This window comes from Paroedura picta, chromosome 9 (assembly GCF_049243985.1).
Source record: "Paroedura picta isolate Pp20150507F chromosome 9, Ppicta_v3.0, whole genome shotgun sequence".
In the NCBI taxonomy this organism is placed as follows: domain Eukaryota; kingdom Metazoa; phylum Chordata; class Lepidosauria; order Squamata; family Gekkonidae; genus Paroedura; species Paroedura picta.
The window spans coordinates 8573767-8862124 of record NC_135377.1 but is presented as its reverse complement, the minus strand read 5'-3'; the positions used below and the strand labels follow the sequence as shown (position 1 = coordinate 8862124).

At 46.8% G+C, this 288358-nt stretch overlaps 2 protein-coding genes and 1 long non-coding RNA gene across 8 annotated transcripts; 1 reads left to right on the top strand and 2 right to left on the bottom strand.

Annotated features, from left to right (window-relative positions):
• Positions 1-74675: 74675 nt before the first annotated feature.
• CYRIB (CYFIP related Rac1 interactor B) lies at positions 74676-127527 on the bottom strand. Of its 3 annotated transcripts, XM_077351498.1 has the most exons (14): positions 127289-127527; positions 102747-102843; positions 99915-99992; positions 97144-97177; positions 88329-88411; positions 85329-85450; positions 84218-84323; positions 83139-83275; positions 82037-82114; positions 81817-81933; positions 81137-81216; positions 77355-77481; positions 76240-76310; positions 74676-75566 (listed from the first exon to the last, which is right to left on the bottom strand). In XM_077351498.1, exons 5-14 carry the CDS (start codon positions 88399-88401, stop codon positions 75503-75505), a joined length of 975 nt encoding a protein of 324 aa, XP_077207613.1. In that variant the 5' UTR covers positions 88402-88411; positions 97144-97177; positions 99915-99992; positions 102747-102843; positions 127289-127527; the 3' UTR covers positions 74676-75502. The 3 variants fall into 3 exon arrangements, with proteins under 3 accessions (XP_077207613.1, XP_077207612.1, XP_077207615.1); XM_077351497.1 differs by lacking the exon at positions 102747-102843; XM_077351500.1 differs by lacking the exons at positions 97144-97177; positions 99915-99992; positions 102747-102843; positions 127289-127527 and adding an exon at positions 96932-96954.
• A 16072-nt stretch (positions 127528-143599) lies between these two features.
• Positions 143600-274486, bottom strand: ASAP1 (ArfGAP with SH3 domain, ankyrin repeat and PH domain 1). 4 transcript variants are annotated; one of them, XM_077351493.1, is made up of 31 exons: positions 273967-274485; positions 252375-252461; positions 224886-225015; positions 202107-202179; positions 195135-195280; positions 192026-192100; positions 191661-191710; positions 189608-189737; positions 188778-188863; positions 187308-187383; positions 185943-186029; positions 182520-182620; positions 179852-179921; positions 173463-173507; positions 171440-171527; positions 170525-170573; positions 165234-165397; positions 164542-164675; positions 164127-164218; positions 162511-162697; positions 162178-162263; positions 160926-161041; positions 159903-159970; positions 158015-158122; positions 155149-155380; positions 152983-153153; positions 150624-150690; positions 149752-149810; positions 148393-149120; positions 146770-146892; positions 143600-145193 (listed from the first exon to the last, which is right to left on the bottom strand). In XM_077351493.1, exons 2-31 carry the CDS (start codon positions 252431-252433, stop codon positions 145119-145121), a joined length of 3675 nt encoding a protein of 1224 aa, XP_077207608.1. In that variant the 5' UTR covers positions 252434-252461; positions 273967-274485; the 3' UTR covers positions 143600-145118. The 4 variants fall into 4 exon arrangements, with proteins under 4 accessions (XP_077207608.1, XP_077207609.1, XP_077207610.1 ...); XM_077351494.1 differs by lacking the exon at positions 173463-173507 and having other exon boundaries at positions 273967-274486; XM_077351495.1 differs by lacking the exons at positions 252375-252461; positions 273967-274485 and adding an exon at positions 226153-226519.
• Positions 248111-258128, top strand: LOC143844415 (uncharacterized). Its single transcript, XR_013233973.1, has 3 exons — positions 248111-249655; positions 249855-250108; positions 257880-258128. It is a non-coding gene; the product is annotated as an uncharacterized LOC143844415 (long non-coding RNA).
• Positions 274487-288358: the final 13872 nt, after the last annotated feature.

Here is a 288358-nt window from a genome sequence, read left to right as displayed (position 1 = left end):
CCACCGCATGTTCTGCATGAAATTGATCTAGAAAACAACTTGGCAAGGTTCAGTTGCCAGAAAATGCAGCAACCTGTTCCTCTGGAGCTATCTGCTATATGCCATTTATTGCCCTTTTGAGATCTTTAAACAGGCTTGGTGTGAGATACCAATATGCTTCTGCATTCAGTTCCAGAGGCCCAGTACTAAAATTTGGAGCTTTTTATTTCCCAGGATCCACGGGGCTAGCAAGGAAGGGGGTGGGGAGGAACTTACCAGGAGAAAGCAGAAGGTCTAGGCCTCGTGACTGGTGCTCCACCATAAATGACATCATCACACCAGTGATGTCCAGTCGACGCTCTGGTATTTGAGCAAAAGCTCTATGGTAGAAGCTGTTTTTACCACAGAGATTTTGTCCAGAGTGTCGCCTGGACATTGCTGGCATGGTGACGTCACTTCCTGTGCGATGTCGGCAACAAGACCTAGGTCTTTCTTTCTCTTTCTCCTAGTAAATCTCCCCCATCCCCCACCAGTTGCTAGAAGGGACCTGGCAACCCGAGCATCACATCATCCAAGGTCAAAAGTAGCTCATTGCCTTTAATTCTGAGCACCATGACCACCTGCTCTCTCAGTCTGACCTTGTTCTATCCCCTCTCAGGGCTGGAGTCTTGGTGATCCCTTTCTTCCATACAATCTTCTGATGTGATGGACTTTGAGTGAGGTCATGCTCTGCCACCAGAAGCATGGCCTTTTGAACCATGATGCCCCCACTCTGGAATGAACGTCATTCACAAGACCATGGAGACTTTGCCCTAGCAATTTCCAGGTGAGCTGCTAAAGGGTCTCCCTATTACACCCAGCTTCCAAAAAGGATTCGCGCACAGCCGTCTTATACACCTGAATCGGTCTGAGTAGCTTTTTAAAGAACGTTTTGATCGGCTGGTTTTATGGGTCTGTTTTAATTGAATTGTTCTGGCCTGTCTTTTGAGGCTATTTTGAGGCTATCGTCTGCTTCAGAGACTATTTGTGGGGCAAAACCTAGGCCAGGGGATCAAGGTGACATTTTCATTGGTGGATGACGTATTTTATGCACATATATAAACCATGGGTGAGATCTTTTTCTCTCTGGGAAATCCAATGGTTCTGAATGCCAGGAAATGCCTCTCTGTTCTCTCTCACACAGATTCGTACGCTGTCATCTCCAGTTAGGGGTCAGAGATCCAGACACAAACAGGACACATGGATAAGAAATCAGAGTAATTTGGAAGCTGCCGAGGACCTCATGGGAGCCCATAGTGATCCAGCCAGGGCATGAGGTCAGGGCTACAAAAAAAGAGAATATGGTCCAATACAGAATCGAACCGTGGATCCATCAAGGTCAGTACGGTCTATTCAGACTGGTAGTGGATCTCCAGGATCTCAGGCAGAGGTCTTTCATAGAATCCTAGAGGTGGAAGGGACCTCCTGGCTCATCTAGTCCAACCCCCTGCACTATGTCGGACACTCCCAACCCTATCGTTCATCCACTGTAACCTGCCACCCCCCTAAGCCTTCATAGAATCAGCCTCTCTGTCAGATGGCTATCCAGCCTCTGTTTAAAAATCTCCAAAGATGGAGAACCCACCACTTTTCACCTTACCTTCTATTCATTCATTCATTCATTCATTCATTCATTCATTCATTCGTTCGTTCGTTCGTTCGTTCGTTCATTCATTCATTCATTCATTCATTCATTCATTCATTCATTCATATACTGCCCTCCCTTGCAGCTCAGGGCAGTTCACAGGGAACATGAAAACCATACGACAGATACAACACAAGCTCAACAACTGCATCAATTAAAATAACAACAATGTCACAATTGAACATTGGATTGCATGCTCAATGGGCATATCTGGCTGAAAGGGGGTTCTGTGGGCCAATAGATGCTGTCCATTCATTAACCCCAACCAAATGCTTGACAGAAGACTTCCGTTTTGCGGGCCCTACAGAATTGTGCTACCTCTGGCAGGGCCCGGATCTCCTCCGGGAATTTGTTCCACCAGGTGGGGGCCAGGAAGGAGAATGCCCTGGCCCTGGTTGAGACCAAATGTACTTCCCCTGGCCAGGGATCACCAGCCAGTTGGAGTTGGCTGAGGGTAGTGCTCTTGGAGGGGCATAATCTAAGACTTGGCTCCCTTGTTTGGCTCCCTTGTTCTCTCTCTCTTTTTTGCACATGGGGAACACCGGTTTGTTCTGAACACCACTTCCCTTGGCTTTAGCATGCAATTAGACTGAGTGACTTAGAATTATAGAATCATCGGTCAAAAGTGACTTCAGGGTCATCTAGTCCAACCCCCTGCAGAATGTAGGAAATTTACAACTAGTTGAGGAGGTATAATGGTTTATAGACCTCCACAGTATTGGGAATCAAATACCAAAGCCAATCAAAACTACAAAGTCCCTCTTAACAGGTGATGCCAGGAATTGAACCTGGGATCTTCTGCATGCAAAGCTGAGGCATCTCACTCCAAATCTTGTCCATAGTTTCATGTAGGCATTGTGGTTCTGGCTGATTTCTGACAATGCTATTGGTACAGACGGCACTGTACATATTTTCACAAGTTGTTATGAAGAGTTTTGTGTCTTCAGAAAGCTCACAATCGAAAACAGGCCACAAAGAATGGCCTGGAAGGAAGCAAGGAAGGCAGAGTTTGGGGAAGAGGATTCAGCGACATCCAGGTAGAAAAGTGCTGACAGTAAAAAGGGATTGGGTCCTCTTTGCATCCCTCATGCAGCTTTTTCTCTTGAGAAAGCCCAGCTGGTGTCTATGGGAAGGAATGGACTGCCGTAGGTAAAAACCTGCACAAAAAGTTCCAACTTAGCCTTGGCCCGGGCATCAGAAGAACATTTGCCAACCTGAAACTCATTAAAATCTACACATTTAAAAGCCTCTTGGCCCCTTTCGCAGGGTGAAATGCTCATTTCTCCTCTGGCTAGTTAAAACCACTCTCCCGTTCTTAGAATTGTAAATTCTGCTAAGGGGTATTTGTCATTGCCCCGTAACTGCCTAATGAAACCATCGGTTGTTTCTGTTTAACGGAGACCAAGATTGCGGTGTGTCCCCAAAGCACTTCCCCAGTACCCTGGAGGTCTATAAGCCGTTATACCTCATCAAGTCCCTCTAATTGCCAATTGTGGTGCTAAAGCCGAGGGAAGCAGTGCTCGGAACAAGCCGGCGTTCCCAATGTGCAAAGAGAGAAAGACGAGAGAGAGAACAACAAGGGAGACAAGCAATCTCCGTTTCAGCAGTGGCCTTATGGAGTCAGCACACGAGGTTCTCAGTATGCCAGACTTTTCTCATTACTTTTTGGAAGAGGTTGATGCTAGCCAGGTAAGGGAGTGGTGCTGGGGATCCATGCGGAATCGGTCTACTGCTACTTAGATGGAAGGGAGGGATGGAAAACAGTATTGCATGGAACGAGTTTCATTGTGCTGTCCCAAATACATGGCAATGTGCTCCTCGCATGCTGGAGAACAGGGGAGTGGCTCAGGAGGTTTGTTTTCTGGGGCTTCAAGCAATGGCCATGCTTTTCCAGGTTGCAAAAAACAGATTCTCCAAAGAAACCCGTAAAATCATAGGGCGGGAAGGGGCCATACAAGCCATCTAGTCCAACCTCCAAACTGTGGCTCTCCAGATGTCCACGGACTACAATTCCCATGAGCCCCTGCCAGCTTAAGCTCAAAGTTCTGCTGGGCCTGCAAGATGACACTCTTCTGCCTGGCTTATGGCTGAGACTAGGGCAGACTGAAATGATATCATCCTCCCTCCACCCCCTCATAAAATCACAGAACCATAGAGTTGGAAGGGACCTCCAGGGTCATCTAGTCCAACCCGCTGCACAATGCAGGAACTCACAACTATTTTCTTAACCCCACCCTAGTTTAGATATCATTCCCAGCCTGGGGTAGCTGGCAGAGGCGACATCATGACCCTGAATGGTCTTTGGAGGTCTCCCATCCAGTTACTAGCCAGCATCGACCCTGCTTAGTTTCTGATACCTGACAAAATTGGGCTAGCTTGGGCTATCCAGATCAGGGCATCTAGCCAGCAAGCACATCAGCGAGCAAAAGAACATCTGCTCTCCAAAGATCTAGAAAGAGCCACCTTAAGCGCATGGCAAAACAACGGACCAGGCTTTCTCAGCCAGTCTTCTGTGAAACCCTGGGGTTTCTTGACAGCCCTGGAAGGGTTCCCGGATGGGTGGAAGTTAATTATTTAATTTGTAAAAATATTCATTGGGTGAGATGACCATATATGGTCACCCACCTGCCCCCGCTGGCCAGTGATAGGCCTGGAGGGGGTGGGAAGGGGAGGGGCTTTAGGTGGGCGTGTCCACAGGTATGCTTCCAAACCTTATTCTGCACGATCACACCATTTCTGGGGCTTCATGAAGCCTAAAGAATGTTACAGGGGTTTCTCAATGGTAAACGAAGTTGAGAAAGGCTGCACCAGAAAGTCACCAGTCCATCCCCTGATGACTATTCTATTCAGTAAGGCAGGATCATAAGAATCTGGGGATCCAGCACCACTCAGCACCATGGTCAGCTCCCTGGGAAAGCCGCATACTAGACCAGTAGAAGCCAAGAGCGATTGTAAGCCACTTTGAGACTCCTTTGGGCAGTGGAAAGTGGAGTATAACTCTTCTTCTTCTTCTTCTTCTCCTTCTCCTTCTCCTTCTCCTTCTCCTTCTCCTTCTCCTTCTCCTTCTCCTTCTCCTTCTCCTTCTTCTTCTTCTTCTTCTTCTTCTTCTCCTTCTCCTTCTTCTTCTTCTTCTTCTAGTTAAAACTCTCAAGCCATGCTCCCTCCCACTCCATCCCAGCCATCTTCTATCCGACCAAAAAAACTACAGCCTTCAGCTTGCAAGACCAAAGCAAAGCTGTCTCATGAGTTAGAGCAGAAACAAAATGCTATAAAATCATAATAAATGTAAAATGATGATGATGATGATATTGACGATGAATGTTTTGGAGGTCATTAATTCATAGGGATGCCTTAAGTCAGTAGGGACTTGATGGCTCTTAACACACATACAGAGGATCAGGTACGAATATGGTTGGTAGAACTGAAGGAAGCAGAAGAAGAGGTGGACAGAGAACAAGATGGACGGCTGGAATCAAAGAGATGTGGATTGACCTTATGTAAAGAAGTGACTGAAGACAGAACTGGATGATGGGCCTTTGTTCCAAAAGTCACCATCACTCACAGGTGTTGATGGCTGAAGCTCATGACAACTGAAAGGGATGGCTGTGTGTAACTTAAAGAATTTCCTGATCTGGACCCTTCTGCCCAGAAACACCATCATGAGAAGTGTGACAATGGCCATTTTGGACAATTTGGACATCCTGAGCAGGCTGATCAGTTCAAGAAAGTATATGTATGCCTCCTGAAATGCAACTATGCATACATACAAAGAACATGAAGCAATTTTGGATACTTAGGAGGGGAGGATGAGAATTTTACATTAATGCTAATATTTGTCGGGCCAGTGCTCAATCATACCTGGACTGCTTTCTACTGAATCAGATCCTTAGTCCATCAAGGTCTGGATTGTCTACCCAAACTCCAGGGTCTCAGCCATCCCCTGCTACCTCGTTCTTTCATCTGGAGATGCTGGGGATTGAACCTGGGACCTTCTGCATTCCAAGCAGAAGCTTTACCACATCTCCTCTTAACAGTCACATGAAGATACCATCTACTGAATCAGACCTCAAGCTCAATATTGTCTACTCTGACTGACAGTGGCTCTCCAGAGTCTCAGGTACAGGTCTTTCACATATCTTCATTATTCTCCTTTTTGCTGGAGATTCTGATGACTGAGGGCCAAAACTATACAACTCACTTTCCTTACAAACTACAGGCTTTTAAAAGACTGAGAGACAGATTGTTGTAGAGCTTAAGAGTGCCAGACTCTAATTTGGAGAACCGGGAAGGATATAGTAAGCCACTTTGAGACTCCTTCAGGCATTAAAAAAAAAAGAGCAGGGTCTAAAAACCAACTTCATCTTCAACTTGGCTTGGCCCTGAACCTGGGACCTTCTGTAAGCAAGGCAGATGTTTCCACCAGAAGCAGATGTTTCCACCAGTTATTCATGGCCTCTCTCCTAGGCAAGACCATTGGGGGAGGTGGTGGTCCATTCCTTCTTGCATGGAACCAGGAAGCCCTGTGAAGAGAAGCTATGCACAGAACCAGATGTGAGGGGTGAAGGTGGTAACTCCTAATGTAATCCTTAGGACAGCAAAAGAGCTTCAGCCAGACTTAGCTTTACCACTAAAGATCTGTGTGTATATCACTCCTACTATTTTGATTCATTGACTTGTACATAGTCCAAGATTCGGTGTTCCTAAATATAGCATCTCTCTCTGTCTCTCTTGCCTACAGGCTGAATCTATTTTAGTTTTTTTTCCCCCAGCATTGCCCTCAATATGAATTCCATCTTTGTCCTCCTTGGATTGAAAGAGGCTGTTTCTGAGGTTAACACAACACAGCTTCAGAGCCGTGCCAGTCGAGTCAACCAACTTGGCAAGGGGAAAAGGCAGCTCTTGACGGTGAAGAGCCAGCCAAGTTATCTCCCGCTTGATGAGTGCTTCCCAAGAGAAATCCCTGTTTCCCCCACCACCACCCTCATGTAAAACAAACACGCCCAAATTCACTGGTGTTCTTTGACTTCATTTCTGGAACCACTTCTTTGGAAATATTGGGAGAAAGATTTACACTGCAGGCTTTGAAACCTCTCTGTGCTTTTCCAGTCTTCCATCTTCTTCTTATGGGCAGTAACTGGTACCCTGGCGAATGAAGAACCCGTTATGTCTTCCTCATTCAGAACTATTTGGGGCATTAAGCAACGGCTGCTATTAATACTTGAACAAGACGCTCAAATGCAGGTTGGAGCAGAAGTCAGTGTGTCCTCATTGCTCGGAAGGAGATAAGCCTACTGGTTGTTCTCTGCTGGGTGGAATGAGAGGTTGAAGGACACACACTGATGGTTTGGTCCATCAGGCCACCTGGCCAATTGGTTGTCCAATGTATGGAATGGGAGGCTGGAGTAGAGGGACTAATGCAGGGGTAATCAACCTGTGATCCTCCAAATGTTCATGGACTACAATTCCCATGCTGGCAGGGGCTCATGGGAATTGTAGTCCATGAACATATGACCACAGGTTGACTACCCCCGGGCTCTGATCCATCAGAGCAGCTGGCTAACTGGTTGTCCACCCTGTGCGATAGGAGGTTGGCCTACACTGGGACTAGTGGTCTTCTGAATCAGAGCACCTGAGCACTTCTTTGGGAATACTGGTTGTCCACTGAGTGGAACAGGAGGCTGGGATCGATGGACTAATGGTCTGCTCCATCAGAGCACCTGGCCAGCTTATTGAAACACAGTACAAAAGCATAAAGTGTAGTTACAAAGAGAACACATTGCAAGCCCCTATGGCTGGCTCAGGCAGACTACATGACTACACATCATCAGACAGCCTTAATAAAGGATGCTGCTCCTTGCTTATGCAAAGCACTCGCATTGATCTCCTCATCCTGAAGAAAGAGGAAGTGGTCTGGAGCCCTCCTTAAACAAGGGAATCCCCAGGATGTGTGCTTGGGATTTTTCCATTGCAACCCCACCTGTGCCCATTTGATGCTCTAGTGAGCACACAGGTACAGCTCACCTGCTTAAACGGCTTAAGAAGAGTTCCTCAAGGCTGACTTCACCAAATTACTTTGCTGATTGCAGTTCCAACAATTCCAGCCTACAGTTCCCCTGGAGAAAATGGCTGTTTGGAAGTCCCTCCCCAAAACCTGCCCTCCTCAGGTTCTGCCCCCAAATATCCAGGTAAAGAGGTGTTATTTACCAGGTAATGTTACTTACCTGTGTGCCATATAAAGCTTCAGCTGCCTGTTTCCTCACATTAAGGATCTATTAAAAGGGACAGCACCTTTTCTTCTTTTCTCCCAGGTTGAGTCAAACTGAAACCCAGTGACTGAAGCGTAGCACCTCCGTTGTGTCAGGATCCAATCCCAGGGGAGAATTCCATAATTGAAGAATATGGAGAGCTTGGGTAGTGTAGCAGTTAAAGTGTTGAACTAGGATCTGGTGGACCTTCGCTCTGGGTGACCTTGGGACAGTTATATACTCTCAGCTTAATTTACCTCACAGGGCTGTTGTGAAAATAAAATGAGAAGAGAATGATGTCAGTTGCTTTGGGTCTCTGTTGGGAGGGGAAAATTTAACTTAAACTTAAATTTCAAGTCTTGTAATAATTCAGGGGGGCTAAATAGTGAGGTAAAAAGAATTAGCTGGTTTGGGGGATACCCTGCTTTTCACTACCCGCAGGAATCCCAAAGTGGCTTACAAACCTTCGTCTCCACTCAGCAGACACCCTGTGAGGTAGGTGGGGCTGAGAGAGCTCTGAGAGATCTTCTCTGCAAGGACAACTCTAAGAGAACTGTGACTGGCCCAAGGTCACCCAGCAGGGAATCAAGCCCACTGTTCCAGATTAGAATCTGCTGCTCTTTAACCAGTACACTACACTGACCTAATAAATGATGATGCAGGGATAAGAGGGAGGAAGGGTCTCAGATTTTTTTTTAAATTCTGGATTGCCCCCATTAGTTTGTCACACCAAATCTAAACAAAAACTCCCTCTGCCTTTGGAACATGGAGGAGGGGGCTTGGCTAACAACTGAGTAAAGGGCATTTTTTGCCTCTGCCAAGAATATATTTCCTGGCTCAAGACCCTGCAGCAAGTTCCTATGCTAGGGTCAGGATTCAAATCTGGGTTTCGCGGTCCAATAATTTACAGTGGGTGCTGCTACTGCTGTCCTGTTACCTCCCCTCCAGGTGGGAAAGGAAAGACCCCTGTCTTTTCATGTCTGCCCAATCAGGAAAATGGGTACCATGAGAAAAATTGTTTCAGGAAGAAGTACCTGTCCCCAACATGGGAGTCTTTTATGCATTTGATTTGTGGGTTAAACACAAGGTTTATGGACCCAAGTAATGGTTGTGGGCCTGCTTGAATGTCCATACCATGTGACATTGGTCGGTTGCAGGGGTAACTAACACGGGCACCCGTGTGGCTTATTCTAGAATCCTCTCCACGCTGAATGGAGCGCATGATGCACAAGACCCATCCTGCAGTTTGCTTTGTGGGCAAGCATTCCTCTTGGTTCCTGCCATCGTTTCAGACATACCAGGCCTTGATGTGAAGTACCCAGTCCTGTAGCCCGCTGTTCTCCCCTGCCGGGTAAATTCTCTCTTACGCTATTGCGGTCATGGTGAGATTGTCTCCGTTTCCACGACCGGATAATTACGAAGCGTTCCCTGCAAATGGTCTTACAGAGAAAAACAGCAAAAGCTCTCGATTCTGTCGGAAAGGAGGAAGGCAAAGATGCAGTGGGGGAGGGGAGGGGGGTGGGGAGAGAAGCATGACGAAGCAGGTTAGGAAGAATAAATTCACACCACTGATGCCAGAGATTTGGAAGGAAACAGCAGTTCCTTAACAGATTAGTCACTTCACATAGATTGTATTGCGGATGGTCCTCCGGCTACCTCCTGTTAAGACTATGATCCTCTTATTCTCTGACGAGATCGGCTGTGCTGAAATCAGAGCATGGAAAGGAGCTATTTATTTGCTGACGCAACTCCAGGTCATGTTGCATCAAAAAGCATTCTCCACAGTGCGTAGAACCACAGCCTGCAAGGACGGAAGACGGCCATGGAGTGCTGTCTTCCACATTCCTCGAAAACAGTGGAATGATGCCAGCTGTCCATGTCTGTTAGCTTGTGGGTGTTGCTGCGTGTGCTTGTGTGGTCTTGCAGAAAGGGTATTAGACTATTGAACATATGGGTCCGGATCTGTGGTTTCGGACCTGAAATGGTCAGGAGGCTCCAGTTTGCTTTCTGTGAAATCAGAACAATAATTATTAATCGGATCCTTAGGGGGTAGGATAATATGATTAGTTCTGATTCCAATCAAGGAGCCTTAATTAATAAAACCACAACATGGAGGCAGGGGCAGATAATTGGATTTCTGTACACACCCGAAAGAAGCCCCACATTTGCAACCAAAAAAAAAATCTTGGAAAAATATATCAGGCAATTAGAACTCCCTCAAAGAACAGAAATGATTCCTTTAGCTTTAAGAAAGGAATACCCACTAAGCTCTCAGTCACCAGTTTGGAGGTTGCTAGGCAAGCACAACAGTATTGCTGAGCAAGAAATCAAAGCCATGGAGACCAAAACAGACCAGGGAAAGGATTCCGTTCCCTTCCTTTTTCATATCCTCAGGTGGAGAAGGGTTGCCAGGGCCCAGGCTAGCACAATCTAATCAGATCTTGGAAATTAAACCTGGTTAGAACTTGGATGGGAGACCACCAAGGAAGTTCAGGGTCACTACACAGAGGCAAGACATGGTAAGCCACCTCTGTTTGTCTCTTGCCCTGGAAACCCTACAGCAGGGATCCTCAAATGCTGGCAGGGGCTCATAGGAATTGTAGTCCATGGACATCTGGAGGACCACAGGTTGACTATCCCTGCCCTAAAGGATACCGGGAGTTGGCTGCAACCTGACAGCACTTCCCACCAGTCCAACCCTCACATTGTGTCAAGTCTGCAGTTAGGATACAGACAGGCTTCACTCTGATTCCCCCTTCGCTCATGGTTTTGCGTGCCAAAATCCATTCCCAGAGAAAGACCTTTTATTGCCAAAGTGAAAGCAAAGCCAAAGCAGTTCAGAAGTTTAGCACCCAGGTGCTACAAACCCACAAGGCCATTTGCTCTTCAGCCACTACACAGGCACAGGCATAAGGATAAGAGAACCTAAATAAAACTGCCAAGGGATCAGAGAAACCTGGAAATGAGGACAGGGTGGGGTGGGGATAGTTTTCTAATGAACCAGTTGAATCTGTGAGCTATATCTGCCTTTCTCAACTTTTTTATCATTGAGAAACCCCTGAAATGTTCTTCAGGCTTCAAGAAACTCCCGGAGTGGCACAATCATGCAGAATATGGTTGGGGAAGCATAGCAGTGCACATACCCACCCAGAGCCCCTCCCCTTACCACCCACTTCAGGCCCATCACTGGCCATTTTGGGAGAAGGGTTGGAGGTCGACATGAAAATATATGGACATATCACCTGATAATTATATAATATATATACATTAACTCCCACCCATCCAGGAAGCTCTTCCAGGGTCTTCAAGAAACTCCAGGGTTTCATGAAACCCTGGTTGAGAAAGCTTGGGCTACATGGGAAAATAAACACCAGAGAAGCTATCCTAAGCAGTCCCCCCCCCTCCCTGATTGATGGCATGGATCCAGAGGAGGCTCTTCCTCACTGGCAGTCTTCCAGCAAAGGTTGGATACACACTTTTCTTGGATGCTTTAGGATTCTTTGGGCTGATCCTGAGTTGAGCAGGGGATTGGACTAGATGGCCTCTATGGGCCCTTCCAACTCTATGATTCTATGATTCTATGATTCAACACAACACCTGACCTGGTCTAGCTTGATCTCATCAGCTGTCAGAAGCCAAGCTCTGGTTAGTCCTTGGACCACCAAGGAAATGCAGAGTTGCTATGCAGAGGCAGGCAATGGCAGGCCTCCTCAGAACATCTGTTGCCTTGAAAATCCTATGGGATCAGAATAATTTGGCTGCAACTTGACGGGACTTCCCGCCACCCAGGCTACCTGTGTTTACTTGGATACAGATTCATTGAAAAGTCATTTTTTACAAAGAAAGTTCAGATTCTGTGCCATAATCACACAGGCAGAAAACTTATGAAAAGTGCCATGTTGCGGTCATCAGCAACCAGCCCAGTGATCGATCCCTGAGGTTATTCTTCTCCGGCGACCGGTGTAAAGATCAGGTACCTCCTAGGAAATTAATGAACGTTGGAAAACATTGTCGGGTTTTCAAGTGAGCCAATATTCTGTAATGCAAAGTGGCACTTTCCCTAATGAAATAAGATAATTGCACTAATGGCACGGCCAGAGAGACTAAGTTCACGATGTACAACTTGTAATGAGCCTCCCAGATCGATATGTCTCTCTTTCCCTAGCCCTGCTGGGCACGCCAGGCTAGGAATCTTCAAGAAGATTAAAGGATTTGGGAAATGGTGGAGAATTAACTCTGGAAATCCTGGAGCTGTCCTGCCTCGACAGAAATGATAGATTCTACTAGACTTAATGAAAGTCTTGTTGCTTTTAATGATTGCTTGTTACCGATACCTTCTTCTGTTGTTTTGATAGTTTTCTAGTGGACCGGTTGAGTTTGTGACCTGCCCCACGCAGGTCCACGGAAAGATGATATATGTGGAAGGACCATTGAGTGATAACTGATGTGTGGAAATCCAAGCAAGGGGGCGTTGAAGGCAAGTGGGGTGGGGTGTCATTGCTTTTCTCTGTGGTTTTCCTCAGTGGTCTCCCATTCAAGCACTGACTGCTAGATCTGCTTATGTTCAGAGACCTATTCTGCACACAATGGATAATGCACTTTCAATGCACTTTAGAAGTAGATTTTCCTGTTCTGCACAGGAAAAGCCAGCTACCAAAGCCCATTGAAAGTGCATTATATGTGGGGAATAGGCCCCGGACGCTGGGAGTTCATTTCAGCTCCTTACTGTGACCCCAGTAAATGAAATAGTTTTCAAGCTGGCAATGGCAAATGAACAGTTCATTCCACTATAAACAATTCCTCAAACTTCCAAAACATCAAAACAAACTCTTAGGTATTTTTTTCGTTTTCGGTATCTCCATCAGTGATGTAAAATACTCTAAATACAAAATATATCTTATGTAAACAAATGTCTCCATGCTACGTGTAAGTAAATAGTAATTGTAAGTTAAAGTAAAAATAAGAATACCTTTAGCCTTAATAATAGGTCCTCTTTAAATGCATTCCTATCATTCTGATCTCCATTCGCCTTACTGTGACCCCAGCATAACAGCAAAAGGTAAAGGTAAAGGTATCCCCTGTGCAAGCACCGGGTCATGTCTGACCCTTGGGGTGATGCCCTCCAGTGTTTTCTTGGCAGACTCAATACATGATAGTTTGCCGTTCCCTTCCCCAGTCATTACCGTTTACCCCCCAGCAAGCAAGCTGGGTAATCATTTTACCGACCTCGGAAGGATGGAAGGCTGAGTCAACCGTGAGCCGGCTGCTGGGATCGAACTCCCAGCCTCATGGGCAGAGCTTCAGACTGCGTGTCTGCTGCCATACCACTCTGCGCCACAAGAGGCTCTTAGTATAACAGTACAAGAACCAAAACTGAACCAACTTACATGCACAAGCCCCACAATAGCTCTTCCTGCGAGTCTACGCTATTGGTCAGTTTCACTTTAAATTGATTGGATTTGGCAGATGGGATCTAGCTGCGCATTGGTCAAGTACAGTGCAGGCGCATGAACCTGACTCGGACTTCAAGCTGGCTCCTCGGCAGAACTACAGACACAACCTTGACCCTGCTGAGCTTCCAGGATCAGGACTCTGCTGTTCCATGTCGGAGACGACATAGCAGTGAACTAAATCAGCCTTTCTCAACTGTTTTATCTTGGAGAAACCCCAGGATTATTCTTCAGGCTTTGAGAAACCCCAAAACTGGTGCAATCATGAATAATATGGCTGGGAAGCAGAGCTGTGGACACCCCCTCCCCTTCCCACCCCCTCAGGGCCCATCCCTGGCCAGTTTGGGAGGTGGGTTGACATGACCATAAATGACCATAAATGGTCATGTTACCCCATAAAAATTTAACACAGAACCACTTTAAAAATTAAAATATATTAAGAATTAACTCCCAGGGCTGCCTGTTCTAAGTGGTTATGAGTGCGGACTTCTAAACTGGTGAACCGGGTTTGATTCCCCGCTCCCCCACATGCAGCCAGCTGGGTGACACTGGGCTCGCTAAAGCACTGATGAAGCTGTTCTGACTGAGCAGGAATATCAGGGGTCTCTCAGCCTCCCCTCCCTCACAGGGTGTCTGTTGTGGGGAGAGGAAAGGGAAGGCAACTGTAAGCCACTTTGAGACTCCTTTGGGTAGAGAAAAGAGGCATATAAAAATCAACTCTTCTTCTTCTTCAGTAATATCAGGGCTCTCTCAGCCTCACCCACCCCACAGGGTGTCTGTTGTGGGGAGAGGAAAGGGAAGACAACTGTAAGCCGCTTTGAGACTCCTTTGGGTAGAGAAAATCAGCATATAAGAACCAACTCTTCTTCTTTTTCAGTAATCTCAGGGCTCTCTCAGCCTCACCTCCCTCACAGGGTGTCTGTTGTGGGGAGAGGAAAGGGAAGGCGACTGTAAGCCGCTTTGAGACTCCTTTGGGTAGAGAAAATCAGCATATAAGAACCAACTCTTCTTCTTTTTCAGTAATCTCAGGGCTCTCTCAGCCTCACCTCCCTCACAGGGTGTCTCTTGTGGAGAGAGGAAAGAGAAGGCAATTGTAAGCCGCTTTGAGACTCCTTCAGGTAAAGAAAAGCGGCATATAAGAACCAACTCTTCTTCTTCTTCTAAGCTGTGCATGTCAGCAGCTGCTCATTAACACAGGAAGCCCCGCTCAGCAGACATCCAAGCCACGCCTGTTGCCCATTTTAAGATCGCAGCAGTTCTATTCTGCTCAGGATGTGAGTGGCTCCATTCAGGGACGGGGGATTAGAGAGAACCTTGATGCCAACTGTTTGGGCTGTTCCCCAATGAACACAGGAGGCTATTCCTGCGTAATAGGAATAGTGCAACGGTGCAGGTGGTTGCATTGGTGGCCTCAGTGTGCTTCAGGTGGGCCTCCAGGCAGTGTTTTGCCTGCAGCCTGCCAAGGCCTGGAGGCATGCCTGGCCAACCAGCACTCTAGAGGAATCTCTCCTCCCTCCAGTTCTGTTCTTCCTGACTCAGCCCTTCCCATAATCTTGCTAGTGTATAATCATTCCCCATTTATTATTTAGAAATAGCAGGTGCTCCTTGTCCTCCCCTTCCTCCAAAGCAAGGCAATCCTCCCCTCCCTCCCCCCCCCCCAGTCTTGACTCCTAAATTAATCATAACGCTCTGTGCCAAAACACGGCTCAGTACAGCCATCACGACCGTCTAAATGACTGTATTGGTTTATAAACCGATCTTTCATTATCTTTTGATCACCGGCAGGAGACAATCGCTTGGGCATCGACAGCCGGTCGCCTGTTCGGCGGATTTGATTTCTGCCTGGTTAAAAAGGAAAAAAAGGAAATCAATCTCAATTTATTAGACTTGTTTCCTTCCATTGGCGAGGCGGATCCATCCGTAACCAAGAGCTAACGCTTAAACCCGAGAAAAGCATCGTTCTTGGTTTGTGATTTTTGTTTAAAAGAAGAAAAAAAAAATCTCCAGTCTTGTCTAAATGCTGTCCTCTAAACGGTGGTATCAAAGGATATTTTCTTTTCCCCTCGAAAATGCTTTGTTCACTCCCCTCCCCCTGCTGCCGCCATCCCTTGTCTTTTGAGCTTTTGCCAGATAAATAGATTAATGTTCCCGATAGCTCAAAACCAAGGCACCAAGCAAGCATCCCCTTTTCCGGATGCTTTCAGGTGGACTCGTTCTGATTGGCTGCTGAAATCGACTGCTTCTATCCCCATGGCAACGTGCAACCCCCCTCTTTTTAAAAAGGGGTTGCACCAAGCAGATGCTTTTGCCGCGAAGAGCCCAGAGACAGACTGTAACCGTTCCAGGAGGCTGTTTTGCTGCTAGCGTTTTAAAACTCAGAAGACATGGTCAGCTCCCCCAAGGTTTACTTATGGGGTTGTTTTTTGGGGGGGTTTAAGAGATTGTCAGCCTCTTGTGGCGCAGAGTGGTAAGGCAGCCGTCTGAAAGCTTTGCCCATAAGGCTGTGAGTTCAATCCCAGCAGCCGGCTCAAGGTTGACTCAGCCTTCCATCCTTCCGAGGTCGGTAAAATGAGTACCCAGCTTGCTGGGGGGTAAACGGTCATGACTGGGGAAGGCACTGGCAAACCACCCCATATTGAGTCTGCCATGAAAACGCTAGAGGGCGTCACCCCAAGGGTCAGACATGACTCGGTGCTTGCACAGGGGATACCTTTACCTTTACCTTAAGAGACTGTCACAGACTCAGCCCTCCTTTACGGTTGACACAGGCTGGAACAAGATGTGATGGTGATAGAAACACACGGAAACAACCTGATAATGTCTCCTATTGAAGTGATGGGAAAGTCAAGGGATTGGATCACCTTCCCCGTGAGGAGTCTGGGGCTTTTTACTCTGCGGAAAAGCTGGCTAAACAGGGACACAGCAGGTGTGTTAAGTGCCACTGAGTCACTTCTGACTTATGCAGACCTCCGAAACGTCCTATCCTCAACAACCTTAGTCGGGCCTTGAAAACTGAGAGCCGCAGCTTCCTCGATTGAGCCATTCCTTCTCATGTTGGGTGTTCCTCTGGATCCTGGAGCCAGGAGGCCACATTAGGGGATGGCCTTGGCATTTATGCCCTGTTGTTGGACCTCCAGAGGAACTGGTTGGCCTCTGTGTGAGGCAGGATGCTGGACTAGGTGGACCCCTGGTCTGATCCAGCAGGGCTGATGTTCTTATGAAGTCCTCGGCCTCTCTGCTCTGTGGTTGGCCATCCAGAGGAACTGGTTAGTGACTGTGTGAGACAAGAGGCTGGACGACATGGACCCCTGGTCCGATCCAACAGGGCTCTTCTGATGTTCTTATGAAGGCCTCAGACTTTTTGCCTGTTGTTCGTCCTCCAGAGGAACTGGTTGGCTATTATGCGAGACAGGATGCTGGACCAGGCAGACCATTGGTCTGATCCAGCAGGGCTCTTCTGTTGTTCTTATGAAGGCCTTGGCCTCTATGACCTGGGGTTGACCCTCCAGAGGAACTGGTTCACCAGTGTGTGAGACAGAATGCTAAACTAGGTAGACCACTGGTATGATCCAGAAGTTGATAAATCTTAACATTTAAGAATTACCCTCACAAAGAAAAGGGGCATGGAACAGCCCAATTTCAGCAGATCTTAGGAGCTAAGCAGAGTCAGTTCTTGGAAGGGAGACCACCAAAGAAGGCTCTGCAGAGGAACACCATGGAAAAACATCTCTGCTTCTCACTTGCCTTCAAAGCCCCTTGCTAGGGTGACCCTAAATTGGTTGCACCTTGACTGCAGGCCCAGATATAAAATTTACCCTAATCAGGTATATATTAATTTCATCAGGAAGGGGGTCTGTGTTATCTTTGCTGATGAACTTAGGAAGATGGATTAGAATGGGAATGTCTCAAGCGTTCTTGAAGGTTAGTGAGTTTCTCAGTAGCACTGGGCATTGGGTTTTGAATGATCTCATGTGGTCATAAGACAAGTCCTGGGGCAGGGATGAGATGGGCCATGCAGTTCCTCTTGATTTTTGAACCTACAGGTAGTAGCTGGAAATATCCCAAGAGCCAGCTTGGTGTAGTAGTTAATAGCGGCAGCTTAAAATCTGGTGAGCTGGATTTGATTCCCGGCTCCTCCACATGCAGCCAGCTGGGTGATCTTGGGCCCATCACAGTCCTGACAGAGCTGTTCTTACAGAGCAGTTTCTTGCAGAGCTCTCTCTGTCCCACCCTCCTCAGAGGATGGCTGTTGTGGGGAGAGGATGGGAAGGCAATGGTAAGCCGCTTTGAGAGTTCTTCAGGCAGTGAAAAGCATGGCATAAAAACAACCCTTTGTCTTCTACTACAGCTGGTCTCCCAATGAGAGCCAGTTTGGTGTAGTGGTTAGGAGTGCGGACTTCTAATATGGCATGCCGGGTTCGATTCTGCGCTCCCCCACATGCAACCAGCTGGGTGGCCTTGGGCTCGCCACAACACTGATAAAACTGTTCTGAGCAGTGATATCAGGGCTCACTCAGCCTCACCCACCCCACAGGGTGTCTGTTATGGGGAGAGGAATGGGAAGGTGATTGTAAGTCGCTTTGAGCCTCCTTCGGGTAGGGAAAAGTGGCATATAAGAACCAACCCTTCTTCTTCAGTGACAGATCAAGTCCCCTGGAGCAAATGGCTGCTTTGGAGGTTGACCTCTATGACATTATACACTATTGACTTCCCGTCATTTCTCAAGCACCACCTCTTCAGGCTCCACCCCCACTCCAAATTCTCCAGGAAATTCCCAACTCTGTGTTAGCAACCCAGTTCATGGGATCTAACCCAGTGAGATGTCCCACAAGGACAGCAGCTACCATAACACCAGCAGAGGTGACGGATCATGCCCTGGTGACATCTGCACTCAAACGGAAATCCAACAAAAATCCAGCTCTTTAAGTAGACAAAATGAGAATTTCCACTTTGTTTACATTTAGAAACCAGGTATAGAAAAATAGAAAACTGGTGGATGAATAGGACAGCTACTTTAGTAAATCTAGCCATTGATCACAAAGTTCGGGAGCCCGGCCCACACATTCAGAAGAGTTGGGGGGGGGGAGAAAGCAAGAGAGAGTACCAAGTGAGTTCATTCAGCTTTTATCACGCAGCTCTGGTGACGATAAAACATCTGTATGCACCGGAAGCCCAACCACTCCTCCTTTCGCCAACCGTTCGGTAATTTAATCACAACTCCGAGCAATTTATCTGCAACGAGGAACAGCTTCTGTTTCTCCATAATGAGCTGATTATATCTTGTCAGAGGAGCCTTAAACCCATCAGATCTCAAATGAATTACACCAAACATATTATTTTCATAGCAGCTAGGGATGACTAACGAGCGAAACAGAGCCCTCCATTGTCATATCTCATTGAGAATGATCGCCCGCAGCCGGTTAAAAGGGGGAGCGCCTGACACCAATTCACGTAGGTCACCATTTTCATAAATATGATCTTGATCATTTACTCCAAGATTGGCTCCAGATTCGCTCCAGGGGGAGGGCGTGGATGCGTGCGAGAGAGAGAGAGAGAGTTGCCTCTACAAAAGCTAATCTGCGTGGAGGAAAAAAGATCTCCCCTCCAGTCCTCAGGGAGGCCAAGTTCTCACCAAAAGCAAGAGGTTGGTCAATCCGGGACTGGATAACTTCAAGGCAGGGAGCCACAAGCTTTTTATATGGCCAAAAAAAAAATTCCCAATACATTAAAAGAAACCTTTACATATAAAGGAGAAAGTTGGCCAAGAATCAGTTTGCCTGATATCTCGTCTGGTTGAAAATGTTGGCGAGAACATTGAGTTATAGTCTGAAGAGATATAGCTGAGCAACAGGAAGACAGTTTAAAGTCATTGTTAGAATTATTGGGCTAGGGCCAGAGAAATCCAGGATCATAAGAAGCTATGCTGGATCAGGCCAGTGGCTTGTCCAAGCCAACACCAAGGCGCCATCCGGAAGTCCAACAACAGGACTAGAACTCCAGAAGCCCTCCCACCAGTACCCCCTAGCGCCAAGACTACAGAGAATCCCTGCCCCAGACATAAGAGCATAAGAGAAGCCATGTTGGATAAGGCCAATGGCCCATCCAGTTGCACAGTGACCAAAACCCCGGTGCCATCAGGAGGTCTACCAGTGGGGCCAGAACTCCAGAAGCCCTCCCACTGGTGCCCCTCCCCAAGCACCAAGTATATAGAACATCTGTACCCCGGAGTGTTCCCTCTATAATTTGTGGGCAACATCCATTGATGGTCCTCTGCTCCATGTGTTTATCCAGTCCCCTCTTGAAGGTGCCTGCTTAGCTGCCACCACTTCCTGCAGCACTGTGAAAAGGGTCGATCGACCCCTAAATGTGTCGTGACCCCTAGGTTGAGAACCGCTGTCCTATGGGAGAAAAATGTCATATAAGAACCAAGTCGTCGTCTTCTTCTTCTTCTTCTTCTTCTTCTTCTTCTTCTTCTTCTTCTTCTTCTTCTTCTTCTTCTTCTTCTTCTTCTTCTGCTTCTGCTTCTGCTTCTGCTTCTTCTTCTTCTGCTTCTTCTTCTTCTGCTTCTTCTGCTTCTGCTTCTGCTTCCTCTTCTGCTTCTTCTGCTTCTTCTATAATTCAGCTGTGTACCTGGCAGCACTTTACACAAAGGGGGCCCAGCCCGATAGCTTAACAACTCCTTTTCATAAGTGTAATCCCAGTTCCCGCAGCAGTTGAAGTTGCCCATGTTTGATTGTTTGGAAAAGAATATAGGGGCATCTAATTTTGAATTTTTACAAGCAGGTTCAAATGAGGAAGGCTTTATTCGCGATGCTTTGTGTTCGCAAACTTCATTTTCCTGTCGCAGCCATTTACGATCCCCCGCTGCCGTCTGTTTTCATCTGCTCGCTGCACCAGAACTAATCTTCTACAATTTGCTTTTAAACACAGCCTCCCCGGGCTTTGGTTTACTGATACGGGCTGTATACTTCATGCATCTTACATGGGCCCAATGGCTGTTTTTAAAGGCAATATCATTCCGATGGCTGCAAAAGCATTGACTGGCGGACTGATGTGTGTGTTCTTTTTTGGAACATGTGTGTTCTTTTTTGGAAGTCATGAAGCTGTCTGTCATAGGCAACGAAACCTCTGTGAGGATTTCCCGACATTTCGTGGGGCATCGTGAGAGCCAGTGTGGTGGAGTGGTTAAGAGCAGTGCCCTGCCGGCAAACTGGGTTTGATTCCCCGCTCCTCTCCTATATGCAGCCAGCTGGGTGTCCTTGGCCTAGTCATAGTTCTCTTAGAACTGTTCTCAAGGCAGTTCTGCCAGTGCTCAGCCCCACCTATATCCCAGGGTGTTTGTTGGGGAGAGAAGAGGGGAAAGGTGATTGTAAGCTGCTTTGAGATTCTTTCCAAAAGTGCAAAGCAGGGTATAAAAACGAACTTCTCCTCCTCTTCTTGGGGCCACAGTGGCCGAAGGCTGTCTGTGGGCTATATACATTACACTAAGGATATGTCATGCATTTATAAACAAATACGATACCCACAACACTACTAGACCTTGTGGCTGAGACATGATTGACACCCCCCAAAAAAAAATTAGAAGAGAATTAGGTTTTATATAGAATCATAGATTCATAGAATCATAGAATCACAGAGTTGGAAGGGGCCATACAGGCCATCTAGTCCAACCCCCTGCTCAATGCAGGATCAGCCCAAAGCATCCTAAAGCATCCAAGAAAAGTGTGCATCCAACCTTTGCTTGAAGACTGCCAGTGAGGGGGAGCTCACCACCTCCTTAGGCAGCCTATTCCACTGCTGGACTACTCTGACTGTGAAAAACTTTTTCCTGATATCTAGCCTATATTGTTGTACTTGAAGTTTAAACCCATTACTGCGTGTCCTTTCCTCTGCAGCCAACAGAAACAGCATCTTGCCCTCCTCCAAGTGACAACCTTTCAAATACTTAAAGAGGGCTATCATGTCCCCTCTCAACCTCCTTTTCTCCAGGCTGAACATTCCCAAGTCCCTCAACCTATCTTCATAGGGCTTGGTCCCTTGGCCCCAGATCATTTTTGTCGCTCTCCTCTGTACCCTTTCAATTTTATCTACATCCTTTTTGAAGTGAGGCCTCCAGAGCTGCACACAGTACTCCAGGTGTGGTCTGACCAGTGCCATATCCTGCTTTTTCCTACCGAAAGGGATCACAGAGTGGCTTACAAAGGAGTCACAAAGCTGCCTTCCCTTTCCTCTCCCCACAACAGACACCCTGTGAGGTGGGTGAGGCTGAGAGAGCCCTGAGATTACTGAAGAAGAAGAAGAGTTGGTTCTTATATGCCACTTTTCTCTACCTGAAGGAGTCTCAAAGTGGCTTACAATCCCCTTCCCTTTCCTCTCCCCACAACAGACACCCTGTGAGGTGGGTGAGGCTGAGACAGCCCTGATATTCCTGCTCCGTCAGAACAGCTTTATCAGTGCTGTGACAGGGGAAAGAACGCAGCCTGCTTGTTAGAAGTCCAGCCTGGCTCTCCGATCAACAATGACCGGGACCTTCTGAATGCCTGTGTGGCTTTTATTGCAGCCCTGTGATTTCTTCCAATGCTTACGATGTCTGTAAACTGCACTGAAGACCTCTTGGGGTCCCAAAGCAGGAGAGCAAGATGTGAGCTCATTAGGTGAATGGAATTTCTGCTTATCCTGGATTTAAAGGTTTTATCCCCTGTCCCTCCCTGTGCTTTCACTCCATTTCTGCACAAGAAAACCGTTCCCTTTTTAAGTGTCTGCTGCACTTGTCACCAATGTCTGCCGGAGTCTCAGGAAGAGCTATTGCCAACAGCTGGGGGCTGTAAAATGTATTATTCCTCCGACACTGGCATAATGAATGAATTGGATCCCACCCATTCGGGAGCCCATATAATCTGCCTGCTCGTGTGCCCATAAAAGGCGTTAAAACGGGAAGAGGCTGAAATAAAACGTGAGTGTAATTGCACCTGTTTCTCCATGCTTTCCCATTCCTCTCTGCCATTCCTTTTCTGGGTTTTTTTTTTTAAGCGCCGTTTAAAATGACACAGTGTTTAATTGAGGAGCCCAGAATTGCCGGTGGCTGCCGGAATGCAGCTAACTCAGGGGCGGTGGGAGGACATGGCTTATTTCGCTGTGGTTTGCAGAAGAAGAAGAAGAAGAAGAAGAAGAAGAAGAAGAAGAAGAAGAAGAAGAAGAAGAAGAAGAAGAAGAAGAAGAAGAAGAAGAAGAAGAGTTGGTTCTTAGAAGCCGCTTTTCTCTACCTGAAGGAGTCTCAAAGCGGCTTACAGTCGCCTTCCCTTTCCTCTCCCCACAACAGACACCCTGTGAGGTGGGTGAGGCTGAGAGAGCCCTGATATCACTGCCCGGTCAGAACAGTTTTATCAGTGCTGTGGCGAGCCCAAGGTCACCCAGCTGGCTGCATGCTGGGGAATCCAGAATCGAAGCAGCATCTTTGTCATATTCAAGAGCACGCAGTCGGACCACCTGGAGAACCAGAATCAGGAGGTGGGATAAGAATTGGGCAACGTGTTCAAATCTTTTGCAAATTTGTCTGCAGCTCCTTCAGCGCCCTGCTCAAGGCTGGTCCCAGATCAAAACGGTACTAGGCAAACATTCTGAATTAACAGCCTAGAAATGAACGGCGCATTAAAAATAAGCCAGGGACATAAATAACTTCTTAAAGAAACCGCAGAGCATACTCTAAAAAATATCCTTGCCATAATGTCTAACTATCGTTTGAAAGATATACTGCCTTTGAACATGGAGGATAAGAATGTAAGAGAAGCCATGCTGGATCAAGCCAACAGCTCATCCCGTCCGGCCGTCTGCATCACAAAGAGGCCAAAACCCAGATAACATCCATCGCTGCCAGGGGCTCATGGGAATTGTAGTCCATAGACATCTGGAGGGCCGCAGTTTGACTACCCCTAGTGTAGATGCTTGGCTATTGTAGCCATTTCCTGCATTCTGCAGGGAATAGGTGACCCTGGAGGGTCCTTCCAACTCTATGATTCTTTGGCTAACTGTGAGTGTAGGCAGATTGTGAGAGTTAGGGCAGAGAAGGATGGGTCAGGGGTCTTCTTTGCCCAGCAAAGTGTTAATTACTGCTTTGGGGTCTGGACGGACTTTTCCTCCAAGCCAGATTGGCCCAGAGATCATGTAGATTTTTTTGCTTTCCTCTGGGGATAGAGTGGGGGCCACTGGGAAATAGGGTGGGCGGGAAGATAGCTGCCAATTTCCGGCATCATGCACATGGCCGGCCTCGATGGATGCTGGAGTCCCTTCGAGCTCTATGTTTCCACTGCGTGTGCAAAACACACCCATAAGGAGATCACTTCCCATGTAGACAGACGACCTCTCCAAAGGCAGATTTCAAATGGAGTCTGAAATCAGGCGTGGTACAGTCAAGGAGGAGAGGACTGTACCACACGAGAAATACCGAGAAGCATTTTGCTAGATGAGGTCAAGGACATATCTCATCCAACCGTTTATCTCTAACAGCCAGTGGCTTCCAGGACATTTTGTAACTTTAAAAAACGGTATTGTTGGTTGAAGCATTATGTAAGTGGCTATCATGTCGGAAAGTAGACGGAGGTGGGGAGGGGGGTGGGGTAGAATCTTAAGATCAAAATTCTTTTTAGCCGGCTGACAGTCTGATGCATGGGGCTCCTGTGAGTAAATTATCCCTCCCACCACCTTTTTCTCACCTCCTTTAAAGCTTTTTACAAAATCTATCCCTTGGAATGTGCCTGCTTCCTGTCATTTAGCAGCGGTAAGCATCTCATGATAAATGGCTGCCATTTCTCAGTGGCGCACCGCACGTCTTAGAACCATTGTGTGGGAAGAACGCGAACTGCCTTTATTCTAGGGGAGCGGGGCAGCTGATGCTTCCTTAACAGGTGTCCTCATTCCCTCCCTGCTTATTTTCATGTGGCTTTGCGCGAGGCGGGTTCGAGAGACGGTGCGTTCTCCTTTAACACGGTCATCAACAGAAATAAGTCAAACAGCAAACGGAAGAAACCGGCCGATTTCCCTGAAATATCCCAGCCCTCTGGCACCCTCTCGTCCCCCTGTTCAAAGAAACTGCAGGCTCATTGTCCTGTCAGTGGCAAACTTGTATTATTAGTTTTTGAGGGGATATGAATCACCCTGACCTACATGGCCCACGCTACCCTGATCGTACCAGAGCTCGGAAGCTAAGTGAGGTCGGTCCTGTTTAGTACTTGGATGGGAGACCGCTGAGAAAGTCCAGGGGTGTTACATGGAGGCAGACAACGGCAAAATGCCTCTGGACGTCTGTGGCCTTGAAAACCCTACAGTGGTGGTTCTCAACCTTCCTAACGCTGCGACCTTTTAATACCCTTCCTCATGTTGTGGTGACCCCCAACCGTAAAACTATGCAAGTGTTCTTTCACAGAAATTAAACCGAAACTGGCCACTGGCATGAAGATCCATGGTTCATGATTGCATATAAACTGTTGCTGTTTTTTCCCGGGGTTCCTCAGTTCAGTTCTGCCACTTGTCCCACCATGCCGATCTCGCCCTTTTCCGTCGCTCCAGACAGGCGAATGCTCTATCGCGATCTACCCCGCAAGGCTGTTGTGTAGATGGCACCCCCCAGCCAAGCTGCTTGCCCTGCCGCGACCCCTGTGAAAGGGACGTTTGACCCCCAAAGGTTGAGAACTGCTGCTCTACAATGGCTGCCTCTTGATTGCACTTTCTACCACCGCAAAAATGTTCAGGCTGCGTGCTAAAGCAGGGGTAGTCAACCTGTCGCCCTCCAGATGTCCATGGACTACAATTCCCATAAGTCCCTGCCAGCGACCGCTGGCAGGGGCTCATGGGAATTGTAGTCCATGGACATCTGGAGGGCCACAGGTTGAGTACCCCTGTGCTAAAGGAAGGCCAGAGAGCACATTGATAAAGGCATCTCAGGATCATGCACAGAGCTGGAAGAGACCACAAAGGGCCATCCAGTCCAGTCCTCCACCTTCTCGGTGTGGCTGTGGTCTGGTACTCTTAGGCCCTGACGTTTTGCCAGTGGCTGTGGCTGGCATCTTTGTAGGTAGGACACGGCAAGCTGGGACTCTCTCTGTGCCAAAGTGTGGCATCTGTGACCAGTTTTATTTACTGCCTGGGTATGTTTGCAACTAATGCGTCACATTGCCGTCCTATCTGGGAGTCTCTCAGGGGATATCCTTGAACTAGAAAGTGCTTTTCCTGTGTCTGGGTAGAGTTCAGGCACAAAGAAAAAGGCTTCCCAGTCGATCCAGATAAGGCAGGAATGTGTCAAGTTACACACACACAGAGGAAGTGAATAAAATGCCCAGCATCTGTTCACACACTCCACCCTTTGAAACAGAGAGGGACCCATCATGCCATGTCCTACCTCTGAAGATGCCAGCCACATGTCTGGTGAAGCAATCAGGGACTAGAAAGCCAGCGTGGGGTAGGGGTTAAGAGCAGTGGCTTCTAATCTGGCCAACCAGGTTTGATTCCCCGCTCTTCCACATGCAGCCAGCTGGATGACCTTGGGCTCATCAAAGCCCTGATAGTGTTGTTCTGACCCAGCAGGAATCTCAGGGCTCTCTCAGCCTCACCCACCTCACAGCAGAGAGGAAGGACAGGCAATCGCAAGCCGCTTTGAGACTCCTTCAGGCAGTGAAAAGCAGGGTATAAAAACCAACTCTTCTTCTTCTAAAACTACCAGACCCTGGCCATGCAGTCCAGGAAACCCACATCAACCAATAATAATTTTTAAAAAGCAGTCAAAACAGAAAAGCCCAATACCATCTTTTCCAAAACCTGGAACAAATGGTTGGGTTTCTCACACACTAACAGTCTTGGATGGCCCAGGCTAGGCTGACCTTGGCAGGTCAGCCCTAGTTAGGACTTGGACGTCTGACCACCAAGAAAGTCATGGCTGCCACCCAAGGGCAGGCAATGAAGGACATAGATAAAATTGAAAGGGTGCAGAGGAGAGCGACGAAGATGATCTGGGGCCAAGGGACCAAGCCCTATGGTTGAGGGACTTGGGAATGTTCAGCCTGGAGAAAAGGAGGCTGAGAGGGGACATGATAGCCCTCTTTAAGTATTTGAAAGGTTGTCACTTGGAGGAGGGCAGGATGCTGTTTCTGCTGGCTGCAGAGGAGAGGACATGCAGTAATGGGTTTAAACTTCAAGTACAACGATATAGGCTAGATATCAGGAAAAAGATTTTCACAGTCAGAGTAGTTCAGCAGTGGAATAGGCTGCCTAAGGAGGTGGTGAGCTCCCCCTCACTGGCAGTCTTCAAGCAAAGGTTGGATGCACACTTTTCTTGGATGCTTTAGGATGCTTAGGGCTGATCCTGTGTTGAGCAGGGGGTTGGACTAGATGGCCTGTGTGGCCCCTTCCAACTCTATGATTCTATGATTCTATGATTCAATGGCAAACCAACTTGACTCTGCTCTAGGCTTGCGAACCCAGCAGGGTCCCTGCAGATTAGCCAAGAACCGAAGGCATTTTCCAAGGCCCAAATAAACCTCCTCAGCATAGGCAAAAGGGATTCCACCAAACTCTCACAAGTGGGACACAGTGGGGGGAGGGAGAAATATCTGGAAGCATTTCATTTTCCCCAACGCTGAGCGTTTAGGGCAAGCCTGCAGTGCTTTCTCATCCCTTGTGGGACAGAACGGAGGCAGCTTGATTCCTATTTATTTTAAAAGAATGAAAAGATTTTTTTTTCTTCGCTGGATTTAGTGCTTGTAATTGCAAAGATTATTTTATAGGACGAATGATTTGCAGCCTACAATAATGCACAAGCCTCTTTGCCACTTTTGTCTTCAGGGCATGGCCTTAATGCTGTCCCCACTTGTAAAATAAAGCATCGGAAACCTGCAAGGGGCCTCAGGAAGCGACTGCTCTCTCAGCCTCCCCTCCCTCACAGGGTGTCTGTTGTGGGGAGAGGAAAGGGACGGCGACTGTAAGCCGCACTGAGACTCCTTCTGGTAGAGAAAAGCGGCATATAAGAACCAACTCTTCTTCTTCTTCAGTAATATCAGGGCTCTCTCAGACTCACCCACCTCACAGGGTGTCTGTTGTGGGGAGAGGAAAGGGAAGGCGAATGTAAGCCGCTTTGAGACTCCTTTGGGTAGAGAAAAGCGGCATATAAGAACCAACTCTTCTTCTTCTTCACCTACCTCACAGGGTGGGGAAGGAATGAAAGGATTTTGTGAGCTGCTTTGAGACACCTTCGGGGAGTGAAAAGTGGGGTATAAAAATCCCAACTTCTCTTTTTTTTTTCCTCCTAAATTGTTTGACCACTGAGGAAGACCTTTAGGGTCAAAACGTATCTGGTCTTACCTTCCTCAAATGTTCCACGACAGAGATCTCATCCATTTTAATTTTTATTATGTGCACCTGATTCTAATAAACATTTGTATTTTAAACGTATACTTCCCCTGCTGCTCAACCTTTAGGTTCCTAACTGGTGTAGTCAGGTTGGGTTTTAGTTTCCCGTTTTGTTTTGTTTTTAACTCTCTGCCAGTCCGTGTCTCACACCAACCGTTCACGACCGTTCTCTGTCATGACTTTTGTTCTAACCTCTGGTTTTGCTGCCTGGAGCCCCGGGGCGTTTCTGGGACATTTCTCAGCCACCTGAGACCTGGTAGCCAGTCTGGCAGAAGCTTCACCCCGCTGCTCTGTTTTGTCCGCTGCCCCAGTTTCCAAGGTCGCTCCAGCAAAGCCGGGCTTGATTCTGAGCCCTTTTCGGCTTCTTTCCCTCTCCCGCACCGGCAGACGGAGTCAAAGGGACTCCGTCCCTTGCCTTGAGTGAGACTTCTCATTATGTTTCCAGAAGGAAAAGGGCAGCCGGGTTGAGCTTCCGACCTCTGCCTTCAGCCGTCGGAATTCAAGACAGCTGCCCTTTGCTTAGATCTATATTTGCCGTGGGAAAAAATGTCTTTTGACACAATGGAGGGGGGGGGGGGAGGATAGGTAACATTGAACATGTGGCCTTTCTAGAGACCCAAAGGCTTACATATCAGTTTTACAAGAATCCGGGGAGTCTTATACGACCTGTCATGGCTGTCTAGAGAAAAGGCCGGTTCGTGCCTTTCCATAGGGCGAAGGTGGCCAAACGGTCGCTCTCCAGATGTTCATGGACTACAATTACCATGAGCCCCTGCCAGCGTGCTGGCAGGGGCTCATGGTGATTGTAGTCCATGAACATCTGGAGATCCACCATTTGGCCACCCCTGCCATAGGGAAACCCTCCAGTTCCCTCTGCCCACAAGAGACCCCCTGTGATGTAGGTGAGGTGGAGAGAGCTCTGACAGAACTGCTCTGGGGGAACCACTCCCCGAATCTTGTTGGATCGTGACAATGCTATTGGTCTTGAATCCAAACAGTGCTATAATGACTGGTAACTAGACGTCCCATCCCTTTAGTTGTATTGACTTCTGTACTGTAAGATCTCCAGCGTTCATACAGAGAGAGTTTCTCATGGCCTTCCTCTGCAGAGCCTTCCTTGGTGGTCTCCCCTCCAAGTCCTGATCCTCCTTCGCTTCTGAGATCTGACAAGATCAGGCCACTTTCCTTCCTTCCCATATTTAAAAAGTATAGTGATTAAAATAGCTTCTCTCCTTCCCTTCTCTCCCTGACTGGACATGCTTAGCTATCCGTTGTTGCAGACTTGGGGCCAACTGAAAAGAGCCATGCTAAGATCCTTCATTGGTGTTTCCTAAAGGCGGGGTTTGAAAGCAAAACCGGGGTGCCGTGGCCCGTGAACGAACCTGAGATGGATGCATTTATCAGGACTTCTGAAGCCGGCATATTTAATTGCCCTCTTTATTAATGCTTCTAAGAAAGTGTTAGCATTTGCCTGGCATTTAAACGTGAGTTTTGACAAGACGAGGTATCAATTAATGGTCTTGTTAAAAGTCAGGCGACATTTCTTTTTTACAATGCTAGCCTGATCCCCTTTCGCCTCGCTGAATAAGCCGGGAAATGTGTTTTCTCCACCAGAAGGATATGAGAGGGCACGGCTTGCGTTGGGAAGGAGATTGAAGGCCGGGGTGTTCTGCCAGGTCTTTTCGTTGCATCCGGATTTTTTTCTACTCCTCACGGCCCAAGGACTCACAGCTTCCCATGTGACCAACTCACGTGTCTTTTCCCCACTGCCGTTTGGTGCCAGGCATCCTAGAAAAGGAACCACTCACGGAAGGATGGGTCCTTATTAACCTTTTGCCTCTCGCAGGGTTGTTTTTCTCCCTGCTAAAGGTTATATCAGGGCTCTCTCAGCTTCACCCACCTCACAGGGTGCCTTTTGTGGGGAGAGGAAAGGGAAGGTGAATGTAAGCCCCTTTGAGACTCCTTCGGGTAGAGAAAAGTGACATATAAGAATCAACTCTTCTTCTTCTTCTTCTTCTTCTTCTTCTTCTTCTTCTTCAGTAATATTAGAGCTCTCTCATGTTTCTGTTGTGGGAAGATGAAAGGGAACGTGAATGGAAGCCATTCTGAGACTCCTTTGGGTAGAGAAAAGGGGCATATAAGAACCAAATCTTCATCTTCTTCAATAATATCAGGGCTCGCTCAGTCTCACCCGCCTCACAGGGTGACTGTTGTGGGGAGAGGAAAGGGAAGGCGATTGTCAGCCCCTTTGAGACTTCTTTGGGTAAAAGCCAACTCTTCTTCTTCTATAGAAATTCATCACATACAATATGGGCCTACAACTCATTATGTACAGCGCGGATCTTATTCACACAGAGATGTTAACCTGTGGAGCAATAAATAATAAACAACAAACAACAAACAATAAATAACAAATGTTCTTAAAATGGCTCAAAACATGCAATGTTTCAGATTCTCATGGATGGCTTTTAGCCCGACCCTCAATGCTCAAAGCTCCTACGAAGTGCTCAGATTACAGTCCGGAAAGCCCCAGCCGAATCCTCACTATATGAGCATTTCGAGTCCAGTTGAGATCAGCCTTCCCTTCTCCCAGCTTGTGTCGAGATTTCCTCCTGCATTCCGCTGCCAGCCCCTGGCTTAAGGCCTCCTGCACAACACAGCTGAGAAAAGTCAGGCTGTCCTGACTCGGCACTGAGATATCAGCCTTCCGCCAGGCAGCACTATTTCACGAGCTGTGTGGTCAACGTGAACTCGGAGAGCTCTTCCCTTGCAGCCAGAGGCAGGCGAGACCAGAAAAGCTATCTTTATTGGCATTCTTTCTGAAACTAACTCCCGGCAAATTAGAAGGGAGAGCAGAGAAAGCTCTGGGGTGACCTGCTCATTTCCGATCCACAGAGCAGAGCCTCCTTGCGTTTACAGAAGTCGTGGCTGGGATACACTGGATGTGTCGTGTGCATGGTGGAGCAGAATGGGGAGAATATCCTGCAGGGGGCATCAGAGGAGATCTGTAGTTTGCATGTTTAGATCAGGAACTTCCTGTTATTTTTCTGATTATCTCCTTCTGGGCCCAGATTGGCTCAGTTGGAGACTCCCTGCTCCTTTGAACACACTCCCTCCCCGCTTGCCTCCAGAACAGAATGAAAAAGAGAGTCAGTTTTCAGACCCCGCTTTTCACTACCCGAAGGAGCCTCAAAACGGCTGACAATCGCCTTCCCTTCCTGTCCCCACAGCAGAAACCCGGTGAAATAGGTGAGGCTGAGAGAACTTTGACAGAACTGCTCTGTGAGAACAGCTCTAACACGACTGTGACTAGCCCAAGGTCACCCAGCCGGCTGTATGTGGAGGAGTGGGGAATCATACCCAGCTCCCCAGGTTAGAGGCTGCCACTCACGTCTCCAACTGGAAGCAGCTGCCGGGGGTCTTTCACATCACCTACAACCTGATCCTTTTAAACGGGAGATGCTGTGAATTGACCGTGCATGCCAGGAAGATGATGGAGCCACGGCCCAGGTCTGGAAGTATTTGTTTGCTGAGGACTTGCCTGAGGTTCATCGCAGATGCTCAATTCCAGGAGAAACGCCCGAGCATCTCAGTAAATCCTAAACTCGCGATCCCAGCAGCAATATTGGCAATCCAATTTCTCCTCCCCCTCTTTTCATGCTCTGATTATATACGTATCGGATCGATAGCCCATCTTCTCTTATTTTGTCTTATTCTCGCACTTCCCATATTAAATTAAAAGAGATGTGATCAATCTTCAGTTAATCTCTCTGCCCAAAGAAAACGATCCATAAACCTCCTACGGATCTTCCGCGGAGTGGATTATCTCATGCCGGCATGCCACTGATCCTCCCGGGACGTTGTTAGCACATTTAATAATGCCAAATTACCCTTTTTATTATTTGTTCTTGAACAGTGTTTGTTCTTGAACAGGAAGACCTTGGCTGAATTCATTTGAGCATATTGGGGAGGGGGGTGTTCATGGAGGTGTAAAACGCTCAAGTGCTTGGAGAAAGGGGTCCCCCCCTCCTTTTCATTCTGGAATTTGGGTTTGCTCTATTAGCCTCAACCTCTCGACACGTATCAATATGAATTTACCCTATGAAAAAAGGTTGAAGAGGTTAGAGCTTAAAGGGTCAGAGAAATTATGATTGAGGGGTGGCATGACAGAGGCTCACAAAATGGTGCACGAGACAGAGAAGGCCAAGAAATATGTCCTTTTTCACCCTTTCTCGCGATGCCAGAACTCTTGAGCACTTGATGGAATTGATGAGCAGGAGGCTGAGAACAGAGGAAAGGAAGTTCATCTTGACCACAAGAGTCATTAATCTATGGAATTCACTGCTGCAGGAAGTAGCACAGAGAGCTTCCAGAAGGGATGGGACAAACATATGGAGCAGAAGTCTATCCGTGTGTATACCCACAAAGTATACATGGAACATTAAGGGGCTTTTTGCACGCCTTCAAAATAGCACAATGGTTGCCAACTGAAAACGCTACTGATTTGCTGTTTTGCACAACGTCGTCGACAATCTGCCACACACCTGAAACCAATCTGCAAAAAGCGCTTCCTTGTAGCGCTTTCAGGGAAATCCCCAAAAGTGGATTCACCCTCCGGAAAGCGATACACTCCTGCAACCAATTTGCAACACTAGCGAAAAAGACCTGTGCGTTAACATTGTTGCGGTTTCTACAAAGTCCCTCCCCCTGGCTCTCTTCTCTGATCTTCCGGCGAAGCGATCGCCATTTTTTTTTTCTCCGAGCGAGTGGGGATAAACGCACCAGCGAGCCTCTTTCAGTTTAGAGGCTTCCCTGGCTTCAGTCCCTCCCCTTTAGTCACTAAGCACAAACCACAGAAAAGCCCGTTTGCTGATGTATTTTCCCTTTATTTTTTACACTTTCATTCAGCCGAAAATCGGGCCCGTGAGAGGGGGGGGTTCACTCGGAGGGAGCGTGGCAACGATCAAATGATCAAACGACAGCTCAAACACACTAGGCAGCTGGATGGGTCTCTCCGTTGCAACGAATCTACACAGATTCGTTACAATGGGTCTGTTTTTTTTTTTTTAAACCTTTCTTAAAGGGAAAGGGGCTGTTTGGGAGCATGCTAATGGCTGCCCATTGGCTGCTTGACGGCCAGGGGCGGGACGAGCTTGGCAATAGTGCTTCCTTTCTAGCAATTTCTGCCGAGACCGGAAGCCTGTGGGAAACGCTACAAAACGCAACTGGATTCCACTACAAAGGCAGGTATACATAACGACGAATTCCACTATTTTAAATGGCGATTTTTCATTCAGTGACCAATTTGCAACAAAGATCCCGGTGCGTAAAGCCCCTATGTCTTGGACAATGATGTTCGGTACTCTTTGTGGTTGGAGGGGCAACAGTAGGAGGGCTTCTGGAGTTCTAGTCTTGCTGGTGGACCTTCTGATGGCTGCTGAGTTTTGGCCACTGTGTGACACAAAGTGTTGGACTGAATGGGCCATTGGCCTGCTCCAACATAGCGTCTCTTACATTCCTATGTCTGTGGCAGTGATGCTCTGAGTTCTTGGTACTTTAGAGGGGCAACAGTAGAAGGACTTCTGGAGACCTGGCCCTGCTGGTGGACCTCCTGATGACACATGGGTTTTGTCCCCTGTGTGACACAAAATGTTGGACCAGAGGGCCTGTTGGCTGGATCCAGCATGGCTTCTCTCATATTTTTATGACGCTCTCTTATCTAAAGGAGTGCTTGCTGCCACAGGGACACCAAAGCATTCACCATAACTGTCCTAGAAGATCTCATCCCACAATTGTGGTTTATGCTGCTCTCTTCTCTCCCATTTTATCATTATAACAGCCCTGCGAGGCAGATTAGGCATTGAGTATGCATGCCTGACCCAAGACCAATCAGCAAGTGTCTATAGCAGAGCAGGGCTTTCGGATGTTTACTCTCCTAGATCCTACTCCAATGCTCCACACTGCAGACATACACACATACTGACTTAATCACATTAACATAAGAACATAAGAGAAGCCATGTTGTATCAGGCCAATGACACTCTGGCACACCAGGTGGCATTCATCACCATCTCTTTGTGGCACCCATACAGGTACTTTTCGGTTGAGATTGCAAAGTTGATTCCCCCACAAGTCAACTAGCAGCTTTGGTGGGGGTGTAAACTGGAGCCCGAGGAGAAGGTGGTCAATTCCCCTTTCTCCAACTTGATTCTTCTGGTTTGGCTCGTAGGGACCATTCTCATGGCCGCAGACTGTGCATTGCCTGAACCATGAGACCATGAAAGCATCTTCTGTTAGGCCAACACAGCTTCATGAGTAGGCTGTCTTGGAGCATTGAAATGCTTGGAGCATGTTGCCGCATGATTGGGTCATATAATATAAATAATGCAAACACAATGCTCTAAGATCACATGAGAGAGATTTGCGTTTCAATGACTCCTCCTTTTCCAGTCCCAAGATAGGTTTGTTGTAGTAGCTAAGAGTGGCGGTCTCTAACCTGGAGAGGTGGGTTTGATTCCCCACTCCTCTACATACACCCAGCTGGGTGACCTCGGGCCATTCACAGTCCTGATAGAGCTGGTCTCACGGAGCAGTCCTGTGAGAGCACTCTCATCTCCACCTATCTCACAGGGTACCTCTTGCGAGAGAGGAAGGGAAGGTGATTGTAAACTGCTTCAGGGCTCCTTCAGGTACTGAAAAGCAGGGTATAAAAAACCGACTTTTCTTCTTCTCCAACCTGAAGGTAGAGACACTGGAGATCTCCTGGGATTATAACTCTGGATTGCAGGGATCAGATCCCCTGGAGGAAATGGAAGCCTTGGAGGGGGGAACTCTATGGTATACCATAGAGTCTAAAAGAAACCAAAGTCCTAGATTGACATCCCATTAATGCTGAGCTCCCCAAATTTTTCCCCTCTCCAGACTCCACCCCTGAATCTCCAGGAATTTTCCCTCCTTGAGTTGGCCACTCGACCACAGTGGGATATTTTCAAGCATTGCTGACACTGCCGGAAAGGATTTTCCCTGTTCTTTCCCACACTCATTCCCCTCCTGCCAGGGGACAAACAGGCTGTGAGACAATTAGCAAAAGGCAGTAACTGGATCAGCAGCAAAGAGGCAGTTTCCGAACACAATGAGCCAAGCCTGTACACTCTGCATTTCCTGGAGGGACTTAAATAATTAGTTTTGGATAACTTTGGACTAGCTTCACACAGCAGTTCCCCCACCCAGGGGACTCCCACCAACCCCACTAAATTTGGATAAGTAGGACAGCCTGCCGAGAATCAGCACATGACGAGGACTGGAGGCCGAACCGCAAAATGCGGCCAAGCTCATTCCGGGGGTTGAGCTCAACTTTCCCAGATAACGATACGGGCTCCTAAAGACCCTACGGTTGGTGTGGGAAGATTGTTGGTGGGAAAGTGAAGGAGGTGGTCATCGAGCATGTCAGGATGGGTGGAAGGGGGTAAAATGGGGGGGGGGACCTGAACAAGTATGGAAAACCAGATGTTCCTTTTATGGAACGCAACCGAGGAAGAGCTACGGACTCTGCAGGAGCTTCCGGCATTTCACAGGGCCTGTAAGACGGAGCTCTTCAGATAGCTCTATGGTTGAGGCCAGCATGCTACGGTAGATCTGACCCCCTCCCCCCTTGCTAACGGCCTACAACCGTTCCCATGTCCACCCCCAATTGGGGAAAACGGTGGTCAATGGGGTTTTAGAGTTAGTTTTAATGGGTATTTTATTAGGGGATTTTAAGTCTGTATTGTAAGAGCCTCTTGTGGCGCAGGGTGGTAAGGCAGCCGACATGCTGTCTGAATCTCTGTCCATGAGTCTGGGAGTTCGATCCCAGCAGCCGGCTCAAGGTTGACTCAGCCTTCCATCCTTCCGAGGTCGGTAAAATGAGTACCCAGCTTGCTGGGGGGTAAACGGTAATGACTGGGGAAGGCACTGGCAAACCACCCCGTATTGAGTCTGCCATGAAAACGCTAGAGGGCGTCACCCCAAGGGTCAGACATGACCCAGTGCTTGCACAGGGGATACCTTTACTTTTCCCTTAAGTCTGTATTGTATATTGTATTTTGTGTTGTGACTGCCCCGAGCCTTCGCTATCAAATCAAATGGATGCGGCGACTGGCTCACGTATGATGGAGTCATCTCAAGCCATCATGTCGTTCACTGAGGAATTCATGGCCACCCCAGTTCTTTACCCACTGCAGTACCTCAAGCTGGAATTTGAAGAAGAAGAGTGGTGCTTATATGCCGCTTTTCTCTACCCAAAGGAGTCTCAAAGCAGCTTCCAATCGCCTTCCCTTTCCTCTCCCCACAGCAGGAGAGCCACTGCCAGTTTGAGAAGGCAATACCAGCCTTGATGGACCAAGGATGAAGAAGAATAAGAGTTGGTTCTTATATGCCGCTTTTCCCTACTCGAAGGAGGCTCAAAGCGGCTTACAGTCGCCTTCCCATTCCTCTCCCCACAACAGACACCCTGTGGGGTGGATGAGGCTGAGAGAGTGCTGATATTCCTGCTCGGTCAGAACAGTTTTATCAGTGCTGTGGCGAGCCCAAGGTCACCCAGCTGGCTGCATGTGGGGGAGCGCAGAATCGAACTAGGCATGCCCCACTCCTAACCACTACACCAAATTTGCTCTTTGAAGTAGATCAATGGGCTAGTTCCAAAGTCCAATCAGATCATTCTTGAACATGTTTTTAGCCACCAAAATGTTCAATTCATTTTGAGCTGCTCGCTGGTTTGCGTTTTATTCCCTGGCTTGGTTTGGGTTTTTTTATCGCTGAGTTTTAATTAGCAATTTTTAATGTTTTATGGTTTTTACGATGTTTTATTTCATAAGCCACCTTGGGTAGATTCCCTAGGGGGGAGTATTTTTAAAATATAATTTTAAAATCGGTCCGTCCACCTGGCCCATCTGTGGCAGGTATTATTCATCGGGGGAGGGGAGGGGGGAGCAAGTCCCAAAATTGACCACCAGGATTAAATTAATTGAATATGTGATAATGGCAAAATTAACAGCATTTAGACGTACCAGACTGACCTCGAGATTTCAAGAAAAATGGGAAATCTTTTTTTCAGTTATATAGCTGAACATCAAGAGTAACATTAAATTGAGGACAATAAAAATAAAAGATTTAGTAAGATAATACAGATCCATGTGTACATTCATATGCACGTTCATATGCATATGATGAAAATATAATAAGAAGATAAACTGATAAGATAGATTAAAAGTATTAGAAGTGGAATATTAAAAAGTAAATTTGTAAGTTGTATATAAGTGTCAGATTTTGAATACAAATGAGTATTGTTTATGTCTTTTGTTAGGGCTTATGTAAATTGAAATTGAAACTGAATAAACCAAGAAGAAGAGTTGGTTTTTATACCCTGCTTTTTACTGCCTGGAGGAGTCTCAAAGTGACTTACAATCGCCTTCCCTTCCTCTCCCCCAACAGACACCCTGTGAGGTGGGTGAGGCTGAGAGAGCCCTGATATTACTGAAGAAGAAGAAGAACACTTGGTTCTTATATGCCGCTTTTCTCTACCTGAAGGAGTCTCAAAGTAGCTTCCAATTGCCTTCCCTTTCCTCTCCCCACAACAGACACCCTGTGAGGGAGATGAGGCTGAGAGAGCCCTGATAGATGGATGGATGGATGGATGGATGGATGGATGGATGGATGGATGGATGGATGGATGGATGGATGGATGGATGGATGGATGGATGGATGGATGGATGGATGGATGGATGGATGGATGGATGGATGGATGGATGGATGGATGGATAGATAGATAGATAGATAGATAGATAGATAGATAGATAGATAGATAGATAGATAGATAGATAGATAGATAGATAGATAGATAGATAGATAGATAATGATCCACGGCATCTTTTGTAACTCAAAAGGTAACCCTGTGGGAGCAATTTCTGACCCCAAGTAGGGACAAGAGGGCTGATTGCCACTCCTCATATCTGCAAAACGACAAACAAAGCATGCTGGAAGCTGATTTCCCCCCACCCCATCCCCCGCCCACCAAGGGATTGTTCCCTGCACGCAATCCACCTATCCGGAATCAATACCTGCAAGCCAGCAACTGTGACTGTCGGAAGGTCACTCAGCAGCGTCTTGACGCATGTGATTAATTGGCAAAGGGGTCTGCTTGAGCATGCACCGCATCTCGCAGGCAGAACACACCGCCTGGCAAAACATACTCTGTTTGGATCCAGGGTTGCTAATTCAGATAATGCGGTGAAAGTGCCAGAGTCCAGGAAATGTATGAGGAAAGCTTGAAGGAGCTTCATATGTTTAGCCTGGAGAGAAGACGATTGAGAGGGGATCGGATAGCCATCTTCAAGTACATGAAGGGCTGTCACAGGAGGGAGGAGAGGATGGAGCAGAATTGTTTTCTGTGGCCCCAGAGGGTCGGACCAAAACCAGTAGATTGAAACTATTTCAATAGAATTTTCGGCTAAACATCCGGAAGAAGTTCCTCAGTGGAACAGGCTTCCTCAGAAGGTGTTGCATTCTCCTCCTTCGGAAGCTTTTAAGCAGAGGCTAGATAGCCATCTGACAGAAAAGCTGATTCTGTGAACTTGGGCAGATGGTGAGTGGGTGGGCAGAAGGGAGTCTGTCTGAGCTTGGCTCTTGTGTCCCTTTCTTGCATGGCCAGGGAAATGCCAATTGCCTATTTGGGACTGGGAAATGAATTTCCTACAGGTCATGGATTCTGGGGGTGTTCTTTTGGGGGAGGCATCATCTGGGCATGGAATTTGGGGTCACTGTGGGTGGGCAGGTAGTTGTGAGTGTCCTGCATAGTGCAGAGGGTTGGCCTAGATGACCCCGGAGGTCCCTTCCAATTCTATGATTCTAAGGTTCTACGGGACACTTGCTCTTTTCCATTACCAGAGATAGACTAACAAGGAGACTCGTCTTGGTTCAAAACATGATCCTGGGCTTCTTCGCGGTCTCTCAGGAGGTGGGGGCTGGTACACCTCCTTGAACACACCGGTGCAACTCTCAGCTCCAGCTTTGGCCTGGCTGGTATGTAAGGCTGCATCACAAGTGACACGGCAGGGGTCACCTCAAGGGTAAAGATGATCCCTCTGCAGCCACCCTTAGAAGGTCTCCTCTAGCTTCCCTCTTAGGAAACAGTGCAGCAATAAAAGCAACAGGGCCAGAGGAAAGGGTTCCAAAATTAAGGCAAGGGCGCCATCTAGAGGGCAAGGAAGCCCAATCAAGATCTCAAACCCAAACCCTGGAAGGGGGAAGGGCAGTTTTAAGCAGATCTTTACAGAGTGACCTCTGCCCGCATCCCTGTTCGATCCCGTTTCATTCCTTTATTGTGGTTGGCTGCCATTGTGTTCGTTCTCATGCCTTTTTGGAGCATCTGTGTTTCCACCTGTCTGGATTGCAGGGCTCTGTTTCTCCCCTCCCACCTTTATTGATGTAAAGTCGCAGCTGACTAGGGTTACCAGCTCTGAGTCGGGAAATACCTGGAGAGGTTGGGGGTGGAGCCAGAAGTGCTCAAAATTTGCAGTGGGAACACAGATGCTCCAAAAAGGCACAAATGTGCAGAACTGCCCCAGGAGATCCCTATGTCCCCATGTCCCACCTGGGGACTGGCATCCCTATAGCTGACTTGTGGGGGTTTCAAGCCAAGAAATGTCCAGACAGAGGTGGTTTGTGATTGCCTGCCTGGCAATACTGGTTTTAAGGAGGCCAGACTCCAGTTGGGACTGGGAGATCCCCTGGAATTACAACTCCTTTCCAGACTACAGAGAAGTCTTTGGAGCAGGGGTAGTCAAACTGCGGCCGTCCAGATGTCCATGGACTACAATTCCCAGGAGCCTCTGCCAGCATTCGCTGGCAGGAGCTCCTGGGAATTGTAGTCCATGGACATCTGGAGGGCCGCAGTTTGACTACCCCTGCTTTGGAGGATGGACTCTGAGGCATTTTACCCTGCTGAGGTCCCTGTCCTTCTCAGGCTGCATTCCCAAATCTGTAGTTTCCCAGCCTGGATCTGGAACCCTACCCCTCCATCCCCTGGTGGTGGTCAGGGGGGAGTTGGCAACCAGAGGGAGAGTGCACTGTGAAAATTGTTCAGAGCTGCAGAGTAAATAAATCTCTTCTGTGACAAGTGATGTGTATAAACCCTATTTCTGGGCTTCTCTGAACCCCACTAGCTAGATCAGGCGCTGCACTTCTTGCCAATAAGATCAGTATAATGACTGCCAGGCTGACCTTTTTATTCGAAATGTTAATTATATATTTTAAGAACCCCAATACATTTTTCTGCAGATGGGGTGCATTTATAGATAGGAACGAACACCCAACGCTTAGACCGGAATCGCATTTTTCAAACTCTTCCCGTGACCCCCCTTTTTCTTCTTCTTTCGCGCTCTTTCTCTCTCGGTCTTTCTCATTCCCTTCTTTGGGTTTCCTGCCGTTTTTCTGGTTTAAAACGAAACTTCCAGAAATGACTTTCTGTTCAGCTTTTGCAACTTCCCGTGTCAACCGAGCCTCTCCCCGCCGCCACCCCACCTCGAGGCTGGACAGAGCCTTCTCCCACATCGCTTTCAAAAGGTTTGGTGTGAAACATTCACCCCAGAAGGAAATGCAACTTGTAAAACATAGCTGCAGCCTTCCGTTTTGGTCTGGCTTTCTTCAGACTTCATTCACAAAAAAAAGAAAAAGGCAGTTAATTCACAAAAACGTTGTAGGCAGTCAAACCGCGTGTGGCAGCGAATGGAGGGTCAGCGTGGCATATCTCTGAGAATAGAATCATAGAATCATAGAGTTGGAAGGGGCCATAGAGGCCATCTAGTCCAACCCCCTGCTCAACGCAGGATCAGCCCAGAGCATCCTAAAGCATCCAAGAAAAGTGTGTCTCCAACCTTTGCTTGAAGACTGCCAGTGAGGGGGAGCTTGCCACCTCCTTAGGCAGCCTATTCCACTGCTGAACTACTCTGACTGTGAAATTTTTTCCCCTGATATCTAGCCTCTATCGTTGTACTTGTAGTTTAAACCCATTACTGCGTGTCCTCTCCTCTGCAGCCAGCAGAAACAGCATCCTGCCCTCCTCCAAGTGACAACCTTTCAAATACTTAAAGAGGGCTATCATGTCCCCTCTCAACCTCCTTTTCTCCAGGCTGAACATTCCCAAGTCCCTCAACCCATCTTCATAGGGCTTGGTCCCTTGGCCCCAGATCATCCTCGTCTCTCTCCTCTGCACCCTTTCAATTTTATCTACGTCCTTCTTGAAGTGAGGCCTCCAGAACTGTACTCCAGGTGTGGTCTGACCAGTGCTGTATACAACGGGACTATGACAGGGCACATGCTCCTCCTTGGTGCTTGGCAAATCAAAATGGCTGCCGGGCCTGTTAGCCGTTTGTGAGGGCATTCCTATGCCCGTATCTATCAGAAACATTTTTACGCAATATGTGAGGGAAGGGGAAGGAACAGAGTTCACTCTCATGCTAAGAATTCTTTTCAGCAGGCAATTTCTTTCAGGGCTGTCAATCAATTCACAGTTTTTTTGTTTAAATTGCCTGGCAGTGGGGTTGCCAACCTCCATGTCCCACCTGGAGGCCTCCCATTGTTTTCATCTGATTTCCAGATTACAGAGATTGGCTTCCTGGAGAAATGCGCTTGCCTGGTGCTATTGTGATGCCCTTTGTGGCAAAATACATTCATTCATCTGTTCATGCATTTTTTTTGTTCATTTATTGATTTAGAACTTTTGAAAAAAAAATCTTATTCTCCCTCCAGCAAGCTCCAGGCGGTCCTACTCTCCCCACAACCCTGTGAGGTAGATTTGACTGAGCCACTTACTGACCCAAGATTTGATGTCTGACTCATTATTATATCTGATGATGACTAGATCAGGTGTTCCCAATAATTTTGAGCCTGATGCGAAATGTTGAGATCTGTGGTGTGTGCTGCTGCAAAATGGCTGTCTCAGGTGGAGCTGACCACAAAATGGCTGCCCCAGAAGGTGGAACCAGCCAGAAAATAGCTGCTGTGGCTTCCTCTCAGTCACACAGTGACAAGCCTTGTATTATTATCAACATTATCATCATTATCATTACCATTATTTAATTTATTACCCGCCACTCCCAAGCAGGGTTGTGGCAGGGTACAAAATGTCCAGCTAAAACTCCCCATGAAACCCCATTAAAATGGACAGAAAAGTACCACTACAATAAAACCAAAAGTCCAACATGTCGGAAAACCCCCAACCCGCACCGCTACTGTGGTTGCAGCTGCTATCAAAGCAATGTTTTTAGAGTCAGCACAGTCAATCAAATCTCTAATGGCCAATCAGAACCCTAGTTGGGTAAAAGCCCTACCTGTCCCCACTAAACTCAATTGACAGGAACCAGGGAAAGGTATTAGCAGAAGCCATGGTGCTCCTGCTGGGGACCCCTGGACAATGTACATAACCAGTTTATTTGATACAACAAATTAATATGCCAATGGAACAGGTCAAAGCTTACAGAACATGGGTTGGAACCAGCTAGCTTTTCACTCATACTTACCTAATCTGCCTCCTGATCCTAGCTCCCATCTCACATGGCTTTTGACCATGCAGCATCCATGTTCCTCAGAACAGCCATTTGAGGTGGTCAAAAGTGACCTCATATTTCCTTCTTCACCAGTTAAGAAGCTTGCTGGAGTCAACCCTAGAGTTCCTCTTTTGGGCAAAAGCAAAGTCAGCACTGAAGTCAAATGCTGGAGATCCTGAAGTAAGAATGAAAGTCTGTAAAAATCAGACAGTGATTGCTAAATGAGTTAGAGGTTAAGTTACATTTGTGCTGTCCTGTTCAAGCTGATGTGCCTAAAAGGCCCCTCCATGGAACAAAGAGGTCATGAGGTCAAATCCAATCTTACTGTGATTGAAGTCAGATCAAGAGCCCATGATGAGCCCGCAAGTCATTTCAGACCTTCTCAGAGCTTCTTCTTTAACGTCCACCAACAAGTTCATTCAGTCAGTGAAGAAGTGGGCTATGTCTGTTTCACAGGTGGTCTGTGAAACAATAAAAGACCTCTAGGAGGAAGTGATGAATTCTCCAAAACACTATAGGGCTGAACTATTTGGATGGACTTTTGAAGGAAATGAAGATCTTGTACTATGCTTGTGGAGGACACTCTAGGACAGGGATAGTAAACCCGTGGTCCTCCAGATGTCCATGGACTACAATTCCCATGAGCCCCTGCCAGCAAACGCTGGCAGGGGCTCATGGGAATTGTAGTCCATGGACATCTGGAGGACCACAGGTTGACTACCCCTGCTCTGGGACAATTCTTCTAACTGTCCATCTGGTTTTAATGTCTTCAGTCAACTTAGATGGCGAAAGTGATGAGGAAGAACTATCTAGATAAAGAAACGTAAGTAAATAAAACCAGAGAGATGGAGAGTTCCCCACTCCCCTTTGTGAGGGTTCCTGTTCAAACAAGGTTCTTCCTACTATACCAAACCTCCTTATACTGAATTAGAACTTTAGTCCGTCAAAGTCATTATTGTCTACTGGGACCGGCAGCAGCTCTCCAGATTCTTACACAGAGGTCTTTCACATCACTGACTACCAGACTCTTTAACAGGAGAAGTCAGGGGTCAAACCTGGGACATTCCGCAAGCCACAGATGTTGCATCACAGAGCCAAGGTCCCTCCCCAATATATCTCCCAACACATTCCAATTAAAAATCCTGTGAGGGACAATATCTTATCCCATGTAACCCTAAAAAGAAATCTGATGTTTAAACTGCTCTTTGTGATGTAGGATTATGTAAGATCTACATTGTGCATGATTCAAAAGCATATGAAGAATACCCTATAGGGGGCATCAGAGGAGATATGTAGTTAGCATAATTAAAATAAGAACTTCCTGATGTTTTTTTTTTCTTCAAATACTCCCCTCCATTGTCCTGACAGGCTCACTTGGACTGTTTACGCACTGGGAACTTCGTTGCCCCAGCTCCCGTGCAGGAACACAAATGCTCCCCCGTGCAGGTGCAGGAAGAAGTTGGGCAACCTGTCACGACTAAAACTGCAGCCTGCAGCCCAGCATGAAACCTCCAGTGCATAAACGGTCTTGGAGACTTCTTGCTCCTTTGAGCACATTTCCTCCCTGCTTACCTCCAGAACAGACAGAATGAAGGACAGTTAGATAGAATGCTCAGGCTCTCTCTCCTCTCTACTTACAAAATTGTTTTGCTGCCCAATAGAACTATTTTATTCTTTGATGCAGCCTAGTGCTTTACAGCCTAGTGTTTAAACTCTGCCAACATAGGAAGCATATAAAAATTACCTTGAAGTGCCAAGAGCTTTATGGCAAAAATACGGCTTTTAAGAGCCAAGATCTCTTGCAACTGGCTTCAGCACCCTTCACCTTGCTACAATTTCCCAGCGCTTTTCTAGTATGGTCACTGTGTCCTTCCAGTTTCATTTCCTTCTTCCCTGCAGCCACTCCTGCAGTAGATGAAATCTGTCTCTCCCCAAAAGTTATGGATAGCTGGGTCAGGTAATTAAGTGCCATGCATGGGAGAGGGGAATATTATTTCCATAAGGATGTGCAAAAACATCCATTTGCCAAAATAACATCGTTAACACAGATGAATACCCAATAATAAGAGGGTGTTTAGTCCAGTGTTTAGAAATCACTGACTGCCTGGCTTACTCACTCTATATTTAAGCAGTTGGCTGTAGAGTGGGAAAGACAATCCCATGGGAAGCTAGGCCCTCCATTGGGTTCCGTAAGAACATGCATATGAATAGAGAGGGGCCATGGCTCAGTGGTAGAGCATCTGCTTGGCATGCAAAAGGTCCTAGGTTCAATTCCCAGGATTGCCAGTTAGAAGACCTGGTAGGAGGAGATGGGGAGAGACCTTGCCTAAGATCCTGGAGAGCCACTGCCAATCTGTATAAACAAAACCAACCTCAATGGACTGAGGGTCAGATTCACTGTACATCTGCTTTGTATGTTCTTCTGTCTTCATGTGTGAAATCCAGCTCATTCTTTGAAAAGATGTGAAGGTGCTCTGAGGAAAAGGATCGGTCCTCTCAGCTACTTGGGAAATATGTTGAACAGAGTGTTCAGAGCTAGAGGTCAAGCTATTCTGGCGTAGACAGCATATGAACCCAGAGCTTCACAGAGTGATATTCCAATCACTCACTCAGAACCACTCTCTGCCATAAGGAACAAGACAAAACCCAAGAACTTCTTCCTTCCACCTCCTTCTCCTCTTCCTGCCAACCCAACTCGTCCGAATGCCCCTCAGAAGCTATCAGTGCAGCCGGCCAGGACGGAAGGCCGCCGGGGCGAAGTGACAACTGTGAGGTCACAAAAGGGGAAGAGGGAGGCGCGGCCGCCAGCACGCCATTGGGCGCAAACATGCATGGAGCTGCTGAGAATGCGTGTTTGCGCCCTCGACGGGCACAAATGGGCATGTGCGGCAGCTCTGCGCATGTGCGTTTGCTTGGCGCCAGGGACTCACTCTCCCCTCACCCCCGCAGGCCGCTCCCCAGCTGTTGCTCTATTCCAGGGGTAGTCAAACTGCGGCCCTCCAGATGTCCACGGACTACAATTCCCACAAGCCCCTGCCAGCATTTGCTGGCAGGGGCTCATGGGAATTGTAGTCCGTGGACATCTGGAGGGCCGCAGTTTGACTACCCCTGCTCTATTCAATACATTTAATAGATGCTTTAAAAAAAGAAAAGAAATGAATTAACTCCCTTCAGGAAACCTTTCCAGGGCCATCAAGAAACCCGAGGGTTTCACGAAAGCCTGACTGAGAAAGCCAGATCTAGTGTCTTACTACATCTCGTGCATTATATGTATAAACACAGTCTCAGTTCCATGCCAAGACCATACAATGTGCATATTCGGTACAAAAGAACCTACCAAATCAAGTGTAAAAAGTGGAGAACTGAAACAGATGCCAAAAATATATAAAGGATCACAAAAAGCAATGAAATAGGAAGCAATCGCTCATCCCTAGTTCCTGGTTTCAAAGACGTTGTGAACAAGCCGGTCATGTGAAATAGCAGGAACCATTTATATTCTCGTGACATGCTAACCTTTTTCGGTCTCACGCACAGGAGCCACTCACTGGGTGCGCAGCCTTGACACTACAGAACCCATCAAGCAGTGCAAGCGCTTTCCTATGAAACCCATTGTGCAGTGCTGGCGCACCCCTCCCCCCATCAGGAAAGGAATGGAAGCAGAAAATGAGCGAGACCAAATTCGAATAGGCAGACGGTAAGTCTACAGAAACTCGCTATGGAGAGGTAAGGAGGCAGCAGAACCATGAGCGGAATTCCTTTGGTAAGTTTCACATATCCCTAGCAGCCAGTAACCGAAAATGTGTTGAATACTAAACAGCGGTAGTCACATTCTCCATGCTGTGAAGACAAAGCTCTACCACCCAGCATCCCAGATGAATCTGTGCTAGCACAAAGGTCCCCCTTCCACATAAAAGATGTCCTTTTTATTTAAACACACACACACACAAACAAGAATGAACGGGCGTTTTTCCCTCGGCGTTTTCCGTCATCTTCCAGTTTCCATTGAGAAAAAAATAAACAAGCTGATGATTGGCCATTTGTCTTTCCGGAGGTCACAGCTCAGCAGTCTGTGTGCAGAAGAGCTTTATTTCTAAATGACTTCAAGTCCTCCCACTGCGTGTGAAGGTTACTTCACCGCCTCCCTCGTGCACACCCCGCGAATGAAAAACAGAAGCAATCTGCTCTTAATGAAACCACTTCTTATTTGTCTGTGTTCGCAGCTCCCGGTGACAACCTCCTTCGACAGGATTTGGGTGCACAGAGATTTCTTTGCGCATTTGACACGCTGCTCCCATGGCGGGAAACGGGAGGGGAGAGGAGAAGGGAGGGGGGATCCCCGTGGCCATTTTGGAAAGGGAAGTTGAGCATGAAACATTATGAATGTTTATTTGTCATTGGAGCTGCAGATTAGTTGGTTAGAGGCCCAGTGGTAGAACATCTACCGTCGGCCTCCCCATTTTCTACCTCTAGCTCCAATTTCCCTCAGCCCCAGGAACTGAGCGGCACGGGGGAAATGGCCTCCCTATACTGATGCTCTAGGAATTTCCTTCAGTCTCTGTGTTAAAAACCATAGTGTCTAGGGGAGGCAGCCTAGAACATGGCCCAGAAGAGACATCACATTTCCTCAAGCTCTGTCTCCCTATTATCTCCCCTCTCAAATGTCCTAGCATTTACCAAAGCAGTTTGAGGAACCCTAATGTTATTTTGTCTATTTATCTATTTATCTGTTTATCTATTTATCGATGTATTTATTTGTTTGTTATTGGACTTTAATCCCGCCACTCCCGGACGAGCTGGCTCATGGCGGCTCACAATATATAAAACATAAAACCCATAAAATACGGTATAAAACAGGTAAAACAACACAGATCTGTCAGAAGATCCACAATTTAAAGGAGAAATAAGGGATCTCATGTGTTTCAAAGCAGGTTGGAATCCCTACTCTTCCATATGCAGCTTTTTGGATGACCTTGGGCCAGTCACAGTTCTCTTAGAGCTGGTCTCACATAACAGTTCTCTTAGAGCTCTCTCAGCCCTACCTATCTTGCAGAGTGTCTGTCATAAGGAGGAGAAGGGGAAGGTGTATGTAAGCAGCTTTGAGACTCCTTCAGACAGTGAAAACCAGGGTCTTAAAACCCTTTCTCTATATTTCTAGGCCAAGACACTCATTTGATGAAACTGGGTTAAACCCCTTTCTCTTAGCCTTCTCTACCTCACAAGGTTGTTGTGCAGGCCATATTGGAGGAGGCTGCACCCACACATGCCGTCTTGAGTTCCTTGGGAGAAGGGGGCTAGATACTAATACGAGAGACTGACCAAGGTTCCAAGCTAAAGGTGGTGATGTCCAATAGTGCAACTAATGGCTTCATTGAATAGGTGAGTTTTGGGGCAGGTGTTCGGAGCTGGACTGCATTTTTCAGAGGCATAGAGTTCAGGCAGTGAGTCCTGCCTTTCTCCCTCTCTTCTTGGGAAAAGTGACCCAACCTTTTTCTATGTGAAAACATCTTATGTAGCAGTCCTAGGGAAACTCTGTAAGTTATGCAACGGAAATCCATTACGGAAGTAAGCATCAACAGGCAAGATGTAAAGGACATGGAGACACGAGCTGGAAACATCCAGGAAACTGGGCTCAAGTTGTACACTTCACTAATGAATAATACTTGACATGGTCCAGGTACAGGCAGCAAGCCTAACTCCCGCAGTGCATCGCAATTTCTCTGTTATTTTTTGAGCCATTTCAAAACTTTGAGAACCAACAGTTTTGTCTCATCAAGCTTTTCGAGTTGACATAAAATAATTTAACCTAAAACAATTTTAAAAACAAGAAATTCAAAATATACGGTTTTAATTATTGATGTTTTTGCATACATCGTACACGACAATCCGATTCTCGCAACTTGTGTGCGTGTGGTGCGTCGAAATATCCGTGCAAAACAATTCCATTTTGTGGAACAAGCTTTGAGTCCGGAGGCGACTTAGACCAACGGAGTTTAATTCTGGATATAATCTTTTGTGTGCATGCACAGTTTGTCAGACCCCTGAGAACTGGGTGAATCTCCAACTATCTCCCTTCTGAATCAGATAAGCAGAAGCAATGAGTTCAAGGGTCAGGGAGCCAGTTTGAGAGCTGCTGGAAGGCTTGGAAGGAACCATACAGACAGACCCTCTAGCCCAGCCCTCTGTTCAATGCAGGATCAGCCCAAAGTAGCTATAAATGAGAACAAGATGCAATTTAATAAAGATAAGTGTAAAGTTCTGCATCTGGGTCAGAAAAATGAAAAATGCCTACTGGATGGGGGATACGCTTCTAGGTAACACTGTGTGTGAACGAGACCTTGGGATACTTGTGGATTGTAAACTAAACATGAGCAGGCAGTGTGATGCAGCGGTAAAAAAGGCAAATGCCATTTTGGGCTGTATCAACAGGGGCATCACATCAAAATCACAAGATGTCATAGTCCCATTGTATATGGCACTGGCATTGGTTTAAACTACAAGTACAACAATATAGGCTAGATATCAGGAAAAAAATTTCACAGAGTAGTTCAGCAGTGGAATAGGCTGCCTAAGGAGGTGGTGAGCTCCCCCTCACTGGCAGTCTTCAAGCAAAGGTTGGATACACACTTTTCTTGGATGCTTTAGGATGCTCTGGGCTGATCCTGCGTTGAGCAGGGGGTTGGACTAGATGGCCTGTCTGGCCCCTTCCAACTCTATGATTCTATGATTCTATGAATTACAGGGCTACCACTGGAAAACAGGATTTTGCAGAAAGTATTAACCCACCATCAATCTTGGTCCCCCGCTCAGGGAAGAAAATGGAGTTGAAAAGTCATCCTGCAATGCTGCACCATCCCTTCTGAATGCCTAACCGAAGTGACAGCTCCAAGCTGTGGGACACTCAAGGATTCAGATGGAACTCTATGGTGTTTACCATAGAGTTTGGAGTGTATGACAGAGCATTCCATGATGGCTGTGATATGAGTTTGAGTTAGGGCAGCTGGAAATGATGTAGCAGGACATTGTCTGGAGAAGTCCTCCCTCCAGGCTCCTGGGGGTGGTTAGCAGAGGCTGTCAAATAACAAATGCCTTAAGGATATAATTTACAGGCAGAGAGGAAGCATAAACAGAAAAAAGCCCATGGGCAGAATCATCAGCTTAGATGGCTAAACGGTGCATGCTTTAGGGGAAGGAGAACCTGCTGTTTCCTCCCCTGAATCTACTGCTGCAGAATTTCGGTGAAGATTCCTTTAGGTCTCTTTAGGGGTAGTCAACCCGTGGTCTCTAAGCCAGGGGTATCCCCCCGCCAGGGGCTCATGGGAATTGTAGTCCATGAACATCTGGAGGACCACAGGTTGACTACCCCTGCTCTAAGCCACCCTGGGGCACGGAGGAGGGGGAGGGAACAGGCTTCCATTTAAGTGCCTGGATGGGCACCACATTGTCGGCCAATCCAACGGAGGGTGATAATTCCTGCTCAAAAATCTCCTGGGGCTGATTCAGAAAGTCAAACCATAAGAAAAAAAAGTACATCAGGTCTTAACGGTGGTGACTCCGGGGCTGGGTTCATGGAGCAACAGTGCCCCCTGGTGCTTACGTTTATACCTCAAGCCAAAACCATATTTACAAGTTGAGAGTCGCATAAGCATGGCTTTACGTTCTTGACCCGGACACAGAAGTCACCCGTTGCTGACTGTTTCACAAATGCATCTTCACATGTAAGGACAACAACCTCAAGTTATACCCTGCATGGGTGAATAGGAGCCAGAATCAGCGTACTTGCTGTTACAGTAATGGGTTTCCCTTTTGTAATTTCATCTCCTGTTTTGTTATTGTACTGCATTGTGTTAAATTCCTATTTATTTATTTTTCTGTCTATTTATTTATTTCTACCCTGCCTTTCTCCCTAGTGAGGACACAAAGCGCCTTCCATCAATCTCCCGTACTCCATTTTGTCCTCACAACAACCCTGAGAGGTAGGTGCAGCAGAGTGTGACCGGCCCAAAATCACCCCGGGAGCTTCCACGGCATGCGTAAAGATTTGAACCTGGGTCTTCCGACGCACTTAACCTTTATGCCACACTTGCTTTCATGGATCACCATTTTTGTATGTTTTTTTCTTATTTTTGCAACAGTTTTCAGTGTCTTCTCCCATTGCATCATTTATACTGGCTGTATAAATGTATAAGGAATGTGTTTCTTTCTATTTGGCAACCCACTTCCCGTCCCATCAAGAGACTGGGCTATAAATCAATAAGCAAAACACATGTGAAATGTCCAGCAGTGAAAGAGTTAAGCACTCATGTCTCCCTCCCCTACCCCAGCTGGGTCTAGGGTTGCCAGCTGCCTGGAGGCTGGAAGGCCTCTGCCATTAAGACAGGTGTAAAGGGCTGTTACTTACCAGGTGACACTGTTCACTTCTGTCATGAAAGGCTGCAGCTGCTCAGTTCCCAGTTTGGTGCAGTAGTTAAAGTGTTGGACCAGGATGTGAGAAACCCGGCTTCGAATCCCCATGTCTGTCATAAGAGCTCACTGGGTGACTTAGAGCCAGTCTCACACCCGTACGGTGTAGTGGTTAAGGAGGCCTCTAATCTGGAGTGCCGGGTTTGATTCCAGATTCCTCCACATGCAGCCAGCTGGGTGGAAGTACCACCTCTCTCAGAGCTTTCTCAGCCTCTCACAGGGAGAGGAAAGGGAAGGCGAATGTAAGCCTCTTTGAGACTCCTTCTGGTAGAGAAAAGTAGCATATAAGAACCAACTCTTCAACTTCAGTAATATCAGGGCTCTCTCAGCCTCACCCACCTCACAGGGTGTCTGTTGTGGGGAGAGGAAAGGGAAGGCGAATGTAAGCCGCTTTGAGACTCCTTCAGGTAGAGAAAAGCGGCATATAAGAACCAACTCTTCTTCTTCAGTAATCTCAGGGCTCTCTCAGTCTCACCTCCCTCACAGGGTGTCTGTTGTGGGGAGAGGAAAGGGAAGGCTAATGTAAGCCGCTTTGAGACTCCTTCAGGTAGAGAAAAGTAGCATATAAGAACGAAATCTTCAACTTCTTCAGTAATCTCAGGGCTCTCTCAGCCTCCCCTCCCTCAAAGGGTGTCTATTGTGGGGAGAGGAAAGGCGATTGGAAGCTGGTTTGAGACTCCTTCTGGTAGAGAAAGGCGGCATATAAGAACCAACTCTTCTTCTTCTCTTCTATTTTATCAAAGACCCCCGCAGCCAAAGGTCACTGGAGTTTAAAAGGCTTGCCTCTGCCAAGAAAGATTCAGGACCTGAAAAGGGTGGGAGAAGGAATGTCAAGGTGAACAACATGACGAGAATGTAAACTGAACCCAGTCACACTTCAGGTGTTTGTGTGTGCGTATGTGCGTGTGCATGCGTGTGCCAGAGTCCAAGAGCACCTTCAAGACTAACACAACTGGGGACAAGGGGAGAGCTTTTGAGAACGGCCAAAGTGAAAAGAATAAATGACCTTTCTGATCTGATTTGTTTTACTGACTACCTTTACACCCTGCCTTTCTCCACACTGGGCACCCGAAGGTGGCTTACATCACCTTCCCCTTCTCCCTTTTATCCTCACAACAAGCCTGCAAGGTGGGTTAGGCCGCGGGGGCGTGCCTGATGCTACCTCATCCACCGAGCTTCTATGGAAGAGTGGAGATTCGAACCAGCGTCTCTCGGGCCCTATTCTGACACAACCCCTCCACCCCCCTGGATTTCCCATCATGCATCACCACTGAGCATTGCAGGCCCTTCGGAACGATGCGAACCACCCAGGGGATACAGACGTGCATGAAAAGGGCTGCTTCACCCCCACGGGTTCAGCTCCCAATGCATTTTCTCGGGATAGCTACGGTAAGTTTAATCCCTTGGGAGCTTTTTGCCTGTGCAATTTCTCACGGGGGAGGGTGGGTGTTCTAAGGCAAGCATTCGCTGGCAGGGGCTCATGGGAATTGTAGTCCATGAACATCTGGAGGGCCACAGGTTGACTAACCCTGTTCTAAGGAACCGGGGTTGATCCACATGTGCACCCCTCCCACACTCCCCCCCCAGGCCTTCATTCACAAAGCTGCTGTGTGCCAACCCTGTGGGTTCCTGGAGGGCTGGGATAAGACCATTACAGTAATTGCCACCACAATGGACAAGGTGCACGGGGAGATTGGAGGGAACTTGTTGCGTTCCGTTGAAAACCACAGGAGTTCCTTCTTTTTTGTTAATGATTCCTAGAAGAAGTGATGTTTACATGTGAGCAGCGGCAGCAGGGCAGGGGGGGGAGTAGGGGATGTGTCAGGAGGAAACAGCCCTTCTCCTGCAGTAACCTTCGGGCCGGGAGCGGAGGGCCCTGGTGTGAATGGCTAAGCAGGGTCAGCCTTGGTCAGAACCTGGATGGGTGTCCGCAACGCAAGTCCAGGGTCGAGAGGCAGAGGCAGGCCGTGGCAAACGGTCTCTGCTCTTCCTTGAGATTCATAGAATCAGAGAGTTGGAAGGGACCTCCTGGGTCATCTAGTCCAACCCCCTGGCTATGCAGGACACTCCAAACCCTCTCGCTCATCCACAGTCACCTGCCACCCCCTTGAACCTTCACAGAATCAGCCTCTCCGTCAGATGGTTATCCAGCCTCTGTTTAAAAACTCCAAAGATGGAGAACCCACCACCTCCCGAGGAAGCCTGTTCCACTGAGGAACCGCTCTGACTGTCAGGAACTTCTTCCGGATGTTTAGACGGAATTTCTTTTGAATTAATTTCGTCCCATTGGTTCTGGTCCATCCCTCTGGGGCAAGAGAGAACAAGAGAGTCCGTCCCTACCGGGCTAGCCTATGCTGTCAAGGTACAGAGATAGGTATTGGACAGGGGTGACCTAACTGTCCATGGACTACAACTCCCATGAGCCCCTGCCATGGACATCTGGAGAGCCACAGTTTGGCCACCCCTGTCCTATACTTATCTTTGTAGCTTGGCAGCATAGGATAGCCCAAACTCATCATATCTCAGGCCGGGCCTGGTTACTACTTGGCTGGGAAGTCCAGGGTTGCAACACGGAGGCAGGGAAGCTACTGTTGGATATTGTGGGTGCTGGAATATACAAAACCAGTAGTGTGCAGGACTCACCCTTGAAACATCCAACAGATAACAATGGCCTGTTAAAAACAGAATCAAATAATTGGAAGAGTCCCTAGAGGCCATCTAGTCCAACCCCCTGCTAAATGCAGGATCAACCTGAAGTCTTCACATGAGAAATATCTGTCCAGCCACTGCTTGAAAACTGTCAATGAAGGGGAGCTCCCCACCTCCTTAGGCAGCCGATTCCACCTATGAACTGTGAAAAAAATTTCTTGATATCTAGCCGGTACCATTCTACACATAGTTTAAAACCATTATTATAGGTCCTCTCCTCTGCTGCCAACAGGAACCGATCCCTGCCCTCCTCTAAGTGACAACCTTTCAAAGAATTCCAGAAAGTCATCATGTTCCCTGTCAACATTCTGAACGTTCCCAGGTCCCTCAGCCTCTCCTCATAGGGCTTGGTCCCCAGGCCCTGGACCATCCTTGTCTCTCTCCTCTGCACCCTTCCGTTTTGTCAAAGTCTTCTTTTGAAGTGAGGCCTCCAGAACTGCACCCAGGAGTCCAGGAGGGGTCTGACCAATGTGGTACAAAGTGGGACTCTGACCTCTTGAGATTTTGATGTAATGCCTCTGTTGATGCAGCCCAAGACTGCATTTGCCTTCTTTACCGCTGCACCACACTGTGGGCTTATATTTAGCTTACAGTCCACAAGTACCCCCAAGATCTCGTTCACACACCCACTGCTACCCAGAAATGTCTCTCCCATCCAGTAGGCCTGCTTCTCATTTCTGTGACCCAGATGTAGGACTCCACAGTTCTCCTTACTGAATTGTGTCTTGTTCTCATTTGCCCACTTTTCCAGCATGTTCCCATCTTGTTGAACTCCTTTTCTACCTTCTGGGGTGTTTGCTACTCCTCCCCTCGATGGGTATTTAAGGCTCAGGGTTACGGGATGTTGGGGGAAGACACCGAAGCAGGAAACGTGCTCACCAGCAGCCAGCCATGAATGCCGTGTCCACAAAGGACGGTATTGCTTACTCCAGGGGTAGTCAAACTGCGGCCCTCCAGATGTCCATGGACTACAATTCCCAGGAGCCCCTGCCAGCAAATGCTGGCAGGGGCTTCTGGGAATTGTAGTCCATGGACATCTGGAGGGCCGCAGTTTGACTACCCCTGGCTTACGCCATGTCCATGACCAAAACAGCATCTGCTGCAGCAATCTGTCCAGGGGAACAGAAGGAGGATGTAAACAAGGGGCAGGACAGGCAACCCAGTCTTGCTTTATTCATCAGGCTTCCGCGGGGGAGCTGTACAGAAAGATACGGGGCAAAGGAGGACATTTTTTATGCCTTGGTTCCAACTATTTACTATTTTGATCAAGCACCAGAAACCGGTTAAAGAGTCTTCCTGCACACCGTCCTAACCCAAGGTCAGGAGTCCCTCTGCCAACCATCAGATTTTCTCTCCGCAAAAAGAGAATTGTAACCCTTCCAAATCTCCCGGAGAGAACTTGGCTGGGCGAGATTACTTCTCTTCTGCGTTTGGGAGATCGGGAGAGCCGCGTCTCTGGAAGAAAGGAGGCAGACGGGCTTGCCTGCAGTGGACAAGGCAGATAAAGGAGAGGGAGTGCCCTGTCTCTAATCGGCAGGAGCTGGGTGGCATTGTCACCTCGGGGTCTCTGCTTGAATGCCGGGTGTTTGTTTGCTCTGGGGAGGCAGATAGGCCGGTGGGCGGGAGGCTTGTGGTGTACGGGTTCAAACTGCTCTTCATTCCACGCCAGTAAACAAGGGGAAATAGCCCCACCCAGACTGGACATGTTGATCCTGGAGCGAAAGGACAGGGGCCTCCAGTTTCCAGAGAATCTGGAGTAAAAGAGATCCAGGTTCAAATTCCAGCCTATAACCGAGAACTCCAATACAGAAGATGCAGGATGTGCGTGGTACACCCCAGAGGGGTTTCTTGCTCAAGACCTGGGGTTGCCAACCTTCAGGGGAAGCCTCCCAGAATTATAGGTGGTCTCCAAGTGACAGAGATCCGTTTCCTTGGAGAAAAGGGCCTGCTTTGGAGGGTGGATGCCATAGCCTTGGACCCCACTGTGGTGCCCACCCCCTTTCCCAAACTGTGCTCCACCCCCCAGATCTCCAGGGAATCCCAACCTGGATTTGACAACCATATCTGATATGGCTTAGAAGTCGTGCCCAGGAAAAGGGGGCTTATGCCTTTCCTCCCACGCAAACCAGTTGCCCCCTTTCTCAAGTTTGCCATGTCCAGGTTTCATCCAGAAGAAGAAGAAGAAGAAGAAGAAGAAGAAGAAGAAGAAGAAGAAGAAGAAGAAGAAGAAGAAGAAGAAGAAGAAGAAGAAGAAGAAGAAGAAGAAGAAGTTGGCCCTGGGGCCCTGGAGAGGCCAAATCTGGACATGACAGCCACTCCAGCCCACAGAGTAGGGCTCATGTGAGATCTCCAGGGAGTCCTTCCTTCTCATGAGGTGGCCAAAGTATTTGAGTTTCATCTTCAGGATCTGGCCTTCTAAAGAGCAGTCAGGGCTGATCTCCTCTAGGACTGACCGGTTTGTTCGCCTTGCAGTCCAAGGGACTCGCAAGAGTCTTCTCCAGCACCAGAGTTCAAAAGCCTCAATTCTTTGACGCTCGGCCTTCCTTATGGTCCAACTTTCGCAGCCATACATTGCAACTGGAAATACCATAGCCTTGACTAAACGCACTTTTGTTGGCAGGGTGATGTCTCTGCTTTTTAGGATGCTGTCTAGATTTGCCATAGCTTTCCTCCCCAGGAGCAAGTGTCTTTTAATTTCTTTGTTGCAGTCCCCATCTGCAGTGATCTTGGAGCCCAGGAAAATAAAATCTGTTACTACCTCCAATAATAATAGCACAATAATAATAATAATAATAATAATAATAATAATAATAATAATAATAATAAAAGCACAATAAGCGCTAGCCACCGAAGATCTGATGAGATTGCATTAGCCTGCAGGACATGGCTTGGGGTGGGCCAAAATGGCCACTGCAGGCAAACCAACCATGGCTTGCAGTTGACCATAGCTTCCCCCCAGCATGGCGTGAAATCATTTATTGTATCAGCTTTCCCGCCTGCTATCTCCCCTTCACCCAAAAAGCCCTCTTGGCAAGTCAGACCAAGTGATTCTTCCCTATTCCCTAGAGCAGCGGTAGTCAAACTGCGGGCCCTCCAGATGTCCATGGACTACAATCCCCAGGAGCCCCTGCCAGCGAACGCTGGCAGGGGCTCCTGGGAATTGTAGTCCATGGACATCTGGAGGGCCGCAATTTGACTACTCCTGCCCTAGAGATTATCCCGGCCTCTGGCTTGATGCCTGCTCAGACCGGCCTGTTCAGAAGAGGAATAAGCAGGCGCTGGGCAGGAGAGGGGGTAACGTCCTCCCGATTCAGTTAACGCTTGCAGGAAGTGGTTTGCCAGCCCCTGCCGGAGAGTAGACCCCCCTTCTCAGAAATGAACAGGCAGTTCTCTAAAGATAGATTGCGCAAAAGCGACAGAGCACCCACCAAGGGCCCCACGGAAAACCTACAGCTGCAATTCTCCCAAGCGAGGAGACCCACAGGCAACCCTTTCCCCACAACCCTCAGTATCTGGCGCAGCTGCCTTGCGGAGTCCAGCGATGCGCGCCAATCCACGCCGGACTCTGGCACAAGCACTCCCGGCCCATTTCGCCTCTGCAGCACCTGCCTTTGGGTGAAAGCGGAGCAGCTGCTTGCCAACCCCTACTGGGGGGACAGAAGAAGGGGGGAGACCTCCGGAAGCTCTTAAAGGAGCAAGGAGCTTACAAGAGTCTGGACAGAGGTCTGATCTTGCAGCCCAGAACTAGAGAGTTGGCTTGGCATGGTGCTTAAGAATAGCAGTCTCTGATCCGGTTTGTTTCCCTGCTCCGCCTGCACATGGAGCCTGATTGGTGGCTACAGGACAGTCACAGTTCTCTCTGAGCTCTCTCATTCTCACCTGCCTCACTAGGTGCCTGTTGTGGGGAGAAGAAAGGAAGGCGATCGTCAGCCACTTTGAGAGACGCGTAGCCAGTTGGGTGACCTTGGACCAATCCCAGTTCTTTTATAGCTCTCCCAATCCCACCTGATTCACAAGGTGCCTGTGCTGTGGGGAGAAGAAGGGCCAATTGAAGCCGCTTTGTGACACATGTAGCCAGTTGGGTGACCTTGAACCAATCTCAGTTCTTTCATAGCTCTCCCAATCCCACCTGCCTCACAAGGTGCCTGTGTTGTGGGGAGAGGAAGGGAAGGCAATCATCAGCCACTTTGAGACACATGGTCAGCTGGCTGCCCTTGGGCCAGTCACAGTTCTCCGAGAGCTCTCAGTCCCACCTGATTCACAGAGTGTCTGTTGTGGGTAGAAGAAGGGCAGGCAATTGTAAGTTGCTTTGGCACTCCTTCAGGTAGTTAAAAGTGGGGTACAAAAGAACAACTATTCCTTTATTTCAAGAAATGCATGTTCTTATGGCCATTAGGAACTGGCCATCAGAAAACTGCTTTGGAACTCCTTCGGCTAGCAAAAAGCAGAGCATTTAAAAAAAAATCAGCTCTCCTCCTTCTTTTAGAAGCAGCATACTTCTAAAGGTCAGTGACTAAATAACAGTGACTAAATCCAAGGCACGCAGCTCTGGCCTCGTTGCTGTGGCTGAATTCTCAACTCTACAATCCCCCATCTCAGATGCTGTGCTCCAAAGTCCCAGATATATCAAGCCCCATTGCGTGAAGAAGAAGAGGAGGAGGAGGAAGAAGAAGGAGGAGGAGGAGGAGGAGGAGGAGGAGGAGGAGATGAAGAGGAAGAAGAGGAAGATGAAGAGGAAGAAGAGGAAGAAGAAGAAGAAGAAAAAGAAGCTCCAAAGTCCCAGATATATCAAGCCCTATTGCGTGAAGAAGAAGAAGAAGAAGAAGAAGAAGAAGAAGAAGAGGAGGAGGAGGAGGAGGAGGAGGAGGAGGAGGAAGAAGAGGAAGAAGAGGAAGAAGAAGAAGAAGAGGAAGAAGAGGAAGAAAAAGGAGGAAGAAGAAGAGCTGGTTCTTATATGCTGCTTTTCTCTACCCAAAGGATGCTCAAAGCGGCTGACCAGGGAAGCTGCCAGAGATCCGCTGAATCAGAGCGCAACCTTTTCCGCATTGCTGAAGCCCCTCGTAACCAGTAAGGGGGCTGGTCACGCATTCCTCCTTTCCCCGAGATTCCCACACTGGAATCCTCTCGTATAATTTAGGGAGGGGGAGGGAGAGAGGAACTCCCCCCTCCCTCCTCTGTGCAACAAAGAGTTGGCCACACAGCAAGAGAGGAAATGAGCAACATCTGGGCAGCTTCCTCCCCCCCCTCTGGTAAGCATTGCAAAGGAACAGCTGTGTCTGGCATTTCGGAGACCGCCGGAATCCTTATTCTCTTTTCACCACACCCCTCATCCCTCACATCTGGGATCAGGCCCCGGGGGAATCCTCAAAGTATTTTTATTCCCTCGGAGGTGCGCCGGAATGGGAGGCTGCACGAGAAGCATGGCCTGACGGTGATCGGGCCGGTTGGTCTCAAAAACGTGAAATAAAAATGTTAGGGGTCCGTCCGTCTGCCACTTTCGCTGCACGTTCCTAATGAAATCTCCAAACGTTCCTGTCCTTCCATTCATTCATATCAAGGGTAGTCAACCTGTGGTCCTCCAGATGTTCATGGACTACAATTCCCATGAGCCCCAAATGCTGGCAGGGGCTCATGGGAATTGTAGTCCATGAACATCTGGAGGACTACAGGTTGACTACCCCTGATTGATATCGTTTCAGAGGGGAAACATCTTGGCCTGTAGCAGAACCACTAGATTTGATACCCGTAGCACCCTTGAGTTTAACACGATTTGGGGGCAGGAGAAAAGAGCAAGAGTCCAAGAGAGTCCCAATTTTCCCTATCCGAAGAGTCCTACAGCCGCTCACAATCACCTTCCCTTCCTCTCCCCACCACAGACACCCTGTGAGGTAGGTGGGGTTAGAGACCCCTGAAAGAACTGCTCTCTTGAGAACAGCTCTAACAGGACTGTGACTGGTCCAAGTCCACCTAGTTGCATCTGGAGGAGTGGGAAATCATACCCAATTCTCAGGATTAAAGGCCACCACTATTTAACCCCTAAACCATGCTGGCTCTAGATATTCCCTGGACTTACAGCTCATCTCCAGCTGAAAGGCCCTCCCCTAACTTTGGGGTCAGCATAACCGTGACTTGAAATGAGTCCTTCGTACCCAAAGGGCTGAGCCAGCAACAGGCATCAACTGGAAATACGGTGCTCAGAGAAAAATCCCCATCTTTGGTTTTGTAAAAACGGGGGTCTAAGGGCAGAAAGTAGAGATGCCAGCCTCCAGGTGGGACCTGGGGATCCCCTGGAATTAGAGCTCATCCCCAGACTAAGAAGATCAGTCCCTCTGGAGAAAATGGCTGCTTTGGAGGGGGGACTCCATAGCATTATACTCCACTGAGGTCCCTCCCTGCCCCAAATCCGACCCGCTCCCAGCTCCACCCCCAAAATCGCCAGGTGTTTCCCAACCGAGAGCTGGCCACCCTGCTTAGCTTCTGAAATAGAATGAGAGGGGGCCAACCTGAGCCATCCAGGTCAGGGGGGGCGGGTGACCCCTACGGCGTTTCCCAGGCAAGAGATGTTCAGAAGGGTTCTCAAATTTTCTGCTTGAGTAGTGCCCCAGGTACTCCTTGTGGGCCTCCCATCCAAGTACTAACTCAAGCGGACCCTGTTTCGCTTCCGTGACCTGAGGAGATCGGGCTAGCCCGGGCTATCCAGGGTGCATTAGGTACATGGTGGATCATGCGCATTCCATGTGCTTCGGCCTCTGGATTTTCCTCTGCGGAGTAGGAAAAAATAACTACTTCTATAGTGAATGGAATGTTTACTATCCAAGATGTGCAGAATGAGGTGGCAGAGAATGAGAAGGAAGGACTCCCTGGAGAAGAGCCTAATGCTGGGAGCAATCGAGGGCGAAAAAAGAAGGGGACGACAGAGAATGAGGTGGCTGGATGGAGTCACTGAAGCAGTCGGTGCAAACTTAAATGGACTCTGGGGAATGGCAGAGGACAGGAAGGCCTGGAGGATCATTGTCCATGGAGTCAGGATGGGTCAGACATGACTTTGCACCTAACAACAACAACAACAACATGTGCAGAATGGGCCCAGGTCAGGGATAAAATCCCCAAATGGCTGCCACAGGAGGTGTAGCCACAAACACGCATGAGTCCCTGCAGAGCATAGGGGCAATTAAAACGACATACCTGGCTTGAAATACAAAGACTGCAACCAAGCAAACTTTGAGTATGAACAGACAGAACAAGAACTCTCTCTACGCATCAGAATTAAACATGCCAGATCATCCTGACCACCAGCAGGGGATGGGGGATTGGGTTGCCATCTCCAGGCTGAGAATCTCCTGGAGGTTTGGGAGTGGAGCCTGGAGAGGACAAGGATCAAGAACTCTGCAGGGTCCAAGCCCACCCACCAAAGGATCCATTTTCTCCAGGGAAACTGGTCTCTACAGCCAAGAGATGAGCTGTCATTCCAGGGGATCCCCAGGTTCCCCCTGGAGGCTGGCATCCATTCTCTGGACACACATGCACGAAAGGCCACTGGTGAATAATCATCTTTAAAAATCCAAATGTTTGGAGCTGCACAGCGAGGAGGCTTAAAGGTTTCCAAACGCAGGCAGGCCCTCCCTGTTGAAATGTTCCAGGGACCCATTTGGGGCATCTGCTGTGCCTTCACTTGACATGGCCTAATGAATTAAACATTCACTTTTGCAGGCTCAGAGGAAACGTTACCCGCCGGGCTGAACGCGCATTTCACCGCACGAGAGAGACGGCGTGTATCTGGTTTGCAAATCGACTCGAGAAAGTAAACAAGGCTTGCAGTGATAAAATCTACCTTCCTACCCACTCGGATTCCGATCACATCATCCAAGAGGGAACTTTCGGGGAGCCGGGTAATCTGAAAAAGATGCTGTTGTTATGATCCCCCCCCTGAACTGGGGCAAAGACAGAAACAAAACAAAAGGCAGGACCAGAGGGGATGGTTTGAATTCCCACCAAGAACTCAGCTTTAAGTTCTTCCTGTTTGGGAGCAAAGTGTGGGTTTGCCCTGGAATATCCCAGCTTGCGCCAGATATTGGTAAACCTGAGCATTGTTGTGTGCATCAGGCTTTCATGGGACCCTGGCAGTTATAGTGTTAAAGCACGCAGAAACATGGACCTGATGTATTTGACAGTGCATCATGGGAACTGTAGTGTTATGGATTTGGAAGCATTTGATGAGCGGAAGCTCATTAAGGAAAAGGTTTTTTGTATCCTGCTTTTTACGTCCCAGATAGGCTTAAGAACACCTTTCCCTTCCTCTCCCACAATAGATTCACTGTGAGGCAGGTGGGGTTGAGAGGCCTCTGACAAGACTCCTTGGTGGGAACAGCTTTAACAGGACTTTGACTAGCCCAAGATCCCCCAGCTGGCTGCACGTGGAGGAGTGGTGCGATCAAGCACGCAATATGGTTGGGAAGCATAGCTGTGGACACGTCCACCTGGGGCCCTCCCCTTCCCACCCCCTCCAGGCCCATCACTGGCCATTTTGGGAGGGGTGAGCAAGTTGACATGACCATATATGGCTGTATCACCCAGTAATTGTTTAACAAATTTAAAATACGTATATAAATAAATGACTCCCATCCACTTGGGAAACCCATGCAGAGCCGTTTCCCAAAACCCTGGCTGAGAAATGCTGGCCTAGATTTCAGGTTACACCAGAGGAGGCACTCTTGTGATTGAGCCTTGGCCCTGGGCAGAATTGTGGTTCTTGACTACTTTGAGTTTTGATTATGAGCGCCACGTCTGAAATTATATTGGTAGAGAGTACCCCCTAGCTGTACCTGGCCCCGTTTTCTAGGTTTTCTGATCCACAAGGGCCAGGTTCAGAATTAGACGTCGATAGATATCTCTAGAATGATAGAAGAGTAAACACCAGAGTGCTTGTATGACCAAATGGGCACCAGTGTCTGGTACTTCTTTTGCAGCCTGCAATGACACAAGAGAGTAAGGGGTCCCTGTTGGAACCTGCAAGATCTGCAGTGTACATAATTGAGCAAGATATAAAGGATGTCCTGCAGTGAGCATCGGAAGAGTTGTCTATTTAGCATAGATAGGATAGGAACTTCCTGATGGTTTTCAAATCATCTCCTCCAGAGCCCTAATTGTCTCGACAGGAGACTTCCTTTTTGTTTAAGCACACTTCCTCCCCGCTTGCCTCCAGAACAGCCGTCAAACAAGATGAGAACGATTGCAGACAACAGCTAACTAGATAGTTGGGTCTCTTCTCTCCCTCGTCTAGAGGCGGTTGTTTCTTTTCTGAATAAAAACTATTCTAGCCGTTCAGCAGCCCAGTGCTCCGCTCTCTCTGCCGCCTCAAACTCCGCCAAGAATCCCAACATGCCAGTCACAGGGATAACGGGGTCAGACCAATGATCCTTCTCGCACAGCATCCTGCTGTTCGGAGTCGTTTGCCAGGAGGGCCCACTGAAGCCATAGCCGGGACCCCAAGGCTGGCACAGATCCACCAAGGCCTCGGAGAGGTGAAAAGAGGTTACGGGAGGCCCAGGCTGCAGCTGCTGCTCATGGCGGGATCCGGGTGCCCGTTTGTCAGCGTTGCATAACCAGGCCAGGGATGCCAGCGGCCGAGTTTAGCGAGAAGCCCGCAAAAGCCCCACCGCACTTTCAGTTCCACCAGCAGCCCGGGATCTGCGAGGCCACCAGCTTGGAAATAGGAAACCCTCGTTTCCGACTATTGACACATCGGCGCATTATATAATGAGCACACTGCTGTGGAAGTGGCCAACGACTAAGCCGCAGAGGGATGCAACTCTGACAAGGGGGATTTATGTCTTCCTGCCCCTCGCCTCCCCTCGCCTCCCCTCTTTCCTGGGAGTTCAATGGGCTCCATTTCCCGTAATATCTGCTCTGCTCTTTGCTTCCCTTCCCCCTCCCTCCTCCGGTTCTGGGGCTCCAGGGAAATCCCTGGAGACTTTGGGGGCTGAGCCAGGTGAGATTAGGGGCTGGAGGCTTCCGGGATGGATCGGGGAGTGGGTGGGATTTCAGGGAGGGAAGGGACCTCAGTGGAGTCTAATGCTATAGAGCAGTGGTCCCCAACCTTTTTTAGGCTGGGGACAGGCAGGGCAACTGCCCCGCCTGCGCATCGCACACACGCACGGCCGCACACGCGCATGCACCATGCGCAGCTGCGTGCGCGCATCGCGCATGCACCATGCGTGGCCGAAATCACGCTTGCGCGGCACTTTCGCACATGCACATATGCGCAGCACTTTCGTGCATGCACGATTTTGGCCGCACATGGCACATGTGCGCATGCATGGGCACGGGCACACATGCACAATGCACAGGCGCGGCCCTGATTCCCTCTCCCCCCCCCCTCCCACAGTAAGAAGCTTCTCAGGCCGGAAGCTTGCGGCCTGGGAAGTTTTTTACGCGGGGGGGGCGGGGAGAGGGAACCGCGGCCCGGTGCCATGGCCTTTGTGGCCCGGCATCGGGACGCGGCCCGCAGGTTGGAGACCACTGCTATAGAGTCCCCCATCCCAAGCAGCCATTTTCTCCAGGGGAACTGATCTCTGTTGCCTGTAGATTAGCTATAATTCAGCGGGATCTCCAGGGACCGGCATTCCTATAGTTCATAGGACCATGGGGCCTGTCCGTATCACTCTCCCATGGAGACCCCCTTTTTATGACAGCCCTTGGAAAATGATACATACTCTGTGGTGTTTGAGGTGGTCCAGACTGGTAAGGACAACCAGAGCTGTCTTTCCACATTTGCAATGTATTCCCTTGGGTTACTTGGGTTACTCATTCAGCCTGGAGAAAAGGAGGTTGAGAGGGGACATGATAGCCCTCTTTAGGTATTTGAAAGGTTGTCACTTGGAGGAGGGCAGGATGCTGTTCCCGTTGGCTACAGAGGAGAGGACGCACAGTAATGGGTTTAAACTTCAAGTACAACAATATAGGCTAGATATCAGGGGGGAAAATTCACAGTCAGAGTAGTTCAGCAGTGGAATAGGCTGCCTAAGGAGGTGGTGAGCTCCCCCTCACTGGCAGTCTTCAAACAAAGGCTGGATACACACTTTTCTTGGATGCTTTAGGATGCTTAGGGCTGATCCTGCGTTGAGCAGGGGGTTGGACTGGATGGCCTGTATGGCCCCTTCCAACTCTATGATTCTATGATTCTATCCACCCATAATATTTTCGTGTTTGTCCTATTTCAGCAGTCCTGAACGGGAAGGTGGCCCAGGAAGAGCAGAAGATCCCTGCTGTATCGGGCCAAAGGTATCTAATCCAGGGTCCCCACAGTAATCACAAACAGATGTGCCTGGGAAGCCAAAAGCTGGTCGTAAGGAGACCCATTGTCCCTTGTCACGCGATTCACCACTTCTAGTGCAGAAAGGGAGGCTGCGCCTGAACGTGGGAGCCCGACTGAGATGGGCAAGACCCAACACCTGCGTAGGTGATCCGGCCTGTACTTTCAGGCCCATTGGTAGGGCCAGACAGAGGCTGCTGGACCTTGGTCACGTTATAAGAAGACGACAACGCAAGGGGAAGCGGAAGGCAGCCGGAAGGGCGGAAGACCCAACCTGAGATGGAACATTCCATCCCAGAAGTTCCGGTCCTCGGCTTGCAAGACCCGAGCACGGCTGTTAACGACAGGATGTTTTGGGGGCCAAAACTCAGATGGTTGTCCTAAGGTGGAAGACATGGGACTGTACTCAACACACACATCCATGCGTGAGGTGGGAAAGGGTCCGTGGAGGGAGCAGAGAGCCCCCTGGTTTAAAATACACATATAAAGGAAATAGTTTGATTTATTTAGATGCCTTGCATGTCTCCCCAATGCACCACTCTGGTCTTTCAAGAGCATCTTCCTTTTTTCATAAAGGAGGTCTGGATGACAATGGCTGGCGACCTGTCCAGTTCAGCTCAGTGGGGGGTTTGAATTCTCCCTGAGTTCTGCATTTCTACAAGCGTAGGATTAGGAATTACGTGCAGAATTTGGGAGCCTTAGAAGGGCAGCTATCATTTAAAAAAACCAACAAACCTGTCACATTACCTGTTCATGTGGTTTTGGAAAAAAAACATCAAAATGCGTGGCCAGGATTTCCAGCATCCTTCAGAGCTTTGTATCTTTCTCCGTGGCCTCCAGGTGCAGAGACTCACCTTTAAGGCCCTAAACGGCCAGGGACCTTCATACCCGCAGGACCACCTCCTCCCTTAAGCCCCAGAAAAGTCTCACTGGCCTCAACCAGAGCCTGGGCTTCCACCTGGCACCGCCCTGGTGGAACACACTTCCAGAGGAGATCAGGACCCTGCGAGACCTGAGACAGTTCTGCAGGGCCTGCAAGAGAGAGCTGTTCCACCAGGCCTATGGCTGAGGCCCATAGGACACCCTCAAGAGGGGCCTCCCTACACAGGAACTACCTAGGAAATAACATCAACAGAGCACTTCTTTTCACCCACCCCCCTTGCCCCCCGGGAGAGAGGGCAGTAGCCAGCATGGCGTAGTGGTTAAGAATGCCAGCTTCTAATCCAGAGAGCTGAGTTTGATTCCCCACTCTTCCTCCACATGCAGCCAGCCAGGCGACTCTGGGCTAGTCACAGACCCGTTAGAGCTGTACTCACAGGGCAGTTCTGCAAGAGCTCTCTCAGTCTCCCCTACCTCTCAGGGGAGAGGAAGTGCAGACGATGGTAAGTCATTTTGAGACTCCTCCAGGCAGTGAAAAGCAGGATATTAAAAAGAAAAAAAAACCCTCTTCTTCATCTAGCTCCTGGGGTTTTAATATCAACTGACTTTAATAAAGGGGTTGTAATCATTTCAATGTTTTAACTTACAGTATTAACATTTGGCAGGCTGCCCTGAGGTAGACATATCAGTCAGCTGGTTGCTCTACCTGATGCCTGGAGATGAGCTACCATTCCAGAGGATTCCCCAGGTCCCACCTGGAGACTGGCATCCCTACCCAAGTTCACCGCTAGTCCCATCAGAGAACCCCAGCAGCCATGGAGAACTGAATGTTCCCCACCCACTGTCGTTTCTCGGAAGTTGGAGAAGAGGACAAGAACCGCTGTGGTTTTACCAGGCCTCTGCCACCTCCCCCACCTGAATTCTCTAGTCTCTGCTGCCACCTACTGCCACATGCCCCACCCCACCACCCCACCTTCCAGGTGAACTCCTGGGAATGCAATGCATTTCGGGACCATCCGGACTCAAAGCGGGAGGTAAGAAGTTGTTCAGAGCACGGGAAGGTTTAAGTAAAAGGGCTGTGGAAGGTCTCTGCCCAAGTAATGAGAAGCAGGGTATGAAAACATCTCTTCTTCTTCATCATGATCATAAATTGTCATCCTAAAATCACAACTGTACAGTGGGGAGTTCTCCCAGAATTACAGCTGCCCTCCGTGCTACAGAAACCAGTTCTGGATGAACTGGATGAACTGGCAGCTTCATCGGGTCTATGACGCTGGCAGAGTTTAAATATGTGCAGAGAGTGGAGCACCAAGCTGCTTAAAAGAATAACTAAGTTCTATTTAGAAGAGAACCAAACTTTGTATAGAAAGAGGAGAGAAAGGGCTCTAACTAACTGTTACAACTGGTGTCTGCGATTATTTTGTCCATTGAAGAAGCAAGCAGGGAGGAAGTGTGCTCAGAGGAGCAGGGGGTCTCAGCTGAGGACGGAAGAGGAGACTGTTGTGTACGAAGTGAAACAGACCCACAGAGCAGGAAGATGATATTAGCCGTTCAGCCAAATCCCACTCTTGGCGATCCAATGGCCCAGCAGTTGCCACGATTTTTGATCCTGCACTGCCCTAAATTGAAGCAGCAGGGACATTTCATGCTTTGCCACTGGATCGTTGGAATGGTCCAATTACACAGTTTAAACCTGGGGACTTGCAGGAGGCTAACCCTTGCCTTGTTGCTTTTTGGGAACCTGCGACTGTATACACGTTTGGGTCATGGGCTATATGTTCCTTGATCTAATAAAGAGCTGATTTCCCACTCCACGAGCAACTCCACGCCTTACTGAGGTTCAATAGAGACCCTCTGAAAAACATCAGGAAATTCCTGATCTAACTTCAAGCAAAGGTTGGATACACACTTTTCTTGGATGCTTTAGGATGCTTTGGGCTGATCCTGCGTTGAGCAGGGAGTTGGATTAGATGGCTTGTGTGGCCCCTTCCAACTCTATGATTCTATGATTCTATAACTATGCGAAATGCACATCTCCTCTGACGCCCCCTGCAGGATTTTCTTCATGTTCTGTAGACCTTGCAAAGTGCAGCATATCCCAGAAGCTAGGAGACACAGAAGTCCAGGGTCCTTCCCGGGTATTGTCCCCAAATCTGCAGGGATTTCCAAAGCTGGCTTTAGCACCCCTACCCAAAGAAGACGCTCACCTTTCTAAGGCCATTGAAGTCTGTGGGGCTTGCCAGGGGGCAGACGACTTTGCTTAGGATTGCACTATGGGGCTTTTGAATCTTGGCAGACAAGGAGCCCCTCCCCCCAAAAAATAATCCTCCTTTCCCCTCTGAGCCTGAACCGAAGGGGAGATTTCGGCACCTGGCAGGAAGAATCAAGGCAGGCGTTTGTCAGAGCCTGAAAAGCAGGGAACGAGATCAGATACATTTATTCCATTTTCAGGACAAAAAAAAAATTAAAAAGCCAACCTACGAGCATTGGTGAATGGAGAGGCATGCGTCGCACGGAACAAAAATAGCTTTTGACCTACTTTTGTATTGATCTCCGGGCTCTACTGAAGTCATGCCTAGAAAATGTGCATCCAGGAATCCGTAGGATTCACAGTTCTCCAGTACTAGGTAACCCCAGATACCAATCTTGTGGCGAATGACACTGCATCCCCACATCTGTCTGTCTGTCTGTCTGTCTGTCTGTCTGTCTGTCTGTCTGTCTGTCTGTCTGAGAGGCAGGGTGGTGTAGCAGTTAAAGAGCAGCAGACTCTAATCTGGAGAACCAGGTTTGATTCCCCATTTCTCCTCCCTATGCAGCCAAATGAATTACCTTAGTTAGTGGAATAGGCTGCCTAAGGAAGTGGTGAGCTCCCCCTCACTGGCAGTCTTCAAGCAAAGGTTGGATACACACTTTTCTTGGATGCTTTAGGATGCTTAGGGCTGATCCTGCGTTGAGCTGGGGGTTGGACTAGATGGCTTGAATGGCCCCTTCCAACTCTAGGATTCTATGATTCTAGTTCATTCACAGTTCTCTCAGAGCTCTCTCAGCCCCACCTACCTCCCAGGGTCCCTGTTGTGGGGAGAGGAAGGGAAAGGTGTTTGCAAGCTGCTCTGGGAAACAAAACACGGGGTATTTAAAAATGGCACTTCTTCCTCTTCTATCTATCTAATTTTTATCTCATCCTTCTTTCAAGGAGCTCAGATCTCCTCCAAGAAGAGGCCAGGCTGTGTGGGCTGAAGCCGGCTGGTCTGAGGATACTCTGTGACTTATAAGGCTGGGCGGGAAGTTCAACCCAGCTTCGCCAGTCCAATTTTGATCCTCTAACACTTATTTGTTCTTGAATTTACTGGGGGGAAGGATTGCTGGCTTTCTAAATCCAGGGGCAATTCCTGGGGATGCAGGGTGCCCTCCGGTTCTTAGTTGGTGATGTCCCAACCGTTTCTTTTACGAGAGGGAGGGGGGGCGCAGAGAGGAGGGAATCACCTTTAAAGTGGCCAATAAAAATTGGAAAAGCGATTTGATCTCCTTCTCTCTCACCCAGGCAAAACCCTTCATCCACTATGTTGTTATTAAAGTGTAGGATTATTTCCAAGCAAAATTGGCCAGCTACTGCCATCTAGTGGCAATAGGTGACAGTAGCTTTTTTTCCCATGAAAGGGGTGGAAAGGAATGTTCAGAATTATTTCTTCTCTTCAAGAGGAGTGGCCTCCTGGCTCTGGAATCCAGCAGCTTACTACCTCTGAACGTGGAGGTTCTCTTCAGACAACATGGCTGGTAGCCATTGGCCGACTTCTCCATGAATCTCTCTCACTCCCTTTTAAAGCTGTTTATTCCTATGCCCGTCGCTGCATCGTTTGGCAGCAAATTATTCCATCTGTGTAAAGTAGTATTTCTTTTCGTCCACCCTGAACCTACTGCCCATCAGCTTCATTGGATACCCTGGAGATCTAGTATTTTGGGAGAGGAAGAGAAAGTTCTTTCGGTCAATTCTCTCCACCCCGTGCCTAACTTCATACATTTCTATCATGACTCTCCCACTTTAGTAGTCTCATTTCTAAGCTGAACAGGGCTGGACGAGGGTCTGGAAGACCCAAATCCAAATCTCCACACTGCCATGGAAGCCTGCTGCTTAAACTTTGGACTAGTTCCCACTCAGCCCGACCTACCTTGGAAGGTTGTTGTGAAGATCGAATGGGGAACAATATGGGTCTCCTGGAACTGAACTCCATTCTGGGGTGATTTAGATGGGGGGGGGGGGCAGCAGATGGACTCCACCCAAAAGCCTGGTGGAAGAGGTCTGTCTTGCAGGCCCTGTGGAACTGTGCTAGTTCTATCAGGGCCCAAATCTGCTCTGGGAGAGCATTCCACCAGGTGGCGGCCAGGATGGAAAATGCCCTGGGCCTGGGTAAGGCCAGATGTACTTCCGTGGGTCTAGGGGCCACCACCCACCTGAATCTATTATTATTATTATTATTATTATTATTATTATTATTATTATTATTATTATTATTATTATTATTATTATTATTATTATTAGTGTTATTATTTTTGTTGTTATTTTTGTTGTTATTTTTGTTGTTATTGTTATTATGCCATTTGCTCCCAACTGACGGCAACCCTGCAGCGTTTTCATGCCCCTGATTGGCTCTTCCTGCCGCTCTCTCCCTCCAAAATGTTAGTCAGTTAGACAGGTAGGCCTACCGCTCTCCTCTCTTACTCACCGAGTTTGTTTCTCTTCTCAACAAAACTGGTTGGTTATTTTAAGCAGCCTCCGCTCTGCTCCCTTGCACATCTAAACTCGGCCAGCGCACAAAACCTATCCATGTTTCATCTTATTTCCCAGGGTCATGAGAATTAGCCCTGTGCGGTATAGAATTCGAGAACTCGACACTTCTCCGGACTCGCGGGAAATGCAGAATTAGTCACAGGGCTGCAACGCTGGCACGGCCTCTCTCATAAAAGCAGCCACCGTCTCCCAGATGACTTTCCCTGCAAGAAGGCCTGTGGATAATTGGGAATTAAGCTGTGCATCTCCGGAGGGATAAAAACGATAGTTTTCCGCGTAAGTTAAACATGGGCCTATGTGCCGTGGTGTTCCGGTGCATTCCAAAGCGACAGGGAACAGGTTCTCCAGCCTCCAGAGGCCCCAGCCTGAGCAGCAGGTCTTTATCAACCGCTGCCAACTCCCCTCAACAGCTCTGTCCTTCCTTCTCCGGATGCTCCCGCACAATTCGCCTCTGGTGAGACACACCTTCTTTCCCAGCAGCGGTTCTGCGAATTCTCAGCCCCGCTCAGTTATCTGCTTCGGCCCAGAGGGACCCTGGCCGGGACTGACAGGGCATCTGCCCCAAGTTCTATCAGTTACGTTTTGATTAGGTGCTTTCTCCAAGGAAGTCCCATTTCCTCATTCATAGAATCCTAGAGCTGGAAGGGGCCATGCAGGCCATCTAGTCCAACCTCCTGCAATGCAGGGTCAGCCCAGAGCATATAGGATAAATATCTGTCCAGCCGCTGACCACCAGTGAAGAGGGAGCTCACCGCCTCCTTAGGCAGCCCATTCCACTGCTGAACTACGCTGACTATGAATATTTTCCCCATATAATCGAGCTGATATGGTCCTCGACGTAGTTTAAACCCATTAACTGCAGGTCCTCTCCTCTGCTGCCAATGGGAACCTCTCCCTGCCCTCCTCCAAGTGACAACCATTCAGATACTTCAAGAGAGCCATGCTGTCCCCTCTCAGCCTCCTCTTCTCCAGGCTGAACATCCCCAAATCCCTCCAACTTTCCCAGGGCCCGGATCATTCTCTTCGCTCTCCTTTGCACCCTTTCCATATTGTCCATGTCTTTTCTGATGTGATGCCTCCAGACCTGCACAGGGCGCTCCAGGTAGGGTCTGACCAATGCGGCGTATACAGCAGGATGCCGGCATCTTGTGATTTTGATGGGATGCCTCTGTGGATCCGTCCCTTCCACATTCCGTTTTCCTTCTCCCAAACTTTTTGAGCCTGCATGCACCTTGGGCGCTGGGCGCAGCTTGCCAAATGCCTGCTGCAGGAGGCAGAGCTGATCGCAAGATGCAAGAGAAGGTGGTGATGCTCGGGATGCCAGCCTCCAGGCGGGGCCTGAGGATCCCCCGGAATGGCGGCTCACCTCCAGACTACAGAGATCAGTTCGTCTTGGAGAAAATGGCTGCCTTGGAGGTTGGGCTCTAGAGCAGGAGTAGTCAACCTGTGGTCCTCCAGATGTTCATGGACTACAATTCCCATGAGCCCCTGCCAGGGGCTCATGGGAATTGTAGTCCCTGAACATCTGGAGGGCCACAGGTTGACTACCCCTGCTCTAGAGAACTGTGCCCCACTGAGATCCCTGCACTTCCCCGGGCTCCCTCCCCAAATCTGCAGGTATTTTCCAATCTGGAGCTGGCAATCCTCCACTGTGCCAGGTTGAGGACATCTCCAGTTTGGTCCATCTCCCCATGCCAGATGGCCTAGACCTCTCCAACAGGACATGTAGTCCAGCTTCCTGACAGGCACAGTAACCAATCGAGAGACGCCAAGGAGGCTTATAAACAGCCCAACACTTTCCTCTGTTGCTGCCTCAGCAGGATAGTCAAGAGAGCGATTGTCTCTGAACATGGAGGCTCCATTGAACGCTCCACAACCAGCGGGAGACCTTGTCCTTTCTGGCGTTTTCCAGGGCTCCTCCTCCTCTGAGGCCAACAGGATTGGTGACCATCGCTCCATCTGGGCGCTGGGAGTTGCACAAGTCAGTCGCTCTCTGAATGAAGCTAGGTCCTGGTCCCCAGCAGGACGTAAAGGCCTCAGTGGAGATTATGCAACGGCTGTAACCGAGAGAGCTCTTGAAGAAGAAACTCGATTCTGCCACTTTGCCTGAGGATGCCAGACTCCACTTGGGAGAGCCAGCTGGGGGTAGTGGTTGAACGCAGTGGCCTCTAATTTGGAGATCTGGGTTTTATCCCCCCGCTCCTTCATATGCAGCCAGCTGGGTGACCTTGGGCTAGTCACAGTCCTGTTCTCAAAGAACAGTTCTGTTAGAGCTCCCTCGGCCTCTCCTACCTAGCAGGATCTTCGGTCTGAATGTCATCCCTAATCTTCTTAATGTGCACATTATAATAAATGTTTGTTTATTTCTTGGATTTATATCCCGCTTTTCACGACTTTTGTCACCTCGAGGCAGCTAACAATTAAAACCATAACAATTTCCCCTTAAAAACCCCATTAAAACAATGGCGGTACACATAAGAACCCACAAGATGGCGGAACATACTATCACCGTATTTTATTTTAATGACAGGAAGAGATGGGTTTTATACCCCGCTTTTCACTGCCCAAAGGAGTCTCAACATGGCTTGCCATCGTATTTTGTGTCTCGACCTTGGGGTTCCTGACCCCTTCCAAAGCAGCTCGTTTCTTACTGCTCTCTGTGGTCTGGAGATCAGACGGAATTCTGGGAGACCTTCAGGCCCCACCTGGAAATTAGCAACCTGAAAGCCCCCTCCCCTTAAGAAAGAGCCAGACTTCAAGGGAAACAGCTTTTGCAAATGCCCTTCTGCCTGAGAAAGATTACCGGGCTTCCAAGAAGCCTTGCTCCTATCTGGAGACTATCAGCCACCAACACAATGGAGGTGTGGAAAGACAAATCCACACACTGGGCAGTGAAGCAGGGTTCACCCTTGGGGCAGGCCAGGAGTGGGGAGCAAAGTTACGGGAAGCCGGCCTCAGGTTCCCTCCTGGAAGTGGCACACCCTTCTTTTAACAGCCTCCATCTGTTCGTAGATGCAAGCTAGGCAAGGGGGGAGGTGCTCAAATGCTTTGAGTACTTGCCTACACAAAGGTCTTGGGATGAGAAAAGGGGCAGTTTTGGAGGTCATACAGAGGCAGGTCCTTGGAGGGGGGGCAGCTCACAGTCCTGGAGACACCACTGAGGCCTTAGGGTGTGGGGGATCCATCAGCTGCCCGAACTGCCCGTGTAAAGAAGTAGGGCTGATTCTGCACTTACTTAAGTTTATTCCATTGTGGATCCTGCTGAATTCAGGATTTGAACTCGGGTCTTTCTCTATCCCCCCCCCCCCAATTAAAACAGAAAGTGTTCTGCACTAGATTGGGGAAGCTCAGAAAGGGAGGGGAGCCAAGCACAGCATGAGCCTCTTTTATTGAATTGGGGTGGGGGGGGGGATTGGAGACAGCACAGGAGAGGGGGGGAAACCAAGAGGCAAATCTCTGCTGAGAGGGCTTCTGGAGCGCAGTCCCTTTAAGGGAAGCCTTGCAACCAGGACCCGGGAAGCCTTTGAAGCTAAAAAGACTGAGAAAGGCTGGCCAAATCTAAGGGATGCCAACCAACTTCCCAAATACAGTTCCTAACTCTGGGTTGAGAAATCCCTGGAGATGCAATGATGGAGAATGAGGAGGGAATGTCTGGGGAGCGACCTCAGATGGACACAAAGCCCTTGATGCCGCCCTCCCAAATATCCGTTGCCTCCAGGGAAACTTGATCTCTGTAGCCTAAGGCGGAATTGTAGTTCCAAGGGCTGCCCAGGTCCCACCTGGATGTTGGCATCTCCATGCCTGCACAATGGAATTGAACACTGAGAAAACCAAAGCAAGCCTGAAGTTCCAGGCCATGGCATGTGATACATCAACAGCCTCGAAATGCCATAAAGGCGAGAAATGAGTTGGGGACACAAGCAATGCTTGCGGGACCATAACGCAGATCCACAAAGTTCAGATGCAAACCGAAAAACAGAGAACGCTGGCAGGGGCTCGTGGGAATTGTAGTCCATGGACATCTGGAGGACCACAGGTTGACTACCCCTGTTCTATGTGACAGCCCTTCAAGTATTTGAAGATGGTCATCACATCACCTCTTAGTCGTCTTCTCTCCAGGCTAAGCAGACCCAAGGGATCCAACCAAGAGCATCAGGCTCCTCAATCAACAAATGCTGGCGAAACAAACCACACTTAGAAAAACGAAAGCTGATTTTTATTGTCGCCCTCACAGCCGATCATTTGACACGAACATGCATACGTAAGGTAGCTACGCACACACCACTTTTCTTTTTTAAAACTTTTAGTTATTGAACGCATAACATACATCCTTACCAAAAAAAAAAAAGAGTCAAAATGCAAACTTAACTGGTTAAAACAAACAATTTTTACTCGATTCTTTTTTTTTTCTTAAAAAAAATTGTGTCAGGTACCATTTGTACAAACACCGTTAAGTTAAACAAACCTTGCTCTCAAAGTCTCCTCCTTGGTTGCACATAAAAAAAAGCCGCAATAGAAAATGAAGTCACCGAGGTTTCTTTTTTCTTTCTTTTTAAATAGCAGAAATAGGCAGTTTTGCCATGCACGAGAAGCAATATTAAATATTAGTTTTCAAAAAATAACCCCCCCCAAAAAAAACAAACAAAAGGAAAAAAAAAACCCACGTTTAAAAATACTTAGTTCAAGTCACAGAACTTTCCCCAGTACAGAGAAATCCAAAATGCAACAAAGAAATTAGCTGCCACGTAAAATGGCCACTCTGAAAAGTAGAAATTACCTTCCAGAACTCGATACTTTTAACTGCTTTGGCACAGAAAAAGAAGTTATCAGCTTACTCAAGAATGAGAATGTGATATTTTAAAAAAAAAAAAAGGGAAGAGAGGATGAGAAGAAAAACAATCGAAAGCCAGACCGAACAAGATAGTAGTTGCAATCACTTAAAATTCTTTTTTAAAAATCTGTGCATCTCAGTCATTGCAGAATACTGTCTTCTGTATACAGCAGGGGCACAATTTCCAGGTAACCGTTATTGCAACATAGACTTAATTTGCTTGGAGGTAGTCTCATCATTCAAATGTTTCGTCGTGTACCTAAGGAGGAGAGGAGGGAAAGAAGTCCCTAGTGATTTCTTGCGTTTCCCTAACATGCAACCCCACCCTTTAAAAGTCTAGGAGGAGGCTATTTATGTATGTTAGAAGCACAGAGTTGGAAGGGGCCATGCAGACCATCTAGTCCAGGGGTAGTCAACCTGTGGTCCTCCAGATGTTCATGAACTACAATTCCCACGAGCCCCTGCCAGCAAACGCTGGCAGGGGCTCGTGGGAATTGTAGTTCATGAACATCTGGAGGACTACAGGTTGTCTACCCCTGTCCAACCCCCTGCTCAATGCTCAATGCTATTTATAATCAGCTCCTTTCACAGAGACTCAAGGTGGATTACGTAGGGTGAGTCAATACAATAAACAAGACAGTACGTTCAATAGTAAACTGATTTAAGGGTGAACAAGGGTAAACCGATACTCCCAAATTTCTATTGGCGAGATTTCTTGTATTTCTGTATTTTCTATATGTAATGTATCATTTTTCTTCTTTTCTATTAATAAAAAAAAATCTGATCAGAAAGCTGGTCCCTGCTCTGTTGATCTGTTTTGGGTCACGCTCTGAGCTGCCCTTGGACGCCCGTCATACTAACAGGCTCACAATCGCCCTTGCCATAAGACAGGAGCTGGACTTGGAACCATTCCACATTGAAGAGACAAGTACCTGAGAGCGTTTAGAAGGCCTTCTACACTGTTGGGAGGCTGGTCTTTGAGAACCTTGATGCAGCCTTTCATCTGGAAATCAAAAAGAAAGGGGGAGGGGAGGAATACCGATCTGGATGGGTGAAACCATTCCGCAGCCCAACCGTTACTTTAAACAAGCGCTTCTCTTCGCTGCCTCAATTCCCTTAGCTTTTGTCAGGGTCCGTTGGATCCCTCCCGTCACCTTTCTCCGACACGTTGACTCCCTGGGGTCCGCTGGGCCGGGAAGGGCACTTCTGGTCTCAGAATGGGACCTCCTTATTCTCTCTCTGGCGTCTCACAGTAGCTTGTCTGCTACTCCCGAGCCCCGCCTCCTCACTGACCCTGCTGTCCCCCGTTAAGTACTCTTCTTTCCCTGGCCGGACCCACCTCCTGAGCTCACAAGTATCATGTGTCCCCGGAGAGCTTCCCGTGGCCGTTTCCGGCCTCTGGGTTCGCTCCCGCAGACGCGCTCTGCCCGGGACGGTCGCCTGCTTCTCCCTTGAAGTCACTTTCTCCCCCGGCTACTCCGTATTGGTTCTTCTGTTGTCCTTTGAAGTAAGGCTGTTGTCCCGGCAGGAGTGGGCGTTGATCCTTGAGTCAGGAAGCTGAGTTCCTGACAGCTTTACAAACTGGCACTGACCCTCGCAAACAAAGCAAGCGCCGTTGTGCAGAGGAGATGACCGCTTGCATGAACATCTCCGGTGAGCCCTTAGTCTGGGGACAACCACAAAGCCCTCGTGTGAGGGCCACACAACGGGTGAGCTGACCCTAAGTAGGAACAGGGCCACCGCATGAGCAACTGAGGATTACCTTTTACTGCTGCTCACCTAATGATTCCTCACTGTCTCCTCTGAGAAACAGCAGTTCTCCAGAGGCCCAAAGCTCCTGGCTGCCGGGAAGCCTTTTAAACAGGGATGCCGGGAACTGAATCTGGGGTCTTCTGCACACAATGAATGCATGCTAGTCCTCAGCTAAGCAAGCCTAAGTTTCAAAAGCTCTCCTAGTGCAACTGTACATATTAAGATCTTCTCCCTTGCTGGGGACATCCCACGTGTGTTGGGCAGGGCGGGAAAGGGAAAGGGTATCAGGACTTACATCGATTTTTGAAGTTTTCGCGAACGCGCCTACTGGGTGCACGTGGTCGTAGAGAATGATGACGCCCACCATTACCCTCAGGCAGAACGATACCGTTTCCTCGTTTGTGAACCGGCTTCTGTATTCCCTGCAAGTTTTCAGGCACCTGGTTACTGAATGTGGGATTCTCAAACAGTCCATCAGTAACTTCTTAGAATCCTAGAACCATAGAGTTGGAAGGGGCCATACAGGCCATCTAGTCCAACCCCCTGCTCAACGCAGGATCAGCCCTAAGCATTCTAAAGCATCCAAGAAAAGTGTGTATCCAACCTTTGCTTGAAGACTGCCAGTGAGGGGGAGCTCACCACCTCCTTAGGCAGCCTATTCCACTGCTGAACTACTCTGACTGTGAAAAACGTTTTCCTGATATCTAGCCTATATCGTTGTACTTGAAGTTTAAACCCATTACTGCGTGTCCTCTCCTCTGCAGCCAGCAGAAACAGCATCCTGCCCTCCTCCAAGTGACAACCTTTCAAATACTTAAAGAGGGCTATCATGTCCCCTCTCAACCTCCTTTTCTCCAGGCTGAACATTCCCAAGTCCCTCAACCTATCTTCATAGGGCTTGGTCCCTTGGCCCCAGATCATCTTCGTCGCTCTCCTCTGTACCCTTTCAATTTTATCTACGTCCTTCTTGATGTGAGGCCTCCAGAACTGCACACAGTACTCCAGGTGTGGTCTGACCAGTGCCGTATACAATGGGACTATGACATCTTGTGATTTTGATGTGATGCCCCTGTTGATACAGCCCAAAATGGCATTTGCCTTTTTTACCGCTGCATCACACTGCCTGCTCATGTTTAGTTTACAATCCACAAGTACCCCAAGGTCTCGTTCACACACAGTGCTACCTAGAAGCGTATCCCCCATCTTACGGTCACAGACCCAAGCAAAAGAAAACACACACACCTACAACCTTCCGTTGAAAGATATAAAAAAGCAACAACAACAAAATTGCTACAAAATCGATATCTCTGTAGGTTAGGCTTTCTTAACCAGGGTTTTGTGAAACCCTGGCGTTTCTTGGCAGCCCTGGAAGGGTTTCCTGAAGGAGTGGGAGTTAATTTTGAAAATATTTTTCAGATTTGTTAAACATCGGGCTATGATCATATATTGTCCTGTTTTACCCCCCTCTCCCCAAATAGCTAATGATGGGCCTGGAGGGGGTGGGAAGGGGAGGGGCCCCAGGTGGGCATGTCCACAGCTCTGCTTCCCAACCACATTCTGCATGATCACGCCACTTCTGGGAGTTCCTGAAGCCTGAAGAATATGTCAGGGGGATCTCAATGGTAAAACACTTGAGAAAGGCTGGTGTAAACTGTGGCAGCGATACAGAATCCGTCCACTTTAGCCAAAGTCCCAGGTTCAAGGTCTGTAGGAAGGAAGGAGGTATACCTTTCCTCCAATCTTCCCAGGGTTCTTTTGAGAAGGGGGGCAACATATATATGTATCTGTGACCATTACAGAAGGGGTAGTGCAGCAGTTCATGACCAGCCTCTAAGGCAAATGAAATGGCACATCAGGGAAGAAGGCTGAGACAGGTCTGAATGAAAGCCATCTTGAGTGGGACTCAACAAATGGTCTTCTTCCAGAAGTGAGGGGAACTATCAAGAAAGCTTCTTGTATCCCCCCACCCCACCCCTAACCCGCGGAATATTTTCTGGGCTCCCATGCTTTGTTTAAGGGGAGAAAGGGGAATGTTTGTTTCGATAAGGGGAAAAAAAAAAAGGTGTTGCTGCTAGTTATTGGGAAGTTTGTTAATATACCACCTTGTGCTTCCCCCTTCCTTTGTCAAATGAATGATGCAGGGTTGGTTGATTTGGGTAGAACAGAAAGGGGTTGTCCGAGGTGTAGGGGCAAGGTTTCGTGGCTGCTGCGCAGGATCCTGACCCTGGCGAGAACTGATAATAAAACGGCTTCCTTTTTGGCTAAGCCAAAAAGAAAGAAAGAAAGAAAGAAAGAAAGAAAGAAAGAAAGAAAGAAAGAAAGAAAGAAAGAAAGAAAGAAAGAAAGAAAGAAAGAAAGAAAGAAAGAAAGAAAGAAAGAAAGAAAGAAAGAAAGAAAGAAAGAAGCTTCTTGTAACGAAAACCTTCACAGCTCCAGTACAGTCCCTCCCAAAATAGATACTGGATTTTGTAGAGAAGAGTTCTGTCTTCCATTAGAGAAAAAAGACACAAGAAAAAAGACACAACCTTGGGTTATCAAGGGCTGCTGCCTGAAAAATGTCTCCTTGCAGCGCCGTGCATCAGGACACCTCGTGCTGAAGACGTTGTAATACCTAGTTGCTCAATAGCGGGCGGTCACAGATTTCTCTGGCCAGAAATTCGATTGCAGCAGCCCCGATCCACCCTTCCAAGACTGCTGTGGAATGAAGAGGGGGGCTGCCAGCCCGAAAGAGAGCTCCGGCAAGGCACTGCTTGTGCTCTGGACAAATGTACACACAGTTCTGCCATTTTTCTGAATTATGTATGAGATGAAAACCCATTTGGAAAAACTACAGAGAGGCCTTCCGAGAAAAAACGGTTTTTAAAATACTGAACGGCGGTCCCATGGGGACCAGCAATGTGAACCCGGCTTAAATAGATACGTGCAGAAGCGCCTCTAAATTTACAAACAGGGTGTTTACAAAGGGAAGGGTTTTTAAGAGAAATCTCCGGAAATAAGAATGTAGTTCTCTGTGTTTTTACACCCAAGTAAGTGCAGTCGGGTGGCCTTGCTGGTCTGCAGCTGCAGAATAAGATTTGAGCCTGAGAAGAAGAAGAAGAAGAAGAAGAAGAAGAAGAAGAGGAAGAGGAAGAGGAAGAGTTGGTTCTTATATGCCGCTTTTCCCTACCTGAAGGAGGTTCAAAGCGGCTTACAGTCGCCTTCCCATTCCTCTCCCCGCAACAGACACCCTGTGAGGTGGGTGAGGCTGAGAGAGCCCTGATATTACTGGCCGGTCAGAACAGTTTTATCAGTGCTGTGGGGAGCCCAAGGTCACCCAGCTGGCTGCATGTGGGGGAGTGCAGAATCAAACCTGGCATGCCAGATTAGAAGTCTGCACTCCTAACCACTACACCAAACACCTTCAAGGCCAACTAACTTGGCCCGGTCACAGGCGCTCGAGAGCCAAAGCTCAAATTAATCTGTTGCTGTTCATGGATAGCCATGATATTCATCTTAAGACCTAGATTATATAAAGCCAGAGGCGCTGTAATATGTAAAACCCAAATGATCCCCTTCCCCCACTCAGCTTCAGACCTGCTACAGAGTTAGGACAGGCCATAAGAGGCTCCAAAACAGGCAGTCAAATTCTAGGGAAGTAAACTCTTCATGGAAGGCAGCAGGGGACTCGGTCTCTGTGCATATTTTACTCGGAGTGATGCGAAGCATTTGCCCAGCCGTTGAATGGTCATAGAGCCATAGAGTTGGAAGGAGCCATCCAGGCCAACCCTCTGCTCTATGCAGGATAGAATCATAGAGTTGGAAGGGGCCACACAGGCCATCTAGTCCAACCCCCTGCTCAACGCAGGATCAGCCCAAAGCATCCTAAAGCATCCAAGATCAGCCAAAAGCATCCCTGACATGTGTTCGTTCAGCCAGTGCCGGAAGACCACCAGCGACGGAGAGGTCGCCACTTCCCTAGGTAGCCGATGCCAATGCTCAAATACTCAGGCTGTGAAAAAAAAATCTTCCTGATAGCCAGCCGGTACTTTTCTGCCTGCAAGTTAAGCCCATTGCGTTTGAAGCGGCCTTTCTACTTACGGAGTTTCCAGCATGACTCGGCAAACACTGGCCATGGTGCTTAAGCAGTCTGTGGTGTTTTCGATGGGCAAGTTTTTGTTCTGTAAGCACAAGGGGGGAAAGTTGTTACTCGAGTGCAGAGGTTTCCACAGGGTTTATCTGGCTTGTCCTGCGGGCAATACAGAGGAGGATTACTTCCCTTGCGTCAGTCAGGAACAGAAGGCTGAGAAACAGGGTAAGAAGGACCTAGATCAGGGGTAGTCAACCTGTGGTCCTCCAGATGTCCATGGACTACAATTCCCATGAGCCCCTGCCAGCGAATGCTGGCAGGGGCTCATGGGAATTGTAGTCCATGGACATCTGGAGGACCACAGGTTGACAACCCCTGACCTAGATGATACACAAAGACAACTAAAATGGTTCTCACTAGGCTTGTATGCTTTGCCACGCTTTAGCGGCCATTCACGCCCAAAGCCGCAGAGGGGAGGGCAACGCCGGTGGTGGCGGGCAACCCGGTGACCGTCGCTGCCCCTCCCCCCTGCGCCGTGACGCTAGCCGCTTCGGGCGTGAACGGCCGCCGGAGCGGCTGAACCGCACAAGCCTAGTTCATACAGTCTGGGTCACGCAATGCCCTTGCTGGCACGCAGGGCAAGAAACGAACAGTCACCACCCTGAGGAGAGACTGCTCACGCACCACTAACCTCTGAAACAAATTTTGTCGTGGCGTCGCTCAAGGTTTTCAGCATGGGCGTCGCCTCCGCGTAAAATAAAGACATTCTGTTGGCCAACTCGTTGTTGACCTCGTTTTCTCCTTCTGCCTACCGAAATAGAGAAGGCAAAAAAGGTTCTGAGCAAAGGGAGGAGCGAAGCAAAGAAAGACGAAGGAGCGCTCCCTTCACCTGGGACAGAGAGGTTACCTACTGGAACGTTGTTGATTCTCATACGACTCAAGGTTCGTCGGTAATAGCTGAAGTCGTTCTGTATCGCGGGGTTCGTCATCTAGGAACGGAAACGTCGGAAGATAAGTATGTTCTAAATCAACGTATAATTTCGATTGAGATATTCTGCCTCGTTTAGAAAGGGGAGGGGGTCTAAGAAGAAAGTTTTATTCCACTTTTCTCTACCCTAAGGAGTCTCAAAGCAGCTTTGGATGAGTGCCCTGGACTCAACCATACACCTTCCCTTCTTCTCCTAACAGGCGCCTTGCGAGGCAGGTAGAGCCGAGAAAGCTCAGAAAGCGACTGGGGACTCCCCCAGCAGGCTTCATGGGGAGGAAGAGGGAGGCATCAAAGCTGGATCTCCAGACTGGAGTTCAATGCTCTTAGCCACTACGCCAAGCGGACGGGATTTAAGTGTTTGTGGTTCGGGAGGACGTTTCTCCAGAACAGGCTTTCGCAACCTTTTTACTCTTGAGAACCCCGAAACAAACCTCAGGCGTTGAGAAACCCCAGAAGTGGCACGATGGTGCAGAATATGGTTGGGAAGCAGAGCTGTGGACACGCCCACTTTGGACATGCCCCTCCTTCTTACCTCCTCCAGGCCCATCATTAGCCATTTTAGGAGGGAAAGGGGGTTTGACATGAACACACGTAGTCATATCACTGATAAATGTTTAATACATTTTTAAAATGTATAAACAATTAAAATGAACTCCCACCCATTCAAGAAGCCCTTCTAGGGCCATCAAGAAACCTCAGGGTTTCACGAAACCCTGGTTGAGAAAGCCTGATATAGGTAGAAGCAGGACTGAAATCTACTTCAGTGTTTATTGTATGTTTTATCCCACTCTTTCTGCACAGTCTTCTCCTTTCCAAATTCAATTGCCTGCATTTATGACATGATCTTGTCTGATCCTTTTCTCCCCCCTCTCCTTCCGCACTGACTTTCTAACTTTGGAATCCTAGCCGAATGGCCTTGTTAACAGGAAGGCTGCATTACTTGTACCATGTGAGTCGCCTTCGTCTCAGTGGGAACAGCGGGCTACGAATAAAGGAAGGGAATAAATACAACATTCCGCATTTACCTTCAGCTCATCAAACCGGAGTGTGAAATGAAGGATTTCTGCAAACTGCTTGGCGAGAGCCTGCTCTCGCTCCAGGTGCTGCGTGGGAGAATACGGGGTGCTCGTCAGGGCCCCGAGAAGACCTCGTAAGGCAGCTTCTACATACAAACAGGAGAAGCGAGGCTATATTAGTACATCAAATGCTAAGTAGCAACCCAAAAAACACAGGATCTGAGCATGTATTTGTTTATTAATTACATGTGTTAACTGCTGCTCTTGGACCAGCCAATTCGTGGCGGTTTACAACAGGGTATAAAATACAATAAAATATAATAGTGCAATAATACAATAAAATTCAACTTCTAACAGCAAAAACCAGCCCACCCCCTACATTCTTAACTCAACAGTTCCATTTTGGCCCAGTGCCTCAAGGCAGGTGATTGGAAGAGGGGCCAAACAAGGATCTTCCTTGCCCTGGACTCAACCATACTCCTGGCGGAAGAGCTTTCTTGCAGGCCCTGTGGAACTGAGATAGTTCCAACACGGCCCTTAGCCCTTCTGGAAGCTCATTTTACCAGGTAGGGGCTGGGACCAAAAAGGCCCTGGCCTTTCTCAAGGCCAGGTATACCTCTAGTGGGTCAGGGACCACCAACCTATTACAGTTCTCAGAGCAAAGGGCTCTGTGAGGGGCATGAGGAATTACACGGACCCTCAGTTACACTAGACCCAAACCATCGATGGCCTTAAAGATCAAAACCAAAACCCTGAGCCTGATCCGGAATTCCACTGGCAACCAATGCAGCTGTACTGGATATCAATTATAGCTGCAGGTGGACTGCTGAAGAACAGAATCTTCTTCCAAATGCAGCTAATAGTGGTAACTAAATCATGGTAGGATTGGAAATTAAGGAGCAGAATAGCAAATAGAAACATTTCTGCGTAGGCCGGGGATGCAGCTCTGTGAGACTCAAGCACTAATTTCACCGGCTTTATCATACTACAAGTTATTCAACAGCCTGGGATGCTTGACTAAGCCACCACACCCTACCCCCTGGGGTCTTATGCAGAAGGCCCGCTCGCTGGCTCCCATTCCTACTCACCTAATCGCTGAGAAAATTCATAGAATTTCTTTAGTTTGCCCACTAGAGGCACAACTGCACCCCATGCTTTCTCCTGGAGCCTCTCGTCACTGGGGTGCTGAATCGCCTGTAAAACAGACCATGTGTAAGAACAGAACAAGAGGGCTGGCCGTGTCAGTCTGACTGTAGCAGTGGAAAAGAGCAGGGGTCCAGTAGCACTTTAAGACTTTTCTGGTAGCAATGATGCAAAAATACGGTCACTGAGGTGCCTGCCAAAATTTCTGGCCAGCCTCCTATGTCAAGGAAACTTTGTCAAGGCCTGGGTTAGCATGTCAGACTAGGAGTTGAGTTCTAACCCCCACTGGGCCAAGGAAGCTTGCAGGATGACCTTGGGCCAGATACACACCTAACCTACCTCACAGGGCTTTTGTCGGGATACAATGGAGCTGGGGGTAATGTTGTAAGTCTCTTTGCGCTCTACCACTGACCTATTTCTATCACTGCCCTCCCCCAAATATTTGTATGGTCCACAAAGCAGCAGAACGTAGGCCCTGGGTCAATAGCTAAATGGCCAGGAACTGCAGGATCTTTATAAGGAAGTGCAAATCCAAGTGAGGATGAGGTGCAACGAACAAGAAAAAAAATGACAGATATAGTCATATTAAGTGAATATAAAGAAAGCCACCTTGCCCTCTCAGCAATCGTTTTTAAAGGGTCAATCTAGGTAAAGAATGACTCCAGTTGTACCTTGAAGACCCACAAAGTTTTATTCAAGATACAAACCTCCGTGTGCAAACACAATGCTTCAGATACACTTAGTTTCTTTGAAGTATGTACATGAAAGCTTATATCTTAAAGGAGGATTTGTGGATCTTAATACCACTGGACTCAAGGTCTGTTCTGCTGCTTCAGACCAATGCAGCTACCCACCTGAATCTACAAAGAATCTGACCCACTTCACATGCTGAACTGGCTATAAGGTTAGAACTAATTCATTGTTTAAAAGTTATGTTGCCTCTGGCCAAAAGCTGTTATTTGATCATCAATTAGTATAAAGCCCACATACACCAAGGTGCAGAATCACTCAAAACTGGCTTTCTAAAATAATATCCCAAATCCCATAATGCTTTACCTCTCGTATTTCATGACCAGCTCCTCTGTAGGACTGCAAGTCTTCCAGGATTCCTTCGGCATCCTTCAACACTACGTTTACCTGATTATAAATTTCTTTTTCTGATTCTGTAGGCTGAGCGTCTAAACAACAGAAGAGCAAGCCATGTCATCTGGGAAAATACATGCACCACTGAACACAGGCCTTACTGTAGGGCTAACGTAACTATGGCTTTCAACAATAACTGGAAAGCTCTGGAGAATTCCACAAACCTAAGATTTTTCAACAGCACTACATCTCCAATTGACCTAGGACATCGCCACACTCTTGGGGAAACAGGCAGCGAGGTTATATCTCTACCTAATCTGACCTTTGGTTAATATTGCCCACTCAGTTTGGTAGCATCTGTCCAGTGTTTCAGTCAAGCCTTTCACATCACCAACGGCCTGAGCTTTTTTAACGGGAGATGCCGGGGATTGAACCCGGGGCCTTCCACATGCAAAGCAGAAGTCCTTCCACTGTGCCACGGCACCTCCCTCCTAGGCCGAGCTGAAGCTTGATCTAGTTCACCAATTTTTGGGACCTCCGCAGTTATGGCACCTGCACCTGCTTTGCACCCACTGAATTCAGCCCATGTAATGTCGCCTGCAGAGAGAGGGATGCTGCGTTTCAAACCCAAGCAGTGGTGAAGGACAGTCCGAAGTAAAAATGAGGATCCTTGTCCTACAAAGTCAGCCGAGATCTTCCTTATTCCATGAATATGACCACGTGCAGCGAGGAAATTGTGTCTAATAAGAGATCTCGTTTCTACAGTCTGTCATCCTGGAATCATGCCACTCCTGTCGCTGATTTGTTAGCTTGTTCATCGTGGGAGGCAGCGGAAGGGAGAGGGAAGAGGACCGCCTCCCTCACCGCAAGGCGCTTTGTTTGAGCGACCCGGGGATTGCGTGAGACACGGTCCGATTGCCTGAAACACCTTTGCTTGTTGGAGTACCTGGGATCAGATGCTCATAACAATCCCCTTGGGGACAGGCCCCCTTGAGTCTCAGAGTGACAGAGCCTGCATGTCATATTAATGGAGGGAAAGTGGAAGAACGTCCTGGCTTCTTCAGGAGGAGGTGGGATCTCTGGAGGCTTTCAAGCGGAGTTTAAATGGCCATCTGATGGCAATGCAAGTCCTGAGAATTCGGGCAGATCAGGAAAGGGAAGGAAGGAAAGGATGAGCCTGTGCTTGGCTCTTGTGGCCCTTTCTCATACGCACAAGGCAATGCTGATTGCCATTAGGGAGTCAGGAAGGGACTGGCCCAGGGATCCTGGAGGGAGAGACAGCGTGGTGTCATGGTTAGGAGTGGCGGCTCTTAATCTGACGAGCCAGGTTTGATTCCCCCGCTCCTCCACATGCAGCCAGCTGGCTGACCTGGGGCTCGCCACAGTGCTGATAGTATTACTCTGACCAAAGAGTCCTCTCAAAGCTCTCTCGGCCTTGCCTTCCTCACAGGGTGCCTGTCGTGGGGAGAGAAAGGGGAAGCGATTGTAAGCCGCTTTGAGACTCCTTCGGGCAGTGAAAAGCAGGATATAAAAACCAGCTCTTCTTCTTTTTGCCTTCCTCTGGGCACAAGACAGGGGTCACTGGACAAGTGGGTGGAAGGCGGTCTGGCGTTTCTTGCATTTTGCCAATACAGAGGTTGGCTCTGTATTCCTAAGTGAATGGGAGGAAGGGAGAAAGCAATGAGGTGGAGCCTTTAAGCTTTTCCGCTGGAGCAAGAGGCCCATTTCAATCCCCACGTTGGGGACTGTGGGATTCGCAAAAAGCCACGCAGGACAGGGCTGCAGCAGAGAGGAGAAATGGGTGGATCAGCCCTCTTTTGTGCTGAACTGAAAAAGTAGAATCATAGAATCATAGAGTTGGAAGGGGCCACACAGGCCATCTAGTCCAACCCCCTGCTCAACGCAGGATCAGCCCTAAGCATCCTAAAGCATCCAAGAAAAGTGTGTATCCAACCTTTGCTTGAAGACCGCCAGTGAGGGGGAGCTCACCACCTCCTTAGGCAGCCTATTCCACTGCTGAACTACTCTGACTGTGAACATTTTTTCCTGATATCTAGCCTATATCGTTGTACTTGCAGTTTAAACCCATTACTGCGTGTCCTCTCCTCTGCAGCCAGCAGAAACAGCATCCTGCCCTCCTCCAAGTGACAACCTTTCAAATACTTAAAGAGGGCTATCATGTCCCCTCTCAACCTCCTTTTCTCCAGGCTGAACATTCCCAAGTCCCTCAACCTATCTTCATAGGGCTTGGTCCCTTGGCCAAGAGAGGATCCAACTTCTGCTAGGAAAGAACAAAACTGCTTTTTTCCCTTTCTTAACAGGAAAGAAGCTGATAAAGGCTGGCCTAAGCTTTTGAGAGCCAAAACGCCTTTCTTTATATATGAGTAGGAATGGAGATCCCCGAGGCCTTCGATCCCAGTCAGAGAGACCTGAAACTAAGCTCAGGAGCACCCAGTGCTCAGCAAGACGTTATCGTTCACACCGTGATTGCCGAAGACAACTGAAGTAGGATTCCACAGTGCAGGAGTTCCCAATTTGCTTTTCCTGCATGAGGGCCCAATCGGTTTCTCCAAGTGGTCGTTCAGGAACTTGGGATGGGGGGAAAGGGAGCTACAATCTTTCCCTCAAATGCCTGGGCAGGATTACAAATGTCACTATACAGATCTTCATGAGGACACTTGCCCCTGTGGTTGAAACCCCAATCTGAAACAGGGGAGGGCATGAATCTTAAAAAAAAAAACACACCTTGAGGGAGTTCTACTTGATTCCTTTGCAATGGATGGTAGCACCTCCCCTCCCACTTAGGCTGTCCGGAACCGTGAACAGCGGCAAGCAAAGGGACTTAAGTTGTCAAAAAGGCCCTCCAGAGACGACACCTCAGCTGTGTAAAGCTGGGATGTGCAATCAGCACACCAAGGAAACAGGCACCCTACCAAAGGCACCCACAAAGGACAGTTATATACGAGTTCTTACTTTCAAAATCAAGGAAAAAGTTTGGTCCCTGCTCGAGGTCGGTGCACGTCAAAACTTTAAGAAGGTTCCCCATGTTAAGACACCTGTGGAAGGAAGGAGAGGAAAGAAGGCCTGTTTAAGGAGCCACAGGTAAGAGCGAAGAAGAGGATGAGTTATCTGGAGAATTTCAGGTGCCCGTGCAAAGCTCTTCAGAACTGAAAAACAGTCCCCAACTTCCCCACATGTGAAAAATGGTTCTCCCATGGAGAGCTGTCCAGAAAAGCCAGGCAGAGTACACTCCTCCAGCCACATGCATGAAATTAATTTCTCCATCAGATTCTCATGGTGTCCTCTTCTCACCAAACTGGTATCACAAAATCTTGGTTCTGTGGCAGAGAGGCTTATTCCCAAATCCCATCCCTTCCTGACTTCTCTTCAGAAGATGTATTGCTGGAAGCAAGGTTCGTTCTATTTTATTTTGCTTCTTAGATTTTTAGCCCTGTATTATCCAGAGAAGGGTTCAGACAGTAGGACTGTCACTAAACAGGGAAGGCGACTTACAACTGACAACATACCTCTTGGCAATACTGTCTTACAAACATATAATAATTTTAAAATCACTGCCATTCATGACTGAATTTGCATTGGTGCTGCTGCCCGCAAAAGTACAGAAAGAGTGAAGGCCAAGCCACTATGTATAAAGATATTTGCCTTCACTTTTTCTGTCCCATACGCTGTGTATCCCCCCTCTTCTTCACCTGCAAAAGTACAGCAATTGTGATGTGTTTCTATGTACATTCAGGAGTTTGTGTTTCTATGTTTTCCCACACTTGTGAGGCTTGGATGTTCATATTTTTGTAAAGTCGTAAACACATCTCACTTTGTACCAGATGCCCACGCTGTAACGTACATGACAAATGTGCATCTTCAAACCGCATTCGATTATATAATCAGCCATCATAAACACGGCACCGGAGGGAAGCAAAACCCTGAACAAGTATAGATTATTCCTTGTCTGTTCCTAATCAGACGGAATAGCCGTTTTCATCTACTCAGCAATAAAGAGTAATGGGTAAAAGATACTTTAATGTCACGTAGCAAAGCTCAGCGATTTTCCCGACACGGCTTTTAAGAAATTCCTTTTTTTCACCAGGCTAAAAAAAAAAAAAAGGGAGGCTTTAATTTTCCGCTGTACACTGAAAATAAACGTCCCTACTTTAAGCATTTACTTTTGCCTATTTCTATGTGCTTCCTTTCATGCTCATGTTACTTGATACATGAACTGCGGGCTTAATAGCTACAGCCATGCGGGGCTAACTCTACTCATCAGACCCAATTACCCTATTAAAGCATCCCTCCCGGCATCTTAAATAAATAAATAAAACAAGGTGCCTTTTGCCAGCTTCTGCTCTGAATTATTGTGTTCTGGAGACAGCCCTTGCTTCGCATCTCGGAATCCTTCCTAGCGTCTCCTAAGGTAGCGAAGGAAAGCCTTCTTGGGTCCAGGTTGTGGGAAAGCCACGAGGCTGGCCGAGAAACACAGTTCCCAACTTGACCTACTTTCTCCGAGGAAGACATACGGAACGCCACATTTCATTACAGTGACCTGGCCCGTTCACAGCCCTTGTGGGGTCGTCTGATGCCGAGCGCCATGTCAAAACCAGACAGGCGGAAAGTCGAGACATATTTTCAAAACAAGATCTGCACGCATGGCCCTTCATGCTGAAAACATCCCGGACGCATCGGGGAGGGGCTGGTGGTGGCTCGATCCGGAGAAAATGCAACAGAGACGCACAATGTCAAAACCGGCCACCAGAAACAGTTTCCCGAGGGGAGGTGAGAGTACATTAATAGCTATTTTGTCTACAACGAGCGAACAAGAGACTTGGACCAGTAAGCTGCCATCCCACTCCTCCCTTTCAGCTTCAATATTTATGGGGGTGGGTGGGGAGAGCACGGATAAAGGATTCCTCGCAGCATAAAATAGACAAAGTGGGAAACGATTGTGCTGCTTCATTTGGGGGAGCTGCAAAAAGGAACAAAGAGAAATGGACAAATGAGAGTTCTAAATAATAGCTCTAGACTAGAGAAACGCTCTTAGGAGTCTCCTGTTTCTTATCCCTACCTTCACAGGCGGGACTCCAAAAAGGCATATTTATTTTTTACAAACACATCCTGTCCCTCCATTTTCTCTTATTCTCCAGACACGTAGCATCATATGCAGATCAGTACAGCGACAGACAGGGCAGTGGTTCTCAACCTGGGGGTCTGGACCCCTTTGGGGGTTGAACGACCCTTTCACAGGGGTCGTGGCAGGGCAAGGCGCTTGGCCGGGGGGGGGCACCATCCATACAACAGCCTTGCGGGGTAGATCGAGATAGAGCGCTCGTCTGTCTGGAGCAGGGGAAAAGAGCGAGATCAGCATGGTGGGACCAGAGGCAGAACTGAAAAAAACAATTGATATACAATCATGAACAATGGGTCTTCACGCCATTGGTCAGTTTTGGTTTAATTTCCGTGAACGAACACTTGCATAATGTTATGGTTGGGGGTCATCACCACATGAGGAACTGCATTAAAGTGTCGCAGCATTAGGAAGGTTGAGAACCACTGACCTAGGGAGACGGCTAATACTTCTGAAGTTGGAAACAGCCTCCTGAATGTCCCGAAATAGCCTTGAACCCAGGAAAAGCAGTGAGCCAGCAGGTGGTCTCCTTTCTACACAAAGGAAAAATGCACCCAGCTAGTTCCGATGGGGCCCAAATGCAAGCGATACGGACCTTTTCGACAGCCAGAATGATGATCAAGCCGCGTGAAAGGATGGACGGCTACTGACAACGTGCTGTTTCTGTTTTGCATGAGTTAAAAGCAAAATATGGGAACATTCCCAAACTGAAGCCGGGTTCACATGTGCCAGCCTCCCTGCTTTGCATAATTTATTCCAAGGAATGACAGCACTTTTTTTTTATTTTGCACAAAATTCCAAGCCTCTGGACTGCACAGAAGCACAATCCACAAACGCACAACACACAAGGCACACTGAATATGGAAATATCAGGGACTAATTGCCAAGCGGGGGTGGGGAGGGGAGAGAAAGAAAGAAAGAAAGAAAGAAAAAAAAAACTCTTTTTAGCAGGCGGAATATTTTTGCCTTCCCCAAACACAACTGGGAGCTGCAGGCAAAGAAATCCTTAATGCTGCTGAATCTGGTAATGAGGCCCTTAGCGACAGATGACACCGCAAACCCAACAGCCAATCCGATCACGACATGCCTTCTTCGGATACCAAAGTATTCAGGCTTGCAAAAGCCATGCAAGCAGAGCTGCCTTATGAAGCTGCCGATTCCCATCTTAGCGATCGTCTTGCAAGTCAGGGGGGAAAAAAAATTATTTGAAAGGCCAGAGGTCCAATTCGATCCTGTCCCTCACTGCACAAACAGAAAAGGAAACGGTACAGAAGCCTCCACAAGCCACCGGCTCATGCTCCACCCTCACATTATCAGAAGCTACTGATGTTGAGCTAATGGCTGCACAATAATTAAATAGCTGCACGCATGAACAGCAGGGGGTCGGCTGCTGGGGCCAGGGCGTCCAGCCCGTCAAAGCTGAAGTGAGAGGAAAGGCCACTCCAAAGCCTGTTAGTGGTTTTATGGCTGCTTTTCGGTAAAAGGGCGACAGCTATTGACTGACGGACGTCTTTTCATTTGAGTTCAGCCTTCTAAGTGAGGTTCCCCTTCGGGTTGTTAAAAGAGGACAAATTATTGTAATGGACAAAACTTGCCTCTGGTCTCTGAGAGCCAGCTTGGTATGGTGGTTAGGAGTGCAGACTTCTAATCTGGCATGCTGGGTTTTTTTCTGCCCACCCCACAGGGTGTCTGTTGTGGGGAGAGGAATGGGAAGGCGATTGGAAGTGCTTTGAGCCTCCTTTGGGTAGGGGAAAGCGGCATATAAGAACCAACTCTTCTTCTTCTCCTTCTCTTTCTCCTCCTCCTCCTCCGGTGACTTTGTCTCACGTTGATTCAGCCATGGGGAGCCAGGATGAAAGGCAATCCGGGCGATTCCCTGACTAGATCCTCTGACTCTCCCGGGCTGGATCCCACGGAGCTATTCTTCTAGCAGTGGGACTTTCTGCCATCCAAGGAGTCGTGTCCCTTTACAAGAGGCTTCTTGTGCCTGTAGAAAGCGCCACCGGCAGTGGGACCCAATCACTACTTCGGGTCCACATTAAGCTGCAGCCTCCTGTTGTGCCATTCAAGCCGCAGGCTGCCAGCTGGTGCACTCCAAATATCCAAGTTGCTTCATGCGCAGCTGGCAATGCTGTCCTGTGCTGAATCACACCAGTCTAAGCGCCTTGAAATCAAAATGGTTAGATTGGAGCAACTCTGCTTAGGACTGCACAAACAGTAATCTTTTAAAACACTCCCTAAGACAACAGTACCCAGAGTTTTGGTATGGTGACCAATCCAGGGCTGGCCCAAGGATTTTTTTTTGGGGGGGGGGGCAAGCTAGGACCTTGGCACCTGTCTAGTTTAGCATTCTGATTTCTGCAGTGGCTGTTTTTGAAGAGCTGACAAACACGGCACAGAGAATGCAGCTGCTCACACTCTGCATCCCCCAGCAAGTGGCATTCTGAAAGGCTAGACCCCCCAGTGTTTCCATCAAGGACCCCTTCCCACAGTCTATCAAAGTCTATTAGACCTGCAACCACTCACTCCTAGTGGAAAAAGCCTCAGCCTCCATCTGAACGAGGTGGGATGGGATAGATTACTGGTGTATTGACCACTTGCTTGTTTTCGTTGGTTTGTTTGTTTTTTGTAAATTGGGGCTTTATGGGGTTTTATTGCCTTTTAATGTTTTATTCTGTGAACCACCGCGGGTTCCTAGGAAATGTGGCAGTATACAAATCGAAATAATAAATAAATAAATAAACAAACAAACAAACAAATAAACAAATAAATAAATAATAGGGACGTCTCCTTCCAGCCTTTGGCCACCCTCTCCTTCTCCATGACTCCCTCGCATCCTCCCCACAGATGCTAAGTAGTTCACTCTAGTAGCCATTGAGACACAACTCACTTGCTCAACATGGGTATGCGGTGAAGAAATAAATGACCAACTCACGTACGATGTGGAAGACACTGCTTCAAGGATCAGATCTTGGATTCCAAAACGCGGAAGAGAGCAATAGAGGGGGCAAGGGTGGGCATTAGGGACGGCTGGCCCACAACCCACTTTCAGAAGCTTCACGACCCACTGCTGGGACCCAACCCACAGGATGGGAAACTGCCGTCATGTGATCTCCTTCAAGGCCTCCCAGGGAGATCCTGGCTGAGGTCAGATTCGAACTGGGGACTTCTCTGTCCAACCCAACTCAGCATCTCTGCTGACTGGTTGGGATGCCTGTAAATATCGTGCATGCCAAACAAAGGAAGACGGGGAAGACACACCCCAGAGGGGATGCAGATATGCTTAGTATAGGGCCTGAGTGATGGTCACTGATTTCCATTTCCTCAGCACAACAAAGCTGGAGACAACAGACCAAGCAAACATCGTAGGGGCAATTAATGACCACATATAACCAAGACCGGAAGGACTCAAATTGCCGTGAATTTTTTGAAGCCCCCCCCCCTCCACCTTTTTCTAAACATCCTGCCTGATAAAAGAGATCTGGAGAACTCCAAAGCTTGCAAACTATTCCGCATCATTTTGTCTGTTCACGAAATGGAATTACATTGCTTTTGTTGGTAGACAGCCACAGGAGCATGGCACGCGGTAGAAATATTCTTCTGAAGCCCTATTACCAAGCCCTCCTCAATTTACAGTCCCTTTTCCGCTGCTGACATCTAGTGGTGGAAGTTGAGCATGCCGCCTTACACCGGCAAAAAGGACAGATGTGCAAGGGAAGTAAAATCTTTCTAGTGCATCCTCTTTGCAAAGCTGTCAAATGTTGACAATTTTTCAGTGGCGACTGTTGTTCCAGAAGTTTATTTTATTCATTTATTTGATTTGTTTCCTGCCGCTATTGGGGAACTGTTGCTCAGCGGGTTACAATCATAGAGCGTAACAACCCCACAGTCATAAAACATCAACCTTCCAAATTAAGAATCAGACAGCAGGATAACCACCCAGAGCTGTAGGGAAGGGCGGTATAGAAATCTTAAAATAAAATAAAATAAATAAAACTCTTCCCCCCCCCCCACCAATCCTCCCACACCTGGCACCTCAATGGTGACCTTGGGTGCCTGTCCCAGATTTTCTTCTCATTTTGCTCTCCAGGATTTATACGACACAAATAACTCAGGAGAAATGCATGAAGGAAAAAGAATGGGGTATGGAGGACACACATCCCCTGTGGTGCAAATAAACATGTGCAGGAACACGACCATGCTCGGGTTTATCACCTAAACTCAGCTAAACAACAATAACTACTTAGAGTGACGGGGGAAATAAACATGTTAGTCATGTTGCAGTCCTTGTCTCCAATACAGCCAACAAGTAGAGAGGTCAACATTATGTGGTCTGGGTATAGATTAAAGTCACCTCTTGTTCAAAAAAAAAAATTATTATGTAGTATGGTTTCCTGCTACGTCCACCGGAGTTATCATGCAACAGGGAAATGCCCCACAAAGCTCTCTTATGCTGGCTCCTGAACATTATTTTATTTCTGCCCCAAACCCTCACACACGACCACTTGTATTTCACCTTTGCCAAAGCTGAGATCTACATTGAGCTGACCGTCAGAATAAAAAACCTCATCATAACATGCAAGAAGACCATCTTGAATTCACCCCAAACTGAACCTATGTGATGATTATGCCCTAAAAAGAAGGGGGAAAATACTAACGGACCCTAAAGGAACGTTAGGGGGAAAGTCCTCTACCTAAATAGGAACACGCTCCCATCAAACCTTAGGAAAAGCAGAAGGCATTTACAGGAAGTTTTATTAAAGCTCTCGGGCTCCTGTTTCATCGCATGCAAAAAAACAAACAAACAAACAAACAAACCCTCAAAGCAGGAGCTGTTTCCCTGCAGCTTCTTTTCATGTTTCCATGGCAATGGAAACCGAGATCTCACAGAGGCACCAGTTGCAAAGGTTCCTCTCATCCAACCCTTGCCTGGCCTGGACACCGGGCACCATGGGTTGAGGGTGGGGGATTTCACACAGTTCACAGGATTTCACCCTGTCCAGGCTTCCTCATATGCTTATCCTGGTTGCTTTAGGCTGATCCTGCACTGAGCAGGGGGTTGAACTAGATGGCCACTTTGGCCCCTTCCAACTCTACAGTTCTATGACTGGTTAGAAAGGAGCAGCTCTATGGACGCTCCAGTGACATCCAAACTGTCTTTGGAGCAGGATCAGTCAAGGGCCAATCATACTGGCCGGTTAAAAATGTGCCTTGCACAGAGCCATGTATGCTGAAGTGGTGGCATGACTGCAGAGTGCATGCATCCTTCCGTATTGGCTATGATACTATTAAACCCACCTTTGAGCTGATGTGGCAACTGGAAGCTTAACTGCAAAATGGGCTTGTGTTACAGCAAACACGTGAAAATGTTTGCAGCATGCCATTTTGAGCAGACTCATACAGGCAGTACCCATAGAATCATAGAGTTGGAAGGGGCCATACAGGCCATCTAGTCCAACCCCCTGCTCAACGCAGGATCAGCCCTAAGCATCCTAAAGCATCCAAGAAAAGTGTGTATCCAACCTTTGCTTGAAGACTGCCAGTGAGGGGGAGATCACCACCTCCTGAGGCAGCCTATTCCACTGCTGAACTACTCTGACTGTGAACATTTTTTTCCTGATATCTAGCCTATATCGTTGTAGTTTAAACCCATTACTGCGTGTCCTCTCCTCTGCAGCCAATGGGAACAGCATCCTGCCCTCCTCCAAGTGACAACCTTTCAAATACTTAAAGAGGGCTATCATGTCCCCTCTCAGCCTCCTTTTCTCCAGGCTGAACATTCCCAAGTCCCTCAACCCACATGCAGCTAATTCCAAGGGCCGTTTATGACCAGAGAAAGAGGAACTTTTGCTTATTCCCCCTTATACACACGCACACACACACACGATTCTTGCAGGCCACCACTAGTCTCACCACAATATGCTTAAAGGTTCCCTGCCCCCGCAAGAGCTCTGTGGGTGACAGCAAGAAGGAAGAGGGAACGTTTGGCATGCCCAAGTGCATTATCGTGGGGGGAAACACAACCTCAGATATAGGTAAAGGTAAAGGTATCCCCTGTGCAAGCACCGAGTCATGTCTGACCCTTGGGGTGACGCCCTCCAGCGTTTTCATGGCAGACTCAATACGGGGTGGTTTGCCAGTGCCTTCCCCAGTCATTACCGTTTACCCCCCAGCAAGCTGGGTACTCATTTTACCGACCTCGGAAGGATGGAAGGCTGAGTCAACCTTGAGCCGGCTGCTGGGATCGAACTCCCAGCCTCATGGGCAGAAGTCATGTCGGCTGCCTTACCACCCTGCGCCACAAGAGGCTCATTCCTCAGATATAGCTCTTGATGTTTTCAGAGGTCACCTGCCAAATGTGTTCCCTGAATGATGTGTGTGCATCGTAATTGTGTTCTTAGCCATGCATATCCCACAGGTTGTTCTGCCAGGGATCTACCTGTGTTCGTGACATGCAAAACAGACACCAGTGGGGTACTGGGTGTGCAACCTGGTGTCTTTGCAGCCATTAAGGGTTGACTCTGAGCTGCACTTCCTCCATTCGCTTCCCCATGATAACTGCTGATGGTCTACAGCAAGGACATGAGAAAGACAAACACAAATTGTGGATGCAATGCAAAACTGTACACACGAACAAAAGGAGTCTCTCACCTACAGCCAGAGCTGCTCTGTGGTTGTTCCCAATCTGAAACAAACAAAAAGGGTGACATTAATTAAAAAAAAATGAAACCATCTGCAATTGGATTTCAACAAAACAGTTCACACGTGTTTTTTTTTCTCCCCACAATGCAAATATATAGAGAGATGATCTCTATGACTTTAAAAAGAAAACCTACAAGTCTTGCTGAAATCTAAAAATGACAAATTCCATGAGGGCAACAAGAATATTTGTTTGACACTTCCGTCTACAGAAAGCATTGAGCCTTTGTAGTTATAAGATATGCTCAAAGCATGAACTCTCTGCGCCCCTTGTACTGGCATCCTTTTTTGGGCCCATTTCTGAATGCAGGTTTACATGGTAGCTTTTCCAATATTCCATGTGCACAAAGGATGGGCCCATGTGGGTCAACGGTGCCTGAAGCTGTGATACTTAAAAAAATAATAATGTGAATCCTATGGCAGTTTAGGAACTTCTTTGACCTTCCTTGTAACATTTCCCAACCACTCAGATGACCAACACAGGTGGAGGGTGGTGGGTTCTCCATCTTTGGAGATTTTTAAACAGAGGCTGGATAGCCATCTGACGGAGAGGCTGATTCTGTGAAGGCTCAAGGGGGTGGCAGGTGACAGTGGATGAGCAATAGGGTTGTGTCCTGCATAGTGCAGGGGGTTGGACTAGATGACACAAGAGATCCCCTCCAAGTCTATGATTCTACAGATTTATTCTCCAGTCTGGGAATGAATTTTAACCTTTCTTTCCTTTCATCCCCCTGCTTTTTGGGGAGGCTGGGGGGGGGGTGTTCTTTCTAACTTTTTATTTCAAACCACGGGAACAATTTTGGTAATAATCTGTGATAAAAGCTAGGCTGTGTCTGATGTCCCCTGATAGCAGAGTTGCTAACCTAACCTTTCTTATATTGCTAAAAGCCAATGTGTGAACAGACAGGGCTGAAGGGGACTCACTGTATCCACTGAACTCCTTTCCTCAAAATGCAGCCATTCTAGTTGGGGAGGAAATAGGTAGGCACAACAACTAGATCTGAGTCCAGTAGCATATTAGAATCCCACAAGATCCCATAGAAACCATCCTCCAAAGCATCCACTGTCTCCAGGGGAACTGACCTCTGTTGCCTGGATATGAGTTGTAATCCTGGGGGGATCCCTAGGTCCCACCTGGAGGTTGGCATCCCTACTTAACTTAACTCCAGTGTTATGAAGTAGGGCTTAAAATCTTTGAGTTTTATGGGGCAAGGAGTATTTCTGCAGCCCCAAACTGAGAGTCCAGCTTCTTAGATCCTTAAGAAAGAAAGTCAACTTGGCTTTAAACGTATTCTTTTCATCAGAGACCAGCACACAGAATAAAAAAAAAAAAAGAACAGGAAGGACCAAAGAACAGGGTTTATGTGTAGGACTCTGCACTGGAATTCCCAGTATTTCCTTTCACTCTAAAAAGCAACTGGGTGTCAACATTAGGTCTTGCTCAGTATGGGGGAGGGGGCTAACGTTCTACCCCTCTACCGTTGTCCAACAGAAATCACATCTCCCCTGACGATTTATAACAACAAAAGCTTGGCGAGTACCCTCCACCCAATCCAATTCACTCCCCCCTCCCCTAAAAACATCTTCCAGAGGAAATGAATCTTGCCAGTCCAAAGCATTCAATGTCTAGCCATGCAAATTTAAAGTGCATTCTGCAAAGGCCCCATGGTCTATTGGCCTGATCCGGCATAGCTGCTCTGACGTCCTTTATAATGACCTGTCTAGTCAGCCACCAGTGGCACATATGGCTCTGCTTAGAAGCGATCAGGCCAGGAAGCCAGAGTAGCCCTCTGATCTGCTTTCCTACTGTGTAGGGCAGACACGGAGGAGACGCTGAAGAACTTTACAGACCCTGCAGCTTCTTCTACGTCTGTGTTTACGGCCAAAGCTGCATGGCTGCTTGAGTCCTTGGAAAGCTCTATGGATTTGGAAAAAGGAGACAATGCAAGAATTCTTATCAGCACTGAGGACTATGCCCCAAAGTCCTACGGAAAGAGGCACAGCCAAGGCAGCGCCCACCCCCACAGCTCTGGCATGGCCCAGCATCCCTCCTACCCTACTTGACCTCTCCCAAAGACACTGGAGCCAGTCTTCTCTGCTGCTACATGTGGCTTTACTCAGCGGGCCTGAAGACTCTGAATTGAAATAGGATTAGTTCGTCGGTCGTTTTGGGGGACTATGGTCTGGGGAAGGAACACCTCCGGTTGGAGAGCTGGGCATGTAGGACCTGATTTCCCATTTTCCCTACAATGGCTTTTGGGGGGATTGTTGGGGAACATTCTTGGGAACTCTGGCTTCAATCAACAGGGTGCCTTTGTCATTAGGTGCAGAAATGTATCTGGGGGGAAGGGGCAGGGGAATCCTGTTCTAGCAGACTATCAGGCGGTTCATTTTTTCAGCAGATTTGGCCTCATTTCTCCCCATATGACAGTGGACACAGTCCAGGTACATGTTAATTTCCTTGGTCTCATGAGCACCTTTCCTTCCCTGGCAGCGTTCACCTAATTTTGTTCTGGGTTCTTCAGAACTCCCATCTTCTTGGAGGGGAATAGATTTGCTGAATTGAGGGCCTCTTCTGTGCTCCCAAAAAGAATTGCTCTAGTGCATTAACAACACAATAAATTAATGGATGCAGTTCTGATCAGTGAAAATAGAAATCACTCTCACCGGGGGGGGGGGGGGATAAAGATATATATAGGCGTAAGCACTTCACAAATACTTACCAAGTGACAATATCGTCTTGAAGGTTTTGTGGATGCTAATACCTTATAACGGAAACGCGACAGCCTTTTCTACGAAACCTACAGAGATGAAAGAACAAAACCCGGTGAAAATGAGATTATACCACCTAAGGCGTGTTGTTATGAGTTACCCATTAAAAAGAAGTTCAAACCAATTCCAAGTGGCTTAACATGATCAAATATTGAAGATATCCCAAAAGCCAGAGCAACCGGATAAAAACATGTTTAGGTATTATTTCCCTGTGGGACCGGAGACGAGCTCATCTCTCATGCGTTGCCTTCGGCACTTCCGAGATTTAAGAGACGGCACAGCAAGAGTCCTTGTATATTTAAAACATTATTAAGACTACTACACTCCAAACAAGGCAGAGAGATGCCCAAGCACTGTCAGTTTCTGATTTACTAATGTAATTTACTGGGGGAGGGGGGTTATATATCCACTTTTATGCACCCTTTTTATGCACCCAGCCATTTCCCTCATATTGTAGCTTCAAGGTTGGATATCGCTTATCAGAACACCCTCCTCCAGTCAACAGAATGCTCTCCAGCAAGAGGTCCAGAGAATCGACCTAAGCAAATGCAGGTCATATCTTTTGCTCCTCACACAATGAGAAGTTGTGGTCAAGCACAGTGCATGCCTTGGATCTGTGCGGGAATGAGGGCCAAACCAGACACGCAGTGGCCACAGATCCCACCCGAGGCCCTGATGCCGTTTTAGGGAACTTAAAAATGCAGTAAGGGGAACCAGGTGATCCTGTCTGCCCCACAAGTACTGAAACTATTGGTGGGGGGTATTTTTGCACCTGAAAAAGTGCAGAGGGGAACATGAACTCCTGATTACTCCCCCCCCTCTTTCTCTTCTACTATTATCTCAATTACTCCATTTTTTCCCCCATTAGAAAGAAGATTTGAGAACCATTCATACAGTACTAATAATCCCATGACAACAGGGACTTAGTGGCTGGAAGAAAAGTAAAGGTAAAGGTATCCCCTGTGCAAGCACCGAGTCATGTCTGACCCTTGGGGTGACGCCCTCCAGCGTTTTCTTGGCAGACTCAATACGGGGTGGTTTGCCAGTACCTTCGCCAGTCAACTTTCCCAACAATGGCTGGAATGGGCGACAACTTTTCAAGTAAATTCCAGTCACACCAATTGTGTAATCACATCCACGCGCACGAGCACAGATTTAAGAACTAACAACAGATAATCATGTGAGCACTGTGGAAAGATGTACGATCTTTCCTCTAGGAATCGGATGAAAATATACAGCCAGCCTAGAGAAGCTAGCACAGAAGACAGCAACCCTAGAATCTTGAACCCTGTGACCCAAGTGATGCAGCTGGAATTGTTACATGTGATCGTATCACTGGGACTGGCCAAGACAGCATGAGCAGGGCTGAGGAGTCAAAAGGAAGACATAATACCCATGCAACTGCACAATTCGATGATTACTAAAGAAAGATGCTACTCACAAGCAAGAAGCAGGTGTCACGTAGCACTGGGGACATACAGACTTAGTTTCACTTAGTTCCTTGGAGTGCTAGCTTGTAGTTTCACAGTTCCTTGGAGTGCTAGCTTTCTACATGCAGAGTTTTTTAAGACCCAGAAGACCCAACGGCAGCTAGAAGCAGGGCTGCAGGAGAGCTACCCTCTGCCTGAGGGCAAGGGAAAGAACTCCAGCAAAGTGGATCTTGGCACACGATGACAAGGACACTACAAAAATTAAGCTTTATTTATCGGACGTCTTGGTAATTCATTTTTGCCAAGGATAGCCTCCATGGCAGGCCCCCGTCAACTTTCTCAATGAACACAGTTGGCATAGCAGCAAAGGCAGGTTTCTCAGGAAGCGATACAAAGCTCATGATTATTCTTGCTGAAACTAAATTGATAGGCATTACAGAGATCAATGAGCCTCTTGTGGTACAGAGTGGTAAGGCAGCAGACATGCAGTCTGAAAGCTCTGCCCATAAGGTTGGGAGTTCGATCCCAGCAGCCAGCTCAAGGTTGACTCAGCCTTCCATCCTTCCGAGGTCGGTAAAATGAGTACCTAGCTTGCTGCTGGGGGGTAAACGGTGATGACTGGGGAAGGCACTGGCAAACCACCCCGTATTGAGTCTGCCATGAACCTCTGTGAAAGGGTCATTCGACCCCCAAAGGAGTCCCAACCCCCAGGTTGAGAACCACTGCCCTAGATGGTATCATCCTTTGCTATTAAGTAGAATGGGCAGCTTCCTCTGGAACAATCTGGGCAACTCCTGAAAAGCGGGCATCTCTTCGGAGGTCACGGAAGTAATTATGACAGATGGCCAGCCTGAGCCAGAACGTGGGGATGGGTGGAGAGGTGGAATCTGAAGTCAAAAGCAAAAAGCAATGAAACGAAAAAAGAGAATAAAATGATATATATAGTCTGTATATTTCTGATAGTAAATTTGTTCCGAAAACCTGAAGGAAGTTCATTGTCTTTTCAGAAGAACAACTTTAGAGTCCAGGGGCATCTTTAAGACCAACAAAGTTCTATTCAAGGTATGAGCTTTTATGGGCACGAGCCCTTCCTCAGATACAATATCAGAAGATTGATACACTTGTATGGATGCACAATCAAGGCAGAACCCAACACCATAAAAAGGGGATCAAGCGATTGTTCTTCTGTTCCTTCTGATCGGGAGGGGGACTTCCCAAAACAGGAAGCTGACATTTTGCAAATACAGGAACGGTATGAAGACACATGATGCAGGTTTAAGTGCTGAAATTAACCTGAGACCAAAAGTGGAAGGAGTCAAAAACCATAGTGAACATTTCATAACCGTAAATTGCCTGGGATTGAGGACTGCCTGCGTAGTTAATTGATCTGATCTTCTGGAGGCGTCACAATTGGGCTGGTTTTGGTAGGCCGCTTCTCCACTCTCAAATCCTACAACATGGAAAGAAGAGTTGGAAAGGGGTCAGCCCTTTTCACTAGCTTTTGCAGGCACCTCAACAAAAAGCACCTTCAAGCAGGAAGCTAAAAATGTCACTAAGTCATTCCGCACCATGCTTTGTTGGCATTCCAAAACAACGCAAGAGATTTGGGTGACTTCAGGGTCCCTAAAAACATGACTTCAACAAGATGCTGAACCCTACCTTCTCCATGAGAGAGATCTGCCATGAAGGAAAGTGAGAGCCCTCCCGGAGTCCCTTGGAATACACAACGGGAGAAGGACGAAAATACGGGATGTCTTTCTGGGGTGCCATGACAGGACCAGTGATTTTCAGGCTGAAATAAGTAGTCTCCAATAATGGCTGCATTTGTGGAACTCTGTATACGCACGATAAATCAAGGAAATCGGTTTCCAAGAGTGGAAAGGCAAGCTCTTTTCAAGCAAGCACTCTGCTAGAGACTATTTTAAGTTCTCTGATAAATTACCAGGAATGGCCAAGGAAAATTACCGAAACCGCTGCAATACATTAAGTGCAGGACTTGCTGTGCTTCCAAACTGAAAACCAGCGCGATCGCTTCTTGGCACACGGGTGGTACACGAGCATCTTTCCTACACCATGCATTCTGAGTCAGCAGCAAAACCCTGTGGGCACGCACAAAGCTCTCCACGGAGGACTGACGCTGCAACCTTGTGCAGAGTTGCTCCAGTCTCAGCGCCTCAAAATCTATCAGCTGAGCCCGCAGAACTGTGGGCTCAGAGAGGAGCAGCTCTACACAAGCCTCCAGTGAGCCGTCCCATCCCAAGCAAAGCTGAGGTTGGTGGAAAGTGCTCCCAAGTGACTGCCGACTTATGGCAACTCTGTAGGGCAGGGGTAGTCAAACTGCGGCCCTCCAGATGTCCATGAACTACAATTCCCAGAAGCCCCTGCCAGCATTTGCTGGCAGGGGCTTCTGGGAATTGTAGTCCATGGACATCTGGAGGGCCACAGTTTGACTACCCCTGCTGTAGGGTTTTCAGGAGAAGAGATGTTCAGAAGTGGCTTGCCATGGCCTGCCTCTGTTTCAAGAGCCTAGTATTCCTTAGACAAGGGGTAGTCAACCTGTGGTCCTCCAGATGTTCATGGACTACAATTCCCATGAGCCCCTGCCAACAAAAGCTGGCAGGGGCTCATGAGAATTGTAGCCCATGGACATCTGGAAGACCACAGGTTGACTACCCCTGCCTTAGACATCTCCCAACCAAGCACCAGCCAGGGCTGACCCTGCTGAGCTTTCAAAATCAAGCTAGTCTGGGGTATCCAGGTCAGGGCGAGCAAAGTTACACCCCCCCCCCCAATGCATTGGCTTAACTCTACTCGGGATGCTACTGTGTCTCTTGGTTCAACTCATCTAAACATGCAAAAGTGGTGAAGTGACAGGCCTCCTGAAAGGGAAAACCCAGTTATATTTGGGAATGGCAGAAACTGTCCTGGACAAGCTGCATTAAGGGGAAGTCAAGCCTGGCAGTTTTTTTATATGGTCTGCTCCTGGGAGGGAAACCAGACAAAGAGACCGCATGATCCATAGTATAATTTGCAACTTGCCACTCCCCCCCCCTTCCTTTTGCACAACCTTTTTCAATTCCCACTTCTCCATTTATCATCCTCCAATTACAATACAAGAACAACAACACACAAAGAGGTATTTTGGTCCTGACTCATAGAGATGACTGCACTGCTATACTTCCGCAATCGAGAGAAAGCTGAAATTTGGCTCACATGCACCCAGCGTAACCTGTTTACTAGCAAGGACTCAAAAAGACCAATACAATAGACATCATCAATGGTCAGAACTAATCGTGATGATAAGCTTCAAGATGTGCCATGCTGGACTTCAAACACATCGGGATATTCACCTACAATAACACACAGTCCTTCATATAAAGATATTCATTAACATGTAGAGATATTTTTGCATTAGCAAAATGCGTGCACAGTGAAATAACTATATAATCTCTATGAAAGCTATTTATTCTTCTAATTAATTTTTTTTCTCTCTGCTTGCAATTATTTCATAGGGATCCCAATTTTCACTAGGGGCTTTGGTTACCTGGGGGGGGGGGTGTTTCCACACAAGGGTCTCAGAAGTCCTAGTTGCTAGTGAAGGCATCACAGAATCTTAAAAATACAGCAGAAGGAGGGGGATGGAAATCTACAATGGAATACCACTATGAACGAAGAAGAAGAGGAGAAGAGTTGGTTCTTATATGCCGCTTTTCCCTACCCGAAGGAGACTCAAAGCGGCTTACAGTCGCCTTCCCATTCCTCTCCGCACAACAGACACCCTGTGGGGTGGGTGACGCTGAGAGAGCGCTGATATCACTGCTCAGTCAGAACAGTTTTATCAGTGCTGTGGCGAGCCCAAGGTCACCCAGCTGGTTGCACGAACCCGGCATGCCAGATTAGAAGTCCGCACTCCTAACCACTACACCAAACTGGCTCTCAATGTTAAGAGACTGTTTCAAATTCTCTCACCAACTTGCCCACACTTTCCGTCCAAGTATGAAAACCTAAACGTAGCAAAGGTGTATCTTTATCTACGGCAGAATTAGCCCGCCTGGAAAAAGAAAATACCTCCAGGCATCATAATGCAGAATCCCTCACTAATGGAAGCCGTATGCCCTTGGCCATTAAGTGACCCCCCCACCCCCACCCCCAATTCTTCGGAGAGTGCAAACTCCTGCTTTGGGAACCATCCAAGGTAGTCACTCCAAATATCACAAAACTCAAAGCCCGATAGAAAGCTTCCGAAAAGGAATTAAAATATGACCACGGGCCATATTTGCTAGATAGGAAGGCTGCAATATCCTCATGGTTGTAGGGAAAACGCTCGATAATGTAACGCTTTAAATGCAACACAATTCAAAGAGGAAAGGCAACAATTCCCAGGCAGATCAAAGCCATCACGTGTCACAGATTTGCATTTCAAAGTCTCCCAAGCTCTGCCTCGTGTTCCGTATCAAGGACAGCTATTTCAGAAGAACACCCTAGAAGTGCAGCATGTCTCTCAATTATATTCACGGAAGTGGCAAATTAGGTTAATCGCATGCAAGTGAAATATATAAGAGCGGCTCATTATGCATTTTCCAATATGGCTCTTGGCGAGGGAAGAGGTTATCTACCGCGGCAGTAAGCAGTCGTCTTATGAACCGCTGGGCAAGGGGACCACTTGGGCCCTGTAAGCCAGGGGTAGTCAACCTGTGGTCCTCCAGATGTCCATGGACTACAATTCCCATGAGCCCCTGCCAGCGTTTGCTGGCAGGGGCTCATGGGAATTGCAGTCCATGGACATCTGGAGGGCCACAGGTTGACTACCCCTGCTGCAAGCGACAGAATACGTTCGCTAACCACTTGCATTGTGTTTGTCACAAGCTCCGACGGCATTCAGTTAGGGCTTCCTTCCTTCTACCGATTTGAGTCACATCCTTAAGTTTAGTTTCTTTTAGAAAAGGGGAAACAAAATACATCAAGAGGACAGGGGCTGCAACCAGGACCGGGACCGGTTCGTTGATCATTCGGTACCGGGCCGCGGCTCCTCCTCATCCTCCTCCCCGGCTGCTGCCTTGGGGGCTGCCCTGCCACTCTGCTGCCGGCTCACCTTTGGTGCTCTCCAGTGGCCTCCATGGCTGGTGCCCCCCCTCAGCATAGCACTGCGCAGCTGGTGCTGGCAGCGCCCCCCCAGTGGGCAGCGGGAAGTCAGGGGTGCCGGCGGGAAAGCAAGTGGAACAGGGGCTCAGGCAGCGACGTCCCTCGGCAAAAGACTACCCCCCCGGGCCTCAGTAAAATTGTCAAGCGTTGACCGGTCCCTGGTGATAAAAAGGTTGGGGACCACTGCTTTAGACAACCCTTAACAGTATCTGCAAAGTACATGATATTAAGAGATAGAGTAATTAGCTATGGAAATTTGGACATCCAGTGAATAGTCACCATTCTCATTTCTGGTACGTACAGTGGCTTTCACCCTATCTTCAATTAATGTTACACAACAGAATCAGAGTCCAATAGCACCTTTTAAGACCAACAAAGATTTATTCAAGGCATGAGCTTTAAAGTGCAAGCACTCTTCCTCAAACTATGAACTCACAGACATCCTAAAGAAACCGGGGGGGGGGGGAGGAATAAACCAATCCCCTGTCCAGTAAGCACAACTGAATGAATAATGGAACATAACTGGAAGCATTCCAGGGGAGGATAAACATTTGATTTGTTTCCATCTGCACACATGGCAATATTTCTGCATAATCTTAAAGACTAGAAGCCACACCTTTGGACAATGCATAGCATAACGAATTCGTCACCCTCTGTCTTTGGTACAGCGTGCAAAATAAGGATATGTTAGGTTGGATCCTGCACATCTTTTCTGCTCACAGCATCAGAGGAGGAAAACGCTTCTGCTAGCTGAACAGATCTACAGCACCCAGATTCTCGTGTGACCTGCAGGCTGCCAGAGACCACATTTGCCAAAAAGAAGAAAAAAAAGATTGAATATGTTTGCAATGACAGTAATTCTGAGGCCATGCTGGTTTCTTACTAGCAGACGTCGAAACAGGAAGTGAGAGTGATGTTGTTGATTTTTTTAAAAATTAAAAAGGGCTACATTCAGAAACTATTTTAGCACTTTGTTGTTGTTAGGTACGAAGTTGTGTCTGACCCATCGCGACCCCATGGACAATGATCCTCCAGGCCTTCCTGTCCTCCACCATTCCCCGGAGTCCATTTAAGCTTGCACTGACTGCTTCAGTGGCTCCATCCAGCCACCTCATTCTCTGTCGTCCCCTTCTTCTTTTGCCCTCGATCGCTCCCAGCACTACTGTATTTAATCTTTTATTTTTACAAGAGTGAGGAGGGGGGAGGAGATGGACATTCTGCTCATGCTAATTTTAGTATTTCCTCTTTCTTTAAATGAGGGGAATTTGAATACTGCCATTTTCCAGGTTGCTCAGAGATTAGCAAGATCAGCCAAATACGTATATACGTTAGAAAAATACTGCTGATATTTTCCAAACTACGGAAGGGGATTAGATTAGGAATCAGCACGCTGCCACTGTGGGGGCAGAGTGAGGTCGCCCAGACAGACACACCACAGCTGCCTGGGGTGAGGAAATCTTGCTGATCCAGTGCCGTGTCCAGATTTCAACTGGCCAAATGGGGCATGGCAGTGGAAACCCCAGGCCAGTTTGGATCAGAATGCAGGCCCAAGGAAGGGGAGCCCATCACAATAATGCTCTACGTATGAGGAAAGATTGGGGGAGCTTGGTCTGTTTAGCCTGGAGAGGAGACGACTGAGAGGAGATCTGATAACCACCTTCAAGTATTTAAAAGGCTGCCATGTAGAGGATGGAGCAGAGTCGTTCTCTCTTGCCCCAGAGGGACAGAACAGAACCAATGGGATGAAATTGATGCTAAAGAAATTCCATCAAAACATCTGGAAGAAGTTCCTGACAGTTCGAGCAGTTTCTCAGTGGAACAGGCTTCCTTGGGAGGTTGTGGGTTCTCCATTTTTGGAGATTTTTAAACAGAAGCTGGATAACCATCTGATGGATAGGCTGATTCTGTGAAGGTTCAAAGGGGTGGCAGGTGACAGTGGATGAGCGATAGGGTGGTGTCCTGCATAGTGCAGGGGGTTGGACTAGGTGGCCCAGGAGGTCCCTTCTGTCTCTATGATTCTATGATTCTATTCTGTACTATTTGACATCATGGTAGGATATGAAAACCTCTACAAAACGCACAATCCCCATTATATGTCATCTAGTTATTTGTTCTCCTTTTCTACTCCATTTCCCAGCTCTCAGCACTTGCAAGTTCCCCCGTTTAATATGGGAAGAAAGGTTGCTCTCGTTCTTCTCTTTCTCCAGGAATAGCCTGATATTCAGGAATAAATGCAAGATATGCAAAACTGATGAACACTAACCCCACTAATTATTATCATAATCCTGAATTATGCTGTGTATGCTTTGTTTTTTTTTTTAAAGAATCTGCTCCAATGGAAAGCGACTTTTACCCTCCCCCCACCCCCCATTTACATGAGGAAATTTGCATCACCTTTTATTCAGCGTATAAATTAATCCAATTTCGTTAATCGTGGAGAGAGGGAAAGAGCAATGAACAGCACTAAAGCTGCATTCCTGACCCCCAGGAATTCTAGCCACCCCTTTGGCTTCTTTTAGCAGTTTGAAGTCTAGCATCACAGTCATAAGGAACAGGTGCCTTCTTTGTAAATCCAGCGAATAATGCCTTCTGTACGTTTACGGAACTGCCACACTCACAAAAGCCTTCCCATAATCTAGACATGATAAAGGTCAATCATGACTATTGGTGGAAGCAAGGGAGGAAAGGAAGTTCTGCACACAGTTTTGGGGGAAGTGGCACCCAATTTGTCATTAGCTCTCCAATTCTGAACTGTACCATTGCTTGTGTTTCTTCAAGTTTGGTAATATTTATATCCTCCACCACCACCACCTTCCAGCATGGTGTAGCGTTGTAGTGGTTAGGACTGAGAACTTCTAATCTGGCGAGCTGGGTATAATTCCACGCTCCTCCACATGCAGCCAGCTGGGTGACCTTGGGCTCGCCACAGCACTGAGAAAGCTGCTCTGACCAAGCAGCATTATCAGGGCTCTCTCAGACTCACCCACCTCACAGGGTGTCTGTTGTGGGGAGAGGAAAGGGAAGACGAACGTAAGCCGCTTGGAGACTCCTTCGTGTAGAGAAAAGCAGTATATAAGAAATAACTCATCTTCTTCTTATAAGAGATTTGTGGAATTAAGATGCAAGACAGAAAAACTCAGCATCCACACTGCTGGGCAATAAATTCCACTCATGTCACGTTAAAAGATCTCAAACTGTGACTTTAATGAAACGTCAGATTAGAATTATGAGGTCATGAATGAATCAACACTGCTCAAGATGGGAATATGGGTAACATAAATATGAAACACAGTCTTACTAAAACGGAATCTTCCTTTCATAGAAGTTCAGGGCAAATCTATTCATACACATAAGCAGTTCAACTGGATCTTGGATGATCCCATTCTCTTCAGTGCAGAGTCAGAACCACACGAGCATTTCTCTGTATATGTAGCAGGGGTAGTCAAACTGCGGCCCTCCAGGTGTCCATGGACTACAATTCCCAGGAGCCCCTGCCAGCAAATGCTGGCAGGGGCTCATGGGAATTGTAGTCCATGGACATCTGGAGGGCTGCAGTTTGACTACTCCTGGTCTAAAGCAAAGGGAAAGGTCCGTAAGAGGAAGGGAGAGCTCTAGCAGGTAATCACTAGGTCATAGCAAGTAGCTTTTAGCGGCATCAAAAATTTTTTTAAAGAAGCAAGCTATAGCACAATGTAATCCTTCAACTCCTGGAGTCCACGTGGTTTCTTCCATGGGAATGTTTAAATGCTTTTAAACATCTCAATCTTCAGCCTACACTCCGCACGTTCTTGGATTGCATGCGCACACAGTCTACACAGAGCATCAAGCTACACATCCTAGACGTAATTGTATTGCTAACAACAATGGAAATTCTCTTTTGGTGCTCAGTGACTTTTGCCCAGAGCTGGTGCGTGGCTCATTGTATTTCCTGCCTGAAATAGTGCTGGAGAGTGAATACCAGATTGGGCTGAAGCTGAAGAAAAGGAGAATATGCCCTCGGGTCCCATTTCAGAAGGCTCCTGGTTCTCCAGACTCCTGCCGGAAGCAGAGTTTGATTCAGCCTGCTAGGGTTCTCGTTGCCCTCCCACTATTTATTGCATAGCAGAGTTACACACAGGAAGCCTATATAATGATATAAAATATGTACAATGGTATCTAGTCTAGTGTATCTTCTTTCTATAATCCTTATCCTTATCCATTGTTGTTCCTCTATATATTTGTGAAACAGCCTGGGGGGTGGGATGTGTCTGGCTGTCCAAGTTGGAATAGGGCCAATCAGGGTGCAGCCAGCTTTGTCCTGATTGGCCCTGCCTCTGCAGCTCCCACCCTCCGTCCCTGCACTCTAGCCTTTTTGCTCTCAGTTGTGCCTCAGTGCCTGGAACCAGCAGCAGGTGAGAGGGCCCTGGGCAAAAGATCATGGTGGAAGGTTTGCTAACGAGGTCCTCTTGGCCTACTAGGCTGGGCCTGCTGCCTGCCTGCTAAGGAGCTCTGTCCTGGGCTTGCTAATGAGCTGCCCAGCTCCCACTCGCCCCACTTGATCCGGCTGTGCGCTGCGGCCCAAAGCCACCATAAGCTGCCTGGCCAGGGGCCAGGGGAAGGGGCCCTTTCAACGCCCATTCTTAGGCTTTGAAGGTAGTAACCATAATAATATAGATACATAATATAGATGATGATGTTATCCTGTCAGTCGTGTCTTGACTCTTGATGATCCCATGCATCAACGTTTTTCAACCTTGCACCACTTCTTTTCATTACATAACATTCTGGCCGGTGTCCATTTTGACTGTGTCTATTCACCGTGTTCTTTGTCAGCCTGGTTTCCTTCGACCACTGACCAGTCCTGGCATAACTGCTCTCTCCACTGAGTTGGATCGCATGATATGGATGAAACAATTGAGCTGGAGTTTCGTGATTTTGCCTTCCGGCGCTAGTATTTCCTTGTTTGCGCCTTTCTATTCATAGAGAAGCGTGTTTATTCTCACTCCCAAGGCCAGCAGCTCCGATCTCATCCTCCGTGCAATGCCATAACATGTTCGTTTTAATCCCCTGCCACTCCCCCAAAACAAGTTACGCTACTTTTCTCCGACCAAAAGTGTTTGGAAACCCAATGAAGAGCAAAGACTACTCACAAACTATGCAAAAGCGAACCTTTCGAACACAGCACCCAGTTCACAGATTCCCAAGTGGCAAAGATCCGCCATCCATTTATATCTACCATTCCCAAACGGTGGCCAACAAAAAGTGGCTGTGCGGTCTCAATGCGATCTGCTTACGAAAGCTGCAAAAAGTTAATTATTATTATTATTTCGATTTATTTCCCGCCACTCCCAAATGGCTCATGGCGGGTTACAGCATCTTAAAACCCCATTAAAACTCCCATTAAAAGACTTTAAAATGTCACAGCATGGAGGCACAATAATAAGATCCCCTTCCTACCCCCTTCCTAAAATAGGGGGGGTGGGTGGAGGAGAAGGAGGTCGACGATGTTCAAGAAGAAGCCCGGGGGAAAGCAGTCGATGTACCCCAGCAGCCCCAGACTCAACCATAGACCTGGCGGAAGAGCTCCGTCTTACAGGCCCTGCAGAACGTTGAAAGGTCCCGCAGGGCCCACAGCTCTCCCGGGAGCTCATTCCATCAGGTGGGGGCCAGGACCGAAAAGGCCCTGGCCGAGGCTAGACATGCTTCCCTAGGGCCGGGAACCCTCAGAATGGCACACCACCTTGCAGTCTTGCTAGAAAGGGCACCGTGTTAGATTCACTAGGATCTCAATCCCCACTTGTCCCACGGGAACTCAATGGGGGACCTTGGGTCAGTCATTCACTCTCAGCCTAACATAGCTCACCGTAGGCTTGCGCACTTTGGCACACTTTGGTGGCCAGCGCCACGGCACGGAGGGAGGGGCAGCACTGTTGGCGGCACATGACCTACACCACCTGGCACACTGCTGACAGCGCCACCCTTCCTCCCCGTGCCACGGTGCTGGCCGTCTCGGGCTTGAATGGCTGCCGAAGTGCACAAGCCGAGCTCACAAGGTTGTCGTGAGGATAAACCGGAGGAGAGGGAAATGATGTAAACTACTTTGGGTCCCCACAGCAGAGATAAGCAAGATATAAACAGCTAAGTAAAAGATAAGTGTCTCAGTAAGGAACCTATGAAGAAGGTCAGGAGGGCCTCCTCTACCTAAAATCTTCTGGAATTCACAATCACAAGGTGTGGTGCTAGGTGCACACAGCTCAGGTGGCTTTTTAAAAAAAAGAGAGCCATGATCAGGCGCTTCCATGAAGGGTGTGCCTCTTAAAAACACAATAAGCCTTGACAGCTAAATAAACAAAGGTCTCTCTTCAGAGGAGCTCAACTGAGCTCGGAGGATTGTTGGCCTGACTCAACATGTCTATTATCCTCAACTTTTCTAGAGCGCTTCTCAAAGGACTTCACATACGTTACCACGGGAATCGTTGTAAGGCATGCTGGAGGGAATGAGGCTGAGAACGGTTTGCCCATTGCCATCTAAGATGAGATGTGAGCCAGTGATCTCTGGAATGAGGGAGTGCGCATGCATGCACACCTGTCTCCGAGTAGCAACAATGGAATTCCTTGGGGGGCCTTCCAACCACATACTAATCGGGGCCAAATCTGTTTAGTGTCCATCTAGGCCAGGGGTAGGCAAACTGTGACCCTCCAGATGTCCATGGACTACAATTCCCATGATCCCCTCCCAGCATGTGCTGGCAGGGGCTCATGGGAATTGTAGTCCATGGACATCTGGAGGGCCACAGTTTGCCCACCCCTGATCCAGGCCATCCAGTGAGGGGACAGGTCACAATAGCTACAACAATACACATAACCGATCTATTCAGTTCTCTTGGGTTCACCCTAGCTCAGAAAAACACCCGCAACTTTGAAAGATACTGTCACCGTAAGTCCCCTGATACTGTCAGATGTGACCTGAACTATTTATTTGCATCCGGTTGCACTGTTGCCTCACTTTCCCCTTTAGATTGCAACAGGGGGATGGGGGGTTAGTGATCTCTAAGTGGTCTCCCATTTGGGCACTTGGTAAAGTTAGACCTCCCTAAATTTACCTATTTACATCATTTTCTGTGTGTGTTTTGTTCCGTCACAGTCGCTTCAGACGTAGAGTGACCCTATGAATTAATGACCTCCAAAACACTGCATGTCAGAACTTGCAGACTGAATGCTGTGGCTTATTTGTGTGCCTTCTTGAGGTCTGTGGACTACGCATTCTCCTGGATGCTGATAAACCTTATTTTGGATTGTTGTTATTCTAGAAGAGTAGTCGTCAAACTGCGGCCCTCCAGAATGCCCATGGACTACAATTCCCACGAGCCCCTGTTCTAGAAGGATGGTAAATGGGGAAAAATACATTTCTAGAGCACCTGGCACCAGATTTGGTAACCTGACTCATGCCAAAGATGAACAGTGCCAGTTCTAATAGCCTCCCTTCCCTCCCAAAGATCTAGGTTAACCGAGAACAACTCTTGTTGGCCAAAGGTCGGTGCCACGTCTGAATTGCTAGCTGTGCCTCGCAAAGATTGTGCTGCACTTGTTCTGCAGCGTGCAATAAGCACAGCTATTAAGGCGAACGCTGTTACAATTGCAAAATCGGAAAAGAACCTATAGGAAACAGGAAGATGTCAGAATGCGCTGTGTCCCTTTGTCGCCCGTTGTGTAATGAAACCTTTATAAATGCCATTCTTGTTCAATGACAATACCCGACTATTTAAGGAAGCCTGCCCTGCCAATCACATCAACAAGTCAATGCCGTAGCCCGACTCCTATTGGATAAATATAGCCTTTCACACTGGTTTCCAACCACCAACTGCCAACTCCTGCTTAAAACCCGCAGCAGGGAGGGCAAATCCTTCATGGAACGAAGGCCCTGCTGTTTCTTCGCTGTTCCTTGTACGGTGACAAGGCCGAGGACGAAGCTATGAAATCTCCTGGCGAAACCAGTGGGTGGGAGGTTTTCGCTGGGTGGGGCGTGTCACCAAAATGTGCTGGAGAATTAAAGCGGTGGCAGGGGAGGTGGGGGGGGGGAGAATAGGCTGCATGCCATAAAGAACCAGCTCTCTGGTGACTGACCGCCAAGGTCTCCCACTTAACATGAGCATTTTCACTAACTCAGAGAGACTGGGAGAACAGGAAGCTCTGACGAAAGGCAGTGATTTCTCCACTTCCTATACCAGACATTAAACCTCTCCAAACAATGGAACACGTACCGGTCTAGATCAGACATTCTCAGAAAGGTTTTGGCCTCAGCCCTTCTCAGGGCACCTCGTGCAATGAGCTAGGCCAGGCTTCCTCAACCAGGGTTTTGTGAAACCCTGGAGTTTCTTGATGGCCCTGGAAGGAAAGGTTTCTCAAATTGGTGAGTGTTACATGGTCATGATGAACTGCTTCCCCCACCCCAAAATAGCCAGTGAGGGGCCTCGAGGAGGAGGGGAGGGGAGGGGAGGGGCCCTGGGTGGGTACGTCTACAGCTCTGCTTCCCAACCACTTTCTACATGATTGCATTACTTCTGGGGTTTCTTGAAGTTTGAAGAATGTTTCAGGGGGTTTTCAATGGGGGGAAAAGTTGAGAAAGTCTGAGCTAGGCTTAACTATACTTGACATACGTTGGCTTATAGATACGCAAGACAGATTTCTAGAACATTCGAACTAGGAAGCACCTGCTGAGGGGAAATCACCCCCCAGTGTATTTGAGAGACCACCTCCCTGCCTATACCCCCAAAAGAGCCTTATGCTCCACCACCTCCAACTGGCTGTGGATCCCTGGCCTTAAAGAGGAACGTCGGGCCTCAACGAGGGCCAGGGTTTTCTTGGTCCTGGCGCCCACCTGGTGGAACGAGCTCCCCAAAGAGATCGGGGCCTTGCCTGAACTTCCACAGTTCCTGCAAAAGGGAGCTTTCCCATCAGGCATTTGATTGAGGCCAGCCAACTTGGAACATCTGCTGGTCCCCCCCCCCCTTGACACCCTGCCATAACTGAACAATTTGATCTCCCCAGTGTTGTTGTTAGTCATGTTGTGTTGTAATTGTTACCGATAGATTCTTGTGATGTTCTACTGAAAATTGTATAATGTTATAGATTGCTTAAATTTACATGGAACATTATAACAATGTTCCATGTAAACCGCCCAGAGCTGTAAAGAATGGGGGGTATAAAAATCCAAATAAAGAAACAAACAAATATGACAGAAATGCCATTCTGGCGATTAAAATGACAACTGAATCACAGAATCACAGAGTTGGAAGGGGCCATACAGACCATCTAGCCCAACCCCCTGCTCAACGCAGGATCAGCCCTAAGCATCCTAAAGCATCCAAGAAAGGTGTGTATCCAACCTTTGCTTGAAGATTTCCAGTGAGGGGGAGCTCACCACCTCCTTAGGAAACTGGAAACAATTAATTCAATTGTACAGTGTTTAAGACACTTCACCCATATTACTTACAGCCCTTCACAACCTGAGACCCACACATTTGAAGGACCGTCCCCTGCATGCTGACTCCAGTCATCAGGCAGTTGTCCCTTTTGTTATCCCACCACTTATCCCACAGCTGATCTCACATCAGCCAGAGACTGGGCCTCTTCCATTGTGGCTTCAGGTCTGCAGAAGGGTTTCCATGGGGAGCGGAAGGAGGCCCTTCCTTGGAGATCTTCAGGAGGTGCTTGCAAGGCCTGCTTGCCTCCCAGGTCTTTTGAGAGGGTCAGAATAGCAGGCACCTTTTAAAAGGCGGAGGGGAAGGGAAATTTGTGGTCCGCTGTTTTATTTTGGCTTTCGTATTAAAACGGTTCTCACTATTATTGTAAGCTGCCTTGAACCATGAGGAAAGATACAAAATATTTTGATAATAAATATAAATAAATCAGTTTGTCAGGTAGGGCCTATTACCCTACGCTTCAGATTGGAGGCGGCTGACGTGGGAGTCTGCAATGCCTACAGCTGTCTGTAGTACGGCAGAGACTCGAATGGAACCGCAGACTTCCGGATTCACAGCTCAAGTCTCTGCTACGCGGCTCTGGCAACGGAGGATTACCAAAATAATAATCACAACCCCCCCCCCCAAAAAAAAGTCAGACAAATCAAATGCAGCAGGTACACTCCTGAGAATGCAAACAAGGCACTCTGGGTTTGGCGGATGTGAAAACGGAAGCTGTTCTGCCTAAATTCAGAGGAGACTTCAAACGCGCCTGTGCTGGAGGAGGCAAAGGCATGCAGGTATGTGGTGCCAGATGGCTGGCGCTCAGGAAATAGCAACTGTCACACTGGCTCTAATCACACAGGTCGCCTCTGCTGCATAGGCGCACCACGAGAACCAGAGGCAGCTGGGTTGCATTCAGAGTGCAGGCTGCAGCAGATTTGATCACTTGCAAGAGAACCCCCCCAAATACTTCACACTCGATAGGAGGAATAAAAGCTACTGGACTAATGTTTGTAATAGCTGAACATGTAGATCCCATGAGGTTGGTTTTATGCTTATATGGCAGGAAAACCTTTCCCTTGGAAAGACTATAAAATGGAAGGCTTCTGGTAGAGCTTTGGTTCTTAACCTGGGGGTAAGGACCCCTTTGGGGGTCGAACGACCCTTTCACAGGGGTCAGGGCAGGGCAAGCAGCTTGGCTTGGGGGGGGGTGCCATCTACACAACAACCTTGTGGGGTAGATTGAGATAGAGGGTTTGTCTGTCTATCCAATCCCAAAGGATTTGACCTTGCAATTAGATGATCAACTGTTCACAAGTCTATTAAATCGGTATACCGACAGGTGAGGTCAATGTGATGGGCAGAAGGTTGTCCCAACCTTGAAGGGAAAACAGCTACTCACTGACTCCCATGGGTTAGGGTTACCTGTAACACCTGGCCTCCCTTCCTCCTTCCCTCCCTTTTATTCATCCCTTCCTTCCCTCCCTCTATCCTTTATCCTTCCTCCCTGCCTTTTCCTCCCTGCCTTTTCCTTCCTTCCTTCCTTCCTTCCTTCCTTCCTTCCTTCCTTCCCTCCTTCCCTCCTTCCCTCCTTCCTTCCTTCCTTCCTTCCTTCCTCTATCCCACCCCTCACTTTGAGGAGAAGGTTCATTGTTTAAGATAAGGGGATACAAAGAGATGGAGCACCGTAATACCAAAAAGCCTAAAGGGAGGCCATGATGCCAAAGCCTAAGCAGCTTTCAGCAGAAGTCACTTAATTCTAAAGCAGGATCTGCAAACTGGCTTAATATGCCAAGGAGATCCTGAGAGATGGGAGCAGTCTGATTCCTTTTCATCTGTAATGGAAAGCACGATTCTATATTGCCTTGTTTGGCCATGCATCTTGTAAGATACAACAGGCCATCCCCAAACAGGATGCAATTCAGAAGCAGCCATCAGTTTAAAGACAGAGAGAAGAGCAGCCACAAAGCTCCAAGAAGTGAAACTAATCTTAAAGAGGGAGCGTTACCATACCCACCCCAGGTAGAACTGTGGCCTGTAGGCCATGAGTCACATAAATGTATGGCGTCACGATATAAAGGAACAGCTTACTCATGCTGCACTGCTTATAAACGCCTTGTGTTGTTAGCTCTTTCAAAGCTCTTCACAACCCTCTGCTCCTCCCTAATCATAATCCTGTTTCAACAGTGCTGAGGAATAAGGGTGAGTTTAGGGCCAGCTCTGCCCTGGGTTCACCAGGCAGCAGGGAAGCTGATATCCAAGAGTCCAACCCCAAACAACTGATAACTGGCATAGGCAAAGAGACTGCGGGAAAGGAGAAATGAAACAGGGAGTGGTCCAGAAGAATGAGGCAGAGGAAAAGGTGAAGAGGACAGCTCCATGGGCCCAGGGGTGCACAAAAGACGAGGATGGCTGAACTTTAGATATTGGCTTGAAATCATCAGCCAGAATCCAGGAGTACCAGCTCCCTATGATAACCAAGCTGATGGTTACTGAGCTTCCCAATGAAGCATGTAAGGTGGGCTCATAAACAGTCAACTCTCCATTTACGTGGAAGGCTACCAGAGACTGATCTGGAAGGCAGGTTGGGTTGATCTTCCCTCCCTGGAAAAATGCATCTATCCCAGCTGACAGAACCACGGACAGGGCTTGTTTCGAACTGGTGGCTCAAGCACGGGGCTTCTTATTTAACACATCTTCGGGGGCTCCCCATGTTTTGCTTCGTCTTCGTGAGCTGGAATCCCTTAGCCCAGTAGTTCTCAACCTTCCTAATGCCTCAACCCTTTAAGACAGATCCTCATGTTGTGGTGACCCCCAACCATAAAACGATACAAGGATTCTTTCACAGAAATTAAACCAAAACTGACTAATGGCAGGAAGATCCATTGTTCAGGATTGACTATAAATTGTTTTTCCCCAGGGTTTCTCAGTTCAGTTCTGTCTCTTGTCCCACCATGCCGATCTCGCTCTTTTCCGCTGCTCCAGACAGACGAACGCTCTATCTTGATCTACCCCACAAGGCTGGTGTGTAGATAGCCCCCCCTCCCGCCAAGCTGCCTGCCCTGCCGTGACCCCTGTGAAAGGGTCATTCGACCCCCAAAGGGTGAGAACCACTCTTAACCCTTCATCTCTGCCAGCCACTTGTCCTTGTTCCCTTTCTCACACTCCCCACCCACCCCTTCCAGCCCCTTTTCTGTTTTGTCTGGCAGCTGCTCGCTGTTGCTTATTAACCCTTCCTCCCCTTCATGTGCTTTAATTGCTTTTAAATGTTTACATGAGATTTTAATATTGTCCAATGCAATGGCTTGCCAACTTGAGAACCTGAAACCGGGCGGGATGGCGGCTTTCAAGTTTTAATTACGTAAACAAATAAAGATGTACCCCACCCCGAAGTTGCCATTATTATTATTATTATTATTATTATTATTATTATTATTATTATTATTATTATTAGATTTATTATACTTCCACCACCTGCAAGTGCTCTTCACAACACACTTCTGCAAAACCCTTTGTGCTACTAGCTTGTTCACACGCACCCTCTCCTGTATTTTTTTAAAATCCCCTATCATCCCCTGGTCTCTGGACAGGGACCAGAGCGGTGCACAAAGCTACTTCTGTTGTCATCAAGGAAAACAACAATAATAGCAGAGCTCAGCTCTTGCCGCCTCCCCACCCCCCGAAATTATTAGGCACTGCCAAGATGGGATGCTGACGGGGTAGACACATGCTCCTAGGGAGGCCAGGTGTCCTTGGCACAGAAAGGTTGGCCAGATTTTTGTCTGCCTGCTGGGGGACCGGATGTTCTTCGTGCGGTGCTGGGAAAGAACATGCCCCCGAATCATACAGGAGAGCAACAACGAGACGGCCTTTAGAACAGCTACCTTCCTGTTTGCTTGGGTTGAAGAAGCCATGCTTCCGGGCACCTGGAAAAGGTGTGGTTCTCATCCTGTTTCAAGCCACACATTTTCACACTTTTTACCCCTCCCACCTCTAGAAAACTCACTGTGTCCCTCGGTCTCCAATGGGGCACGCTTGCTTGCTTTCCAGACTACTGCAGCTTCAACTATGTGGCTAAACCATTTCTTAAGCCAGCATTTCAAACGAGAAAGAGAAGAACACATTGAGAGGTGAATTCTGGATGGACTGCTGGCCTGATCCTGTAGGTTCTACTTCTCATGTGCTCTGCGGGCTACTTGTTACTGCCAGATTACTTGTAATGCTGATTTGATTGGTTTTCACATGATCAGAGAGAAAATGTCTTAAGGAGACTTAACTGTACTGAACACATTTTTCCCTATTTTTGCAAGCTGCCTTGTGCCACAAAGGAAGGTAGGATACATAAATGGTTTAATAAACATAGTTTTACCAAGCTGCCCATTGCTTATAGCAGGGGTAGTCAACCTGTGGTCCTCCAGATGTTCATGGGCTACAATTCCCATGAGCCCCTGCCAGCAACCGCTGGCAGGGGCTCTTGGGAATTGTAGTCCATGAACATCTGGAAGACCACAGGTTGACTACCTCTGGCTTATAGCACCAGGGACAGCTGGTTTGGTGCATCCCTACCCCACAAGTTCTTTGGGGGGCGGAAAGTGCCGTCAACTCTCCACCAACTTGTGATGACCCCATAGGGTTCTCAAGGCAAGCAATGAGCAGAGGGGGTTGGTCATTGCCTGCCTCTGCAGAGCAGCCCTGGCCTTCCTTGGTGGTCCCCTATCCAGGCACCAAACAGGGCCGACCCCCTGCTTAGCTTCTGTGAGTTGATGAGATCAAGCTAGCCTGGGCCAGTCAGGTCCAAGGCCCCAATTCTCTGCTAGTGCTAAATTACCAACTGAAGGAGAGTGATCAGTCCCTTGAAAGATGTGCAGGAATAAGAGACGGAGTTTGATGCCCTTTTGGTGAGAGAGACCTGGGTGAGAGCCATCTTGCCAGTGTGGTTAGGAGTGCGGACTTCTAATCTGGTGAGCTGGGTTTGATTTCCCGCTCCTCCCCCACATGCAGCCAGCTGGGTGACCTTGGGCTCACCACAGCACTGATAAAGCTGCTCTGACCTAGCAGGAATATCAGGGCTCACTCAGTCTCACCCACCTCACAGGGTGTCTGTTGTGGGAAGAGGAAAGGGAAGGCAACTGTAAGCCGCTTTGAGACTCCTTCGGGTAGAGAAAAGCAGCATATAAGAACCAACTCTTCTTCGTTGGGTGTCTTCCTGCCCCACAATTCCACGTGTTTTGTTTTATTCCTCCTAGTTGCAAAGAACAAATAACCTACACTTCGGACCTTTATCATCAGCGCCACGCAGCCGATGAAACAGGGAATTCTGAGTTATGCTGTATCTCTCTAAGGTTTATTGACTCACCTGAATCACATGTGAACATTACAGCTGTGTGATGATTCACAGTTGCCAGATATTTATCCCTCTCTCTTGTGGACTATTCCCCTTACAACGGCCTGCGATGAAAGTTGTTTTTCACAGTGCCCATAAAGCCAGACATAAATCTATAACGAATGCCATGCTCTACGTAAGCCAATATAAGCATTCATCCTGTGAAAGGACTTAGGGCAATTAGGAAAAAAAACAATGTGTCACCTGGCAGGGAAATGGCAAAGCAGAAGATCCCATCTGTCACTCATCCCAAAGAAGCGTCACGCCATCATCACAGGGAGAGAACAGAAACATGCCGGGCTGCAGAAAACATCCACCATGTTTCTTAGGAGTGGCACTGAATGTTAATATAAGCCAGCCTTTCTCATCTTTGTTACCATTGAGAAACCCCTGAAATATTCTTTAGGCTTCAGGAAACCCCACAAGTGGCCCAATGGTGCAGAATATGGTTGGGAAGCACAGCTGTGGACACGCCCACCCGGGGCTCCTCCCCTTCCCACCCTCCAAGCCCATCACTGGCTATTTTGGGAATAGAGAAGGATTGTAAAATGAATAAATGTTATTATGGTATTTCTTAATTTGTTTTAAGGGGTTTTATATTGTGATTTTACTGTTTTATCTGTTAACCGCCACGAGACGACCTGGTCAGGAGTGGCAGTCTATAAATTATTGAATAAAAATATATTAAAAACAATATTTTGGAGGGAGGGTCGACATGACCATATATGGTCATTTCACGGAATACATTTGAAACAAATGTTTAAAGATTAATTAACTCCCACCCATTTGGGAAACCCTTCCAGGGCCATCAAAAGAAAAAGAAAAAAGAAGGAAGTCTGATATAGGCCAGCACCAAGCTGTAAGGGAAGGAACCCGGTACAATTTCCTGCATAGAAATATTAGACCTCAACGTACAAAGCTATTCTATACTAAGTTAAACAAATGGTCCATCCAATTTTGTATGACCTAGGTGGCAGTGTTTATGAACAAGACTCTGTGGGCTGTAAGCTAAATATGAGCAGTCAGTGTGATGCAGCGGCAAAGAAGACTGGTGCAGTCTTGGGGTGTATCAACAGAGGCATAACATCCAGAGACTGCAAGATGTTGTAGCTCCCATTGTATGCCACATTGACCAGGCTGCCTCTGGAGTGCTATAGGCAGTTCTGGAGGCCTCACTTCAAAGAGGATGCAGACAGAAGAGAGCGGGTGCAGAAGAGAGCAATGAACACGATCGGGGTTTGGAAACCAAAGCCCTATGAGGAAAGGCTGAGGGGCTTGGAATTGTTTAGTCTGGAGAAGAGGAGGTTGAGGGGGACATGATCGCTCTCTTTAAGTACCTGAAAGGTCATCACTCTGAGGAGATGAGGAAGCTGTTCCTGTGGGCAGCGGAGGACAGGACTCACAATAATGGGTTTCAATTACAGGTGGACAAATACCAGCTGTATTAGGAAATGTTTCCCACAGAGTAGTTCAGCAGTAGAATCTGCTGCCTTGGGAGGTGGTGAGCTCCCCCTCCCTGGCAGTCCTCCATGAGCAGCTTTAGGGGTCCTTTAGGCTGATCCTGCATTTCCAACTCTATGATTCTATCAATTCTGCCAGTGACTCCCCCAATGTCTCAGGCAAAGGTCCTTCATAACCCAGTTACTCAAGGCCCTTTTTAACTGGTGATGCCAGGGACTGAACTTTGGGTCTACTGCACCTGAACCAAACTCATCGGTCAGAGAGCAATCCCAGGTCTGGGGCAGATAACTACTTAAAGGGGTCAACACCTGGGAAGAAGAGTGGTTATCAATGAAGTAATAAACAGAGTTCTAAGTTGCCTGAAGCCTGGGATTTTTCCTTCCCTGCCATAACCTGAAATAACAGGCAATATAATCAACAGGGTGATAAAGAACACTTTATGGGCCAGGCTGAAATCAGCACAGTTCAGCGGCTGAGTGTTACCAATCGCCCTAGAGGAAATATTGTCTTTCAGCTGTACTTAACAGGAAGGCGAAAAATAATATTGGAAGCAGCACTAGGATTTCTTGACAACAGCAGCCAGTGTAAGTCATTTGATCCTACAAACGCAAAGAAAGTCTTTAGCAGTTTGACCGAAGAGTCAAAAATATCGGTTTCTATTTAGAGCAGCTGGGGCTGAGCAGCTGCCTGCGGGAGCTCCTTTTAACACAACCTCGCCCTGCAAGGTGAGCTTGCACAGGGAGACTTTACAGAGCTTGCCTTAGCAGGCAGATTAAGGCCTGGGCTGTTCACAGACGAAGGAAGAGAAGGAAGGACAGAGAAGAAAGAGAGGAAGGGTGCTGATTATATCACCAGAAACTAGCAAGAGGAACTGAGACAGAAGTGATTGAGAGGCTCCCAAGGAAGTTAATTGTTTCAGCCAAGGGATCAGCAATGGTAAGATTAGAGGGCTCAAGTCCAGATGAGAAGAGGGTAGCTGAGTTGGTCTGAAGCAACAGAACAATGTCTGAGTCCAGGGTCATTCTGCATGCACAAGAAAGCTCATACCCAGAATTAAAGGGAAGATGGAATCCTAAGTGGATCCAACTGGAAAACAAGTGAGGAGTTTTCTTGAAATAACTTCACAGGAGCTGAGCATACAGAATCATAGAGATGAAAGGGACCTCCTGGGTCATCTAGTCCACCCCCCTGCACTATGCAGGACACTCACAACACTATCACTCATCCACTCTAACTTGCCACCCCCTTGAACCTTCACAGAATCAGCCTCTCCGTCAGATGGCTATCCAGCCTCTGCTTAAAAAATCTCCAAGGATGGAGGACCCATCACCTCCCGAGGAAGCCTGTTCCACTGAGAAACCGCTCTCACTGTCAGGAACTTCTTCCCGATGTTTAGACGGAATTTCTTTTGCATTAATTTCATTCCACTGGTTCTGGTCTGTCCCTCTGGGGCAAGAGAGCACAACTCTGCTCCATCCAGCCTTTTAAATACTTGAAGATGGTTATCAGATCCCCTCTCAGTCGTCTCCTCTCCAGGCTAAACAGACCAAGCTCCCCCAACCTTTCTTCATACGTCTTGGTCTCCAACCCCTTCAACCATCTTTGTTGCCCTCCTCTGGACATGCTGCACTTTGTCTTCAACTGTGGTGCCCAAAACTGAACACAGTACTCCCAGTGAGGCTGAACCAGAGCAGAGTAAAGCTCTAACAGACAGAAGTGGAAACAATTACATGACACAGCATTAAAAAAACAAACAAAAGTGAATACCTGGAACCGCCCCATATTGAGGCAGATCACTGGTCCCTCATAGTCACTACTGTGTATTTAGACACAACATGGCTCTCCAGAGTTTCACATCACCTCCTCCTTGGTAGGTGTCTCACATCACCTCCTCCCTGGTACTTTTAACTGGAGATGGAGACTAAACTTGCAACCTCCTACACGCCAAGCACATCCTCTACCACAAAACCACAGCCCCTTCCTTAACCAAACTGGGTATCAATAAGTGTGGAATATAAACCTTTAATGCAGGGGTAGTCAAACTGCGGCCCTCCAGATGTTCATGGACTACAATTCCCATGAGCCCCTGCCAGCATTCGCTGGCAGGGGCTCATGGGAATTGTAGTCCATGGACATCTGGAGGGCTGCAGTTTGACTACCCCTGCTTTAAACAGACGGGTTCCCAAGACCTATTTTGAGACTCCTAGCACCACATTTGCAGAGAGTGTGTTGAGTAACCGGTCAAATTCTTATTCAATGCCATCCATGGATATGACAACAGACAGAACATCATGGATTATCTGAGGAGCATCTGATTGAAAAATTACATATAAACGAGAGTCACATAAAGCGGCCCTGTTCCCAAGAACTTCTCAAGGCTGTTGAAGCTCTCTTGCAATGAAAAGAAGGAAAGAGGCCTTGAGGAGGTTTCTGTTGGGTGTTTGATGTGTACGTTTTCGACAGTGTGTTTCAGCACTTGGCTTGAAAACTGGGATGGGCAGGGCATGAATATTTAATAAAAAGAATTAAAAATACAGATGAAAGGCAAGTCCCTGTCCAGGGAAATATAACATCTAACTGCACAGAACAAGGATAAAGAGTGACGTATATGGTAAAAGGTGCGCAAGTTGAAAAGTGGATTTATAAGAACTGCCTTGCTGGATTTGATCATGTCTTTGCTTCCAACTCTGGACAGGCAGAAGTCCTCTTCCAGGATATTCTGTAATAATTTGTTCTCAGCTTCTAAGAGTTATTTCTGAGTATCCCACAACTGCTATTAGATCTACCCTCCATGGATTTCTTTTCCTTTTTCAAAGACCTTTTCAACAAGCAGCCAGTGTCTCATGACACAACAACAAACATCACACAACAACACTTAAATCACTGGCATTAAATAAAACTCAAGTAACAGGAGTGACAGAAAAACAATGTCTTCTGGTTATTCGTTTCCACAGCACATTCCAAGGTACCACAGGCTTGGGTTTTGTTTTGGTTTTTTAACCTGACTTATCTTCACAATAGGGCACAAAGGTGTCAAAGGAGAAGAAGGAATGAGAGACAAATCCTGCCTGAAGTTAATGGAGCCAGGGAAGGACACAAACCCAATGAACCGGGCGTATAAGGCAGGAGAAATGTGCAGATGACCAAAGTGGGGAGGAAGCAGCACTAGGCCAGGCGGAGAGAAGCAGACGCCTGCAAATGAGAAGTGAGGGCACACATGGGGCAGAGGAAGTGAAGGCGGGATTGCTTCAGATCACAAAACAGGAAGTAGCATAGGGAGGGAGGCAGAGAGCTGAGCCGGATCTACCTGGGTAGGAGACATGCAGTCTATGTGCATATTTTGTCTGTCTTGCAATGGAAGTAAGGAGACACGGGGCTGCCTATCCCAAGATAGGTGCAAACAGAGTCCCCCCCCCCCCAAAAAGGAAAAAAACAAGATTAGGGGGAAGGTAGTCTGGGTTCAAAAGGAAGCCATTATGAAAGGAGGGCTATTGAATTCGAGCCCAGTGGCCCCAGGGAGGTCAACAAGATTTTGGGAAGTCTGAGTTTTCAAGAGTCAAGGTTCTCTTGGCCAGTAATGCTTTCCAAGGGTCTGACACTGAACTATAAAATGTTTTACCGGGGATACTTATATATGACTTTACATTGTGATTAATTGTTCTTCGCACGCTGTTACAAGCCCTGAGCCTTCAGGAACTGCAAGTTACCAAGATTTATTTATTTATTCCTACTTGGTGTCTGACCAAGGGAGCTTTTGCCTCTCCAACCAAACTGCTGTACTGCAGACCAATACAGTAACCTCCTGCAAATATCTTCAAGGAAACGTACAATATCTTCAAGTAAAAGGAGGTGGGGGGAAGAAATTACACCGGGGGAGGGGCTAGTAAAGGAGAGAACCAGACAAGATCCCAAAAGCATCCAGGGAGAGGGGGGACAAATATGCAGGGCTTGGCAAGAATGCAGGCGAGGAACCACTGGCCAGCTAGGAGCGGCGGCATATAAATTTAATTAATAATAATAAATATAAATAAATAACAGATAACACCCCCCCACCCCAAAAATGGCAAAAAAATGAATGAATGAAAAGCAAAGGATGTGCATGTGTGTGTGTTGGGGGGGGGGAGTGGGGATGCCCAAAGGAACCATCTTTTTTGGATAGGGGGCTGTGTTGCAGGGAGCCAAGGGGGAAGTCAGGGGCTGGCCCACGTGGAGGGAGGGAGGGCGGGCGAGGGAGCAGAGGGCAGTTTCTATGGAGACGGGAAGAGGTGCGCGTGGAGAGGGGAGGGGGCGGCTCAGGGAGAGGCGAAGAGGGCAGGGCGAGTCCATGTGCCGTGCGGGGGGGGGATCCTCAGTCAGCCTCTTCCAAGAGGGCTCTGCGGGGGGGGGGTGACATTGCGGGGGGAGAAAGAAGGTGGGGGTTGGAAGTCTAAGCCCCCCCCCCCCATTTAGCCCCTTATGGTACTCACCGCGCTGCCCCCTCCCCTGAAGCTGAGGGGAGGGACCGTCCTGGGCAGCAATGCCGGAGCCGCCGCGGGGACCAGGCAGCCGTTCAAGAGCCGCCGCCGCCACCAGGGAGACGTCGACCGCCGCCGGCCGTGCGTAAGGCGCGTGCGTGCCAGTGACCCGGATGTACCGGGCGAGCGCGAGCCCTGCCACTTGGAGCGCGGCAGGGCGGTTGCTGGGGCGGCGGTGGAGGCTGGCCAAGCAGTGCGCATGCGCCCTGGACAGCCACCCGACCGCTTTGCCCAAAGGGGAAAAAAAATCTTCTGTTTCACAGTTTCTCAGTCGGGGCTGGAATAAAGCGGTCGCGCGAAAGATTGTCTTAGGGAAGGAACGGATCCCCGCGAGGCTGCGATCCTAAACATACCTTACGGCAGGGGTAGTCAACCTGTGGTCCTCCAGATGTCCATGGACTACAATTCCCATGAGCCCCTGCCAGCTTTCGCTGGCAGGGGCTCATGGGAATTGTAGTCCATGGACATCTGGAGGACCACAGGTTGACTACCCCTGCCTTACGGAACATGAACCCCTTGGGATTCCCTTGTGTTGCGTTGTTTCTAGTTCTCCAAGGCAACTCCCGTCGCGGTTCCTTCTTCTGTTTTATCCGCACAACAACCCTGTGAGGGAGGTTAGGCGAAGTGTGCGGGATTAGGCCAGCCAGCAAGAAGAGTTGTTTTTTGCACTCTGCTTTTGTGTACTCAAAGCGGCTTACAATTGCCTTCCTCTCTCCACTACAATTGAAGCTGAGAGAGCTCTGGCAGAACGGTGGCTGGGCCAAGGTCACCCAGCTGGCTGCATGGGGAGGAAGAGCAGGGAATCAAACCCAGTTCTTCCTAACCACTGCACCAAGCTGGCTTTCCGCAGCAGAGTGGAAATTCGAACCAGAATCCCCCATTACCTAGTCCAACAAACTCACCAGTACATCCCTGCTGGCTCTCAAATGGACAGAATATTCCCGTTAAAAGATGCTCAGGATTAACTTGTGCGATGCAGAGGGTCAGGAGCAGACAGAAGGCCATTTCCTGGGATCCCTTCCTCACTGCAACACTCTTGGCCTTCTGCCTGCTGGAGAGACCTCAATGGGGGAAGCCATCCCTCCTGGCTGCAACCACCTTAAAAGGTAAAGGTATCCCCTGTGCAAGCACTGAGTCATGTCTGACCCTTGGGGTGACACCCTCCAGCGTTTTCATGGCAGACTCAATACGGGGTGGTTTGCCAGTGCCTTCCCCAGTCATTACCGTTTACCCCCCAGCAAGCTGGGTACTCATTTCACCGACCTCGGAAGGATGGAAGGCTGAGTCAACCTTGAGCCGGCTGCTGGGATCGAACTCCCAACCCCATGGGCAGAGCTTCAGGCTGCACGTCTGCTGCCTTACCACTCTGTGCCACAAGAGGCTCTTAGCACCTAGAGCTACCTTACATCAATTTCTCGTTTTGCCTGCAAGTGATATACTGGAGAAAATAGCTGCTCTGGAGGGGGGACTTGCTGAGGTTTTTCCTCTCCCCAAACCCCAGTTTCCCTTGGCTCCACCCTACAAATTCTCCATGAATTTCCCAACATGAAGTCAACGGCCCTAGACATTATGCTAGAACATGACTTCCTGGTCCTCTAATTTCCTGTCTCTCTGAAAGAGGAACGCTCCGTCATCAGAGACCCACAGATGCAAACGAGATACAGAGCAGATTCAAGTTTGCCATCAGTGCTTTCCACTCTGGGTAGAAAAAAAACCTAGAGATTTTTTTTGGGGGGGGGGCTGGGGAAGGGAGGGGTACCACTCCATAGATTCCACCCTCCACAGTAGCCACGTTCTCCTGGGGAACTGTTTTCTGTCATCTGGAGATGATTTGCAATAGAGGGCTATCTCCAGGCATTACCTGGAGGTTGGCGATCATCCGTATCGCCTGCAGGCATGAGGTTCAACCACAAAATTTTTATTTTAACATATATATATTTTCACGCCAACGCCTTAAGAACCTTTGCACACAAGAGGGGAAAAAAAAGAGGAACAGAACTACTGCAGCCTGCCCTTGCAGAAGGGAAGGGAAAGACCTGAGCAGAAAAAAATGTCTGTTGTTTCCCGACCTAGAGTTTCGGCTGGATTCTTTCGCCCATCATAATTTTTATTGTCTGAATTCTGCCAGCACTACCCCACCTGTGGCGTAGATCAACAAAGACCCAATTTGACAGCCCCCTCCCTTTGAACGCCTCCCACTCAAAGGTCGGGGCATTGTGTTTTCCTCCAAAGCAAAATCACAGGTGGAAGACCCAGCTTTTAAAAAGGAAGTCAGAGAAAAGGTGAGCATGAAAATTCCTCCCTCCTTTCAGTTCTCGTAGCCCTGGCCTAGATGGTCCAGGCTAGGGATGCCAGCCTCCTGGGGGGTCTTGAGGATCCTCTGGAATTACAGCACATCTCCAGACGACAGAGATCAGTTCCCCTGGGGACAACAGGTGCTTTGGAGAGTGGTCTCTAGGACATTGTGCCCCACTGAGGCCCCTGTCCTCCCCACATCCTATCGTTCTCAGGTTTCTGCCCTCCCCAGGTTCCATCCCCAAACCTCAACCTAGATGTGGCAACTTTGCCCCCAGTCCCCAGATGGCAGCCAAGGGGAAGCTGGGCTGAGTCTATACTTTGGTTTTGTTGTTTTTTCCCCTGTTGTGGATCCTACTAAATTCAGATTGATTTGAACTCAGGTCTTCCTCTATTTCTCCCCCCCCTCCCCAATTGAAACAGAAAGTGTTCACTTTGCAAAAAGCAGAGATCTGCACATTTACTGATGCCGGTTTTTGAAATATCGAGGGTTATATCCACTTCTGGATACTCCGGATCAATCATGCACATTGTCAAGAGAAATTTTAAAGCGCCCCAAATCAAAGTAGAAATCGAATTCAGTGTAGACAGGAGGGATTTATTCAATCTGGCAGTGGGTAAAAAGTCCCGGGCAGAATATACCCTGGTTTCCTTACTGATTAGCTTAAGCAGGGTCAGGCCTGGTTAGTACTTGGGTGGGCGAAGGCAGAGACCAACCCCTGGCACAGAACCATTACTGTTAGGAGTAACAACTGTGCTCTTCACTAGCCACTTAACGGATCTGAAAATGTGCCAAAGAAACTTTTGACCCTCATCGATCAGCTGTTGGGATGGTTAGCCGGTATGAAAAAGGAGCGAAGCCTCGGTCTGCAAAAGGGCAAGATGGAAAGAAGGTTCTGCTCTGCCCATTTAACTCCCGGCATCCCCCCCCCCCCAGCCAATTCCACGTCCTGATTAGTTCTTTCTCTCTGATCCCTCTAAATCCAGCCTCATCCCCGACATATGCTGCATGGAGAAGGCCCCCACGGGGGAATGCGCTGCCTTGCGGAGCTTCCTCTTGGCATAACGAGAGCTGGGGGAGAGCTGTGAAGCTCACGAGGCGGCCTCTCGGGCAGACCTAGAGATGCCAGCCTCCAGGGAGGACCTGGGGATCCCCCAGAATTACTGGTCATTCCCAGACTACAGAGATCAGTTCCCCTGGAGGAAAAGGCTGCTTTGGACTGCATGGCTCTGCATACCCCACAGAAGTCCTGCCCTCCCCAAATTGCATCCCCAAATCTCCAGGAGTTTCCTAGCCTGAGTCCGGCCATCTTACTCCCCCCGTACCCCACTGGTCCCCAGGGGGACCTGGCTAATTTACACAGAATTGAAGCCCTGGCCATAGGAATGCCAGGCTCCAGGCGGGACCTGAGGATCCCCTGGAATTACAGCTCCCCTCCAGGGGACAGAGATCGGCTCCCCTGGATAAATATGGCCCTGGGCCCCCCTGAGGTCCCTGTCCTCCCCAGGCTCCGCTCGCAAATATGGCTACAAGCGCTGGGTTAGGAAATACCTGGAGGCTTTCGGGGTGGAGCTGGAGGTGTGCGGGATTTGGAGAGGGGCTTCAGTGTAATGTAATGTTATGGAGACCACCTTCCAAAGCAGCCATTTTCTCCAGGAGAACTGATCTCTTGCACCCTGGAGATGTCCAAACTGCAAAATGTCCACTCGCTTTTTCCCCGGGCTTCATTCAAGCATCCCTTTCAACCGGCATGCACTCAAACCTGAACGCTGCTGACCTCGTGCATCCTCTTCCACTCCTTTCCTCACAGAGAACCTCCCCCTGGGAACTCACTCCCATTACCCGTGTGACTTACAAGGGCAGGCCCATTGGTTGCCCTGTATCCCGGGAGGTACCACTTTGCTCTGCTCTGGTTCGGCCTCACTTGGAGTCCTGTGTTCAGTTTTGGGCACCCCAGTAGAAGAGGGATGTAGACAAACTGGAGCGTGTCCAGAGGAGGGCAACAAAGCTGATGAGGGGTTTGGAGACCAAGACGTATGAGGAAAGGTTGGGGGAGCTGGGTCTGTTTAGCCTGGAGAGGAGGCGACTGAGAGGGGATCTGATAACCGTCTTCAAGTATCTAAAAGGGTGCCATGTAGAGGATGGAGCAAGTTGTTCTCTCTTGCCCCAGAGGGACACAAAGGGATGTAATTAATTCAAAATCAATCCAAAAGAAATTCCGTCTAAACATCCGGAAGATGAGTGGTTTCTCAGTGGAACAGGCTTCCTCAGGAGGTGGTGGGTTCTCCATCTTTGGAGATTTTTAAGCAGAGGCTGGGTAGCCATCTGACGGAGAGGCTGATTCTGTGAAGGTTCAAGGGGGGGGGCAGATGACAGTGGATGAGTGATAGGGTTGTGAATGTCCTGCATAGTGCATGGGGTTGGACTAGATGACCCATGAGGTCCCTTCCAACTCTAGGATTCTAGGATCTGCTTCCCTCTTCCTCACTGTGCACACGCAAACCAGAACTCCGAAGACAGAGCTGGGGAAGCCATGGTTTGTGCACCTGCTGTTATAATTTGCTTAAAAATGGCTTCCGGAGGCCTGATGCAGTGCTGACCAGCATTTCTTACTGCAATGCTGAGTTAGCCATGACTGCCCCATCATCGACGTCTTGTGCCGGCGCTCGATGAGACTCTATTGCTGGCATTTGGCAGCCGGGCCCTTGACTCTCTGCCCAAAGAACACTCTATGTGCTGCCTTTGGCTGAAGGGCGATGCTCTTAGCCGCTGTCCTCGCCAGAGAAGACCAAATGAGTTTCGGATCGTTGATGCCCTCTGATGATAGATTCACTGATTTGGGAGAGAGGGGCTCTGAATCCCCCTCCAGCCTTCCCAGGGAGGTCTGGAGGAGCAGGCCTGAAAAGATTTTGGAGCCACCTAAAATCAGGCTTCACACCAATTGTGATCCACCCGTGGGGTGGCTGGCTTCAGACTGGGATATTTGGGAGGGAAACCTGGGGAGGGAGGGAGGGGCTGGGGGAGCAGAGGGATCTCTGCAGGGTATAATGCCCTAGAGCAGTGGTTCCCAACCTTCCTAGTGCTGCAACCCTTTAATACCATTCCTCATGTTGTGGTGACCCCCAACCATAAAATGATGCAAGGTTTCTTTCACAGAAATTAAACCAAAACTAAGCAATGGCATGAAGATCCCTGGTTCATGATTGTCTTTTCTGGGGTTTCTCAGTTCAGTCCTGCCTCTTGTCCCACCATGCCGATCTCACTCTTTTCCGCTGCTCCAGACAGACAAATGCTCTATCTCGACCTACCTAACTAGGCTGTTCTGTGGATGGCACCTCCCTGGCCAAGCTCCTTGCCTGACGTGACCCCTGTGAATGGATCATTCGACCCCTAAAGGGGTCCCGACCCCCAGGTTGAGAACCACTTCCCCAGAGCAAGAGGGGCCAAACAGTCTTTCCAGATGTTCACGGACTACCATTCCCATGAGCCCCTGCCAGGGCAGGGGCTCATGGGAATGGTAGTCTGTGAACATCTGGAAAGACTGTGTTTGGAGACCACTACCCTAGAGTACACTAGGATTGATCAGACCAGAAAATCCCTTTTCCTCCATTTCGCCTGCCCTCACAGGAGTCCATCAGAACCTGGGAGACCCACCCAGTTTTATTCTGTACACAAACTTCTGAGTGCACAAATGCTTCTTTAGGTACATGCAGAAGCTGGCCTTAAAGGGGTCCCTGGCTTCAGGCATTGTTCCGCTGCCTCTGATCGATACGGAGACCCGCCTGAATCTCCCCTCGCAGGGTCCAGGCAAACATAAGACGGGAGAGAGGGGGTTGCCCTCAGTTCCTCTGAAGGAAGGGCAGAGACAAAAGATAAACGTTGCTTCTTCCATAGCTTATGAGACTACTTTCCCAATGACCAAGGGGATCCTTGCCCATTGTATACAGATCCTGGGGCCAAATTTCTAGCTGGCCTACTAGATGGGCTAAATGATGAATCCGACCAGGAAAAACCTGTGTTTTTGTTAGCAGATACTTATTCATTTGTTTCTAACAAAATGTCATTATTTGCCCTTGCAGCAAAGAAAATAAGGGCCAGAGTGGTGTTGCAGAGAGCAAGTACCTAGAGTAGCTTTAGGATAGGTGGACATTACATATGTCCACATTACATTACAGTCTGGAAATGTCTTTATGATGTTAAGTGATTGTTGTCTGAGATTGCACGTTCTTTTTGTTACTGATTTGAAATGTTTTAAATCCTTTTCTATTTTCCTTCTGTATTGTAATGGCCTATGGCTACATGCAATAAAATCTGACTTGACTTGACTTGACAAAGGGGATCTTCTCTTTCCCTGCCGCTCTGAATTCAGAGAGGAAGAACCCGAAGCCCCCACTTTGCTTTCAAGTTCATCAGCTCAGCCCGACAAGGAGGAAGAGAGGGGGACGTCCAGGTATCTGGGAACTGGATCGCAGAGGTATTAGCTCCGGGCACTGCAAAGGCTGGGCTTGCTGATCCGTTATCTTGTGCTGTGGGAGGCACTTTCTCAAGTAGCAGCATGGTCATGCTTTGGAATCAGGTTCTGCTGCGGTGAGCAAAATAGCTTGTCCTCAAAGGCCAATTTCGATTGTGCCTTTCCCTGCGCAAGGTGACATGACGGAGGTGTGAGTTTTCCAATGGCGACCCTACGTTTTTGACCCCCAAATTTGGAATGAGACCACAGATCTGAGAAGGCAGGGGACTCCTGGTCAATTTGCAGGACCTCTCCAGAGTCTCTGAGAAGGGTCTTTCCCTCGCCTCTCCCCAACTTCTGTGCCTTGGCTGGAAACGCCAGAGACGGGCTTCAGGCTCCCCTCCCAAGATTCGGTTGCCAACCTGGAAATGTTCACCCTCAAGCGTCTGTTCCATATAGACTTTGGGACACAATCAAACTGTGGCCCTCCAGATGTCAGTGGACTACAGTTACCATGAGCAAGCTGGCAGCCAGTTTGGTGTAGTGGTTAGGAGTGCGGATTTCTAATCTGGCATGCTGGGTTCGATTCTGCGTTCCCCCCCCCCATGCAGCCAGCTGGTTGACCTTGGGCTCGCCACAGCACTGATAAAGCTCTTCTGACCGGGCAGTGATATCAGGGCTCTCTCAGCCTCACCCACCTCACAGGGTGTCTGTTGTGGGGAGAGGAAAGGGAAGGCGACTCTGAGCTGCTTTGAGACTCCTTCAGGTAGAGAAAAAGTGGCATATAAGAACCAACTCTTCTTTTTCATCTGGAGAGCCACAATTTGCCCACCTCAGCCATAATGTAGCATTTATTCTAACATGAGCTCTCTCAGGAGTCAAAACTCAGATGTATTTTGGAATGAGATCATATTGTACATAAGCCAGGAGTTTTTTCTTGGGGGGGGGGGGGTGGATAAAGGGAAGCAGTGATGTCATTTTACCACAGTCTCTTTACCATAGAGATTGGGGGAAAGCCTACAGTGCTGCTATGTAGGGTACATTTTTTTCCTCTTGCTCCTCAGGGCTGGGAAATTGGGGCTGGGGGTGGGTAATTGGGAGGCCCGGATGACCTGCAGTATTGTGGAATGATAGCTCCCGTGCATATACAGCATATGTTCAAGGATATGCTAAAATACGCATCATGTTGGCAACCATTACTATGCTGTAGGTTTGATCATGATACATTCTAGCACTCAGAGACATCAGCGTTAAGAAGTTTAAATTGATATCTAAATATGTTTCCAGTCCTATTGTGGTTGCATGAGATTGTGTCCAAACAATCACATATTTCCCCTTGACTACAAATTCTGTTTGCTGCGTTCACTCCCCCCCACACACACACTTTTCCCCTTAGACATGGAAAAAATCCCACCCTGATGCATGCCTTCCATGGTAGCATAAGGTACAACACTTTGCAGGTCTCTCTCCAACTGTTTGCAGAAAATAAAGGCATTTATACATTTAAATGCCATAAGTATGCCAAACAGTATAATTATGCATGCAAATACGTTGGGTTTTTTATAGGGATGCTGGAATTACACGTCATTTTCAGACTAAAGAAATCAATTTGCCTGGAGAAAAATAGCTGCTTTGGAAGGGGCCCTCTGTATTATTATTATTATTATTATTATTATTATTATTATTATTATTATTATTATTATTATTATTATTATTATTATTATTATTATTATTATTATTATTATTATTATTATTATTATTATTATCATCATTTCCTGCCACTCCCATGTGGCTCGTGGGGGGTTACACTGTCTTAAAAACCCTATTAAAGCTCCCATTAAAAGACTTAAAAACCATCACAACACGTGGAACAAAAATCCCCTTCCTACCCCCATTACTAAAGGGGGGGCGGAGAAGAAAGGGGTCATCACACTCCATTTGTAGCATTACACTCCATTTAAGTCCCTCCCTGCCCCAAATCCTGCCCCCTCCCGGCTCCACCCCCAAAGTCTCCAGATCTCTCCCATCCCAGAGCTGGCAACCCTATATTGTTAAACCAGGATTATCAGTTTAGATTTGATAAGCAAATATTGCCCATGTCTCCATTTACCCCCAAACTGGCTTCCCCAGACTACCGAAAACACATTTCCTCCCTTTGCAAAAACAGCCACATTCTAAATTCTTGTGGACAGGACAGCCGACCTTTGGAGCACAGAAGTGGGTCAGCTCTGATCTTGAGGCCCTGAGTCCCACAAGACAACCTGGCCCAGAGCGATTGTCATTTGGTCCCTGTGGCTTCGCAGGAAACTCATGCTGCTAAATGGATGCCGAAACTCACCGTCTTCCTCTTCTGGCTTCTTGACACAACAGCCGCTATTTCCTCTAGATCTTTGCGGGGAGGGAGAAGAGGCCGGAGCCTTGCTACACTGAACCACAAAAGGAACGTACTGCAGTGGGCTTGGGACAGCTCCTAGCCCCTCCACCGTGCATCGGCTTCATGGTGCAAAAGTCCCAGGAATCCAATTTCTCCGGGGGATCTTATCTCTTTAGTCTGAAGATAAGCTTTAATTCTAGGGGATCTCCAGGCCCTACCTGCAGCCTGGTGTCCCTAGTGCAGCTTGATATATGGGCTAAAGCAGCAAGCAGGGCATCCCCCCTCGCCCACGGGATCATTTGCCCACCAAGCCACAAGAAGGTCCATGTCTGTGATAGCCTCCAGAAACTATATTTGAACTGGGCTACAAACAAGATTGCTGGTTCCATGTTGGGAAATCGTTGGGGACTTTGTGGGTAGAGGCTGAGAGAGGGGGAGGAGGAGGAGGAGGAGGAGGAGGAGGAGGAGAAGAAGAAGAAGAAGAAGAAGAAGAAGAAGAAGAAGAAGAAGAAGAAGAAGAAGAAGTTGTTAAAAAGCAGCGTCCCCCTAAACTGGTGGCCCTCTACTGTACTTGTCAATGCCTTTTTTGAGATACGGTTATTCCCGAGATGGTTGTACAGTGTGATGCCATGCATTCTCCATCCCCAAAACCTTCCTGCCCCTCTTCAGAAAACTACAAATCAGGAAAGGGTTATAAAACCATGGCACATCCATAAAATAGCTGGGTCCTCTGTTCATCGTAAAAAACTCAGCAAGACACACGGAGAACTGTCTTCAAGTTAAAAAAAAACACACTTGGGGAAGATAAAAATAAGCTACCAGGCAGGTTGCTGATGGTGTGGAAGTGTGGATTTCACAAGTTCACATCATTAAAATTTAAATTACCTCAGCAGATGCCCTCAGAGAGAGCTCTAGGAATTTTGGGGGTGGCTCTTTAAGAAGCTGTACATTTAACGCCCCGGGAATTAATGTACACATGGCAAATCAAAGATTCCTTTACGATTTTAAAAGAGGATGAGATAGATCTGTAGCAGACAAGTCTATCAATGGCTACTAGCCATGGTGACTGAGAAGAACCTCCATGTTCAGAGGCAGTCACCTCCAGAGCCAGGAGGCAATATCAGGGGAAGGCCTCAGCCTCTGTGCCCTGTTATTGGCCCTCCAGAGGAACTGGTTGGCCCCTGTGTGAGGCAGGAGGCTGGACTAGATAGACTATTGGTCTGATCCAGGAGGGCCCTCCTGATGTTCTTATCAGGGAAGGATCTGGCCCCTGGGTCCTGTTGTTGGCCCTCAAGAGGAACTGGTTGGCCACTGTGTGAAAAGGGATGTAGGACTTGATGGGCTATTGGTCTGATTTGGCAGGGCTCTCCTTACATTCTGTTTTTTTCTTATACCCCCCCCTCCGCTGCATTTTTTTTGCTGACTAATGGGAAAAGAGAATTGTCTGTCTGCATCAAACCTGGGAGCCATTGCCCTAGCTTCCAGCAGGGAAACTAGCCTCACAAATCGACAGAACACTCCCCATTAGATTGCTCTGGAATCTGGAATAATCATCTCCTTCCCCTTTAGGAAATATACTTCGTTATTATAGAGCAGTTCCATTTAAAGCAATTTTGTGAAGCTTGGTTGAGTTACTGAAGGGGGAGCAGAGGATACCAGGGGTGTCTCCCAATTACACCCCCCCACACACACACCCAAGTGGAGCCGCTCACATCCTGAGCAGAATAGAAGATTGAACCTGGGACCTTCTGCCTGCCAAGCAGAGGCTCTGCCACTGAGCCAAGGTCCCTGGTGGAAGTCTGGCCTACCTCACAGGGTTGTCGTCATGAGGATCGAACGGAGACAAGGAGAACTATGTAAGCCTCTATGGGTCCCCACTGGGGACAACCAGACGGTAAATAAATAAGCCCTAGTTTTAGCTCCTAGCCTGAGCGTGAAATATTCTTTTGTTCCGTTAATTCCTTCTCACCCTGCCTTTCTCGTCGACGGGATCCTGGCGGCTTACGGCGTCTTTCTCCTCTCCTCCTTTTCAGTCGTCACAACAACCCTGCGGGGTCGGCCAGGATAAGAAAATGTGCCTGGCCCAAGGTCCCCCGGCACACACCCACGGCACCAGCAGGGATTGGAACCGGGCTCTTCCGGATCCTGATCCGACAGTCTTCACCACCAGCACCCCAACTGGCATGCAGCTGGAAGGCCTCATTTCTGTGCAATGAGAAGGCAGAGATGAAGGATCGAGGCCAGGAGGGGAACCCGGAGAGAACTGCCGCCCGGGAGCATCTGCTGTGCAATAACTTTCACTAGGAATTCTGGACCTTTTCTGTCTCCATACCATAAGCTTGTAACCGGCTCGACAATAAACCTCTTAAGCGTCTCTGTTATCGGCGACGAAGCCCCCACTGCCTGGTTCTCCCCCACCCTTGTCTCTGCCCCGGTTTTAAGCCCCATTAGCTCTGCTAAATCATTTCTTTTTAAAATTGCATTGCACAATATGTCCCTGGCTTCTGGAATTAATAGCCCTGAGAATGTCGAGGTTCAGATCATGCGGCCTGCCTGGTCTGGGCTCGTTTTTTCTTTGGTGTGTGTTTGTTTTCAGCCACTCTGTGAGGTGAGCCAGCCCTCGTATCCCCCTTTGAAAATGGGGGTGGATTTATTTGCTGTAGGGCAGAGTCACACGCAGGGGGCACATCGTAATGTGAAATGCGTCATCAGGACAAGGATTCTGCAGAGACACGGAAATGTGGAGCAGAACTGGCGGATGGGTGATGTGTCTAAAGTGTGTGTTGTCGAAGCAAAATTGAACAATGCTGCAGGGTTTTTTTTACATAGAATCATAGAGTTGGAAGGGACCTCCTGGGTCATCTAGTCCAACCCCCTGCACTATGCAGGACACTCACAACCCTCTCGCTCATCCACTGTCACCTGCCACCCCCTTGAGCCTTCACAGAATCAGCCTCTCCGTCAGATGGCTATCCAGCCTCTGTTTAAAAATTTCCAAAGATGGAGAACCCACCACCTCCCGAGGAAGCTTGTTCCACTGAGAAACCGCTCTCACTGTCAGGAACTTCTTCCTGATGTTTAGACGGAATTTCTTTTGCATCAATTTCATCCCATTGGTTCTGGTCCGTCCCTCCAGGGCAAGAGAGAACGTGGCAGCCTTTTAAATAGTTGAAGATGGTTATCAGATCCCCTCTCAGTCGTCTCCTCTCCAGGCCACACAGACCCAGCTCCCCCAACCTTTCCTCATACGTCTTGGTCTCCAAACCCCTCAGCATCTTTATTGCCCTCCTCTGGACACGCTCCAGTTTGTCTACATCCTTTTTCAATGATACAAAAGTTAAGAAAGGCTGGCCTAGAGTCTTCTTTCCAAAGCAACCATTTTCTCTAATAGTGGGAGATCTCCGGCCACAACCTGGAGGTTTGCAAGCCGATCCCAAGAAGGTATGCTCACGCAAGAGCCCGAATACAGGCAGCCTGACTTTCTTGACAGAGTCCAGCTGGATCCAGGCTCAGCAGAGAGCCCGAACAGCAGGATGGGACTTCCCGGAACAGGTGCTCGGTTTGCATCAACAAGGCCAGGCTAGATCCCCTCTGAGCTGGCATCTGCTTGGACACGAGGGGATAATCGGTGCTTATTCAAATGAAATCTCACCGGCTCAGCCCGCGCTAAGTGGCCTAGCACGCCAGCAAAGGCTTGCACTCCGTTAATTACCGCCTGGCATCTTAAAAGCATTCCCGGGCATGGGTGGGAAGAGATTCTGTTCCACGTAAGCACCTGTGGGGTTGGTGTGTGCCGGGCACAGAGCCAGCCCACTGTCCCTCCCATCTCCTTCTTTTTTCCGGCCTCGTTCCACATCACTTTAGGAATGGAAGTCATTTGTAGAGCATTTGTGGAAGCTCTTGCAAGGTGAGGAATTGGGAAAGGCATCATCAGTGTTGTGGCATTTAAGACTCTCCAGCGACACCTTTGGTTGGTTGCTCTGCCGTACAGGACTGGAGTTGCATTTGGGGGAGTGTGTGTGTGTGTGTGGGGGGGGGAGGAAGCTACCAGTGGGTTGCTGGCTGCTGCAGAGCAGCTTGTGCATTGCCTAGAAGGCCCGGGGAAAGATAAAACGGGGGAAAGAGAGAGAAAGGAAGGAGAGAGGAAGGAAGAGGAAAGGAAGGAAAGGAAAGGAAAGAAAGGACAGAGGGAGAAAGAAAAGAAGGAGGGAGGGAGGGGGAGGGAGGTGGTGGGAGAGAAAGGAAGGAGGGAGGGAGGAAGAAAGGAAGACGGGAAGGAGAAAGAAAGAGGGAGGGAGGGAAAGGAGGGACAGAGACAGAAAGAAAAGAAGGAGGGACAGAGAGGCAGGCAGGCAGGCAGGCAGGCAGGAAGGCAGGAAGGAAGGAAGGAGGGAGGGAGGGAGGGAGGGAGGGAGGGAAGGAAGGAAGGAAGGAAGGAAGGAGGGAGGGAGGGAGGGAGGGAGGGAGGGAAGGAAGGAAGGAAGGAAGGAAGGAAGGAGGGAGGGAGGGAGGGAGGGAGGGAGGGAGGGAGGGAGGGAGGGAAGGAAGGAAGGAAGGAAGGAAGGAAGGAAGGAAGGAAGGAAGGAAGGAAGGAAGGAAGGAAGGAAGGAAGGAAGGAGAAAGACAGAGAGGGAATGAGGGACCTCATACAACTCATCGCTGGATACCCATAAAAATTTCAAGTCATGTGAATGCTGATGAGCTCACAGACACTATCTTTTACATAAACCAGAATAGCCCCAGCAATTGAAAAAGGATAAGAAAGGCACAGAGAATGTGCCATCCTGACATGCAAGTACCACTCGGGGGATTATTTAGTTAACCCATCTGTACCTCGCCTTTCTCCCCAAGGACATCTTTCTCCTCTCCTCCGTTTTATCCTGGCCACAACCCAGTGAGGCAGGGGAGGCTGAGAATAGGCAACCGGCCTAAGGTCACCCTGCAGGAGATTTGAACCCAGGTCTCCCAAATACTTGTCAGTCACTGTCGCCTACTCCACTACATGGACTCTCACGGCTGCATGGAACATCACTGGCTTTTTAGAGAGAGATGCCGTTTTGACATTTTATACGCACACAATTCTAACATGTAAGGCCGCATGCATTAGGGTTGCCAGCTCTGGTTTGGGGGATACCTGGAGATGTTCGGGGTGGAGCCAGGAGTGGGTGGGATTTGGGGCAAGGAGAGACCACAGTTTAGTATAATGCGATTAAGCCCCACCCCCTTCCCAGCAGCCATTTCCTCCAGGGGAACTGACCTCCGTAATTCCAGGGGATCCAGGTCCCACCTAGAGGCTGGCATCCCTACCACTGTGTGACACAGAGTGCTGGATGGATGAGCCACTGGCCTGATCCAGCACAGCTTCTCTTATATTCTGTTTGTCTGTAACACACACTGTATTCATGCTCTCTCAGCTTGAGAGCCAGCTTGTTTTAGAGGTTAAGAGCAGAGGCCTCTAATCAGGAGAGGACCGGGTTTGATTCATCACTCCTCCGCCCCATGGTGTCAGCTGGATGATCTTGGGCCAATGACGGTTCTCTAAGAGCTCTCTCAGCCCCATAGGGTGTCTGTTGTGGGGGGGAGGAAGGGAAGGTGACTGTAAGCCACTTTGAGACTCATTCAGGTACAAAACCCCCAGCTCATTTTCTTTCAGAGTTTTTAGTCCTGATAGCTCCTGCCAATTGTTTGCCAGTCAACAGAAAAACTAGGAGGAATCACTGGAACAGCCATTGGGGCCATAGAAAGAACCGTCTCCCTTTTCAAGTGGAGTCTCCTGGCCAGCAACCAAGACCAGTGTTCCATACGGACCACGCTTGGGCTACCCCAGGAGATAACGCTCATCTCTGGATGATGCAGCCTTGTGCAGCTGAACCGAGTGGGATCGGAGGGACACAGAAATATCTGTTCGTGAATCTGGGGACACCTAGTGAGCATTTGGTCTCTGTTATATCCATAGAAATGGCTCTCATTTTAAGCTTCGTATAGCATGAGAAGCCACACTGGGTGGGCACAAACAAAGAGGTGCGTAAAGTCATAGAATCATAGGGTTGGAAGGGACCTCCTGGGTCATCTAGTCCAACCCCATGCACTATGCAGCACATCCCAATTGCACATCTTCTGTAATCTGCCACCCCCTTGAGCCTCTACAGAATCAGCCTCTCCATCAGATGGCTATCCAGGCTCTGTTTAAAAATTTCCAAAGATGGAGAACCCACCACCTCCTGAGGAAGCCTGTTCCACTGAGAAACCACTCTGTCAGGAACTTCTTTCTGATCTTTAGACGGAATTTCTTTTGAATTAATTTCATCCCATTGGTTCTGGTCTGCCCCTCTGGGGCAAGAGAGAACATTTCTGCTCCATCTTCTATATGGCAGCCTTTTAAATACTTAAAGATGGCTATCAGATCCCCTCTCAGCTGTCTCCTCTCCAGGATAAACATGCCAAGCTCCCCCTACGTTTCCTCATACGTCTTGGTCTCCAAACCCCTCACCATCTTTGTTGCCCTCCTCTGGACACGCTCCAGTTTCTCTACATCCCTCTTCAACTGGGGTGCCCAAAACTGAACAGAGGACTCCACGTGAGGCCGAACCAGAGCAGAGTAAAGCGGTACCATCACCTCCCGTGATCTGGACACGAGACTCCATTTGATACAGCCCAAAATCCCATTTGCCTTTTTAGCCACTGAGTCACACTGCTGACTCATGTTCAACGTATGGTCTACTACTAGATCCTTTTCACACAAGCTACTGCCAAGACAAGTCTCCCCCATCTTATATTGGTGTATTTGGTTTTTCCTGCCTAAAAGCAGAACTTTACATTTGTCCCTATTGAACTTCATTTTATCCTCACCGGATTAAACTCCTGTGCATCTCTCGTAGCCTTGTCCTTCATTGTGGAGTTCCCTGGCCTACGGAACGCCCAGAATCTAGGATTTTAAGCCAACAAGACTTACCCCCCCCCCCGACAGCAGGTTCTAGCTCAGGGGTAGTCAAACTGCGGCCCTCCAGATGTCCATGGACTACGATTCCCATGAGCCCCCACCAGCATTTGCTGGCAGGGGCTCATGGGAATTGTAGTCCATGGACATCTGGAGGGCCGCGGTTTGACTACCCCTGTTCTAGCTGATAAAAGACACTGAGATCGTTTTGAGATCAACAGAATACATTTATTTAAAAGCAATTTTAAATATTAAAAAAGTAGAAATTAACATATACAGTACTCAAACGGTCACATGGAACACATGGGAGGAAACATGTGGACTGGTAGGGCTGTGACGTTCAAAGTAAACTTTGGTTTCTAACTAAGTTTGAGACTAACGGAGCTGCCTGCTTAGCATGTTGAAGCACGGGGGGGGTCGTACAAAATAAATAGCCATTGCTGTTCAACAGTAAAAAGACACACCTTTTGCAGGACATTCTTCCCTTTTCGGGGGGAGGGGAAAAAACAACAACAAAAATCCAAAACCAAAACAGACTTCCCTAAGACGCCATGTACAAAATGGCAGATAGTGGCTCTTTTAAGTTCAAATATAATACTGTACTTAAAACTCAACCTATATATCATACTTACTTTTTAAAAATTGTCCTACGGACTCTCAAATCACCCGGAATAATCAGCTCTTGTTTTTTATTATTATTATTATTATTTTTAGAAAAAATTCATCTTAGACTACTTCAAAAAGCTTACAAAATAATAGACATTTGACTCTACATCATATTACACGTATTGACCCTCTTTCTCTGGTTGCCCTGACGGCAGATTCGGAAAGAGTTCCAAAATACACTTGACCGACAATAAAAGCCGGATCAGGTTTTTCCTTTTAATGCATCTGAAGCACGCCTGCATTCGTGAGCTACGTAGAATGCTAATTCATCGGAGTTTGGGTTTTTGTCTAAACAGCATGAGTCTGACAATACTGATGCTGGTTAACACTGCAAAGGTGATGCTGGTCGGGTCGGTTTATCGGTGGTTTAGATGCCTGTCCCTTTACCTGTAGCGTCAGTGAGTATCTCTTTTGGGGGATGCATACATTGAACGCTTTCAACAAATACAGAGGGAGCGGGTTTCGCAAGCTGCAAATGGGGCACATCGGTAGCCGGGAACGAGCTGAAGAAAGTCATCCGGAAAACTGAAACTAAATTTTCCGCTAGTAGTTTGTTTAAAAGAACATTTTCCGTTTCTTAAGAATACTGGTTTACTTGGAATGACGATTCCTGTACAGTTAAACGGAACGGAATGTGACCGGCTACATTTTAAAGAGCTGGCAGTCCATCCATGCCAACAGATCAGGAGACGTAAGTGCTTGGTGCCAAGGAGGACTCGAACAAGCCTGGAAGGGCATGCCAGGTTCCAAGGCGACTGTAATACTGGCAAAGGCAGAGGAACGCTGTCCATTTACAAGAAGAGGGTAAGTCACCACACGGTGACTTACCATGACTTACCTCACGGTGACTCTATTTACAAGAAGAAGGTAAGTCACCCACGAATTAGTTCACGTTCCGTAACAGCTGTTTATATACATATATACAATATATCTATACACACACATATATATATATATATAATTATGTACAGAATTACAGGGAGGCAGAAGCTGTCCGCTTCACGCTTTAAAAGCCCGCGTTGGAGGAAGGAGTTGCAACGCTCCGGCTTCCGATCCTACTTAATCGGACAAAATGTGGACGAAGGACACCGGGAAGACGCCTCTTCTCTCTGGTTGCCCTTCAATGTGACCAATCTGCAACGAAGAAAAGACAATAGGGTGGTGGGGAGAGGTGACACTGAGGAGTGATGAAGCACGTATTCTTGGACTGGTTACCCAAAAGACACGCTCAGGTATTTAGATTCACAGAATCATAGAGTTGGAAGGGACCTCATGGGTCATCTAGTCCAACCCCCTGCACTATGCAGGACACTCACAACCCTCTCACTCATCCACTGTAACCTGCCACTGTAACCACTGTAACCTTAAGCCTTCACAGAATCAGCCTCTTTGTCAGATGGCTATCCAGGCTCTGTTTGAAAGTATCCAAAGATGGAGAACCCACCACCTCCCGAGGAAGCCTGTTCCACTGAGAAACCGCTTTGTCAGGAATTTCTTCTGGATGTTTAGACGGAATTTCCTTTAAATTAATTTCATTCCATTGGTTCTGGTTCGTCCTTTTGGGGCAAGAGAAAATAACTCTGCTCCATCCTCTACATGGCAGCCTTTTAAATACTTAAAGATGGCTATCAGATCCCCTCTCAGCTGTCTCCTCTCCAGGATAAACATGCCAAGCTCCCCCTACGTTTCCTCATACGTCTTGGTCTCCAGACCCCTCACCATCTTCGTTGCCCTCCTCTGGACACGCTCCAGTTTGTCTACATCCATCTTCAACTGGGGTGCCCAAAACTGAACACGGTATTCCAAGTGAGGCCGAACCAGAGCAGAGTAAAGTGGTACCATCACCTCCCATGATCTGGACATGATATTCTGTTTGATACAGCCCAAAATCCCATTTGCCTTTTTAGCCACTGAGTCACACTGCTGACTCATGTTCAATGTATGCTCTACTAAGACTCCTAGATCCTTTTTGCACATACTAATGCCAAGACAAATCTCCTCCATCTTCTGAACTCTTTAATTTACATTACATCGAAACAACAGCTTGGGTATCCTTGAGGGACACAAACTATGTTCTCTTTAATTGTACTTTTGAGTTTTGGGGACAGAAAGACGGGGCAAGATCAGGGCTTTCAAGTAGATGGGGTAAGGTCAGCCCTTGTTACCCACAAAGAATGAGCAGGTGCATTGTTATGATGGGGAAAAAATTCCTCCACTCAGCTTTCCGGCCTTTTTCTCACCAATGCAGTTTCCAATTTTCTTATAACTTCCTCACAATACGCCTCACAGGATTATTGCTGTCTCTTTTGAGGAAAATTGTTTTGTTTGGAATAAATCTGTGCATGTATGGATTGGGACCCTGGTAGCGGTTGGGCCTTAAAGACTAACCAAATCTGAGGCAGGAAAGGAGCTTTTGTGAGTCATCTGAAGAAGTGACTCGTGAACGCTCACCTCCTGCCCCCAATTTGGTTAGTCTTTCAGGTGCTCCTGGACTCTGGCTCTTTTCTGCCGCTACAGACAGACTGGCCCAGCTACCCATCTTGAGCCAGCAAAACTCAAACCAAACGTGGCACACAGTTAGCAAATGGGGAATGTCCCAAAGCAGCAATGCTTCCTTGGGAAGTAACACAGATACGTCACCTCAGCAGCGGCTCCTGGGCAATTCTCCCTTTATGGAAGATTCGCCTTACTTTTTCAAAACGGTACCTACCCACCACTCTTGGTCCTCTTCACCAGTCACGATGATAATTTCTCCTTCAACAAATGTCAGTTCATCGTCATTGTCCGCTTGGCAATCGTAGATCGACTTCACTCTCTTAACTCTGTTCTTCCCCTTTAAAGAGAGAGAGAGAGAGAGAGAGAGAGAGAGAGAGAGAGAGAGAGAGAGAGAGAGAGAGAGAGAGAGAGAGAGAGAGAGAGAGAGAAATATCTTGCTTTAGTCCAGAGAGGTGTTTTTTTTAAAGGATAGAAAAAACATTTACCGTTTATGTAAGGTTTGACACTACCAAATCACGGACAAACCATGATGTTGGTGCCCTTGCTTAGAATGTACCCCCGCCCCTAGAAATGTTTAAAACAATATCTTTTCCTAGGAAAATGCTTCCGTTAGCCTTTGTTAACAAAATAAATATACCAGTTCTTTCTACAGCTTATGACATTCAGACCTCTGAAAAGAATTTTACAGGTTTCCGAAAACACTTTTAGAAAACGGCTATTCTGAGAAGCAGCACAGGGCTTGAGGCAGCCGGCTGCTGCCACAAGTACACAATGCCAAGTGTGTAACCTCCGAGTTTGTGTAAGAACCTGGACAAGATCTGTCTCTCAGACACTCATGCACCCACACACAAATCTTCTTTCTATCAGCCACTCCCAATTCCTTAGCATAATCTTGTGCATATAGCATATCAGATTTGCTAGTTCAGAGTAACCTAACTCTGTGGCATTGGCTTTATTATATAAATCCTGCCCCCAGCTGAATTGTGGAAGAATTTATTTACTTGAGTTTATTTAGAACTTGCATATTTTGCCTTTCCCCCCTTAGAAAACCAAAACAGGGCTGTGAATGGCTCAAGGTCACCCAGCTGGCTGCCTGTAGAGAAGTGGGGAATCAAGCCCAGCTCGCCAGTTTAGAAGGTGCTGCTCTTAAGTACTACACTGTTGCCTGACTCTGTGTCATGACCCTGGTATTCCTTGGAGGGCCCCCATCCGAAGACTAGCCAGGGCTGACCCTGCTTAGTTTCTGAGATCCAATGAGATTAGGCTAGCCTGGGCTGCCAAGGTCACAGAGAGCGATCAATAATTTTAAAGAGAGAGATCTTTGTTGTGCTGGATAACTTTTGGCTTTGTAATCTGTACTTTCAGCATCCCGCAGGGCCTGCAAACTGGAGCTCTTCCGCCAGGCCTATGGTCGAGGCCGGCATGGCGAGGAAGATCTGATGGGCCCCCCAGGGTTCAGAGCAGAAGCATCCACCGTGTGATCTGCACTCCCTCCTCCCACTCCTGTGCTAGACTTTTGGGGTGGTTGTTCAGTGGGGTTGTTGACCGCCATGGTTTTTAAATGTTTTAGGAGTCTGTTCTGTTTTGGATGAATGCCCAGAAGGGTTTTAATGGCGTTTTAATGGGGCTTTTAACACGAACTGTTGTCACCCACCACGAGCCGATTATGAGAGTGGCGGGCAATAAGTTGAGATGGATGGATGGATGGATGGATGGACGGACAGACAGATAAATGGACATTTTCCAGAGAGCCCCCCTACAGGATGGCACATGCCCCAGACAAAGGTTGGCAGCAGCAGCAAGCCCTTCTGCAAAACAAGAATAAAATTCTACCTACCGTGCTGAACTTCCTGGGGAATGGCACTGGGGTCTCTTGCAAGGCATGCGCTAGGTCATTGGAGTCCTCCGACGCTTGCTTCTGGATGGTCTCTCCGGACTGCACCTTTGCAGAGAGATCCACAGAATGAGATTTCTGATTAACCTCCAGGGGCTGGGGCTTTGGCGAGGCTTCTCCGTCTTGAACCCTAGCCAAAGCATCTCCCAGCTGAGGTTTCGGAGGAAGATCCTTCATTTGTGGCTTGGGAGGCAAGTCGGATAATTGTGGTTTTGGTGGCAGATCAACTAGCTGAGGTTTTGGGGGCAATTCTCCTGGTTTGGGGGGGAGCTCTCCAATTTGAGGCTTCTGGGCGAGCTCCAGAGGCTGCGGCTTTTGGGGGAATTCTCCTGGTTTGGTGGGTAACTCTCCAATCTGAGGCTTCTGGCTGAACTCCAGAGGCTGCGGCTTTTGGGGGAATTCTCCTGGTTTGGGGGGGAGCTCTCCAATTTGAGGCTTCTGGCCGAGCTCCAGAGGCTGCGGCTTTTGGGGTGATTCTCCCGGTTTGGGGGGTAACTCTCCAGTTTGAGGCTTCTGGGGGAGCTCCAGAGGCTGAGGCTTCGGGGGCAGGTCTCCAGGTTGGGGCTTCTGTGCCATATCGAAAGACAGCGAAGCGGACTTCTGGAAGATCTCCAAATGAGATGGCTTGTCGACCGAAGGGAGGTGAACGGTTTCTATTTTTCGTAGTGCCACTGAAACAGAAAGCAAAGTTCAATGTCAGCCTTAAGGGAAAGAAAATCATACCAAGTACTCCTTCTGTTGCTTCTAGTTACCCGCAACATTATCTAAGATACATCTGAAGCAGAAAGGAAGGCCTATGTCCGACCAAGCAATTTTATAACAAAACAATCATAATGGTTAAAGCCAGTTTGGTGTAGTGGTTAGGAGTGCGGACTTCTAATCTGGCATGCCTGGTTCGATTCTGCGCTCCCCCACATGCAACCATCTGGGTGACCTTGGGCTCGATATGGCACTGATAAAAGTGTTCTGACTGAGCAGTGATATCAGGGCTCTCTCAGCCTCACCCACCCCACAATGTGTCTGTTGTGGGGAGAGGAATGGGAAGGTGAATGTAAGCCACTTTGAGCCTCCTTCTGGTAGAGAAAAGTGGCATATAAGAACTAACTCTTCTCCTTCCTCCTTCCTCCCTCCTCCTCCCCCTCCTTCTGTTTTCCTCTAAGGTTGCAATGTTGAAAAACAATCTGTCTCACATCAGGCAAGTCTATTGCAGTAAGTTCCTTGAGTTCTTATTTACCTCTTTTCCTTCTTCCAGACCAAATTCTAAAGCATATACAGAAGAGACACATTTTGAACAGCCCTTACCTTTTTGAGGTAGTTTAGGAAGAACTCTTGGGCCCAGTGCAGTCTTAGCAGTACTGGTGCTGAGGAACAGAGATGTACAAGATTACAACTTGATCCCGAAATACTCAGATGCTTCATATATTGAAAGCGCCACTCGTGAACTTCACCAGTGATAATACAATCCACAGAACAGATCAGATGCCTAATAGTCATGCTGACGGTCTGCTTGACGTATTCAAACATAAGACTAATAGACCTACTCACAGGATTACAGTTACCCAGTTGATGTAGTCAACTACATTTGCATGGAGGTGTATTATTTAGAAAAGCAGCTAGTACAAGCACTCTGGAAGAGAGTATCGTGAACTGTCCGTATAAGTGACCATAAGGACTCAGAACACAAAACATGGCGCTGGAGCCATAGAAAGGAGCAGGAGTCCAGAAGCACCTTAAAGACTAACAAAATTTGCGGCACAGGTTGAGCTTCTGTGAGTTGTTGCTCACTTTTGCGGAACACTGAGCGATGACTCAAGAAAACATTTCCCCTGCCACAAACCATGTTGGTCTTTAAGGCCCTCCTGGATTCTTGCCTTTTCCACCTGAATGCCCCTCCCCTGCCACACATTTTTTTAGACTTTTGAATGTTCTTTTTGCTCTTTTCTATTGCTGGGGAGGGAACAGGGCAGTGCAGCAAAGACCGGTGAGCTTTCAATTATCTGCTATTACTCAACAAGTGCCTCCAGCAAAAGCCTATAAAAACTAATGGAATTATGTAGACAATTAAAAAACAAAAATGAGTTATATCACATATATGCAGACTAATTCTTTTATGGACCAGTGAAAGTCTCTAGTCACATACCGATTGATAATCTTGCAATAATACAAAGTCTTACCCTGATTGTTGAGACATGCCTTCAAATTTGATTGTTCCCTTGCATGCTTTTGGAACCACACTGTTACCTAAACAAACAATAAACAGTTTTCATTTTAAATGCGAAAAGTAACAGACTGCACCATACGTTTAATGAAGTTGAGTTGAAATGTACTTATTTTTTTTCCTTGCATAAGAATGTAAAATCAGAAGAGGAACCTATGATCTGTGAACGGTGGAGCATCTGTCTGAAGAATTATTTTATTTACTTGATTGATTTGCAGATTAAAATCAGATATCTACATAATTCTTGAAAGCTTCTTAGTTTTCCTGCAGAAAATAATACGGATCAATACGGTTTGTAATGCACACGTGTATCTGAGTCAAGGCGCTGTGAGAAAAACTGAACAAAAGAAGAAGAAGAGTTGGTTCTTATATGCCGCTTTTCCCTACCCGAAGGAGGCTCAAAGCGGCTTATAAGTCGCCTTCCCATTCCTCTCCCCACAACAGATGGGTAAGGTAAGGTGGGTGGGTAAGGCTGAGAGAGCTCTGATATCACTGCTCGGTCAGAACAGTTTTATCAGTGCCGTGGCGAGCCCAAGGTCACCCAGCTGGTTGCATGTGGGGGAGCGCAGAATCGAACCTGGCATGCCAGATTAGAAGTCCGCACTCCTAACCACTACACCAAACAGGTAAACTTCCTGATCGAATGCAGATCATAACTTAATCCGCATTCGGAAATCACTATTTCTGTAAAGATTCCAGTAATTGGTTCACCAAATTGTGTCCAAACAGTGGAAGGAGACATGCTTGAGGTATTACTTCAGCAGAGCAACAACAGCAGCCAACATTTCAGAACAAAGTTTGAGTCCAATGGCACCTTTAAGACCAGCCACGTCTTATTCAAGGCATACGCTTTCGTGCGCATGCACAGCTTATACCCAGAATTAAATTTTGTTGGTCTTAGTGTCGCGGGATGCAAAAATGTTCCTGCTGCTTCAGACCCAGCATGGCTACCCATTTGAATCTGTCAGCAACGATGTCAGTTTTTGGAAATACTCAATGCTCTTTCACCATTTTTGTGTGTGCATTTTTTTTTTTGGTATCACCTCCTTTGACTACAAAACAGGGAATCTACAGATCACAAGAAATACTGTTGGCAAAGCCAATTAGCAGTAAATCCAACCTTTGTGGAAGGAATTCAATGAGCTCCCCACAACCACTGAGGACCAGGCACGACAGTTAGGCCTCAGGCGCAAAAAAAAAGCATGATGGGTGCCACTATGCAAAATGCCACTGTACAAAAAGGTAATAAAATAAAAGCCATGTAATAAAAACTGAGAGATGCTGCAAGCTGCTTAAATACCAAAACAGCAGACCCAGAGCATCCTCAATGTTTGTTCCATTCCAAACAGAGGCATCTGTGTGCGAAACAGGCACACATATAATACAACAATTTCTTTTCTACTCATGCCAGTATTGGGATCTGGGATTATTTGAAAATACTGACTTTTTGGGGGGCTGATAGACCTGAAAAATACTTTATTTATTTTTTTTGCACACCCGTGGTTTTCCCTGAGGAATTTAATCCATGGTGGCCTTCAGAAGTCGAGAGATTACTTTGGTAAAAAGCACAGAAAAAACTTCTGCTGCCTTCTACAACAACCTGCCCTTTAACTCGGGACCGGGGACATTTTCAGCAGAGACATATAATGCAGTAAGGGAGGGACAATGGTCTTAACACAGCAGTGCTCCTGCATCTACCTTCAAAAATGTATCAGGAGCTGCTCAAGAATGTTCATGTGAATATTTACAGCTCTCTCCAGACTTGGCTGAACCTTAAGAAGGTACATGTGAAGATTTACAACTCTATGCAGACAGGCTGAACTTCCTATTCTCTGATACAAAAGAAAATTCTTAATAAACTCAACAAAGCTCTGCTACTAAACAAAATTCTGCTACACAGAGACACAATTTCCTTCTGGGTCTTACCACTGGCAGAAACAAATGGAACTATAATGGTTTGGACTAGCACAGAAAAAGCCAGCAGGTTTGTCAGAATGGGCAATTTATAATTAGCAGCAAGTGATTCAATTTAATCTTCCATTCTAACCCTGGTTTAGAGTCAAACCCTGGTTTTCTCAACTGTTTTGGAAAACCGTGGCTTAGATCTGCTTGCTTGTTTTCGCTTCCTGTGTGCTGAATACTCGACACTCCTGGTGCAAAATTGGAACTGAGCCCAGGCGATTCATTATATTCATATATACACATATAATCACTAACAAGATCTCATCTACATAACAATATCGATCTATACACACACAAACACATATATTTATACACCTCTCCATGTTCTCTTTCTGAAGCGTTTTAAAACTCACCCCCAAGAATTTGGCCCTTATTCTGGGGTCCATGAGGTAGTGGACTCGGCGGGTCAGAGAGGGTTCTTTTGTGTCCAGGGGGTGGGGGAGGGGGCCTCTTCTTAGACAGGGTGGAGCTGCCGCTAGCAGTTTGAGTGCCTATAGGGAGAGTCGAAGGTGGGCCAGACACACCTGTAAAACCAAATAAACAGCTGCTTACCAACACAAGGAAGAGTTAACACTGAAGCAGCATGGAAGGAATGGGGGGAAAAATCAGGCTGCAGTAACACATGGAAAAGCACTGAAAACAAAAACAAAAAAGCAGTTCCAAATTTTTGGTGCAAAAAAAAAATCAACATTAACAACACAGTATGCCTTTCTGTGAGCCTCTTGTGGCGCAGAGTGGTAAGGCAGCCGCTTGAAAACTTTGCCCATGAGGTTGGGAGTTCAATCCCAGCAGCCGGCTTAAGGTTGACTCAGCCTTCCATCCTTCCGAGGTCGGTAAAATGAGTACCCAGCTTGCTGGGGGGTAAACGGTAATGACTGGGGAAGGCACTGGCAAACCACCCCGTATTGAGTCTGCCATGAAAACACTAGAGGGCGTCACCCCAAGGGTCAGACATGACTCGGTGCTTGCACAGGGGATACCTTTACCTTTACCTTTATGCCTTTCTGGCTATGTGCCTGGAACACCATGCACACACGCATGCAGGGAGAAAGCAAGCATGAGAGCTTCGTACTTAGACTCAGCAAGAAGCTGCAATTACTTAATCCTTGCACATTTAAAATTACATGGGACAGAACCGCTGCATCCTGGAAGTTACTATCGATAGAACACAGGGCGATTGAAATGAAATATCGCCTGAGGTGGCTTTCTGTGTAACGGATCCAGCAAATCCCATAAGAGCTGACTTCTTACATATTTACAGGTTTCATTGATTTAAAAAAAAAAACATTATTTAGGAGTGCAGCCACCCATCTCTCTAACGGGAGATATTTTGTAATAAATAGTTCACAATTCCCTTCACGTTGAATACAAATTAGGCCCAATGGAATGTCTTAAGGGCAACTCTTTGACATATCAAAGCAATATTGCTAGGACTGAACGTGCTTGCATTTTGATTTTTGACTGTAAAAAGGTAAAGGTATCCCCTGTGCAAGCACCGGGTCATGCCTGACCCTTGGGGTGACGCCCTCCAGCGTTTTCATGGCAGACTCAATACGGGGTGGTTTGCCAGTGCCTTCCCCAGTCATTACCGTTTACCCCCCAGCAAGCTGGGTACTCATTTTACTGACCTCAGAAGGATGGAAGGCTGAGTTGACCTTGAGCCAGTTGCTGGGATTGAACTCCCAGCCTCATGGGCAGACAGCTTCAGACAGCATTTCTGCTGCCTTACCACCCTGCGCCACAAGAGGCTCTTTTTGACTGTAGTGTCCCTCAAAAGACCCAAAATATTTCGAAAAAGCAAAACAAAAGCCCGACCACACAAAACCCCGACCACATACATCCTGGACTATGATTTATATTACTTGCTCCTACTTTGGTGCCATTTCGCCCCTTCTCCTGTTTATGGATTTAAATTCGGACTGTGCAGAAAGGCACAGTGTTTCAGGGAGCTTGGTTGCACCAAACCTAGCCACAGTATCATAGAAATGCAGAAGATCCTTGCTGGAGAAGAACCATAGGCTCCGAACCAGAGCTTTACAGGGACAGCTATGGCGGTCTGCAGTACAACAGCAATATTTCAACCCAGTAGCACTGTAGAGATCAGAAAAATTTCCAGGGTATGAGCTTTCGAGAGCCAAAGCTCCCTTAGTGAGATACCAGGAGCTTCCTTGGCCATATACATTCTGCAGCAAATGCTTAGTTTTTTTTTACAGCACTCTCAAATCCTTTTTGAGGACAGGGCAGCTATTCTGGTAGGATGATGAGGAGAAGCAGGATTATTTCTAAGGCATTCAAGCTGTATTTTTCTTTTATATTTGCTAATGGCCCGAGAAGTCGTTTTGAAGCCTCTTCCTGATGCTCTTATCTCTTCACCACAGTAATTTACAAAGCACCAACCTACAGTATGGTATGTAAGACAGTTATTTCAGACTTAGAACATTTATAGAAGTGAGGAGGGGGGGGGGAACAGTGAATCATAGCAGGGAACAAGAAAGGCTTACAAATTCTGAGCAACATACCTTTGCCAGCATTTCTGGGAGGAAGTGGAGGGGTATCTGCCACAGTGGGAGAAGTTGCTGTTTCAATGGTTGTAGTGATGAAAATCTGGTTAGGAAATGCTCCATAGGAGAGTCTCTGCTTCTCTTTTGGAGTGCTGTGGCCAGCAGGAGCCATTTTGTCTTGGGAACAAATGCTCGAAGAATGGCAAAAACTCTGTGGCCTTGGACTCCGTTCTTTCTTTATTGGACTAGGCTGTAGAAAGATTTAACACAGTTATCAACATGTGCCATGTGGGCCCACAAAAAGCAAGTGAAACAGAGACAAGCATTAATAAGTAATTTGGGATTGCGTCCTATATAGCAGGGGTAGTCAACCTGTGGTCCTCCAGATGTGCATGGACTACAATTCCCACGAGCCCCTGCCAGCGAATGCTGGCAGGGGCTCCTGGGAATTGTAGTCCATGGGCATCTGGAGGACCACAGGTTTGACTACCCCTGCTATACAGGACTTCCCCAAGTAGAAGGGGAGGGGAAATTTGTGATGAAAATCTCTTCTTTCAGAGAAAACGTTCTGCCCTTGAGCTTGGTAGTTTCCTCACAGCTATTCAAAGAGGAAACAGTCCTATTTGGAAAATCGTATTCACGCACATGCCAAACTGATACATATGCCTTTGGAGTACTCAAGAACCTTGTTGTCCAATGGCGGAAATTGCTTTGCAATCCGTGTGCAAATCTGATAGTAGCAGCAGAATGAATCGGGGAGATTCTGAAGTCTATGGGTCAGCGTATTGTCAGTCGCAGGCCACCTTAAGGCACAAAAGACAATTTCCTTCTGTATTCAGCTACAACACACTTTGTGGGGGATGAAGTCTGAGGCTGCGGGAGAAAGGTTAGAGAAAAAGCTTTTCCTAGCTATGGTCCAAAATATGTAAAGAGTTCTGTGGAGGTTAAGTACCACCCCCACCCCCCATAATTCTCCTGTCAAAGTGCTCCCCAAAGTTCTTAATAAAAATGGCACTGGTGCTATTTTGTTAAGATTCCACTTAATTGTGGAGTCATTCCCTTAGGATGCCAATTCCTGAGACGGATGCGTAGAGATGACCAGGCTATGAAGCTGCACAGAGTGGCATTGCCACATCTGAGAAGGACAGTTATAAAGACATGGATTGAATTCTAAAAGGTTGGCTCCGTGACGTGACCCTGATATACCTTGGTGGTTTCCCAGCCATAGACTAGCCAGGACTAAGCCTGCTGACCTTCCAAAATCTGATGAGATCCGGCTAGCCAGGTGAGGGCCCAGCAATTAGTTGCCAGTAAACAAAATTACAAAATTTGTCCTTGTGTGTGATTTATAAAAGCGTCGGTGCCCACGGAACAGCCGAAATTCAGAAGATCTGAATAATATGTCATGCTCGTTCTTATTCAGTGTACATGCCAGTTTGCAAACGGCAGGACTTCAAGAAGCACCTGGTCAATTAATACCATTTATCGTTTGATCTCGCCATTTCCGTGAGGTCCCTGAATGGATATTTGGACTTCATTTAGAGTCCGCCTTTCTCACAGGGGCTCAAGACGGATGACACGTCATTTAGTTTATTGACGCATCACCGTACTACTTAACTCAGCCACTATAGCTGTTTACAATCCACAAAACCATCCAGCAACATGGCATCACGTCAAAACAAACACTTCCAAGGGCCACTGGGACTCATCGTTCCATTTCGTTACTGAAAGGCTCTCCGGAACAAAAACATGAACAGGACTCACCGATGTATAAACACTAAGAAACAATAACATTTGACACAATCAGGCACACGGAGCTGCTTAACCCGAGTTCTTAGGATGGTGCTCTGAAGACTCTAGCTGCTTTGATGCCTTAAATCCAATCCCTACATTTTTAACGATCCATCCCTGCTTTTAAACGTTCTTCTTGTGCCCCATTAGCCCCATCCCGCCACTTAGCACTAATCATCTGTTCTACTCACAGGCATTTACAGCCCCAAGTGCATGCGTGTGGCCTACTGCCATTCAGGTCTATCAAAGCATTGAGGCACTCGTCTATCGCTAATTAGAAGGGTTGGTTCTTATATGCCGCTTTTCCCTACCCGAAGGAGGCTCAAAGCGGCTTACATTCACCTTCCCTTTCCTCTCCCCACAACAGACACCCTGTGATGGAGGGGAGGGTAAAAGAGCCCTGAGATTACTGAAGAAGAGTTGGTTCTTATATGCCGCTTTTCCCTACCGGAAGGAGGCTCAAAGCGGCTTACAGTCGCCTTCCCATTCCTCTCCCCACAACAGACACCCTGTGAGGTGGGTGAGGCTGAGAGAGCCCTGATATCACTGCTCGGTCAGAACAGCTTTATCAGTGCTGTGGCGAGCCCAAGGTCACCCAGCTGGTTGCATGTGGGGGAGCGCAGAATCAAACCTGGCATGCCAGTTCAGAAGTACACACTCCTAACCACTACACCAAACTGGCTCTAATTACATCCTACAGGAAAACTAGACAATACCGTGTCCCCGAGTCCACCGTGGGCATATGGCGCTGGTTTAGAGCCTTGTACAAACTTTTAAAATCCCTTTCAATGTTTCAGCTCTCGAAAATGGGGAGGGGAGGGGCAGGAGGCTCTCACCTCATGGGACTCCCGGCCAGAACCATTTTACAAGTTAAACAACAACGACAGACTCGAGAGTCACGGTACCAACCAGTTTGGCCCTAAGAAGGACGTGCCTGATTCCTTTCTCAAGCCGCATGCAGGGCTACGCTTCTAGGGCAAGAGAGCCGCTTCCCTGAGCTTCAGAGATCGAGGTGGAAAGACGAAGGCTCTGCAGGGGCAAGTCACTACTACAAATCCGAAATGGAAAACGGCCGCCCAGCGCTCCTCTTTACCTTGTCATCCAAGTCATCATCACTTTCATCAATTTCTTCCTGCCGGAGATTCCACTCATACTCTACATGCATATGTGGGTTTAGCTTTCCGGCTTTGGCCTGAGAAAGCTGAAAAGACATAACTTGGAAATGTGAATCTTGCATCTTCAAGGAAAAACTTACGTTCTTTTTTCGACATTGAATGTATGGGTCGCCTGGCTGTACACAAGAGGCCTGGAAGGTCCCACCTAGGTAATCCTATGAATAAATCAGGAACCTTACGCTGAAACATAACTCAACCTCCAAAGCTTCTAAAGAGCATGGAAAGCTAGCTTCTCATTTTGGGAAGGTTCTATGCTGGCAGACCACTGGGGTGGGTATTATAAGAGCTGCAAAACTGCTAGGGAACTAATACATGGCAGGTGGCCACTACCTAATGGTCCTCATGCTCCTTTACAAATGAAGGTTCAGAATTATGTGTTTAAGGGGCTAGATATACCAGTCTGAATCCTAAGCGCTGGGAGCAGAGCTGCACTGATGGCATGAAGCCTTCCTGCCTCCCCCTTCCTATCACAGCCTGCTTTGCTTCCTGAAATTCAGCTGGGAGGGGTGAGGGGGCCCTTGGGAATAGTGCAGGAATACAGAACCTATGCTGAATTGCCCTGCAGACTAGCTATCTAAAGGTAAAGGTATCCCCTGTGCAAGCACCGAGTCATGTCTGACCCTTGGGGTGACGCCCTCTAGCGTTTTCATGGCAGACTCAATACGGGGTGGTTTGACAGTGCCTTCCCCAGTCATTACCGTTTACCCCCCAGCAAGCTGGGTACTCATTTTACCGACCTCAGAAGGATGGAAGGCTGAGTCAACCTTGAGCCGGCTGCTGGGATTGAACTCCCAGCCTCATGGGCAGAGTTTCAGACTGCATATCTGCTGCCTTACTACTCTGCGCCACAAGAGGCTCTACTAGCTATCTACATCACCTTAATTCCACAACCATAACCTAACATGTTTTCTATGTGGGGATGGGCTTGAGAGCTTTCCCTACTGCCATTGCCGTTGTTGACACAGCACAATGGAAATGGAGCTCCCAGGTGGCTGATTCCTCATATGTTCCTGCCCCAGCCCTCCCACAGCAGATGCCCCACGTCACCGAGGTCTTCTTGTTTTCTTTCTTTTACACCGGCAAGTGAGATATCATTCTAATGATTTTTTTTTTGCTAGGCCCTCCAATTTCCCACCCAGGATTTAAGCAAAGAGCTCTGCAGCCTCTTTTGTTGTGGAGATATAAGTGGAAAGGCATTATCGCCACAAGGGAATGGGTTCTTTTTCGCAATACCGGCAGTTCAGAGGAACTAGCAGACAGCGATAGCAATAGGTGAACTGACCATTTTAAAAAGGCTTCCTTTTAAAAATCTTCTCTTCTAAAATGGCTGCCTCGGGGCCTGGGGCAGAAGAAACGGCACCGATATGAAGACTGCCCATACGGTAGTCACCCCAGCTTTTCTTAAAACACTGCAGCAAGGCAGGTCTGGGAAAGCTTCCAAGAAAACTGAAGGAAACGCAGAGGGCACACGAGAGTGCCACAATGCTGTGGGAAGTAGGGGAGCACACAACCTCCCAACAGCATCCTGTCTGCAATTGACTTGGGTATCCAGAATCAACTGATATCCTGCTCTCTAAGCCCACGTGGATTCATAAGGCAGCTTCCAACGTCGACAAAAAAGAAATACAAAATCAAAAATAAAAATGACACACACTACAGCATGTCCAAGCCAGTCATAAATCAAATGGACTGCGCCACTGAAATAAAGCCAGCCAGAAAATCCGACATCTGAAAACACAAGAACCGTAAGATGAATCACCCAGCACAGATAACAAAGAAGTACAATGCTGTTTTTTTTTTTCTTACCAAGTCTTCACACCTCGTTGCTTTCAGCTGCTTCGCCACATCCAGGGGTGTCTCACCAGTTTGGTTTACTAGTACATTTAAATAAGTTAAAACGGTTATTCAAACTGTGCCGCAGAATGCTAACGGAATGCAATAGTCTGAAAAGCTAACGGAAAGGAATAAGATGAAAGGAAGGTCCAACTATAGTTAACCACAGGCCCAAAAATGTTTCCCAAGAATAATTTGGCTGTATTATCTGATTCTTTGCAGCTCCAAGGTATTCAGAAATAGAAACTACCGATCGACAAGAGGAATGCAAATGTTGTGAAATTACCACAATTAAAAATGATGGTTTCAAAGAGACAAAGAACGCTCCTTTGGGATGGCCAGTTTATAGAATGAAAAAAGGAAACTCCTGAGGTACTGCTGACCGTTCCTCTGTGTGCAAATCTGCAAAGGTATGGATTTTCAGGGGGACAATTTAAATCCCTTAAAAAAAAAAACACGTACTAATAAAATCGACCTTGCAGAGGCTGCCCTGAATTTTCTCTTCCTGGGAAAGTGAGAGTAAAATGGGGATCGTTTTAACAAACTAACATCAAAGACAAACTAGTGGCTCTGTATCATCAAAGCTGAATTTTAAATATGAAAAAATGGAGATCAGAGATCACCAAGAGATTTGCCCAAAGGAAGAAGGTATTTATTAATTACCCGAGAAAGATTTTTAAGTGCTTCAAGCTTGTGATCCAAGCTGAAAATGTTTGTTTTTTTTTGATGACACGGCAATACGCTTCTGCAATGAGCTCTACAGCAGGGGTAGTCAACCTGTGGTCCTCCAGATGTCCATGGACTACAATTCCCATGAGCCCCTGCCAGCAAACGCTGGCAGGGGCTCATGGGAATTGTAGTCCATGGACATCTGGAGGACCACAGGTTGACTACCCCTGATCTACAGTACCCACTGAAAGTCAATATCCCTTTAAGAAACGTCCTGTATTGCATTAAAAAAACCCAAAAACATCCCATTGAAGCCGATTTGCTCACCTATATCAATACTTGGCTTGCCCTTCAAAAGCAGCTTCAAACATTCAGGCTGATTATAGATACTGCAGTAGTGCAGAACAGTATTTCCCAACACTGTCTGTTTATCCAAGTTACCACTAGAATCAGAACGGAAAAACAGTATTAGTCCGCCATGACAGATAATTCATCTCTGCATTGGTTGATCCACCTGAAATGCCACCTGGTGAATTATATTTATAGTGTTTCCGTCTCTCTCTCCTTGAGAAGAAAAGACACCAGCAGTACTGTGGCTTTGATCCTATTATGTATTTTTAGGCATTTGTATTTTGATGATTTAAACTGAGCTTTTTATTTAGATTGTAAAATTTTAATATTGTGTATTGCGTATGTTGTTACCCGCTTTGAGCCTTCGGGGAAAGGCTGGATAAAATGCATGGATGGTCAGGTAGCAAGGCAATAGCAGTAGCTTTTATGACCATCAGAGTGAGACATTCATCCATCCATCCATCCATCCATCCTTCAATTTCTATACCACCCTACCTCAGAGTGACCAACCAGTTCTCCTGGAGGCCCAACAACAGGCCTAGAGGCCTAGAGACAGCATCCTGTCTCACACAGTGGCCAACCAGTTCTTCGGGAGGGTCAACAACAGGGCACAGAGGCCGAGGTCTTCCTAAGAACATCAGAAGAGCCCTGCTGGATCAGACCAGTGGTCCATCTAGTCCAGCACCCTGTCTCACACAGTGGCCAACCAATTCCTCCAGAGGGCCAATAACAGGACATCGAGACCAAGGTCTTCATTAGAACATCAGAAGAGCCCTGCTGGATCAGACCAGGGGTCCATTGAGTCCAGCATCCTGTCTCACACAGTGGCCAACCAGTTCTTAGGAAGGGTCAACAACAGGGCATGGAGGCCGAGGTCTTCCTAAGAACATCAGAAGAGCCCTGCTGGATCAGACCACTGGTCAATCTAGTCCAGCATCCTGTCTCACTCAGTGGCTCTCACTTCCTGTCTCACTCCAATTCCTCTGGAGGATCAATGACAAGGCAGAGAGATCAAGGCCTTCCCCTGATATTGCCTCCTGGCTCTAGGTGTCTCTGAATGTGTCGATTCCCCCACAGTCACCATGGCTAGTAGCCAATGAAAGGCTTATATGATCTAGCAAAGCTTCTCTCATATTTAAGTTCGTTCCGAGAGAGATTAGATAGTGTGTCTTACATCACCAAACAGGCTCTGCAGTTCCAAAATAGAATATACACAAATCATCTTTACCAGTTTTGTACAAGGAAGTCGACCACATGGAGTGAGGCCTGGTCAGCTAAGCGGACTGCTACATGAAGGGCAGTTTCACCTGGTTCCTAGAAACAAGATGAGCCTAAGTTAGTCGATACAAACAACTGCTGTTTCAGAAAGAACAGATTAAAGATATTAACAGAATTATTCTCACTCACCCACATCCCAATTTTTATAAATCCAAGAAGCCAGCACACCAGCTTTCCTAATGTAAATTATTTATGGACAATAACCCATCTTGAGATGAACCACGTCGCTACATTGTTCTGATGCATCGTTCTCTAAATAGCTTTGCTTTTTAAGATTATTTACCTGTCCAGGCTCCAGCAGCGGCTCCATTAGCTCTACACCTTCTGCGAAGACTTGTAGTACGGCGAGTAAATCCCTGGACTTAATAGCCTCAAACAGTTCATTTAATTTAGCTGCTGCAGTTGCACAGGTCCTTCTGCAGAACCTGTGGTCAATATACTTAGCGTTGATGAATCCTTTCCGTGCAAGCCTGAAAAATGAGAAATATATGAGAAATGAGAAAGGAAGATAAGTATTGATTTCATTTTTTTTTAAGTATATATCCAAACCCATAGAGGAATGAACCAAACCTTGACCAGGTGGCTAGACATAGTGCCCTAAGCCAGGGGTCATCAACCCCCGGTCCGCGGCCCGGTGGCAGGCCGCAAAGGCCACGGTACCGGGCCGCCGCCAGCCACGCCTGCCTTCCCCCGCCGGCAGCAAGAAAGAAGGGAAGAGGCAGGTGCAGCCGCCGGCATGGTGGTGATGCAAACGCGCATGCGCGCTGTTGCCACGCATGCACGTTAGCTCCCCCTAGTGGCAAAAACGTGCATGTGCATTTGCCATGCATGCACGTTAGCGCCACCTGGTGGCGAAAACACGCATGCGCGGCAATTGCGCATGCACGTTTTTGCAACACCCAGGCCGTCGGCTCTTCCCTCACTCCGGAGGCGGTCCCTGACCTGAGAAAGGTTGGGGACCGCTATCCTAAGCAACATTTCTCATATCCAAGCAATACAGAAAATGTGGCTGGCCCAGAGGTCTTGCCTTAGGAAAGGGGCCTCGAATTGCCTGCATGCCATGCGGAAATGCCAGAAGGGAGGGGTCAAAGGATGGCGGAAGACAGGCATTAAAACAGATATACTCTGGAAGCGTGAGGGCCACAAACAAGTCAGAAGCGGGTTAAGTGGTGGCCGGAGGCAACAGAAGCCCACAGAATTTCTTTGGAATTCAAAGCAGAAGGTGTTCCTTTGAATTTAAGCAATGCGGTAGTCAGAAGCAGGGCTTGGCACATAAGAAGACATGCACAGATGGCGATAATATTTTCACACCATGAGACAAGATGCAGAAAACATAGGCTACTGGAATGTTTAGTCAGCTAGTAAAAATGTTAGCCCACAAGCCTAGTTTGCCTGGGATGAATATTTGGAAACAATATCCGTTCGTTTCCGCTAGGTTACCAGTCGGCCAAAATTTCAGCCGGTCACCGGCCGGTCAAAATAGCCTGCCAGAAGTACATTTACTAGAAAAACTGCCTGAAAATTCCCTTGAGTACAACAGGCTGAGCATATACATTATATTAAGGTATGCTGAGTTTGTGTGGTTTGGTATTTCTTTCTTATTATACAGGAAGACATATTTGTTTTGTATTTCATTGATAATGTTATTATATTTACACAGAGCCACTGATGAAGAGCTCTTCTTCGAAAACGAGCATAGTATCGGGGTTTGTTTCGACTCCATAGTTCCTGATAGTACACTGGAGCTTCAATAAAGACTGCTTTATTTAGTCTTCATCAGCATGTTGTTCTTCTTCTTCTTGTCAAGTATCCAGAACACCTGATTAGCAGGTAACACCCCCCCCCCATGACTGATGAGTAACAAAGGTTTTACTTAATAATGTTGATCTCGTTACTTACATGTTACTTGATGGAGTAGGTTTTGGAGAAGGAATTGGTAGATTCGACTCCATAATTAAATTAAAACTAAAGTTTCCTATATTCTTAGCCAGCTGTGAAAGAGACAAAAGGTGGTGTCATTAGGAGCTTTCTTTTGGTATAGGATTTTAAAAGCCGCATTCTGAAACTTAATGCCTGTTTAACGTCTTATGATACTGGGCAACCCACAGAACTGTAAGAGACACGTGAAACACCCTTTTCTTAAGAAATGCAATGTAATGTTGCTAATAACTTCACATTAAGACTACCGTGGAATCAAGATCCTTTTAAAAAGCACGCAAATTGATACTGGAAAAAAAGACACTATTATTACCATTGGTGGTAACAGACAGAACTTAAGTGTTCTAAATATAGCCATTTTTAAAGTATTGCTTACCAAAAGTTCAGATGTTCCAAATTTGTCTAGCTCTAAAGACTGGATTCGAGAAATACGAACACCCATTTCTCTGTGAATTCCAGAACACTCTATACAGGTTAAAATGCCCAAGTTAGTTGAAAGCCATGTTGGATCTGAAGAGGGAGGGAAAAAAAGCAGAGGATAAAAAAGAATGTGCTATTTTAAAAGAATTGCTCGGGTGGCTATTTCGTCGTGCCAAAATAACTATTGATACCACCGATCTAATTTTATCCTGCCCTTCTCCCAGCAAGCTCAGAGTAGAATATCTGGTTTGCCACTCTGCCATTTTAACCTCAAAACAACCCTGTGAGGTAGAATAGGCTCACAGAGAGGGACTAACCCAAGTTCTCCAATGGTCTGATTCATTAAAAGGCAGATTTACATGTTCATTTCTGTTAAACTTCATGGCAGAATGGGGATTTGAACCTACACTCCCCCAGTCCGAGTAAGGCATTCTATTATACGGAATCTATGTGAAAACTCTTGGCAATGGTGTCCCCTAAAACAGGGGTAGTCAACCTGTGGTCCTCCAGATGTCCATGGACTACAATTCCCATGAGCCCCTGCCAGCATTTGCTGGCAGGGGCTCATGGGAATTGTATTCCATGAACATCTACAGGACCACAGGTTGACTACCCCTGCCCTAAAAGACACCGAATGTACGTAAATACCTGATGATCCACAATCACAGCAACTGTCATTTCCAGGTAGTCTTTGTATGTCATCGATAATTGCTTTTGTAAGGTCCTTTAAACTATTCTCGCCCACACTTTCCTCTCCGCGTAAAGCCATGCTTAAAGCTTCTTCTTTGCTGTTGGTCAATACGGATACCCATCTGGTATAAAAATACAAAGGTTTTAGATGCACGGTTATGTCCCCAATACTGCAGTCTAGGAAAGACAAGGGTCGGTCGGAGGGAGCTGCAGCAGGATAAGAGGGGGTCTGCTGATAATAAAGACGTGGAACAATGAACTTAAAAGGCCTGAAAATGATACCCGTTTTACAGCTTCACAGACGTCCTCAAGAGAGGTGACAAGAGTCAAATCCCACAGGACCTGCAAAGTGGTACTTGTGGGTGAGGCCAGGGGGAATGAAGGACAACTGTGGGCCTCCCTCCTTCCCTGCCCTGTTTTCCATGCCCTTCTCTCTTTTACATCTCCTACACCAGTTCCCCCTGTACCAGTGGAATCCACCATGGCTGTAGGCTCACCATAGAATCATAGAGTTGGAAAGGACCTCCTGGGTCGTCTAGTCCAACTCCATGCACTATGCAGGACACTCACAACCCTGTCGCTCATCCACTGTCACCTGCCACCTCCTTGAGTCTTCACAGAATCAGCCTCTCCATCAGATGGCTATCCAGCCTCTGTTTAAAAGTGTCCAAAGATGGAGAACCCACCACCTCCCGAGGAAGCCTGTTCCACTGAGGAATCGCTCTAATTGTCAAGAACTTCTTCTGGGTGTTTAGATGGAATTTCTTTTGAGTTAATTTCATCCCATCAGTTCTGGTCTGTCCCTCCGGGGCCAGAGAGAACAACTCTGCTCCATCCTCTATATGGCACCCTTTTAAATACTTGAAGATGGTTATCAGATCCCCTGATCAGCCTCACTGATGCTGGAGTATGAGGGACAGCCCTTCAGTGGCTGATCTCTTTTCTCCAGGATCGTAGACAGAGAGTAGCTATTGGAGAGAGATCATCGAGACACCACCAACTTGCTTGTGGAGTCCCTCAGGGAGCCATTCTCTCTCTAATTTTATTCAACATCTTTATGTGCCCTCTTGCCCAACTGGCACACACGTTTGGACTGGGATGTCATCAATATGCTGATGATACCCAGCTCTTCCTCCTGATGGATGGCTACCCTGATTCTCCCCCTGAAGTATTAGCCAGCTGCCTGGAAGCAGCAGTGAGACGGCTCAAGCAGAGTTGTCTGAAGTTCCACCCTTTGAAGATGGAGGTCCTGTGGCTAGGTAAGAAGGGCGAGGAAACATGCCTACCCACATTACTGAAATACTGCAAAAAGCAGTAAAGCCAGTTTGGTGTAGTGGTTAGGAGTGCGGATTTCTAATCTGGCATGCCAGTTTCGATTCTGCGCTCCCCCACATGCAGCCAGCTGGGTGACCTTGGGCTGGTCACAGCACTGATAAAACTGTTCTGACCGGGCAGTGATATCAGGGCTCTCTCAGCACCCACCTCACAGAGTGTCTGTTGTGGGGAGAGGAATGGGAAGGCAACTGTAAGCCGCTTTGAGCCTCCTTCGGGTAGGGAAAAGCGGCATATAAGAACCAACTCTTCTTCTTCTTCAGTAATATCAGGGCTCTCTCAGCCTCACCCACCCCACAGGGTGTCTGTTGTGGGGAGAGGAATGGGAAGGCAACTGTAAGCCGCTTTGAGCCTCCTTCGCGTAGGGAAAACCGGCATATAAGAACCAACTCTTCTTCAGTAATCTTCTTCTTCTAAAAAGGTCACATTTGTTGGGTGTTAGACAGACAGAGAAAGCCTTCGGAAGGAAACTGGTAAACAAGCTTTCACAGGCACAGTGGGACTCGTAAGAAAATATCCTTTTGAATTTGAGCTCAAATCCTAAAACTGAAATTTTCTTTTAGACTATTTCCTTAGAAATAATCAAACAGCAGACGGCATCTTCTGACTAGATGAGCGTTTGCCCACTTTGTACGCAGAAGACTGAGACTTGATCCTTAAAACAGCATCTGCAAATGTGATTAAGATTTATTACTAAGAATCTGATGAGTCAGCCAAGCAAACGTATATTTTATTTTAATCCCTACACTTCAGCTAGTGCATCACTTTATGAGGCCGATCCTGACCTGTTTAGAACGGCGATAGAGCCGTTTGTTGCCAGCCAATATATCAAGTACACAGCAAACCAAATTAACAACGTCTCATAGAGATACAAGATGCTATAAGATTAATCTGTAAGTAATTGCTTGAAACAAAAATGCATTTGAACGAACAGCGCTGCCACAATTTGTAATGCTTGTTCAAATTTCTACGATGGGAAAAGTGTCATTAGCTTTCATTAATTTATAGCCAGCATCACAGTTCTATTCGCAAGCTTAAGGAATCCAATTTAGCATCTGACAGCATTAAACAATGCTCTAAGCAGCAAAAGGTTTCCTAGCCACTGAAGCCGAACAGCATTACTGAGTTTCCTCGTGCTGCAGCTAACGGGAGAAGGAACTGCCACTCCCTGCCTCCACCACAAGGCTATGCTACTCCCGAGCGGTGTGAGAAATGCATAAAGTGCTCAGAAGCTCCCACATCTATCCATGTTTGTTCAGTAGCCAGGAGCTGGGGCAAGCAGATAAGGCCTTCTGTTTAGCACGGTCATAACGTGTAAGAAAGAGTCTCTTGTGGCGCAGAGTGATAAGGCAGCCGTCTGAAAGCTCTGCCCAAGAGGCTGGGAGTTCAATCCCAGCAGCCGGCTCAAGGTTGACTCAGCCTTCCATCCTTCCGAGGTCGGTAAAATGAGTACCCAGCTTGCTGGGGAAGGCATTGGCAAACCACCCCGTATTGAGTCTGCCATGAAAACGCTGCAGGGCGTCACCCCAAGGGTCAGACATGACTCGGTGCTTGCACAGGGGATACCTTTACCTTTACCTTTAAGACCGCTCACACCTGCCTGGGAGCAAAGGATGGCCAAGCTTACTGCAGGCAAGGTAAATTATTGCAGCCTCCTGCTCTCTGTATGGCGGTGAACTGTTTAGAAGGGACAAAACTGTTCTTTCAAGACCGGTTTTACCTTCGGAGCAAAGGGACATGGAGAGGAAACCACCCAAGGCATCCCACCGTATGAAGACCTATTTTTATGTCCTATTATTATGAAGAACTATAAGAGAGAAGAGTAAAGGCAAAGGAAGAAGCAGTAGCCAGTTGTGACAATGTCACGCTGATTCTCTAGGTATTTGCTTGGGAAGATTCTAGCACAAGGGTGGTCAGTGACTCTGGCTTCCAATTTATTTCCGGACACACCTGAAGGTGCTGGGGTTGATCTTCAGAGCTATGTATGGTTTGGGACTAACATCCCTGAACACCCACCTATGCTCTTAGAAACCTGGCCTACCGCTACTGCCACCTTAGGGGCCCTGCTTTGGGTAAACATTTATTCTGAAGTTAAGCAGGTGGTGACTAAGGAGAAGGCCTTGTCGGTCATGGCATTAAAGCTGTGGAACTCTCTCCCCAAGGAGATACATTTGTCTCCTACTGTGCCATCTTCTGCCAATGTCTGAAGATTTTTTTTGGTTTTGTTTGGCGCTCCTTTAGTGACCCATCCTTCCTGAACCATGAACTAATTGCTGTTTTTATTTAGTCATATGTATTTTCGCTCTTTTTAAAATTGTTTTAAGGATCATTTTTGTGGGTGATTAACTTTTAATTGCTTTAAAATGCAATTTTCTTCTTTATTCTGTAATTTGTTCTGTAAATTATTCTGTAATTTGTGAGCCGACTCTGTGGCCCTTGTGATGGCAGAAAGGCAGACTATACATTCTGCAAAATATTCAATGATTAATATTTAATATTAATGATTGAGCCACTCTTGGAGAGGAGCAGCCTATCAATTAATCAATCAAATCAATCAAATCAACTTCAATAAGTGGGCAAAAATTATCCTGCCAGAACTGAACCGCTGATCAAATTATGCCTACAAATCACAAGAAGAGGCATGACTCATTTCACATTAGGCCAAGAAAGAACATGATTTTAGTCTATTTAACAAGAAAAAATAAAAAAGATCTACTGCAAGTATGTTTGAGCTCCATGATTCATGTTTTATATAACACATTGCTGATTGACTAGTATAAGGAGAAGAACTTGGTACGACTCAGAAACAGGTTTTTTTTTGTGTGTGGGGGGGGAGGTCAAGCATTCAGCTGTACGATTAACAGGATCCTTCTCATCCAAAATCTGGGTAGCCAGTACTAAATTCTGAAGGGCAAAGTACATAATAAAATCTATTGTGACCTCTGGCTTCAGATGAATGCTTCCCCACAACAGCAAAAACCATACACTGATTAATATATCAGAAGAAGAAGAGTTGATTTATATATATCTCAAAGCAGGTTAAAAATGTCTTCTCTTCCTCTCCCCACAACAGACACTCTGTGAGGGAGGTGAGACTGAGAGAGCCCTGAAAGGGGGGAATGCCACGGTCAGCTTTGCAGTGGGTGCAGGGGCATTTTTTTTTTTTGGTGGAAAGTGGGATTGCATTCCATGCAATCCCACCTTTCTGCAACCCCCCTCCCCAGTAGACCCCCCCTGCATGGCGGAATCTATCCACCGCCACTGTGTTTCCCGGGAGGATACATTTCAGTGCTGGAGCAGATTCAGCGCTGAAATGTGTCCCCCATGGGGACGCAGAAAGCTGCAGAGAATAATGCTTTGCAGCACCGCACTGGTTGTAGCCCAGTGTGGCTGCTGCCATGCGGAATTGGCTCTAGATAGACCACTGGTCTGACATCAAAATCAAGCATACTGCAAAGCAAGACGGTTGGTCTGTCACTTTCCAGTGCTCTCCTTCTTCTGGTGACAGTCCTCCAAAACTCTGAAAAGACTACTGAAGACTGGCAGCACTGCAAGTGGAATGGGAGGCTACAACAGGGTAAGAAAACAGGTAAACCAACAGATCTACATGCAGTCAAAAACACTGGGACCATTTCCATACTCGGAACTTTGCTGCCCTGGCTCTCATGTGGAAGCTCAACCCTGGGGCGGAGAAGGCACACCGGGCCAATTACTCCCCTATGTGGGAGCAGGAAGAGGCGGGTCAACCTGCCCCAAAACAAACTCCAGCCTGCAGCCCGGCGCAAAGCCTCCAATGCCGAAACGGTCTGGCATTGAAATGAGTGCTTTTCTCCCACACAACTCACTAAGCAGTTCTACTCCCAAGAAGAAAGACGATATCCTCATTCTACTTTCAGGACCATATTAAATACACTTACGCAACGTATTCTTGTTCATCTTCTGCCTGAAAGTGGTACGTTCTGTTATCTGGAACACAAGCACACAATCATCAAAATACCAAACATATATTTCTATATTAAGTGGTTTTACAGATCTCAAAACTTTGATTATTCAACCTACTTACTAACTTACTAACAGTATATTTGAGAGACTGCCTCCCTGCCTATACCCCCAAAAGAGTCTTACGCTCCGCCACCTCCAAGTGGCTGTGGATCACTGGCCCCAGAGAAGCACGTCGGCCTTCTTGGTCCCGGCCCCCACCTGGTGGAACGAGCTCCCCAAAGAGATCAGGGCCCTGCCTGAACTTCCACAGTTCCACAGGGCCTGCAAGAGGGAGCTCTTCCACCAGGCATTCGCTTGAGGCTGACTGACTTACAACACCTGCTGGTCCCCCCAGACGCCTGCCCATGACTGAATTAACCTTCCAATGTTACTGTTAATTGTTGTTTATATTATATGGTTTTGTAATCTTTGATGCTTTATGAAAGTTGTTTTGATCTTACAATCTGTATAATGTTCCACGTACGTTATAGAATGTTCAGTGTAATCCGCCCAGAGCTGCAAAGAAATAGGCGGTATAGAAATCTAAATAAATGAATGGATGGATGAATGAATGAATACTTGTGGACATATGTTGAAATGAATCAGTGAAGCCACCCAATCGCTATTTTCAGCAGGAAACGTTTTAATTGCTTCAAGAATGTTAGCGACCGAAGTTGCTTGTAAACATATTTAGCTGGGGATCATCACAAAGAAAATACGTGATTTATTTTGTACACCAGCTGTTGGCACTAGCATTCAAGGTCTTAACGCCCACTTCGTAATAACCTTTGGAAGACCGATTCGATGACTACGTTCAGTAAAATGCTAACTGATTTTAAAATACAACATACGTGAGACCAGGTCAAATGATTTCTTGTCTTCAGCATTTGTTTTAACTTGGCAAGTGAGTAGATTCAGTTTAGCAGGTGGCCGGTTTGACTGAAAAAAGGAAAATTATTGTTACTCATAGCACTCTGGCAATATATAACAGGTGACTGTTTTCTTCTACTATTGCAGTTTTTTCTTTCCGGTTACATGAAACAATTTACCTGCAAGCTGATGTGGCCACCACTCCTAATAGTAAGGTGACCAGTTCCCTAACCGAATAATAGAAGCAACATGACCACATGACCCACAGATAAGGCAGGAAGTTTTACATACTCAGGGTTAGTCCCTTGGAATCCCAAGAAATGTTAATTTGTAAATTAATCAACAGGCAGCAGGGAGGGGGGGAGGGGAGGAATTAAGCAAAAATAAAAGCTCAGGAGGACTCAATATGTTCCAGGGATCACAGAACATTGAAGACAAAGAGTTAATTAAATAGGTGTTGGCAGAATATTGCCTGCTTTAGACTTTTGAGAACTTATAATTTGTGAAGAGGAATATCTGGAGTATGAGATGTTTCTCCTCTCCAACATTTCTTTACAGATCCCAAATTTGGATGTCCTTTATTATGAAGTAAAACAACTGCACTTTTGTTCACTAATAATTTTAGTGTGTGAGAAAGTGTGATGAAGTGTGCATGCCTATGAAAGTTTATATCCAAAATTAAATAAATTTTGTTGGCTGAGAAACTGACAGCTTGAACACAAGGGGGCAATGTCTGCTAAAGGTTCAGGGATCAGAGACAGCTTGATGTCATCCTGTTCTCTGACTTCACACTTTCCCTTGAAGAAGCTCACTCGACCGTCTACTCCGCCTCTCCCAAGCTCTCCTGAAAGAATCTGGCAACATCGATCCCAAATGTGCACGATCTATGCATTTCTAATTGCTCAATGATGTGTCTAACATACAATAACTGATGTTCTTATCTGCAGTCTCATATGAGAAAGTCAAGTTCAGAATTTTGTATCTCCAGGGCCAAATCAGGACAGACTCTCTACAAGTACAGATGCTTTTACCCATGTTCTTTTTACAAGCAAAACAAATATGTTTCTGGGTATCACTCCAAAAATGCATGGGGTGAAAAGATCAGAGTTCTGTTCTTCCTTTAATATAATACAAAGCCCATTAAATCCACTAGTTTTATTTCCCCCATCACATTCAATAAACTTTGAAATATGGATCGGTTTGTTCACCTTCAGCTATTTCAAAGCGGAAATCTGTTCCCCTCCCAAAAATGCTTGTTTGCAATGGATATCTTTAAAAATAAAAAGACACTGCCAGTTTCTTCATCTATTAGTGTGGAAGGAAGCATTTGTTTGTGTCCCATCTAGGACAGACTTCTGGAAACCCAGCTTCCCTGAGCTGGATTTGCCTAAATCCGGCATCCTAAATATGCACGCTTGAAGTAACCAGAGACTTCAATAACATATATTTATGGTCCTTAAAATCAAGGTGTGATTACAGCAGCATATTCTGTCTAAAGGGATGTCCAGGTTCAGTACAGATTGTAGTATCTCTTTAGTATAAAACCCTTGTTTTGAACTGACTTAATGGGCAAAGAACCAAAGTACAGCTTCTGCATGTAGAAACAGATTTTTGCTTGCAGAGAAACAACTTCCCTCGTGCAATCTGCTTTATGCAAGTTACAGACGTCAGCAAAAAGAAAATCAAGCTGCACCCGAAGACCGCTTTCTATGCATGAATGCCCAACTCCTTGCAGCAAGCTGTATGCCCACTTGGGCTAGCTGAGCATACAGCTTGTGCCAGGCCTGGAGCATCCTCATGCATAAGGTTCGAGCAGGTCACCAGGCTGCAGGCAATATATGTCCCAATGCTCCTTGGTATGGTTATCAGAAGACAGCCTGTACAGATAATTGAGTCCATTGCCAGCTGCTAGACAAGTCCAAAGAAAAGAGAAATAAACAGATGCGCACCGACAGAGACTGACACTGGAGTTGCCACACTTAAAACACCACATACAAAACTAACCTGAGGCATTTTTACAAATCTTTTTTTCTCCAATACTTCTGGGGGCTAAAGGAAAGGTTGTGTTAGACGGGGTCAAATCGGTTTATGACGTCACAATATTACACTGCATAAAACTGTGCCAGAGAGGAAATCAAAGCTGTGCGGAATAATAAAGTATTTGCAAATCCATGCTGACTTCTCATTCGCTATTTTATCTATTAAGTGCACAGCAGAGCCACACACACCTGCTTGCAAAAAGAGCTCTTTCCCTTTCCCCAGAAGAGTTGAGAGTTATGAAAACCGCAATCGGTTCACTTTTGTGAAGAGGGAAGCTGCTCATTTGCATTCCACTCCTACGTGAATCTTCTCTTCTCTTTACGACAGCAGACACTGAACAGAGGTGTCTGGCCAACGGAATCCAACCAACCACCTTCTCTCAACAGCTAAAAGACCGGGCCATCAACCAGGCAATTTCAGGAACTGTATCATTACAAAATGATAAAACGTGTCAACCTCCCTGCAGACTATTCCCTCTTTCACAGTCAGAGTAGTTCAGCAGTGGAATAGGCTGCCTAAGGAGGTGGTGAGCTCCCCCTCACTGGCAGTCTTCAAGCAAAGGTTGGAGACACACTTTTCTTGGATGCTTTAGGATGCTTAGGGCTGATCCTGCGTTGAGCAGGGGGTTGGACTCGATGGCCTGTATGGCCCCTTCCAACTCTATGATTCAATGATTCTATGATTCTATTAAAAGTGGCTGCTACAAGGTTAAACCACAAAACCAGCAACGGCTGCACACTGTTGGAACTGCTGCCTTCCTCGGTAGCTCATATAGTCAACCCAAACTCAATTGTACAGAACGCGTGGGAACCCCCCATGCCCGCTCCTGGACAGCCCTTGACCTTGGGTGGCTGAGGGAGCAATTTAGGTCAGGGGAATGTCATGAGAGAAAAAGTTAAAACACCTGATCTTCCAACACAGCTCCTCCAATTCAATTAGCAATCCCATGACATTGCTCTAAAGCAAGGGTAGTCAACCTGTGGTCCTCCAGATGCCCACGTACTACAATTCCCATGAGCCCCTGCAAACGCTGGCAGGGGCTCCTGGGAATTGTAGTCCACAAACATCTGGAGGACCCCAGGTTGACTACCCCTGCTCTAAAGTAAAAGAAAAACCGTCTATGTACTCTCAGAGGCTCCCGACTTGAATTTTTGTTAAACATCAGAGGAGGGACTAACTTTTAAAAATATATTTGCTGCCCTGTACAGCTCCAAATGCTGCAAGGGGAAAGGATCATCTCCATCCTTCCATTTGGTGTTATTTTTGCCAGAAGAAAAAGCTATTGGGGGGGGGGAGAGTTGTTTGCCCCTTCCCTCTTGCAGCGTTTGGAGCTGGTTGGGGTCTTTGGTTGAGGCCAGGTTCTTAAGATCAATGGGTCCCCCTTAGGCTACACTATATCTTCGAGAGAACCCCCCCGGTGGTTGACTGTGGGTGGTAAGAGGGATTTTGCTATCTGGATGCTCTGACAGAGGCTGCTGGTTTCAGACGTAGGGATTTTAATGGGGTATGTTTTTCTTTTAAATAAACCGAAGCCTACATGTCATTGCAAGAGTCAGCTGTGAAGCAGAGATGTTGTTGCTCCGTGCTGAGCACGAATGAACACAGAATCTCATCGAGTGAAAACAAAATTCAGCCGGCATTGGCGGGACCAATTTGGTCTCTGCTCGTTTGGAGCCGCAACATTCATTTCATAAACATTTGCAAGCAGTCCAAATACCACGGTGGCTGCTCATGTACTCAAGGGAGACTGCTCAAAACAGGTCAAAAACGTTGAGTTGTGCTGGAGAGAACAAGGAGGCAGAGATGAGACTAATGCCAAAAACATGTGCATTGTGAGTTGTTTGGTTTATAAGCCTCAAAACCACTTTTGCAGTATGCATTAAAAGCTTAAACACCGAAGGGAACAAAAAAAAAAAGCCTCTGCATGGTGAAAGAATGACATTTCCCTTCCTTGACATTTAAATGACCATTTGCTATTTTTACATCCCTTAAAAAGCCGGCCCTGATACAATTTTTTAAATTCTCCTTCCAGCCTCTACACCTGCCAGATTTCATCAGATTTAACATCTCTTTTTTTTTGCGTTTCTTTTTACATTTCAATTTGACTCATGAAAGTCAAGTAGTTACGTAAGGCGGAAGGGGATGTGATATTAACATTCATACCGTTTGCACAGAGAGCAGTAGGGAGTCTCAGAGAGCAGCCTGGGTCTAAGTGACACTTCACACGCGAGGAGGGGAAGAGAAGCACGGATCGCGTGCCACTCTTTACTGACAAAACAACCAAGGACCCTTGTTGGCACAGCTCTTCCATCTTCTCACTTTAAGGTAGTGGTCCCCAGCCTTTCTGAGGTCAGGGACTGCCTCTGGGGGTGAGGGGAGAGCCAACGCCCGGGTGCCGCGCAAACACGCAGGTGCAAGGAAGCAGAACCTATTGTGATGTTTCAGGCCATGTTGCACCCTAATTCATGCAGCAACCTCAGAGTCCAGCAACATCTCTCAATTATTACACGGCATCCATAGGAGTCACAAAATTTATGTCTATTTTGGAGATGACTCTGGGAATAAAATCTCCCAGCGTAGAAATTCAAGGTGTGAACTCTGTGAATGCTTTTCAGACATGGGACTGCATTTCAAACAGGCTGTCTGCTGGTATTATGACTTTTCTTGGATGCTTTAGGATGCTTAGGGCTGATCCTGCGTTGAGCAGGGGGTTGGACTAGATGGCCTGTGTGGCCCCTTCCAACTCTATGATTCTATGATTCACTTTTCTTGGATGCTTTAGGATGCTTAGGGCTGATCCTGCGTTGAGCAGGGGGTTGGACTAGATGGCCTGTATGGCCCCTTCCAACTCTATGATTCTATGATTCTGCTCAAGGAGGTGCAGGTGGCAATTGCGGCTCAGATCCTGCCTCCCATTGCAAAGCTTCACTTTGTGTTCCTGCATGAGGGTTCCTGATTCTCAGAAACAGAATTTTCGGGAACTCAATGTTGGAAAGTGGAGGTGTGTGTGTGTGTGCAGGGATGACAATGACAAGAAAGTCCCATTCAATGAGCTTCATTCCACAAGCAGATCTTTAGCCCAACCCTAAGATCATAGAATCATGGCATGCAAGAGCCTGAAAGATTTGAGTTTGAGTTGATTTTTATGTGCCACTTTCCTCTACCAGAAGGAGTCTCAAAGTGGCTTACAATTGCTTTCCCTTTCTCTCCCCACAACAGACACCCTGTGAGGGAGGTGAGGCTGAGAGAGCTCTGACAGAACAGCTTGGTCAGAACAGCACTATCAGGGCTGTGGCAAGCCCAAGGTCACCCACCTGGCTGCATGTGGAGGAGCGGGGAATCAAGCTCGGCTCGCCACTCTTAACCCCTACACCAAAGTGGCTCTCTGACACTGTGAGAGAAGAGCTGTTTTTATACCCCACTTTTCTCCACCCTAAGGAGTCTCAAAAAGGCTTACAATCACCTCTCCTTCCACTGCCCATGACAGGCACCTTGTGAGGCAAGTGCGGCTGAGAAAGTTCTGAGAGAACTGTGACTGGCCTGAAAGTCCATATTACTTCTGAACAAATATTCTGATTCCTAAGACCACTTATGGTTTTCTCTATTCAAAAAGGAACAAAAAGAGGATGGCAAAGGATGATTCATCTAAAAAGTTACCCAGCAAACAAAGCTTTTACCTAGTTAATATGAAACACTGCTCTCAAGCAGACTTCCATCGACCTCTGGTGAAAGCAAAACCAAAAAAAAAAAAAAGTATTTCTCATGATGTTCAATGCCTATTATGTACTTTAAAAATAAACTCAAACTATCCAACTAAATGGTCAGGAAAAGAAAACCATGGTCTGTGAAATGTACAACCTCTTGATCTTCAGAATCAAGCAAGCTGTATGAACAACATGACTGCTTTTTTTTTTCCTGTGTGTTTTTGCTTTCCTTAAGCCACAAACATGTTTGGGAAACAAATGCTGACATCTGACATTTCTTTGGTACAGTGATCAGAACTCATTTAAGAACAAGTTAAAGAAACAAATTACTCTGCAGGGCATTGGGTGTACGGGAAACCAAATACATTATAGTCCTGGAAAGGATTCTTAGAGATAAAACAATGATACTTTTGAAGGTTACATGTGAGCGAGATGTAAGGAGCATTCCAAACCTTTTACATGGTGGTTTCTTTCATTTGCAGACTTTATTTGCCAACATCTCTGCATATTTATGATGAATGTGAACTGCCAGACTTGTGAAACTACGTCACTGTACTTGTTCACTTACTGTATGACTACAATCCTATGTTTCCTGTAAATCTAAGTGTTTATAGATTTATTTATGTCCTCTGATCTTGTTTTCCGTCACTTCTACAGCTTCCCCTGCTGTTGGCACTATCTTCTCACTTCTTCATCTCTAGGTCTTTGCAGTATCCCTAGAGGCTGTTCTTTCTGTAACAGATCCCTTTCTCCTCAAACTACATCATCTTTGGTGCTGCCTTACTGTAAGATCTGAGCGAGAAATACCTTGAACAGTAAAAGGGTGACCGAAATGATAATGGAGAAGAACAGAACACCTTTCTCGCTGGAAGGGTACCTGGGGACGGGGCTCATTGTCTTATCACTTCAAGACAGCCCATTTCTAGAACTTTATTCCCCAGAGGCCAACTTCTTGTGCTCCAACCCCCCCCCCCCCAGTAGGTAGATAATTTAAAGGAACACATATGGATCCAAATCCTCCAAAACCCCCCACAACATTTATATAGAAAATATTTTTAAAGAGTGGCACTAGCATCTGGGAAACCTGGGTTCACATCCTGACTCTGCCATTAAACCTGCTGGGTCATTCATTCATCCAGCCTTGAATACCTCTTAGGGTTGTTGTAAATATAAAACGGGGAAGAGGAACCTTATGGATATGCCCCTGAACTCCACGGAGAAAGGCAGGGGGGGGACTTAGGCGATAAAAATGTGACGATCATATGAGAATGAGCAGATGCACACACAGTTCAGTCTCTATTGTTTTAGGCTTTACCAAATTGCCTGAACAGCCCAGCAGATGCAGCATACCTTCTTAAATAGCCACCCAAAGTGGCCACAGATCAAGGGATCTGAGTCTAAGGGCAGTTAAGTTTTAAAACAATATAGATTAAGCAGATTATTTTATAATACCTTGTAGTTATGGAAAGGCCAATAACTCTTAGTTCACAGTCCATATTTAGGGAGGAAGAGATTAGTGGCAGACGAGGGCTGGACTTGTTCAGAAGGTCCTTATTCGACTGTAGAGCCTAGGAAATCATTCTTGCCTTCTGTTTGTTATCGAAACCTGATTGGCCAGCCCGCTCCCCCGAGCCATCTCTGCTCTCCATCCTTTACTCTAGACAAGTGGGAACAATCCCAGCACGTGTTGTCCTGAGACAAGCTTGCCCCCAAATGTAACAAACCCTCCACCTCTTTCAGCATCCAGATGAAATTGCAAAACTGAGCACTTTAGAGCAGGGGTAGACAACCTGTGGTCCTCCAGAGGTCCATGGACTACAATTCCCATGAGCCCCTGCCAGCATTTGCTGGCAGGGGCTCATGGGAATTGTAGTCCATGGACTTCTGGAGGACCACAGGTTGACTACCTCTGCTTTAGAGTATTTGAGATTCTTTGACAGGATGGAATTTTTCCAGGGTCAGAATTTTACAGTGCAGGAATTGTATTTTGGAGTTTTGACATGTCGGGGTTTTTAACCTCAGAAAGGTTGGGGACCACTGCTATTAAGGAGAAAAGTTGATTGTACGTATCTAAAATAAATAAAATGCTGCTGATTTCTTTGCCTCTTTTGATTATATGGGCAAGGCAGAAAGAGTACTAAGGAAAAACAAATTCTCAACCCCAGAAAAAGAATGTGAAGAATAACAGCTAAGGCTTTTACCCTTAATGAGGGTTAGAGATGTTACTCTTGAGTATACAATTTTAACTTCTGCACTGAAGGATCAATGAGCAACATATAACTCAAGCTGATACTATTTCTCCAAAAAATCAGTACCCCTCCCTTCCAATATATATCCTTCGGCAGATTTAGATTTTATTCAAGTATACTAAAAAGCCATCTATTATTCCAAGCGAGAGGCTGGCACATTTTATATCCGGATGAATGGAGGGCACAGGGGTTTTAGCCATGCAAATGGCAAAGAACGCAAATACCAGTCATTCTGTCTCTTCGCACAGTGCCCCATTACCTTGCAGTGAAAATCTTAAGTCACTGGAAGTGCCAGTCAACACTTCAAAATAATACTGATTTCAGTTGAGAGAAACATGCCAATGCAGTATATTCATCTCATTATATATATGGGAACAACTTGGATATAAGGACTACTTACGGTCGCATGAGATATGGTCATAATTCCATTTTTGACAGTGCATTGTCTTCTTTGCCATACTTTTCTTATCCTAAACATTAGATAAAGGGACAATAAGCCATATTCTATAAGTCACAGTTAAGAGTCATGTTTGTTCATCTCCTCTGAACAAATTAAACACATGAGTTCTATGACAGGTTCTAAACAAACAGTGCACATTTATGCTTGTTGGCATTAATCAGGGTCAATCATGATTTTTTTTTTTTACTAGGATGGGTTTTCCTGGCCCCTACCTGGTGGAATGAGCTCCCAGAGGAGATTAGGGCCCTAACAGAACTAAAAAGAGTTCCACAGGGCCTGCAAATGGGAGCTCTTCTGCCAGGCATTTGTTTGAGGTTGACCGAAACTAAACAGCATTTTCTGGGCCCCGAACCTCCCTCTTTGAACCCATGCAATGGATGTGACCAACCATGGGACTGTTTACCCTGTTAAAATGTTATCTCCTCTGTTTGTTGTTGTCGTTGTTGTTATTATTACTGTTACCTTCATATGTTATAATCTCCAAGCTTGATGTATTGTTCCTGTCATGTTCTATGTGGACCACCCTGAGCTTTAGGGGAGGGTGGTATACAATTGCAATAAATAAATAAATAAATGAATGAATGAATGAATGAATGAATGAATGAACGAACGAATGAAATGGATACCTCTTCCTGATTTTTTTTCCTAATCAACACCTGATTGATGAGTGTTTTGAGGGTGGGTTTATATGCTGGGGTGTGTGTGTGTGTGTGTCCTATTCTTCCTGTGCATTTTTACAACCCTAATGTTAGGGTATCCTAGATAATGTATACCTGTACCTTGCAGTACAAAAAACAGCTCCTTTAAAATTGTTTTACTGCCTGCCAAACAGCATTTTGAAGTTGTTTTGTATTCCAGCAAAAACAGCTTTTTGTAGTTCTCTATATCCATACTATTCCCATAGCTGAGATTCACTGAAGTACACCCTGCTAAATTTAAAGTACCCTGACATTTGCAGACACATAGAAAATGGGGAGCTGTACCAGCATCCCCTTTTATCCACAGGCTCTGCTGTTCTAATTTTCACATAATTAGTTGGAAGCTAGTGAGAGTGAATGGAACTTCAGGAACATGAAGTTGGCGGGAATCGGCTCAAACCTGGTATAAATTCTAAAAATACACTGATTACACAAATATTGGTTTGCCTTCCTGTTGTTTTTGGCTTGGTTATGTTTGTTTTCTGTGTAATTGTACTGAGGTATCTGGTGCAATGAGCTTCTGATTCGTGAAAGCTCATCCCCTCGAAAGGCTGTCGGTCCCTAGGGTGCTACTGGATTCGAATCCTGCCGTTCAGTTAAGCTGAAATCAAGTCTGTTATTCTTCAATTCCCATACAGTTTATTTCAAAACAAGACCATTCCAAGGAAATGCAACAGCTGCAGCTGCACTGGGTAGCTCTAAAGGGAGAGGGGAATTGGGTTTTGCTCCTTCACTCTTTTGAAATTCAAATGTTTCTTCAGAAAAGCTATTAAACCTAAAGTTTTCTACAGTGTATTTCTTGTAGGGTAAGGCGGTTGAGAGGGCCACCAGAGATCCAATTGCTAGCATAACTAGATGACACATTGGTCTTGGACCCGTTCCAACCAGGCTTCCACACTGGCCATGGCGGGGAGATGGCTCTGAGGGCCCTGATGGATCATCCCTGGCAACAGCTAGAATGAGGCGGGTCAGCGCTGCTCGTGTTGCTTTGAACCCTCGGCAGTGTTAGACATGGTAGATCACGAACTTCTTGTCCATTGCCTCATCAATTTGGAGATATGGGGGACAGCCCTTCAGTGGGTGGCCTCTTTTCACAACAATTGAGGGCAGAGGATTGCTATCAGGGGGCAATTTTCTCCCCAACGTTTATTATCATCTTTATGTGTCCCCTCACCCAGCTAATCTGGAGTTTGAGCTTGGGTGCCATCAATATGCTGATGACACCCAGCTCTATCTTCTAATGGAGGGATAGTCAACCTGTGGTCCTCCAGATGTTCATGGACTACAATTCCCAGGAGTCCCTGCCAGCATTTGCCAACTCATGGGAATTGTAGTTCATGGACATCTGGAGGACCACAGGTTGACTACCCCTGTCCCAATGGATGGCCAACCAGAAGCCCCTCCAAGCTCATTGGGAAGGTGTTTGGAGGGGGTGGTGGACTGGTTTAGAGCAAGTCATCTGAAGCCAAACCCTTCAAAGATGGAAGTTCTGTGGCTGGGAAGAGGAAGGGGATGGCAAACCTCCTCTCCTTAATCACTAGCCAGGAAATCCCTATGGGGCCACCAGAAGTCGGCTACAACTTGACGGCAATTTGTCCACACACAAATATTCCTATATAGAACCTAACTCAAAGCAAGGTATAAACTGAGTGAAGAAGCAATGGAAGTTTATCACAGCATATTTAACATATATGCACATATTGAATTTTTAAAAAAGATGTTGATTTCAAACGCTGAAGTAGTCACCACAACATGTCTTCCCTGGATATTATACTAGTTTTTAAATGCAACAGAACTTGGAAGATCTTATCGGCTCAATTAGAATGCACTGCAAGATGAATTTGTCACATGAAACGGATTCATCACCGGTTTAATAGTGATACTTATTGCACTTTTTTTAGAGTACGTACCCATCGCTTTTCTTTAAAAGATATCCTTTCTTCTCAGTGCCATATTCCTTATTTCCCTGAAGTTGATGCATGCTGTAGCCCGCCTGCCTGCTCTGTGAATCCTAGAAACAAAGAAACAAACATTTATTTTTCTTTTCCCAATCATTTTTAGAAGACCCTGCTTTGCATAAAACTTTCAACTCATGAGGCACATTTCGCGAAGATGTTAAGGGCATTAAATAAGAATTATGGCATATTGCAGTAAAAAGTAAAATGACAATTTTGGGAAAACAGTCAACAGAAGCAAGTAAACTGTGCATGCGGCACGATACATATACAATTACCACATATTTAGATTTACGACAATAAGCAACTGAGTTTAATTTATGGTTATACAAAATGGAATGAAACCATTTCCTATATGTTTGTGTGCAGGCCTATGTGGCGTGCAAATGCTTACACACAGATGGATGGAAGCACAGGGAACAACACCTGATGAAAGAATGAACAGTCTGCATATTCATTAGAAAAGCAATGATTCATTAAAACTTTGACTTACTCTCCTAGACTTCGATCAGGAAAGGCAAAGGCAACATAGGAGGGAAAAAGTAGAAGATTTTAAAGACAGCATTATTTGATAATAGAGGAACATTCTTGCTCATTCTGCAAATTCTTCATTTACAGGATTTACACCAGGGGTAGTCAAACTGCGGCCCTCCAGAGCTCATGGGAATTGTAGTCCGTGGACATCTGGAGGGCTGCAGTTTGACTACCCCTGATTTACACTGTAGCAACATCAAGACATCAACAACCAGGAATAGACGTACTTTGATTGTCCACAGCCATTGCATGCTGGGAAATGGGCCGAACTTTGCATTACTCCTTTTGGAAAGGGGGAGAAGGTCCAGTGATGGGAAATAATAAATGGCAGCTGCTTGGCAGCACAAATCCCACTCTGCAGATAGAAACCTCTTCCAACCTGTGGAAAATCCCAGCAGACTGAAGCCACCACTGGCTACTTTAGACAAAGAATATTAAAATATTATACTGTAGATAAAAATATATTAGATGAAGATTATTAAAACATTATATGATAGCTAGGATGCATCATAATTACGCTAATTTTTAAAGGTTAGAGAAACTTCAGCCTCCCACTGCAAAATGTATATAATTATATTCCTTAATGGAAGACTGGGGACAGATATTTGCTAGCTTCTCTTCGAGGTACAATTTTTATGGTTTGCTAAGCAGACCATCTGCCACGACTATAATTAGAACTTTATTTCCTACGGAGCCAAGCGATATGCATTTCAGATATTCCAAAAGGTGCCTTTAAAAGAAAGACATTATGTAGCACATTTTATTACGAGCTGGAATCAAATGCAGAAGTTAACCTGCCATCCTACTTCCTACGTTAACGGTTCAGTTGATGTTCTTTCAGAACTAAAGTGTAGAAGTTTACATCAGTAAAACTGCCTGAGGCAATTTTTTTTTTCATGTTCATGTTTTTTTTTTTTATGTTCTTACCAGATTGCTTGCAATTTGACAGTGCATCCAAATAATATCAGGAGACCCAATCTGTTTTCAAAAGCTACACACTTTAACTGGCTTAATGGATAGATCAATCAACTAAGAAGCATTTCAAAAGGTGGAGAGGCATCATAATTGGCAAAGCGGCAAGTTAAGAGATCCAACATGGTGTGGTTGTTAAGAGTGAAGGCCTCATCTGGAAGGGGAGGTTTGGTTGCCCACTCCTCCTCCACATGCATCCACTTTGGGCTACTCACAGTCCTGTTAGAGCTGTTCTCCCAGAGCTCTCTCAGCCCTACCTATCTCACAGGGTGTCTGTTCTGGGGGGGAGGAAGGGTAGGTTGATTGTAAGCCTTACTAACCTGTTGCAGAACACAGATTGCTGCTACCATTGTCCGTACAGTGTAAGAAAACACTCGGCAACGCTTTGTGACAAAGGTCAATGCTTTGGGACCTCTGGTGTGACCACCCATTTCTCCAGTTGGGATGGATTCAGTGGAGGTCTGCACATGCAAGCCCACAGGGCTTGACCTGTCCCAGTTCCTGCCGCTGATCTCTGTAGCATACAAAACTCTATTTTGTAGTATCCTCCAACCTTCAGCAGTAGCTTTGCAAGGAGGGGTTCAAGAGGGTTGAGACTCCTGTATAAAATTATTCACATGAACCCTGGATCTAGCCTCCTTTCCCTCTTCACAAAGACTAAGGCAATGAAAAAAAATTGAGAAAAATTCTATAAAATATTTACACACAATGAAAAATTGTTAAACGCATTCTGAAGGGGGGAAAGTAGCCTAGGAAGCCTGAGGGGATTTGAAGTACAAGGCAAAGATGCTCTAAAAATGAAAATGAATAATATGCATCTATCTTCAGCACAGAAGATGCCACAACAATGGCCATATTTGACCTGAAATCATCCTTCCTGGGGGCATGTAGGTGAGGTACAAACAGAAATGACAGATGGTGAAGGTTTCGAATTAGTCAGCAAACTGGAAAATATTTCTTAGATGGAGTTCTGTTATGATGAACTTAAGTGTGAAGCTGGTACACTGCTGAAAGGGACAGGGGCTCATGGGAATTGTAGTCCATGGACATCTGGAGGGCCGCAGTTTGACTACCCCTGTCTTAGAAACTTAAATATAAACCTAGTTACCAAAACTCAGTCCAATTGAATAACAACAATAAAAATAACAATGATTTAAATTTTTATCCCACCTTTACACATTGCTCAGGGCGGGTCACAGCATTAAAAACATACAGGTTAAAAATTAAAGCATTTACAGTATCAGTAATGCCCCCCAGCTACAATTCCCAGGCAGGAGGAGATGTGGTCAGAACCAATCGTCAGACTGTTCTGATTCTCCTCCTCCTCCCTCCCTGCAAGTAGTGAGGCCACTGGTGTCTGATAGATCCCCTGAGATATTATGTTCCAGTATTCCCTTGAGTCAGAGCAATTGTGACAGAACCCAGAAGAAGCAGCACCCTTAGTGATTTCTTACGCAGCATCATACTTTTCTGACTAATATGGTTGTCAGAAAATGGCATTGTCGCAGGGGCTAATTATGAAACGGCTCTTCTAAATTCAAATTTAAATCCTTAGCAAATAAATCTGAATAATTCTACCAATATACTCTACGCCCTGAAAGGACCCCGTTTTTAAAAATGCGTGGTGGCAGCACTACTGGAATGCTGAACATTTTATTGAGCAGTGTTAGATCTGCAAACCACACAAGGACTTGCATTTAAATGTCTGCATAAACCTAATATATAATTCACACGAATGGCATGGGGACATGGTCAGCCTCAATTACATAACCCTAACATATCCATAGTTGAAAGTGCACACTTATCGCGTGCGCATATTATACATGTAAAACATTTGACATAGCACCTAAATTTTCAGCTTTAGATCCTTACCTCCTTCTGATCAAGTTGTAGCGAAGATTTTATTAAGTCTCTAAGTGCAGTGAGTTGCTGCTTTTCTTCATCTTGTGTCTGCTTTATCTAGAAAGGCAAAACCACACCTGTTTATTTTAATATTGTAAAGCTCTACTCATATTTATTCCAAACGTATCCATCACGAAGTTAAAAGGGAATGTCAGTTGACCATTGTGATGGATTCAGGTGGGTAGCCGTGTTGGTCTGAAGCAATACAATTGTGACACCTTAAACGCCATCAAAATTTTATTCTGGGCGTAAGCTTTCATGGGCCTGCAAGTGTGTGCGTATGCAAATGAAAGTGTATACCCAGAATTAAACTATATTCGTCTTAAAGGTAAAACTGGACTCAGACTTTGTTCTATTGAATATTATGTATGCTGTTATTCTATACTGACGATATACTAATATACAGAAATTTAAGAGCAGATGTCCGACATCAGCATTTAGTAGAGAGCCAGTTTGGTGTAGTGGTTAGGAGTGCGGACTTCTAATCTGGCATGCCAGGTTCGATTCTGCACTCCCTCACATGCAACCACCAGGGTGACCTTGGGCTCGCCACGGCACTGATAAAGCTGTTCTGATGGGGCAGTGATATCAGAGCTCTCTCAGCTTCATCCATCCCACAGGGTGTCTGTTGTGGGGAGAGGAATGGGAAGGTGAATATAAGCCGCTTTGAGACTCCTTCGGTTAGAGAAAAGCGGCATATAAGAACCAACTCTTCTTCTTCTTCTTCTTCTTCTAGTATAAACAGAAGGACATAGATGGGTCCCTGCTCATATTTTTGCTTCCTTTATAGCAGTGCCTTTTCTGGGACATGAAAAAAAGTTATGCGGTAAGTGCTGCAGCTCTGAACAATCAACAAATCTAAAACATAAACACAACCCTTCATAGGCAAACTAGAAGGTAATACTTCATTTTAAATGTTAATGCAATTCAGTCATCTGTTACCAGATACATAAATCCATATGAATAGTTCAATACATGTCTTTTGTCCATTTGTCTATAGTAAGATTAGTCATTTTCATAATTTACAAAGTCTTATTAAGACACTGGAAGATTTTACTTTTTTTCTAATGTTTTGACAGCTAGTATATTTTATTTTTCAAATAAACACAATATGCAGCTCATGAGGACAACCAAAAGCCGAATCAATGAGCTTCCGGCTGCAATCTTCAAACCATTCGGTTCCAACAAGTGCAGTGGGACTATTTGAAGTCTGTATCCTCCAACAAATATAGAGCTGGGTTTCCCCCCCCCCCCGAGTTAAACAACAAAATATTTATTTTGCCCTTTACTATGAATCCTCAGATAAACAGAATATAGCCAGAGCGTTTTACTTACATTATATAAGTCATCAGCCAATTTTTCAATATACTGTTTAAGTGCACCAGCTGTCTTCAAGCCCTCTTGGAAGAAACTATAATGGAAAATACCTGGGATTTATCAGCAATATATGAGTAATAGGTTTTTAAAAAACCACCAGTACTTCAGAAAGAAAACGGAACATCTTAAGATATACTGCCAACATGCCCTCCCCCCACAAATATACAATGTACAATGAATACTTTTGTTTGCAAAGCAGAGTCATTACTTCAGACCATTAAAATTTACATTTTAATCTTTATTCACTGATACCTTTTACTAACGAATCGGCAAGTGACTCAGAGTTGCGCTGATTTTGGCCTTCAACACTGAGTCAGTGTTTATGACTACACAAAGTGTTCAGAGAAGTAACATGACAAACGTCTGTGCCCAGTAAAAATATATATCTGCATAAGTCACCTAGAATATAACAATACAATCTGGAGGAATTGTATAATCTCCAGTTGTTGTTGTTGCATAATCTCCAGTTGTTGTTGTTGCTGTATAAACTCCAGCTGTTGTTGTTGTTTTTACTTTTAAAATCAGTATTGTTGAGCTTTTACACTCCCTCGCTTCCTGGAGCAGGACAAAAGCCCATGACCCCAAAGCAAAATACATGGGATACAGGCTGTGTGCATGAGCGGCTACTCATTAACACAGGAAACCCTGTTCAGCAGCAATCTGAAGCTGCACAGAGTTTTTACACTACTGTCCCATTTACAATTATAGCAGTTATATTCGGCTCACAATGTACACTGCTCTGCTCAGTGTGTGTGGGGGGAAATTACAGGGAACATTGTTGGGGCAAATTACTTTTTGATATGCCAGGGGTGGAGCTGTTCCTGGATTCATCAGACGCATTATCAACCTCTTCTACAGCTATCTGTAAGGATACATTTCCCACCTCCCCCATTTGCCTCCCCCGAATGGTTCCCATTATCCTGTACAAAGCTGCCAACGTTCTGGCTGATACTGATGATACTTTTGACCAAACGAATTTTTGGCTCAGCAGTTGAGTATCATGCAGGATGTCCATCATTGCATCTCTGTCTTCTCCAGTAAAATCAATCAATTACTGGAGCCTTTCTCAACTATTTTTACCATTGAAGCCCCCCTGAAACATTCTTCAGGCTGCGAGAACCCCAAGAAGTGGGGCAATCGTTCAGAATAGGTAAGGAAGCAGAGTTGTGGACATGCCCACCTGGGGCCCCTCCCCTTCGCACCTTCTCTAGGCCGATCATTGGCCATTTTGGGAGGGTGCCATATATGGTCAAATCACCCGATAAATGTAGCAAAATGATCATTATCTTTACGCTTCTGTGCTTTTAATTCATTTTATAATCTTAACTGTACTCTTAATTGGTTAATGCTTTCCTATTCACTGCCTCCTGGACCCTGATTGGGTGGAAAGTTCGAATTAAAATCTTTCAAATAAATAACCGCACTTACGTGCACTGTGCGTAGTAATATTTAATAAGGTTCTGTAGAAGGTCCACACCTTTTCTGGTTTTAATTTCATGAACCTTAATGAGATACTGTGGAGAGAAAAAGCAAAGCTTAGGAGATAATTATATATTGGTACCTCGGTTGTGTTCAAATATAGGTTCTATTTCAGATCTGTTTAACAAACTCAGCAATTATCTCTGAAGTGGCCTTGCAGATGACATACAACACACTCTAACAATACAATGTTGTTTTTTTTAATGTACAAAATAGATTAGCATTACACAGCAACCCTGTGTTTATTTGCAAGTAATTAAAACAAGGAGAACAAGGAATAGTGTCTTTCCTAAACTGTTTAGATTGCACCGTCTCCCAAAGAGGGGTGTGCGATTTTTTTTTCTCAGAGTTTTTTTGCTTCAGGTCTATTGCACCCCCCCCCCCAAAAAAAAAAATTGGGATTCCTGAAACTATTGGGATTCGAGTAAAGTATTCAGATCTGAGATTTTCTTGAAATCCCAATTTTTTTCTCCTTGGCTTACATTCATAGAATCATAGAGTTGGAAGGGGCCATACAGGCCATCTAGTCCAACCCCCTGCTCAACGCAGGATCAGCCCTAAGCATCCTAAAGCATTCATTTCAGCTATACTCTACAAGGTTTGAGAATCATCCCGAAGAGGAGGAGCCAAATTAGAGAAAGAACTAGAGCTTTAATTGTAGCAAAAACAATGACCCTCAAATATTGCTTAGCAGTCAATATACTATTTCCTTCCAGAGAGATTTCTTCATTAAGAAGAATTAAGATCAAAATCACTACAAAACCACAGTGGTTACTCACTTCACACATCTGGAGCTGAAACAGTCGCCTCTCTTTTTCCATTTCTTCGGCTATTTCTGCCCCTGTAATCTCTGTTCGTATCATCCCATGTTGTTTTGCATGGTCTCGTTTTTCCTTTTCGATTTTTGTACTGTAATTGTAAACGCACAAATTCTAGAAAGGCGGAAGGTGGTGATTCTGGCAATACAAAGAGTGCCCCTGTTTCGCAAACGATAAATGTGATATCACAAGTTTCTGCAACATGCAAATCGAGTTAAAACGGGATGCCTCTTGTAGAGAAACTATCTTAAAATGGATTCCTCGACTTTAAAATAAATCAGATGATATTGTGATTATATGTCAGAGGGGTGTCAACAATGTGTCATCTAAGCCAGACTTACTTTAGCCATGGTTATACTCTATCCCGTGCTAGCCTTATTGTCAAGGGATTAAACTCCAGGTCTCTTTTTTTTTGGGGGGGGGGGGTTGGAGAAACAATAACAATCTTTCTTTTAAGTATCTGAAAGGTTGTCACTTGGAGGAGGACAGGGAGCAGTTCCTGTGGGCAGCAGAGGAGAGAACCCATAGTAATGGGTTTAAACAAAACGTATCGAGATATCAGGGGGGGAAATTCAGTGTCAGAGTAGTTCAGCTGTGGAATTGTCTGCCTAAGGAAGTGGTGAGCTCCCCTCACTGGTGGTCTTCAAATAGTTGGATCCCAAGTTAAGCAGGGGTTGAACTGGATGGCCTGTATGGCCCTTCCAACTCTATGGTTTCTATGATTGGATGCAATCCAAACATGTCCCTGATTGGCTAGCAATCTGATCATGAGAGCCAAAAAAGGTAAGCTCTACTGCCAAACAAGTTTCCTATGAAAAAATTTAAAAAATAGTTTATGTTTTATTAAAGAATAAAGAATAAATGCCCATTGAAAAAACCTGCAAAATTTCAGAGAACTGCTTGCAGCACACAGTTTAGGACAGGTCATGGGTATTCTGAAAGTCTAGAGAAGCTGGCCTCAACCTGTTGGGGAAATATACCTTGCAATTCATGACCACACCCCGCTTCCTGTTTTCAAGCATCATAATAAATGCTCAATTACCTCATTATTTTGTTACATAGGACTCACAGAATCGGTCCAAGCAAGCAACAGAAAGTATGAGGAATGTAGCAGAAAAATAGCAATAGTTTCAACATGTCCCTAATTCTGGTTCCTCATAACCAATATTTCATGAATATAGTCGATGACTGAGCAAAACCTAGCTCGAACTACCTGAAATACTAATGTATGGCACTTGAAGGAAGACACAAAAACAAATGATGCAACTTCTGAAAACTGTAAAACACTGCTCCAAACATACTTTAAATGTAAAAGATATATAAAATAGGATACCTTAATTATTTCTACATAGGCAGGCCCATTGAGAGCCAGCTTGGTGTAGTGGTTAGGAGTGCGGACTTCTAATCTGGCATGCCGGGTTCGATTCTGCACTCCCCCACATGCAGCCAGCTGGGTGACCTTGGGCTCGCCACGGCACTGAGAAAACTGCTCTGACCGAGCAGGAATATCAGGGCTCTCTCAGCCTCCCCTCCCTCACAGGGTGTCTGTTGTGGGGAGAGGAAAGGGAAGTTCATAGATGACACTTGAAATGTGCATGATAAAAGGTATTTGCCAACCGAATCCATGCTCAGTTCCTAACTAGCAATTCAACCTCGTCCTTGCATGCAGTACAACTGCATTTTAGTACATACTATGACTATGATTCTACTGCATCTGCAGCAGCTGGATAACAATCATTAGAAGCTATTTATGTCACAAGCATGTTTGCTCAATGACGAATGAGCCTTAGGAAGCAACAATGTTTATATCTATCTACACAAAGATTCCCGAGTGAGCCAGAAACGTTACATTATTTCACATTATTTTCCTGGTAAGTAATTACAAATCATCTACTGAAGCTGAAATAAGCCACAGGCAACCCCAGGACAACTTAATCATCAGGGCTGGAAAGACAAAAGGTCACATGCTTAAATGCTGTGGAAATGTTTACCCAACAAAATGACCGATACTTACAATTTTGTCTCATAATCCTTCCATGCTTTGTCGAAAGGCTTTTTAAGATCCTTAGGAAAGAGAAAACACACTTAAAAGCAGGTTTATAACAGTGATATGTTAAAATGTATATGCTTAAGATACCAGTCTAAGATACCAAGGGAGGGAGGGAGGAAGGAGGGAGGAAGGAATTATTATTTCTTCACCATAGATCTTAAAAGCACATATCTCAGGCTTTCAAGAAGGAACTTAAGAGTTCAACTATAGTTAAAGTGTATGGGAATTTTCATGCAGATGTTCCAGTATCCCCACAATAATATTGAAGAGAAAACAGCTGTAGCCCATAAAACACTGTTATGGTAATTAACGAATTATCTAACACTTACTCCTTTAATGTCTTTCAAATCTCCTCTTAACAGGGAATCTAATGGGTAGATGACATTGTAGCTCAAACCCTGGAACTAAAGGGAAAAAAATATTAATTTATTTTTATTTATGTATTTATTTTATCATTCAGCTTATATACTGCCCCTCACTAAGACGCCCCTCATTATAAATTTTCTCTATAGATATCCATTACCATTTTATTTCAGTGGCACTGAGAACAATAATTAAAATTATTCTCCCAATTGGCAGCTTATCTTAATTCTCTTCATTTTCAATTTTGCTTAGAATGTAACATAAGCTGCACTAACATGGGAGTCAATTTTTATTTTCTCTAAATAAAAGCCTGAGTTGGTGGCAGCAGATGTGGGAACAACTTGAAACAATGCCACAGGCAAGTACTAGGCAAGGTACTTTGTCGAAAAACAAGAAAGCCACACAAATTCACCTAAAAAAAAAGAGAGAGATTTTTCCAGCTGCTGAAGACAGATATTTAAAAAATGCCCAGAAGCATTCTGAGCCTTACGGTTTGTTCGGAATAGTATTTTTTCTGTGTCTATGTTTTCCTTTTTCACTTGCTTGCTGTCCCTTCGCATAGGAATGTAAGAAGAGAACTGCTGGATCAGGCCAGTGGTCCATTGAGTCCAACCTCCTGTTTCACACAGTGGCTAGCCAATTTCTCTGGGCCAGGGGTAGTCAAACTGCGGTCCTCCAGATGTCCATGGCCATCTGGCAGGCCGCAGTTTGACTACCCCTGCTCTGGACAAACAAGAACAGAGCATACAGGCCAAGGCATTCTCCTGATATTGCCTCCCGGTTCTGGATTCAGAAGACGACTACCTCTGAGTGTGGAGGTCCCTTGTGTCACCATGGCTAGTAGCCACTGATGAATCTATCTAGTAGCCACTCCATGCATCTACCTAATCTCCTTTTAAAACCTATGGCTAATCCTATGGCTATTAATACACCCTCTGGCAGAGAATTCTACATTTTAATGACTCTCGTTTACTGATTTACAAAGAGAAAAAGACCTTTAAGGGTTGCAGATTTTCACGACACTGAAACTTCCAAAACAAACCTTTGATTATTTTCTTTTTCTTTCTGTTAAGGTATCATTTTATCCAACTGCAACCCAGTGCAATGGCTGGCGGGCAGAGAAAGGAAAAGGGGAGTCATCCTATGTTGAATAGGGGCAAGAAATGGATCTATAAAAGGTGTTCTTGAGTTCAGCCATCTGTATTTTATTTATTAATAATAAATATTAATAAATCCTCAGTCAGCTGTCCAGTGTGTGTGTGGGGGGGGGGGAGGGGAGGGGAGATTCACTGGCAGGGGAGACAGGCCTAGTTTGCTGCCACCAGCAACAAGGCCTAGGCCTCCTACCCATACTAGGTAAGCACCCCTTTCCCTCCAATTGCCAGGTGAGGCAGGAATGAAACAGGAGCTGTGTGACACAGAGTGTTGGACTGGATGGGCCATTGACCTGATCCAACCTGTTCTTAGCAGTTGAGCCAAAAGCTTTCTGCTTGCTCTTTGGGCTGAGGCCGACAGTTGTGGTGGGCTGAGCACTGTGGCTTTGGTTTTAGCACATGGTGAAAAGGCTACCCTAAAAAAATGTGGAGAGCTGCCATTGTCAAGTGGATGTGTTGCTCTGTGACTGCTCATTCCCCCTCCCCCAGTTCAACATAATCTACACAAGGAACCACATGTACACACCCCTGTAGTCTTTCATGAAGGATTCCATGAAATGGTGAACTGGCACTCAGCCCAACAACTGTTCCTTGTAGTTCATGGACCTCACAGGTCAAGTATGTACATTAAATTTAAAAACGATAGTGCTGACATTTCCTCATCAATACTGGCAAACCAGCCAAAAATTCAGGCTTTGATACCAAAGTTCTGGCAATTGACCCAGAGGTTAACAGAAACGCCCTGGCATAGTTAGTTTAGAGTCAAGCTTTAAATTACTCCATATTTAATGGAAACTATAACGGTTAAAACTAGCACAGTGCTGTATTTACCAAGGGTGATTTATTTAGATGGTGTGTGCTTATCCCACATAAAACAGTCACATAACATCGAAATTACAAATATAAGCTAAAACAATGAAATCTACTAGTTCAAAATTCTGTTTTGTAACTCAATATCAAAAATGTCTAAGGTCTCAAACTGATGCACACTTACTCATAATCCCAATGACCATTGGTGGACTTTCTTTTGAGTAGCACACAGAAGATCAGAATGTACACCAAGCTGGTGTTGGTTGAACCCAACTGGGATACTTAAAATTCATAATATATCAAGGTGGTAAAACATGAAAAAATTAATGGTGAGATGCGTACAAAGAAGGTCTTGGCATCTAAAACCAGTGATCCTGGTTGGTTCTGGTGCGTTCTAGCAAGGGTCTCATTCTCAAACATATTTATAACCCAGAAGTCACCTTATACCTGTTGCATCAAATCCTGTGTGGATGCTTTTTTTAAAAAAACAAACCAATTTGTAAACAATTCTTACCATCCATAATTAATATCAGTAGGAATATGTGTGCTTGAACGGCATGTGGCTGCACATTCCATCTGCAATTCATGTTAATTTAACCACTACAGATAATCTGAAATTTTATTAACTTTACTTTCTGATGGCACAGAACAATGATACTCATTCACATACAATATATGAAATTGGTTTTCAAGAAGGACCCTATGTCCCTCTGCACAGAGTTTCAAAACACATTGCTGTCAGGCCTCAACCAAGTGCGCATGAGCATTTTTTACCCATTCAAGTCATATACCTCCTGATGTATAACCAGTGTAAATTCCATTGCAGAGAATTATTGTTATAACTCAAGAATTTTGAAACATAGATTCAAAGGGCTGGAAAAGTCTCCAGCACCTCAATATGTGGGGTCAGAGCCCAAGAAATGTGACATATCCTCCACATTCTTGCACAAAGCTTGTACCTAAACTTTAATGCTGGATCCTGGAAATCTAGGATACATTTCTTTTCTAGGCGGGGTCATTAAATAAGAATATGCAGATCAGTACTTCTATAATAATAATAAAAGTGGTTTAAAATATTTCATACGAAAGAAGAGCTTTGGAAACTCCTTACCATATTTTTCAGCAGTGTTGACAATTCATTAGTTAGAGTGGAAAACTTTAAAAAAGCCGTTCCTAGGTCTGGATTATCCCTGCTTAAGAAATTACTTCCAAATTTGTCTAGAACTTGTGCATAGTTCTCTTCATTCTGAATATGTTCTGTAGAACAAAAGGTACAAAATACATGTTGCAGGGATCGATAGCATTCACAAAAACAAGCAGAAACATTTCTCCAAAGGAGCAAATATTTTGAAGAAGCCCTGGGGGTTTCACAGTGACCATTTATGCACTGGGAACTTCACTGCCTCAGCTCCCGTGCAGGAGCAAAAATCAGGGGCAGATGAGGAGCACCGGGCCAAATGCTGCCCCATGTGGATGCAGGAAGAGGTGGGGCAGCCTGCCACGACTAAAACTCCAGCCTGCAGCTCGGCATGAAACCTCCAGTGCATAAACGGTCAGTGAGAGCACTGTTATTAAGGGTTTTGTTGTCTTCTACATCTTTTGGGAGATTATCACAGTTCCTTTGGCCTGGAAATGGGGATTGACATTCACCATGTTAATTTCAGAGCAGGAATCTGAGGAATGGCTCACAAGTAAGAATGTAATGCAAAAACAACATGTCATCACAAGAAATCTCCTGTAATGATATGGTAGTTTCATCCCAACAAAATAAAGGCCACTGCTTATTTAGGCAACCAAGATGTTGAGAAAAGGGGTTGTGACAACAGAATAAATATAATCAACCTTCCTTGGATAAATGGCTTTACAGAAGAAAATGGCTAAAAATTGCTATTTGCAGGCAGTGACAGATGCTTACTTATAAGAGCAGCTAGCAAGCTCCTTGATGGTGTTTGAATGCTGGAGGGCATGACCTTAAAACTACAAAGTGCAAAAAAATGTTTTTGGAAGACCATCAACACCACACCTATGATTTGACTACCATGGTAAGAAGTAGCTTAATTGATGCAAGAACTCTTGGGTAAGTTTGGTTTTGGCTTTCGTCTCCCTTTCCCCTCATCCCCTTGACACTATACTTTAAGGCTACAGTGCATATGATTAAATGGAACCTTTTTTTCACACTGAAAAAGCCCTCCTCGGCTTATATGTGGGTATATACAAGAATTGAAATATTAGCCTGCTCCAGCCAGCCAATCGTTGCATTGCCTTTTGCAAATGTGTACTGCAAGCTGAGCTTGCTCTGGCAGCTTGGAGGACATCAACGGTTTGACTGAGGGACTCTGATCTTTTTCTCCTTTTGCCTTCAATGGCAAAGGGAATGGCAAAGCTGGATGGGAGAGCCTGTGACGATGGAGCATTTCCCACCCTCGGCTTATAGGCGAGTCAGTAAGTTTGAACAGATTTTGTGGTAAAATTAGGTGCCTCAGCTTACATGTGGGTCGGCTTATATACGAGTATATACGGTACATATATGAAGAACAGCAAGGATACCCACTGCAAGTTTCACTTTTTGCAGCTGCAGGCTATGTCAGGACTAGATAATTTTGTCACATAAAGAATTAAACCATTAAACTAATCAACTATTAAAGTGCTGGATTACTTTTTAGGGCTCAATACATCCAGCTGATTTCAAAAGCTGTATTAATAAGCAGCATTTTTTGAACTGCACTGAAGAAATATAACAGACAACCTCTCTCCTGATCTTACTCAGGAAACAAACACTAGGAATCTTAAACTCTGTCACAAATGCTTCCTGTGAGCAAAAAAACAAAGAAGCTGACACACTAGTTAGTCTTCCTATTTGAGTACTAAAGACAGACAAGGAGTAGGACAGACTAAAGGAAGAAAGCAGGGTCATGTGGCTGTAAGAACATGGCCTGGCTAATTTGTGGGGAAAATCCCAAACTGACTGACAGAATCACTTCCGGATATCTTCTGGCTTCCTGTTATGCCCCTGTAGCACCCTTGGTTTATGAACAGGGCAATGAAATAGATTGGTAGACATCAAAAATACGAAGAGAGGAAAACTCACAATGAATATAAATGAACATAGTCCAGGTCATGTTAGAAAAGAAGCTTAGACGTTCCAGCTGATGTATATTTAATACAAAATATTAGATATTCTATAATTAGCTCAGCTCAACAGACAGAACATTGGAAGAGTCTCATTTAATCAGACCAACAGAGTCTGTCTACTGCTGTTTATTTCTCATATATTCATTTAAAAGGTTCCCTAGAAGGCCTATAAACAGAGCTTGGAAATTCCGCTGTCACCCTGTGATATTCAGAGATACCCTGCCTCTGATCATGTGAGTCAGAATCATAGAGCTGAAAGGGACCATAAAGGCCATCAAGTCCAACCCCCTGCTCAATGCAGGATCAGCCTAAAGCATCCAGGATAAGTGTCTCTTCAGCTACTGCTTGAGGACCCCCAGTGAGGGGGAGCTCCCCACCTCCTGAGGCAGCCCGTTCCACTGCTGAACTACTTTGGTTGTGAAAAAGTTCCATTTAGCGATAACGATTAATAGCCACTGATGGACTTATTGTTTATAGCAGTGGTAGTCAAACTGCAGCCCTCCAGATGTCCATGGACTACAATTCCCATGAGAATTGGGAATTGTAGTCCATGGACATCTGGAGGGCCGCAGTTTGACTACCCCTGGTTTATAGCATGCAGGCAAAAGAAGGGTGCAATCAGTGGAATTTATTTTCAAGTATAAATGCACAGCTTTGACTCCAGGAATTTTAGCTACCTGAACAGTGGAAAGCAAAAAGAACTAGGACAAACTGATAGCAGCAGAGTAAGAAATAGAAAGTAGGTGAAATATCTTTCACTGGATCAGATATCAATGTGCCCACTACGCATCACCGATTCTTTGGAATCATCAGGCCAGCAGCTGTTGAACAAACAGAACCGTAACACAGGAACAAAATAAAGGAGAGAGAGAGACTCCTTTCAAACAAACAAACAAACAAAAAGCCTTCTAGTAGAGAGGAATAAAAGCAGTATTGCACCAGGTCATCCAAAAATGGCTGCATCGGCTAATTCATCCTCTCTGTCCTTTTTCTACCATTCCTTGCACCAAACACTTATTGTTTGGCAGGATCGTACTGCACGGAACAGGAATGGGAAACAATGAATCAGTAACTTTTCTTTGCACGGCAACTAAACTTGCTCAGTTCTCGTACAACTGGGCCTTTATTAATGAAGTCAGAGGAACAGCATCAGACGTCTGCCTTGTTAACAGGAAAGTTCTGCAAAAGCACACATACACTTTTCTTTTAATGGGGAGGCCAAAGATTAAATGCAAGCGGAGAGCAACCACTATGCTTAATATCCATGCAGTGCTTACAATGCCTTTGGGTTTAGTAGTTTGGGGGTGGCCAAACTGTGACTCTCCAGAGGTCCAAGGACTACAATTCCCATAAGGCGCTGCCAGCAACATGGGCGTATGGACAGCCACAGTTTGGCCACCCCTGCACTCTATGAAACCAGAAAACTGCTAACAGTAATTTGGTCCCAAGTCTGTGAAGACTTTTTCGTGCAAAGAGACTTTCCTGCTTCCCCCTTCCTGCACTCCTCAGAAGCCAATTTAGAGGACCAAAGATGTTTCAGGAACTATATGCAATATGGCATACACTCGAGGGGGGGGGGGGAGGCTGTGTAGAAATTAGGGGACCCCCCCCCTCTTCTATACTGGAAATGCCCTCTATGCACAGAATACAACCTACAGTGTTTACTCAAACCCTACTGAGGCTACAAACATACAAAAAGGAAGCAAACAATAAAAAGGTTAAACTATAAACTCAAAACCATGCTGATTGTCCTTCCCTCATAAAAACCTCCAGTTAAAGCTGAAAGTCTACGAGTGAGGGAGAGGCAGGGGGAGGTAATTGGTCCTGTCTAAAAGTAGGAAAGATTGGCACCAACTAAACATCAGCCGTGAGTTCTAACAGCAGGCAGCATCACAGAACAGCATTACTCATTTGGCCTGATAAGGCTGGGGACCCCTGATTTGGGACGTTAAAGGTAAAAAGAAGGAAACTTCACTTAGCACAGTGTCTTTCCTGCAGTGAGCATCAGATACTAATCTGGCTGCAGCATTTCTCTGAAATTTGGGAACCATTTTAAAGGTAGTCCCAAGTAGACTGCATTGCAATAATCCCATCTGGGTGCTATTAGAACATGAGCTGATGTAACCAAATTGTGTCTGCTGAGGAAAGGCCGCAGCTGGCGACCGGCTTAACAAAATCATAAGGGTATGACGAAGCAATCCTTTGACAACACGGAACAGCTCAGCCGGATTGCTTTTCATGGATGCAGCCATCATGGCCCCGGAGTAGAGAGAAGACCTTGACTGTGCTTGGTTACAGCCACCATTGTGGCGCAGGGTGGTAAGGCAGCAGAAATGCTGTCTGAAGCTGTCTGCCCATGAGGCTGGGAGTTCAATCCCAGCAGCTGGCTCGAGGTTGACTCAGCCTTCCATCCTTCCGAGGTGGGTAAAATGAGTACCCAGCTTGCTGGGGGGTAAACGGTGATGACTGGGGAAGGCACTGGCAAACCACCCCGTATTGAGTCTGCCATGAAAACGCTGGAGGGCGTCACCCCAAGGGTCAGACATGACTCGGTGCTTGCACAGGGGATACCTTTACCTATGACCATATAGGGGCATGTCGGCCCACCCACCCCTCCCAAATGGCCAATGATGAGCCTGGAGGGGGTGGGAAGGGGGAACCTTTACCTTTAGAGATGGATACAAACTGGTCCACGACTCTAATTTGTCATGAATTTGGTTTATGCTCTTCCTGAAATGGGACTGCTCAGATACGAACTGAGGAATCCCGGGAGAAGCCCCTCCCCAATAGGAGCGCAAGAAAGCTCTCGGACCCTGCCAAGGAGCGCAACGCACAAGGTAAATCTAAATTTTGTGGCAGGTCTTAAAAATTACTTGGCATCTTTCTCGATACATTGCATTGTTCCTTCACTGAATACATACTTAATTGCTAACAGGACATTGACTGAGCAGAATGTTAAATTCATGTCCACAATGCCTCGAGAGCAGTAGTCGGTGTGTTCGTCCTGTGCTATATTTCAGGATCCTGTCTGTCAGCAGTGGCCAGGCAGAACTCCCATAATAATCCATAATACGATTTCCTAAAATCTGTCTTGCTATCAAGGATATGTTGTTTCTAATGGTGAGACTGTCACGTAGGGCTGTTGAGCACTGAACTGATGGTGAGACCTCGGTTTGTCAAAGTGGGCTCGGAAATATGTTCGATTTCATATTAAGCAACACTCAAGACGGTATTTTAAACCGTGGCTCCAGTGTTGTGTCCAAACCAGACCTTTGGAAACCACTAAATAATATACATTATATTCATGGCTTGGAGCCCCTGAAAGACCTGTTCCCATGGATTTATTCTTACTGAACGTGTCTTGTGCAACTGCCATTTTCTCGTGCAGTGATGAGCTAATGGGTTGATTTTGCATTGCGTAAAGATGCAGCTCCTTTGATAACGTTCTTTGTGTTTGCCTTTTCCAGGGAATGAACATGAGTTTGCATTTTGTAAGTGAATTATTTTTCCACACTTGCTCAGGATTTTATACACATCTGCCATTTCCTGCCCCCTGGTATATGTTCCTATGCTAATAAATGACTATACCAAAAAAAAACCCCTATGAAATATTGCAATTGCCCTTTTATTTATTTCCAAAAAGATCATTGTATGACATTAGACTCAGCCTGCACAAAATCTTAGGAAAACAGAGGACATTCCAAGACATTTATTTCATAAAGTATAAATTCCTTCAAAGAAAATAACTGCTAATGTGTGCACACTATTTAAAAAGCTTAGCATAGTTTGTTTCTGATCTATTTTCACACACTTTGTTTATATTTCTAATAAGCAGATGACATGAATTCAAGTTCCAAATGGGTTCATTCTTCATAGACAGCTAAGAGCTAAATCTTCCTTCGAGAACCATCTGGAAGCTTCAAAGGGTCTACAGCAGGGGTAGTCAAACTGCGGCCCTCCAGATGTCCATGGACTACAATTCCCATGAGGCCCTGCCAGCGGATGGTCTACAGTGTGACTGGCTAGGCTGCTGGCTAAGCCTAAGTTATCAGGGCTACACACCACCACTTTCAGAAGACCATCCCTGACTACTGGTTTGCTTTGAACAGCAGGGACCTGAAATAAATCCTTTTTTCATTTGAGCCCCACTTCCAGCTGAGATCCTCAACAGAACCCCTGCTTTGTGTGGCACCATAAACCTAAGGCATACTAGGTCAGCACCAAGGACAGGGCATTTTTTGTGGCAGCACTTCCTTCTCCACAGGGGCTCATCTGGGGCTGGAATTACTCTCTTTTAGGTGCCAGATGAACCCTTTTAATTTTTGACTCTGTAAAGTCCCAACAGGATATTTGTAATTTTATTTCTATTGTGCAAAATTTAGATTCCACCTTTCTGGCTTCACAAGGGCCATGTAGGCTGCCCGTAATGAAGACACTCGTAGTATAATGACATCTCAAGACCAACCACAAAGAACAACAAAGCATTAAAACAATTAAATCCAGAAATAAAATACATTGCGAGTAATCATTGAGGGAGCACCAGGAGAAACAAAAAGAAGCTTTGCCCACCAGCAGAGGATGGCAACGGAGGGGGGAGGGGGAGGCAGATAATTCAACCAGAAGTTCCAGCTTTAAGTTGCCAATGACCGAGAAGGCTCTTTTCCAGGTTGCCACATACCTAATGGCAGAAGGTGATGGCAACCAAAGCAGGGCCTTTGAAAATGACCACCATGATCAGGTAAGTTCATAAGTCTGAGCTGTATCTGTGTCTGAGCCAAGTGCATTTTACTATAATTGGATACTGCTTTTAATTTTCTTAGGGTAAGTAAAGGATGTGGCATACAAATGTTTTAAATACAATAAATAGCATAATTTAAATGTTACCTGACGGCAAAGACCGACACGGACACCGATACAGAGTTCGGTTGTGGTTTAGAGAAATAAAGCTTACCTTGGCCAGAATTATATATTGCCTTCACAGATTTTTTCACTTTCTGCAGTAATGTCCTGTCCTGATCTAATGCCTGTTTAAAAACAAAAATGGGGGAAGGGAGACATTGTGAAGGTCAGGCCAACTTCTGTTTTGATTCTACACTTGGACACCCAACATGAGACTCTTATAAGCAAACACTGACTATTTCTAGGAGTGGCAAGCACTGAAGAACTACTCTGGGTATTATTTTCTGCACAGGTCTTGAGTCACTCAGCCCCTTCAAGTCAATTAAAGAAGGCTGAACTGAAGAGCACTCATGGTAGATCTTGGGAAATGACTGTGACAGAACAAGAGGAAAACTGAAGCTAAATTCAGCTTGAAATCTAATAAATACAAATTTGTAACAGTTTCACGTTTTCCTTGCTGAAATTGTCCTGGTTTCAAAGTCAAATTTTCCTTAAAGAAAGAATTTATTTTATATGCAGTTACTAAAAAGGAAGACCTCTAAAAGCATGATAAATGACAATATAGACGCAAGAGCAGTACAATACCATCTTTTCTCTATAGAGAAACTCCACTAAGGAAAAAAGTTGGTCCAAAAGCTAGAGAAATCCAAGACACATGGGCAGAACGACATTGTTGTGGCACCAAGTATCTTCAGCAGGGGTCTTATGGCATTGCCTTAGCAGAAGCAAAACGTTTGTTTATCCTTTCACTTCAGAATACATCTTGGTGCATGACACAGAAACGCACTTAAATGAAGTTTTCATCATTGCTTGTTTACATTCAATGGAGGTATATGAATGTATTTCTTGTTTTCTATACTTGTTTTCTGTATATTTAAATAATAGGAGCTTTAAATAATTAATTTATTCGGAAAAAAATCTATCCTGCCTTATCTCCATGGACTCAAGTCGGCAAGCAATGCAACAATCAGGCTGCAAGGACATAAGTTATAACTGTCCACTTAATAAAATTAAAATACAAATTTAAAAGCATTCAAGGCTACGGATAGGCATGAACTGGCTGACGGACTAAAGTTTGTCACAAATTTGGGCTGGTTTGTGAACTGAAGAACTGCCACAAAGTTCCACAAATTCTGATCCAGTTAGTTAAGAATCACAAAACAGCTGAGTTGAGATCAGTTGTAGGGTTTAAATGGCTCTAAGGTGTTTGGCTTAAATTGTAGCCATTGCTCAGCTATTTGGAAGCCCCTGTTTTCTGCTCCCCATGGCTGTTCATAGGGAGTAGAAAGCGAGGTTTAAATGGCTTGGAGCCATTTAAACCAAACAACTGAGCAGCCAGCTGTTTGAAAACCCCTGTTTTCTGCTTCCCACAAAACGTGTCAGGGAACAGAAAGTGGTTCTTTAAATTTTAAATGGCTCACAAACCCATATAAAGCAGTTCACTCACAAACCACAAACTGAACCACAAAAATGGAGTTATGATTAGAGGTTAGCTTTTTTATTGTGGTGATGATAACCAGGGTTGCCCCATGTTTATTTGTGTAAGACAATACTGTTGTCATAGCCCTAATTTTGAGGTTTCTCACTCTGCTAACTAGGAAAGTTTGCTAGCCTTGCAAAAATGATTTCTGTGTTCAGTATAAGGTGATCTTTTACAAAGTAATTACCTTGCTGGAAAAGACTATAGATTCATATAGCACTACAAGTGAATTTAATTTAATTGCCCTTTCAGCATGTTCTTCACTATCTTTTCTAAATAAATACACACATTTTGGCTGAGTGTCTGGAAAGGTTGAACAGATTTCTCAGGAACTTAAAAAGTATACATTTATTGTTTAAAGCTACATTTATAGGAATCCAATAATATCTTTAGGGCAAAAGAATAGCACTGCTACTAAAGGCTTAATTTGGCACAAAGATACATTTTCAAATTTAACATATTAAGAAGTCCCGCAATATTGGTAACACATACTTTCATTAAGCAATAAATAAACTTTCTTTTTGTTAAAGTACATACATTTTAAAAACCTCTAATGCTTTTGCAGTCTTAGCAGCACGTACCAGAAAGCAGAGAGCAGCATGTACCAGAAACACAAACGGAACACACAATGTGACACCAACTCAATTTTGATTCCCATTGACTGTTCAATTCAGTTTGGCATCTTATAGGATATATATTAATGGGACAGACAAGCCTTTCACCTCTAGGTCACTAAACTAATCTGGTTCAGGTCAACAACTATTTGCAAATGTTACCATCTGCTGGGTGTCTGGCATCAGGGATAAAGTGACTTAACACTTTCAGTTCATTTCAACTGATAGTAAAACAACCCAAGCTGAAATGAGACATCTTTGTGGACACTCAGTGGAGGCTAAAACATCACCAAGCAAGCAAGCAAATGATCATACCATGATGTTGCTCCTCATGAGAAATTGTCTGGCTGTTTCCCAGGCTTGGCAACTCTTTCCCAGAAACAGCCTAAAAAGAATTATCACCAGATTTTGCAATCTGGTATTGGTTTACAGTCAGACGGTTCAATTACTTTGAATCAAATGTTTAAGAGGTGAATTTTAAATTTGCCCATAAAAGGTCATAATCTCTTCACACCTTATATCATCTATTGGTCGACTGCCCCAGATTTCTCCACTGGAAAACTGAAATTTACTAGTATACATGAGAACCAAATAATACATAGAATTTTAGATAAACGGGATCTGGAGATCTTTCAAGGGGTGACCAAGGTATTATCCACAATACGAAGGGTAAATCATTCATATCTGAACCTCATATCGGCTAAATAACAAACTTCTGTTTGTTATTGTAAACCACACATCACAATATGACTACCTCGTAATCTAGTGTCTACTGCTTTATAGATTATTGAAGAATTGTATATATTATTTAATTTTATCGCATTATTCTTGTTCTACTGCTTTATCTTTTATTATGCCAATAAAGATACTCTGTATTCTGTATTCTAATATCTTCACTGCTTTTGGACCAACAGAGGTTTCCCAAACAAGAATGGCAAGAAGTTAAGCAAAACTTGAATGCTTTATTAATTAATTAATTAATTAATTAATTCAATTGATATGCCGCATCCCAGGAACTGGTTCAGGGCAGTATATAATAAAATAATAATGCAATAAAAAGTAAAACATTATAAAAACATTATTAAGACCAACCAAAATTTGACAATATAAGCAAACTTTCAAGTCCCCCAGAACTGTTCAGACTGGATGCACAGTGTAAAAAGAACAGAAGGGATCCAAAACATGTTTGAGACAGTTGGTTGGCCATTAAAAAATTACTATTACTATGCAAGATGTTGAGAATTACCTTTATTTTATTTATTATTCAATTTATTATTCAATTTATTAATCATCCGTCTCTGGATCCAGGCTGAATTAGTTAGCTGCTTGTTAAGTACAAATTATGTATGAAAGAAAAGGAAGGGCTATTTAAATGTTCTTTAAATATGTTTTTTTAAATATCATTTATGTCTTAAAATTGTTTGCTGCCTTGTTTGCCATTGTGAGGGCAGGAAAGATGGGATGTGAACATGAACAGGTTATGCTATAAAATCATGTTCCTCTATCACTCTCTTTTCTGGAAGGATGAACGACAGAGAAAAGAACCTGCAATCCATTGCTATGTTATCCATATATATATATATATATATATATATATTTAATCTGGAAGTAACAATCTCTTCAATTTGGCCAAGTTTTTCATAGGGCAGGAAAAATCGATTCCAAATTAAACACTGGGATTTACTACCAAAACAAAATCTACTTAAACTTTAATGTGGTTCTGGAAATCTGCAAAATTGTAAAACAAAAACAAAACACAATCATCCTCTAGAATGGCATATCATTTGTTCAAGAAACAGGAAAAACAAATCTCTTAAACAGAAATCTACAAAAAACGTGGCATGAAAAGCTTTTAACAGATATCTCTAAAAGGAGCTGGTCGTGAAAATGTGATGCTGAGAGCTACAACCACAAAGTAGATAGTAGATGCCACAACAAATTGTATTTAAAAGTATGCTAATGTTTCTGATGGAATAAAACAGGGGTAGTCAAACTGCGGCCCTCCAGATGTCCGTGGACTACAATTCCCAGGAGCCCCTGCCAGCATTCGCTGGCAGGGGCTCCTGGGAATTGTAGTCCACGGACATCTGGAGGGCCGCAGTTTGACTACCCCTGGAATAAAAGCTGGATCACAAGAGACAGAAAGAGGGAAGCATGATAGGGGCTTACAAAATTATACATGCGGTGGAGAAAAGCAAACACACGCGCACCCCTATATCCAATCCTACAACTTAGGGTACCCAATGAGGTATCCAATAAGGTATCCTATTGTAGGACCCAATAGGGTATCCAATAGGGTATCCAATGAGGCACCAAAAACAGGACTTGTTTATGGTTTGCGACCAAAGTTTGTGAAAAGTTAACCATCACAAACTTCCACAAACTTTTAAGGCAGCCCATGGACAGAGCAGAAAGCAGGGTTTTAAAGGAACTACAGTCCCTTTAAACCTTGCTTTCTGTTCCCAGCAAAAGCCGCAAAAAACAGCGGAGCTATCTTTCATGTTTTCTGCAAACTGTGGCCCCTTTCAATGGGGTTTTTGTGGGGTCACACAAACCACAAAGTGGTTCAGTTTGCCAATAAACCTCCCAGTTGAGGTCGTGACTCAGGCCTGAGCCACAAACCAACATGAACCACATTATTCCGGTTTGTGCCCATCCCCTCCATGTAACTTGACCTAATCATGCTCAGTGTTTTCCTTTCCTTATCTCATTTCATTGATTGCAGCTTACAGGGCTGAGGAAACATGGAGTGCAATAAGCTCGTGTCTTTTCTTTTAATAACAGACATCACTAGCAATGAAGAGGAGAAGGCTCAGAGCTATTTTCAGAAGCAGTCATGTGTCTCCCAGCACACCTAATTCTTACCCAAGTGACTTCTGTAAATTGCTATGATTTTCTATCCAAATCAGGCAATTCCTTCTGAAAGGAATTAATTTTAACTGGATTCAAATGCGTAGCCAGGTTGGTCTGAAGTAGCACAATAAAATCAGAGTCCAGAGTGCAAGCACTCAAAGAGTCTGACGAAGGGTGCTTGCACTCGAAAGCTCACGCCCTGAATAAATCTTTGTTGGTCTTAAAGGTACTACTGGACTCTGATTTTAACTGATTATTGGACCTTACAACTAGGCATTTTCTCTCTCTGAGGAACTGCACATTTTTTAAATAGAAAATATGTTTTTATCCCGCCTTTCCAAAAGCATGCTCAAGATTGGCTACAACAAAACAAAATACCATTAATAATAGGGCTGCCAAACGCTTGAGGGAAAAAAAAAAAACCTCTTTCCTTTTAACAGAGGCTTAATTGGATGTTGTTTACCAGCCGATATAATTTATTTCCATGCCATAAAAAGCTTTACCTGCTTATTTCCAAATATTAATCCTTCAGTTAAGGGACAGAACTTTTTTTCCTCCAGGCTTGTGGGCAACCATAATTAATAAGAAGCCCTCAGTATAAAACAGTCAAATAATAAACATCTAAAAGAGAAACAGAATACTAGTCAAATGATTGATCAAATTCAACTACCACTGAAGAAGGCCTAGTGCAGGGGCAGTCAAACTGCGGCCCTCCAGAAGGCCATGGACTACAATTCCCAGAAGCCCCTGCCAGCAAATGCTGGCAGGGGCTTCTGGGAATTGTAGTCCATGGACATCTGGAGGGCCGCAGTTTGACTACCCCTGGCCTAGTGCTTCCTGAACTGAGTTGCTTCCAAATCAGTTGTAGTAGGAGGGAAGGTATGCAGTAGACCTCTCAGTCAATCCAACCTCAAGGGAAGTTTATGTCCGTGGGTCTCTGGGGAGGAAAACTTTTGTTTGATAGACAATGCAAAAATCTACTAATGGATTGAAAATCAGTTCAAATAAATCCTTCTTTAGAGAGCATTTTCCCTCTTGGATCTCCAAAGGGCTGAGCCTATACATTCACTACTCCATGTATGTGTTCTGTCCAGATAGAGCATGTTTTCCTCTTACCTGTGTAATGCTGCTGCCTTGGAATCCCCTTACTTGTTGATATACATTGTGCCTGTTTTACTGACTGTTTTTATCACGACATGCTCACTCATTGTTTGATCTTTGAAGCAAATAATAGATACTGTAAATGGATGGCCTGAAACTCCAACACATTGACCAGTAGATTCAAATGGGTAGCCGTGTTGGTCTGAATCAGCACAACAAAACAAAATCAGAGTCCAGGGGCACCTTTAAGACCAACAAGGATTTATTCAAGGCGTGAACTTTCGAGTGCAAGCACTCTTCCTCAGTCTGATGTAAGTGGAGAGCTCCCTGTGGCCTCCACAAGTCAAATAAGTCCAGAATTGGGAGACAGCCACCTCATTTCAACTGAAGATCTTCAGACTGGTAACATAAATGCTTCTGGGCCTCTTATTTTCTTTCCAGAGCTCTTAATATTTGTCACAACAAATTATGAGGTTAGCAATTGAAAGTTTTTGCTGGCAGGGTGCTCTAAGATTAGGCAGATCCTTATCTAGTTTCCCTGTTTCTCCCTCTCCCCCAAGGCATGAGAATCCACAGGGAACTATTTTGTGTTGAGAGACTGCTGGTTGGGAATCCGTGGCCTACAGAAATAATGGGCTTCCCTGTTGACGCAAGGAGAGAACTGAGGGAAGGGTGGCTCCAACCAAAGAAACAAGAAGAAAAAAATAGTTCCTGCCTCCCTGAGTGGATGGTGGAAATCACCCATAAAGATGTCCTCTGCCTCAGAAAGAAAATTGAGGTTTTGTGTACGGAGGTGCTTGAACTGCTTGTTATTTCACGGAGCAGAGTGAAAACCAAGGAACAGGACACTCCCCCACTGGGAGGAACTAACTAACAGTGCCCTCTTCCTCACTGCTCAAATTATTCAGGGGGGGGGGAACCTTCACTGATCTGATAGCTATATAATTGTGGTTCTGTGTCAGAAGAACAATGGAGTAATAACTAACATCCTGTTCTAGACCAAGGTGCCCTCAGACACTTAGTAGATGTGATATGCCTTGTTGGAAAAAAGAACTCTGCCTTCTTCATAAATTATTCTTGAAATCCACAGATCCTAGGCTTTGAGCCCTGTTCCTGGCCCAGGCTTTTAATTTTTACAGGGAAAGGACAAAATTTAGTTTACCTGGAAAAATCTCTGATGAGAAATTTCTCAAGGACATGTGACTTTATTAACTAGTCCCTCAAACCACCATCTCAGCACTTCTAATCCCAAGCAGGACAGGCTAAGGCCCATTCTGCATATGCCAGGGAATGCACTTTCTGTGTGCTTTTGCAGCTGGATTTTCCTGCGCAGAACAGGATAATCTACTTCTAAAGTGCATTGAAAGCACATTATCTAGCGTGTGCATAATGGACCTAACAGAACTGCACTTCTAGTAAGGAATGCATTTCTTCCCCCAATATTTAAAATGCCCAATACTGTAACCCTCTGCATTTCCCATAACACTTACGTCAATTTCACTACTGCTGCGCCTGCTGTGTCAATTTCACTGAGACAGAGGGCACTAATGGTAAGTTTTATGACAGAAGCTGTGATTCAAAGCTTTCTGAGCATGGATCTAATTCCTGTGGTCGCAGAACCTGTGTGGACTGCTAGCCACATGAGTTGAGAGGCTTCAGCAGGAAGTGAAAAGGAGCAAGCCTGCTCCATTTCTTCTTTCCTTTCATCAGAGCATTTGTAAGGCAAACATTAGTATGTGCTGCTCCATTCCAGCATAGACAGCTGATGGGGACAAGTGTCAGTCTTGCTGGAGGAAAAGTGCTTTCGTGACGCCTTCTGCAATTCTATTGGGAGGGAGGCTAGTTCCCCTGGCCCTATTAACAACAAATGGGTATCACGACATTTATTATTGCCAGTGTACTCTATGAATGGTCTCAGACAACACAGATAGCAGAAGAACAGCAGTGGGACCGAAGAAGCAACACTTGAACCGGGCTGACCTCTCCGAACAGGTTTAGGAAACCAAAACGGCTATCAAAAATCTTTAATGATTCACATTGATGTTACAAACTAAAAAGGTGCACAGCGTGATAAATTAGTGTCACAGAAAAAGAAGAAAAAACCCTAGACACAGTAAAGCCATTCAACTAGCAAGGGCGCCCCCACACTCTGTTCCTCTGTGATTCCAGAATAATAGCTGGGTTGGGAAATCATTTATAGCAACCACCATTTACTTAAATTCCAAGCGTTTAAAAAATTAACAGAGGAAAACAGGATTTCAAATACAGGCAATTTGTGATCGAGATTCGTTACCACAAAGATTGAACTTATTCCACTATTGCAAAGCAAGATGCTAAGGCTGAGTCTAAATCCATATGTAATTTTTTTTTTGAATTGTCACAGGGAAGTGATAACTATACTCCAAAGTTCAGCTGGTCTTCAGGCAGTGGGACAACCACATGTTCCTCAACATCTGGAAAAGTTTAGCATGCCGTTTGAAAGAATGTACGCTGACTTCTGTACGCTCCATGAAGATTCCCATGTCTACTAAAGCCAATTTTGCTTCAAGGTGTTTCACTTTAAATCTTTTTTTTAAAACAACACCAAAATCCTTTTGTGATGACCTCACACGGAAATGAACTGCTCATGTTATACTGAAAACCACTAATTTTAGACTTCTAAATTGCAGTTGTTTCTCTTCCACCAAACCAACACTACACCCAGCCTGTTCAAGAGACATGAAGTTGTCACACACACCCATCTTTTACATTTTCATATTCCATGAATTCCTAAACACATAATACTTAACCAGGCCACTTCGCCTCCCATTTTAAGTGTTTTTAAATAGCAATATATAGACTGACTACCTAGAGTCAGCGACCAGAGAAAATCCAGAGTGCCTACACTGAAACTACATTATAGTTCCCGAATTTTTTTTCCAGTGTCTTTTCAGCTGCTATCATGTTTAGTGAAATCCATAACATTTTGTTTGTATTATTCCCATTGGGGTCACCTCCGACAACAGCAAACCCTGAGAGAGGCAAAAGGGGTGAGGGCTTCAGTTGTATGTTCTTATAATGATGAATTCCCCTTCTAAAAATGACAAGCTTCACAACAAACATATCAAAACCTGACTATCACTGGCAGTCTTATCCTGGATGCTTTAGGTTGATCCTGCATGGAGCAGGGGGTTGGACTAGATGGCCTGAAGGGCCCCTTCCAACTCTATGGTTCTATGTTCAGTGTGTAATAATAATAAAAATACCATTGAGATAGCCATCCATTCATGCCATGCATAACTCAATGGAAAACAATTCTAAACATCTCAAATACAGCAGGAGAGGTACACTTCTAAAAATGGAGGGTATTGGAACATTCTGGCCCAGATTATCCCTTGCTGGGTAAACCTGAACCAGTCACACACACTCAGCCTAACTTAATCCCACCCAGATCCCCTCCCCTTCCCACCCCCTCGAGACCCATTACTGACCATTGGGGGGGGTCAATGTGACCACATATGGACATATCACCCAATAAATGCTTAACAGATTGAAAACATATATATTTAAAAATTAATTCACTCCCACCCATTCAGGAAACCCTTCCAGAGTCATCAAGAAACCCCAGGGTTTCACAAAATCCTGGCTGAGAAAGCCTGGTCTAAAGTCAGATGTAGGTAAAATGGTTGAATATAATGAAGAAGAAGAGTTGGTTATTATATGCCGCTTTTCTCTACCCGAAGGAGGCTCAAAGCAGCTTACAATCACCTTCCCTTCCTCTCCCCACAACAGACACCCTGTGAGGTGGGTGAGGCTGAGAGGGCACTGATATTTCTGCTCGGTCAGAACAGTTTTATCAGTGCTGTGATGAGCCCAAGGTCACCCCAGCTGGCTACATGTGGGGAAGTGCAGAATCGAACCCGACATGCCAGATTAGAAGTCCGCACTCCTAACCACTACACCAAACTGGCTCTGATCATGTAAATTAGCATATTGTTGAACTGATCTGTTGTGCTACATCCTGCACCACAACTATATAACACATGACCTAGTTAAGATCCGAATGCTGCATGCTGTTAAATTCAGGTTTTGTAACAGGTTTCCTTGACAGAAGACTTAATGGCCTTGCCTGTGCAACACCAGAAGTTTGGGGAGAACGGAAGAACATATTTTTGCCAGCTGGGAATGAACTGCTCTAAGCTCCTGCCCTTACACTGTCACTAGTATTTGGCTGGGTTGTGGCCAAAGGCATCAGCCAAATGCCTTTTGATTCTCAGCCAATGCCAGCTGAAATAATAATATCTAATAAAACGAGTTCTCTCCTTATCTACATGTCATTATAAACCTTCCAGTGGCCCAATACAGTTTCTGCTCAACAAATAAAGATAACACCAACTACCGGCGTTTTTTTTTAAACTGTCTGTATTATTTAGCAGCAATGAAACCAGTCATATCATCCACTGGGAACATTTATACAATTGTCAAGAGGACATCGGAAAACACCACTGGCATCTTCTGTGCAACAGGCACTCTAATTAACTTTGCCGGCAGCTCTCGCAAATTCCTCAGACTAGAAGAACATGCTATTTTCAAAGATAAAGTTAGATGCTGAGAAAAAGGCAGCAGGTGTGGCAATCCATAGAAGTCTCCAACTAGCAAAATGACATTTGGAACATTTTATTAATTTAAACGTTGACTTCTTTTCAGTTGCTGAAAGTACTGTCATTAGTTGTACCTCTCTGAATCAGAAAGGCTGAATAAAGCAGTGGAGAGACCTGGAAAATTAGAAGAGTTGGATTCTCTCACAACCAAATTACTGCATACTCTTCAGTCCAAGGGTGCCAAGTCAGCAACCACAGTCTGCTCGATGTCAAAGGTTTCTCTGGTTCTGAAAGAACATACTAGTGTGCCACATGTATATTTTTATCCGACAAACATTTGAACGGTGTAGCGCTTCAGAATATAGGAAGATAAAAAAATAGCTTTTCTATAAACTATTTTGACATCAGCCTCTTCTGTTTTAGCATATAGTCTTTCTGAAGATGTCAAATTCAATAATGTAATTTACTGGGGAAACGTATTTAGATTAGTGTTTATCTGCTTACACCAACGTAAGTCATACACTACCCAAAATCTTTTATTACAGGGTAAAAGCCCACCTAAACACATACAATATCCCCATTAGAAACCCCGCTGAAGAAGAAGGAGAAGGAGAAAGAGAAAGAGAGAGAGAAAGAGGAAGAGGAAGAGGAGGAGGAAAAGGAGAAAGAGAAGAAGAGAAGAAGAAGGAAGAAGGAAGAAGAAACAAAGAAGAACCACCACCAACACAACCACCACACCAAACTGGCTACACCAAATTAATTAAATCAACTCAATTTCAGGTGGCAGAACTACCACACACATCCCAACCCTATTCATCAAAAGCATAATACAATAGTTTTTACATGGACTCATATGGAGGGTAGTCCATAAAAACAGTATGCCAGCACAAAAAAGCCCCTGTTGCAGGACAGCATTGGTCTAACCCTGAGCACTGGTCCCAGATTTGGCACTTACGTGCTTTAGGAAGTGGAGACTGTAGGTGGCAAGTGGTTCCAACTTTGAAACAGCGACTTCTAAAGAATAAAGTAAGTTGCAGGTCCCATGCAAGGGACTGGTATGAAGTGGGCTCTTTGGGATGATGGCAACTGCAAATTTGAGCCACAGAGTGAGTACCACTGGCCTAGCTTGTAAGCTCTCAGAGTAATGCCTTGGATGCAATCTTTCAACAGATTCCTTTTTTGTACTTTCATCATTTTTGCCAAGTTAATAGCTTTCCTAATTTGTTAAGATGTGAAAATTCTTAAATATTTATAATACAATGATTTTTGAGCTGCTGTCACGCAAGCTCTATTCCTGTAAAATGTATTGTTTTAGATAATTTATGGTGCAACCCCCTGCAGAATTATCCCAGTCAAACTCCTCTGAAATATGAATTTGGGTAACTCTGCACAGGATTAGGCTGCAAGTAACATCAATAATCTATTACAAAAAGCATGTGTAGGGGGGGAGAGATAAAAACAATTTTGACTAACGGAACCAAGCTTTAACTTAAATTTGTTTATTCTATAGCCTAGGACACATGCATGTGTGTAAAATGCTCCATTATGACATGCACATTTTAAATACGTACACAGTTAAAGAACATTATTTACCTATTACAGTGTACTTGGACATTCCTTTGGAACAAGCATGCAAAATATTACCATGTTGAGCGGCTAAATGCACAATAAATACTCTTGTCAATGACCTGCAGAGAGCATGCTGAAGCACAACAGGGAATATGGTGCATGTTGTGCTGGCGTCAACACAAACTTACTTCTACAAATATTTAGACAAAAATACCCTAACAAAATGCTGAATGTGTTACTCTCCTTCTCTTTAGGCAGGTAATCTCCACATAGCAAAGCACATATAAAATGTAAAATACGGAAGGGGAGGGAGCAGCATTCAGCCCACAAAATATGCTGAAAGTCTAAATGCACAGAAATAATTAACCTGCAGGAAAATACCCTACGTCAGTGGTCCCCAACCCCCGGTCCGGAGACCGGTAGCGGTCCATAGATCAGTCGGGACCGGGCCGCAGCTCCTCCTTGTCCTTCTCCCTGGCTGCTGCCTTGGGGGCTGCCTTGCCACTCTGCCGCCAGCTCACCTTTGATGATCTCCAGCAGCGCCCCCGAGCGGGCAGTGGGAGGTCAGGGGTGCCAGCGAGAAGGCAAGTGGAGCAGGGGCTCAGGCGGCAGCGGTGATGACGTCGCTCGGCAAAAGACAAACACCCCCCCCCCCAAGACTGGGGCGTGGGAATCTTCACCTATTCTACCCTCGTGTGTCATCTGAAAACACGCTTCAAAAATGTTTCTCTTGTGGGATATGGAAACTCAGGAATAGCTTATGCCCTTGGAAATTCAGGCAGGATCTTAGTCACTGTGCAAAAGGATCATATGTTGAAAAGACCAGTTTGGCAGACTCTGTAGCTATTAGACTGTCCATGGGCAAAAGATCTGAAGAATCAGATCTAGAGGAATTTCCTACCCTCTCCAAGGGTTGGGGGGTGCTGGAATATGTTTTGTTTATTTGTTTTTTACCACATTTACTATTTTAACTAGAAGAACTTGACACAAACACATGCTAAGGACTTTACACATAAAACTACACTGGGGTGGATCCAATGCCACGTTTCAGTGGTTATAGGACTTCTGCCCACAGAGCACGAGTTTTTTTTGGCTCTTCCTTTCTGCAAGAGCACACATGTCCCCTCCCCTCCAGCTCCAGAAGCCATTCTGGGCTGCTGCAGAAGGAAAGAGCCAGGAAAACCATGCTCCACAGGTTAAAGTCCTTGTTCCTGCTGCAGCTGGACCCAAATCAGGGTTTGGTCTATATGTAAATCTTCAAAGTACAAAAGCCTTTGTTTTACAAAAGCAGTCATTACAAAGATAACCAGGTTAAAGACAGGGCAGCCAGCTGCTGTGTGCTGAAGTACTTAAATATCTCTGCATTTGCCAGTGGGGGAGAAAAAAGGAACAAAATAAAATTTGAACACAGAAGCTCTTATGGATAGATCCCTGTCTTTATGAAAGACCTGTCCTGAGTTTGTAAAAAAGTACAAAACCTCCATTTCACAGACTGACACAGCATGTCAGCATTTCAGATGGGAGGGAAACAAAATACGCATCTTGCTTTAGAAATCTATAGAAACCTGTCAGCCTGGGGTAAGGGGTGTGAATCAACAGAGTATTTTCCAAATTTGACATTTAAGTCTTTCCTCTTCGCACCTATGCATAAAACACTCTGGGATCCTAAGCAAGGAACTTGCCCCCCCCCCAAGAGTTCTCAGTCCTACATCCATTGGGGACTGTGGGTTGGGGATGGGGGTGGCTAGTCAGGTTCAGAAGGATTCCTCCTTTAGGCTGCTCCGCATGCCAACAATCCCAGGAATTGAGTTTGGTGGCCTCAGATAAGATTTGGTTGAGAGCTTGGCCATCTAGCTGTACCAGCCATTGAATGCACCAGGAGACACCTTGGTGGGCCTGCTGGAGGTGGTGGCCATGTGGGCATTACGATACCCCAGGATTATTGTCTTGGGGTATTTTAAAAGTCCATGCAGAGCTGCCAGCCTCAGGTTTGGACCCAGACATGGTGGCATCAATAGCCACATTTGGGCTCTTGCACTTTGTTGCCAACCTCACCCATCAAGCAGGCCACACCCTGGATGATCTTTCGTACGGGGCTGGAAATAGATCTGGTAGCAGCTAATGTAGTGCCATGGTCAGACCACTATGCCTTGAAGGTCTGACTACAGATTCCCCCCACACAAATCTGCAGGGAGCAGATTTTTGGCTGCCTGAAGAGACTGAGGGATCCAGAGAGATTCCTGAATGCTCTGCGGGACCAGTAACTTGTTAAAATAAGATGGTCGATGACTAGCACAACCAGATGTTGATCGCTATCAACTTGATTGCTCCCCAAAGCCCTCTCTCCACCTGCTCTGAGCCAGCCCTCCAGTATAATGAGGAGCTATGCAAAAAGCAGCAGGAGTTGAGATGACTAGAGCAAAATTGGAGGCAAATTCGTGACAAGGCAGTGAGAATATCTTACAGGACGCTTACAAAAGCCAATGAGATGGCAATGAGAGAGGCTTAGTGAGAGTTTTATGCCACCTCCATTGCGTCCACCCCAGCTGTCATCCTCAGCAGTAACATGCACATTCCCATGCTTCTGCTGCATGCTGAGCATTTCAAAGCCTTCTGGCAGGTGGGGCTCATTCTGGAGGTTTTTGAACGTTTAACACGCTGTTGAAAGTACGTGCACTCAATTATTATATATTATTATTATATATTATATAAAAAGATAAACACACATGTACTATCATAGCATAGCATGCAGTAATCTGCAAGCTCTTAAGTATTAGGTATGCTTACCATTTTTCTTATAGAAAATGAAGGCTTTTATATTTTTTAAATTACATAAATATGCCAAATACTACCTTTGCATATGTGGACCAAGTTATAAATGACGCATTTTATGTTGTTAAATCAATTTTATGTTTGATAACAAAGTAAGCATCGAATAGCTTTTAAAACCATTCCACCCAAATGTCCTGAAATAAAACCTTTATTTCCACCCATGCTTTCAGATTTCTGAAAATTTCACCTCTCTATTAAGGACCAAAAGGCCCATAACCCAACTGCTAACCTAAGATAACCCAAGCACTAACCTACATAACTGCTATCACCTAAGGACTACAACAAATTGTTACCCATTACCTAAAGCTCTTAATGCAATTCTGCAAACAAGTTTAAAGGCAGGTAATTGCTTGTGTGAAGGAATGGACATGCAAGCCCTGTTCCCTCAGAGACTGGGAGATGGGAAAAGCCATGCAGCCATCCGAAGTCTTCAGCAACACCAACGCTTCCCTTTGTTCCTAGGGTACCAAACTTATTTTTGCTTGAAGCAAAATTTTCCTTTTTCAACAGTTCTTTGGTCAGATTATACATGCTCCCCTCCCCCCCCCCCGCCTTTTCTAACACTAACCACAAGAAGCTGGATAATGAAAGACTGCTACTAGAATGTACTAAAAGCTGCAAAGTCAGGCAGGGGGTTATGCAGTTCATATGCTACCATGTTCTTGTACGTCATCACATCAAATAACTAATTCACAATTCAGCCAGGCATACGAATTAAGGTTGGAGGGAGTATGTTTTTGCTTTAAAAAAATATTTTTCTTCAATTATAGGAAGGCAGATCTCAGACAGGCCTTGCAAAAAGAACTTTTGTTGTTTTAGAACCAATATCAAAATGAGAAAAAAATGCATCGTCTTAATATAGCCAGTTACATTCAATACTCAGTAATAGTACCAGGTACATTTATGCACTGGGAACTTCACTGCCCCAGCTTCCATACCAGAGCGTAAATCAGGGGTGCATGAAGTGCACCAGGCCAAATGCTCTCCCTTGTAAGTGCAGGAAGAGGAGGGGCAACCTGCCATGACTAAAACTCCAGCCTGCTGTCTGCCATGAAACCTCCAGTGTGTAAACGGTCTAAGTGATGATAATATTTCTGTGCTGTACCTTGAAGCACAGGGAGGTTAGGGAGAAGGAAACACTATATTCTGGAAAAATGAACAACTTTTCACACAGGTCATCCTGTTTCCCACTGACAACTAGAGTCAATGCACTAGCCCATTTTAAGCCATCATTCCATAAGGATGGTTCTTACTTTTTAATATGCAAGTTCCCCCTGCACAAGGAGTGGTAAAAGCGGCCCACAGACTCTGCTCCATCTTACTTCTAAGTTATCCAAGTCCCAGCAGCCGTCCACATCTCTGCCCTTCTCCCTGCTGTCCTGAACTCCCATTTTCAGTACTCCCTCTGCCACCACCTGGCCTTTGCAGAGATTATTCACGGCCGCTGAAACGGCGGCATGGAGAACGCGAAGGAGGAAGAAGCGAAGCAAACCACTTATGCACGGGACGGAATGCAACGGCGGCAAAAACCAGAGTATCCGATTATGCACGCGGCTACTCCGGAGTTGCTTCTGGTTGCGTCCTGGTCCCGGGAAGCTCCACTTTCTTCCGCATCTCACTAATGCAGCTTTTTCAGCGGCATACGTTGACTCTGCGCCCGGTTGCTGCCTGCAGCATGCATAATTGGTGATTTTAGCTGCCGCCATTCCACCCCGAATGCGGACCTTCCACTCTGTTCATAATGGGCCTAAGAGAGCTGCAAACCTTGGACTGGATGGCTTCCAGTTCTTAAATTCTGCTGCTACCTTCACATTCTAACATGTTTTATCACTGCACGGCTGGTTTTTATTACTCCCCTTGAAATTTTAGAATTCTGTCTATTGTTTTACTTACACTGTATTGCACTATTTTTATATTTGATTTTGGAAACTACCTTAAACACGTTTGGCTATGAGGCATTCAATGTTTTAAATCATTCTAAATTTTTATTCTCATATACAGTTTAACTTTCTACATCAAGTATGCGTCGGTTAGCGCAAGAACCACGGAAACAAAACAGAAAATATATTATTGGAAGTAGAACAACATGAAGCATGTCAAAGGCATGAAATTGACAATGTTAAAGTTTTTTTCAGCCTCCGAAGAACTTTTTCGCCTATCATTTAAAAAATGAATTGTTCCACTTGGATTTCATCTCCATATCTGGCTCACGATCTCTAGCACTGTGCTGTATCTTGAGCTGATAGCACTTCACTGCAATGGAGGGAAGTTAATTAATCCTAAATTTCCAGCTTTAATACTGGTGCATTACATTTCCCAAAGACTTTTAAAAAAAACCCTCTTTAACATATAATTTATTTTAAAAATTTCCATTCCGTCTATAAAATCCTCTGGGGCAGCTGTGAAAGGAAATTGCACCTGTGACATATATGCATTATATATTTCAAGTTATGTGTTAGTAATTATCCCCAAATTGAGTCAGTTGGAATAAACGTATCATGAATTACCAGACACTTGAACTGGCACTTGAATTCAGTCTACTGGATTGCAGTGGTGTCTTTAACATAATACTGTGAGTAATACCCAGGTATATTTAGTGGCAAGTGAACATTAACTTGCAAGTGAAAGACTGTCCATTATTTCTTTAGGTCGGGTAGGCATCCCCCTCTTGCAAAACATTAGAACAGATAACTCAAGTAATTGTGAATACAGTATAGTAAGATCATGTTGTCAAGAAACTTGGAAATAATGACCCTGTAATGTGAATTTCCTCTGCTTGTAGCAGTTTTTAAATTATGAATGTATCCCTGGATAATGACATTTAAAAAACAGATACATTTCATGCTTATCTGGCATTCGCTGGCAGGGGCTCGTGGGAATTGTAGTCCATGGACATCTGGAGGGACACAGTTTGCCCACCCCTGCTTTAGAGCCTGCACAGTTGTAATTCATCAAACTAAATAGCCAAGGCCCTTAACCAATTCTGATACATAGACGTTTACCAGCAGTGCAATCTTGAGCACAGCTACACCCAGTCCATTATGTTTGGGATTGTACCCTAACACAACTGTACCTGGTCTTGATGAAAAACTGGCCACACATTCCTGAGGCTGACTTGAGAGTTTTGTAGATGTAACTGTAAACATTGCAGCCTCTTCCTGCTCTGCCAAAAGCCCCATGCTGGTAAGTATGTAGCACGTGGTGAAGCATCATCCATTATACAGCATTATACAGAAGGAAAGAGTATATGGAAGGAAGGAAGGAAGGAAGGAAGGAAGGAAGGAAGGAAGGAAGGAAGGAAGGAAGGAAGGAAGGAAGGAAGGAAGGAAGGAAGGAAGGAAGGAAGGAAGGAAGGAAGGAAGGAAGGAAGGAAGGAAGGAAGGAAGGAAGGAAGGAAGGAAGGAAGGAAGGAAGGAAGGAAGGAAATTTCCTCAACTATTACATTCTGTATGCTGAGCGATCGAAGGCAAAAGAAGAAGGGGACGACAGAGAATGAGGTGGCTGGATGGAGTCACTGAAGCAGTAGGTGCAAACTTAAATGGACTCCGGGGAAAGGTAGAGGACAGGAAGGCCTGGAGGATCATTGTCCATGGGGTCGCGATGGGTCGGACACGACTTCACACCTAACAACAACAATTACATTGGAACACAGCTATATTAAGCTTGTTATTCCTGTTTGGTCCTTGAATCTGTTAAACTATTTCATTATTCTGCATGCTAATTTACTGATTCCTTTATTATATGTATGCCAATTTGTTGCTATTCACTTGTCTTACCAAATGTGTCATTCCACTCCTAGCTCAGTTACTTAGTTAGTAGGCACTGCCCCCTACCTATATGCAACAATAGAGGTAATCTGTTTCAATTTATCTGAAGGAGTTTGCCTCTAAGCCTCTCAGTTCTTGCTTATACCCAATCTTGAACTTAGTTGGTCTCGGAGGTACCACTTGACTCAGAACTGTTTGTTAATACTTGTATTTGTATGCTAAATTATTGCCATTTTCCTCTACGCTCTGCCACCACCAACCGGCGAATGGTCCCTGGCCCTAAAGAAGTCCACCTGGCCTCAACCAGGGCCAGAGCCTTCTCTGTCCAGGAGATCAGGGCCCTGACGGAACTAAAGCAGTTCCGCAGGGCCTGCAAAAGGGAACTCTTCCGCCAGGCATTTGATTGAGGCCACGCACAATCAACAACATCTGCAGGGCCCCTGCCCTCCTCTCCCCCCCTGTTATTATCAGTTAATAATATTAATGTTTATAGTTATTTATATGTAGGGTTTCTTCTATAGTTTCCAGTTCTATGTAAACAGCCCTGAGCCTTCGTGGAGGGCGGTATATAAATGTGAATAAATAAAATAAATAAATTTACAGATCTTATCAACTGCCTTAATCCAATCTCAGCTCTAATTAACCAAGTTATTTATACATCTTGCCCTTCTGGCAACTCCCCCTTCCCCCCACCCCAACTTCCTCTATGTAATGGTTGAGGAAATTCTGTTTCACTGTATCCGAAGAAGGAGATATACTGTATCTGAAGAACCTGTTGGCAGTTTCTTGTGGTTTTATTCAAGAGATGACAAAAGCCTTGCAGCATATAAACAGAGACAAGAGGTAACCACACCATGGTTGACACCACAACAAAATACTCCAGTCTAACTTCTCCCCAAGTTCTCATAATAAATGAATGAATGAAGTATCGCTTTTAAAAAAACACACTGGAGCCAGTATAGGAAGCAACTAGTTAAGCAATGAACTCTTCTATTACCACTGAACACTGTCATGCTAAGTTGACGTATAAACAAGCAAAGACAAGAACTTTTATTTTTATGTCAAACAACAGAACATTCTGATTGAAAGGATAAACAGCTTCAGGTTGGAGTGAGCCAGCTCTTGCACTCAATTTTGGATGATTCCCCTCCTTTTTCCAGCTCCCGTTCCCATGGTATTTGTTCCTCCAGGTCCCATGTGCCCAAACACCCTTTTTGGAGGTCAAGTCAGACCCTTCCACACCATTTTCACCTGGGATAAACTGATTGGATCCAACACTTTGTACTTACACCAAGAATTGTTGAGAGTCACTACAATGAAATAATTGCTGAAAATACTAGGAACAACAATGACCTGGGATTTGAGATGTGCTGAATTAGCATACTCCATAGAATGCAAAGAGGAACATTGGGGGCGGGGGAGGGGGATTGATTTTAAAACGTGACCATTTGCTGACCTGTGTTACGTGATCACATATAAAGAGAGAGAAAAACTCATACTGCCATTTAATTTTCTCAAGTCCAATTTCAGTTTGTAATTTAAGAGCACTTCAGGCTCTCTCTCTTGTTTCTAATGTTTCCTTTTTAAATAAGATCCTGGTACTTTTTTATTAGACCCTCTTTTAAAAGCTTGCCACAGGGGGACAATTTATTTGCCTCAACCACTCAGGACAAATATCTACTTCAACCTTTTCACTAAATACAATTACTAGAAGGCCATCCCAAGGATTCTCTTTTCTCCAGCAAAGTAACATGCGATGCAGTAGTTAATATTATATAAAACCACAAGGACAGAAGTACAAAATCAAGCAATCTTGCTTACTAGGGGGGGGAAGTAGGAAGAGAGAAAAAGTCATAATCAATAAGCCTAATAAAGTTTATTGCCCCTGTTCTCCACTAAGAATTCATTTCATTAGTTATGAAATGAAAACAACAAACTCACATTTCACCAATGCCTTTTTAGCATTAAAAATGAATATGAAAAAATGTTCTGATTTTTTTCTCCCTCACAGTTTTAATGAAAAGCAGAATGCTGATTCATATGACTAACTGAAGAACAGGATTAAATTGTTTTTAGAAGTACAGAATTAGTCTTGACTGGCCTGGTTCTTCCACTGTAGATTAACAAATTTGGGGGAGGGGGTGACAACACTCTTTTGGAAATTTCTCTATAAAATTAGCATATTTCTCACTCCTGTGAATGAAGCGTTATAAATTTTCTCGATCTGCATACTCAATAAACATTGCAAGTCCCACTTAAACACAATTCACAACTCAATAATTTCATTTAGAGCAACAGAGTCAAAAGAACTACATTTTGACAGTTCAGCAGTCTATTTCTTCCTCTTAGACCTAGATCATTAGAAGAGCAGGGACTGAACATAAGATTGCTGATTTATACAGATAAGCGGGAACCAAAGATTTTCAAACACACACCACCTGAAAACGTTTTACCAAAAGTTTTATTTTCAGAAGCTCCAGTTCGAAGACGTCAAAACACTGAAAATATAACTGACAGCAGAGTGACAGCCTGTGTCAGCAATGTGTAAACGTGGAGTTAGATGTCTGTCCCATGATATGCTCAGTAACCCAGCAAGAGCCCATGAGTAAGGAGCAGTGGGGCTGCTCATCCTCCTGCTACACAGGACAGAACTCCCTGCCCGCACTTTGCCTGGACCTGAGAATTCAAACACAGTGGTGGGCAGCAACTGTTTCTACGTCAGGCTGCAATGGTGGTTCTGACTTCCTTCTTTAGATGAAATTCTGGAATTTGAGAGATCAGCTGAGACTGGATACTGCCCATGCCAGGTTGCACATGTGTCCTTCTGACTTCTTAAAAGAGCAATTTGGAGTTAAGGAGCCAGTAACCCTTGAGGCAAAAGGAAGTTATAGCTCAGTGAAGAGCTGGCTATGTTCTTGAGCCAGGTGACAAACGGAAGCAGTCCTGGGCTGATTGCAAGGGCAACTACAGAAATGTGCACATCAGGGTGCTCATGCAGGGGCAAGGACCCCTCACCTCAGGAGAGTGGCAAACTGAAAGCCTGAATTAATGGCACTCCAAAACCAAATGAGATTTGCCACACACAACTGGTCTAATCCTCCTATTCTATTATCTAATTACTCAGAAGTACTGAAGTGGTCAATATACAAGAACTACCTTTAATAGGAAAGCAATTAAAGCTAATCTTTTAAAATGTCATTTTATGCTTCCCCTAAAATTAAAAACATTTTCATTGAGTGTGTGTGTGTGTGGGGGGGGATACTCAGAAATACTCTCCCTGTTATAATCTGCAAGGACAAAATCAAGAGAAGATGAACACCAGAGATGCAGCTTCATATACGGATCCATGTAGAGATGGTATGCATCAAAATATATATAATCCTTCTGTTGTTTTTAATACCAGTTTAACCATTTCTGTAAGCAAGCCTTTACATTCATAATAAATGCAAAGCTGACATTCTAGTTTCTTCACTCACAATCCACTGAGCATCCCTCACACTCCAAATATTAAGAAGCTGTATGTCGGTTCCCAATTTGGAATAAAACGGACACATCACTGCTCTCATGCAGAAAGATGAAAGTAATCAGGCTAACTCAATCAGCCCTACAAAGAGCAAGCATCACTGCATATCTGTGAATCACCTTCCTCACCTAACTCAATATTATCCTCCAACCACTGATGAATTCCTTTACCACAGCAAACCATTTGAAAGTGAACTCCAAGACTTTGCCATTTAACTCCCTACGGCTGCATCGTATCTAACACTCCCAGCTTTGCTTACTCTGTAAAACCATTTCCTTTACAGATTCATCACCAAGCACTTTTGCCTCTGCCGCATCTGTGATTAGTATGAAGGCAGCATGGGGAAAAGGGCACCGAGAAAACAATCATTTAACAATCAAGCCCTGATGAGTTTAGAGATGTAAAAGAACATTTTCCATGGGAATGCATGCTACAGAAATGAAAAAGGTGAACCATTACATCAATTGCCCCCACCAACGCCTAACCTGCAGAGGTGACAAGTGTTTATTTACCTCCTCTAGCAGCGTGACAGTATTCCTGCAGTTCTGCAACCGAGTAGTGAAACTGGATGTCGTTGGAGAATTATAGTCCTCTGTCGTCTCAGAAATAAACTCCGACACAGTGATCTGGTCCGGCATGATCCTGCCCAGCGGAGAAAGACGATCGCGGAGAAAGAAGAGGAGAGAGGGAGTATTAAAGACCAGGCATGTCACCCATATGCTTCAGGGGAGGGAGGAGCGTCATAAGAATATATTTCTTCTTTCTGCACCCAGTTTGTCTTCTAACCACTCCGGCACCCTGGTTGGGAAAGGAGATGCCCTTCAGATCCTGCGGAAGGGTGCAGGCAGATGTCTTCACTGGGTTGGTTCAACCCCCGCCAATACTAGGCTCCTCTGCTCTTCTTTTGGCGGAAGGCTGTCGAGTGGGTGACCCTTTCCACCTTCGAGCCTCACCGCTCAAGATCATCTCTCCTTGAAGGAGGGAAACGAATGTTCCTCTCGGGCACTGCCCTTGCCTCTCCTTGGCTTCCTGCCTCAAATCAAAGAGGGCATCCTCCGCAACGGTCCATCCAAGCCTCCATCCCGTGAGCCCCCCCCTCCTCCTCCTCCCCCTCCCCCTCCCCCTCCCCAATAAGAAGACACGGTCTGCAGCTTCACAGGTGATATCGGACCTTCTCGATCAAGGAATTGGGGCGGCATTATCCAGAAGTGACTCTTTCCCCTCCCAAAAAAAGATTCTTAGGTAGGATAATCTTCAGACACATTCCTCAAAGACCGCTCCCCGCAAATTACCCCACCCCTTATAAGAGGGGGCTTCTCCGAAGTCTTATCGACTGCGCAATGCCTCACTTTCCACCACCACCACCTCCTTCTCCTCCCAGGTTCTTTAAAAAGATAATTTCTGATTAGTTTTTGCACTTCCTCAGCAGGGGAAAAAAATGTTTCTGTTGGAAGGGGGGTTGAAAAAAGAAAAAGAAGCAGGAGGACATTATTTCTCAGGTGAGGGTTCCTGCAACCATCCCCCCCCCCAAAACCCACTACCCAAAACACACCCACACCTGGGGGGGGTGGAGTTAATTCCATGGCCAAGGCCAACTCTCCCCCCCCCCCAGGACCAACCAGCAACTTCTGTCATCTCCCCCGTCCAGCTGCAAAGGGGACAGAGCCAAGGGGGTCTCCTGGCCCCTCCTCCCCCCCAAAAACCATCCCCCTCAGGCAAGCCCCCCTTCCTTTCCCTCCCTCCCAGCTTCTTCCAGCCTTCCCCGCCCCTCATACTAACTTGCGCGGGCGGCCCCCCCCTCAGCTGCGCCCCCCAAGCCAGACTCGGGGGGGGGGAGGGAGGGCAGAGGAGGAGGAGGAAGAGGCGGCGATTGCAGGACCCCGGGCGGCAGGAGAGCCTCCCTCCTCCCACTCCGCCTGCCTGCCTGCTGGGACGCGCGCGCCCGCCTCCTCTCCCTCGGCTCGCTCCCGCGCGGGCTCCTGCAGCCGCCTCCGCCTCCTCCTCCTCCAGGCGGTCAGGACGGGCAAGGGTAGCGCGCACGCGCGGCCGCTCGTGCTCCTTCTGGCCACGCGCGCACGCGCCAACAAGTTTTTGACGAGTGTGAGGCGGCACGCGCCCGCCCCGCTGAGAGAACCCGACGGGCTCCCCCCCCCCTCCTCTCTCTTTCTCGCCCTCCCTTTTCCCGCCGCGTCACGTGAGGAAAACAAGGAAGTGGCTGCGCGCATGCGTTTTGTGCACACACGCGTTTCCAATTCTCTCTCTCCCCCGCCCTCTTCTGCTCTCCTCGCCGCGGCGGCTCCAGCTTCTTCCCTCTCACGCGTTTAGGCGCGCGCGCGCGCGCGCGCGAACTCGCCCCTTGCGCCCGGCTGCAGAGTCCACGCGCGCCTCTCGCGCCGGTCTTTCCTCCCCTCTCTCCCGCCCTGGGGAGGCCCGGGGGGGGCAGTGTGGTAGACGGCGGCGAGAGCAAATGGGAAGAGGGCTTCAATCTGTCTCGCGCATGCTTCGCAGTCACCGGCGTCGCCATTGGCCGGGGATCCTGCCAGGATTTGGGGGTTTCTCCTGCCCCAGGAGGCGAGCGCTCCAGTGGAGAAGCAGTCTAGTGCAGGGGTAGTCAAACTGGGGCCCTCCAGATGTCCATGGACTACAATTCCCATGAGCCCCTGCCATGGACATCTGGAGGGCCCCAGTTTGACTACCCCTGGTCTAGTGGCTTTATATGTACGTACATGCATAGGTATATGCACACTCACATGCACATATGTGTGTGTATGCATATATTGATGTTAGCTGGCCACCCTATGGCTCAGCTGTCTCCACATCTTCCAGTCTTGCACCACTTTTATTTGTGGAATGCTCTGGCCAGTGTGTGTGTGTGAGTGTATCTGTACGCATGTGTGCATATATGTACATAAGCACATACACTATGCGTCTATATACACACCTACATGGCCATGTGAGTCTAGTTAGAACAGCGGTTCTCAACCTAGAGGTCGCGACCCCATTTGGGTTCGCTGGCCCCTTCTTTGGGGTCCCCAGATTAGCTGCAAGTGGCGGCGGCTGCATGAATTGGTGGCGTCAACCGCAGGCAGTGGTGGCCGCAAGCTGCCGCCACTACTGCAAGTAGTAGCGGGTGGCAGTAGGCGGTGGGCAGCGGCGATGGCGGGCAGTTGCTGGCGGTATCAGAGCCATTGCATTGGCCGCCTCCATGCAGCCTTACTGTTCTGCACCTGCACATCTGTGTGCGTGCGCACGCTGCCACGGCATTTGGAATCCCAAAGATTTAGAAAAAGAGTTGGGTTTTGTACCCTGCTTTTCAGTACCCAAAGGAGTCCCAAAGCAGCTTACAATTGCCTTCGCTTCCTCTCCCCACAATAAACCTGTGAGGGAGGTGAGGCAGAAACCCCCCTGAGAGAACTGCTCTTTGAGAACAGTTCTAACAGGGCTATGACTGACCCAAGGTCTGCCAGCTGGCTGCATGTGGAGGAGGAGCACAGAATCCAACCTGGCTTGCCAAATTAGAAGTCGCCCCTATTAACCACTACACCAAGTATACACACAGACATATTATTATTACTATTACTATTACTATTACTATTACTATTACTATTACTATTACTATTACTATTACTATTACTATTACTATTACTATTACTATTACTATTACTATTAATTAATTAAATTTATAGACCGCACCCCTCTGCAAGCATGCTCAGGGCACATTCTGCATGTTAGAATTAATAAAATGTTGCTTTTAAAGGTGCTATTGGATTCAATTTTTGCTTTGCTACTTCAGACCAGCACAATTATCCACTTGAATCTGGTTGAAATACAGTAAAAGAGTGAAGCCCATAATGCTCCTTTTCCCCACCAATATGCTACATGGTCTGGCTATCATATCACTGGCTGCTATTTGTGAATGACCAACAATGAACAAGCCCTCCCTAAATAACACTCCTAATTAATCCCTCCCCCAGGCAAAAGAAGGGGATGCAGAAGGCCAATCTTACAGGGGTTGGGCCTGTTGTGGGTAAAGAGCAATTTGAATTTTTTAATTCTTAATGCGATTATGACACATGATAATAGAAATGTTGTAAAGTGCTCCAAGCCGTCAAGGCTGAGAGTGGCAGGATACAAATAAGATTTAATAATAATTATAAATAATATATAAGAAAAAGAAGAGTTGGTTCTTATATACCGCTTTTCTCTACCCGAAGGAGTCTCAAAGCGGCTTACAGTCGTCTTCCCTTTCCTCTCCCCACAACAGACACCCTGTGAGGGAGGTGAGGCTGAGATAGCCCTGATATTACGGAAGAAGAAGAAGAGCTGGTTCTTATATGCTGTTTTTCTCTACCGGAAGGAGTCTCAGAGAGTCATTAATCATCGATTAAGTCTTTAATGTGCAGAATTCTTGAGCTATCCAGATGTCTGGAGTGAATAAGGTAGTCCTAACTGCTTATAGAATGTTTTCGTAACTGCCTTGTTCTGTGCTCCCAGTTGAAAACATTTGATATCCCTTAATAAAGCTATCCAGTGAAATGTGTTGGGATTGTTTTAAGAATTGTGCTTATTAAATAATTAACTGAAGATTGGAGCCTCCCTGGATGTCTATTCACTTACTATGTTGGAGTCCCAGAGGCTTCTTGCTTGTCCCTTGTTTGCTCTTTGACTGGGTCCCTCCCCACCTCCTTTATTTTTGCTCTTTGAAAACAAGGCATCCCCAGAGGTTTCCATGAAGCCGAAGGGCTGCCATGGAAGGCGAACAGTTTGGCATTTTACCCTGGGGGGGGCTTCTTTTTCTTCCCGAGGCCCCCCTCCCCAAGATTCTACCCTCAAATCTCCAGAAATTTACCCACCCTGTTGTTGGCTACTCCTTGAAAGGCTCAGGTCTGAGCTGGTTTTTCTACCCCGCTTTTCACGGCCTAAACATCTTACAAACGACTTCCTCTCCCCATAACAGACAACCTGTGATGTAGGTGTGGCTGAGTGAGCTCTAACAGAACTGCAGATAAGAGAACTGCAACTAGATCAAGGTCACCTAGCTGGCTGCCTCTAGAAATATTGGGTTTGGGGGGAATGGAGAGAAAGAACAACAATGAGGTATCATGCCACAGAGTCGACTCTCCAAAGCAACCATTTCCTACATGGGAAGTGATCTCTGTAACCTAGAGATCGGCTGTAGTTCTGAGTAGGTTGTCACTCTCCAGATAGTGGACAGAGATCTCTTTCTATTACAACTGGTCTCCTGGCAATCTGGAGAACTTGGCATGGACTAGCAGGGGCTTCTGGGAATTGGACATCTGCCTTCCCCCTCCAAAGCCCACCTTTCTCAGGTGCCACTTCTCAAAAATCTCCCAGTATTTCTCAACCCAGAGCCGGGAACCTTCCGGAACCTTTCTATTTCCTGCCCAAAGATAGTCATCCTTGTGCAGAAATGGGATATTGTCATTCTTGTACCGCATTCGGGGTAGCATGAGTCCAAAGAGCCAAGGATACAATGTTGGCCTTCACTCCTGCTGTTAGGAAAAGAAAGCATTGTGGAAATGTCAGAGTTGGGTTGAATTTGGCCAGGGAGTGAGGCAATAGATACATTCTTCTGTTAATGCCAAGGGAAAGCCGGAGAAGGTGCTGGCTTTTCCTTTTCATGGTGAACAATTAGATCCCTTTGTTCGGTTTGTGGTTTTCTTTTCTTTTTTTAGATAAAGGATCGTGCGAGGAGGAGGAGGAGGGCAGGAACTGGATCCGTACTCACAGTTAAAAAAACCCAACCACTTGGCCTGGGATCAGCTCTTAGGGAAGGCAGCCTCCTGGCACATTCTTTCAGAAGAAAAAGGCCAAAAGATTGTTTTTCTGTTTTAGTTCCCCCTCCTTCTGTCACACCACATTTTTTTTTAAAGAAAAGGAGACTGACCCACATTTGCTTTGCAGATTTGTTCCTATCCTTTACTGTTGAATCACTGGATGTTCTAAAAAAAAGAAGTTTTTTTTTAGAAAAGGCCCAACCTCAAAGTCATTCAGCCAGATCTATAACCTCATGAAGCTGAGCTACAAGGATTGAAAGAACCTGGGTAAAAGTCAAGCTGGTCTTAGCTTCAGCGGCAGCAGCTTTTTGTGGTATTAATTTGAAAGCCCTTTGTGTTGCCATACCTCTAAAGTACGCAATCTGCACGGAAAATGCACGAAAAAAGGAATACAATTAGGTGCCAGGTTAGTACTCTTTTCCGGATGGGACCAGTTTGAAAAGAGAAGTTTATTTCCACATGTACTTGAATTATAAAATAGAACCCTAGAATCCTAGAGCTGGAAGGGGCCATACAGGACATCTAGTCCCACCCCCTGCTCAGTGCAGGATCAGCCTCAAGCATCCAGGAGAAGGATCTGTCCAGCCATTGCTTGAAGACCACCAGTGAGGGGGAGCTCCCCACCTCCTTAGGCAGTCCCTTCCACTGCTGAACTAGACTCCTAGAATCCTAGAGTGGGAAGGGGCCACCCAGGCCATCTAATCCCATCCCATGCTCAGTGCAGGATCAGCCTCAAGCATCCAGAAGAAGGATCTGTCCAGCCGCTGCTTGAAGACAGCCAGTGAGGGGGCATTTGGGTTAGAGTGGGAAGGGGCCATCCAGGCCATCCCCTGCTCAATGAGGATCAGCCTAGATGACTCACGAGGTCCCTTCCAACTCTATTATTCTATGATTCTAAGAGCTTCACAGTATGTGGCAGGGCACTAAAAGGGTCTCCCAGTATGCGGGACAGGCTCAACGCTTGGCGGCCCAAGTCACAGAGTGGACTAACCGGATTCACGCGTTCCGTGATGAGCTGCACTGAGACTTCCTTTAGCAAAGCCTAGGGCAAGCACACACCCGGCTACCCTGATGGGATGGCTTCAATTAGCAGGTGAGATCGAAGGGCGAATGCAGATCCCGGAGATGCTGGAAGCCAGGGATGCTGGAGAGAGGGCAGCCAAGCGGGCCAGAACCCCTCAAAGAGCCCCCCTCTGAAGACTTCTGCCTATGATGCCAGTGAGAGAGCCAGGTGCTGTGAGGAGGGTTTGTGCCTGGGTTGAAGAGGCCAGGGTCACTTCCTGGTGGAATGCCCGTCCAAGACAATGAAAAAGCCAGCTGCCTTGGGCCCGATGCCACCGAAAGCCCCACCAAAGACAACCACCCCTGGAGCAACGACCAAGCCCGCCAAGAAGACTGTCCAAGCGCTCCTCACTCCACTGGTAGAACCAGTGGAGAGTTCTTCCTCCAATGACTGTGGAAGGGGCAGTTCCCCGCCAGCTGGCAGGAAATGGGGCAGGCCTGTTGTAAGGCAGGTCCGTGGTAGGGGCAACCCCTTGGTAAGTCCCATCCCCCTCCTGCTGGTTCCGGTGATGTTATCTGTCCCAGAGAGTGGGGTAGGGGTTCAAGTACAGGGGGTGTTGAATTGTGGGTGCACATGGACATTGATAACCCCTGAGAGGGTCAAGACGTTGGGAGTGGGGATGGAGCCTCTGAGGCACCCCATAAGATTCACCCAGAGGGACGGGGAGTTTTCCAAGGGCGGCATGGCAGTTAATCGCATAGCCCCACTGAATCTGGACACAGAAGAGCATTGGGAAAGCATCCAGCCCATTGTGGCCCCCTGTGCCACCTAACCATTTGTTCTCAGTTTGGACTGATTGTGGAAGCATGATCCCAGTAGGTCCACATGTCCACAGCAGAAATGGAGGTCCAGATTACCCCCCACTCCAGCATTACACTCACTGGTTGATTTGGGGGCAGTCATTTTCAGCTTAATCTACCTAGCTGGGTTGTTGTGAAGTTCAGATGGTAGAGGGGGCAGTCACAAATTTCCACCTGGAGCTCCTTGAAAGAATGGTGGGATAAAATATAATGGATGGATGGATGGATAGATGATCATAGAATCATAGAGTTGGAAGGGGCCATACAGGCCATCTAGTCCAACCCCTGCTCAGCGCAGGATCAGCCCAAAGCATCCTAAAGCATGATGGATGGATGGATGGATGGATGGATGGATGGATGGATGGATGGATGGATGGATGGATGGATGGATGGATGGGTGGGTGGATGGGTGGGTGGATGGATGGATGGAAGGCAGGTAGATGGATGGATGGATGGATGGATGGATGTGTGGGTGGGTGGATGGATGGGTGGGTGGATGTGTGGGTGGGTGGATGGGTGGGTGGATGGATGGGTGGGTGGGTGGATGGATGGAAGGCAGGTAGATGGATGGATGGATGGATGGATGGATGGATGGATGGATGGATGGATGGATGGCGGGGTTCCCTGCCCCTTCCTAGCATTTGCAAACTACGCATGTCTCGTGTATTGTAGATACCTCCAGAAAGCGCAGGGAAGGGTGTGAACAGATTTCTCCTTCGTATTTTCAGTGCTTCCATTACCTGGGCTGCAATCCAGGAAGCCCTTGAAATCAATGCCTTCTTTAGCACTAACGTGCAATCAATTTCAATGGAATTTAGGCATAACTGCTATCCTTTGTTGGTGTTTTTCCCAACCAATCTGTTTTATGATGCAACTCAAAAGTTACTATTCTGGCAGGGAAGCGCTTGGGTATGGCGACCCTCATTGTTTGGCCATCAGAGAGCCAGAGAGAGCGCACTGGCACCGCCTGACCCACAGATGTTCAGCAGATGGGAGTCAGTCAGAAAGCACACGCAGTTGCCCAGCTGGCCCTGCTACAATGCAGAGAGGCGGCACAGCAGACATTCTGGGCGGACTCTAACCCAAATGCCTTTGCCAAAAAACGGCGTTACATAAAGGGTTTCTTGAGAGCTAATGTAGCATTTCTGGCAACGGGCAACCCCCGGGTTTCATTGGATGCTTTAATCACTCCAATAAGCTCTTTAAGATGCATTTTGAGAAAATAATTTCAAATTAAAAACCACATCAGCGGCTGCCTCTGACGCGAATGGGGAGGCGTAATGCAATAGGTTGTGGGGGGGGGGGGGGAGCTAGGGTTGCCAGCTCAAGGGTGGGAAATAGGGGTGGAGTTTGGAACAGGGAGGGACTTTAGGGGGGTATAATGACATACAGTCCACTTTCTGAAGTGACCGTTTTCTCCAGGGGAACTGATCTCTGTTGTAATAGAGGAGGAGTTGTAATAGAGGGGGATCTCCAGCCCTCACCTGGAGTTTGGCAACCCTAGTTGTAGCTGGCATTATAGAAAGGAAGGGAGAATCCTCCCAAATGGAACTTCAGTTTTCGGGGCGGAGCTTTGCTTCTTGTAGCATTGCACTTCAGCCGTAGAGCTGCCAACCTCCAGGCAGGACCTGGAGATCTCCAGGACTTAAAACTGATCTCCAGAGATCATTTCCCCTGGGGGAGGAAATTGTTTCTTTAGATGGTGGACTCTATGGCATTTAACCCTGCAGAGGTCCCTCCCCAAATACTGCCCTCCAGTTACTGTATTACTGGTTTGATCTTGTAATGTTGCACATCTTCCTGGAACGGCTGGGCTGAAAGGGGCAGTTTATAAACCCAGTAAATGAAATGAAAAATGAATTTCCCCACCCAGAGTTGGCAACCTTCCACAGGAGCCTAATTGCCCAAGCTGACAGATCCCTGACAAGGGATTTTAAAAAGCTGAATATCACCTGTGCTGGGCTGAAATCTGAACTGGGAAGTGAAGCAAAGGAAGGACAAATTTAACCATTTCAGCACTGCACAAAATCAGCTCCTCTCCCACTATTACTAGCCCAGGAGAAATGACACAAAGAAAGGCTTCCTGTCTTCTTTTCACATTCATTCATTCATTCATTCATTCATTCATTCATTCAATTTATATATCACTCCTTATGGTGAGGTCTCAGGGTAATGTACATAGAACTAATGGGAAGTGGAATGATATATTGCCACATTTGGAATGGTGAACGACATAACAGTAGTAACATTGAGTAGGTACAACAGTTAGGGACATTATTTGTGCAGTGAATACCAATTTGCTGACCCGGAGAGGTGCAGTTGGCCTCAGCCACCCTAGTGGAATGAGTTGCTGGTCCAAATGTGAACTGCTACAGAGCTCCCTGAATTCCAGAGGGCTTGCCAGATGGCACTCCTCCACCAGGCATTTGGCTGAGGCCAAGGGCCACCATCACCATCAATACTGGGCCCATAACCAGACACCTGATTACTCCCCTGCTGTGCCTGGCTAACTGCACTGTCTTACTCCCAGGCACAGAGGACAGGGGGGGTATATAGGCTGTTTTAATGTAGTGTGATTCTGTAATCTAGTGCACTTTTCAATAATTTAGTCATGTGTTAAGTTGTATTGTTCTTTTTTAAAACTTAGACTGTGAGAAGAGGGGCAGCCTATAAATTGAAATATGAACATAAATACCGGCCTTGGTGGGAAGGCCTCTTCTTCTCCCATGCTACACTACTGTTACCCAACCTGGATCGCCCAGGCAATGCCTACTCTCTCAGTTCTCTGAAGGTAAGCGGGGTCAATCCTGCCTAGCACTCAGATGGGACCCCGGGAAATACCAGGGCCATGACATGGGAGGAAAATGACACAGGGGAAGGCTGAACCTCCTTCCTTCCCATGCTCACAGTCCAACCCAAACTGAGTCTGCACAGGCATGGGGATTCGAATTCTACCCACAGAAATCTGACAGTACATCAGCAGGCACCTTCGATCTACGGAATCTCCACCAAACCTGAGGACTTTGCAGTCTCCACTCCCTCCCAGGGATTTTGCATTCCCCTGTCGCTTTCAGAGGGACCATCATGCCAGACCTCACAGCAGGATCCCCATGTAGGCCCCATTGTTTTATTTATTTATTTTTGGCTTTATAGAGCCGCTCTCCCCGAATACTGGCTCGGGGTAGTTTGCCACATAATAAATTCATTAAAACCTTCATCATAAAACAATAGCAATTAGAATTATAAGATAGCTAGAATTCCAGCACAGCCTACTTGCAGATGTTAAATCCCCCAGCCGCTGTTTAAAGACTGCCAGCGGGTGGGAGCTCGTGCCCTCTTTAGGCAGCCGAGACCGACGCTACGCTACTTTTCCTGATATCTACTGGATATCTTTCTCCACCTAGTTTAAACCCATTACTGTGGGTCCTCTCCGCAGCTGCCAACAGGAACCTTTCCCTGCCCTCCTCCAAGTGACAGCCCTTCATGTCTTTCAAGAGAGCCATCCTGTCCCCTCTCAACCTCCTCTTCTCCAGGCTAAACATTCCCAAGTCCCTCAGCCTTTCCTCACAGGTCTTGGTCCCCAGGCTCTGGATCATTCTCATCGTTTTCCTCTGAACCCTCTCCATTTTGCCCTCTTTCAAGTGCCTGCACTCGAAAGCTCACGCCTTGAATAAATCTTTGTTGGTCCTAAGGGTGCCGCTGGACTCTGATTTTGTTTATTGTGCTGCTTCAGACCAACACGGCTACCCACTTGAACCTATCATTTTGTCCCCGACCTTTTGGAAGCAAGGCCTGTCTCCTGGACCTGGGGGCATGGCTGGGAAATGTAGCATCGCATAGTTAAAAGCTCACTAAACCAAACGTCATTTCTTGCAGCCTGCGGGCAGAAAACTGAAGCCGTTTCCCCAAGTCGGCTGCATGGAGATGGATCGCTCACAGGTTGTGCCAATCCCATGTAGGATATAAGAATGCAAGAGAAACAGACAATCATGTTAACTGGTTGGGAGGGGGGGCATTATCCACTTAGGAATCTCTGCTGGAAATGTCCCTTTGAACCCTCATGTTGGGTAATCCTGTGGCGAGTGTGGAAGACCAAGAAATAGGGGGTAATATTTATTAATGTCAAGCCCAGGCGGATGGGAAGGAATTCTAATTCATTTGTCCCTTCAGACCCAGCTGGGACCATCCATTTCATCTCGTGCGGGTCAAACGGTCAATTGCTCTGTGGGTCAGTCCCAGGCTGCCTTCCCTGGATCACGCCCCTTCTGCGTAATGGCCTGCTTCTTCCACTCAAACACATCCACTTCGCTTAAATCACAGCTTCCCAAGGTTCATCATGCAGAACTCTGACAAAAGGCGGATGGAAGGGGGGGATCTTGGTAGTTTGATGGGTGCCTGGAAGGGGCTGTCACTGTGTAAACTCTTTTGTTCTCTGAAGGATATTGCACGCTCCGTGTTATAGCCTGCTCTTTCTAGAAGAAGAGGGGTTTTTTTATCCACGCTTTTCGCTACTGGAAGGAGTCTCAAAGCGGCTTACAGTCGCCTTCCCTTTCCTCTCCCCACAACAGACACCCTGTGAGGGAGGTGAGGCTGAGAGAGCCCTGATATTACTGAAGAAGAAGAAGACTTGGTTCTTATATGCCACTTTTCTCTACCCAAAGGAGTCTCAAAGCGGCTTACATTCGCCTTCCCTTTCCTCTCCCCACAACAGACACCCTGTGAGGGAGGTGGGACTGAGAGAGCCCTGATATTACTGAAGAAGAAGAGTTGATTCTTATATGCCGCTTTTCTCTACTCAAAGGAGTCTCAAAGGGGCTTCCAATCGCCTTCCCTTCCTCTCCCCAGCACAGACACCCTGTGAGGGAGGTGGGGCTGAGAGTGCTCTGACAGGACTGCTCTGTGAGAACAGTTCTAACAAGACTGGGACTAGCCAAAGGTTGCCCAGCTGGCTGCCTGTCAATCAAACTCAGCTTTCCAGATTAGAAGCTACCGCTCTTAACCACAATACCATTATGGTCCCTATGGGCCAAGAAGCAGATACAAATCTTCTATTCTTTCTACAATACAGAAAGAAGTGGGAGAACCCTTTTGGTCTACTGCCACCGACCTGTAACTGTCCATCCTCAATGACAGCAACTTCAAAAAGAGACCACAAAATAGCCAAATTTGGGTTTGTCAGGAGTTCGTCTCATGTGAATCCGGAGGGAGGCTGTTCTGCTCACTGCCGAGGCCGAATGGGTCTAGCCAAGCTAGGAAGTTTGTACAACCACCCTTCAGCATTTCGATAGATTCAGGTGGGTGGCCATGCTGGTCTGAAGCATCAGGACAACATCTGAGTCCAGGGGCACCTTTAAGACCGACAAAATTTCATTCTGGGCAGAAGCTACCTTGTACCAGCAGACTTTTTCAGATACAGGGATTGATCTAAAGAAGTGGGCACGCACATGAAAGCTTTTACCCAGAATTAAACTGTGTTGGTCTTAAAGGTGCCCCTGGACTCAAACTTTGTTCTGCTGCTTCAAACCAATACAAACAACCGAATGAGTTCCTAGGTATAAAACCTGGTATTTATAAGATAGTCACCTTCATGGACCTTTGATATTAATAAAGGTAAAGGTAAAGGTATCCCCTGAGCAAGCACCGGGTCATGTCTGACCCTTGGGGTGGCGCCCTCTAGCGTTTTCATGGCAGACTCAATACGGGGTGGTTTGCCAGGGCCTTCCCCAGTCATTACCGTTTACCTCCCAGCAGCAAGCTGGGTATTCATTTTACCGACCTCGGAAGGATGGAAGGCCGAGTCAACTTTGAGCCGACTGCTGGGATTGAACTCCCAACCTCATGGACAGACAGCTTCAGACAGCATTTCTACTGCCTTACCACAAGAGGCTCTTGATATTAATAGACCTAAGTTATAAGGCTTAAAATATAAGGTAGTGTGTTGAAAACTTTTAAATTAATGTATTTGTTTGTTTTTGTTTGTTTATTTATTTATTTAGATTTCTATACCACCCATTTCTTTGCAGCTCTGGGCTGTTTGTTAGTATCCCTGGAAAAAAAAAAGACCAATTAAGAAATAAGTTCACTGATGAAGTAAAATACGAAAACGAGGTTTTATACCGAGGTATTCATTCTATTGTTTGAATAAAGCTTTTTGCCATCGCCAGCTTGAAAATGTATTTCTTGTCTGCTCATCTTCGGCTGACGGGTCGTCTCTACTTCCAACCAATATATTAGCCCACCTGAGTCACTCTTTATACTTGTAATTAAGAGGGTTGACCTGGATGGCCCAGACTATCCTGATCTCATCAGCTCTCAGGGTTGGCCGTGGCTGGTACTTGGATGGGCAAATCTCAACCAGCCAAGTTTATTCCGGGTAGAAGCTTTCGTGTGCATGCTCTGTAACTAGAGCCACATAAGGCTGCAAAGGAATGGAATGGTGGGTGAGTTTGTACATCTGAGGGTGACGGTGTCCTCCTGACGGTCACGGAAGGGCAATCTTCAGCAAGCAGAAGAGGTTGTCCCATTGTTTGTGACAAACACAAGCTACGAAAGCCAAAGATACTTTTCCAGTTTGAAGGGACGTTGCCTCTGTGACTGCCTCCCCCTACCTCCGCCCTCCCACCTTGATATAACCTCTACCCCAGATACAGAAGATGTCCCTGGATTAGGTCTCACCAAGTCTTCAGAATCAACCCAGTTTTCGCCAGGATGCCCCAAACAGATGGCTGGTCTCCCAAGAAAGCACTGGCGCCGACCACCTGGATCTGGCCAGTTCCCACCCTGTTCCAAGAAAGGAGGAGGGCAAAAGCCTCACGGCGGGCTTGAGACACAAAGGAATATAAAATCAGCAGAGGACAAAGGAGGGGGATAATCTCCTTCACTATCTGTTGGGATTCTCCAGTTTGAATTGTATCAGCCATACCTGAAGCCTGCCGATGTGAATGTATCAGCGAGTGTGGATAAGGGGAATAAAATGCTATACTTTTGATTTTCCTGGAAGTAAGGATGCCAGCCTCCAGGTGGGACCTGCATCATATTTGCCTCTGGCTCATACCAGATTCCCAGGATCCTCTCGGGGCTGCTGGAGGGCTTCTTCCCTCAAGTTCCCCCTTCCCTTTTATCAGGCTTTCAGGCCATCTGGCCTCCTATTAGCCTGCTAATGTTATGGATGCCCTTTCCCGCCTCTGTCTAGCTATAAAACATGCATACCTTTGATGATATGGTGGTACATCCTGTAAGACTACAGGCTGTGGGAACAAATGGCACAAGGATAGGGTGAGGCCTGGCTCTATTTCTGTCCCAAACTTTTGTATGTTTCTAGCTTTAGTAACGAAGTGCACTATGTAGCCATTTGCAGTCTCCTCAATAAACTACTGAGTTTCTAACCAGGACTCAGCAAGATGGCCTTGCTGGGAGAATTGTCCTGGATCATGACAACCTGGGGATCCCTTGTAATAACTCATCTCCAGATCAGTTTCCCTGCAAAGATCAGTTTCCCTGGAGAAAGCAGTTGCGTTGGAGGGTGGCCTATGGCACTGTACTCCACTGAGGACCCTCTTCTGCCTGGCTCCATACTAAATCTCCAGGAGTTTCCCAACCTAGATTTGGCAACCCAAGCCTCTCCATCCCCCACTGTGATGGGTGGTGGGAATTGGCAACTTCACCTTGATATGAGCTTAATAAATGTTACTTCTGTACTCAAGAACTCACTGCCCGGCTTTATTTATTTCTTTATAGATTTTTACCTTGCCCTTCCCCAGAGGGCTCAAGGCTGCTTACAACAGGTTCAGATACAGGAATTAAAAATATACCAGTTTTAAAAAGTCTAATTTCAGTCTTAGAATACAATCAATTTTATTATAAGAAACTAATGGCTGCCTCTTCTTTACAGAAGCAATTACGAGAGACTTGACGGGGTACCATGTAAAGCAAGGGGTAGTCAACCTGTGGTCCTCCAGATGCCCATGGACTACAATTCCCATGAGCCCCTGCCAGCATTTGCTGGCAGGGGCTCATGGGAATTGTAGTCCATGGGCATCTGGAGGACCACAGGTTGACTACCCCTGATGTAAAGTATTTGGAGACGTGCCTACGGTTAGACTTTTGAACAGGGAGACCAGCTTCTCCTTGGCCTCAACTATAGGCCTGGCAGAACAGCTGGAACTTGTTAAGGTCCCATAGGACCCTGATCTCATTAGGAAGAGTGTTCCACCAGGCGGGGCCCTGAAAAGGCCCCGGCTGAGGCCGGTTTCCCATCTTTGGGGCCAGAGACCCCATCCCTAACCTTCCTCTCTCCCTCCTTCCCTCACTTCTGGAAAATTGCCCTGCTGGATCAGATTGCTCAGGCCCTGGGCTCGTTCTGCCCTGACGCTTCCTCCGGCCCAAAAACACACCATCCCTGCAGGCCTTCCCAAGAAAGCCGAAAGCATTCCTGCCAGGCAAGGAATGCCTTCCTGGTTCTCTGCACCTGCTCTCTTTTCGGGACTGCTCTTGCAACGTTTCAACCAGTGTGATGCCAAGATCGGGAGCTGTCGCGGATGCGCTGAACAAGTTAGAAAGGCCGCAGAAAAACGTGGCCGAACAAAGAAATGCGGCACGGCATGCGTTGAGAACGGTAAGTCCCATGTCGACATCAGTGCTTAAGTTACTAAGGAGACCTCTGTCGTAATTCAGAATGCTTCTGCCTGGCACAAGCAGCATAAAATATACTCCCGAGTGTCTGCGTGTCCCTCGGGGAATAGGGAGCAAACGGGGAGCTGATGGCTGCCAGTCAAACCACCCAGGGCTGTTTAGCATTGCATCCTAGGAGTACAACGCACAGCAATTGGCTTATTGGGAATGCGCATGGCTTCGTAGCCCAGAGGGGTTCTGCGCCGCTTCCACTGTGCCACTGCTCTTCGCGGCAGGCAGTTGTTTAAATACCGAATGCCTGACATTACTCAGCTGTAAACAAATGGCTCGGCAGCTTTCAGAGGGGAGCTGTCTTGGTCCCCGGCAGCTAGAGTCGAATCTAGTAGTACCCATGAAACAACTCCCCCCCCTCCCAACCCACCGACCAACCCCAAGAGGACACACAGCGCTAGACTTCAGCTGCCACTAAGAGGTCAGCCACAAAAGAGGAGCCTCGTCCATCAATGGTTTGTATGGCCAGAACCCCTCCCTATCCCCCCTCCTCTAGGGCCATCATTGGCCATTTGGGGGGGGGGCGATGGGATGGTCTGCCCAAACAAGGTGAAAAACATCCTGGGTCATGATGGATGGATGGATGGATGGATGGATGGATGGATGGAAGGGTGGGTGGATGGGTGGATGGATGGATGGAGGGAGGGAGGGAGGGAGGGATGGTTGGATGGAGGGATGGAGGGATGGAGGGATGGAGGGAGGGATGGTTGGATGGTTGGATGGTTGGATGGATGGATGGATGGATGGATGGATAGATGGATGGAGGGATGGATGGATGGATGGATGGAGGGATGGAGGGAGGGTGGAATGGAGGGAGGGATGGAGGGATGGATGGATGGAGGGATGGATGGATGGAGGGAGGGAGGGATGGATGGAGGGATGGATGGATGGAGGGAGGGATGGAGGGAGGGATGGAGGGAGGGAGGGATGGAGGGATGGATGGATGGAGGGAGGGAGGGATGGAGGGAGGGAGGGATGGATGGATGGATGGAGGGAGGGATGGATGGATGGAGGGAGGGATGGAGGGAGGGTGGGAGGGATGGAGGGAGGGATGGATGGAGGGATGGAGGGATCTCTCTGTATATATATATATGTGTGTGTATCTTCCCCTCAACTGGCATAACCCCTTCTGGACTCCTCTGGAGTAATCCTGGGGTGATGCGTAACCCTGGCCGCAAAATGCTAAGTTGTCCTTAGTGGCATCAGTAGCGGGTGGTCTGTTTGGATTGGTGGTGCCGTGCCACGTGGGCCGTTTTTAAAAAACCCGACACGAACCTGTCAGGCAGGCGCCGGAGTTGTTTGGCGCCAAACCGAACCGACTTACAGCTTGGCTCACATCTGATCGCAGCCGCTGAGCCTGGAAAGTTCAGCTGTCAAATTCGCTTGCCAAGAAATCGGCAGCATCCTGACTTCTGCAGAAGAAAGTCCGTGAACTGGGGACCATCAGCTGAGGCAGGGGCTAAACTGGGGTTCGGGTGGAGCTGTTTGGCCCCTTGGAAAATCTTGCATGATCACTGGAATAAATGGGCATCCCTGCCCTGTTGTGATTGTTATATTCCTGCAACTTGACACTTCCCTTCACCACCTACTGACAACATTTTTAAAAAAATTGCCTTGAAAAGGCAAAGACCTGGGTTGTGATTTATTTGGGAGAGAGACCAGGGTTGTGATTTATTTGGGAGAAAGAGCGCAAATGAATAAATAAGGCCTGATTTAAGGGTCTGCCGTTCATCTCGCTGGTTCCATGTGCCACCAAAACATTATTCTTTCCCTTTTGCAGTGTGTGCTTATTTTAGGTACACCCACCAGCTGATTTTAGAATTAAAGCAACGAACGGCTCAGATCTGAAGAGGACTGGGGGCGGAAGGGAAGGGTGAACAGGGAGGGTGCAACATTTAATTAGATGCGGAAACCGAGGCAAACTGTTTCGGAAACTGCAGTGGTAAATGGGGAGTGTTTGTTGTAAACTACCGTCAGGAATAAAAGGGCTCTTTAACATCCTCCCCCCCGCCCCCCCCTATTAATATGACTGGAAAAAAGAAACAATTGTTTCCTTATGATAGAGGACATTTTGCTAATGCTAACATTTTAACACTGTAAATACCAGATAGGCAGAAAAGTCTCTAGGTTAGATAACAGCAGAGGACAGGAGGGGGTGTGGTTTAGAGCGCCATCCTCTAATCTGGGGAGCTGAGCTAGCAGGGTGACCTCCCCCCCCCATCTATGGGCTGTACGTGGTGCACGCCTGGGCCAGGCTCTTCTTGTCAGCAGCTGTGAGTCTCAGCAAGTGCCCGGCAGTGCCAACTCTGGATACTGTCCCTGGTTCAAATCATGCCAGGCCTGCAAAAGCTACATGAGTGACTTTTGAGCCAGTCGGGCATAATCATTTACTTTGCAGGGTGGTTATTATTATTATTATTATTATTATTATTATTATTATTATTATTATTATTATTATTAGATTTATAGCCCGCCACTCCCTTGCGGCTCGTGGCGGGTAACAATATCACAAATCCCCATTAAAACCCCATTAAAACAATAATAACATTGCCAATATTGCCGGCATGGCAAGAACGGCAGCTCAACTCCCCCCCCCTCCCTCCCACTTATTAGGACAAACCGGAAGAAGACTAACAGAGGCCACCCTGAGCTGGCTGGAAGAGGGCTAGGCTGGAAAAGCAATTCGCATGCAGCGAGAGGATCAATGTAAAAGCGCTACAAAGTTTCGTGTTGATTCTCCCCCAGAAGCATTAGCCGGACGCCTGGAAGCAGTGACGAGATGGCTCAAGCAGAGCTGTCTGAAGCTCGGCCCTTCGAAACTGGAACTCCTGTGGCTGGGCTAGGTCCCTGCTGTTACCAAGTTGTCATCCTGCTGTTAACATTGAGCCATGTTGTACCTGGATTATGACTTCCACATTTTTTGTAAACCAACTTAGCCGCAAGGAGAGGGCAGCATATCAAAGAAACAAGCTTTTCCCATGTCTCTGTCCTTCATACATACTTTAGGGAAGAGAAGAAGAACAGCTGTTTTTTTTTAATATCCTTTTTCATTACCCAAAGGAGTCCCAAAGCGGCTTACAAACACCACAAGAGACTCACTGTGCGGTAGGTGGGGCTGAGAGAGCTCTAACAGAACTGCTCTGTGAGAACAGCTCTAACAGAACTGCTCTGTGAGAACAGCTCTAACAGAACTGTGACCAGCCCGAGGTCACCCAGTTGGCTACACGTGGAGGAGCGGGGAATCAAATCCGGTTCTCCAGATTAGAATCCACCACTCTTAACCAATTCATCGCACTGGCTTCGGATATTATCGCCAATAAATATCTTTGTTTCTAACCTCTCAAGAAATTCATTTACCAAAGCCCCTTGCTTTGCATTCAGCAAGCGGTCTTTGAGACCTGGGAGCATTCCTACCCTGTTCTGGGGTCAAAGGAGAAACAGAGCCCATGACAGCCCTGCACAGGAGGACACCCATCCTGCGTGGCATCCAGCCTGGAATTCAGGGGTACCGTTTCAAGGGCATAAAAATCCCCAGCGTCAGAAGCGCATTCTTAGCCGGCTGCTGAAAAAGCAGAGTCATCCTGTTGGCAGGGTTGTTCGCAACATGCTGTTGGGAGAATAATTTACCGCAACACACACACACACACACACACACAGAGCTAGCCCGGAAAACTAAGCTGAGCACACGTGGCGCGTGATAAAGCCGACTGATGTGCTGATTCAGTCCTGCCTTTTGTTTTTCCATGTTGTCAGGTGGAAGCAAGTCACGCTGACAAACACATTCTGGCCTTGCAAGCTCCCGGGAAGAACAATAAGCAGCAAGGCCGGGACTTTGGAACTGCTGCTGCATCCGGCAAAGAAAGAGAAAGCGCAGCAGATCAGAATCCGGGGCCAGGCCAGGCCAGGCCGGGAGGCAAGAGGAGGGGGGCTGGAAAACAGAGCTGCTTACAACGGTAACTGGTTGGAAAGGAAGTATTGTTTGGGATGCCAGCCTCCAGGTACGACAGGGGAATACCCCAGAAGTACAGCTCCTCCTTGGACTACATTTCCCCTGGAGAAAACAGATTCCTTGGAGTAGGGATTCCCAACTTGGGGTCTGCAGACCCCAGGGGTCCGCAACCTTTCCCCTCCTGCTTTAGAAGAAGAAGAAGAAGAAGAAGAAGAAGAAGAAGAGTTAGTTCTTATATGCCGCTTTTCCTTACCCAAAGGAGGCTCAAAGCGGCTTACATTCGCCTTCCCATTCCTCTCCCCACAACAGACACCCTGTGAGGGAGGTGAGGCTGAGAGAGCCTTGGACTTGCACACAAGTTAGGGAGCCAACTGCTTCCCCTGCTTCCCTCCCCTGGTCCACAGCATGAGTGAGTTCTCTCGCGGCTTCTGCACCTGGGAGGGGGTGGAGTCTGCACACCGTCTCCCACCTTCAACTGTTTCCTGTCTCTGCCCTCTTCATTCCTTCGCAATCTTGCCTGGTAATCTTCAAGCAAAGGTTGGATACACACTTTTTTTGGATGCTTTAGGATGTTTAGGGCTGATCCTGCGTTGAGCAGGGGGTTGGACTAGATGGCCTGTATGGCCCCTTCCAACTCTGTGATTCTATGATTCTAATGCGGGTGGTGATGCCACTTCCAACTGCAGGTAACTTCAGGGTGGGGGGTGGGGACCGGACACGGCAAGGAGGGTGAAAAATTCAGAGGAGCAGCCCCCAGCCACAACAATTACAGGGCTATAAATAAGGGAAGAACGTGTTTCTAATTATATTTCATTGCATTTCAGTTGCATTTTCATTTTGGCTTTGCTGTCACGCTAAGCAGCGTCTCCCGGAGGATGCCGGGATGGTGATGCAATTAAGATGAATTTGTTTAGTCTGGAAACTATAAGCTTCAGACAGTGAGTGAGATGTGGATTATAGCAAAAAGAACATGAAGTGGTAAACATGGGTGGCTTTTTTCGTGTGCATGCGGCAAACGTGTTGTATAAGTCAAGATGCTGCTAGCTCAGACCCCTGGACCGTTGACCGATCAGAAGAAACATTAAGGAGAGATCCTCAAAATGTGAAGGAAAGAGTCTGCTATGGGGGGGGGGGGGAAGTAAAGGACTATTTCTCAACCTATGGAAATTCTCTGTTGGACTGATGACTAACTAAAACCCACTCCTTAAAGGTCAACAGGGTTGTCCTGGCCAAACAAGCTGAGAGTTCTGTAGAACTGATTGGTAAGAACAATTAAAAAGGGAAGTGATCTTATGAGAGACCTAGAAAATTATCTGTTTGGACTGTGAAAACGCCGTAAAAACTGTTGGAAAATGCCATGCCTGTCGTACAAAGACAACGGAGAAAAGAAGAAGACCCTAAGGCGGGTGGCAAGGAGACAATTAGATAGGATAATGAGGTCGGTTAAATATTATTACTTGTCTGTCTCCAGACTGCTACTTTTAGAGCAATGTTGGTTTTCTTCTCAGAAGTTCCACACTTAATCCCTCCCTGACCTTCTCTGCACCTGGAATTCGGCATGACTCACCGCTCGTCCAGTTGCGTGGCTATTTCCCACTTCTGCAGGACATCGGCACCGATCCGAGGAGGTCTTGGGCTAGGCCCAGGCCCAGGTCCTGAGTTGCCCTATCACAAGGGCATGCGGATAAATCCCCATTCCTTTATTTGCTCTGAGCACAACAGTATCTGTGTCGGACTTGGGCTGTTTAGAAGGGAAGAGATGGGTTGTCCCGGCCCAGCCCCTCTCCACCCACGGCCATGAATATGGCCTTTCAGAAGGGGACAAAAATTTATCTGGCAACTCTGCCTGTGAAACGCGGCAGAACGGCCTGGGGCACTTTTTAAAATTATTAAGAACATGGTATTGTGTTGGTACGCTATACAACATTCTTAAAAATTAGAAAAAAGACCACGCCGCCCTGCAGCATGGTGGGACTTTGCCATCCCAGCTGCCACGCAGAAGCACAAATCCGGAGAGGATGGGGTGCAGAAGGCCAAATTCTGCTCTGTTCAGGTGGGAAGAGTTGGGGCAACCTTCCTGAGCGCAAAGGTAAAGGTCCCTCTCATTCAGCAAGAGATGTAGTTGGGAACATATGCCTATTTCTCCTCTTAACTATCAAGTATGCTAGTTCCTAAATTAACCTTTCTCTGCTCCTTAATCAGGTTGGGCACCGTCACTGTGTTCATTGCTGTGGCAAATAAACAAAAAACCCGATTCTGTCCTAAGCATTGTTGTTTCTCAGAATGTTCTCCAATCACAGTAGAAAAAACCTCTGAGGAGAAAGGTCTCTGGGTAGGTAGGCAGAGGCAAAGCAGCCATTTTGTATCTTAGAATCATAGACTTGGAAGGGACCTCCAGGGTCATCTAGTCCAACCCCCTATAGAATGCAGGATATTCACAACTACCTGCCCACCCACAGCGACCCCAATTCCATACTAGCAATTTCAGAGGTTTTGCAGAAACAGGCTGCTTTCACTTTGATTTGGTAAGATTAATATGGAAATATTGGAAACTTGTTGGATAAGTTTCACAATCATAGGAGGTATGCTTCGATCGCAAATTGGGTTTGTTAATTTATGCACCATGACGGAATTTACACTGACTGTAACATTCCTGTAATTTTCTGCACACAGGAAACAACCACTGATGAAAATTCAACTCTGAAAACGGCACAAATCTAGAGTTTGTTTTGGATGCTTCATTAATCATCAAAATAGAGACAAGACACGGTTTGATATCTTATTAAGGAGTATTGTATAAATATCATACCGTATACAGATTTTGATAGCCTGGGACGGGTTCTCTCTTTTTTCTGTTAGTGCTTTCAATATGCCGGAAGGATCTGAAAATATTCTGATGTCAGCCCCAGTTTTCTTTGCTCATTCTAGGGACAGAACAGCCTGATATGCTGCATTCCCAAGTTAGAAGATATGTTTCTGGGATTCCATCCGACCCTCTAGAAATAACAGGCTAGTCCTATAGACCCTCTTGTGGCACATAGTGGTAAGGCAGCAGACATGCAGTCTGAAAGCTCTGCCCATGAGGCTGGGAGTTCTATCCCAGCAGCCGGCTCAAGGTTGACTCAGCCTTCCATCCTTCCGAGCTCAATAAAATGGGTACCCAGCTTGCTGGGGGGTAAAAGGGTAATGACTGGGGAAGGCACTGGCAAACCACCCCGTATTGAGTCTGCCAAGAAAACGCTAAAGGGCGTCACCCCAAGGGTCAGACATGACTTGGTGCTTGCACAGGGGATACCTTTACCTTTTTCCTATAGCAGGGGTAGTCAACCTGTGGTCTTCCAGATGTCCATGGACTACAATTCCCATGAGTCCCGGGAATCGTAGTCCATGGACATCTGGAGGATCACAGGTTGACTACCCCTGACCCATAGGATTCTTCCCTCACTTCCATGCCAGAACACCATTTCGTAACATCTACCAGTTGCAACAATGTTAACATGAGGGATTAATTAACGAACATTTTAATTAACATTCTCCTGAGACGGGTTGGCTCACCCTTTCTTAATTACAAACATGATATCATTGATTTTGCCCGGGGGTTCCATGCAAGACGTTGTGGGGGAGGCTGTGGTTCGCTGGCAGATCCTCTACTTGGCATGCAGCAGGTCCCAGGTTCAATCCCCGACACCCCCGGTAAAATGACCAGGGCAGAAGTGATGTGAAAGTCTTCAGCTGAAGACTCTGGAGAACTGCTGCCAGGCTGAATAGACAGTACTGAACTTGACAGACTCCACAGAAAGTGGCTATGTTTCAACACAGGGTAGAACTGTGGCTCAGTGGAGGAGCATCTGTCTAGCATGCAGACGGTCCCAGGTTCAATACCCAGCATCTCCAGTTAAAAGGACCAGGCAGCAGGTGATGAAAGAGACCCTGGCTGAGTGCTGGAACATCTGCTTGGCTTGCAGGAGATCCCAGGTTCAATCCCTGCCATCTCCAGTTAAAAAGACCAGGCAGTAGGTGATGTGGAAGACCTCTGCAAGGACCTTGGAAAGTTGCTGCCAGTCTGAGTAGACAATACCGACCCTGATCAACCTGCATGTGCATGTCCATGCCTGTTCAGTATACAAGATACTAAACTAGCTGGCAGGCTGCAAGGGCAGCTGGTGCATGAGGATTATGGACCAGAGGAAAACCGAGATGGCTCATCGAGCCATATTGCAAATATTTCAATATTTTCGGTCTCCCGAATCTCCCATCTGTATCCAGGAACATCTCCAACTGACGCACACATTTTAGTTGCCAATCTTGTTTGTTTATGCATTTGATCTGATTCATTTTTTTAAAAAAACTACTGCAGACCACGGTGACAAAGCGACTAAACATGGTTGCAGGGTTCCAATGTTGTGTTAAACCATGACCCAGGATGTCTAACCATGGTTTCATATGATTTTGGGAACTAGCAGACCACAGAGTCGGAGTAGGCTTGGCCAGCAGACAAGAACTAAGAAGAAGAAGAAGAGTTGTTTTTTTATACCCCGCTTTCACAGCCCAAAGGAGTCTCAAAGTGGCTTACAAACGCTTTCTCTTCTTCTTCCCACAACGGACGCCCTGTGAGGGAGGTGAGTCTGCGAGAGCCCTGACAGGACTGCTCTGTGAGAACAGGGCTATCAGGACTGTGACTAGCCTAAGACCTGGCTGGATGTGGAGGAGTGGGGACTCAGAAGCTGGGAAGCGGGGAATCAGAAGTGGGCAGAATCAGAAGCCGCTGCTCTTAACCACTACACTAAGCTAACTCTTTAGAAGGAGATTTTCCCCTTTTGCAACAGAAAATCCAGCCCTTGCAATTCGAATCAGGTACATTTTATTACCATGTTCTCTTTATGATTCTATCCATCTTAGACTGAATCAAGTACCCTTCTATATTTCTGTTTTGGATGAAGATTCGATTATGTTTCCCTTGGCAGACGTGTTCCCAGCAGTCACAATGGAGGTAGCCACGTTTCTATCATATTTGGAATAGGTTTGCTTCCAGTGCAATCTACTATGGATGATGCATAACTGAGTGTTATTTCTTGACCTTATTTCAAACTTTTATATTAAGTTTTAAATCTTTTAACTTGAATTGAGTTTAACTATTGTCTGCTAACTGATTTGTCCTAATTGTTTTTACTTCTGGTTGCTGCAACAAGAATAAACTTACTTGCTTACATATGTCGTGAAAACACTTCCAAAGCGTATTATCCAACGTGTGCGGAACAAGCCCTGCAGGCTCAACCCCCAAATCTGCAAAACCCTTTCCGCATCCAAGAAAAAAATGGCGTCCTGGCCATCTTAATGCTCTGCGGAATTACAAGCATTCAACACAAAAATCTTGTCATTCAGGAAAAGCTGAAGCCAGCAGGAAAAAGGAAGAGCCGGCCTCAAATGGATTAACTCGATACAGGTAAGTTATGTGTTGGCAGAGTTTGAATATGCAAAGAGGGTGCAGCATCAGGCAGCTTAACGAACAAGATGGTTCGTTATCCCCTGGAGACTCGAGGAGATTATTTGAAAATCATCAGGAAGTTTCTGTCCAATGTTAAATAGACCAGGGGTAGTCAACCTGTGGTCCTCCAGATGTCCATGGACTACAATTCCCATGAGCCCCTGCCATGGACATCTGGAGGACCACAGGTTGACTACCCCTGAAATAGACATCTCCTCCAATGCCCCCTGCAGGAGACCCTTCATAGTTCTTGATTTTATTTTTCTGCTCTGCCCACTGCAGGTCTTGCATATTCCAACACCAGGGTCTGCAGTTCACAAGACCGGAGTATGGCTGCTGAGGACCTTAATTCATAGCATCATCATAGTATCAGAAGCGGCTTATCAACCCTTCACACACAATAAACACACACACACACATACACACACAGCTTTCTTCCCTAAGCTGATCTGCAAACGTGAACTAAAAGCCACATAAAAACCTCTGTAAGCCGACATTCCTTCCCAGAGCCACAAACTCCCTATGCAAAAGTTTAAAAGGTGTTTTTGTTTGCCCTACTTGAGATGAGTCTGGCTCAGCCACTCCAATCCGGTGGCATTCCACAGGTTCCGATTGGCTGACAGTCCCTTGCATTTGCATGAAATAGGGATGCCAGTCCCCAAATGGGTCCAGGGGATCCCCCAGTTTTCCAGCTCATCTCCAGGTGAGAGAGATCAGTTCCTCTGGAGAAAATGGCTGCTTTGGGGGTGGGGGTGGGTGGGCTCCATAGCATTATTCTCCATTGAGGTCCCCCCCTGCCCCAAATCCCACCCTTTCCTGGCTCCACCCACAAAGTCTCTAGGATTTCCCCACCCAGAGCTGGCAAGCCTAACATCAAGCCACAGCTGTTCTTGACAAACATGTCAAGTAAGCGTGAAAGCTCGGTTTAGCCCCCAAAATTAGTACAAATCTGCATCTGATCGAGCAGGGGTAGTCAAACTGCGGCCCTCCAGATCTCCATGGACTACAATTCCCAGGAGCCCCTGCCAGCATTCGCTGGCAGGGGCTCCTGGGAATTGTAGTCCATGGACATCTGGAGGGCCGCAGTTTGACTACCCCTGTGATAGAGAGTCAAGAGTCTCAGGAACCGTTTAACCGTAGAACCAAACATTTAACTCATTTGTGAACTCAGGGAGAAACGTCACACGAATGCATCGTTAAGGGATTGCTTGCCCTCACTGGATTCAGACGTCACAACAAGGCTATGGCTTTCCTTCAAAGGAGGAAACCCTCAATCATGCATAGGAGGAAGAGGGAGGAAGGGCGTGACAGAGGGAGCAAGCAAGGCGTGCTTGAGCCGGGGGCTGTTTCAAATGCTGCAAACAGCCTTCTTAGTGACCTCTGAATACAGCTTTAGGCTTGGGTGGAATATAGCAGAAAAAAAAAAACAGTTTATCTTAACGACGAGTTAGTTTTCCACCCCAGGAAACCGGATAGGATTAAACTAGGGTGTCCAAATCTGTACACCATGCAAAATCATAAAACTCAGTGTGCCGAATAAGCTTCAAATCACGGTTTTCGATCCTGGCTAGGTGGTCCCTATGTAGGGTTGCCAGTCTGGAGTTCCCCCTGAACTTACATCTTATTTCTAGACTACAGAGATCAGTTCCCTTGGAGGAAAAGGCCACTTCAGAGGTCAGATTCTGTGGTATACCACAAAATCCGCCTCGAGCCTTCGGGGGGGGAGGCGGGATATAAATATAATAATAATAATAATAATAATAATAATAATAATAATAATAATAATAATAATAATAATAATAAAAAGGTAAAGGTATCCCCTGTGCAAGCACCAGGTCATGTCTGACCCTTGGGGTGACGCCCTCTAGTGTTTTCATGGCAGACTCAATACGGGGTGGTTTGCCAGTGCCTTCCCCAGTCATGACCGTTTACCCCCCAGCAAGCTGGGTACTCATTTCACCGACCTCGGAAGGATGGAAGGCTGAGTCAACCTTGAGCCGGCTGCTGGGATTGAACTCCCAACCTCATGGGCAGACAGCTTCAGACAGCATTTCTGCTGCCTTACCACTCTGCGCCACAGGAGGCTCTTAAGAATAATAATAAAATGGGCATAATAATGGCCATCGTCACTGAGCTGCTGGGGCTGTTTGCCAGGGATGCCGAGTGCTTTGCAATGAGAGCTCCTAAAGCCTCTGACCTATATACCGTCTCCCCACTTTCTTACCGATTCCATAATGAATCCCTGGAGGAGAAGCTGGAGAGCCGGGAGGCCGAAGATCTCATGTCTCATCCGTCACCACCAGGAAGCTACCTGCGTGGAAAGAGAGGAGGCAAAACGCCAAGATTATCCCAAGCGTCTGGAGAACATGCAAACACGGCATCGCAAAATCACCCGATTCATAACCGAGGGACGCCAAGAGTGGCGCTTTCCCGTTTGAACTTCCACGTCGATTCTTCCACACCGCTGTGTCTGATCGTCTTCGTACTTGTGGTACGGAGGCAATTGAGGACCTTGTTCATTTATTTATTACATTGATATCCCGCCATTCCCAGCACAGCTGGCTCACAACGGATCACCACAACCACAAACATGACTGATAATAGTTTTAAATCCCCTCCCACCGTGTGCCAGCAAGGACTCATGGGAAATGTAGTCCATGGCCATCTGGAGAGCCACAGTTTGGCCACTCCTGCGTGGGTGGAGTTAATGGCATATCTGGAGTCTGCTGCCACCCCAGCTGATTAATGTGATAGCAGTAGAGTTGCCAATCTCCAGGTGGTGGCTGGAGATCTCCTGAGATTCCAGCTGATCTCCAGCCAACAAAGATCAGTTCCCCTGGAGAAAATGGCCACTTTGCAATGTGGACTGCCTGACATTACGTCCCACTGAGGTTCTTGCCTGCCCCAAACCTCACCCTCCTCAGGCTCCACCCCTCCCAAAATCTCCAGATATTTCCAAACCTGGAGCTGACAACCCGAGTCAGTAGGCTAGGGCAGGGGTAGTCAACCTGTGACCCTCCAGATGTCCATGGACTACAATTCCCATGAGACCCTGCCAACGTTTGCTGTTAGGGGCTCATGGGAATTGTAGTCCATGAACATCTGGAGGACCACAGGTTGACTACCCTTGGGCTAGGGGGTAGCTCCAGATGTGCTTCCACAACCAGTGTCCCCAATCTCCTGGTCATCATGGTTGTATTGAGCCTGGTGCTGGCTGGCCTTTCTGACCAAGGGTGGCATCCAAATCTAGTCTGACCTAAAGTTTCTGCCCAATGGCACCTTTAAGGCCAACAAAGTTTTATTCAAGATGCAAGTATTCACAGGCTCCACCATTTCTGGCAGAGAAAAGCAACATATAAAAACCAACTCTTCTTCGAAATAAATAAATAAGTAAGTAAGTAAATAAATAAAGGCGCTACTGGACTCAAACTTCAGACTGGCACAGCAAGCCATTTGAATCTACTCTATTATTATTATTATTATTATTATTATTATTATTATTATTATTATTATTATTATTATTATTATTATTATTATTATTATTAATCTGCCTCCCCCGAAGACTCGAAGCGGGTTACAATCACATAAAACCCCCCAAAATATCCCCCTAAAAACCGATACAAGCTAATACAGATATATAAAACCTATGAAACCGAGAAGATGTGGCGAAAACTCTTCCTGAACTGAAAATCCTAATCATTTCATCTAAAGAGGGAGGTGGAGAGGTGCTGACAGGTCTTCTGAACTGACAAACTACAGCTAGCATTGAACCTGCGAACAATGGTTTGCAATCCGCAAATTATGATTTGCCACCTGGTAGAGGTTATGATTTGCTGGTAGAGAGACAGCCCTAATCTCGAGCTTGCTGTTTCAGATTTTACAGCAAACTACGGACCAAGCAAGTCAGAAAACAAGGGAGGGGTCCCACCTGCAGCGGACAGGAGAGCAAATCACCCAAACTGCAAAGAACTTTTCATGACCTCAACACAGCCTTCCCTGAACTCTGAGTCCCAGAATTCTTTGAGGCTTAAGCAGAGCTCAAAATCAATATCCATTTTTTTCATACAGATATGCCCATAGCATGGTTCCTCTTGTTTTGTCAGCTTGTCGGAAAGCCTGAGTTCAAATCCCGGCTTAGTCGTAAAACTAATTGAGAGGCCTTAGAAAGTCGACTTCCTTTTAGCTTGACCTATTTTGCAGGGTTGCTGTAAATGGGCCAGCTCTGTCAATGCCACCCAAGGGTGCCATGAGGAAAGGCCGGATATGGATGGGCTAATTAAACGTGTTATTGTTTCAAAGGCAGGGGTGGAGGCTTCTACCTTCTCGTGCCCTAACTCCTCTGGATGCTCTGCATGCAAAACATGAGTCAGCTAAACAGTGTGCATAATCTATCCATGACAGTTTCAAATGGGGATCTCAGATCCACTCTTAATTAAACCGGTTGTTAAAGGGCGCTCGCAGTGCTAAAGGTATTATTACGAGAAATCTATTTACACCTCATTATTTCAGCCAAGCCTCTCAGGTGCTTCTCCGACCATGTTATTTGCCTGCATTCTTCACCTGGAGAAAGGAATATTATCCTCCAGATTCCTTCCACATTTCCACATTCTGCGTTTTTATTCTAATTGGGTGAGTGTGCGACTAACTGGCTCCCAGGGAAAGCATTTACTCAACCTGAGAGCTCCGAATTGGCCTCTGAACCCGATGCTCGAAATGTATGGAGGTGCATGATCGGAGCACACAGTCAGCACTCAAAAGGTCATTAAGCCGGGGCGGGTATCTGGCTAAAATGAGTGTTGCCCATCATGGCGCCCTCTGACGTAATCCCTGGGGTACACTTGCGTCTTGCATCGACAGGAGTGTCATGATGATCACTGGCAGTCTTCAAGCAAAGGTTGGAGACACACTTTTCTTGGATGCTTTAGGATGCTTTGGGCTGATCCTGCATTGAGCAGGGGGTTGGACTAGATGGCCTGTATGGCCCCTTCCAACTCTATGATTCTATGATTCTATGATCCTGCGTTGAGCAAGGGGTTGGACTAGATGGACTGTATGGCCCCTTCCAACTCTATGATTCTATGATTCTATGATCCTGCGTTGAGCAAGGGGTTGGACTAGATGACCTGTATGGCTCCTTCCAACTCTATGATTCTATGATCCTGCGTTGAGCAAGGGGTTGGACTAGATGGCCTGTATGGCTCCTTCCAACTCTATGATTCTATGATTCTATGATCCTGCGTTGAGCAAGGGGTTGGACTAGATGGCCTGTATGGCTCCTTCCAACTCTATGATTCTATGATTCTATGATCCTGCGTTGAGCAAGGGGTTGGACTAGATGGCCTGTATGGCTCCTTCCAACTCTATGATTCTATGATTCTATGATCCTGCGTTGAGCAAGGGGTTGGACTAGATGGACTGTATGGCCCCTTCCAACTCTATGATTCTATGATTCTATGTATAATGTCCAGATTGCAGTTCCTCCACCAGGCATTCGCTTGAGGTTGGCCGACTCGGAACATCTGCTGGTCCCCCCTCAGACACCCTGCCATGACAGAACAATTTGATCTCCCCAGCGTTGTTGTTATTCATGTTGTGTTGTGATTGTTACTGTCAGATTGTGATGTTCTATTGAAAATTGTATAATGTTATAGATTGTTATCATGTTCCATGTAAATTTATGCAGTGTTCCATGTAAACTGCCCAGAGCCGAAAAGAATGGGCGGTATAAAAATCCAAGTCAATCAATCAATCAATCAATAAATACCCTGCTCGGGTTAGACCCCACTTGGGGTGCTGGGTTCCCTTTGGGGCATTGAGCAAATCTGCAGATGACAAATGTGTACATGAACAACTGAGTTGTTATGAGGAGAGATGGAGGGACTTGTGTATGTGCAGCTTGGAGAAGAGGAGGGCAAACGAGGCGTCCAACTTGTTTCCTGCTTCTTTAGAGACAAGGGCCAGGAGCAATGGGTTCAGATGATGGGAAATGAGATCCTATTTACATATTAGAAAGTGTTTTCTGATGGCGAGGGCTGTTCATCAATAGCATCTGCTGCTTCACAGGGTGGTAGAGTCTCCTTCATTGGAAGTTTTTAGGAGGAGATTGGATGAGCACCTGTCAGGAGAATGTATTTTTCAAATCCCTGAGAAGGAAGGGGGCTGGACTGGAAGGCCCTTTGTGGCCTAGCTCTGTGCGGTTTGGATTCATCACCGTTTAAGAAGGATCTGGACAAACTGAACCATGTCCAGAGGAGGGCAGTGAAGACGGGGACAGATCTGGAGACCAAGTCTTGTGAGGAAAGGTTGAAGGGGCTGGTTATGTTTAGTCTGGAGATGAAGTGCTAGTTTTTTATACCTTGGTTTTCACCACCTCAAGCAGTTCCAAAGTGGCTTCCAATCGTCTTCCCTTCCTCTCCCCACAACAGATACCCTGTGAAGTAGGTGAGGCTGAGAGAGCTCTGAGAGAACTGACTGACCCAAGGTTACCCAGCTGGCTGCATGTGGAGGAGCAGGGAATCAAACCTGGCTCTCCTGGGGAGGGATGGGCTTGGAGAGGGAATAGTAGTGCCAACTCTGGGTCGGGAAATACCTGGAGACTTTGGGGATGGAGTTAGAAGTGGGTGCGATTTGGGGTGGGGAGAGACCTCAGTGGAGTGGGAATGCTATGGAATCCACCCTCCAAAGGGGTCACTTTCTCCAGGGGAACTGATCTCTTGAATCTGGAGATAACCTTTAATTCCAGGAGATTCCCAGGCCCCACCTGGAGGTTGGCATCCCTAGGAGGGAAGGGACCTCAAATGGGGCCTAAAGCAATACCCTCTTCCAAAGCAGCCACTTTCTTCAGGGGAACTGATCTCTGTGGTCTGTGCCTCATCGTTCTAAAAAACACATATATTTGAAAACCCCCCCTCTTTCAGATGTTAAACTGCCAGCCTTCGGAGCGTGGCTGAGCAAGAGTCAGCCAGAAAGAAAGAAAAGAAAGAAAGAAAAGAAATTTGGCATCCGGCACATTGTTGCTACAATAGCTGCATGCAGTACGGCAAAAAAAAAAAAAAATCAACTCCCTTTTATCCCTAAACAATAGACCGAATCGCAGAGTTTTGACCTTGCTATGGAATGCAAGCAGAGAGTAATTACAGCTCTACTTTCTATGTAAGCAAACAATTCTGCCTGCGGAGATTTCAGGGCTGCTGGTCAGGGGTAGTCAAACTGTGGCCCTCCAGATGTCCATGGACTACAATTCCCATGAGCCCCAGCCAGCGTTTGCTGGCTGGGGCTCATGGGAATTGTAGCCCATGGACATCTGGAGGGCCGCAGTTTGACTACCCCTGCCCTATACTTTTCAACAAACGCCTCCTCCTCCTCCTCCTCCTCCTCCTCCTCCTCATCCATTTCACGCCTTATGGCCTTATGTAAGTAACAGCGACCCTTGCCTCACAACCAAAATGTACCATGTCACCCAAACAGTTGTGTTGTGTGCCATGGTACATTTTCTCTTGTGCTTTAATTGAGACTAAAGTTAGCTAGCGGAGACCCATCCAATTGGGACTGATTCTTTAGCCATGCCTAACTGATGTGATGTTAATCAGAACTGCCTTGGAATGCACAAGCCACTTCTGGAACTTGCATTAAAGATTAAAATAATGATCCCATTTTCCTCATGCAAGACACTGTACTCCGGTCTAGTATTTGTGGTCCTTTTGACATCTCTCTCTCTCTTTCTCTCCAGTTCCTCATTATGTCAACTTTTATTTTGGTCATCCGGGTTTGGCAAAAACAGGCATGGAGGACAATTTGTTCCTGCAGTTTGGACAGTGAACTTTGACCCTGGGCTACTTGTTCTGATTGGCCGCTCATCCTCGCTGCTCAATAAGACACATACCAATTATCTGCTGCTTGGATTCTCTGCTCTGCATGGGATTGCACTGTTTGTTTACATTTCCCAGAATAATGCGGGGAACTTCCAAGAACCATGAGAAGGAAGTCCAACAGATTTCATTTCCAAGTCATGGGATTTTTTGCGGTTTCAAACACACATCCCACCATTTTGGCTCCTGCCCGGGAGGCAGCATTGTAATCCTTGCAAATGGGCTTGGATCCTCTAGCAAATCTTTGCTAGCAGAAGACCTCTCCATCAGAGGAACTGGCTTTCCTTGCCCACCCTCTTCCGAAATACTCCTTGAATGGCTTCTCCTGGGGTTTCCTCAGGAACAGCACAGGGGGCCAACTGAAGGTCGGTACTGGGTGGGAAGAATCGAAAACAATTTCCCCACCTCCCATTCTTGGAAAACACAAACTCACACAAAGGCAAGAGCCATGAAAACAGAACATTGTCAGTCAAGCTGACAATGAAGAAGAAGAAGAAGACGATGACAACGACGATGACAAAATGGTTTGTTGTACCCTGCTCTCCATGACATAGAAGAGTCTCCAAGTGGCTTACAATCACCTTCCCTTCCTCTCCCCACAGCAGACACCCTGGGAGATAAGGTGGGGCTGAGAAAGCTCAGAGAGGAACTGCTCTGTGAGAAAAGCTCTGTCAGGACTGTCAGGCCCAAGGTCACCCAGCTGGCTACATGTGGAGGAGAAGGGGAGAATCAAACCTGGACCTCCAGGTCACTGTTCAGGGCTGGTTTATCCATGTAGCACATGCCGAATGTGCTACGGGCCCCGCACTTCCAGGGACCCCACACAGTGCCTTCCCTTTCATAGATCTAGGCCACAGCCTCTCTTCTCCCCCCTTTCCCCTCTTCAAAGACACTCAGAGTGACACCCCTTTTCCCTGTGGGGGGTCCTGGCTGCCTCTGCCGCGATTGTACTCTGCTAGAGCCCTGCAAATCCTTAAACCACCCCTGCCGCCGTTCTTAACCCCTACACCACGCTGGCTGTCATGTAAACATTTTTTTCCATTCCAGAACGAATAAATTGAGGAGTTGTTGAAAGCAAGATGGCCTCTGAGAGGGAAATGCTCAAAGTGACAGAATTCATTGCAGATTTCACTCTTTGCAGATTTTGGCATCTGGTCTCCCAGCCACATAATCTCTGCTTTGCAGGATCAAAATCTCATTTATGCAGCTCTCGTCTGATTTTGGGAGGATGGACAACAGGGCCCTGTTGTGTGCCTCTTCCCTTCCTTGGATCTCAGACAGAGACCCCCCTCCTCTCGGAAGCTAGGAGGAAGAACTTGGCTTCCTCTCCTTAGAGCAGGCTTTCTCAGCCAGGGTTTCATGAAACTCTGGGGTTTCTTGATGGCCCTGGAAGGGTTTCCCAAACGAGTGGGAAGTAATTCGTTTTTTAAAATATATTTTAAAATTTGTTAAACATTTATTCGAGTCAAAGTCAAATACCTTTATTGGCATAATTTAAACATTTATTGTTATTGTTATTGTTGTTGTTGTTTCGATTTATTTCCCACCACTCCCAAATTGGTTAAAACCCCATTAAAACCGATCAGGACACTGAAAGACATGCAACAAATCAATAATCCCAAAAGACACAGTGATGTAACTCAACCTCCTATTCCCCCCCTCCCCAGTAATATCTAATGGAGGAAGTGGGAAGAGGGACACATAACCAGCCGCTGCTGAACACCACTTAACACCACTTATTGTGTGATGTTGGGTTTGTGGTTCTGTCGAGGACCGAGGTTGAGGTCTGAGGCAGGATCAAAGCAGCCAATGTAGTTGACCAATGCATGGCTAGATCTCGTCTGCATGATCTAGTTTAAACCGAAATGGTCCAATAACGTGAGCTGGTGGGAAGATCCATTGTTTGCCATTGTATATAAATTGAGGCTTTCCAGGGGATCCTCGGTTCAGTTTTGTCTCTTGTAACACCATGATGAGACCCTAATAAAAATCTGACTGCACTCCCAGTGGCCCTCACTTCCTGGAATCCACCGATATTACAGGTGACGTGGCCATATATGGTCATGTCAACCCCCCCCTCCCAAAGTGGCCAATGATGGGCCTAGAAGGGGTGGGAAGGGGAGAGGCCCTGGGTGGGCGTGTACACAGCTGTGCTCCCCAACCATATTCTGCATGATCTCTCGACTTCTGGGGTTTCTCGAAGCCTGAAGAATGTTTTGGGGGTTGCTCAATGGTCAAAAAGTTGAGAAAGGCCGCCTCAGTGTCACAAAGAGCTACAACGGAGTGTGACAGCCTTGCCTCTTCTCTGGTATACTTCTTACCATCGGCAATCCAAGAGATTAACGTCAACTAACTTGCAGTTCAACCTCAGATGTCCCCAAGAGGCAGATTATGCACCCGACTGTTTCAAATCCATCAAGGCAATCGATGGTCCCTCCGGCTGGATCTATACTATAGCAAGGCCTTGTAGGGCTGAACTCTTGTGTTCGGAGGGCAAGCAGAAGGCGGGAGTCTACTGGCAGCATGACATTGTGGCCATAGAGACAGAAGGGTGTAGTGGTTAGAGCAGGATCTCCCAACCACAGTACCAAGGTGGAAGGTACTGTGGAAGGTCTGTCAATGGTACCGCAGCATGGAGTTTTTCAAAATGGCGGCTGGAGAGAGCCCTCCCATCCTGTGAAAGAAAAATGTTTTTTTTTTTTTAATTTGAAAAAATTCTAAGCTTATTTGGGAAGGCTGACCTGACTCTCCCAAAATGGCCAATGATGGGCCTGGAAAGGGGTGTGGAGGGGAGGGGGCACAGCCATTTAAACATCTGCCAACTGAAGCTCCTCTCCCTTCCGGTGGGGAAGCGTGGCCAGCTGACATCACTTCCTGGTACATCAAAGCCCCAAAAACATTTCATATCTGAAGTCTGGAATATTCAGGGAATAATAGTGTGCAGTGTTAATAAATAGAACCAACTCTTACAGTGGCATATAAGAACCAAAACAAGAAGAACCAAGTCTTCTTCTTGTTTTCTACTATCACCACTCACTTTGGGTGTGGGATAATTTTTTAAAAAATGACTGTCAGGCCGATGGTGTGATGTCACTTCCAAGGGAAACCTGGAACTGACAGCTTTCTAGCAGTCACCAGAAACTCTATGGTAAATCTGTAGACTTTTCAGTGATTCCTGAAGAGGACTGGGAAATAAATGCACGACCTGATGCAAACAAACTGACATGGAGAAGACCCAAACGGCACCCATCTTGCACTCTGGCTCCCTTCCGGCACCTTCCAGCGTCACCCTTCCATGAAGGAGATATGAAGGGACAAGAAGGAGAACCAGCAACATAAGACAGGTGCCCCAACGTTTAGCTCAGCTTGGAAACTTTATTTAAAAAGTCAAGTGGCTCAGAATGCCAGAGGCTGGCTCTGGTTTTTCCTCCTTTGAACATTTGGTTGGAATAACTCCCATGGAAGGACAGAGTTGAACAATTTTCATGCCAAATGGAAAATGCATCGATTTTGCTGGAAGGATCTGCAGGCAAGGAGTATACGGGATCCATTTCCTGGCTGGCGAATCTTCTCCACGAAATCCTTCGTGAGGTCAGGAAGGGGTTATGTTTCCCCTCCCGCCCCTTCCTTTGGAGGACCAAAATTAGAGGCCGGATGTCAGGCGGCGGCGAGGAACTGAAAATAATAAAACTGACAATGTGGAAAGCCGGCTTGTCTTGCCTTGGGGCTGCTGCCGGTGTCGCTTATTAGCATACAGCTGCCTGCTGCATTCTAGGAGAGGAGTGTTTGGATTTCAAAGAGAGCAGCCTTCCTCAACTTTTTAACCATGCGGAACCCCCAGGAACATTCTTCAAGCTTCAAGAAATCCCAGAAGTGGGGTGATCGTGCCTTGTAGGGTTGGGGAGGAAAGCTGTGGACACACCCACTCGGGACCGCTCCCCTTCCCACCCCTTTCAGGCCCATCATTAGCCATTTGGGGAGGGAGAAGGGGGTCAACATGAGCATATATGATCTTTTCACTCGGTAAATGGGTAACATTTAATTTAAAAATATATATAACATTAATTAACTCCGACCCATTAGGGAAACCCCTTCCACGTCTTCAAGAAACCCCAGAGGTTCAGAAAACCCTCAATGAGAAAAGCCTGCTCTAGGAATGCCAGTCCCCACGTGGGACTTGGGGGCTCATCTCCAGGGCCCATTCTGCACATGTAGGATAATGCACTTTCAATGTGCTTTGGTAGCTGGAATTGCCTGTGCAGAACAGGAAAATCTACATCTAAAGTGCATTGAAGGTGCATTATCTATTGTGTGCAGACTAGGTCAGAGAGATCAGTTCCCCCGGAGAAAACGGCTGCTTTGGAGGCATATAGCATTAGACTCCAGGGAGGTTCTTCCCCTCTTCATATCCTGCCCACTCCTGGCTCCACCCCCAAAGTCTCCAGGTATTTTCCCAACTCCAAATTGGCATCTACTCCCCTTCCTGATGCCTTGCCCTCCCCACTTCCAGATCTCCAGGAATTTCCAAGCCCTGAGGTGGCAACCTTTGCAGGGCGGGGTGGTAGCTCTTGTCCACCCTGGTCCCATTCGTGACCATCCAGCGGTGCTCTTAACTGGCAGTCTTCAAGCAAAGGTTGGATGCACACTTTTCTTGGATGCTTTAGGATGCTTAGGGCTGATCCTGCGTTGAGCAGGGGGTTGGACTAGATGGCCTGTATGGCCCCTTCCAACTCTATGGTTCTATGATTCTTGGTATGACCTAACAAGCCCGGTCAGTGTCTGTGGACACCGACCCAAATGGCAGAGGGCACTGCCGTCCCAGCGATGGCGGCGGAGCGTGGCCCTCTGTACACTGCACACGATGCATCTCTCGGTTACATTTCCTTTGAATAATTGAACGGGTCAGCAGATGCTCTGTCGATCTCAGCCAAAGGCGGTAACCCGAGCTTTTAGCAGAGCCATGTGGTGAAACAGAGCAAAACCCAGCTCAGGGGTGGTGCGCTCGTGGGAAGCAAAATATCAGCAAAGGAGCTCCCGAAAGATTTCTCGAGGCCTACGGATGCCCTGAGTCATCTCGCCCTGGGCTGCCTCTTTTAACGCTCACTACCTGAATAGCTGAGAAAGAGGAATAAAGAAAAGACAGCTTGCTAAGGATGATATTTGTGGCAAAGAGACACACGTCTAAAGGTCCCGGCCCGTGTTCGAATCAAAATGACGACTCGCAATAGGAGATGGACAACCAAGAGCCACCAACCCAAAGGTTCTGAGTTTGAATCTCTCCTCCACCGTCTCAGTCCCAAGCCTTGAACAAAAGGATAATGATAAGCACTATATGAAAGCTAATGAATTTTGGGGAGGCAGGGGGGGGGTTCTGCAAGTATGGTTGCCAATTTGGGTTAGGAAATTCCTGGAGATTTGACGGTGGGGCTTTGGGTAGGGATGCCAACCTGGGTCGAATAAGGAAGCAACCTGGGTCGAATAAGCCCCAACCCCCGGTCCGGGGACCGGTATCGGTCCATAGATCAGTCTGTACCGGGCTGCAGCTCCTCCTCGTCCTCCTCCCCAGTTGCTGCCTCGGGGGCTGCCCTGCCACTCTGCCGCCAGCTCACCTTTGGTGTTGTCCAGCGGCCGCCAAGGCTGGGGCTCCCCCTTGGTGTGGCATTGCACAGCTGCTGCTGGCAGCGCCCCCCAGTGGGTGCCAGCAAGTCAGGGTCACCGGTGGGAAAGCAAGTGGAGCAGGGGCGCAGGCGGCAGCGACGTTCCTCAGCAAAAGATTCCCCCCCCCCCAGGCCTCAGTAAAATTGTCAAGCGTTGACCAGTCCCCGGTGATAAAAAGGTTGGGGACCACTGGAATAAGGAATGCTGCATTGCTGAGAACACCGATGCAGCATTTTGGATATGTGTGAAAATGGCTTGCCACCTTTTTGAAGGAATGATCGTGTAGGGAAATTTTTTTTCTCACAATGCCATGCCTAAATATAAATCACACACGTTGCTGATGATTAAACCAAATCCAGCCCGCCTATAGCATCACAGGTGGTGGTGGGGTATGATTCATTAATTATGCCTCTGCCAACTTCAAACTTCTCTTAATGTTATACATTTAACTTGAGATCTGTTGATAAGCCGTTAATGTGACAAGGGCATTAACTCCCACACATTTGGGATTCTTTGCCGTCGAAAAGGACATATGTGTCCTTTTGGCTATCTACCGAAGACCAGTTTTTCGGCTGTGTACAAATCTAGACGCCAGTTTGCACCATCGTCCTGGCCCAGCATACTTTGTACAAAGTTAAGCAAAAGTACCATGGGATCTGACGTTAATTAGATCCTTAACATCTCTGATATAATTTGGATTACTGTTTTTTTTTTCCAGACATAACTTGCTTTGAGGGTCTTGGGGGGGGGGGATCAGCTTTTGAATACAGGCAAAACCAGCAATCTTTCCGCACCTCAGTTTTGAATTGGGCTGGCGGGCATACTATTTGGAAGCGTTTTCCTCTGATATTTCCACTTACATTCAAAGTGAGGGTCAAAATGCATCCAAACCCAAGAATCTCAAAGATCTGGTTCTTTTTAGAACACCGGCATTCACTTTCCAAAGAACAGGGAATATGGTTTTGAGAAAGAAGACTTTTCTTTTCTTTTTTTTTAAATTTTCCAAGCTTGCCATAAACTTTTCAAGAAGATTTGCTTCTCTGAGACCACTCTGTTAGAATCATAGAATCATAGAGTTGGAAGGGGCCATACAAGCCATCTAGTCCAATCCCCTGCTCAACGCAGGATCAGCCCAAAGCCCAAAGCTGTTCCCCCTATTAGTGTTGCCAGCAGGGGCCAAGAGATGCCCCAGGATGACAACTAACCACCAGATTTCAGAGATCAGCCCCCCTGGAGAAAATGGCTGCTTTGGAGGGTGGGCTCTGTAGCATTATACTTCACTGAGATTCCAAATCCTGCCCACTCCCAGTCCCACCCACAAATTCTCCAGGAAATTCCCAACCCAGAGTTGGTAATCCTACCAGGAGCATTTAGGGGGCAGGGCCTGGCTTGCCAGTGACACCTGGTGTTCTAACAGCACTTCCAGTGCAAACCGGAAGTGACATCACTGGATTCTCTAAGATTTGCAAAACTCTATGGTCTCCCACCTTAGCAAGAGACAGGGCAGCCTTACGGACTCCCTGGTTTTCCAGCCAGCTTGTCAGTGATGAGAAGGTGCTAATCGTCTTCATCTCCATGCCCAGATAACTTTCCCCGCCTAATTTCTCAAACATAACTCGGCATAACTCCAGACGCTTATTGAAAAACTGGCGACCTTGTCTTCCAAGCCGATCTGCATTAACGGCCTTATTAATGTATAATGAGTTTATATTAACTTGTCCCAGATCAGATCCTTGCAATAAAATACCTTTTATTATATACAACATGAATTATAAATGCGGCTAGTCTTTCAAGGCTCCTGCCTTGCCCGAGAAGAAGGGAATTTCGGGGGCTGCGGCTTTGTACGGAGGGGGCAGCCCCATTCGCATGTCATGGTGAAGGTACGTACACCATCCCCACCTGTGTTCTGGGGTTGCCAACCTCCAGGTGATGGCTAAGTTCTTTTAGGACTACAACTGAGCCATTTTCACGATTGGCTGTAGGGCCCTTCTGAGGCCCCTTCCCAGGTTGCATCCCCCAAAGCTCCAGGTTGTCCTGCCCCCTTATTGGCACCAATGCCATCAGCCAGGAGAACCCCCTCCTCCTAGGGGACTCCGGGGTGTCTCTGTATTTTCCCATGTTGCACCTGTTTATTCTCACCCTTCTCTGTGTCTTCGATTTTCTTAATAGCTGTTACCTTGAGAGTGAGCCAGTCATTCTTGGGGAGTGTTCAGCAAGCAGGTGTCAAATCCTGAATTGCTTTCACTTTGGTGGGTGAAAAGGTTTTTCCTTGGGAACATCTTTTGGCGCAAAAAAATGCCTGAGTGAAGGGGGTGGGTTGGACTAGAGCCTATCTGTATCCTGACTCTACAGTTGTAATCTGACTTAAGAAATGACTGCCTGTTGTGTTCCTTTGCCTGTTTCTTGCTCTCTTAAACTAGAATAAAACTTTCTTAGGGACTTTCTATTCAAGACTGCCCAAGGTCATTTCCTATGTCCCACTGGAAGTGCATCTTGGGGGTGAGCCACAGGTATTTCCCCTCCGAGACTCCTCAGCCCTTCCAAGTACCCATCAGCTCATAAGAAACTTTACTCAGACGCTTATCCTTCTGAAAGGTACAGAGCAGCCCACGGCACACAGTGCAACAGACAGTGATGTTGTCACAGCTTTGATGTTTTGTTATGCTATAAGGAGTTATCATGTGCTGACTATTAGGTGTTGATATTCTCCTTAGCAACGTGTACCTGTTGAAGGATTGCAATGGAGGCGTGCCACCTCCAAAGCCACTTGTAACATGTTTCATGCATCTGTTTCTCAGGGGGGCCTGCTTTCAATAGTGCAAAAGTCTAGGATGGAGCATCAAGCCCTCTGCCTCGGCTTTTGCCATACTGAAAGAAGCCCCCTCCCGGAATAGTTTCTATCTATCTATCTATCTATCTATCTATCTATCTATCTATCTATCTATCTATCTATCTATCTATCTATCTATCTATCTATCTATCTATCTATCTATCTATCTATCTATCTATCTATCTATCTATCTATCGTTAAACTTGTATACCGCTGCTCTCAGGTGGCGGTTCATAAAAAGCATACAAAACAATATTGAATGAAATCAAATAATATGCACTACATTAGTAATAATCCTAAAAACAGCCCCCAACACCATATATAATACAATAATGGTGGTATACAATTTAACTTAAAAACTACTCCCCATGCTCCGAGCCATTGGGAAAGGTCCACATGACCAGCTGTGATTGGCCGTTAGAATGGAATAACAACAGGACTCCTGGCTCAGTCCGGCACTGTGCACAAGAACCGGGGCAGGGGGGGGGACCCAATCTCAACCAAACGCCTGGAGGAAGAGCTCTATTTTAGGAAGCTTTGGGCTGATCCTGCGTTGAGCAGGGGGTTGGACTAGATCAGTGGTTCCCAAACTTATCTGGCCTACCGCCCCCTTTCCAGAAAAAAATATTACTCAGCCCCCTGGAAATTAATTATTTTTTATTTTAATAGTTATTCATCATCCCCAAATGCGCCTGTGGCCCATCGCCGCCCCCCTGGATCGCTGCAGCCCCCACCAGGGGGCGGTAGCGCCCACTTTGGGAATCACTGGACTAGATGGACTGTGTGGCCCCTTCCAGCTCTATGATTCTATGATTCAATGTTTTACAGGCCCTGCAGAACTCAGATTTCCATCGAATCGTGGTGGGCTACACATGATTGCTACTGATGAGAACACATTGGAACACATTTGCTTCACATGCTTCAAATAGCTGGACCACAGAAGCCCTTGGCCTGAAACCTTGGATATCTTCTCCAGACACTACCAAACTAGACATCCAATCGTCTGTACTGGCACCAGGAAGCTTCGTTATGACCAATGGTTCTTTTTCAGCTTGGAGGACTTGCCTATCTGCCTGGAATGGGGCCTGTCCCCATGGCAACGGCGCTATTTAAAAAACGGGTGATCTGTTGACCAGTCGCCCCAGGATCCCAGCCAAAAGCGGGCTATAAATTACAGAAACTGGAAACAACGGCAACATATGATTCAGAGCGCAGAGCCATCTGTGCTGTGCAAAATTCGCAATCGGCGTGGCTGACTTTGCTCTGGGGATGCAGAGCAGAAAGGGTGGGATGCACCTCCATGAGTTCTGCTCAGAGCGACTTGTAGAACGGAGCACAAGTCTAGCTTAAAGACGAACAACGTTTGCGGCAAGGTGCGAGCTTCTGTGAGTCACCGCTACAGCTGGAATCTGCAGAAGGGAACAGCGACTCACGGAAGCTCACAGCCTGCCACGTTTTGTGAGCCTTTAAAGTGCTGCTGGACTCTTGTTCTTTCCTACTGCTACTAACACCTGCCATCTCCACTCAGAAGTGGCTTCCCATTGCTTGCCTCTGCGTCACAACTAGGCTTGTGCGCTCTGGCGCACTTCGGCCGCTTTGGTGGCCATTCCCACCCGAAGCGGACAGTGCTGTGGTGTGTGTGGGGAGGGAGGGGTGGCACCAGCACGCCAGTCTGCACATGCACACAGGTGCAGAGCTCTGTGTCTGCGTGTGGATGCTGGGTTGTGTGCCACCACCAGCACCGACCCTCCCTCCACACCATGGTGCTAGCCGCTTCAGGGACGAATGGCCGCCGAAGTGGCTGACGCGCACCGAATCGCACAAGCCTAGTCACTACCCTGGACTTCCTTGATAGAAAGGGGGTTGGGGGGTGCTTAGTGGCCTGGAGGGACTTTGGAGGAAGCTAACCCCCCCCCACCTTTATGTAAGGCTTCCAGACGCCTGTTCCAATGTATCCAAAGAAATGTATGTGCACAGGAACGCTTCTACCTGGAATTAAACTTGGTTGGTTTTAAAGATGGCCCTGAACTCAAACCCAGTTCTACCTAGATTCAAATGAGTAGCCGTGTTGGTCTGAAGTAGCACAATAAAATCAGAGTCCAGTAGCACCTTTAAGACCAACAGAGATTTATTCAAAAGCGCTTGCACTCGAAAGCTCACGCCTTGAATAAATCTTTGTTGGTCTTAAAAGTGCTGCCGGACTCTGATTTTCTAGTTCTACCTAGGAGTGACCATTCTTAGAGCCCTCAAGCAACACTCTTTGAAAACTCCACGGGGCTCTTATCCCCTCCCCCCATTTTCTAGGGCCGGGTGTGACCCAGGGAGGAAATACCAAAATACCACCAGAAAGCCAATTCCCACAGTGCACCCTGCCTAATTCAAACCAGAAGGCCCTGGTGTTGCCCCACAGAAGAGCCGTGTCTTGCCAGAGCTGCTGATCAAAAGGAATCAGATGAAGGCCAGATATTTCGCATTCCTTCCAACTGACCCACCGAGAGGATGCCTTTCCTTTGCTAGCAATGACGGAAATCGAAAGCAACGTTGTGGCTCTCCAGTTCAACTACATCTCTTATTTTAAGATCGCCAGCACTCCATCCTGGCTCGTATCGGAGCAGCTCAGCCTGCTCAGAGACTTGTGCTTTTCAGGAGCTCTTCTGTTTCAAAAGAAATGGATGCATAGAGGCCATTTCTGCACTACAGAAAACCCTCCCCCCTCCCGGCATTGACGATCCTAAAGTTTCAACCAGTAACATCATCCCCTCACCAAAACCAGCCATTCCAAGCACAGACCACAGTCACTCCTCCCTCACCCGGCGTTTTCTGAAGACTGACTTTAATTTTCACTCGCGTCTCAACTTGCAATTTTCGAGTGCAGAAATCCTGAATTCGTTTCCGCCCCCCACTGCACCACTGTTCTGTCTATAGTTGAGGACCAAGCTTGAGGTCCAAGGCAGGATCATAGCTTACAATGAAATTGACAAGTGCGTGGCTAGATGCCATCCTTATCCACTGTTGTTCCTCTTAATATTTATGAAACAGCCTGGGGAGTGGAATGGTCCGGGGTGTCCGAGTTGGAATAGGGCCAATCAGGGTGCAGCCAGCACCCTCCCTCCTTCCCTGGACGCTAGCCACTTTGCTCTCAGATGCCTAAGAGAGACACACAGAGACACAGAGAGCCCTGCCAAACTGCAAACAACCCCTGATTACCTGCTATGGCTCCTGCTGTGTGTGTGTGTGGGGGAGGGGGAGAGACAGACAGAGACAAACTGCAAACGAGCCCCAAATCAGCCTTGATTCCCTGCTAGGAAGGAGCCCTCATTACCTCCTATGGCTCCTGCTGTGAGAGAGATCTGCGCCTGCTGGTATCCTCTGGGTCCTAGTGCCCATTGCATTCCTGGTTGCAATGGGCTTTCTTGCTAGTCTGTATATAAGTTTTGGTTTTATGGGGTGTTCTTTGGTTCAGTTCAGTCCTTCTTGTACCATGCTGGGGTCTTAATAAATAGCTCACTGGTTTCTGTGTCCACTATAAACCCATAGATTTAACAGCCACCATTTGGGGTTGTCATTGCCACATGTCCACGCCCAGCTTTTTCTGCTTCCATTGCACTCTATTCCCTGGTGTGCCCACCAGTATTTTTAAAAAATCGTTTCTTTCATGTTACTCTGCCATTTATCACACTATTAACACTGTTACTGAATTTTAAGGGCGATTAAAATTATGTTGCTGCATTAACACCCATGTGCAGAAGAAAAAAAGGAAAGTGAAACAGTGAGTGATGCATCATGGGAGGCTGCGTCCTTTTGGAGAAACTGCTGAAATCTTGCAGCGGGAAACAAAGCCCTACGATGGAACAACTTGCATGGAATCGTGGAACAACTCGCACGGAACTGCGGTTTTCCATCAGAAACCAGCGTGAAGAAAAAAGAAAGTAAGTCCGTACGGCAGACGACATCTGTCTGAATCCCCAGGTGGCATTGGCCTTGCTGCCCTCCATCCTGCAGAGGGACTGTTCATGTTCTTCTAGTTCAGAGCTTAATTCAGGTATTATTATATTATATATATAATTTAGGGCTACTCTTGAAGAGGTGGCAGCTAGAATGCTGGAGCTTAGGCTACTAGTCAGTGTCAGACAGACAGACAGACAGACAGACAGACAGACAGACAGACAGACATGCTTTGGGCTGACCCTGCATTGAGCAGGGGGTTGGACTAGATGGCCTGTATGGCCCATTCCAACTCTATGATTCTATGTTTCATGGAGTGGGATGTCTATGGACATTTCTGCTAGAATAAAAACTCAAGATGCTAAAATCTCCTTATTTCTTACTCTAACTGCATTGACCTTGTGGAAGAGGACAGCCTGATGATGAAGCCCTAGGAGGAAAGGCTGAGGGACTTGGGAATGTTCAGCTTGGAGAAGAGGAGGTTGAGAGGCGACAGGATGGCTCTATTTAGGTATCTGAAAGATTATCAGAGGAGGGCAGGGAGTGGTTCCTGTTGGCAGCAGAGGAGAGAACATTCAGTAATGAGTTTCAACTATGTGCAAAATGGTACTGACTAGATATCAAGGGCGGGGGGATTCACAGAATAGTTCAGCCGTGGAATGGGCTGCCTAAGGAGGTGGTGATCTCCCTCTCACTGGCAGTCTTCAAGCAGTGGCTGGACAGATCCTTCTCATGGATGCTTGAGGCTGATCCTGCATTGGGCAGGGGGTTGGACTGGATGGCCTGGTTGGCCCCTTCCATCTCTATGATTTATTGATTCTATGCAAAGGAATAGGCTCTATAACACATATGTCCCAGTGAGAATCTATGTAAACTTTTGTAGCACTGAAAATGCAACGGAAGGATGCCACTCCCTGTAGGAACTTCCCCGGTTCTCAAATCCACAGCGTGGCCATTGCCCCCGTCCATGTGGAAAGATGCCCACACTTTCCGGCAACAAATTATCCTTGAGGTTTAGCCGAGGACTGGGCACTAAGCACCCCACATTGTATACGTTGGCTCCTATTGAGGCACTGAGAACATGCCTTTTGCAGAACTTCAGTGGGGCGATGCACATGAGCGAAGATCCATCTGTTGGGTTAAGCCACCACTGGCTCCATTTCAAATACGAATTTCAATTTTCCATATCACAAGCTCCCGGCAGCTTTCTCTTCCCTTGCTGCAATACATCAGCAGTGAAAATGGCACCGAAACAAGTTTGTGGGAAGGAAAAGAGCTTAAGTTTGCAAGCCATACTCCCCCCCCTCTCTAGACATCATGTGCCTAACCACAGCAAGGAAATGGTTTCAGATGATCCGGTTTGGTAGGCTCTTTAAAGCTCCTCAAGCACACAAGAGCATAAGAGAAGCCATGTTGTATCAAGCCAGTGGTCCATCCAGTCCAATTCTTCACGTCATGCAGTGGCCAAAACCTAGGTGCCATCAGGAGGTCCACCAGCAGAACTCAGGAAGCCCTCCTACTGTGCCTCCCACCCCAAACATTTACTTAGACCTGCCTACATGCCTTTCATGGGCCTCTTGTGGCGCAGAGTGGTAAGGCAGCTGTCTGAAAGCTTTGCCCATGAGGCTGGGTGTTCAATCCCAGCAGCTGGCTCAAGGTTGACTCAGCCTTCCATCCTTCCGAGGTTGGTAAAATGAGTACCCAGCTTGCTGGGGGGTAAATGGTAATGACTGGGGAAGGCACTGGCAAACCACCCCGTATTGAGTCTGCCATGAAAACACTAGAGGGCGTCACCCCAAGGGTCAGACATGACTCGGTTCTTGCACAGGGGATACCTTTACCTTTACCTTTACCTTTACCTTTACCTTTACCTTTACCTTTACCTTTACATGCCTTTCACACATGCAGGAGAGAGGTCCAAAAAGTCCGTTGAGCAGCGTGGGTTGAAATCAGCTCTGCTCTCTGGTTTGTGTGGGTAGGTTTTCCACTTTACTGTACAATCCCAGGAAGAGTTCTAACCCTTCTTAACCCAGTAGAGCATAAAATCAGGATGCCAGCCTCCAGGTCATACCTGGAGATAGCCTGGAATTGCAGTTTATCACCAAACTACAGAGATCGGTTCCCCTGGAGAAAATTGATGTTTTGGAGGGTGAGCTGTATGGTATTGTACCCCACTGAGTATTGTATCCCCCTTAAGCTCCATCCTCCATGTCTCCAGGAATTTCCTAATGTGAATTTGGCAACCTTAATCCCCCCTCCCAATCCCAGGGGGAACCTGACAACCCTAATCGAAACCCTAACCCTAGCATAAAATCTGTTTTGAGTTGTCTTGCTAGTCTGGGAAGGCTCACCTAACGGCAAAAGGACAAAAGTACATTTTGAAACCAGATTTCCATTCTAGCTGGCCTGCCTTTGACTTTCGAACTGCAGATGCTGGGGTTGCAAAACCCGCGTTAACTGCCTCTTGTGAAAGCCGCTTGCATTTCGTTTAACTGGGTGGGGTAAAATATTGTGCAATCAGGAATGAGTTGGATCAGCTTCGATGTAACATTCAATCCGGATAACTTTTTCACAGGGATGGGCTTAAGGTTTTCTGTTCAAAGGGGGTCTTTCTAAACGGAGACCACCAAGTCTGTTTCTCCCCACAGTGATTCTCTTCAGTACCCGACACGCCAACCTCATAATCTGACTGAAGGATTCGGGGTTTCTTTTTGCATATTTATCTACAATCCAAATGTCAGCAGGATGGAAAATAAACTTATGGATAAAGTTAGTTAATTCATATTCTAATTTTATCTTGTCACGTGTATCATTCCATGTCTTGTTTTTATCATCATCATCATCCCTAATATCTATTTATTCCAAGTAGTCTGAACATATCTGATTATGATTATGCGCTTGGATTATCGCTGCTATTCCATTAAAGGTTTTTTGAAGTTTGTAGAAAGCTAGTTCCTAACTTGTCCCATGTATTTCTTCCATCTTCCACTTTAAACCCAGAAATATTTGAGAAGAGGTGAAAAAAGAAAGAAAAAAGGCACGTGCATTGCCCTGAATTTTTTTTAAAAACCCTAAACCAGCAATCTACAGCAGGACTTTCAAGGAATGCAAATACCATTCAGCTGTAAGAATCCAGTTTGGGGGTGGGGGGAGGTCACAACCACCCTGATCTGAATTATGAGTTTTTCTGCCATTGCCAGGGGCAAGGGAACCAGAACATGTGGCCTCTCAACAAACCCAGCAGAGAAGTTCTGCAGCATGAGTGATATTTTCCCCCCATGAGCATGGCTGATTCATGAGCTGGGCATGTATGCGCAGAGAGAAAGGGAGCCTTCTTGGGCAAGCAGCACCAAGAAAGAATTCTGGAGGGGGAGGGAGGGGGGGAAGCATGCATTCAGAAGCAATTGAAATGGGAAGTGGTAAACCAGTATTTGTACCCCATGAAGCAGCCCAAGTCCTTTCCCCCCTTTTGCATTATGAACCCTAGGGAAAAAGAAGCATCATTGAGAACTCACCGAGACTTGTCCACTTCGAACTCCCATCCCAAAAGAGTCCACTAAGTTGCAGGCCATCATTCCATCACTTTACAAAATTCTTTTTCTCCCGCTGGCAATTTTCTTTGGGGGTGAGTGACCGGCCACGCTGCTTCTCCCTTCAAGGAAAGTGTTAATATTTCCTGGCTGCTTTCAAAGAACAGAAAACCCCAAATCCAGCGGCAGTCGGAGAGCCTAAGAGTGGCCGAAAACTACATCCGTAAAAGCTCTGCCTGGGAAGGAGCTGCAGGAGACGAAATTGGGAAGGCAGCAGGAAGGAAAGTCAACTCATGTGAGCAGAAAAGGGGTTAAAACCAAAGAAATATTGGGGCCACTCACTGGACACCCCCCTTGGACTGATAGAAGAGATTTCAGGAAATCCAAACAGTGAAACAGGAAATGTGAACACTGGATAAACATTCCATAATCTTCCACTGTTAATGTGCAACCTCTCCGGTTAACCCTTCCCCGGCTGCTCTGGGCGATCTGGGAAACTCTGTGGAGCATGCTTTGTTGTAACTGGATCTGCCTCGCATTTCACCATGTGCTGCTGTGGGTCTCTGTGGGATAACCGCTGTGATGGAGAGGGTCCCACCCCCCTGCCTCCAAAAAACATTGGCTAACTTCTGGAAGGATCAGAATAGCTTCCCCACCTCCCATTGTTCCTAACCTCTACCTGGCAAGGTTTTAGTTAAAAAAAAAACACACAACTGTAGCTAGTTTCTCGGGTTAATAGAATCAGCATGCTTGGAAGGGACTTTGCTGGGGGAAAGAGAAACCTTGCTGGTTATTAACTATTCAGTCCCCCCCCCCCTTCTTCAGCTCCTCCTTTGCTGCTATTCTGTGGCTTTCCTGCTATTATTTATCTTCAGTAAGTGCTCAAGAGCGGCGGCCGTTAATTTGGAGAACCAGGTTTCGTTCCCCACTCCTTCACATGCAGCCCGCTGGGTGACCTTGGGCCAGTCACAGTTCTCTCAGAGCTCTCTCAGTCTCACCTCTCTCACAGGGAGCCTGTTGTAGGGAGAGGAAGGGAAGGCGATTCTAAGCTGCTTTGAGACACTTGAGACCTGCTGGGGGGCCTTGGGCCAGTCACAGATCTCTCAGAGCTCTCTCAGTCTCACCTATCTCACAGGGTGCCTGTTGTAGGGAGAGGAAGGGAAGGTGATTGTGAACTACTCTGAGACACACAAGGTCTGCTGGGTGCCCTTGGGGCAGATCCAGTTCTCCTGGGGCTCTCTCAGCCTCACCTACCTCACAGGGTGCCTGTTGTAGGGAGAGGAAGGGAAGGCGATTGTGAACTACTCTGAGACACACAAGGTCTGCTGGGTGCCCTTGGGGCAGATCCAGTTCTCCTAGGGCTCTCTCAGCCTCACCTACCTCACAGGGTGCCTGTTGTAGGGAGAGGAAGGGAAGGCGATTGTAAGCTGCTTTGGGACACCTGAGACCTGCTGGGGGGGGGCTAGGGCCAGTCACAGTTCTCTCAGAGCTCTCTCAGCCTCACCTGCCTCATAGGGTGCCTGTTGTGGGGAGACAAAGAACAGGTGATTGTAAGCCAGTCGGAGACTTGGATGGTAAAAAGTAGGGTATAAAAACCAACTCTATTTCTTTCTACACCACATATTGCATCTCCAATATGAGGCATTCGCAACAGGAGGATCGTGTTTGCTGCTTGACACAGCTGGGGCAGTTTCACAGTGTCCCAAAGTCCATTGCAGGAGTCTGTAAAACGAGCATCTTCCCCTCCTTTATGTCATGGCCATGCTGTGTTATGTCACCAGCTCATGGAACTTGTGACTCCTCACTTTTCCATTCCTGGCTCAATAATTTTTAAGCCTCCTGAAACTGCCTTCCCCCAAACAGCCCAGGCTAGCCCCTTCTCCCCAGGTCCCAGAGGCTAAGCACGGTTGGCCCTGGCAGGCATTTGGATGGGAGACCACCAGTGAAGTCCAGGGTGGTGATGCAGAGGCAGGCAAGGGCCAACCACCCCTGTCCGCCCCTTGCCTTGGGAACACGATTGGGTTGTCATAGGTCTGCTGCAGCTGGACGGCCCTTTCCAGCCCATTCTGAAATGAGAATTCCCTAGTTCAGGGGTAGTCAACCTGTGGTCCTCCAGATGTCCATGGACTACAATTCCCATGAGCCCCTGCCAGCAAATGCTGGCAGGGGCTCATGGGAATTGTAGTCCATAAACATCTGGAGGACCACAGGTTGACTACCCCTGCCCTAGTTCCTGGTAAGGTAAGCCCTACAACAAGGGTTGCCAACTGCCTGGAGAAAAAACATTCTATACCTTTAAGAGAGGACCTTGATAAGTTGGAGGGCTGGACTGGATGGCCCTTGGTGTTCCCTTCCAGCTCTTTGTCTGATTCTGATTCTGATCTATGGATACTGGAAACATGCAAGAGAGGCAAATTGGTGTAGTAGTTAGAAGCACGGACTTCTAATCTGGCGAGCTGGGTTTGATTCCCCGCTCCTCCTCCACATGCAACCAGGTGGGTGACCTTGGGCTCGCCACAGCACTGATAAAGCTGTTCTGACTGAGCAGGACTCTCAGGGCTCTCTCAGACTCACCCACCTCACAGGGTGTCTATTGTAGGGAGAGGAAAGGGGAGGCAATTGGAAGCCGCTCTGAGACTCCTTCGGGTAGAGAAAAGTGGGGCATAAAAACCAACTCTTCTTCTTCTTATGCTGGTCTTCCCCAGCTGACTTTTCACAAATCCCACCCCCTGCTGTTACAAAGTCTTGATTGGTTTATGTCAAACAAAGTTCCCCTTTCCCCAGTTTTTCCCCATTAAAGTTCAGCCATTACCCAAGAGATTCATTGTGGAGTTCCTTTGGAAGAGTCTGTTGCCAGAGGGGAACTTCCTGTTCTTGCTTCACGGCTCTTGGACAACTCATAATTTGGCCAACAGAGATCAGCTGGCTCTCTCCATTGGCCTGGGATAATGCTTCAGGAAATGCATTTTGATAGGTATAACTGTTCAACCCCAGTAACTCTGTTCTCTGTCCTTGCTTTCCAGAGCTTTTCAGACAGACAGGTTTTCGTTTAGATGGACTGCTTCAAGAGGGGATTGAATAAACATATGCAGCAGAATTCTATCAGTGGCTATTAGCCACGAGGTACAGATGATGAAGAAGAAGAAGAGTGTGTTCTTATAGGCCGCTTTTCTCTACTCGAAGGAGGCTCAAAGCGGCTTACAAATGGTACACTCTATCTGGGACAGTGATGCCCCGAATTCTTGGTGTTGGGGTGGGTGGGAGGGACGGCTGCTGGTGTTCTGGCCCTCCTGGTGGACCTCCTGGTGGCACCTGGTTTTCTCCACTGTGTGACACAGAGCGCTGGACTAACTGGGTCATTCCTGTGGTCCAACATGGCTTCTCTTATGTTCTTATGTCTGGGGCAGTGCTGCTCTGTACTCTTGGTGCTTGGGGGGCAACAGTGGGAGGGCTTCTGGTGTTGTGGCCTCATTGATGAACCTCCTGATGGCACCTGGGGTTTGGCCATTGTGTGACATGTAGTGTTGGACTGGATGGGCCACTGGCCCGATCCGGCTTCTGTTATGTTCTAATGTAAGCTGACCAGATTGTCCCACTTTTGGAGGGACATCTGGGGGTACCTGTCAAATTGTACTTATGTTGAAATTTAAAAAAATATCTATATTACAATACTACTTTTGCATTCTATGCATTCCATGAAACTTTTTGTTGCTCCATATAGAGCAAATTTTTAATCACGAACCCCCACCCCCGGTCAATGGCGTCCCGCTTTACCAATGTTAAAATCACCTTATTCTAATGTTGTTCATCCCAAGTAGGGTTGCCAACCTCCAGGTGGAAGCTGGAGATTCCAACTGATCACACTACATAAATGATCCTGCGTTGAGCAGGGAGTTGGACTAGATGGCCTGTGTGGCCCCTTCCAACTCTATGATTCTATGATTCTATGAAATTACTTATTTTTTCCACTTCTCCTGGATAAAATGGCTACTTTGGAAGGAGGACTCCAGGGTATTGTACCCCACCAAAGTCTCCCCCCCCCCCTTAAGCAATACTCCCTCAGGCTCCACCTCCAGCTCTCAAGGTCTTTCTGAGCCCTGAGTTGGCTACCCTAGTCCCAAGGGATTTGATTCCCTAATAATGAACACCAACCTGCCTCTGAACCATTTTTTTTACTTCCCTACATGATTAAATTTCCTCTTGGAGAGCGCAGGAAACCAGATCTTTTGTTGTTTTCTTATGAACATTTGTCTGGTTTTCCAAGGGAAAAAAACGAGGCCGTTCCAGACGTCCAGAGGGCTAAAATTGGCAAAGCTGTTTGGAAGCACTGGCAGCCCACTACTACGATGCTTGCAGCTTTGGGTCGAAATTATCACAAGGGGAAATGCCTGAGGATGCAAAGGCAAGACAGCAATCAATGCTCCATCACTGGCCCAGCCATCTCTAACACCTGGCAGGTAACACTGGGGCAGATAAGGACAATTACTGAAACCTGGACTAAAATCCAGTCTGGCTAGGGTTGCCAGCTCTGGGTAGGGAAACACCTGGAGATTTAGGGGGTAGAGTTTCAGGAGGGCAAAGGTTGGGGAGGGGAGAGACCCTAGCAGAGAGTATCGTGGCAGAGAGTCTATCCTCCCAAGCAGCCATTTTCTGATCTGATTTTTGATCACTTGGAGACCAATTGTAATAGCAAGAGAGATGCAGTTGCCACCTGGAGGTTGGCAACCCTGGGGGGACCTGGAACCTGGGGGGACCTGGACCTCTGCTGCCACCTGCATACATGCTGCATACAGACAGACAGATGGATGGACAGACAGACAGACAGATAGAATGAATGAATTATTTAAGAGCTGCTTCCTAAAATGTCACTAGAGGTGATATGGTTATAATGACGGATCAGTAGTTTGTAAGTGGGGGATTCTTTGGCAGAGAAGCCATAATTTCTTCAGTGTTAATTCCCTGGCCTCAGCCATAAGCCTGGTGGAGCAGCTCTATCGTGCAGGCCCTGATCTCCCCAGGAAGACCCTGGCTGAGCCGGTTGTGCCTCTTTCAGACCGGGGATCCTGAGCAAATTCTGGTCTTTTGCTCGAAGTGCTCTTTGGGAGCAGGAATAGCAGAAGAGACGTTGCCGTAAATACCATTGTGGGCTTTTAAAAAGTCAAAACCTTGAATTTGAGTCAGCCTCCACAGTACAAATTAATGATATTTTGGTTTCTTCCTCTGTGGCTAGGGTCTGAAAAGATTGACTCTGACCTCCATCACCTGAGTTGGAGAATTTTGCCTTTAGGGCACTAGAATGATTCACTGGAATGGCTGACAAGCCTCGATCAACAAACCTTCTGTCACTAGCTCCATAATCTAGCACAAGGAGAGAGTCGTGGCGCAGTGATAGAAGATCTTCTATCTGCAGCATACAGACAGTATGCAGCATGCAGAAGGTCCTGAGTTCTGTCCCTGACACCTCCAGTTAAAGATGTGAAGGACCTTTGCCTGAGACCCAGATCAGCCTTTCCCAACCTTTTGACCATGGAGGAGCCCCTGAAATACAAGGAGTCCTGAAAGTGATGTCAGCTGGCCAGACCTCTCTGCTGTCACCCCCCCACCCCCCAGAAATGACATGTCAATGGAAGTGACCTCATCACCCATGTTAACAGGCAGTCTCAAGGAGGACTGAGAAGGAGGGACAGGAGGTGGTTTAAGGTGGGAGTAGGCCTGCAGGCTCCACCCCCCCCAGATACAGGTACCATGACAGAATTCATTCACACTTGAGAGGGAGAAGGGGAAGCAGCCGGACCCCCTAGCTGATGGCCAAGTCCATCAAGGCAGGAGGGGAAAGGCCACGGACCCCTCCGGAGTTCCTGCAGACCCCCGTGGGTCTGCAGACCCGTGTTTGAGAATCCCTGCCCTAGAGAGCTGCTGCCAGTCTGTGTAGACCAGGAGTGGGCAAACTGTGGCCTTCCAGATGTCCATGGACTCCAATTCCCATGATCCCCTGCCAGGATCCCCTGTCCACACATCCCTGGTGTGGACAATACTTGCCTTGATAGGCCAATGGCCTGCTCGTATAAGGCAGCGACATGGGTATATCTATTGGAAGATGCGGCATGAATATTTTGTCTCAGACTCCTAAAACAGCTCACCCTGCCCTTAGGAAACCGGGGAGCATAAGCCGGCTGATTGTTTTGCTTCTTCGACGAGACAAGCTTCAGGGTGCCCTTGCTTTTCAAAACAATACGTGCCCCAGTCACTGTCACCAGACTGCAGCAGTTGTCTGACTGTGTAGAGCAACGCCACACCACGGTTCGGGAACAGAAGCGGAAAAGGCTGGGGCCAGAGGAAACGGCAGGAGAGTCAGCAGAATGACTCAGAGTGAAATGTAGCTAACTCCTAAGAAGCAACGCTTCTCGTGGGAAGAACAAGAACTGTTAAGGGCGACCCATGCTCGTGGCGTTGCCAAACTGAAGCCTCATCTCCTTTTCGAGAAGCCGAAGAGAGCCAGGGAGAAAGGGTGGCTTGGCCTTAAACCGGTCACATATTTTGGGTTTGTAGTGTGAATTATTGCTTCGCCTGAATAAGGAACGAAAAGGTGCTCAATCGAGGCACCTGTACCGATGAGTCCCGGCGCGGATCATGAAAGCTGTACTGTGGGGCCATGCCTGCACCAAGGAGGGATCTTTCGTTCCCCACGGGACTCCTCGGGCATGGAGGAAAAATGACTTTGTAAATTAACCAAACTGAACCAGGAATAGAAAAAAAAAGGGGGGGGGGAGAGGAGAAATCAGCCTACTAAAGGCTTCTGAAAGCTTATATAATTCGAGTGCGGTAGGATTTCCAAATTGTTCCCCCTCCTACGATGCCTTGCATCTCTCACTGTGGCTAAGAGGAAAATAACCGGCCTTAGCCTTGCTAATGAACAGCAGCAAAACAGGAACGGCCATGGAAGGTACAGGCTCTTACTTATCCAGGGGGCTGCCCAGGTGGTGGTGGGGGGGGGGGAAGGATGTAAATTAAATAAGAAAAAATAATTCTCCTGATGCAAAAAAGGGAGGAAAATCTGCCTGGTGAAGACTACACAGACTTCAGAAGGACTGAGACAACGCTGAATGAGTAACAGTTACATGGAGAAAAGGGAGGAGGGAGTCAGGTCCCCTGGACTGTAGGGGGAGATGTGGAAGAGGCTGGTTTTCTACATTACTCCCTTCCCTTCTGGTTTCCCCCAGGTGCTCCGTTTGTGTTGAAGGAATGCACATTATTTTTTAGTCCTTACTGACTACTGCTCAGAAGATACCACCCCATATCTAGACTCCAATCTTCCCGGTCTCCTGCTCAGGATACTGATCTCTGTCACCTGGAGATGAGGTATCATTCAAGGGGATCCCCAGGTCCCACCTGGAGGCTGGCACCCCTAGGCCTTGCTTATGTTCTACCAAAGTTCTGTTCTCTTGTGGTATTGGGGGCTGTGGAGTTATGACAGCATATATTCTTAAACCAACCTGTAGAATCAGAAGGACTATAATCTCGATGGTATTGTTCTGGGGTGAAAGAAAACTGACATGCTCCAGACCCTGGAGCTTTAGGATGTTTAGGGCTGATCCTGCGTTGAGCAGGGGGTTGGACTAGATGGCCTGTATGGCCCCTTCCGACTCTGTGATTCTGTGATTCTGACTTTGGCGGCCAATCTCTATAATTTTTGCAATTTTGGAACACTGGACAAACATGGGCTCCCCTCTGGGTGTCTTTTGTGAGCATGTTGAGAAAGGAGGAGGAATTCATGGCACTCTGTCGCGTCGTTTGCTGTACACCAGGGCTGACTTTTCTTGCAGGATCTTCTTGTGCTGGCAGGGGGCTCTTGTGCTCTAAGAGAACTGTGACTGTCCAAGGTCACCCACCTGGCAGCATTTGGAGGAGTGGGGAACCAAATGTGGTTCTCCAGACTACAGTCCATTACTCTGAAGAAGAAGGAGATCTGTTTTGTGTACCCGGCTTCTTCCTACCTGGAGGAGTCCAAAAGTGGTGTACAAACACCTTTCCCTTGTTCCCCCCACAACTGACACCTTGGGAGGTAGGTGGGGCTGAGAGCTCTGAGAGAACTGTGACTGGCCCAAGGTCATCCAGCTGGCTGCATGTGGGGGAGGAGTGGGGAATCCAACCCAGCTCTCCTGATTCGAGGCCACTGCTCTTAACCACGACACCAAGCTAGCTCAACCCCCGAGCCATTGGTCTTCTCAAAAAGACTCCCTTGCAGTACAGACTCTCCTGAACGCAGTCCTGGGGAGCCAGAAACCCAGCTGGCAGCAGCTTCTTGTTTCATCAAGCACACATCTGGTTTCACTCCAAACTAGCCAGTGCTGATTGTCGCCTCCAACTGATTACCATGCTCGTGCGCACGTTTCTGCAGCGGCCTGCGTGTGGCGGTGCTCACGGAAATGATTGCTCCCGGTTATCTCCTTGCCCTTATCGGTTCTGAATGCTGTGCAGCTATGTCATGCTCGAGACTCCAGGGAAGGGGGAGAACAAAAGAGGCAACGAACCACCGGGAGGATGTTGCTAGCAATTTCTGCCCTGGCTTTATCAACAAATTGGACCCTCTGCAGGGACTTCTGGGAGCTGAGTCACCCTGAAAGATCGGGTCAAAAAAGGTGAGTCCATTTATGTTTAATTTCTTAAACAAATGTTTAATTTCTTAAACATTTATCTATTATCTATACATTTCTTAAACATATAAGAAATATAAGAACATATAAGAAACATATAATAAATAAATGTTTATAAATATATCTCCTGTGCAAGCACCGAGTCATGTCTGACCCTTGGGGTGACGCCCTTCTCATGGCAGACTCAATACGGGGTGGTTTGCCATTCCCTTCCCCAGTCATTACCATTTACCCCCCAGCAAGCTGGGTACTCATTTTACCGACCTCGGAAGGATGGAAGGCTGAGTCAACCTTGAGCCGGCTGCTGGGATCGAACTCCCAGCCTCATGGGCAGAGCTTTCAGACAACATTTCTGCTGCCTTACCACTCTGCACCACAAGAGGCTCTTTTATTTATTATACAACTGTGTATAGAAAGAGGAGAGACCTAACTGTCTACCTAGCAGTTGTCTGCAGCCATTCTGTATGTTGGATGATAGTTCGGCAGGGAGGAAGTGCTCTCAAAAAGCAGGAAGTCCCTTGCTGAGCCAATCAGGAGATAATTTTTAAATCATCAGGAAGTTCTTATCCTAACTATGCTAAATATACATCTCCTCCGATGCCCCCTGCAGGACACCCTTTATATCCTGCTCAATTATGCACACTGCAGATCTTGCATATCCCAGCAAGAATGGATGCAAAAGGTATGTTTTATGAGGGCCAGTCAAATGACCCAAAACATTGTGCACATTTTATTTATTAATTAATACAATTCATCTCCTGCCTCTCTACCCTTCCAAGGCTCACGGAGGCAGCTAACACTTTGCAAGCTCATCCAAACAAATTTGAGCCCAGTAGACCTGTTCTCTAGGCAACTTATTACAGGATTGAGAGCCAGTGCAGTGTCGTGGATATGGTGGCGGGCTTAGGACCCTGGGGAATTCAGGGTTTGAATCCCCGCTTCTACCATGGAAGCTCATGGACGTCTCCTTGCTCGGGTGCCATGCTCCACTTCTGCCAGTCTTGCAGCCGAGGCAAGACAGAAGGAGCTGGGGATCAGTCATCTGTGGCCTGTCTCTTTGGCGCATCTCCGTGCAAGCCAGCTGGTGCTGTGATAAGGCTGGGAGAGCTGAGCCTCGGCGGCCCACGCAAAGCATTTGCGCCACTCAATGCACGACGGGAGGCTTGCAAACACGGAGGAGCGTTCTGCCAGTGACACATCTCTGGGGAGGGACGCATCTCTGGGAAGCGACGGAACCTGCGCCTAGATGAAGAATGAGGCGGAGATGCATTTGGTCTCAGTGCTCCTCGCTAATTGGGAATGGCAAGCAAGGGGTGGGGGAGAAGCATCCAGGGGACACCCTGGAAAACCTCAAGAGGAGACCAGCGTGGGATGGACAGCAGGAGTGTCAGGCCAGGTCTTGAACGCACATGAACACATGATGAATCAGGCCATTGGTCCATCGAGGTCAGTGTTTTCTACTCAGGCTGGCAGCAGAGCCTCAAGCTGAGATCTTTCTTATCACCTATTGCCTGGTCCTCCTAACTGGATACGGCACAGATGGAAACGGGGAGCTTCTGCAGGCCGAGCAGATGTTCCAGCACTCGGCCAGGGTCTCGGGTCTTTCTCATCACCTACTGTCTGGTCCTTTTAACTGGAGACGCTGGGGATTGCATCCCCTGTGCACCCAAGTCAGAGGTCTTTTTCATTATCTACGGCCTGGTTCTTTTAACTGGAGTTGCTGGGGATTGAACCCGGCTGGCAGTGGCTCACGGTAACTGAGGTCCATGGACATCTGGAGTGCCACTGTTTGGCCACCCCGGCTCTATGGCGTTATACCCTACTTGAGGTCCCTTGTCTTCTTAACCCCCTTCCTCAGGCTCCACCCACAAATCACCATGTATTTCCCAAGTGTCTGTTGGCAACCGCACATCCAGATTCTGAAGCAAAGTCCCCGTGTATTTATGAAGCAATACGGATATCTATCCGCCCGACAGCCAACTTCTAGAGCAGCGGTAGTCAAACTGCGGGCCTCCAGATGTCCGTGGACTACAATTCCCAGGAGCCCCTGCCAGCGAATGCTGGCAGGGGCTCCTGGGAATTGTAGTCCACGGACATCTGGAGGCCTGCAGTTTGACTACCCCTGCTCTAGAGCCTGCATAACCTTAATGTTCTTTTCCAAAGCATGACTGTTCCTGGATGCTACACCAATTACGCAGCTACTTAAAAAGCTATAATTGCTGATCACGTAATTTTACAAAAATCTTCACTGAGGCGTGCAGAGGAACTGGCACGGTGCCGCTTCTCTTAGACGAATATGCCTCCTCCCCCCCCTTCAGAACTTTCTATCTAAAATTTTCAATAAGCAATGCAAATGGGGTGCCTTTCTGTACTGGCTGCTACTGGGTCCAAATCTACCTGGCTCTTTTCAATACTTTTTAGCAGGCTGATAGGTGGAGCAAGGCAACTACTGATTACGAATTACTTGGATGCCCTGAGTTTTCCACCTTGCAGAGCTTAAGGGGGCATGTGTGGGGTTCCTGGCAGAGAAGAGAACATAAGAACAGAAGAGAAGCCATGCTGGATCAGGCCAATGGCCCATCCAGTCCAACACTCTGTGTCACACTGGGGCCAAAACACAGGTGTTATCAAGAGGTGCATCAGCATGGCCAGAACTCCAGAAGCCCTCCCACTGTGTCCCCCCCCCCCCAAGCAACAAGAATCCAGAATATCACTGCCCCAGAAACAAGAACATAAGAGAAGCCATGTTGGATCAGGCAGTGGCCCATCCAGGCCAATACTCTGTGTCACACAGTGGCCTAAAATCCGAGTCACAACTGTACAACTGTATAGGAGGGTAGATGTTTTCCCATTTTAATGCACATTGTAAAGATTCTCTGTAAGTAAGGTATTTATTTAGTGTTATAGCCACTGGTCTTAACATCATACAGCCAGGGCACATTTAAAAAGCAATAAACGAATAAAAATTGTAAAGAATAATAAAAAGCCAGTGATAAAATACACTGTGAGGTTAATTGTAATCTCTACTTTAGAGATTGGCATGTACATGGATTCCTTGATCCATTACATAAAGGAGGCAACCTTAAATGTTATAAATATAAATTTGTATCTGCTAGTAAAGGAGTCTTTGTCTTATGAAGACTCTTGTGATATCCATAAAATGAGCAACATTTCTAAGAGATGGTGGAATCGGTAGCCAGTAAATTATACAAGGGACAATGTTATCTTTCTTTTTTCAAAACAAGATCTCACAGTTTTTCAAAGGACAATATTCTTTTCCTGCCCAAAAGCATTGGCATTGAGAGCAAATCTATTTTGAGGAGTACAGATAATATAAAACACGTGTTTCTGGCACTGTGGCATGCAGAATTTCACCTCCTAATAAACTACTGAGCTTTTCAAAATGCCAGAGTGATCAAGACTTTTTATCACGCTAGAGGCCAGCCATATTTGTCAAGGGTAGCGGAGGGAACAGTTTCTTGGGGACCACCCAACGATAAGAAAACAAAGATGTCCGACGATTTAGATTCATGGATGGTTGGGCTGAATCTGTCGCAGGGTGACTCATAGCAATACAGAGGGACACCTCGTCTGAGCATCAAAATTCTCAGAATGCGGTCCCCTTTCTAATTAGACAGAAGTCATAGCTCAGTGGTGCAGCTCATGTTGTTTCTGAAGAACATCTTGGGTTCAGTACTTTTAAAGTACTGTCTGTTTAAAAATATGTCAGGAAGACGTTTTAGAAGAAGAAGAAGGAGAAGGAGAAGGAGAAGGAGAAGGAGAAGGAGAAGAAGGAGGAGAAGAAGGAGGAGAAGAAGGAGGAGAAGAAGAAGAAGGAGAAGAAGGAGAAGAAGGAGAAGAAGGAGAAGTAGTAGTAGTAGTAGTAGTAGTAGTAGTAGTTTTGTTGTATCCCACGTTTTACTATCCAAATGAGTTGCAAAGCAGTTTGCAATCACCTACCCTTCCTCTCCCCACAACAAAATGTAAGTCCCGTGGTGCTTTCAAACCAACAAAGTTGTATTCAAGGTGTGAGCTTTTGTGTGCATGCACACGTCTTCGGCCAATGAAATAGAAAGCATCAGAGTACACATGTAAGGAGAGAGTAAATTAGCGGTACATTCATCAACAGCATCATGAAGCTATCCAACAAATATGCAGCAAAATGAAGATGTCTACCGCCATCCAATGCCTTGCTCGAATAACAAACTGAGTTCTTCAGGAAGAGATGGGCCGTGAACTTGCAGAAGCAAACGTCCTTACAGGGGGACCAACATTTCTTGGATGTATCCATGGGTGGTTTGCGGTCAGGTCCTGTTGATAGACGCAGCTCTAGAAATGTTGCAGTGATGACTCATCCCCACGGGACATTCCCACACGGAGGCAATGACACGGTTGCTCAAAGAAGCCTACCCAGGAGGTGGGAGTGTTATGTTGGAAATAACTCTACTGTTTCCCCATCTGTTCCTGCTGTGTACCTTCATGGGCGACTGCTCATTTCTGACTGTTTCAATCCCCCCAAGACTGAATTTCGGGGTCTGCCCCACCCCTTTCTGTTTCGAATGCTACCTATACACCTTTTCCTCAAGGCTGGGCCATAGTTTGAGTATTTAAATCCACAGATCCTGACCACACTGAGAGAAAGATTTTTCTCCAAACTTGGTTTGTAGAAAAATCATTAAAAAATACATTGTAAAAGGTAAAGGTAAAGGTATCCCCTGTGCAAGCACCGAGTCATGTCTGACCCTTGGGGTGATGCCCTCCAGCGTTTTCATGGCAGACTCAATACGGGGTGGTTTGCCAGTGCCTTCCCCAGTCATTACCGTTTACCCCCCAGCAAGCTCGGTACTCATTTTACCAACCTCAGAAGGATGGAAGGCTGAGTCGACCTTGAGCCGGCTGCTGGGATCGAACTCCCAGCCTCATGGGCAAAGCTTTCAGACAGCTGCCTTACCACTCTGCGCCACAAGAGGCTCTAAAAATACATTGATGGGGGGCTAAATCCCCCTGCAAACAAAAAACATTGTACATATAAAGATGGCTTATTGGAAAATGTGGCTGCTGACAGCTGGGGAGGGGGAAGAAATGGGGGAGGGGGGTCCAGAGAGGATTTCCAGAAAAGGGGGTGGGGGAGAAAGACTGACATAGAAGGGGGTGAGGGGAGATTAACTGATAGGGGGTGGCGGCAGAAAGAGTGAAGGGGGAATACTGATTTGTTGTTGTTATGTGCGAAGTCGTGTCCGACCCATCGCGACCCCATGGACAATGATCCTCCAGGCCTTCCTGTCCTCTACCATTCCCCGGAGTCCATTTAAGTTTGCACCTACTGCTTCAGTGACTCCATCCAGCCACCTCATTCTCTGTCCCCTTCTCCAGGGAGTCCTTCCTTCTCATGAGGTGGCCAAAGTATTTGAGTTTCGTCTTCAGGATCTGGCCTTCTAAGGAGCAGTCAGGGCTGATCTCCTCTAGGACTGACCGGTTTGTTCGCCTTGCAGTCCAAGGGACTCGCAAGAGTCTTCTCCAGCACCAGAGTTCAAAAGCCTCAATTCTTTGACGCTCGGCCTTCCTTATGGTCCAACTTTCGCAGCCATACATTGCAACTGGGAAGACCATAGCCTTGACTAAACGCACTTTTGTTGGCAGGGTGATGTCTCTGCTTTTTAGGATGCTGTCTAGATTTGCCATAGCTTTCCTCCCCAGGAGCAAGCGTCTTTTAATTTCTTTGC

Excerpts from the sequence above, each read along its gene's own strand:
- CYRIB (XM_077351498.1), bottom strand. The coding sequence starts at position 88,401 with ATGGGGAACCTTCTTAAAGTTTTGACGTGCACCGACCTCGAGCAGGGA. Across the intron at positions 84,324-85,328 it reads CTGGTCATGAAATACGAGAG|GCGATTCAGCACCCCAGTGA; the intron begins GTAAAGCATTAT and ends TCTGTTTTACAG. Across the intron at positions 77,482-81,136 it reads CGAGTCATGCTGGAAACTCC|GGAATACAGAAGCCGGTTCA; the intron begins GTAAGTAGAAAG and ends GAAAACTTGCAG.
- ASAP1 (XM_077351493.1), bottom strand. The coding sequence starts at position 252,433 with ATGAGATCTTCGGCCTCCCGGCTCTCCAGCTTCTCCTCCAGGGATTCA. Across the intron at positions 165,398-170,524 it reads GATGAACAAGAATACGTTGC|ATGGGTATCCGTATTGACCA; the intron begins GTAAGTGTATTT and ends TTTTTATACCAG. Across the intron at positions 145,194-146,769 it reads AAGAGGACCAAGAGTGGTGG|ATTGGTCACATTGAAGGGCA; the intron begins GTAGGTACCGTT and ends TCTTCGTTGCAG.